This window comes from Miniopterus natalensis, chromosome 13 (genome assembly GCF_054644295.1).
Source record: "Miniopterus natalensis isolate mMinNat1 chromosome 13, mMinNat1.hap1, whole genome shotgun sequence".
Classification (NCBI taxonomy): domain Eukaryota; kingdom Metazoa; phylum Chordata; class Mammalia; order Chiroptera; family Miniopteridae; genus Miniopterus; species Miniopterus natalensis.
In genome coordinates this window covers 37,567,496-37,812,625 of record NC_142093.1, presented here as the reverse complement: position 1 = coordinate 37,812,625, position 245,130 = coordinate 37,567,496, and the positions used below count along the sequence as shown (strand labels likewise).

Below are 245,130 nucleotides of genomic sequence, written 5' to 3'. Positions count from 1 at the left end.
TCGGTCCCCGGGCCGACACTCTAAGGGCCTTTCTTTTTCCTCTATCCATGTGTTTGCTTTCAGCCAGTGGGCACTGAAGGCCGCTAAACACTGAAGTTCTGGCGCAGAAGCTGCAGAAGCATGAAGCACAGCTGGACGGACAGGAAGTGGAAGAAGGGGAACCACGAATGGGTGGCTTTGTGACTGACACCGTGACACCCAGGATTCACTCCCATTTTCGAGTACCTCTGACCTGGCACATCTTATAGCACAAGAGACTTTTCCAGGTGAAAAGTAACTGCAATGTTTGTGTTGGGTTTTGTTCTAAGGGGATAATTTCACTAAATTCCATATGTGCACTGAATAGAGATTCATCCAACAGAATAATTTACATGCCTTAAAATAAACTGTCACGAGGCACATTTAGGAAAGAATTAGTAATATTTTAACGTGAAATTAAATAAATGGAAGAAGGAATTTACTTCGTGTGCTCAAGAATGAATCTTATTTTTCTTCCTTCGACTCCACCCTTCCCCTCTCTCTTCTTTCCTGGCATTTTTTTAATGCATCTACTATGATACAGCTGACTTCAAATCAGACCTAAGAGAAGTGGGAGGAGGCTGTACCCAGACTTAAGAGCAGCCCCTAAAATCATCTCTTCCTTTTAATATATGGGACTTTGTTTCAAAATACACATAGAAACGCAGCCAATTCATTGACTCGAACATTAAGTTCTGCTGGTACACAGCATCAGTTTTGCTACACGAGTGTATTGTTGAGGAGACAGGCTTCCAGAATGCCTTTCCTGCTTGCATAATTTTGCTAAAGAGGACTGAGAGTGTTCAGCTATAAAAGTAGCATTGACTATCCAATCCTCCTGCACTTTCTCCTGCATGATAAAAAAAAGAAAACACACACTTTGGAAAATGTGACTTTTGTGATCTTTGGGAGGAGGCCTGGGAAGGGAGGGCTGAGGGTTCACAGTGACACAGGAAATCTGTGTTTGTAACGCTGAAGTGTGTGGGTGTGTTCATATGGGCAGTGCTGCAGCAGAAAAATGAAAGAAAACGTTTACAAACCATTGCAGGCAGAAGCTGAATGACAGGATCAAAGAGCCTTTAACATTTAGGAAACATATTTGATATCTACGGTCTACCCTGGGCCGGGATCATCAAAAACAACTCTTGACATCAAAAGTGCAACCTATAAAAGGAAAATGTGACGTTGGACTTCATCAAAATAGAAAGGGCTTTGCTCTATGAAAGTCACGAAGAGAATGAAAAGCAAGCCACAGATTGGGAGAAAACATTTTCAAATCACAAGTGTGACAAGGGAATCACATCCAGAATATATAAAGAATTCTCAAAACTCAACAATAAGAAAACAAACCAATTTCAAATACGGGCAAAATATTTGAACAGATACTTCACCAAGTGAAAATGTCATTAGTCATTAGGAAAACAATAAGTAAAACAACAGTGAGATACTACTGCAAACATTTTAGAATAATTAAAATGAAGTTTAAAGGCAAACTAACAATTTCAAGAACTGTAAGAATGAGAAACAGCTGTAACTGTCATCCATGGCTGGTGGGAGCACAAAATAGGACAGTTACTTTGGAAAACAACTTGGCAGTTTCCTACAAAGTTAAACATATGACCCAGCAGTCCCACTACTCAGAATTTACCCATGAGAAATGAGACATTCTGTTCACACCTGTGAGCACATATTTATAGCAGCTTATCCATAATTTTCAAAAACTAGAATCAACCCCAAAGTCTTTCAATTGATGAATGGTTACATCCATGCAATGGAATACTACTTAGCAATAAAAAGGAGAGAAATATGTATACAAGCAATAACGTGGATGAAGTTCAAATACATTCTGCTGAATAAAATAATCAGACTCCAAAGGCTACATTCCATTTATATGACATTTTGGAAAAAGCAAAACCATAGGAATGGAGAACAGATGAGTGGTTACCCAGGGTTAGGGTTGGTGAAGAGAGGCTAAGAAAAAAAGAGATGAAACTGTTCTGTATCTTGATTGTGGTGATTATGAAACGACTCTGTGCATTTGCCAAACTTACATAACTTCAGGCCAAAATGAATAAATTTTTCTAGATGTCAATTTCAAAATAAATTTTTTCATCTGCTTACACTTCTTACACAGAATCATATGACATTCTCACTTCGTCCTGACCTTCAAAAGTTTCCATAGCTAATGCAAGTTCTGAATAGAAAAAAGACAACATCTACCATCTCACAGGGACTTAGGTGAGGTGTGTGGCCTTAAAAAACATGGAAATATGGGGAAGACCAGCATATCCAGCTAACTGTCCCCAGGCTGAAAGAGAACAGGATCCCGAGTTGATGTCTGTGCCCCTCATTTAGCTTGTCTCCCTCGCAGATATCAGGCAAGGCGAGGGCCTGCCCTCCCCAGCAACAAGCTCACACTCGTGTGGAAATAGCTCAGCCATGCTCCTCACCCAGATTATCCACTTTGGTGTCCCAGACAAAATAGAGAATAGAGCCAGGGGTGTTTCATTCCATAAATACAATCCCTCAGTTCCAGTGGTACTGGGTTTTAGCAGAAGGGATAGTACAATGTTGGCAAGTGAGTGGGTTTAAAGACTCTGCAAAGGAATTCTCTTGTGGAAAGTAGGTGGAAGCCCACTGAGTAGTGTTCAGGAGACATACTCTCCAGTCTTGGTTCTGCTGCTAACTTGCTGTGTTCATATTTGGGAGGTTCACATAATTTCTTCATGTTTTCTTATTGTCTTAGTCAACAATATTTTGGCTTCAAGAAATAGATTCTGAATCAAGCTGGTTTAATATAAATAAATAGATAAGACACATACATACATACACACATACATAGGTAAGTGGTTCTCAACTGGGAATGGTTTTATCCTCAGGAGACGTTTGGCTATGTCTGGAGAGATATATTTGGTTGTCCCAACTGGGAGGCCTGCTACTGACACTAAGTGGGTAGAGTCCAGGGATGCTGCTAAACACCTTACTATGCACAGGGAAGCCCTCGACAACAAAGAATTGTCTGGTCCCAAATGACAATAGTACTGAGATTAAGAAACCCTGATATAAATATAGACACACACACATACATATATAGGTAGGTAATGCATGTGTATGTGTGTATAATTTTTTAAGGATAACATTATTTCAAAAAAATCTAAGAAAATATTGGGGAGGAAATCATGGCTTTGGATGAGTAAAGATCAAGGTCGATTTTGCCAGTGTTGAGCTTTAACAGAGTTCAAGGGCCATCCTGTTCATGCCCTACGATTTACAGGGCTCAGTTCCAGATGCCCATTCTCTGTGGACCTCAGACTGAGAGAAAACAAGACAGACGCAATTTGAGTCAGCTGTTCACCCTGCTCCAGTCATTGCTGTTCAAAGTGGCAAGGTTACAAAAGCCAAGCCTGTGGCCACCCATGGAGACTGGGAGCCCTTTGAGAGCAGGAGCTGGCGAAACAGCCCCAAGGAGGCCTATTACATTCACCTGTAAAGTGACAATAATGCCACCTATCTTCTAGAAGCCTACCACTAAACAAATGACTGTGGGTCTCAGGTCACCTGGAGGGAGAAACACCAGGTGTCTCCTTGAAATGGAATTCTTAATCTGTATTTTTCACCCCCTTTCTGTCTTGAAGAACCATTTACAATCTTTACACTGCTACAGAGCAAATGAAATCATAACTTATGCTCCACAATTTGCATGGCTGATTTCATGAATGTTGATAAGTTTTGCTTTTTTCTGGCAGCCCCGTTTTCCCCCTTAGAGCTGTCAGGATGCCGAAGGTGGTTTTTCTGCCTGCCCATTATGATATAAGAACCAAGAGAGAGAATAGAAAGTGAGTAAATCCCTGCCCCAGCACAGCAAGCAGAGTCCACAATTCAATCACCTGCTGTACACACAGTCACGTTATTCTGAAGCTAATGAAATGGCGACAGGAACCTGCTCTCAGCTGCCAGCTGCAGCTCCAGGGGTCCAGGGCGCCAACCAAACCCTCCCAGCCCCGGCCGACGTGCTGCCTGCCATCTGGTGGCCGCGGGCAGCTTCAGTTTACACCTCAAGGAACAGGATGTGGTCCTGTGACTGGCAGGACCTGCAGTTTAGCAACAAGAAGCAATTCTAGGAATTTCTGTTGCTTGTCAGCATCATATTAGCCCCAGCCAGGAAGAAAGGGCCAGAAAAAGCCCCTGGATTAGGGAACCCGTGGGATGTTTTCAGACCTATCTTTCCCTCCTCATCTCTCTACACACAGCACCCAGAGAAATCCTTTGGGCAGGAGCAGTGGGACAGAGAATGGGAGCCATTGGCCCCTTTTATCTGGGCTATTATCACAAGGTTCCTTACTGAGGGGTTTTCTCTACTTGGACACATAAAGCAGTGGCTTTAACCTTTGTAAGATTACAAACCCCTTTGAGAATCTGCATGTATACGTATAATTTTTCATACAATTTTAAGAGGACTGTGGGCTTACTGAAGCCAATCCAGGACTCAAAGAAAAGGACACTGAATATTGGCCTGATGTAGGTGGTAGTTGGGTATTATGTGTATAATCATGAAGTTATTTGAAACAGAAAGGAAAAATAGCAGCTGTTGATATAAAAGAAAATAGAGGAAGGCTATTCCAATTGAAGATAAGGTCCTTACTGTCCTCTAGAATGTTCCAAATGCCCAATGACTCTTTAGCCATATTTATTCATGCTGTGTATGCTCCACCTTCTCTCTTAACCTTTCACACTGAGTCCCTGTTTTGCATGCCTGAGTTTTCCCTGCTCCTTCCCATTCCCCTCTGGTTCCCATCCAGAGTCCCTGGCAGACCCTCGGCAAAGCTGGAGTTGAGAGTCAGAAGACTGGCTGGGATTAGGCCAGCACTCTTGGCTCATCAAGTGAATGTGGCAAGTCCTGAACCTTCCCTGGGCTCTAAATGAGAATGAGCATCTCTAGCCCCTTTTGGGATACAGGTGACACAAGTGCCAGCTGGACTTTCTGGGAGAGAAAGTATGTAACTTCCTTTTCTCCATGAATCTGTTGACAAACAGCATCAATTACTATTACTAGCATCCCCTCCCTCTGCACACACACATCATAAGTAAAAAATGTTCACCTTTGGTTTCAGTAACACCCTAAAACATCATTTTTTCCTCATGGACTGTTGTACATCACTCAAAGCTATACTCTAGGATATAAATAATGATTTAATGTATATTATTAGAGAAGAGGAACATTTCAAAGCTCAAAACCACAAAAATAAAATAATACAACACCAAATGTTTCAGGAGTCCCTTCCCCCTTTCCCACTTGACTTGGGTGTGGCCATTGTGCTGTGGCTGTGTTTTCAGGCAGCACTCGGAGTGGCAGATCTCCAATGCTGCTGCATAGCGGGTCACTTGGGGACTTATCAAAATCGGAATACTTAGACTACACCCCTGGCCACACCCCGGGACAGCAGATTTTTAAAAAATCTCCTTAGGCAATTCCCATGGGCAGCTAAGTTTGAGAACCAGTGACTTAGAGGAGGGGCAGGGGAGGTTCAACTCAAGAGACTGATGCCATCTTCCCATGATTCCCTTGAGCCCTGGAGTAATTGTTCTGATCAGTGAAACTATCAGCATATGGAGGCATTAGGGAGTTTGCAGAGAATAATTTAACAACCATGAAAACCGGAGGCAGGACAATGGTTAGGAGGCCTGCAGGGTAACCTGGGCCTGAAACAGAGATAAGACAAGGGGGCAGATTTGAGATACAGGTAGGAGACAGAATTAATAGGACTGGGGTGCACTATTTGGGGCAGGAAGAGGTGCTGGGATTGAGGACTCTTCAACAATGACCCCGTTCCTGAGATACAAGGTGGAAGAATGTCAGGGTCAACTACATAATTTGTAGGGTCCACTGAAAAATGAAAATGTGAGTCCCCTTGTTCAAAAATTATTGACTTTCAAGATGGCGACAGTAAGGCATTAAACCAAATGCGGGCCCCTTCTGAGCTCTGGACCCTTTGTGACTCCACGGGTCACATATCCATGCAGCCAGCCCTGAGAAGGTAATCTTGGCCACTTGATCGAGCAGAGAAGAGTGGACAGTAGAGAGAATGCCTGGAGAGAGACAACCTGAAATGGAAGCCGCTGAACTAATGACTCTGTCTATTTGAAGGAAACACAAAAGTGCTGGATAGAATTATTGTAGAGATTTCCCTCCTGGTTGGTGAATTTCTTGTAGAATATTTGAACCACAGAAGTGTGTCCCGGAGGGCTACAGTTTGCCCAGGCAATAACTGGTTGCTGGGGTGTCAGTGGTACCAGAGACTCTGAAGATGTGTTTGGTGAAGGAGTTTATAGAATGGGCCATTCCAGGTGGAGAAGATGATAAAATCATGTGCGAACTTTGCAGTGGGGTCATAAGACAATATGTCAATAGGAGCTTAGTCTAGGAAATAGGAACTACCTTAGAAGGATTATGATCTTATTCGGATTATTAGGATTATTATTATTACACAGATTATTATTACTATATGTGGTTGATAAGCTTATGAAACATTTGGAGGAGCTGAAAGAGTAGGAGCTAACCCCCTGGAACACTTCCCAGAGAAATACAGCCCTGATTCCCTCAGGGAGTTACCACCTTGGAGGCCACCACCGTGGAAATTCCACAGGTAAGGCCCCACCCAGCACAGTGGCTTCTGCCACAGCCCCTTGTGCCCAGGATGCTGGAGTGTGGACACGGGAGCTCTGCTGCCCAGAAGCCTCGCATGCTCCGGCCTTGCATGCCAGCGGCAACACCCAGGAAAGAGCCACAAGAAGATGCCTGCACTTTCTTCCACCTTCCACATCTTATATGAGTGAATCTAATGGGCAGAATGTAATCTATTTCTAGAATCCTAGCTGCAAGAAAGTCTGAGAAGCCTTGGTTTTAGCTTTCCAATCTCTCCAAAGAAGGAGAAGAAAGAATAACAATTGAGTGACATAGTCCAGAGTAACAATCATAGCCTATTCTGTCATCGGTAATTGCATAAGAGCATAATTACTTTCTGAACATGTGATTGATTAGCTCAGTTGGGTGGCTGATGAGTCAACTTGTGGGGCTTTGGAAAGTGTCCTCCCGTACTGAACAACCATACAGAGGCTTCTCTCTTATGCTCACCTCACATTCTCCACTTTTCCCTCCTCCTTTTTCCAGACCCCTCTACCCGGGTGCCTCTGTCTTACTCCCTTTGTCTTTGCTCTTTTCTTCCTCTTACTTGCCTCTCCTCACCCCTTATCTCAGCTACCCACTTATACTAACTGACCATTTGACAACACTGTTGTAGAACTTTAGTATTTTTATTTCCTGAGTAAAGGTGCCTCATGCCTGAGTTAGGAGCTGCCTGGCTGCTAAAGATGTTAAAGAGAAGAATTTGGAGGGGAGCAGGACTGGTGAGCATGGCTGCCCCAGGCCCCTCAGTCTGAAGGGGAGAAATTCTTTGGCCACATTGAGTCTCAGTGGTCAAAAAGATTTTGATTATAGTAGCAAGAAGAGTCTCTTGTGACCCTATTCAGAAATCTAAGACCTGTGACTCAGGTTCTGACCTCTCTCCAGAATAGCTGAATGCTCAGTCACCCACATGCTGTTCCAAATCAGCTCAGAAATCAAAAATCCTACTTTATTCTGCATAAGAAAGTCAGAATTGCCTCTCTGGATCAAACCACTGCTCAACACTAATAAGAGCAGTAAAAAAACATGCATTGGTCTTATTTTAACTTACTTCAATCTGTGGGGTAAAGGAAAGTAAGCAGACTTTTACGATCACCTATTATATGCCAGACACTGTTCTTGGTACAATGACCTAGAAGTGAAGAAAATAGACAATGCTCTGCCTTCAAGAGGCTTACAGTCCAGTGGTGGTGGGGGGGGGAGGGGTAGAGACCATAGATATGCAAACAAATGAATATTAATTCTGGTACAAAAAGTGTTATAAAGAAAATAAAATAATGGGACAAAAAGAGATTGGAGTAGTAAGGGCTATATTAGATACTTTGGTCAGGAAAGACCTCTTTGAAGACATAATGAAAATTAATGGAGTGGAGAAAAGTCCATGGTAAGAGTTGTGGAAGGGCATTTAGGAAAGAGCAGCCGACAGGTCTTGTAGCCTTGAACAACAAGTGTTTAAAGAACTAGAAGGTGAGTGTAGCTGAAGGGCAAAGTAAGGGGAACAGAAGAGCAACAGATAGGTTGGGACAGGGGAGCAGGGGGCAGATCCCACAAGCAGACCATTGGTTTGAATTTCATTCCATGTATTATGAAGGTTTTAAAGAAGACATGACATGACTTGATTTCTACTTTTAGAAGATAACAAGTCTGGCTATGGTCCACATTATATATGGTACAAGACAAGAGTCGCAGCAGGAGAACTAGTTAGCAAATAATTACAGTAGACTAGGCAAGAAGTGATGGTGTTTTTACAGTATCAGAGGTAATGAAAATCACCAGATTGGAGACATTAGCAAGTAATGGGTCTAAAAGGTTTTTTTGGTGGATTCAGTGCAGGGTGGGAGAGAAAAAGACAAATGGAAGATGACTGTAGATTTTTAGCCTGAGCAACTTGCCAAATGTTAGTGCCCTGGAAACTTCAAAGTTAAGAGGTCTGGTGGAAAGGAGGCCCCTTCAAAGAGGACTCAGGAAGACCACCCAGGGAGGCAAGGGGAAGCAAGGGGGCATGGTGTCAGGGAGCCTTGAAATTACTTCCAGGAGGAAATGGTTGAGTGTGTCCAACACGGCAGAGCAGTGGAATGACAAGAGGACAGGATTCACCCTGGGCTTGCCAAGGTACAGGTTATTAGTGGCTTTGGTGAGAACCTTCTTGGTGGGCTGACGTGCACCAGTGCTTAGTTAGGTTGACTGCAGAATGAGAATTGACCAGGTCCACTACCGACCTTTGAAGGCCCATGGCAAGAATAGAAATGGAGACCCCATCCTGCAGCCCACACCCCTTTCTCTTCCCACCTCCAGCTCCATTTCTCAGAGTGAGGGGCCTCACACACAAATCCATGGACACATCAGCACAGACATCCAAGCTCTGTTCTGGGCCTCCCTGCGATCAACCATCTGAGGGGAAATCATTGGAGGGACTCAGGAAAACATTTGTGTGGGCCTTGGAAACAGCTCTGGCCTTCAGGGAATTTCACAGTCCCAAGTGGTCTAGAAGGCAAGCAGGGCACAGGCTACAGGTGGGCAGGTCCCCCTGGTCAGATGCCTCACCCTGTGAGGAGTAATACAGCAGGAGCAGGACCCTCTAAGATCCCAGCCTCTGGATGGGGCCCTTCATTGCCCAGGGCTAAGGGTAATACTGGAGGTAAGTATGTAGGTAAATGAAAGCGTTTGGTGGCAGAAAAATGAGGGGGTTCTCATTCAGGTGAACATATTTTTCTTTATGAAATATAAAAGTGAGAGTGATGGTGGGAAGAGGTGATAAGGCCTTGAGGAGAGATAAAACAAGTTTTGGGGAAAAGGAAAGTAAATTTACTAGGTAGGCATAGTAGGCTTGTCTGGCTCTGTTGAATGTTTACCTAATACGATTGGTCACAATTTTAAGTAAGTCCAGGCAGCTCAGTGATCTGATTTTCCCCAGCCACGTTCAGCTGCCCAGGCACAAGCACCAAGAAGGTGAACCATTGGTTTAAACAGGGTTAGGGATTTTTCCTGGTGGGTATGACAGCGGGAGAGAGGGGCAGGGAATTTAAGGGGGGTTGTTCAGCAGTTCTACAAAGCCAGAATTAAGAATCTAGAGAATTGAGATCAGACAGTTGCCGAGTGGGTGAGCTGGGCTCATAGGGTGTGGCAGTCACAACATGGGAAGCCTGAAAACAAGATTTCAGAGATGGTACAATTATAGGAATGACATGGTTTACTTATGAGTATGAGTGGCTGAGCTGGTTGGAGGAACTATTATTAGAGATGAGGCCATCAAAGGAGAAATACTACCAATAATAAAACAACAATTTGTGGTCAGGCACTATGCTAAGTGACTTGTACACACATTATTTCATTCTTATAACAACACTATAAAGGGGGCGTGACTACTGCCCCCATTTTTCAGATGAGAAAACTGAGGCCCAGAGAGATTAAAGTGATTTGCCCAAATTCAAAAAGGTCATTAAAGGCTGAGCAGGCTATCTGACTTCAAGGGTGGTGTTCTTAATGACACCCCCCTACCCTCAGGCCTGGCTGCTTAGTTGAGCTGGTTTGTGTGTGTCTGTGTGTGTCTTCATTCAAGAAACACTTTTTATCTGGAACCTCACTTTTTATCTCTAAAGACACAGAGATGACTAAATCATCACTCACTTTCATTAGAGTGCTGGGCATTTCAGGCCAAAGAAGGATGAGATGGGGGATAACTTTGTGCTGGCCAGAGACTGCTTAAATCTCAGACTTTCTGGAGAGGAAGACAGAAACAGACCAAGTTGTCCAGTAGAAATGCAACAGTAACTGTACATTGTCTGCGGGCCCCCTCTATTGGCCGTTGATCAGCATAGCAATCTGGGGTCGGCAATGTGTGTTTGTGGAGAGTATAGACTTGAATTAAAAAGTTAAAACTTGTCCCTTGTATATATTTAGGGGCTGTTGCTCCAGTGGAGCAAGAAAACTTTAATTATAGAACAAACCTTGAATCAGCTTTTTAAATGTCACAATTACAATGACGTCACTTATGAATTGATTCTCTTCAGTGGGACAGCCCTGTTTCCCCCTGAGCGTCTCTCCAATGAGACCGTGACCTACTTGAAGTCAAGAGCTTAATCTTTTTTATCTCCTTACATCCTGAGCCTAGTGAAGTGCCCAGCGTTGAGCAGGTGTTCAATAAATATGTGTCAAACAGAAGAGAAGGAAAGTGAGCCAAGGGCTATCATTCCACAGAAGAAAGAGAGATTAATTCTACTTGGGCAATTCAGGAAGGCTTCCAGGAGGAGATGAGTGGTGGTGGCCATGGTGATGAGGAAGGACCGGCAGAGTTGAAAAAAGAAATCCAGGAAGTAGACTGGCAAACCTAGGGGCCAGATATAGATTCTGCAGGGCAGAGGGCTTTGTGTGATTCTGAAAAGAAGTACTTGCCATGTGACTGACAGGTGTGGCTCCCAGTCCTTCCAAAAAACGTATGAGCAAGAGTAAAAAAATGTCATGAACACAGATGGAGGAAACTAACATGGCAAATTCAGGGCGGCTAAAGAAAGAATTCGAAAGGACTTCTGACTTGCTAATAGGAAACACACACACACACCCCCATACACCAACTTAAGGTTTTAAAAAGTTTTCCCATAATTTCACTTTTTTGCCTTAAACTATGTGACCTCATTGGGAATTGAATTTAGTAAATATACAGAGCACCTATCACAATGATGGCATTATTTTCTCAAAATATCTGGTTTTCTCAGCTACAGAACATTGGGGCTAGGGTCACTTTCCTGGTTTTCTTACTGACTGTCTCATTCTCAGGATCTCTCTGAATCTGAGACAGATTGGAGCAGCTGGCCACACTGGCTGGGCCAGAGAACAGGGGATGGCTCAGAAGGGATCAGTGTCAAACAAAGAGACAACAGGATGGCCTCAGAACAGAGCCCAAAGGACCTTGGCTGAGAACGGACCTGGGGAGACAGCTGTGCTCTACCTATTGTTATCATAACCTCGGTTTGTGTGTGTGGTGAGGGTTCTTGCCCACCAGCTATGGGTTTCTGGGTTCCAAACGACCAAGTGCACAGAATAAAATGCAGGAGCAGTGAGAGGGGAGGAAGACGCTTAAGAACTCCTGAGTAGCAACAGCAGAAAATGAGGCCAAGGAAGACAAATGTCTCATTTCGAAGGTCCTGCTGTTTTCTCATAATTATATCTAAAAATAAGGATCTGAAAATAGTAACAGGCCACGTGCAGGATTCTTACAGTAAATCAGAAAAACTAGTCAGCTGCTGCTGTAACCTCCATGTCAGTGACCACAGACATGAAACACTGGCCCCAGTGAGGCCCAAACAACATTCAACTTCACTCCAGCGGCCAGAGGTACATGGGACAGTGGGAGTTAGCAGCTCTGGGGGAAGTGGCTACTCAGTAATGAGGGAGGGTCTTCCAGGCGGCACCCCCCCCCAGAGTCACTCTCTTCCTACCCAAAGTAAGGGAAGTTTGAGGACCTGCTCCCACTCAATAGCAGAGAGACAGCGACACCTCTACAGCCGGCCTTCTGCAGAAAATTTCCCAGGAGCTCCTCCTCACACTTACTGGAAAGTCACAGCCCAGGCGCTTCACTGATTTAGGAATGAAGCGGCCGAAGAAGGGGAAGGGGAGCGGAAGGGCAGCAAGAAGAAAGAAAAAGGGGAAAAACGGATACAACTACATAAACATAATTGATAAAATTCGTCTGTGTTAAGGGCGGCACATTCAAACATTGGCGGTAAGAGGAGTGGGAGCAAGACGTGGCCCGTCAGCCACAAACCAACAGGGTGGCTGCGGGCCAGGAGAGTGGAGCAGAAGATGTTGTAGGCCCCGTTTCTCTAAAGAAAAGACAGAACTAAACTGGACTAAGACAAGCCAAACCCTAGCACCGCTGGCTGTGACTTTCACCAATGACCCCGTTAGAAGGAGCTGATAGGAGACCTACATTGTAGCGATGCCCATAGTGGTGATATGATGACAAGTGATGCTTGCGAAGCACATATCATTAGTGCTATTATGTGAAGGGTGTGACAAAGGTCATCTCCTTCAGTCCTCACAATAACCATATAGGTCAGCACTCTATGCCCATTTTACAGATGAAGGAACTGAAGAGGAAGGTCACATAGCTGGTAATTAGTGATGGTGGAATTCAAATTTAGGCAGTTTGACTCTGAAGCTAGCTTTCTAAATACCATACTATGTGTAACTGGCTCATTCTTTGTAGCTAGTTCAGACTTTATAAAAAAAAAAAATTCTTTTTGTTAAATTTATAAAATTATTTTAAAATGTTGAAAAAATATTCTACATCGGTCTCAAAATCTTTATACCACACCACTTCTTCTTTCACTTTGAAACTCCGAAACCAACAAGAAAGCATACGAGGGGTTCAGACGCCAGAGGCCAGGGGTCCAGCAGCAGGGTAGTGCGAGCCCCATCCAGAGCTAAGATCTGTGTGTGCACATTTGGGAAGGGGGGGTTTGCACAGGGAGGAAGCAAGGAAGTGAAGCAGCTGTCACCTGAGTCAGTCACAGTCCTGGTAATGGACACCTCACAGCTTATGAAGAAAAAATATGTGACAGCACCAAAGTTGAAAATCACTTTTTTTAAGAAAGATGGAGGTATGGGTAGGGGAGTGCTGTCGGCGTGAGAAGTACAATATCTAGAATGCTCCTTGAAACAGACCTATCATGTAGAGGCGAGCAAAGAGATGTTTTATGAATGAATGAATGGAATGAATGAATGAAATGATCAACCTCAATGTACTAAATACACCATCGTTTTATGCAACTCCAGGGAAAGAATATGAGTACTTATAGATGTGTTTTCATCTATGAACTAAAAATTGTAATGTCTAGTTGCTGCTAATAAGTATGAAATCTAGCCACAAGATATCTAAGGAGTTGTGGGTACTGATATAATGCCTATACTTACATGTTCTTCTTAATAGAAAAAATTTAATGGGGTTTTCATATTTAAACAGTAAACTTATTTGCAATCGAGACATAAATTTATATCAAAGACAAAGGAAAATATGTTGTAATTGAGCGTCAATTTAACTCAGAGCTTCCTGGGAGCTAAGACAAAATGAGAAACACAGTAAATTGCACAACTAACTTACCAAAAAGGAGGAACCATGGCAGTCCCTCAAAGGAGACATAGTATTTCTGAGCAGTGAATTCTCAGCAAATTTTCTCACATAGAGTCACACAGAAGAGAGTCGCTGGCATTGTCCATTCCTTGTTCTCATTTTTACAACACACTCAGAAACAAATTTCATAAACTCATTACTTGCAGTAATGATAAAAAATGAGAGTGTAACATTAAAGGATAACTCAATGAACCCATACTGTGGGGGTGTCAAGGTAAAGTAGTTTGATCTGAGGTTGGAAATGAGATTATCTATAAGAAAGGAAACAAGTGTTTGCTGAACACCTAATGTGTGTTATGGGCATGAGATATTTCCTTCCTCTCAACATACGTATTATGAATCTTATTGAATAAGTAATTAAGCAACTTTCCCTGGGATTCACTGTAAATTAGTATTAGCCGAAGGATCCCAAGTCCAAGCACTCTTTTCTGTATCACATACCCTCCTCCCCTCCCACACTCCTATCAAGACGAGTCAATGGGCAATCCGTCCCTTAGGCAATCTTTTGTCAATGCTGCTCTTTACAAGCAATTCAAGCTTATTCTCTCCAGGGAAGGCCTAGAGTACTAGTGTTAGATATTACTGATTAAGGCCAAATTTCTTTGTTCAAAACCAAGCCATCTGTTCATAGGGTTGATTGGTATCATGAAAGTTCATTGAGCTCACCTCAAAGGAAGACCACGGTCTCTAGAGCTATGAGCCTCTCTGTTTAAATGGCTTGAGGAAGGATTATTATACTCCCCTTCCAATGATTTGCAGACCTAAGGACTCCCAGAGGACAATTATACTACACTTGTGGCTAAAGCATGGGTAAGAATTGGGTGGTAGTAAGGGAGCCCTGAAGAGAGAGGACTCCAGGCACATGAGAAACTACAGAAAACTGAAAGAGATAAGATGGGGCTGAGGTTCTGGAGTGACAGTGTGTGTGTGCCTGGGGAAGCGGGTGTAGGAAGAGACAAGTGGGCAGGTAAGCAAGGCCAGGTCATAGAGACTTTCAGTTTAATCTCTTCGCACAAGGAGGCACTATATAAAATTATAAAGTTTTTTCTTCTCGGAGAAACAGAGACTGTGCACAGGAAAACGGGTGTGAGAAAAATGGCAAGTCCAGGACTCACTGAAGCACATACAAGTCTATATCCTGAAGAAGAAAAAGGCAGCGATGGGCAGAATGGTCGCAGGACCGGCTCCTGTCCATAGGCTCCCTCCTGCGGCTGTCTCAGCCCATCACTTGTCTAGATGTCTTGTAAGTTTTTCCTTGCCTGTGCCCCTACTAGCCCATAAGCCCTGCAGACACAGAGCAGGAATGCCTTTGTATTTGGCTGCTTGACTTATGGGCATAACTTTTTGTTTGTAAGGTGATTTTTTTTTTTAAAGTGTTCAAAGTGGGGGGAGATCTTACAAGGAGAAAAATAGTCATGAGTAAACCATAAGACAGGAAATGTAATTATTTTCTCTCCTTGTAACTTCCATATCTCAGTTCTCGTCTGGGGAGTCTACAAAATGTACATGTACCATCCCCTGGATGGAATCACTCTGATTGACCTGGGCTCCCCATGGATCTCCCGTGGTATTTTCCTGGCTCGCCACAGTGCCCTTTGGTCTCACTTGTTGTGGCCACAGCTGGGGCTTCACTTCAGCTCTTCACATACTCCCTTCTCTTGTATCCAATTAGCCAACTACAGTGCTGCCCCAGGAGAGGTTATATTTCTTTTCTTTCAAGCAGTCTCGTGTGTCAAGGAGCCATCATCACCAACTTACTCTTCTCAGTTAGTCCTAGGATCTTTCAGCACCCTCATAGCGGCATTCGTTACGCAAAGGACCATGCTCCAGCTCTGCAGGGGACCGGTGGTGGTGTCCCCATAGTTCTCCCATGAGAGGCTCTGTGCACATGCTTTATAACTGTGGAGCAGAGACGGCAGACTGCCGTGTCTGGAAGGTACTTAGAGCTCTGTGCACCAGGCCAGGACTATGTGGCATCTCACTCGAGACCCATTATCAGAGACACATGCACCGAGAGCCACTGAGCTCCCCTCTGCCAATCCAAGCGCACTTTGGCTGCCGATCTAACACAAACTGCAGAGTCTGAAAACAGTGATCAGAAAACAGAATGTTGACTTCCTGTCATCTCTCAAGTTGGCCCTCTGTCTCCTGATGTTTAAAATGACCTCAGTTCCTGTTCCCCAAGTGGCCAGAAGGCTCTTGACCTGGGCAGTAAGAGGTATATGCCTTTTGGAAAGGACTTAATTTATGCCTAAAGATAGGACATTTTTACTTGAAAAAGGAATGAAGACAGGTATGGACCTTGAGAGGAGCTTCCTCATGTCAGTGTTCACTGTCTGAGAGGCATGTTCTTGCCCTTGACTCTGCTTGCATGTGTCGGGGACCTTTATCCATCAGGGACCGGGAGCTGCTCAGGGAGCGCAGAGGCTTCAACCACAGCAAACAGACTACATTTGGTCCAGGACCCAGGCCGGTCCAGGTCAGCACGTTGTGAGTTTCGCGAAGCTGAATGCTGAACGTAGACCAGCTCGCTGCGGGCTGTGGGGGATGGTTCGATGTTTATTGGCAGTATTACTCCTATTCTGCAAAATGTCCATTCATGTTGCTTGTTAATTTTTTTTATAATTGTTATTGATTCATAGGACTGCTTTATATATTTAATTCTTTCTCTGTGTATCTACGTATCTATTGATGCACCTACCTACCTAAAAGTACACTTTCAAATGTGACTTCTTTTATTAAGAATAATAACCTACATTGCATAAATTAGTCTAGTTACAAAGGTCTTACGTACGAATGTTTTCATTCCCTTTACTCTGATTTTCTAAGGGACAGAACTAGATCCTATATCACGCAAATCATGATTTATCAGATGGACAAAATAAAGTGGAAAAAACCCTCTGTTGTTGTCCTCATTCACTTTACTATTTGGGAGACTAGAATAAGGATCTTTTTGTTTCTGAATAATTTTTTTCAACATTAAATTTCAGGAGGGAAATAAGTTGAAACAACCACCCCTCCACAGTCACTGTCACTAAGTATCTCAGAGTCACATGCTGTCTAGGGCCTGTTCTGCCCTACTTTGGCTTGGGGGAACTGAGAAGAAAAAAAGAAGATGTGCCTGTGACTGGATACAATGTGGGTGGTCCTGAAATTCACCCAACAATCTTCCAACTAAACACTCCCAAACCACAGGGCAGAAGGGGACTTTCCCTGGGTGGTCAGGACCCTTTCCACAGAGCGCCTACATGCAGGCACGGGATGTCAAACCCAAGGACAGTGCAGGAAAGGATGCTGTGCCCTGCAACCCCCCCTCCGGGGCTTACAATGGAGTTAGGAAGACAAATGCATGAAAAAGTAAGAGATGTGAGTGACAGCGTGAGAAAGCAGTGGAAGGCTGTCACGATTTTCATTGTTGAGCTCAAATGGATGAGAAAGGATCAGAAGAAAGAAATGTGCACTCTTGGAGCCACCTCCAGTCAAGCCTGTTGGCTCTGCATTTCCCCTTCTTCCAACCCCACCCCAGGATCAACGGGCCACAGGCAGGGCGGCCAGGCCCAGTTTCTCCCACCACTGCAGGCCCACGGTGTGGCCTCCCGGACGCCCTGCATCCAGCGGGCCCCCCAGCTCTCCGAGGTGGAAGTCCAGTGGAGGGTCCCTCCCCCACTCTCAGACACTTTCACTTTCACAGCAGCCCTGGCTCAGTGTTCACAAGATTTAGGGGAAACTAGAAGCACAGACTGTCCCCCCAAAAAAATGCTGGGGTCCTTTTCTGGGCCACATAATGGGTCAGTTTCTTGCTCTTTTCCTAAGTAAGTGCTGAGCCTGGCATCTTCCCTAGGCTCTGAAGTTCTATCTTACTAAGAGCCTCTTGAAAATTAACGTAGACACTGAATCATGAGGTAACATGCGGGTTCCAGTCCCAAGTGACCTTAAAGTCGCATCTTTTTGGTGACCATCTCCTCCAGTGCTTCTCAACTAGAGAAGAGGTCTCTCCCCAGAAATCTGGTAATGTCTAGAGACATTTTTGGTTATCACCGCTGGTGGTGGTAGGGACGTGCTATTACCATCTAGTGGGTAAAGGCCAATGATGCCACTAATGTGCTATAATGAACAGGCCGGCCCCCACCACTAAGAACTATCCAACCCAAAATATACATAGTGTCCAGATTGAGAAACCCTGATCTACTCCTCGCTAACCCAGACTGGAAAAACCATAGGTCATTGGCTTCCCTGACATAACTCCCAGTTCAACACATCTTCTTAACAGAGGGTGGGGCAAACGTAAGTTTACAGCAGAGTTTAATCTTGTATTATTATTTATTATTATTATTGTATCATTTACCATATGAACAACTGTAAACCTACTTTTGCCCTACTTTATTGTTAAGCCAGTCCCTATATTCACATCTGGACATAGGATTCTGGAGAGGGGACCGGAGGTCCTATGAGTCAGTGACTCTCTTCCCTTGGAATACTCAGCTTATAACCTGCATTCTCATTGATGTGACACTCATAAAAGATATTCTGACTGCAGTCCAGTCTCTCTGGGTGACAAACTTATAAATTGCATTGAGAATGACAAGGACTCCTTTTATCTCATTATGTAATTATTTTTTATTAAATAGAACTAAATGATATCATCTGCTGGTAATCAGTCATTGATTCAGCCAACAAATATTTATTGTGGGCCCACTAGGACCAGGCACAGTGCTCTATTCTAGATGAATGGTAACTATCCAAGTCTACAATCTTAGACCATAGTCCCTACAGCGGGATTTCATCTGGTGGGGTGAAAGGGTGAGTGCTTGTTAAACTGTGGATGCTTGGGCCTCCCTTCAGAGATTCTGATTCCACAAGTCAGGTTGGCGCCCAGGAATCTGCATTTTAAGCAAGCACTTTAGGTAACTATGATACAGGCTACCCATGGGACCATGAATTAAAAAACATTGGTAGAAAGCATGAACTCTACTCAACCTAATCCCAGGTTTGAGAATATGCAGACCTGAGCACCAATGTGGCAATTTCCTATATCCCTGAAAAAAATCATTTAACCCTTTATCAATTAATCATTTAATCATTCATTGTCTCACATTTCCCACTTTTAAACAGAAGGCTAGTATGACCTGTCAAACACAGATGGTGAGAGGGTAGCATGGCCCCATGTAAACAGAAACTTTCAAAGAAACAGAGCCATCGAAGTTTTATTTCTAAACAAAATTTTTATGACATGTAACAGAATGTAAATTTGCCAAATACATTGGTGTCGACAGTAGTTAGGGGAAGAATCTCTTGCCTGTGTAAGAGATTTGCACACTAGCTACCTCTGAACCTACCTCATCATGTCATAGCTCCTAACTTGATTGGGACTGACCCTCTCTGGTTACCAAGATAAATGGTTTCTCTGATCACTCTCAATTTTCTTTCAAATCCTTTCTCAGGCCTACATGTTAACATTCTATTATGTGACTTTGCAATGGGTCATTTATTTTAGCAGCAGGTAACCACCATGAGAAGCTCAAGTTTAAACTTTGTTCCAAGCAAACATTTCCAAGCCATTAGAAACACCTTAACACTTGTCTAATATCAAGGAAGTTATCTTGCCATATGGATAGAAATATAAAACACAGGGAATCACTTTTGGCCTAAAGGCTCTGCCCTAAATTACTGTGATCGATTTAATAGTAGAAGAAATCCACATAAAGAAACTCACTATAACAACTATACAACAGATTGAAGTCAATCTGTCACTATCATTAATGAGAAGAGGTGTGGTTTAAAGGTCAGAGAACTCAGAAAATACGCCAGCGTCCCTTAAGATAACTAGTCCAAAATACATTGCTCTTGTTCAACTCCTCTAAGAATTCCCTTCCATCTGCCTCTTTAACTGAAATTGTCTTTATTATACCTTCAAACGTCTCCATGTTCCTGTCTTGTCTGCATTGTTTCCTTTTTGCTGCAAGTATCAACCCATCTCAGCCCCAAGTCCACAGAGAGGGCCTAGAGACCCCACGGGCTCACAGAGCAGGCTACCTTGACTTCAGTCACAGATCAAGCCCTTCAAAAGACCACTCTCTGTGCTCCGCTCAAAATCCACTCAAAATATAGATGAGTGTCCAAATAGGAGGGAAATGAGCCTCCCGTGATAAACAGAGAAAAACTCACAGTTTTGTGTGTGATCTGTAGCCTTAACCCATCCAAAGTAACCCAGATTCCACACACCAGGGAGCTCCATTCCTGCGCCACCTCCAAACAAAAGAGAACCCCCTTCCAGGCCTTTGGGAACTTTGAGCCAACCTATCAGCTTGAATGCAAATCTCCCCCCAAACCCAGCTTCGCCAAGATCCATTTTTAGGTAAACTCTGCTCCCTGCAGACCAACATGCAAATGGTGGGTGCTCAAGTAGAAGAGCTACAAAGGGAGCAGAAAGACAGGGGGGACCGTACCTATTTTCGCAGCCTCTCCCTTCAGGCTGAAATCCCAGTTTCTTGGCAGCTTCAGGGACATTTTGCTTCTGGTCCTGGTGAGCAGCTGCTGAATCGGCGGGTGTGCCTCAGTTGGCACCCTCCTGGCCCTGCTGAGCTTTCCCTCGGGCTGGAGCGTGCGTTCCCCTTTAAGGTTGCTTCACGGGCAGACTGGGGCTTGGGGGTGATTTGCCAGCATGTGTCGCCCTTTTTCTCAGATGCAAGATCCAATCATCTGTGTCTTGGGGATGGCACCCAGGCCCCCACCAGACCTCACCCACAGCCCCCCGGGGCCGGGACCTCGTGCAGTGTGCACCCTGCTTCTCTTGCTTTCACTTTTGCCAGAAGTCTGGGAGTTGACACTCCGCTCTGCGTCATGGGAAGCAAGGCTCCTGGTTGAGAGAATCTCAGGCCTCCCTGAGGAGAGGGCGTCATAAACAACCGCTGCCTCTTGGCTTTTTTTTTTTAACTGTCTGCTTCCTTGCATTTGAGGAAGTGGTGGCTGCTCAGGGTAGGTGGTACACTCTGAGCACTCTTTTCTTAAGAAAATGGTTTTCGGAAATGCTTGCATAAGTAGAACGAGTGCTCTTGTGATATAAGGCTATAGATTTGATTTTAAAAAAAAGAAAATGCCAAGACTCTCGCCATAGACCTCTGAGCGCTCCTCCTCACTGAACGGATCAGGCATCCAAAAATGTTCAGGCAGACAAGCAGCATTCCTCCAAAGTTACCTTACTTTACATTTTTCCTGCTCTGAGGACCACATGGTGAGTTCTCCACCTGCTCAGGGTAAAGGTTCCAGGTGACCTTGGCCTGATGTAGGGAGGGTTCAGGTGTGCTTAGCTAGTAAGTTTGCTTTCAGTGGGGAGGCCCTCTCATGTGTTATAATGGTTCTTTGGCATCGTGTGCAGGGTGTGGGTTTGGGAATCAGACGGACATGGGATCAAAACTCAGTTCTTCCATTTCCTAGCTCTGCAGCTGTTACCAAGCGACTAAATCCCTCTGGGCCTCAGTGTCCTCAGAGGCAAAATGGGGTTGATAATAACCATGACTGCACAGAGCTGTGAGGCATGTGGTACAGAGCTTGACACGCAGTGGTTGCACCACAAATGTTAAGTCAACCCTTATTCTATTTAGTTCAATTCCGCGTCAGGCTTTCATACGTTTAACTTAGTGATGAAGTACTTGGGCCCAGAGCCAGGCTGCCTGTGTTCAAATCTTAGCTCTCCCACTTTCTTACTGTGTGGTTTTGGACAAGTTTCTTGACCACTCTGTGCTTTAATTTCCTCATCTGTAAATGAGGTAAATAATAGGGCCTCCTTCGTAAGACTGGCACAAGGCTTTATCAGATAGGAGGTAAGAGGGTCACTGCTAGCTAGTAGGCAAGCTACACACACATCCTTCCTCCATTCATTCTTGGACTCCCCTGGACGACTCTGTCACACTTTCTTCTTCACCTCCCATGTGCTCAGCCTTCGTTGATGACTTGGCTTCCGATTTCACTGAGAAAGTTGTTGCAACGGGAAGAGACTGTCTGCAGCCTCCCCCCTCCATCTGCCACCGCCCTGCATGTCAGCCTGCACACCCAGCCTTCTCCCTGTTACAGTGGGTGAACCGACTGTCATCACTCCTCCGTCTCTACTGCATCATCAATTTCTTCTTTCTCTTGGACCATTGCACTTAGCATTCAAGCTTATTATTTTTACCCCACTATTTAAAAACAACCTCTCTTGATGCCGTTTGGGTGACAGCACCATTTCTCTCCTGCATTTCTGAGCAAAGCTTTGGTAAGAATTGTCTGCACCTACAAATGTCTCTGCTATCATTCTCTCCTGAAGTCCCTCTGTTGATGTTTTTGCCCCCATGACTCCACATACTACGTTTCTATCAACGACATCCACGACATCCCTGTCACTAAACCCACTGGTCTATTTTCCATGTCGTCTCACTGACTTATCGGCTTTGGACACAGTTGGTCATTGTCTCCAACTCTGAGCTCTCCCTCCTCTTGGCTCCCAGAACCCTGTCCCTGGCCTGGTTGTCTGTCTGCCTTTCTGGCTGCTCCATCTGTTTCTTTTCTGCTTCCTTCTCATCTCTTTGACCTCTAAATATTGAAGGAAACCAAGAGTTAGTGGACTTCTTTTCCATCCACACCACACCGTGTGAGTCCATCTGTCTCAAAGCTCTAAATGTCACCTATCTGCTGATGAATCCAGTATAGATTTCCAACCCAGACCCTCCGCTGGACCCCAAATCATGCACATCTTTGCTAGGATATCCAAGAGCCATCTCAAACTAAACACTTCCACAACTTGTATTCAGGGACCGGGCTGAAGAAACAGTGGTGGCCCAGGGCATAGTCTTCTCATTGTGAAGGAAAGGAGTGTACGAGGGAAGACCCACACAAGTATATCTAAAGCCCCTGATCACAACGTGTCTGCCAACATTCCAGTGGCTAACACACAGCATATGGTCAAGTCCAATGTCAGGGAGGCAAGAAGTACACCCGGCCTTGAGGGAGTGGGAGAAAGGAGAAGGCAGTGAGTATTTATTTGCCGATCAAGACTCCATCACACCAACCCAGTTTACCCAGCTGCTCTTCCATCTCTCCAGGATGCTGGATTCCTCTGAACTTCCCTCAGCCAGCTGGAGATTTCGAAGCCCCCGCTCTGCATTAGTACCTGCTGGACACAAACACCAATGCTCTTTTTTTCTTTCCTGACTTGGGGTGGGGGCAGTAGATAGCTCTCCTGAGCCCCAGCCGAGCAGCATCTTCACCAAACAAAGTTTTAGTCCTGGGACCTTTAACTCAGGAACTCTGAAAACATTTTGAAGGTAGCATTTAGAAACAGAGAACTTCCTTTACTCTCCAGGGTAGGTTCCTATAAGGCTTGGAAAAACTCATGACCGATGGGGAAGTTGGTTGTGAATACTTGGAAAGGCGACCAGAGGAAAGGCCTAACACAGCAGCCTGCCCTCCAAAGAGCACCCTGTGGGTCAGCCAGCTGCCTGGTTGGGAGGAGAGGGCAGCTCCCCATGGCTATGTCGCTCCCCTCTTCCTGACCTTCAGAAAATGAAGAATTAGATGTGTTACCTGGTCCCAAAGTTTGAATCAGCAACTGCAATAGCAAAAGCAAAAGCAAAAATTCATTCATCCATTTGCTTACTGAATGCTAACCATTTACTGAAAAAGGACTTGAATTTGCTGGACACAGGAGGAATGTTCATGAACAGTCTTGCTTTCTGCTCCCATTCAACTTACAGTCTGTTGAGAGAGAGGAACAATTAAGTAAATAGTTAAATACAGCATGAGAAAGGTTGTGTTGGGGGAAGTATAGGGAGCTATAGAAGCTTATATACCAGAGGGGCCTAATTAGGACTTGGGGAATGAGGGAAAGCTTCTTGGAGGAAGTGTCTTTTAAATTAAAGCTTAATGAATGAGTTATGGGGACAAGAGGTTTGGAAAAGGGCTTCCAGAAAAAGCAAACAGCGTGCAAGAGACACGAAGGCAGAAGAGCTCCTGAGGTTGCTCCTAAAGAGATGAAGGGGGGGGGGGGAGAGATGAAGCTGGAGAGACGGACAGGCCTAGACTCGAGCAGCATCCCTGGAAAGCCTTGGGCAAGAGTTCTCACTTTTTACCGAGGAGTTTATATCGGGGTCAGGATGGTGAGATGGTGGCAGTGTGAAGGGAGAGAACGGAAAAAACACAAGAGCCATGCAGGTGGTGGATTGAGAGCCCCGGCGAATTTTTGCTGGAGGAAGGGAGATGCCCACAGTCTGGCTCCAGTCCCTGGAGGATTGGAGGCTCCAACCACAGAAATGGGGAGTGCACGGGATTGAGAGCTGCCAACGAGGAGCAGGAAGGTTGTCGGGGTGCCCCAGGGAGAGGCGGGGGCTCAGTTTGGGGAATGTGTTTAGAGATCTAAGCCGCACTTGAGTACAGATGTCCTGCGGGGAGGTGAGCCCATGGCTGAGTAGACAGAGTCATTTATTCATTCACTCATTCTCTCCATAAACATTTATCCATTACTGGGTTGGGTGCTGAGTAAACAAGGATGATTCAGAACCTAATCCTCGAGTGACTCATGAGAGAGACGTGTAAACATAGCGGCGGTGCTGCTGGAGGCACAAAAACAGTGCGCGCTCGGGGTAGGGGAGAGCCCGAAACCGTGAGCTCTGCTTGGGAGACCGGAGGAGCTTCCCAGGATAGGCGACCAGGAGCGAGCCGTCGGGCCGGGAGCAAGGTGCGGGCCTGGGAGGAGAGGGAAGAGCAGAGGGCTGCTGAAATAATAAACCCATTCAGGAAGCGCCAGGCGGCGTGTGGCTGCAAGGTAAGGCTGGACTGGACGGCAGAGGCAGGGCCCTGGGCCAGGGCCTCACACGCCGCCTGAGGGGTTGGACTCTCTGAAGTGACAGTCATTGGAAACTTTTTAAACATCCTTTTTATTGTTATTTTTACCATTTTAAAACTCTATGCAACTTTTAAATGAGCATAAAGAAAATAAAAATCATTGTTACCATTTAATGTGCAATGAAAATGTTTCCCATTCCCAGTCTCCATTTCTCTCACTCTTTCTGTTTATGTGTAATAGAGTATATGTATATATGTATTTTTAAACTTTATTAAGAAATAATTGACAAGTATAGTTGTATATGTTTAAAGTGTACAATGTGACTATTTGATATACATATACATTATAGAAGCATTACCAAGACCAAGATAATTAACACATTCATCACTTCACATAGTTAATAGTTACCGTTTCTTGTGTGTGTAGTGAGAATACTAGACAATAGTGTGGTGAAGGCCTGGGGAGGGGGCAGGAACAGGTGGAGGAGGTCAATGGGGTAAAAGGGGGACATCCATAATACTTTCAACAATAAAGATAGAGTTAAAAATAAATAAATAAATAAATATAAGTGTACATGCAAAGATACACACACACAAATTCAACTCTACTCTTGGCAAATTTTTAAGTGCACAGTACAGTATTATTAACTATAGTCACCATGCTGTACATTAGATCCTGTATATATGTGTTTTAAAATTTAAAAAATAGTGTGAATGTTGTGTTATAAGCTGTTATGTTCCCTTGACAAAAGACAGACCTGTCATGAAACATTTTCTAAAGCATCATTATTAATATCCTCATAGTTTTAATTTATATGGTAAGAGCAAATTTATTCAACAAATCCCTGTGTCATTGAACATTTTAGATGTGTAGAAATTTTCACAATATCCTTGTACGTATCTAAGTCAATTCATTCTTCCCCTCCCTGCCCCCAGGTGAATTTTTAGAGGTGGAAATGTGGGAAAGTAGATTAATAAAATGTTAAGACTTGGTATGTATTTCCAAACTATCCTCTGGAAGGTTCTACCAGCTTATGTCCCATCAGCAATATCTAAGAAGCCCGATTCCCTCATGACATCATTAACAGTTGGTGTGTGTGTTTTTTAAATCATTGCCAATTGTTCAAACAAGCAATTCTTTATCAAATAGTGAACTAAAATTATTTTATAATATGCTTACCGGTCATTTGTAGGGGTCAGATATGACCAGGTATCCGTGTGTCAGTGACTTTGTAGGGAATCTGCAAAGCGGGTTTTCTTCCATCTTTCTTTGGAGCTTTCATTCCACTCGCTCCAGGGCCTCCTTCCGAAGCTGCAGTTCCCCGCGTGCTAGCCCTCCATCCTGTTGCCTTGTCTTCATTTCACCCCCTGTGTTGCTGACCTCTGCATTTTCACACAATTTTTCATGTGAGTACTTCATCTCACTGGTTTTGCTTTTAACAGCTTTATTGAGATACAGTTGACATGCCATACAATGCACCCTCTAAAGTGTACACCGGATGATGTTTAGTTTGTTCACAGAGTTGTACGGCTATCACCACGACCAATTTTAGAACATTATCATCCCTAAAAGAAACCGCAGGCTCCAGGATGCTCCTGTATGCGAGTCCTGGGGTGCGGCATTTGGAGATTCCTAAAGCAAGATCTTTTTCATATGGATTTTAATAGTCTATATCTTTAAAAAAGTTGAATTTAGAAAGCACAAGTTCAAGGTTTTGTGCCTTTCCCTGGGCTATATGGAGAAAACAGGAACAAAAACAAACAAAATAAGCTGGCAGAGGAAGAGACATCTGTCTTGTGAACACTCTGAGGTCAGGGGACGTGGTCAGCGTCTTGGATCAGAGCCTCCTTCCTCCATAAGTAAAATAAGTGTATGTTCGATGGGGGTGGGTGGCGTGGAGAGACGTGAAAGGGCTGTGGGAAGGGGAATGAAGTTTTGGGATTCAGGGGGGGGTGGCTGCAGTTCCAAAGAGTTGGACAGTGCAGCATTTGAGTGAAGACCTTGAGAAAGTGGGGAATGACCCAGGTAAATATCTGTGGAAGAGCCTTCCAAGGACAGTGAGTCCAAGGGCCCCAAGAGAGGTGGGAGCACGCCAAGTGCAACCAAAGACAGCAGGGAGGCCCTGTGCCTGGAGCAAAGGGAAGGAGAAAAGGGTCATTGGGGACGGAGCTGGTGATGTTACAGGGGACAAAAAGGCCTGCCCAGGACTTTGGCTTTTACTTGCAGAGAGGTTGTGAGCAGAGAAGTGACTTGACTTGTACTTTTAAAAGATCACGAAGGCATCCATGTCAAGGACCGGAGATGAGATGCGAGGTCCCAGCTAAAGTTGGCAGGGAGGAAACAAAAAGGAGTGAATTGTCTGAAAGGTGGGAGTGCAAGGGCAAGAGCAGAGACTTCAGAAGCTTCAGGGCAGGTGAGAGAGGACAGTGGGCCTGCACCAGTGTGGACTAGCCAGCACACCACCACCGCCCGTGGTGTGCAGCTGATACGCGGGCATGGGCCCCGAGGAGGCTGGGGGAAGGCTGGAACCCAGAGCCTACTGTGGAGCCACATCCCAGTAAACATCTAAGTGGAGATGATCCACTTAGATATGAGTCTGGTGTTCAGGGCTGACATCTATTGGATAGACATTTTAAAAGACATTTTTTTTGACCTTACACTTCTTTGATGCCCCAAAGTGGCTCAGGAAGAACACCAGCCAGTGCAATCATTAATAACCTGAAGAGCCCCCAGTACCCGAGGTCCCCTATTCTCTCAGCATCAGAGATTACACACTGCGGGGCTTGCCCTCGCTGGGGTGGCTGCCCACAGTTGTTTTCCTTTTTTTATGGGGCTAGTGGGAGAGAGGTTTTCCCCAGGAGAAAAGAATATTATAGGCTCAGATGTCAAGCAGTCTGAATTACAGGCCAGATGTTTATGGGAGTTGGGGGATATATCAGCTCTCTAACACCGGGAGAGCTGTCCAGTGGGACGTTGGAGCCAGGAGACTTTCAACCTTTCTCAGTGGAGGAAGGGAAGACAGCCTCCTTGGCCACACAAAGAACTCCTCCGGTCACTCATCAGATGGTCTTTGTCAGCTCAAGTTCTGTCCGCTGACCCCAGAGGCTCATCATAGGGAGCACAGCTCTGCTGTATCTGGCGTAAGAAGAGGGAGACTATGTACCCCATCCTTCCACTTCCCAGTGTCAGATGTGCCCATGCCCAACCAAATGGGGCTTTTGCCCTCCTTCCAAAGCAAGCCAAATTATTTATTCATCTCTCTCTCTCTCTCTCTCTCATTCCCTCTCTCTCTTTATGTCTGTATTGATTTCAGAGAGAGGAAGGGAGAGGGAGAAAGACAGATAGAAATATCAATCATGAGAGAATCCTGCACGCCTCCTGCACGCCCCCTACTGGGGATCAAACCCTCAACCCGGGCATGTGCCCTGACTGGGAATCGAACCCCAGTCTCCTGGATCCTAGGTCAATGCTCAACAGCTGAGCCACACTGGCCGGGCTATTCATTTCTCTAGAGCAATAAGCTCTGGGAGTCTCCATTTTGCCATCACAGGGGACCTTCAAGACCAGAAAGCGTGTTAGTAAAATCACCAAGACAGGTCTGTATGTCCAATTTGTGTCCACCCCAGACCGCTTGCCTGTAGGCAGTGAGAGGGCCTGTCACCACCCTCTTCCCCTCCATTGATCCCTCTTAAAGCTACTTTTTAAAGTGTCCTACAGCTGTGAGCACTAACCCCCAGGACAGGTCAGAGCAATGTGCAGGACAACCAGGCCAGCAGGCCAGGTAAGCAAGGGGGTGGCGGGGTAACTTCTCCCATCCCCCATCCTTCATGCCAAGATTATTCAGTGTCCTTTCTTTCTCCTCCAAGTCCTCAGAACCCAATGGAGAGTGGGGGCTTGCTCACTGATCCTAGGGGGAGCCCTAGAGCAAGAAGGGAACCCTTGTTGCCCTTCTCCCTCCTTGATCATGTCCTGATGTTCCCCCTCCTCATAACTGCTCTAGATTTTCATCTGCCTGTTCTTACTCTGTCCCAACTATTACAAACCACCTCTAGGAGGTTCCCAATAAGTAGCCTATTCCTATAGTTTTCCAAAGGTCCCTCCAAGTTTTGGGGTAGCCCATGGGTCTTATGTTTCACAGTTGGTCCCACAGTAGGTCTACAGGCCTGGGCAGGCTGCCTAGGGTGGGCAAGTTCACCAGAACGCCCCTCCCTCTGGCTGACCACTCTGTTCCCTCAGTTGGCCAGCAGCCACAGTGCAGGCACCGAGGTAGCTGCCCATAGGTTCCCTTCAGCCCAGATTTGCTCTCCTGCCCTTGAACACAAGCCTGGGTTCTCCCTAGATTCTTCTGAGCCTGGCTTTCCTTTTTAGGCTTTCAGTATTGTCCCAGGGTTAAGCATTAGAAACTCCATCATTTCTTCTTTACAAAAATGCTGATAGCTGTCTTGCCTTGGATGAAGGTCTTTCGTGGCAGATTTGGCTCACTCCCTTTTCCCTTCCTGGGCTTCCTCTGCCCTTTCTCTCCTAACTCTTTCCTGGGTGGAGCCTGGGAACTGTCTCCGACCTGCCTGGGATCTTATAGTCCATGCTGACAGGGCAAGCTGAGCCAGGTGGTGCCTGGGGCCCTGGCAGGGGTGTTCAACTTGGCATCCAGAGTCCCTGGGAAGTTACCTACCCCATACAGGTATGTAAACTTATTCACTGTGAGCCCAGTGCAAGATGCAGGTGGGTGTGTCTGTCCCCTGCATTGGCCAGTCTAGATAACTCATTCTTATGACAAAAGATTCTACATTAACCCTCTGTGGCCTGTCATTGGCCTTACTCACCTGCATAGAGTTTCTAGCTAGAGATTCTTATGGTATGGGCCTTGAGAGCCTAGTTCTTTTACCTCAGAAGGCCCCACGGTACATCTATATAGCAACTTCTCCTGGGGAAGCGTCTTTAGTCCTATTCTTCCACTAGCCTTTCATGATCATGAGTAGGTGTTGAAGGATTGAAGGCAGCAGCCTCATGGCCCCAATTCCCGCATATGGTAATCCATATGCAGGTTTTCTGAGGGCTGACAACGTGGCCACCAAACCACCAACCTTTCTTAGGGCCAGAGGCCCAATCTCTCATGGGTTTTGCTGCCCACAGATATTGTGGTCACCCTGGTTACGGCTCTTCCCTGACCTGCAATGACCCTTGGGGTAGAGGAAATATCTTCCACCCTGGAGGACCCCCTCCACCCCTCCTGCATGCCTGGTTGGTTGACATTCATCCCACATCGGCACAGTCTGCCAGAGAAAACACTGGCGCCATCACTTGAGCAGGCTGTGGCCATGGGTAGAAGGGTCAGCAGATACCTGTGGTCTGCCTCGTCTTGGCCACATGTATGCAGTGTGCTCCACAGAAAGTACGTCTGAGAAAAGCATTTGGAATGAAAAACCTCAAGGAGCCTTTGGATGTAGCAACCACAGCAGACCCCCGAGGCCTGCAGGATCCCTGCTCAGACCCAGCACAGCGATGCAACTGTCCCCAAAGACTAAGAAGGCCAACAAGGAGTCTTGGACCTAAAGCTGCACTGTGTGACAGTTAAGAGAGCAGGAGTCAACCCATCGAGGGTCTAGCCCGGCCCACAACTAGCAGACTAACTCTACAGGCTCCCTGTACCTGAATGAGGGGCTTCACTTTCTTTTTAAAAAATATATCTTTATAGATTTCAGAGAGAGGAAGGGAGAGGGAGAGAGACAGAAACATCAATAATGAGAAAGTCATTGATCGGCTGCCTCTTGCACGCCCCCAACTGGGGATCGAGCCCACAACCCAGGCACGTGCCCTGACCGGGAATCGAACCCCGATCGCCTGGATCCTGGGTCGACGCTCAACTGCTGAGCCACGCCCGGCTGGGCAAGGGCTTCACTTTCTTGAACACGTTCTCAGGGCATGAAGTCAGCCTCTCCCAAGTGGACAGCCACAGACTGTTAAACTATAAATGACCTCCTTTGTCATGTGCCAGAGGTCTGACAACAGAAAGTCCTTTTATGACCACTGCCTCCCAGTGGGCTCAGCATCATGGAACCTGCTGGCTATTCTATGCTCCTTACCAACCATAGCCACTAAGTCTAAGTGAGCACTGGGATGGCCAGCTCACGTGCAGACCACAGCCAGTCACATGTGCACCATAAAAAGAGAGAGCAAAGAGGTGGTGGAGCCCCTCTGCTGGAGCAGTCCCTTGTACCTGCAGCTGAGCACTGGGTCAAGCTCACCTCTCCCCAGGTTGGAGAGTGGGGAAGGAAGCAGGGCACTGTTGACCACCTGCCTGGGGGTGTCTGAACCAAGTGACACTTACTAGTGTTCACCCCAAGTTCTTTGCACAGTGTTGCACACAGTAGTGTCTTAAGTATTCATGTGCCCATAGTGGTGTGGAAGGGTCAGGAGCCTGAGCTGGGGTGAAAAATACTTATAGGGATCAGAGGCCTTGGAGCCAGACTCCCTGGGTTTGAATCCTGCTTCCTCAGCTGACCTTGGGCATGTTGATTGACATCTCTAAGCTCTACTTCTCTCATATGCAAAATGGGGGTAACTATACCTATCTCATGGAGCTGATGAGAATATCTGATGAGAGAGTACACCAAAAACATGCAAGCCAGTGTCTGGCATGTAACAAGGTCTTAAAAAATGTTAGAGAAGAAAATAATTTCTTCGGGGTGAAATAATGTGTCCTGAAAGGCCCTCCAAGCTCCATTTCATGGGACTTAATAAGAAAGTAAATAGCCAACGAGTTAAAATATGCTATATTGGCTCCACCTTGAGGAACAGGAGGGCCCTTCCATTCTTGCTTAAAAGGACTATCAAGCTGCAAAGCCAACTGGGGCCAGTCAGGGAGGGGCAGGGAGAGGAAAGAGGAAGGGAGCTGTCTATCCACAAAGCACTGCTGTGCTGAGGTGCTGGGGGGTGGCTAGTTCTGGACCACAAACCAGTGGTGTGGTTTCAAGAGTCCGCCCTGGCCTGCCCAGCACCTGTGTTAACAATAACACACCCAATTTCATGGGCTTGGACATACTGGGGGCTAGGAAGTGGTGTTATGGGCGGTGACAGAGACGCCCAGAGAAGGGAAAGGGGTCCAAGTGGCAGAAAGGCAAACTTGCAATCTTCTGTCTACCTGGGGTTTCGGGGAGAGGGAATCTAACCCAATAGTCCAAGCGCTGTGTTTTTAAGCCAAACCTCGACTGCGCCACCAGCCAGCATCTGCTCTCCGGAGATCACGAGGCGCTCAGCAGGGCACTGCCAGCGCAGGAAGTGACAAAGGCAGCTGATCTTACCAGCGATATGAAACCCACGCTTCAAATTGAGTAATTACAGAAAGCCGAGGCCTGCTGGGGGAAGGTGGCGACGGTGCGTGCCTAACTTCACTTTAAACTCATTCCACACACATGAGCAGAGAGAAACTTGACTTTCACGCCCATTGCAAATTTATTTTTCCCCCATGATTTTCTTCATAATCCTGTCTGTAAATAAGAGAGATACTATTTATCTCATTTTACAGGTAAGCAAACTGAGGCAAGCACTGGAGAGGAAATATGCTTAAAGGTCAGATCAGAAATCTATATTTTGCCCATGAGTTGTTGCAAACCTTAGTCAGAAAATATACAACATCATCCTTAAAATAAAGTATAAAATGTAAAATAAAGCAAGGAATTAATTTCTGATTGTTACTGCTGGTGACAAAAGGAGAGGTGAGTTTGGGCCAGTTTCATAAACAAAGTCTGTTTTATCTGTTATTCCAAAAAAGCTGTGTTTATAAAATTTTAAGTAGCCAGGGCAATTCAAAAGTGTATACATTTCCATTGGAAATGTAACTATTTCCAATGTTAATGTAGAGTTGGTATCAGTTAAAGTTGGCCCCAAGAAATTTCATGTGTGGTTCCAGACACATGAGGCTGAAAAAAAAGTGAGGATGTAATAGGGCTTTGGAGTTTGGGAGGGGGATGTCTTAAGTGTTTCTACATCCACTCACATCCGTGGATTTCTATAAAAACTTATTTCAGTTTTGAAAGAAAATATTGATCAAGCAGAGGAGGTATTAGGGTCACCTTCAAATATTCCAAAACATCTAGGGGTGGGGAGTGTATCAGAAAATAGCCTGCATGTTTTTAAACCACACAGATTTTGCCTGCCTTGCTAAGGGACATTTGAATCTGAGGGGTGTGAAAATGCTGAGAGCAGACCGTGGTCCTGTGCACAAAGACCTCGCCCTTCTGAATGATTCCAGTAACAAAGGGATTATAGCCACAGGCTTGAGGGGAAGCTGATCTCTGTCCATAGCAAACCTTCCAGAGCAAGTATAGGAGCTATTTTTGTAAAAACCTGACTCCTCTGATTTTTAGAGATGGGAACCTTCCCTGTTGGGTGTGTGATTTCTAGAAATGAGTCCTGATCAGTCATCTGATAGTACACAGAAAGCTGCTAAGGCTCTGGTCTAGCAAAACCATCACTTTGGTATTTGCATGATATTTAAAAGTTCATTCTCAAAATAAGCACAGGTTTTAGATTGGTGGACGTAACAGGTAACTGGACAACCCTGGACGGTCTGATGTCATTCATGCTGAGTCTGGGAATAAATCAGGCGATTATGTTGATGACATGAGCCAGGTACCAAGAGGTACTCAGTAAGCCTGGATTCATGAGGGTCGGGGTGCCAGTCCCGGTGGTTTCTGAACCCCAGGCTTCTCTTCCACAAGGACAGAATGATAGTATCTACTGTGGGCTTCTCCTGTGAGGATTAGATTTCATGTATGTAAAGTGCCTGGGACACAGCAGACATTGTTAAATAGTAATGATAATAATGTTAAGTTTCCTTAAAACAGTATCTGACAAGGTTGTTGTGAGAATATGGCCTCCTGAAGATGTCCACATGCTAATCCCTGGAACCTGAAAATGTGTAACTTTCCATGGGGAAGGGACTTTGAAGTGTGATTAAGTCAGGGATCTTGAGACGGAGACACCCTCCTGGGCCCAGTGTAATCATATGTAAGAGGGAGGCAGGGGAGATGGCTGTGAGCACCGAAGCACAGGTTAGAGTGACACGAGCCAAGGAGTGTCCATGTCCTCTAGTCTAGAAGCTGGAAGAGACAGGAGCTTCCCTCCGAGACTCAGAGGTAACCAGCCCTGCTGACACCTTGACTTTAACCCAGTGAGACCAATTTGGAGTTGTGACCTCTAGAATTATTAGAGAATTAATCTGTGTTTTCTTAAGCCACTGACTTGTGGTAGTTAATTACAGCAGCAAGAGGAAACTCAAAGATTTTAAAACTGATTTTCTTGGGTGGCCCATGAGCTGGCTCTGGATGCAATTTTCAACACAATAGTTCTCATTTTTTCAGAACAAGATAATCACATAAGTATGACACGCTTATTTTCTACCAAGTTCAAAAGTAGATGAGCCTGCAAAGGAAGAGTGTGTGCATTGGAAGAACAGAAGCCCTGAAGTACACCTAGGGCAGTGATTTGCAGACTTTGCTGTGATTTTGAATCATCTGCGTTCTTGTTAAATTGAAGATCCCCATTCAGGAGGTCTGAGGTGAGACCTGAGATGCCGCATTTCTAACATGTTCCAGATTATGAGATGTTGCTGGTCCCCAGACCACACTTTGCATAGCCAAGCTCTAGAGGACCACTTTGAAGGGAATATATTCAACTGGCACACAAGAGACACTTTGAAGGAAATGTATTCAATTGCCACACAAGAGGCACTTTGAAGGAAATGTATTTGGTTGGCACACAAGAGGCTCCTTTAATGGACCCACCATTAACCAACTTCCTTACTCTGTACAGTCCTTTGTAAAACTTCTTGACCGGTGCCTGGGGTCTGCTGAGTACACACCACTGGCAGTACATCATTCACTTCTACTCTCACCAAGTGAATTGGCTCCGTTGGAGCTGTTCCCAAGAGAATGCATCCCAAGGGAATGCAAGCTGTACTTACTACTCTAATTATATGATGAAGTCAATTACTTAAACCAATGAAATATAAGTGCAGAGAAAAACACAGAGCTGTTTTATGAAAATTAAGTCAATGGCTTAGGGAAGAAAGAATAAATGTATAGCTCTATAAAATATGTCAAGTCACATGTGGGTAAGTGGAGGGGGTGTCATAAAAATCTCAACACTTAGAATGCGTTAAGACATGCCTTCAGGTTTTTACTCCCACTTTAAAGAAACAAAAACTTTTCTGCAGTGCATTACAGATAAGATTTAGCCCTGAAAAGTTATAATGATAGGCATCTACTTTTAAGTGAAAATGTAAGAGGTCACGTGGTTGTTGCCACTCTCAATAGTGGTGATGGTGCACTGGCTTCCACTTCAGACCTCTGGCTTTTTTATACACTGATGTTGTTACATACGTCAAGCCTGTCAAGCCTCAGCACCACAAACCTGTCAGAGGCTGTCACTAATCTCCATCTTTGGCAGAGGAGGGGTGAAATTCACAAAGAGAGGGGTGAATTGACTCAGTTCTAGAGCCAGTAAAAGCCTCAGTATCCTAATCAAGGTCGTGATGCCTCTGCCAAGGGTTGCCCTTTAAAAGGGGGTTCCTGATGAGACACAGCACAAGACTGATAGTTTAACATCTAGTTAACCAAAAGAGAAATATTAGGAAATACACATAAAACAAATCCTTCTAAACAAACACATTTCAAGATTGGATTAAAGAGTAAAGAGAAATATCAGCTGTGGCAAAACCACATCAGGTTGAAGAAAGTTTAGGTCAGAAAACCCTATAAATAGAATACAGATGCCTATCTAAAATTGCCCTAGAGACCCCGTAGTGGTTTCTCACCAATGTAAGTGCTACACCAATGTAAGATTATATCACGTGGTTGAGGGTTAAAATAATATATACATTCTCAATCCATTTGTGCTGGACAACTGACTCTTCATTTTTGTAAAATCATGAAGATGAAAGGGCCCATATCCCACATCTGAGGATGGCTCCCACTCTTCCATGCATCTCTTTTAAGAGCAAGGACCCTTCCCAGAAGCCTCCAAAACAAACTTCCCAGCATATCTCATTAGCCAGAACAAAGTCACGTGTCTACCCCTAAACCAATCACTGGCAAGAGGAAAGGGATTTCTGTTGACTTAGAACAGTGAGTCTGAAACTTAGGTGCATATCAGAATGGCCTGGAGAACTTATTATAACACCAGTTGCTGGGTACCACCCCCATTGGTTCTGATTCAGTAAGTCCTGGGGTGGGGCTGGAGAATTTGCATTTCTGCCAAGTTCCCACGTGATACTGATCATCTTGGATTAAGAATCACGGACTTAAGGAGGCAACCAACAGTGAAAGGCCCCTCCACTTTCCGCAGAGGTTCTAACCTGACTTCCTGCCCACGTTTCAAGTTAAGCCTTCCAGCGTCCATGCCCCACCCTCAAGTTCAGAGCTTAGTCATCCGTCTCATTCAGGGAAGTTATGATTGTAACCATCAGAGGAACTAAAAGCAGAAATGGCCCAAAATGGTTATCTCTGAGGAATAGGTGAGAAAAGGAAGGGGAAGACGCTAATGAGATATTTTCTTATGATTATGTGTTCATCCAAACTGATTGAATTTTTATCTGCATTATTGCTTTAATAAGAATACTTTTGAAGTGTATGCTTTTCCTACTAAAAAATATTTGCAACATTCTTCCCTTCTCCAACCAGCAGTTTCTATGTATCAAGAGGAAGGTTGTTAATGGAGCTTAATGTAGATGGGAGTAGCTGTTCCTTCAAGGATACCAGAAATTGAGTTAAAATCATCACAATAAGATTGACAAAATATTAACCTATTGCTTGCACCAAAAGTTTCTTCTGAAGGGCACTCTTCCCTTTTGGAAAGATAATTTGAGAAGGACCTAGGGGAAAAGTTTACTTCCACTCATCCCCACACCGCCACCACCACCTCCATGGACTTCCTGAGCCAGCACCAAGACTCAGGAGGAAAGGGCTGAAAATAGAGGGAGAAGCCTCTGGACCTCCTTGGGATATTGACTGGAGAGAAGAAAAGGAAAGAGAAATGGGTGCCATTGATGGGTGCATCTTGAGCTGTAACTATCACCTGGATATCATCACTTCCCCGGGACCCTCTTCAGTAAAGAGTCTTATACCTTGTGTGACTGGGTTTTTGTGGTGGAAACTAAGGCAGCTCTGTTTCACTTTTGACGTACCCAGGAGGAAGTGGGAGGCCAAGGAGGCAGAAGAGATTTGGAAAAAACTTAAGATTGGTTCATCCTAGATCTTGGTTTTTCACCTTCCTTGGGCCCAGTTATTAGAGAGTTGATGGCATCTTAAAGGGCAAGGCCCCCTCAGTTGACACCTAGTTATATAAGAACTAGAAAAGGCCACCAAGTTCATGTCAGGGAGCAAAGATTTCAACCCTGTGAAATCACCGGATGACTGAGAGATCTGACCTCCGGAGAAGGAGCTGTCACTTACCCAATGCGGAGACATCTCCCTGAAAGAGGGAGTGGTTTATCAGTGTTCAGAGCCACCTGGGCTGGGAGCTATAGACCAAAAGCTGAGTGAGTCCTTCAGATGGAACACCTTGAGACCTCCTGGGCTGGCTTTCATCTACGCAGAAATCAGGAAAGCCAAGTCTGACCCACTGCAGAGGCCTCTCTAAGTAAGTAAATACAGGGTGGGCAAAAGTAGGTTTACAGTTGTTCATATAGAAAATAATACAATAATTAATCAATAATAATATAAGGATAAACTGCATTTCATGTACTCACAATAGTAAACCTACTTTTGCTCTCCCCTTGTAAATAAATAATAGGCCTATAACTATTTTTAGTCCAATTCACATTATTTCATTCTCCATCTGAAGAATAAGGACTCTGATTAAAATCATACTTATGTTCCATTTGGTTCTGGTCATCATTTTTCACTAATACCCAGGAAGTAATCTGAAGTTCTGCCATTAGTACAAAATTAATGTTATTCCATTTGCTCAGGAACTTAATGGATTCTGTTCATCAATACATTTCTTTCATAATTCAAGTTTGCCCCTTTTTTCTTAACCATTTCCATTTCTCTTTGCAACTGCAAGGGTAGGTTGAATTTTTATTTTTTCCTCCCTTTCTATGGTCAAGACTCCTTTTCATTTATAAATTACCCTTTTGACCCATTTGCAGAACTAGCAAAAATCAATCTCATGCTATATGTTCTAAGTAATTCGCTGTTTCCTTTTTGGATCAAATGGAAGGACTTGTCATCAGGCTCTTCACTAAGGCATCTCCCTCTCTCTCTCTCAAAAAGAATAACACTATTACCTTAAAGGAAATTGTTCCTTAACTTATTAGGAGAAAAAGTTGGAAGAGAAATGTATTGGCAATTTTTTCTTGTAATCTAAAGTTCAATTTTATTCTGCTCTCTTTGGCTCCACCTGAAAAGGACCATAAGGCAGCACAGACATTCACGTTGACTGGCTTGTGCTACATTTGTCCTCTTATCGCTCAGTAACAAGGACCACATGTCTGGCTCAGGGGGGCAAAGTGGGACTGAAATACCAGGAACACTCAGTTGCCAAATTCTGAGATATTGGGATCTTGGTTTAATCTGTTCCAAATTACAGTCTAGTGGAGAAAAGTTGACTGTTTCTCTACTTTTGAGGCCACGGGAATATTTGGCAAGAGAAAAACTGTTGTTTTGCAGCACCCTCTGCTGGCCTGTTAGAAAACAATTTGTCCCTTTACTACCAGATCCTGTGCTTTGCACACAGAGGGCCATCTTCCTGTGGAACTAAGCTGATAGGGAAGTTAGGTTCAAGTTAACTGGGAAATACTTCTCAAAAAACCCAATGCTCCAAAAATGAAAATGGGCCCTGGCTGGGTAACTCAGCTGGTTGAAGCTTCGTCCCACTATGCCACCGTTGACTGTTTGATCCCTGGTCAAGTCACATACAAGAATCAACTAATGAATGCATAAATAAGTGGAACAACACATCAATCTCTCTCCACCCCTCTTGCCCCCCACCCCGTAAAATCAATACATGAAAAATTTTTATAAAATTTAAAATTGAAGCAGGCCCTTCCCAATGGCAAGTCCAACCCAAAATGCAGATTCTCCAGCCTGCCTGACAAAGATGTAAGCCTGAGATGGGGCCCAGGCACATTTATTCTGAAAAGGAATTCAAGGTGATTCTCTTGTACCTCCTGGTCAGGGACTGCAGACCCTAAAAAAGTTCTGTTTTGTGTTTAATGCATATTCCAATTACCACAGTTCAAATTTAGATCTATTTTGCAGGCTGTGTGTGTGTGTGTGTGTGTGTGTGTGTGTGTGTGTGTGTGCGGTGTTGGTGGGGGGGGGGCATGGCTAATCATTAACCTGACCCAATGTGCTTGGTTTTTAAAATGGCACCTATGGCCTTGCTTCTTCAGGCTGAAAACCCCAATTCCATTATCCTTTCTCCACAGTCCCAGCCTCCTGAAAGATTCTCAGGACCCAGCAATAGCAATTCAGCAGTGCGTCTGTTTCTGCAGCTCACTGCTTTCCCATCTTTGGTTTTCTCATGTCCTCCCTTAAGGGTTTTGCTAATGTCAGTGAATTCCCTGGTGAGCACCACTCAGTGACAAAGCGGTCATACCTCCCAACCTGCTCGATGTCATTTATTGTGCATGAGGGCAGGGAAGATGGGGCACAGTGCTAAAGGACACGCACAGCGTGCTGAGCCCACAGTCCTGAGGTCCATTCATCAGATTTATCCCTGGCGAGAGCAGAGTTCTTGACATGTTAGTTCAGTGACTAAGAGATTGCTTCTTACTGGTCCAAGGCACGAGTTATACTTCAAATTCTATTTAACTCAGTCAGAGCCACACTGAGAAAAGTGATTTCAAGTCCCCAAGCTGTATCCATGACCTTGGCCAGGTGCCCTACAAATGTGGTCTTGGTTATTTCCTACCCAGAGAAATGACTCAAATTTGCCCAAATAATCATGGGTTGATCTAAGTACACACAGACCAGAGAACAAAACACTTGCATAGTTTGTTCTATCCGGGAAAATATTATACACACACAACATACCTTCCTATAACCCTTTATTCTCTACAAAGCATGTTAGTATGTGTTTTACAATCAAATTTCACAACAACAAATACATATTGAGTTGTCACAATGATTTATTGTAATTGATTTGTGTGTGTGTGTGTGTGTGTGTGTGTGTGTGTGTGTGTGTGTGTGTTTGATGGGGCAAAAGTAGATTTACAGTTGTGAGTATGTGAAACACAGAGTTTATTCTTGTATTATTATTTATTAATTATTGTATTATTTTTCAGATGAACAATTATAAACCTTCTTTGGCACACCCTGTATAATTTTTATGTATTTACATGTATACTCACAATTTTTAAATCAGGAAATTTTTTGAAAAAATAGATGAGCACTTTCAAGATAAGCTCCTCAATTATTATTAAAAATAGTGTTCCCGTTTTGGCAAATATGAACCCAAAATATCTGTAAGAATTCAATTAATGGCACAACACACAAACACTAAAATTTAATCCCCTGTGAGTTGTCTTCTGAAAAATATCAATAACAATACATTGAAATGATCTAGGTCCTATGAGTGGGAGGAGTCCTGAGATAAATATAGGTGCAGCCCTCTGAATTTTACAGAGACTTATCTTTAAAAAAAAATTTTAAGTTACAGATATAATATAGCTTCATCAGGCACCAGAACTGTCATCCATGTTTTGCAAATCATTTGTGACTCTCCAAGGGGAAGACTGATACACACCTTCAAGCATCCGCCAAGAATGTTCCTTATTTACCCATGTGAGTGCTCCTTCTTCCATTCACTCCATCTTTTGCTCACCACAGCTGAAAGATGAATGCAAAGCTCACACAGCTGCCAAATTCAAGTGAAAATATACTGGATACTAGGAAGAATTAGGAGACTGGTATCTGGACCATTTCCTTTGTCCATATTACAGCACAGGGGTGGAACCTGGAGGCAAGGGAAGGGTCTTAAATCCCCCAAATATTTAGGATTAAATTGGCCCTCCATGCTAACTCAATTTTTAATCTTCTTCATAACCATTTCATTATGGAATTTAGCATGACCTTGCTTGGCTTTCTATATTCATTCACTCAACAAATATCTATTGCATGTCTACTGTATTATAGGCATTATTTTCAGTGCTGGGGATGCAGGAATAAACCTTCACTGCCTCCGTGGAGCTCACATTCCTAAATATGCAGTATAATGCACGTAACATCGGGGGCTGAGAAGAAAGATAATGAGGCTTAACGAAGGGAAAAGGGGGCCACGGTGGGAATGCTGACTTGGAGGGCTGTCAAGGAAGACCCCTCTGAAGAGGCAGCTGGTGAGCAGGGCCCAGGGGTCTGGCATGAAGGAGCAGGACGGTGAGGTGGGGTGAGAGTTCAGAACAGGAAACAGCGGGCTCGGAGGCTGTACGGTCTTCACTGAACCCCCACTGCACTAGGCGCCACATATAGAATAGTGGACAAAATGGGTGTGAACTTCCACTACCATGGCACTTAAAACTATTTGGGGAGGTGTCCAAACGGTGATATGAAAGGATGGTGGCGACGGTGGGAGTGAAACTGACATACTTCAAATGGTCAGGAGGTGCTTCTTGGAAGAGCTGAACTTACATGAACAAGAACATTAGCAAGGAAGCAGTCATGGTGGCCAAGAGAATGTTCCTGGTAGAGAGAAGGGTATTCTCCAAGTCCCTGGAAGATCAGTTGCCCACACAATTTCTCCAGCTCAAGTATTTCTGGTAGTCCCCATGGGCTGTGTACATGGGAAAATCTCATTCCCATGATATCTGTGTGGCTCAGTAGTCTATACCATAGTCTCTGCACCATGGTCTCTCTTCAAATCTCCACCTGGGCATAGCACCTTCCTGCCTTGTAGTCACCAGTACTCCACCCAGCAGATCCTGCCGCTGCTCCAGTGCAGCTCTGACAGGGATGAGCGTCACTGCCATTGCCCTGGACTACCCTGCTTAAACAGTGGGCCCCGGGGCCCCAGAGCTGTGCCATGTCCTAGAGGGGAATGGGAGAGCATGATCCCCTCCCATTGTGTTAGGTACTGTAGGAGAGATCCCAAAGCAGGGTTGCGTGAGGCTGATGTATTCCAGAATTTCCCGTTTTTCCTTCAATGTGGGTATCTAGGCTAAGGGCAGATTCAGGTCATCACAGTTATGTACTCTTATCTCCCACCCCTCGGGGGAGTACATCCTTTTACTGGTTCAAGCTCTTCATGCTTGGCTCCTTCCTCCATCAGGATACAACCTCCCACAGCAGGCTCCTTTCAGACCGCTCCACCAGTTCACCAGAAATACCCACTTATTTCTGAACCTCAGCAGTATATGCAGCTTGAATCCCACAGGTGGACACAGCCCTAGTTAGAAGACTCGTGAGCCCCAAGTGCAAGTAGCCATCTGTCAGGTCTGTCCTCCAGTTAACCAGTTATGTCTGAACTCATGTAATAGGCTGCACCTCCAGTGCAATTTCCATATTAAAAATATATTTTTGTTAACAAAAGCCCTTTTCCTCAAAGGAATTTAGAAAAATGCAAAGCAGCTTCAAATTTCCCTAATGCAACTGGAATTGTCTCAATTTAATCATACTAATCAGCATTTGTAGGTTTTTATCCTAGGGAGGGGGGAGATGGTGGAGGAACACATATGTGTCCAATGTCAAGAACAGAAAAGGTCATAAAAACTTAACCAAGAAGTCATTTCTTGAGAGTGATTTAGTGAAACTAAAGCGAACATAAAAACATTTTTACAACAAGAATATGTTCATTTTTGTGTGTAATGTTAACAATGAAAAATAAGACACAGAATATTCACTTCAGAATGTATGTACTGTAATCTATCACAAAATCTCAAATTCTACCTCTGATTTTTTTTAGGTCATTAAAAAGATGTAGGAAAATGGATATTATTTTATGTGACTGAGATTTAAGAACCAAATCTGAGAAACTTTTAGTTTTTTTACTAAATTTGAAATTTATAAAACAATACAGAAAAATTAATACTCGATAGTCATCTGATGTGTACACCCTTTCCCTGATATGTGTTGCAAAGTTTTATTAGCCTAGTTGTAGACATACCTGCCTTCTCTTCACCCCCTTTCCCTACTGTATCTCTTCTCTTTCACTCGTCTTCTACTTCAGATTCCTACTACCCTCCCATATGTGCTTTTGAATAAGTCCTTTCAATCAGACATCAGTTCTTTACACCTTAGTGTGCGTTTATTCCAATGAATTGTCTGTGTCAGGAATACCTGCATCCTAAAGCTTTATCTCCAACTCTATACTGAAAAGCTTCTTTTAAATGAAAGCCCAATATCAGGCGTCCAAGAGATCCAGGCAAACTTGACTTTAACACCCAGTTCCACAGCCTTCTTTATGATGTTTGTGAAGTCCCAAGAGTTGTTTATTCTCTTGACACTCTCTGCCAATGGATACCGAGTCTGTGTGTACCGTCTCTGTCAGGCATTGACCTGGAGTCAGTAGTCAACACCAGTTTTTGAGTTTAGTAGGATTTGCTAAAGATTTGAGTTAGAACTCACTGAGCAAGAGGTCCCAGAGATCTTGGGTGTGGCTTGAGTCATCCATACTGGTGACCTGGGGAAGGTCTGGCCTCCTCTGTCATTTACTCCTTTGCTCCTCAAATTTTAGTAGCATTTTTATGCAACTGTCCAGAACTATCATCCCCACATGGACAAGAATTTGCCAGGTGAGGCTCCTGTGAGAACCAAGGGTGAAACCCTCCTGCCCCGGCTATGGGCAGGGAGTCAGGCTCATTCATTTACTCCATCTGATAAAGCCTCACTGAGGACTCACAGGCTGGTTGTGGAGAGAACATGCCCTCAGCAGCGCACTTTCTAGAAAGGCTTGTTCTCAGCTGAGCACTGAATATGAGAGGCTTCCCCAAACCCAGGGGTATCTGCAGAAGTGGCTCCTCTCCCCACATGCCCTACCCTTGGAGGTTTCAGGGCAGTGAACAAACCTTTTTGTACACAGGAGAACCCAGGCCAGGTGTGTCAGGAACCACATAGACCCCTGCTGAACACCTAAGTGTCCTCCATCTGAGGGTGGGAAGCACGTCTTCCTGACCTTCGACCTGTAATCACCATGTGTTGGGATGCGCGTCCAACGGGCCTTTTCATTTTCGACTCACTAATGTCAGTTCCAGACAGTTTCCTATTACACGCCTATGAATGATCACGTATCTGTTTGGAACTGACATGCAATATTTAGATTTTAAAACAAAAGTACAAACGTTTAGATGTAACTTGTTAGATTGGTTAATAGTGATAAGGCCTTATGACAACTTTGAGCCAGAAGACATGCTGTATTGTGTTTATAATAATATTGCAACAATACCGGGAGCTAACAAACATTGAATGCAGGTGGTGTGTCCGGCACATTCGATGTTATCTCATTTAATCTGTGGCCTGCTCCTGCCAGTCACTTCTTTCTTGCGCTCGGGCTCTGACTCAGTACTGAAGGTGCTTTCGGCCACCAGGGAATGGACACAGCAGAGAAGGCACAAAGTGGCCACAGGCCCTGTTCCAGTCTAGCTGGGAAAACACTTCATAATGAGAGTTCATGCAAGTGAACACGATTTAGATGAAGCCCTGCAGGAGGAAATACAAGATTTCAAAAGGAGGCCAGAGCGAAAGTGCAGAGCCGTGGGTGGTGATGCCCAGCTCTTCCTGCCCGAATTTCCCCGCACAGCACACCAGGCCTCTGTTTTCCTGCTTTGTCAATCGGCAAAACGAGAGTCCGTGACAGTAAGGCCCGGGGCCCAGCCATGGTGACTGAGAGTCCGTGACGGTAAGGCCCGGGGCCCAGCCATGGTGACTGAGAGTCCGTGACGGTAAGGCCCGGGGCCCAGCCATGGTGACTGAGAGTCCGTGACGGTAAGGCCCGGGGCCCAGCCATGGTGACTGAGAGTCCGTGACGGTAAGGCCCGGGGCCCAGCCATGGTGACTGAACGCAATGCTCAAACTCAGCTTCAGCAGAACCAGGCTCTCACTGGCAGGAGTGGGGAGAAAGTGGCTTAACCGAGAGTCCGTGACGGTAAGGCCCGGGGCCCAGCCATGGTGACTGAGAGTCCGTGACGGTAAGGCCCGGGGCCCAGCCATGGTGACTGAACGCAATGCTCAAACTCAGCTTCAGCAGAACCAGGCTCTCACTGGCAGGAGTGGGGAGAAAGTGGCTTAACCTCTCTGGTTTCAGCTCCTCTCTGAAGTGAGTTGCTGGACTTCATGCTCTCTGGACCCCTGAGGATCCAGCCCCTTCCCACCTGCCTCCCAGAGCCCGCGCAGGAGACTGCGGCGAGTGGCAGGCGCAAAGGAGGCGCGTGGTTGGGCTTCGGAGGAACAGGGCTTTCGGAAAGCTCTGCAGTTCACCTGCTCTCCCCAAGGCTGACACTGGCCCCCCGGAGCCCTGAAAAGAAACCATGTGCAGAATTTCTCTGCTTACCTGGTTGCAGGAGAGGAAAGAACGATGAATCGAGAGTTTTAAGTCTCAAGTCTCAACCAGCTGTGTGATCTTCACCTAAGCAGTTAACCTCACTGGAGTGTTTCCTCGAGTGAAAAATGAGGAAATTGGAGCCGGTGGTCTCAAGGTCGCTTCCAACGCTGAAACTTGAAGTAATATAAGTCACATGCAATAAAGCAGTTCTCAAGCTTTAACTCAAAAGTGACCCAGAATGCAAACTAATGGGCCCTTGGGTGGCAATGGCTTCCTAGAAGTGTTACTGATTTTCATGCTAGATTTACATTTCATGCAAGAATTACCTAGTCCCTTATTTAGAATGATACCAATTTCGGCTACAGTTACAATTTGAGTATAAAATTTCACACACACACAAAAAACACATTTCTTCTCACTGCTGAGTTCTGCTCTGTCCTGGAGCTAAGAGAATGAATCTATGCTCTTTCCTCCAATAGCCTGAGGTTTTATTATGTGTAAGTCTTTCTATACCTGCTCTTCTGTTCCCTTGATCAAGTTGTCTATTCTTATGCCAAATCACACCATCTTGATTACAAAACTTTATAGTAAGTTTTGAAATCAAGCAGTACATGTCCCAGACATTTGAGGGAAGCATCTACTATAACAGATAGAACAAAGTAACTAAGAAAATAATAGCTGACCCCTATCGAACATGTATGTGAGCTGGGCGCTGTTCTAAGTACTTTATAGGTATTTACTCCTTTAATCCTCACAGCCACTATTTAATTTAATACTATTATTATCTCCATTGAAAAAAAATGCAGAAACTGAGGCATAAATATATTAAGTAATTTGAGGAAAGCTGGGTGTTTTTTTTATTGTTGTTTTGTCTTATACTTTTTAAAAATTGAGGTGTAATTGACATATATATTGGTTTCCACTGTACAACATAATGAACAGTATTTGTATATGTTATTAAATGATCATCACAATAAGTCTATTTAAAATCCATCACATACATAGTTACAGTTTTTTTTCTTGTGATGAGGACTTTTAAAATCCACTCTCTTAACAACTTTCAGATGTGCACATTAACTATAGTCACCGTGGCACACACCGGGGAAGCTATCATTTTAACCAGGCAGTCTGGCTTGTATCTATGCTCTTAAGCACGACACCAAAAAATTAATAATAAATAAATTAAATTAAACACACTTGTTAGTAATAGAAACAACTCAGAGAAAGTAAAACTTCAAAAATTAACAATAATATCCTCTGAAATAAGAGAAGGAATTTCATTTAAGAAGCAAGAAAAATATGCTATAAAAAATGAAATTTTAAAATCTACTCTAACAAAAATGTCTTCTTAGCAATAAAAATATGAAAGCAGAAGTGAAACACTGAGTGGAGGGGAAGGAAGTCTTCTAGAAAGTGGAGCAAGCCATGGCTTTGTAGCTGGCAATTTGGTTTCTATACCCCCTCCCCCAGCCCCGACTATTCTCAGTGCAAATGGACAGAGAGCTTCCTTTTAAACCCTAATTTAGAGCCACATTAATTCCTTGCTTAAAATTCTCCAGCAAACTCCCTTCACATTTAGAATAAAATTTACGTACCTTACCATGGCCTGTGAGGTCCTGCATGACCTGGTGCGTGGCCTCTTCACCAATGTCAGCTCTAGCCATTTCCTCCTCGCTCACTCCAGCCACACTTGCTGTTCTTCATCTCACCAGGCTTGCTTCTGCCTCAGGGCCTTCGCATTGGCTGGTTCCTCTGCTTGCAAAGCTCTTCTCTCAGGCCTTGCAGAGCTCTCTTCTTCTCTTCAAGTCTCCAAGAAGTCAAGTGGTCCCTGACCTCCCAACTGAAATCACCTACAATTTCTTTCTGCCTCATGCCATAAATTGTGACTTGCTGACCTTTACCCTGCTTTATTTTTTCTCATAATATGTATCACTATCAGAATTTATATGTTTATGCCTATGCTCTTGTTTGGTTAGTTGGTTGGTCGGTTGGTTGGTTGATCCAGGCTATAAACTCCACAGACACTGGAACTTTGTCTTGTTCACTGTTGGACTCCCCAGCATCTCCCTGGTACTGGTACAGAGTAAGTATTAAATAGATATTTGTTAAATAAATAAAGCAGGAATAATATTAGATGGTAAAGACAATCATACCAGCTACAGCGACTGCTTTTATAGAATGCCTGGGTTTTCAGTCTGCAAGATAATACAGTAAAAGTTTGTACAAAGCAAAGGAAATTTGGTTTCATTTTTTTTACTCCCATAGCGCTGGATGGGGGTAGCTAGCTGCAAACATAATAGTATCTGGGCTGAGCCGTGTTCTCTGACGTTTTTTTCTGTGAGCCCCAGTGGTGTCTTACTTCTGGCAGAGCCTCAAGCATGGAAGGGGAGCAGCCACAGCACTTCTGTTAGCTAAGTGTGTAAATCAGCCAGCACTGCCTCTGCTGGTTATCTGCAGGAATGAAATGCTTCCACAGAGACACACCCAGGGAGACGCATTCTCAGTTCCAAATGGGCTGAACTCTCCAATTCTTGACCAGTGGCTCACAGGGAATTCTTTGGAGAAGGAAGAGACCAACAATGTTGAGCTCCCTTCTCACAAATGGGCAGATTTGTCTCAGCTCCAAGCCCCAAGGAGGAGAGGGATGCATCTCTTTTAACCATGAGTCTTTTCTGGGAAGAGCATGTAAACTGTCAGCTCCCATGAATATCTCCATCGTAATATGGGGTGTGGAGAGAATGATGAAAAGAAATCCAGTGGTAATCCAAATATCTCATCTTACCACAAATAATAATCTCATTCCCCAAAAATGCCATGTTCCCCAAGGAAGACCTTGGCATTTGCCTTCAGCATGACAGTGCAGGGCTGGCGACTGGAGCCTGGAATCCAGCAGCAGAGGGAATCCAGAGTCAGGGGCGTGGAACTGAGAAGGCAGCAAGACCTACAAGAGCTCCCCAAAGCCCGTCCCATTCTTCAGAGTGGCCCAAAGGCGGCAGTTCCAAGGCGAGCCTGGTGTCATCTTGTAGTTCTGGAGGTCAGAAGTCCAAAAATCAGTTTCACTGGGTTAAGATCAAGGTGTCAACGGGGCTGGTTCACTCCGGAGGCTCTGAGGGGAGACTCCATTTCCCTGCCTTTTTCAGTTTCTGGTGGCCTTGACTTGTGAACCCTTCTCCGCCTTCATAGTGCATCGCCTCAGTCTCTGCTTCCGTGGCCACACCACCTTCTCTCCCTCTGCCTCCCACTTACGAGGATGCTTCTGATTACATTCAGGTTCCACCTGAATCTTCTCCCCATCTCAAGATTCTCGACTTAACCACATCCGCAATGTCCCTTTTGTTATATAAGGTAGTATTCATTGGTTTGAGAGGTTTGGATGGGAGCCATTATTCAACTTACCACAGCGTACAAATTATACATATATAATATATATTGTCCACTCATCGTTCATTGTTCATGAAGAAGGCACCATTACCTGACTGCTGTTGACAGGTGAATTTTGTTTTCAGGATGTAATCTGATATATCTTTAGTGAGACTCTGTGATCCTCTCCCCTACAACAGACATACTCCAAATGGGGACTGTGAAGAATCCCTAACGACAGGTATTTATTTTTAGTAGATGTGTGTGTGTATTTCTGCCCACGTATTTACCGACTGAAGGTCACATTTTCAAGACCACACATTAGAGCCAACTGCTCTTTACCTCACAGTGGATGAAAGAAGGAATTAGGCTTCCTGAGCACAAGTCTATCTGCTGGGTACTTGTGCCCCATCCATTACAGACTGAAATAACTCAGCTTTTAGAAATATTAGCAAACTTCTCTGTGTGGGTGAGAGATGAGGGAATTCTGTTGAAGGAAAGCATAGAGCCTGTTCCTGGACTGGAGGAGGGGGGATTTTTCTCTCCTATGTTGAGAGACTTTGAAAGAGGCAGACAAGCCTCTACAACATGCAGACTAGCTGGAAACCCCTTGGGGAAGGGCAGAGCCCACAGGCTCTAGCAGCAGCTGAACTCTAGCCCTTAGAAAGGAGATAGAACAGCCCTGCTCTAGCCCTTAGAAATGAGATAGAACAGCCCTGCTCTAGCCCTTAGAAATGAGATAGAACAGCCCTGCTCTAGCCCTTAGAAATGAGATAGAACAGCCCTGCTCTAGCCCTTAGAAATGAGATAGAACAGCCCTGCTCTAGCCCTTAGAAATGAGATAGAACAGCCCTGCTCTAGCCCTTAGAAATGAGATAGAACAGCCCTGCTCTAGCCCTTAGAAGTGAGAGAGAACAGCCCTGCTCTAGCCCTTAGAAATGAGATAGAACAGCCCTGCTCTAGCCCTTAGAAATGAGATAGAACAGCCCTGCTCTAGCCCTTAGAAGTGAGAGAGAACAGCCCTGCTCTAGCCCTTAGAAGTGAGAGAGAACAGCCCTGCTCTAGTCTGCAGAAGTGAAATGCCCGGCTGAAGAGAAGAGCAAAAACGAAGAAGAAATTTGTGAGACCAAGACTTTCCTCAGGGGATCTCAGCAATACTTGGAAAGAGGGTTGCGCATCAGGATTGACTGCCATGTTATGGGAGGGTGAAATGTAATGACAATTGGATTAAGCGAATGTAATGTCGCTGCACTCTAACTATGGGTGGATGGGGGTGTACACTGATTAACTCCTGAGGACATTTTATCTGAAGACCCTCCTAGGCATCCTAAAGTTCTTTAAAATATCTGGGGCTTCACCTAGAATGAGGTATGGCTTGTTCTACAAAATGCCATTTAAGAGTCTTTAGACTTTTTTTTTTTCTTGGTAGAGTCCAAAAATAAAAACACTGAAATTCAAATGCCTACTCTAATTCAAGAATTGTTTCTATGAATGTCCAGATAAAGATGTCCTTCTTTGTCCCATATTTTTTCAATTCTATTAAAAAACAAAATGTACTCATTAGGTTGTTTACTATCTACTGATGCTCAAACTGTTCTTCCTTGAAATTCATGGAAAACTCTGGTCAACCCATTTCCTAAACAGAAAGTCAAAGAGCTATAGGAATATATTTTAATGCTTCATACTAAAAACTGCTGTAACCCTGAGTTTTTTGCAAGGCTACTCTCAACAAATCATCTATTCATTTTAGCTCTCTAGTATTAACATTTCAGAGAGCCCAATTTTAGAACAGAGGTACTCACTTTTCTACTCTCCACGCAGCCTCAGAACTCCCATGTTAGTGACCAATTTGGGGTCTTTTCTAATTAGTGGTGTATGGAAACTGACAGCTCCATTGACTCCATCTGCCCTACTTGCCTATGATAAAGAGGATTCACCTTAAGTTCAGGTTTTAAAAAGAAAATCCTCATAGATGTGATAGAGATTAAACTGGAGTTGTTCAAATTAAATTTTTATTAAAGTACTAATGTGCTGCGGACTATTGATATCCGGTCCATGTCGTTCGACAATGTAACATTTGGAAGACAAAATGTGATCAAAGTGAGCTGATACTGAGCCACGGTGCCCGGGTAGGTAGGAATGGAATTCCTTCACCAGCGACTTACGTCAGGTGGGAGTTTGCTTTTCTCTCTCTTAGGAGAAGTGTAGAGATAGTTTGCCCCTGTTGGTACGGACACCCCAGAGTTGTCACAGGCCCGTCACCCTTCCAGCTCTCTGGTCCACCCTCCCCAAGGTGGCTGCATTCTAAGCAACAGGATTTTAAAAGGAAAAGAGAAAGGCACTTCCTTCCTTTCGAGGGAAGTTTCAGACTTTCATAACTTTCCTCCTAGGTTTTACTGGTAAGTACTTGATCATAGGACCCTCCTTAGCAGCAAGGGAGCCTGTGAAATATAGTTTTTACTCTGAAATAATAATTTAGTTTTCTTACTAAGGAAAAAGAGGGTACTGGAGAGAGGAAGGAAGCTAAATTTCCCAGGCACACTAAATTCATTCTTCGTCTCTAAATATTCTTTAATCTCTCTCTTTCCCTTTCCTTTCCTCCTTCCTCTTCCTCCTGTTCCTCAATGGCCATTCTGCTTTTTTCTATAGATTCTTCCCTTTCAATTTTTCATCCATCCAAAGACTTCAATTATTGAATTTATATGAGGAGAAGGCGGCAGGTGGCCCGGTCTAATCTCTGTGTGAACCTATTGATCACTGGTCTTCTGAAATAGACTAATGATTTTATATGAGAGCTCTTATCTGTGAAATTCTCTTACAGGATATCCCTGTTTCAGGGTTACTTACATTAAATAAAACTAGACTCTGTAGATTTATGACTCATAACCTGTAAAAAGATTTCACAAAATCCCTGGGATGATCTGTGTAGAAAAAACTTTTTTTCAGTTTTTTGGTTACCTCTTTCAGAGATGAAAATCCCTTCATTGTGTGAGAAGTCTTTTCCCCCAGGAAAAAATCAATTTCAGTGTCCAGGAGCAGATAAAAGAAATGTTTCTCTGCCCCTGGCCAGTGTGGCTCAGTTGGTTGGACATCAAGGTTGCCAGTTCAATTCCCGGTCAGGGCACGTGCCCCAGTTGCTGGCTTGATCACCAGTAGGGGGTGTGCAGGGGGCAGCTGATCAATGTTTCACTCTCACATCATTGTTTTTCTCCCCCTCTCCTTCTCCCTTCCTCTCTTTCTAAAAATCAATAAAAAATCTTTTTTAAAAATGTTTCTCTTCCCATGTGGAGTGTTTGCCCTCTTGCTTCTCTACACCTCACTTGTCCAATTCAAATCCCATCTCATCCAAAAAGCCTCCCCCACCTCTCATGTATTCACTGGCAGCAGTAGGAGGTGGCATTTTGATGCCACTGAACTCTGAACACATAGGACTGCCATTCATTCTGGACATTCAGCCAAGAATGGCTTCTCTCTCTTCTGCTTTCCTAGGGCAGGGAAACTGTTCTCATGAACAGGGTGTGGTATCTTTCCTCCTATAGTCTTAAAAACCCCCAGCTAGACAAGGTTAAGAAAGAGCAGTGGTAAACATTTTTAGCAGTTCTTCCCTAAAACCTCCTGGTCTACATGTCTATGTGGTGAGTTCCCGGGAGTAAGATGAGCTAAACTTGGCTTGCAAAGGAACCAGGAATGTTTCTGCTAAACTCCTTAAGGGTCTCCAGAGAGGGTCAGACTGCAGTTGAATAGTCATCTCAAGGATTCTTGGAAAGGATTCTTCCTTTCTCAAAACCGACGCTCCCTGCACCCACAAATGCTGTGGTAGAAGAACCTTGGACTGAGCTTCAGGAGTCTGCGGGGATCTAATCCTGGCTCTCATAGTAACCAGATGTGTGATCTTGAACATCTCTTCCCCATTCTGGGCTTCAGTTTCACCAACCATAAAATAAATAACATAAATTTGATATTCTCACTTACACTTGAAGAAAGAGAGTTGGATCATTCTTTGTGGATACACTGTAAAATTTATCATAGTTTTCAAGGAACAGGGCTCATACTTATAATTTTCTGGCCATCTCACAAATTCTTTAGTATTCTTTTCGAAAATGAGCATGAAACTTGTTTCACGCTTGAGGCCTTGCTGTGATGACCATCACTTTGCCATGTTTTAGTGTTTTTGATTTAGGGAATAATTTTAAATTGTGTACTCATTAGGCAAAATTTCTAAAAGCTTTGTTGTAAATCTGCTTTTCTATTTTACTTCAATTAAGAAAATGGTTTCAGCCCGGCCGGGTGTGGCTCAGTGGTTGAGTATCGACCTAGGATCCAGTCGAGAGGGGTTCGATTCCCGGTCAGGGCGCATGCTTGGTTGCGGGCTTGATCAAGGAGTCTCTCATCATTGATGTTTCTATCTCTCTCTCTCTCCCTCTCCTTTCCTCTCTCTGAAATCAATAAAGATATATTTAAAAAAAAAAAAGAAAATGGTTTGACTTCACCAAGTCATGTCTTATATTTCTGCATATGACAATGTGCATCTCTCTCTGCATATTGAATGTAAAGAACATAAAAGAAACACAAGAGCACAAGTGTCACCTTGTTGGGCTTGCCACCAGTTTTTGGAGAAGCCATCAACTGGGCAGGCAGCTACTCAGTTCAATGAATCAGCCACTAACCCAAACAAAACATGGTGTCGCAGGTTCACCTCCTGGTTCACTTTGCACGTGCAGATATTAAGACTGTTCAAAGGTTTAACCTTAGCTTATGTAACAGGCACAGACAGGTCCTCAGATTTCCAGTCTTGGCACTTAGATGCTAAAAAGTATTAATGGTTTTACCAACTGAAGACTTATAGGAAGAGATATAAATCAATTAAATTTCTTTAGGATGGAGAGTAGAAGTTTGTAGGCAATAGGAGCATGAGTTAACACTGTTCTCACAATTCATCTGATCATGGAATCCTCATTTAGTCAGTGTTCACTCAAAGAACCATCACACTATAAATAGGAAAAGCATGGGGGAGTGGAAATTACAAAAACACTATGTTGAATGATTATGTACTTACAATTTTTTATTTCACTTGACAACTACACAACAATTTCATTCACTGTAAAATCACAAGCAGACACAACATCTAGAAATATTACAGATAAATGAGTAAAAATTTGATACATTTTAAGCTGAAAAGCCAAAAGAGATTTGGTTGTCACATCTAAAAAGTTCCTATTTAATATAGCCAACTGTTTTTCAGCATTCCTAATGGAAAAGGTGAACACGGTGACAACAAATTATATCATTTTATTATTTTTTAGTCTAAAAACTAACTTTCCTGATTTAATGCAATATACGATTTTATAAAAAGTAAGAACTGCCTTACAAGGCATGTTGCATTTAGGCTAATATTTTAATAATTTTTTTTCTCTGAAAGTATTCTGATTAAATGGTAGGGTAAATCTATTGGATGATGAATGGAAAAATAATAGATTTTTGAAATGTATTTTCCAGGGAAAGAAAATAACTACATAAAATAAACTTTGCTACCAGAAATAAAGAGTTGACTATTTTTTGGGGGGGGGGGGGGGGGAGAGGAATGCCATACAGGTTTCACTTAAATAGTTATAAATGTGTTGCTTTACAATTATTTAAGAAGAAAGGGACAAGTCAATTCTACAGCTATACACACTCATGAGAACAAAAACAGATTGAGAAACAAGTATCACATTGCTCAGATTCATGCTGGCTGGGGAGCAGGCACAGGAAGATGGTCAATACTTCCATGATGACAAAAATGCTTTGATTTGGAAGTTTCTAAAACCCTGAGCTCATCTTCTGACTGCAAACTGATCTGCCATTTCCTTTGGCACTTCTGCCACCAAATTTGACTGCCTCGTTATACCAACTTGTCACTGAGAACATAATGCATATAGCACTGCTGAGAAGTGTAAGGGAATAATTTATACAAAGGATAATGAAAGGGCTAGATGTTGAGGTTTCTTGTTAGCCAAGCTAACAAGATTTTCCTTGTCCAGGAACATTGGTCTACTCTTCTGATTACTTGTGCGGTGGAAAGAGTTTTTCCACATATTATTCCATTGGCTCTTCACACCCATCTCCTCGGTAGCTATCACAGGTACTATCTTCATCCTCTCCAAGAGGCTTTACCCAGGGTCACAGAGGTGACATCCCCTCCAAGGGGCTTTACCCAGGGTCACAGAGGTGACAGAGCTGGATAAGATCTTCTGGTTCAAAAATTCCAAATTCCAAAATTGAAAACACCAAACAAAGGAGGTGATTAGAAAGTGGGACATGCTCTCGATAATCCCATAGAGTTACTGAATCTCACTGTTAGCCCCCCTCCCCCATTTGTATGTCCCTTTCTTGCCTAGGTGCCCAGGGCTCTACCACTGACCTTCATCACCTGCCACTGGGTTGCATGACTCCATTCACATTAAGGAGGGGAAATGTAATGGGTTATGCCTCCCCAAAGTACCTCCATTTTTAAAGAGAATCAAGCTTTAATCCAAAGGAATAATGACTGTGATGGGATTCAGTGACAAAGACATCATGCCCTGAAATCATACCAATAAGGGTAAAAGCTGGTGGGAATGAAAAAATGGCTGATAGCCACATTCATGAGGTGTTGTGTCTCCTTTCAAAGGTTCTATGCTTCAGCAGCATGGAGACATGAGAAGGACTTAAGGGGAAGCCTAACTGGTCCAAATCAGAATAACTGAGAGGTGGAAGTAGTATCACCCTTAGACTCACAGAGCCCCTTCCCTGAGCCCCACACACTTTCAGAGGTCCTCTACTTGTACCCCTCCCACTGAGGGTGAGAAGTCCATTGAGCCAAAGGAACATACCCATCCTGAGCCCAGGCTTTCCCCTTTTGACTTGCTCCAGGCACCCAGAACCCCATAATTCCCTCTCCAGTGGCTTCCAGGGTCTCTGTGGCTTCTTCCCCAGGTCCATCCTTATCATCGCAAACTTCGCCACATATGGGTACAACCCTGGGCCTGAGGGATGGCCGTGGGGCAATACGGGGAAAGAGGGTTTGGACAGAATTTGGCCCTGCATACTGAGGTGCCAATGTGCATGCATGCAAGGCTCCTCGCAGGGAGAGTCGGGACCAAGAAGGAGAAGAGAAGAGATAAAGAAAGAACTGGGAGCCAGTTTTGCATTCTCGCTCCAACCTCACAAATGTTAGGAGTGAAGTCGGGCCTAAGAACAATCCTAGAGATGGGCTACATCAGTGTCTGATGGGTAGCCGAGACTGCCCGGAGAGACCCTCGCCCTACAAACACATGTGCCGCAGTCCAGACACCTGCCTGCTCAGGCTCCCTTCTGGAACCTCCCAATTCCAGGCTGTCTACGGCCAACATTTTTTCATGGTTTAATCCCTACTCTTTTTTTTGGCCATTAAATGTGATGAACCTGTATAGGTTTCACCAGTGCCTCCTCTTTGCACAAATTGGACGTTCAATGAGTGTCGGTCACTGGCGATGGTGTCCAGACAGACCAGGTTTGGAAAACCTGAGCTCCCTGAACACACGTGCACAGCGCTGTCCATTTACTTGCCCCCTGCAGCGGGCCCAGCGCTCCGGGTGACGGGGTGTATCTCAGGGCGCCGGCCAACGCCCCACAGGCCGCTCTAGAAGGTGGAAGGGCGCGTGCGTTACTTTATCCTGATGCAGTCCACCTCCTCCGTGGCCGGCACCGCCGTGGTCCTGAGATCCAGGTCGGCGCTGGACTTGCTCCCGCTGGACGACGACTTCCAGTGCAGCAGCAGGATCCTCTTGAAGTACTTGACGGTGTTGTTCTTGACCGTCACGAAGCACAGGGTGTTGATCATGCTGTTGCTCATGGCGATGCACTCGACCACATAGAAGGCCGTGAGGTAGTGCTTCTCCTTCACGAACACGGCGGGGAAGAAGTCGCGCACGACCGCGAAGCCGTAGAAGGGCGCCCAGCACAGCACGTAGGCGGTGAGGATGCCCATGAGCACCAGCACCGTCTTCCGGCGGCAGCGCAGCCGCTTCCGGATCTGCTCCGTCTGGAAACCCGGCACGCCCTTGAACCAGAGTTCCCGCGAGATGCGCGCGTAGCACAGCGTCATGGCGACCACCGGGCCCACGAACTCCACGGCGAAGATGAAGAGGAAGTAGGACTTGTAGTAGAGCTGCTGGTCCACCGGCCAGATCTGGCCGCAGAAGATCTTCTCCTGGTCCTTGACAATGATGAGAACCGTCTCGGTGGTGAAGTAGGCGGAGGGGATGGCGATGAGGATGGACACCGCCCAGACCACGGCGATCAGGCCGGTGGCCGTTTGACACTTCATGCGGGGGCGCAGCGGGTGGACGATGACCAGGTACCTAGGACGGGAGCGCAGACGGTCAGCCGCCGTGACACAGGGCGGCCGGGTGGCGTGCGCGGAGGAAAACAACAAGGTTATGTGTAAGGGCTTTCGAGAAAAGAAGGCCTGCCCTGGGCCCCAGCTCCGCCCCTGACTGCGGCAACCTGCAGCCTTAAGCGGGTTCTGTTCAACCTCTCTGAATGTTTTCTTATTTGCAAAAGTTTGTGACTGCTTTTAAGGATCCGATATGTTAATGTATACACGCTTCCTGACATACACTCAATACATGGTAACTGCTGTTATTAAATGTGGTCATAATGCCTCCCATCAGCTTCTGGCCTGGCATTATTCCCAGGTCCTTCCTCCTTTCAGGACCATTCATCTCGATTACGCCACAGCCTAGAGCTAAAAGGGGCCTGACAGTTCCCAAGACGTATTGGGAGAACTTGTGCTTTCCAGGGGAAGCCGTGGGCAAAGGTTTGCCTGCATTCCACAATTTTCAAAACACTGTTCTGCATGCAAAGGGAGAGGAAAACATGGGATCATTTATTTTACTTTCCAGGTGGAAAGACAGAGGCCAGTGAGAGATGAGTGACTTTCTCAAGGTCAAATACCATAAGACCCTTGGGTAGAAAACATTTAACCCCATCTCTCATGATGGATGGGAAAATCAATTGAGATTATACATGGATGTGTCTTTTTAAACCACAAAGCCCCAGATAGTAAAAGATACTACTTTTGTTCTCTCAAAAAAATAAATAAATAACCCACTGCTGTTACCACAGCGGTCCAGGAGCAAAGACAGAACACTTTCTGAGGGATGTGAGTCATCTGTGTGGTATGAAAGCCTCCTTCCCAGAGAGAGTGCACATACTTAGCTTTGATTTCCTGGAAGACTTTCCCGTCTGTCAGGGGATGGAGGTTGGAGAAGGAGGAAGATAGGAAGTGAAGCGGGGGGCAATGACTAATCAACATTGGAAATAAACACATTCTCATGTGCCCACAGCCTATTCCAAGAGCAAATGTGACAGGGGTAGGAAAGAAGGCCAAACCAATTCTGTTTCCTTTGAAACCAATCCCTTTGAGGTCATCTTTCCTGGGATTTTGATTGGGAGAGGAGGTTCATTCTTATTTTTTTTCTACTGATAATATTCCTGTGTTTTTGTCCCACCCTCCCCCTCCCATCCCAAGCAGCCAGCTCCATTGAGTGTCATTTGCAGAGTTAACTGGAGTGAGACTTCTGCTATCTTATAGCTCCCAGATATTAGATGAAGTTGAACAGGTTGGGTCCACCCTCTCAACACCCAGCTGTCTGCTTGACAGGCTCCACCACCAGCAACAATCCTTGGCACTCTGGCCAGTCTCCAAGTGCTGACGGGTGGAACGGCACTGTCTGCAGGGTGTTGGCCGTGCTTTTGTCAGTGCACATGTGTGGGTCCTTCACAAAAACCACGGTGCTCCTGCTACAATGAATGCACCAAACTTGCTCGGCCTCATCACAAAAACTCAGAAGTTAGTGTTTTTGCTCTCACTAGCTCTCTCTCTATCTGCCCCATCATTTTCTGTTGATTACTTGTCAAATAATATTTCTATATTCATACATGTTTAGTATATGAATTTTCACTATGTAATTCTATTCCTTCTTTTCCCAATAGTAACTTCCTACATCTTTATAATGTTTCAAAGTCAAAGTGTTTTTTCAGTGAACAAGTAGGAGACAAGGACGATCTAGGAGCCAGAAGACCAAGAATCTAACTCAGCTTTGCCCCAAACTTGTTATGTGAACTTGAGCTACTTTCCTTAGCCCTGTGGGCTCAAGTTCCTCATGCGCAACATGGAATACCACCTGCCTCACCAGCTTCACAGAGATACTGTGAGGCTCCAAGCAGACATGCATATAAACAGCAATAGGCTATCAATACACAAGAAACTATTCCCATGCTAAAATGTATTTTTTCAGTGTTAGTCTGTATATATAGCTATTTTCTTCTACCTGTTTTTGGCAAACACTGCATTTGCAAGTTCTCTACTACTTTCTGTTTTATTGGATCTACTTTATTGATTCTACTTACTTTCCATCAAAACTGACTTTCTCTGACATCACCCTAACTCCAGCCCTAGGGTTAGCACCAGGAATTGAGCAAGAGGCCTTCCAAATACATTTACCAATAAGCAAATTATAGAAATTGTTTTAAGGATTGCCACCTGCCTTGGCTATGCTAGGATCAGAACTCAGAACTCTAGTATTAGTAATACTTGCTTATGTTTATAAAGCATCTTACAGTTTACAGAACATTTTCAAATCCACTTTCCCATGAGACTGGGTAAGAGAGTGAAGATACCCATTTTACAGATGTGCAGACTGAGGTTTGGAGAGGCTAAATAACCTGCCAAAAGCCACATAGCTAAAAATTGACAGAACCATGATGCAGACCCACCCATATCTTGCTCCAAATCCAGTGGGCTCTCAAATATCCCATTTTCCCCCTCCCTTTTCAACCAGAGCAAGCAATATCCCTTCCTCCTACCCTCCTGCTGGCATTGAACAGTCCTTCTCTTTTCTCTCCATCACAGTTGGTTTCTACCTATTGATGTTCCAAGAAGGAGTCAGGCAATTGACAGCTACTTTTCTCTGCTTATGAGTATGCCCTTGGCTTGCCCTGTGTGTCTACCACTACATTGGCTCAGGTCCAGATCCACTTAGAGCCAACAAAGAATGAAGGCTGCTAGACAAAAAAATGTCCAGGCAGTAACCATGTGATGATAGTGAGCTGGGTGATTAAACAAAGAGCATTTGGACTCCCTCTCTGTCCCCAGGACACAGCCCCAGATCAAACCATGGAAGTGGAGGTTCCAACAGCTACTAGGCCGGTCATGGAATGGGCAGGGATTGCATGACTTACTCCTTGGGCGAGCCAGCTCTGACCAATAAGCTCCCTGGGTAGCATTTGTGCGACCTAGGATGGAGTGTACTTACTCATGCCTTGGCTCACCTCATTCAGACAGAAGAGAGCCGCTAATGGGCAGGCAGACTGACCAGTTTCCCCTGGATTTGGGGTAAAAGAAGAGAGGGTCTTGCAGTGCCCCACGTGCTCTGGGATTTGAGGGATACACCTCAAGGTCGATGTCGATGTCTCCACATCAAAAAGGGAACGAAGATTGAGAGGGCCAGGGTCCTCTGATGATCTTTTTCAGTTTCCTGCTGCCATTAGGTCTGGCTCTCTGTGCCTAGATTTTGAGATCTTCTGGAATATGACCCTATCTCCTTTCTGATCTCTACTTTCCATATGTTCCTTGCTTCTGCCCCACATACCTCCACAAGGGACCTCATACCTCAAGCACTCCCACTTCTAGGCTGTTGCAAACACCTTTCCTCTGGGAAAACCTTCCCTCTACTTTGCTGTTCACCATTGGTTGAAAGCCACTTAAAATTCCCCCTCCTCCATGAAGCCTCCTTTAACTACTCAGGTACATGATAATCTCACCCTTCTCTAAATTTCATTTAAAATTTATTCTTTACTTTTTCCTTTAATTGGTTCATAAATGTTCCCTTACTCCCCATCCACCTAGTGCACTCTAGGTGGTAAGCTCCAGAGAGCAGGGATCTTGTCTTATTTCCTTTATAAGCTTTTGCTGTCTGTGAATTTTGGACACCTAGGATTTTAGTGAAACTTCACTCTCAGTAGTTCCTGGCACTTAGCAAATAAAAATGTAGCCAGCCATGGTGACAGCTTTCAAAGATTATAACCTTTTTTGGAAAACAAGACATAAATGTGTTTACCCAGCCAGCATGGACTGGGAGACAGCCCAGGGCTCAATAATGAAAGGTTGCAAGAGCAGGAGAGGGGGTTTGAGACATATGTTGAAGACAATGGAGTTATTAGAGGTCTTTAGAGCCAGAGAGGGGAGATGTGCAAGACAGAAGATTAATTTGGCTGCTGTCTTGCTTCCTTCCCTCAGACCACAGGGGCCTTCTCTCTGTTCCTGGAACCCATCAGGTTTATTCCTGTTTCAGGGCCTTTGCACTTATAATTCCCTTTATCTGGAATGCCTCTTCCCAGTCTTCACAAGGCTGGCTTTTTTCCTTTCTTTTCCATCATTCAGAGGTGGGTTCAAATGTCTTCTTCTCAGAGACACTTTTCCTCACCCCACACCTGGTAGCTGCCACCCTCAGTCCCTCTCAGTGTTTTTGTGTTTGTTCTTGTTCGTTTGCTTTTGTTCAAAACATTTCTCATGCTCTAAAATTACCTTTCTTGTTTGTTTGCCTGGCCGTTCCCTCTCCCCACCCTATGGACATAAACTCCATGAGGGCAAGGAGCTGTTTTTCTTCCCATCACATCCCCAACGCGTAGAATAGTATCTGTCACCGTAGAATAGTATCTGTCACATGTAGTCGCTCTACAAAAATGCACTGTTTGAAGGAATGAATGTTTAAGGTGGATTATGAGGGGAGTAGGGTTGGCAGAGAGCAGAGAGCCAAGAAACATGGAAAGCCAAGAGGAGACCGTGATAACCCAGCTTTGAGTGAACAAGTGGGCGGGAAGAGTGAGGACTGGCAGGACCTGGAAATGAGATGAATGCTGAAAAAGGGGGAGAGCAGCCAGGACAGAGGAGACTTGCTAGTTTAGATGCCTAGGAGAACCACGGAACCAATAACAGAAATGGAGAAGTGCAGGCAGGTAGAAGAGTAATAGTTCTGTTCTGCTATATCTTGATAGCTGTGTTTCTTAGAAACCTTGTGTTGTTATTTTTTAAATCACATCAAAACAATAACTTCAATGAAAACAGAGAGGTTAACCGATCATAAATATTCATTCATCTATCTGTGCATCATTTTTAGTTGTTGTTCCTTTAAATTCAAAAATGATAATACCCACTGTTCACTTAATGTTTATTCTGTTTTAAACATTGTTCTAACAACTACATATATTATTTAATTTAATCCTCAAGGCAACCCTATACATAAGTTTTTCTTATTCCCATTTTATACATGAGAAAACTGAAAGAGAGTAGGTCAATAACTAAGATAAGGCCCTACAGCTAACAGGTGGTACAGCAGGAATCTAAACTCAGGCAGAATAATTTCTAGCTTTATTTTCCTACAGAAACTTCATGTTTTAAAAAGGTATTTGTACAACCACAGGTATACTGTTGTATCAAGACAAAAATTAGTTGCCCAAAACTAAACAAATCAAACCTGAAAATCACTAATCAAATCCTGAACAACACACGAAGCCAGACAATAATCAGTGAGGTCTTGGACCACAAAATTGAAATTAGATGGTAAAAACACACAAAAATAAAAACAATTTGGAGCAAAGATCACAAACATCAATAAAGGAACTTAATGCACTGGCGCAGCTAGTTAGCTGGCCAAGGCTGTTGGATGGCCCTGTGCAGGCAACAGCACTTTCCTCCAATGTCTGGGTGCAAGTTTTCATTCACAACCCTACTCTGAACAACAGAAGTCTCCACGCTGCCATGCAGGTTCCCCAATTAATCTTTTTTATTGTATTTAGATTGCATTAAACTCACGCTGCAAGAGAGATGCCTGCAGTATTTCAGACAAGCAGAGTTTGGTATGAAAGTAGGGAAAGGGCTTGCACGTGTTCAGTAGATCGACACAGATCTCAACTCTTACATGTTCAAAGTAACCCAATGCCCATTAACTTACCCTTGTTTCCCTCCCCCTTGAAGCCACTCCCCACTACAGTATTATATCTTTCAACAGGTGGGTCCCCACATGGTAAAATGGATCTTACCCAGAGAAAGGGTCCCACCCCACAGCAGACACCTACCTGCCTCAGTCAGTGGCTGAGAACACCCCTTATGAAAAGATGTCTTGCTAGAACAAAATTTCAGGAAATGACCCTGTATGCTTTGTCCTGTTGGTGTGCTAAGAGAGATGGTGGCAGCTTCTACTTGCAGAAAAAGTCAAAGATAAAGTCCCTGGAGCTCTTCTATGACAGTTATGAAGGGGACTTAGGGAGCAGATACCCAGCTTGACTGCCCCCCTCCTGCTCCTCCTGTAGGTCCACTCATGGCCCATGCCTGGATGGACAGAATTCTGTGGGGCTCTGTGACTCATGTGGAAGATCTTGGCCAAGGAGAAGTAGCCTTCTGCAGGGATGACACTCTAAGCATCTCCTATGGGTGACAGACCAAGGGCTGTTTAAGCTGCTAACTTCCTTTCATGATCCTTCCCTGGAGAAAGGAGGCCAAGGCTCCAGCCCTCAGTGGTTTTAAAGCCTGGTTCCTTTTCAACTCCCTTTCCAGGTTATTGTATCCATGACTATCCTACCTATAGCTCCAGAAGACAGGCTCTATTTGCTGTGCTGCTGCCCGGAACATTGTCATGGGGTGTCCTGACTAAGAGAGGCAGGCTGAACTCACCAGAGCCCTGAGGCCATGGAACAGGGAGAACATCTGCGCTTCAGGCTTTCTGGGTTAAGGGAGAGAGACGGGCTGTTCAGATCCAAGTACACAGAGACCTGATTTGACCTTCAAGGTAACTGTCTCTACGCTGTAGCAAGGTGTTTTGTAATGAGAGTCTAACTTTCGGCAGAGGAGCTTGCAAAGACTGTCCCCAGGGAACCAGAAACCACCCTGGCGATTAGCACAGGTGATTATACTAAATGAAAAGACTAAGCATAATATCAGGAAGATTTGCATAGGCTGCTCTTACTGATCTTATTTACCATCACTAGAAACAGGTCTTGTATACTGCTGCATGCAAATGCATGAAGAAAGGCAAACTGACTTACGCAACAACTAAAAAGAGTAAATAAGCATATGTTCCCTTTTGTTTCTTTTTTCCCCCAAAAAAACAAATTCCTCAATCTTATTTTTAAATCCACTTTTGCTGGGGGGGGAGGGTCAGGTTTCAGTAGAGGAGGTCTTGATAGGATAGAAACCCCCGTCAAGAAATCCAAGTTGACTCAAGAGGTACCTGCCTAACATTTAATCTCGTCCCTCCACACCTCCTCTCTCCTATCTGTAGACCTTGAACAGATACAACATTTAGGCACATGTCCATAGCAGAGGGATCTAAAGCCTTCCCACTGCCCAACTTAAGGGGGCTCGGCTACCTCCTGCCTGCCCACAGCTAGAAATCTAGAACCCTTCTCGCTGTTCAGTAAACGGGTTAATGTTTGATACTACACTTCATCTTCACCAAAAGGCCAAGAAGCGATGGGGACAACTTTTAAGCCCTTGTGCATCCACATCTATGGGGAACACAGATCTCTTTCATCAATCACAACTGCAATTAACAATTCCAGTCCCCGTTCCTTTGCTGTCCCCACTGCCCCCTCACTCACCTGTCCACAGCAATAGCCAGCAGGGCATTGGTGGAGACGTAGAGGGAGACAGTGCGCAAGTAGTTGACAGACGCACACAGGATGTGGCCATGCTCCCAGGAGAGCTGGCGCACCACGTAGTAGTCCATCTCAAAGGGGCAGCAGACAATGGCCACCAGGAAATCGGAGACGGCCAGATTGGCGATGAGCAGGTTAGTAAGGTTGCGAAGTTTCTTGTAGCGGGCCAGGGCAGCAATGAAGATGAAGTTGCCAATGCCACAAACCAGCATGATGCCCACCAGGGCCATGCCAATGACAATCTTGGCAGCAAAGAAAGTCCAAGAATTGGTCACGTCTTCATCTTCATCCAAGGGCATGTCGTAGTCGCCATAGCTGAAGTTGAATGGAAAGGAAGCAGCTTGGGTTTCGTGGGGGTCAAGCACAGAAAGGAAGCTGGTGGAGATGGTGGCATTCCCATCCATGACTCCCACGGTGAGCTCCGCTGGCCAGGTAATGCCTTGAGCAGCACTGCTCAGAATCCCTCTGGGACAGTGTCTGGGCAGCTGATGTCTCCTTTCTCTGCTGACACTCAGTTCTGCCTTAATGAGTCAGAGTGTCCCTGCCAGCATCCTTGGGGTACAGTACTGGAGGTCCATCCTAAGCCTTTAAAAGACACACAAACAGTTGGCTGCATATCTGGGTGAACCTGGCCAAATTTAAAGCCATCCTATAACCTAAACAGATCCATTAGCCACATGCTCAGAGCGAACACTGGGTGATGGAGTGGAAATAAATGAATCAGTGAGAGAAAAGAAATGATTAACAACCACATACCACTCATTCAGAGATGGGTGGATTGCTGTAGAGACAATCGGGCGCTGACTCAATGTACTTCCCTTACACTAAAGACCCCGAAATGTTGCACTTTTTCTCAGGGACCAAAGTTGGATGTGTGGGAAGGCTGAAGGGAAGGAAAGTGACCTGCTCCAAACTCCATTCCCTACCTTGACAGCCTGAACTTTGTCCTTCGTGAATTGTCCCATTCCGTCGCTTAAAAGAAGTGATTCTGAAACCTATCGAGGAGGGAGGGATTTGAGACAACCCTGTCTGCAACTCTGTCTGGTCTCCTTCCTTCTGGCAAAACACTTGCTCTGAAATCACAGAGCCTCCCTAGCAGCCACCTTCCCCTCTCCTCCCTGGGCTTGCTGTTCCCACATCCAAGTCTACAGTGACCCTAAAAGCCAGGCACGCCAAGGCTTGACGCCAGGCAGAGGCTACAGGGTTGAAGTCACAGCCTAATCTCTGAATGGCTTAGAAAAGGGGCTCGGGGGCAAAAAGCTTTCCTTGACTGGTTGTGTGTCCTGAGATAAATAGCTTAAACTCTCAGTTTCAACATCCTCCAGGCAGGAGGAGTTTCCTGGAGAGGGAAGACGTTACACCCTAGAACTGCAAGGAATTACTATCCAGTGATCAGGCCTCCGCAGTCAGCTGCAAAGAAGGGAAGGAAAATCCTAACCGGGATGACTCCATCACATCATATAATGGGGCTGGGTGGGAAGTGGAGAGTGGAGGGGGGGGCTGTCCACTACACTGCTGGGGACAAAGGACAAGAGGAAGTCCCCCTGTCCCCTGCCCCTCATAGGGCCTGAAGACATCAACCAGGTTGCTGGGATAGTGCTGGAAATGTCAGGAAAGCCAGAGAGAGAAGATAAGTATGGAAAACCCGAGGTTCCTGGAAAAGGGAGATACAAGGAAGATACCTAGGACGCCCGGGAAAGCCTGCTGCCCTGTTCCTCAAAGGCAAGACATCTGGAGCTTGTCTTTGGGGGGCCAGGGTTAAAGTCCCTCTGTACCCCAATAAAGTTTAGCCCCATTCTTGCCTCTCTCCCCAGCTCCTCACCCCTGCTTTTCTCAAATTTCCTTCCTCTGAGCCTTCAGTTCTGTCCCTCAGGCCTTGCTCTTTGCCCCGTCAGGTGTGAGCTGCAGAACCAAGAGCTGAAAGGTCAGGGGGGCTCAGGCCTGCAGCCCAGGGAGGTACAGCCGCAGCCCGGGGGGGGGCCGTCCACACTCCTGGCAGCCCCTGTGTCTTAGAGGCATGTCGCCTCTGGAGGGGAACCCTACGAGGCTGTCACCCAGAAGGCTCAGAGTCAGGTTTTAAAAACAAAGTAACAAAAACTTGTGGGGGGTGTTAGGAGATTTTAGGATTTGGGGAGACGCTGCCCATTGATCTTTAGCAGATGAACCCCATTTTCACCCGGCGTCCTCTGGGGACCCTGCCATTCAGCGCTGCCCCCGGCCAGGCCCCTCCGCCCCCTTCCCCGTCAGCACCTGGCGGCCTCCCCGCAGGCCCCGCTGAGAAGCCCGCTCTGCTCCCGGCTGTGTCCTCGGAGCCTCCGAGTCTACACCCAAGGGCAGGAGTGGGGAGCCGGCACCCCGAGGAGAGGAGCCGGGGTGCGAGCCCCGGAGGCCCCTCCCCACGCAAAGCCCCGCCGCGCCGCGCCCGGAGCCTCCCCGAGGGCGCGCTGCGTACCTGCGGCGCCCGGGCCCGCGGACCCCGGCAGGTGTCTGTGCTGCGGGCGGGGGCAGCAGCCGCTGCTCCCGGAGCCCGCGGGGAAGGGCAGGTCCCTCTTCTCTTCCTCCGCCTCTCGGGGCCCTTTCCCGGCCCGGCGGGGGTTGCGCGCGCGCCGCGGCGGCGGACCCGAGGAAGGGGGCTCCGCCGCGAGGCCCCGTCCCGCGCCCGCCTCGCCCCCGACGTCCTCGCCCCCGGCGGCCAAGGGACGCCCCGGCGCCCGCCCCGGAAGGCGTGTCGGGTCCGGCTCGAAGCGGCGGTGCCTAGGGGCGGCCCGGGCACGCACGCGGCTGGGGGCGCCGGCGTGGTCCCCGCGCAGCCCCGGGCCAGGACTCGCCGGGGGGCCGGCGGGCGGGGCGCGTTCCCGGGACTCAGTCTCCCGAACGACCGCCTCGGGCGGGAACGAGGGCGCCGGCGCTCGGAGCGGGACTGGGCGCGGGTTCTGGGCTAGAGGTGCCCATCTGGCCGCACTGTGCCCGCCCCGGGCCCCGGCGCGGCCGGCTCGCCCGGCAGCCGCAGGCGCCGCCGGAGTGGGTGGACACGGGCCGCTTCGCCCGGGAGCGTTCAGAGCGCCGGGAGGAGCCTCGGCCGCCGCCCCCGGCTCCGCCCGCGCAGGACGCCTGGGACCCGCCCGACTTCGCTCCGGGGCGAGCCCGCTGGACACGGGGCGGCCGCGCGCCCCTGCGGGAGAGGCTCCGGGACGTGCGCCCCCGCGCGGTGCGGGGGGGGGGGGCAGTGCGGTGCGGGGGGGGGCAATGCGGTGCGGGCGGGGGGGGCAGTGCGGCGCGGAGGCGGGGAGGCGCCCCCACCCCGTGTCTGCTCCGAAGGAGGCTGCGACCAACCGGCCGGAGCTCACTCCCGAGCGCCGGGCGCCTTCGGAAGGCGAGGCTTCCTCAGCGGGGGGAGCCCGGCAGCCCCGGGACCCAGCAGCTCCGCCTCCGGAATGCGAGCGCGGGGATGAAGATGCGTGAACCCCAACGTTCGCAGCAACGTTACTCAAAATAGCCCGAGAACGGGAAGGACCCAAAGGCCCGTCAACCCCCAACTGATGAATGGAATTTTTAATGCGCTAGGTACGTACATTAGAATAAATCTCATCCTCTAAAAAAAAAAAAAAAAAAAGGAAGAATAACAAGTGTTGGCGAGAATGCAGGAAACTGAAACCCCCGTGCTCCCTGGTGGGATGTAAAATGATACCGCCGCTGGGAAAAGCAGCGTGGCACTTCCTCAAAAAGTTACAAATAGAGTTACCGTATGATCCAGAAGTTTCACTTCTGGATATACACCCAAAATAATTGGAAGCCGTGTCGCGAAGAGATGTTCGCACACTCTTGTTCATGACGGCGTTATCTACAGTAGTCCAAAGGTGGAAGCAACTCACATGTCCATCCTCAGATACGTGGATAAAGAGAATGTAGTGCACACGTGAATGGAATATTACTCAGCTCCGAAAAAGAAAATTCTGACATATGCTATAATATGGATGAACCTTGAGGCCATGATGCTGAGTGAAATAAGCCAGCCAGTCACATAAAACAACAGCTTGTACTTTCACTTACATGAGGTACCTAGAGCGGTCAAAATCATAGAGCCGGGAAGTAGAATGTCAGTTGGCAGGCAGGGGCTGGAGGGATAGGGAAGGGGGGGGTCACTGTTTAATAAGTACACAGTTTCAGTTTTGCAAGATGAAAAGAGTCCTGGAGGTGGATGGTGGTGATGGTTGCACAATATGAATGCACTTAACTCACTGAACTGTACACTTAAAAAATAGTTAACATTGTAAATATTATGTGGATTTTACCACAATAAGAAATTGTGGTAAAATATTGATATATGCTATAATATGGGTGAATCTTGAAAACATCATGTTAAGTAAAATAAGCCAGACACAAAAGGACAGATATTGTGATTCCACATATATGAGGTACCTAGAATAGGCAGATTCGTAGTCAGAAAGTAGAATGGTGTGAACCAGGAGAGGAGGAGAGGAGAGCTGTTGTTTAATGGACACAGAGTTTCTGTTTGGGATGATGAAAACGTTCTGGAAATGGATAGCGGTAATGGTTGTGCAATACTGTGAATGCACTAATGTCATTGAACTGTACACTTAAAATGGTTTAAATGAGCTAGAACAGCTGAGATCTCCTTAACAAGGCATCCTAGGCCAAGCCCAGTTTGGCCTCCAGTTGTCCATAATGGAAAGGGGGCTGCCTGGGATCTGGACCTTTAGTCTGCTTGGCTGCTATCAGCTGTGTGACTAGGGCACCCTTTCCTACCTTACAAAATGGATGACTTGACTAGTACTAAGTTACTGCCAGATTCTAACACTTCTTGTAGTGTCTTTCCCCAGACCATGGCCTTCCCTGGACATTTTGTCCTGTCATTTGCACAGTACTCCTGTCATTTGCAAAAATATCACAGCCCTTATCCATCTCTGAGCCTCAGGTCCTCTGGGACAGGGAACACTAGAGTGGTTAAGAGCATGGCATATGGAGTCAGCTGCCTCTTTCCACCTAGCTCTGCACACAGGAGTTGTGTCACCTTGGGTGGTGTGATAACCAAAGCCTAGCTTTCCCATTTGTAAACTTCACATGACAGTAGTCCCTACTGCATAAGGTTGTTCTGAGGATTAAATAAGGTAAGGCAGGTAAAGTGCTTGGCACAATGCCTGGTGCTTAGCAGGCACCTGACAAATACCAGCTGTTGGTATCACTCTGATTCTTTCCACATCTTGCCCCATGAGATCTTAACCAACCTTTGAGACCTTGCTCGTGTGTCATTTCTTCCAGGAAGTATTCCTTGATCCCCCCGATGCTTTTCATGTCTTTCCTTACCACTTGGTGCCCCTCTTTAAATGCACCTTTATGTGTACCGATTGGCTTTCCACCTTGCCCTGTTGCCTGAGGAAGGGCTACGTCTCGTTCATTTTTGAATCTTCTTCTGCAATATTTCTCAAGCTCGCCTGATGATAAGAATTTCTGGGCTGCTAATTAAGTGTACTGATTCCTTGGTCCCAAACTCAGGGAAGGGACCTAGAAATCTGTGTGTTTAACCAGCAGCCAGGCAATTCTTATTATCAAGTTAGTTTAGGGACCTAGGGACCTAGAGCAGAGCCTGGCACAAGATAGACAAATGTTGACTTGTCTTTCCACATGGCAAGTGTCTTCCTGACTCTATATATCTCCACTCAAAAATCAAAAACAAAGCACAGACTATATTAGTTATCTGTTGCTGTGTAACAAATGACCCCAAAACTTAGTGCCTACAACAACCACCATGAACTATCTTGCAGAGTTTCTGAGCATCAGGTGGTTCCAGGATCAGGGTTGGTCATGACATTGGAGTCAAGGCTGCAGTCACATCCGAAGGCTAAAGCAGGAGGAGGGTCCACCTCCAAGGTCACTCACAAGGTGGTTGTTAGGTCCCAGTTTTTCACTGGCACTGGATACTTTAGTCATGTGGGTGTAGCCACAGGCTGCCTGAGTGACCTCACCACATGGTAACTGACTTCCCCCCTTTGCTTCCATTATACACTGTTCACCACAAAAAGACACCACCACAGGTGTGTGAATATGAAGAGGTGGGTATCATTGGGGACTGACTTGGAGGCCACCTTAGAGGCTGGCTACCATGCAGTCCGCAGAATTTTCCTTTTTCCCCTTCAAAGACCTGGTAAAGAAAGGGACGTGTGGGTAACAATGAGGTTAGCCACAATGAAGAAGTTTTTAACCTTCAGAGTAGGGAGGCCCTGGATACCTGGAGTTAAAGTCAGGAGGCCATAATTGGGATCATGTATTGGCCAAGGATCAGAGTGGGGGAAATGGAATAATGGACGTAGATATAGCCTGGCAGGTTCTATACACTGCAGGTCCTATTGAATGCTTCGAAGGACAGGGTCCCTACAGGTCAGTTTCTGTCAAAGGCTTCGAGAGATGCCCTTCCTCTGAGTGGCAAACACCCATCGGGGTCCTGTTGGAATGATTCATCTCTGTGACAGAATTAAACTAGGTCTACGTTGGATTGCAGCAAAATCTGGAAGTAAAAGAATTTTTAAAAAACAAAAAAAACTAAGGGAATTAAAAAAAAAAAAAAAATCGTTGACTCCAGTGATGTAATTTTTTTTTTTCAAACTCACAGTCCCAAGGACACTAACAGCCTGGAAATGTTTCTTGTGACTAGAGTCTGCTGCCAGGAGGAAGCCACAATATCTAGGAAAATTTGCCATCCCAGGGATCCCTCACCAAGCAAGAGCAAAGAACTCATCTGCAAAGCGCTTTCTTTGGAGATGCCCCTTACTGCTAAATAACGCCCTTGGACTACTGTGGATTTGTTTCTTTCCTATTCCACTGGCAGGAACCCTCCCAAAGGCCCTATGAGTTCTCATATTTTTATCATTTTATTTTTAAATTATGTTCTTTGATTCAGACGTGGCAGTTTTTAACATCTTTGGGGCTTTTTTCAGCCATGCAACTCCTGTGACGCTCTAGTATGCACCACATAGACACTCAGCTCAGGGAGGTCTCCAGGTTCATTCAGTGAGCATTCTTATGTTGAGAAAGGAGCAGCAGATGCCCAACAGGGGAGACCCCCTTGTCCAGGGGAACAGGGAGAGCTGATTTCAGAGCCCAGACTGGAATCCAGGCCTCCTGGCTTTTAGCCCAGCCCTCCATCTCTGGCCAGCGCACCCACAATACCAAACACTACCTGTTCTCAATTCGCATATTCCGTGTGCCCAGGCCCAGTCACAATTCCTCCTGTCTGGCAAATGTATTAAATCAGCTTATTTTCTGCTTTCATCAGATTTGTTCTCTGGGCACACACTCTCATCCAGTACCATGAAAAAAAAAATCAAGAATTCCTGGAAGATGCCCAGAGCTGGCTCAGAACTCACCCCGCCTCCTTTTCCAATTACCTCCCCAGGATCCGGGCCAGCAGGCCTTTACCCGCTTCCCAAAGCCCACTCAGCAGGTCCTCGGACCGTTCTCTGCCTTCCCCTCCACCTTCCCCAGTCCCTCTGGAGGAGATGGGAAGGGAGATTCCGATAGCTACAGGGACATGTTCGCTCCTGGTGGCAGCCCAAACACTTCGAAGATGGCAATCGGTCGTTAATTTCACTGGTGTAATGCCATCCCTAACAAATTCTTAGTAGTTGGCAAAAATATCCCTATGTTTATCTGGAAGAATAAACAAGTAGTACCATACAAGAATTTTTTTTAAGAAGAGTAGTAAGAGAAAATTTTACCTATTAATATACAAATATGAAAATTCAAGAAGACAGCAGGTAATGAGTTTGAGCATAAAGTGGGCCCACTGTCTGGGCATGAAGTCTAACTCAGAGGACTCCCCAGTCTGGAATGTTTTACATGGGTGGTCAGGGACAGGAGAAACGAGGACAGGAATGGAGCTGACACACGGTATCTGTCTCAGATTCTGGTCTTCCCGACTAAGCCCCAAGAGACGGGGTTATAGACAATGGGACTCTGGGAGACAGGAGGACACCAATAGTGCTGTTTGGGGGTTCCAAGTAAAGAGTGGGGAAGAAAGGTCTTCTCTCCTTGTTTGGTTCTAGTGCAGCAAGGGCCACATGGAATGCCACAGTGCCCTGGCACCTTGCAGGCTGAGCTCCTGAAGCCCTGAGATGGGTCCTTTCCACTGACACAGGGCACGCTCAGGAGCAGTGACACAGCCAGGCCCCCAAAGTCTTTATAAGAGGAGTTGGCAGGAGAGGAAGCATGTGAGAGGGTAATTCAAGAACTCGAATGATAACTTGAACTTGAACCGCCCAGAGACTCCCAGAGGTGAAGGGTTGAACTTTTTCCTTTATGCAGATGATGACAGGACTCAGTTATATCTTTACGTGGACCCATTGTCCCCAGAGGCTAGGGAATCCTGGTGAAACTGGCAGGGACAGGAAAGTGGATCAAAAAGAAAGCAACCCACATCACCTGTATCACCCAGAGCAACACTTACAGATAGTGATTTGGTGGTTCACAGCCATTATCTTAATAATATTCCCTATTAATATTTTGATACAGATAGTTCACTTTTATAGTTTCTTCTAAGAAAAAAATTAAAGGAGTATTCATAACACTATAAAAATTAATAAAACATTAGAAAAAACCTAAATCCATCAAAATTGGGCTAGGTATCTATCAGTTTCCCAGGGCTGCCATGACAAAGTACCCAATCTAGGTGTCATAGAGCAACAGCAGCTCGTTCTTCCATCATCCTGGCTGAAGTGGAATCGGCGTGAGCAGGACCGCGTCCCTGCGCGTCTCGGAGCAGCACCCTTCCTCGCCCCCTCTCGGCCTCTTGCGGGGGGCATCAGTCTTTGTTCTTTACCTTGCGGGGGTACCACTGCCGCCTCCGCCTCTCGTCACATGGCGTTGTCCTCGTGTGTCTCTGTCTTTGTTGGGCATTTTCCTCTTATAACGGGTGGGAACGTCCGCCCCGCGGACCGTGTCAAATCATCTGGTCTGGCCCTGCCAAGGCGACTGCAGGCGGGACGCAAAATTCAATAAGTCCAGGAGCTTTTCTCATAGCTAATTTTTAAGTTGATAATTTTGTGTGGCCCTCGAATGATGTTATAAATACCCAAATGGCCCGTGGCAGAAAAAAGGTGCCCCACCCCTGTGTCATAAGGACGCTAGTCATAGTGGGTTAAGACCCATCCTAATGACTCTATCTCAGCTTGATTACAGCTGCAAAGACCTTGTTTCTAAATAGGGTTACATCAGAAGGTGCTGGGGGATTGGAATTCAACACAACTTTTGGGAGAACACAATTGAACCCCTAACAAGCATATTATGACGCCCTTCAGTGGGATGGCAGAGATTATGTCACCATCAGAACCGGGCTGTGAAACGCATCGGAGTAAGAGGACAGTGGGAAGGGGGCACTGGAAAGAGCCACGTGGAGGGCTTCTGGGGCCCCAGTAATACTCTGACTTCTCCTAGTCACTAGCTGCCTGGGCCCATTCCGTTGGTAAGAATTCGTCCAGCTGTACACTTGCAAAATGTGCATTTTTCCAAAGGTACAGTGTATTTAAGTAGGATTCAGTGCTGTAAAATTATATTGATTGACATAGAAAGACAGCCAGGATATATTACTGAGTGGAAAAAGAGCAGGTTGCAAAACCGTGTTACAGTGCAATTCCACTTGGAGGGGAAACATATGCACAGATCCATAGGAGAAAATGGAGAAACAAAGCAGATGGCTACCACTCAAGTCAGAGTGGGGAGGAAATATAAGTGCTTTTCCCTTCATTTTAATTATTTGTATTTTTCTGATTTTTAAAAAATGAATCTATATTACTTGTCCAATGCTTTAAATTTTATAAATGAGAAAAGGGTGCATTAATCCATAACAATAAATAGGAGATTCAACTATTTGGGAAAAATCATTAATTTAGATCTTTATCTCACACTGTATTCTAAAATGCAATAAGGAAGGATTAAGAAGTTAAATTCAAAAAGTAAGAACTGAAAGAAAAAACCGATAAAAATTTATCTAATTTCAGAGTATTGAAGGCTTTACTAAGCAGCAAAAAAAAAAAAAAAAAAGGAATACAAGATATCCCAAAGGAGAAGATGGATAGATTTTTCTACATTAAAGTTTTAAACATTTGAAAGTTGAAAAATCATAAACAAAGCTGAAAAACAAATGTCAAACCAGGAACAGTATTTATGACAAATATTGCAAAAAAAGGTCAAGAATATATGAAGTGCTGTCCCGTTGTAATGACAAAAAAGTAGGACCTCCAAAGAATAGTGGCGAAATACACAAACAGGCAACTCACAAAAAGAAATTCAAATAACAGTAAAGATGTATTTTTAAAGTGCTCACCCTCCCCAGTAATCAAAGGAATGTCATCTAATAACAAATGAGATACCGTTTTGCCTATCGAATTAGCGGAGATCACAGAAACTGTAAAAGTCGAAATTAGATCAGTGGCTTAATTTAAGACTTCAAATAAAGCCTCTAACTTTGGAAGTATCTTGAGCTTTTTTTGATTCTCCGACCTTTACTGCCTTCATCCCAGAGCAGCTTTATAATAAATACCGGTTGATTCAGTTAATTCCACACAACCCTTCTCCCCTCTTCTGATTGTAGGTCTGCCTGGCACTTGCTTGAGCTGCAGCCAGGAGAACAGCCGTGAGCACAGGGCCCAGGAGGTGATGTCATTCCAGTTAAAGTCCCACAGTTCCGCGCTCCTGGTACTTGCAGAGAAATGCACAGGAGACAGTTGAACTCAAATTATACCTAAAAATGTATAATTAATCTTTTACATCTTTTACTGAATAAGTTGCAGAACTGTCTTATACACAAACCATTTGTGTGTGTGTGTGCGTGTGTGTGTGTGTGTGTGTGTGTGTGTGTGGTAGGGGGTGGGAAACAAGTGATACACGCGGCAAAGCCCCAGAAGCACTTTTATCACTGGCCAAAAGCCAGGCCGTGGTGACACAGCCGACCTAATGAAAATGCTTCCAATGTTAATCAACCTGAAGAGCTGGAGGAAGAATGAGAGAAGTGGGAACGCTGAGACAGGCAAAATTCTAGGACTTGCAGTAAAACAGATATAGATACATAGATATATAGGTATGTATGTGTAGGGAGAGATGTATAATGTTTAATTAGCCATACTACACAAAGTATATTTTTTCAGTGTCTTTGTCTGTGATCACAAAAGTAACGTGTTGTTTTATTTTTTTTAAAACCATATTAGGTATAGAAAACAAAAATTCTTACAGCTTTACCCCTAATACCTTTATTAGCAGTTAGGTATAAATGTTTTCCTAAATACAGAGTATTTTAAAATAACCTTTAAATAATTTATGAATGTAACATTAGCATATGTTAATGTGTATTTTAAAAAATAAAAAGAATAGACTATAAAGTCACAAATGTTCAAACTACCCACCCAGTGCCAGAGCACTAGTTTAACATTATAATGATGCACATGGTCTGTAAGAATACTTTCTATGTGGCTATGTACTAACGAAACCGGGTGGAAGGCTGACTCATCCATGCTTCGGCAGAATTCCAAGCTCAGATTATTTCCCTGGGGAGGTTGCTTCTTGGAACCCATGAGGACAAGGCAATGGTACAGTTATTCTGCATCGTAGTCATCCTGAGGCAGGAAACGAATGGGCCCTGGGCTTGGGGAGGCAGGAACATTTGGGACATGTGGCAGGGAGGAATGAAGAGGCCGTAGGGAAGACCCAGCAGAGGAGTGAACTGCCTTGGCCTTAGAGAAGCAAGGTGGTTGTGTGGCCAGACCCCTCCTCCCCGCTTCTGACTAATGAGGAGCCTGTGAAAAAAGCTTTGACAATGTGTTGGAGCCCCTGGTTCTAGGCAGCAGCCTCAGTGACCCCTCTGACCAGGGAAGCAACCAGAACTGCCCTTTGGACCCTGGTAGAGGAGAAGTACATTCTGGTATTAGGGGCAATAGCAGAGAAAAGAGGATTCTATCCAGAGTCTCTGGGTTAAACGGTCTAAGCAGCCACAGCCACAGAGCTCAGCTGCACATCCTGATGGAGCAAGGTCAGGGAGCCGTGGGAAGGCCTCCAGCCTGAGGGGCCACATCTGAGTTCTGAGTCCACTCGCCAGAAAGGAGGACAAGAACTGGGCTTTGTATACAAAAATATCTCGGGAGTTCCCGGGTTTATTCTGGGAGGGCACTGTAATGACAAGAAGGAAATTCTCATAAGGCATTGACACCTAGGCTCAGCGAAGTTGTCTCTCAATAGTAAAAAGAAACGTGATCTTGTTTTGGACTCCAGTCTAATGAAGCGAACAAATCAGGAAGAAAATAGTAAAGATTATAATGAAGATAAACTATAGACTGGAAATATAATACAGAGAATCAATAAAATAAAAGTTGGTTATTGACAAAGATCAACAAAATTGACGAACCTTTAGCTCGACTCATCAAGAAAAAAGAAAATTACTAAAATCAGGAAGGAAATTATTAAAATTAGTAAAATCAGGAATAAAAATTACTGAAATCAGGGATGAAAGTTGGTACATTACTACCAACTTTACTGAAACAAGATGGATTATAAGAGAATGCTACAAATATTTTATGCCAAAAATGGGGTAACCTACATGAAATGAACAAATCCCTAGAAAAATAAAAATTACCAAAATTGACTCAAAAAGAAATAGAAAATCTGAAGAGACCTAACCCAAGTATAGAGATTGATGTAGTAATAAAAATAAAAAAAAGTCCAACAAAGAAAAGCCTAGAAGCAGATGGCTTCACTTCCATCAAATGTTTAAAATGAGTGAACACCAATCCCTCTTAAACTCTTTCAAAAAAAAGGAGTAAAAACTTCCTAACTCATTTTATGAGGCCAACATTACTCTGATACAAAAGCCAGACAAAGATATCACAAGAAAACTCCAGGCCAGCGTCCCTTATGAATAAAGATGCAAAATCCTCAATAAAATACTCTCAAGCCAAATCCAGCAACATGTTAAAAGGATTATATGGCAGGACCCAGTAGAATTTATCTTGGGAGTGTTGACTCAATATAGATAAAAATCAATAAATAAAACATATCATATTAATGGAAAAAAGGGCAAAAACCACATGATCATCTCAACTGATGCAGAAAAAATCGACAAAATCTAATACTTTTTCATGTTCAAAAACACTCAACGAACTAAAATAGAGGGAATTTCCTTAGCTTTATAAAGGACATCTAAGAAAAACTCAAAACTAACAGTTCAAAGTTCAGCAATTTGAGTAATCAGTAGGAAAAGCTTCAGGGGAAGTAATTAGTGGATTTTTAAAAATTTCCCAGTTATCTTTTATTTATTCAGTTTCACACAGACTTTTCAGATTTAAAGACAAAACAACAACAACAAAAATTATCATTATACACATGCCAGGGATTCATGCCTGGAAGTTGTAGCTAACAAGAGAATAAAATATGCTAAGATTTTCTTGTCTTTTCTAGAAAAGAAGCCAAATAAAAATAGTGAGAGAATTAATTAAGCTCAGAAGAGATGTACTGAATAAAAAAGGTAGACCTTAATTCATTTGGGGCTAAGTTACTGGCTCCTAAAGACATCAGAAAATCTCAGTAGGGTGGTATTTTGTTTCCTTGTTTGTAACCTTTGAATCAGACCAGGTAGTCTGGGTCTCCATCAACAGCTATATTCAAAGAGCTGTTCTTTTTCCTGTCCTCAATTCAATTCAGTCATTTTTTTAATGCCTGCTCTTTGAAAGGTTGCATTTTTTAGAAGTCACATCAAGAAGAAAAGATTAAATAGAAAAATAAATTTAACAAACGTTTATCGACTGCTTGATGTATGCAGAGCCCCACGCCAGGCAATGCAGATCTTGAAAGGAGAAAATGGGAGACCAAGCTAAGGAGGGCATTGCAGAAGCAGGAAATAGCTTACATAACACTGCACAAAATTAATGACTGTTCAGAAAACTTCTGCTAGATTTTGATTATTGTAAATGTGATTATTTGCCTATTCAATGTGTATACACAACTCGCCCCCCAAAAAGCTCCTTGTAAGCTGTGGGGTCTGTGCATTGTTAGTAATTTTTTGTTTATACTCAGCTATGGGTAGAGCATACTTTCCTAACTCCACTAGCCCCACTCCTCCTCGATGGCTTTGGGCTCGGTCAGATGACTTACCTTGGCTAATGGAACGTGAATGAATATACTCTGTATAACCACCTGCGTGGTTTGGCTCGACCTTCTGAGCTCCTGCCTTCCACCTGAGAACAACATGTCTCAGAAGTGGCTGCTCCTTTAGTCTTCCCCCAAAATGAGAAGAAAGAGGAGGCTTGTCTCCCTGCATGTTGGAGCCAAGTCCAGCCCAGCCCAGCAGCAGTAAGCAGAGCCACAGCCATTGACCCATGAGTGAAACAAAAATGTTTGTGATTTAAGCTACTGAGTGTTGGGGTTGTTGGTAATGCACCATTATTGCAGCAAAGGCTGACTAACAGAGCCTGAAATGGGTGACAAAGACTAGACTCATGAGAGATGCTGGAGTATTTAGAGATACTTCTAGAGATACCACCTAACTTAGTGCCTGTATTAGTTTGCAAGGGCTGCTTATAACAAAGTACCAAAGTAAGTGGCTTACAAAACAGAAATGTATTGTCCCACAGTTTTAGAGGCTAGAAGCCCAAGATCGGGTGTAGTTAGAGTTGGTTCTTGCTGAGAGATGTGGAGAAGAATCTGCGCCATGTGTCTTTCCACTTCTGGTGGTTTGCTGACAATCTTTGACATTTCTGGGCTTGTAGAAGCATCACCCAGATTTCTTCCTTCATCCTCACATTGCATTCTCCTGTTCTTGTCTGTGCCCAAATTTAATAGGGCATGAAATCTTTTTATAAGGACACCAGTCATACTGGATTAGGGGCCCGCTCTACTCCAGTATGATTTCATCGTATCTAATTATATCTGTAATGACCTTTTCTCCCAAGAGGTCACATTCTGAGGTAATGGGAATTAGGACTTCAACATATGAATTTGGGGGGGTACACAGTTCAATTCATCACAGTGCTTTTTATACTTGTGCTCCTGGAACCAGAGAAGGAACTAGAGACTAAACATCCTTATGGCTTACCTTCCCCACGGGGGGCCACTGGCCCTACTGTAATGCTCTCACTTTGAGAGGACTAGATAGTTAAGGCATGGTATGTGTTTGTCTACAAAGCTGGTAAGTTCTGGAACTAGGATGGGAATCCAAGTGCCTTGATATTAGAACTTTTTTCCTATTTCATTCTCTCTTTTTAGTGGTCAGTGATTCAGGGGGCATCCAAAGCAAATGGAATAAAGTAATTAACCAGTTAGTGATGGGGGGAAAAAACAACTTAACAATCATACAATTCAAATCACCCATAAATTTCACCTATTACCAAGAAAAAGTTTCAAAGGCATGAAACCTCTGAAGGAAATAAACAAAATATGGTAAAGGATAGCTTTAGCAATGAAAAAGAGATATAAATATGGTTATACAGGAAATTTTTTTAATATGAAAGTAAAATTTTATAAATGTAATGAAATGGATCATTTTATAAAAATTACAAAAATTGACTCAAGAAGAGGTAGAAATCACAGTAAACATAGATAAATGAAAATGTAGCACCAGAAAGATACCAAACCCAAATTTACTCTAAAAGTTTATTGAACTGCAGGACAGGTGGAAATATCCCCAAATATTTGCCCATTACCCTTATGAATAAAGATTTTTTAAAAACCTCTAATAAATATCTGCAAAATTGGATACAGCAGGAGAATCATGACCAGGATTTATTCCAGAAATACAAGTGTGGTTCAACATGAGAAACATCTATTATGTAATTTATTACATTAATAGGTAAGTAGTAAAGACTTACACTTTCTGTATGCTAACAATTTTGATAAATTGAAAACCATTCTTTTTTTAAAAAAATTCTTTTTAAGCCATAAATAAAAGTAAACTTAACTCAAAACCTCTTTCTTGTACAGAAGAAAGCAGACACAGTAATCAATAAAACTTCAAGTTACATATTCTAAATGTTATTATCTCAGCAAAGAACTACTTAACATTTTACTCCTCGGCAGCAACTTTGTGGTCTCTTTACAGGTCTTCAAAGTTTTTGCTCTGGAAAAGATGCTGTGGTGCAAAGTCACACAGCAGGAGAAACAGGGTCATAAAGAAGCCATTGGATATATAAGAAAAATATAGATATACACACACACACATACCCAGTGCCAACCACAGCATGTGCCAAGCACTTGCTGAGCACATTACATACATGGTCTCCTCTCATCCTTTCAACACGTCTGCAAGATGGGTATTGCTATCCCCATTTTGCAGATGAGAAAACCTGAACCTCACCCCTTCTGAGGGCTCTTTGCTGCCGCACCACCCTGTGGCCCCAGTAGAGGGCGGTGGACATCACATAAGGGAACAGAGGAAAAGGGCAGGGGAACAGCAGGAAAATCAAGGCTGCAACTTGAAAAAACCATCTGTATAAACAAAGACCTTAACAGGACATGAAAAATCTAGGGGTTCAAAATAAATAGATTTTGGAGACTCTGGATAGACGTGGCCAATGAGAGCCTTCCTTCTTCAATCAGAAATAAATATTCCCCCTTTTAGGTGATGCGTGCGCAGAGCCAAAGCTGGGAAATAATTACAGAGTGGCTTCAACTACCAGCCACCCTCTAGAAGCCGGCTGTGAAGTTGAATGTGGAAATGACATAGGTAATCAGGTTGCTGGGGATGATGCAAACCCATTATTTCCCCCAAATTAAAGCGCTCTATTCATGTCCAGAGCTCGAAAATTCACTTCTCAGTAAAGGTCAACAAAAGCAAAGACTGCCTAAATTGAATTATTAAGCCAGCTGTCAGACGGGACAGTGACAGAATGCAGGGTGACATTTGGAGTCAGGATATCAGCTGAAATTAGCATGGTAGGGTCCTTGCGTCGTTAGTCGGGAGCTCCTCTTTGAGAAATACTCTCTCACTAAAAGAATGGTGCCAAGTTGGCATTCTTTTTATTCCCTTACTGATTTATCTCACTCTTTTAAATAGCAAATCCAGCAAACATGACCTTAGTTCACCAAGGCAATGGGTTTCCGTTAGGGCTGATCATTTACTCACCTGTTATCGCTTGTCCACATTCTAAAGCAGCTCCTGAGGCAAATTCAAAGCGTGAGATAAAAATCTGACTTCTGGGTTTGGTTTGGTTTGGTTTGGCTTGGTTTGGTCTGGTCTGGTCTGGTTTGGTCTGGTCTGGTCTGGTCTGGTTTGGTAAGTGTAGGTAGGTGTGAGAAAGTTGGCCAGCACCCGATGACCTGCGAACCCACCACTGCTCACTAGGGGCAGCTTCGGAAGGTAGGAGGGCCTTGGTAGGCAGGAAGGCAGACCTCGAGCTATTGACACAGAATGAATGACAAAAGGGCCTAAATCACCGGCCGCCCCCTTAGAACTACCGATGCTACTAATTTTTTCTCTGTAACTTTGAAGAAGTCACTTAAACTCTAATCTCTCGTTTACCGATCGCGAAAGGGAAATAGGACACTCAGGATGAAGTTGATGTGCTGACCTGAAGGTGGGGGTGGCTGTGGGTGATTTTATGTTGTGCTTTTTTGCTTGTCTTCTGATTTTTCAAAAAATGAAATTTTAAGCAGATTATAAGATTTCAATATTCTTTGATCTTTATACACCAACATTTCTTCCAGATGAAGTTGTTGCCTAGCTGCTGATGAACGAATGTTCTCCTGCCTTTTGGACGGGCCTTCCCACCTGGGGTCACAACGGAGGCGGCAACCCGTTACCGGCGCAGATTACAGTCCAAGTTTCTTCCACAGCCTACTTCTCAATAAGTTCGAAAGCTTCTTCCAGCAATAAAATTAAATGACAATGATGCTTTCATTGCTTTCAGCCGATACATATTCTCTGGTCATCATAGTGAAATACTTTTTGAGGTTAATGCCTGACCTCAAAACTCAGGGAGTTAATGAGCTGTATAGAAAAGTTCAGGACTATTCGCTAACCTGTGATCAATTCCAGAAACTACTTAAAGGGCATGATTAATCACATTTTCAGAAGTTTACATTTTTTTAGCATAATGAAGGCCACGGGAAAGAAATGTGTTTTTTCGAGTTAGAGTAAATTAGATAGAAATGTCATAATTTTTTAAATGACTACAAAGGTTCGAATATACACCTAATATCAAAGGTCTTATTTTTAAGTTTAATTTCCCTTATATACATATTGGCACACGTGTAATAACACATAATTAATTAATACGAACACAAGGCCTTTGGTATTTCCATCTGAAGTGTTTTTAACTTTTAATAGTTTGGGTGTTACTCATGATCACGGTAGAAATGTTGACAGGAATTCTAGCATTCTAGATTTATCTCTCTCAGTCGACACGAACTTGGGTTTGTTGGCTACAGAGTCCACCACTTTTTCTCCTCGAGTTTTCATTTTCTCAGAGTCACAAGATCTAAATTCAATTCATGGGAACAAACACTTACTGAGGAGAATCAGCTATTTATACAGCATGGGGCTAAGTACCAGGTGAGAAAAAGGGAACCCAGTCCCCACCCTCATGGAAGCTGGACCCAGGGCACACCCAGGAAGACGCCTTCCCCTGCTGGGACGGGCCCAGGACAATAAAGGAGGCCGAGCGCCCCGAAAGCCCCGCTCATCCCCGCTCAGGACACCCGCAGAGCACGCAGGCCGGGGCTGCAGGTGAGCCACCGGCTCCCACAGGACTTACCCCACAGCGCCTCTCACGCCCGTGTCCCCCGTCAAGGTCACTAGGCCAGGCCACCCATTTCTCACTAGGATCCCACCCCTATGCGTTCAGCATGTATACACGTGACTCAGTTTCTCACTCCTTCCCAACCCCAAGTGCCCGCCCTCTGTACCCCGCAGTCTGTTATCTGCAAAATGCCCCCAAATGCTCCCTCTTCTCTGAAGGGCCCAGGGATCTGGCTCCTGCCTACCTCCACCCAAGGGAGAGCTCCCTCACCCCGCCCTGGCTCCCGCCGTCCTCTCCACGTTGCTTCATTCTACCTCAGGCAGCTCCTGCTTGATGTTTCTGGAACTCCCCAAGCTCCTTCCCCCCGTGGCCTCTGCACTTGCTCCCTCTGGTGAGAATACACGCGCCCTGCATCGTCACATGGCCACCGCCTTGCTTCATTCTGGTCTCTGCTCAAGTATCACTCCTCAGGGACACTTTGTAAAACAGCCACCACCACTCACACCCAGCACAAGACCCCTCCCCCACTCTCTTTCCCCTGCTTTATTGTTACGGCACTTACACCACTATCAGCCACCGTTTGGTTGGCTCATTTGCTGTTATGGGAACATAAGCTCCCTTTGGGGAAAAAACATTCTTGCTCATTTCTGCACCTTCAGTGCCAAGAACAATGCCTGCCACAGTTATAGCTACTAAACTATATTTGTTGAATGGAGTGAATATTCTAGAATTTCTAGAAAGCTCCAGGAAAAAAAAAAAAAATCATGTTTATATATGTTTCAGAAACAGCAAATGCTATAAACTCCATTTGGAAGATTCACAGTGCAGGTTTGCTTAGGCATGGCTATGACACGTCTCAGAGGAAGAAACCCATTGAACCCAGCATGTCACAAACTTCCTCACTGTGCTCCTTTTCGAGTCTCACCTACCAACATCCATAGAACAGTACTACATTTGGGAAAGGCCAATGTTGGCTGTGGAAGTCCATTGAGGATATTTTAGGAAAGGAGTGACACCTTATGACTTCCGGGCAATGCCCCACTCTCTTCTTGCCCCCTGCCTACTCCAATTTCCTAATGTCTTTCCCAGACCAGAGACAGAACTCCATTCTCAGTAGTCCGGGCACTTGGCATCTGAGACTGATGTGAGAGAAGAGTCTGTATGTTAGGGGACAGTAGTTGGAAGAGTTTGTTATCCAAAGAACCACATGGAGACCAGCAATGTGACACCCAGGCTCATCTCACCCAGGTCACAGGGTCCTCCAGTACAGCATCATCCAATCTCCCCAGTGCCAGCCTCCTCCCAAGACCAATTCATCCTCACTGTAGGGTGTGTGGGCCAGGGGACACTGTCAGGAGAGTGAGCATAAATCTGCTTGCTAACACAACTTACTACTTTCCCCAGGAGATCACAGTGTTGTCTTCCCAGAACACTGCAGCCAGAGCCCAAGGGAGCCTGGTTGTAGGAAATATCTTTTTTTTTTTAATATATTTTTATTGATTTCAGAGACGAAGGGAGAGGGAGAGATAGAAAGATCAATGATGAGAGAGTCATTGATCGGATGCCTCCTGCACGCCCCTTGCTAGGGATCGAGCCCACAACCCGGGCATGTGCCCTGATAGGGAATCGAACCCTGATCTCCTGGATCTTACGTCCATGCTCAACCACTGAGCCATGCCAGCCCGGCTGTAGGAAATATCTTGAGCACTTTACATAGACTCCAAAGTTCCACCTGGGTAAAGGAACGTCTTTGAAGACGGAGAAATGCAGTCTAGATGGCTTTCTCCAACTTTGCTTAATCATGGTACAACCACATTCCCAGCCTCTGATGCTTAAGTGAGACCCAAAAAAACCACTCCCCATCCTGACTGAAGCACCACCTAACAAATCCTTCCTGGTGGGTCACTCTGCTTAGGTTCTCTCTGCTCGACAAACCTGCAGCCCGGTCACTCTGCCTGCCTTGGTAGCACTTCAAAAGTTGACCTGGAAACATGAAGCATTACAGGCATGGAAGTGGTCTCCAAATACTTCTCAGTGATCACTGCGGGAGTAAGAAATTTTGAGCATGCATATTTCTTTATATCAAGTATTTATGTAAATAGTTGACATAAAGAATTTACACGCACCACTATATTAATATATTATATGCACTTTAAAACACAAACAAAATTAAAATTTTAAAAGGATGAGATCAACTTGAAATAATCAATATTTTTAACATAAGATTCTTTTGTTTTCAGATTAACTAGCATAGAGCTATGCATCACCCTCTTTAATAATTTAAGAAATCACCCCTATGATTTCCTTTATTTTGTTCAAAGATTTACAAAAATGTTTTCTCAAACACACAGAAAAGTTAAAATAATAGTATAATGAATATTTGGATACTCATGGCCTAAATTAAACATCAGTTAACATTTTGCCATATTTGCATTATCTGCATTTGTGTGTATAAATGGAACCCATTGAAAATAAGATAAAAAGATCACACCACTTCAACTATAAACACCTCAGCTTATATCTCCTACAATTACAAACACTCTCCCTCAGAATCAAAATACTTTTATCATAGCCCAGGAAATCAGCAATAATTTCCTAACATCATCTCCTATGCAGTTCATATTCAAATTTCTCCAATAGTCCTAAAAAATTCTTTTGTAGCTGCTTTTTTCCAAACAAGGATCAAATGAAGATTCATGCATTGCATTTGGTAGTTATTTTTTTATTCTCTTTAAGTCTAGAGGGGTCCCCATTTATCTTTTTAGAACGTTGTCTTTTTGGAAGAGTCCAGGTGGAACTGCTCACAGTCTGTGTTTACCTGATGATTCACTGTGGTGCTGCTTACGTGCTCCTCTCCCTACTGCACCCCTAGTTCCTGAGAGGTGGGTTCAAAGGCTTGGTTGAACTCAGCAAAACACTTTGGCAAGAACGTCGCTTTAGGGAGTACATGACGCAGGGCCACCCCACTGTCGACAGGTGGCCCTGATGTCGCCAACCCAAAGCCACATTTCCTCACTTGTAAGTTATCTGCAGGATGATCTTTCTCAGAGTCTATTGATGACCTTTGCCTGAATAAATTATTACATTGTGGGGTTAGAAAACAGTGATTTCCTCACTCTGATTCCTTCTCCATTTATTAGCTGGCATTCCACCATAAAAAAATTCCCTCATCTACTGAGAATGAAATACAGTTCCTCCCAAAGGCAGGGTATAGACTTAAAATTTCTAGAGTAAGGCGTTAGTAAAAAATCAGTTTTTCCTTTTGCTTTAAAAATTTTTTATTAGTAGTAGTATTTCTATCTACTCATAGATTTTTATTTATTTAATGTTTTATAATAAATTAGAGTTGCTATTTTTTTTCAATCCCAACTGCGGTAGCTTAAAGCTATAACTTAAATCTCTAAAAATAAGCTAAGTAAATGCTGGTGCAGCCCCCACACTGGGGTGGGCAGACCTGTGGGAACTGCTTTCCTTCAAGGAGCCCTGGACACATTTGAGCTCAGGGAGCCCTGAAATCGCACCTGTCAAACAGGATGAACCTGGAGACGCATCACTCGGCAAAATGCCAGAAATTCATGCTACAACATGATATCAGATGTCTTAAAAAGACAAACACTGTTCAACATTTCTATCTCAGTCTGCCTCCTTAGTTACTGACTTTTGGGGCAAACAGAAAAAGAAAGACCATAACAGCTAACAACTAACATTTCCTCAATTAAAATGAAAACAGGAGTGCTGATTGCACAGCTCAACCATATTTTACACTGTAGTGTACTAATTTAAAATATTTTTTTTCTTTTTGCTGGATGTAACAGACAATCAATCCTGACTAGCTCAAGGAAATATAGATCCTGGGGTAGTTCAGTGAAAGGAAAAGTTGGCCCGTCACGAGACATCCCTGAAGCCTCTGCAGTGGATGTGTGGGGACCTGGTTTCCAGAGGCTGCAGGGTCAGGTTCCTCAGCTGCAACTCCTCCTGTCTGTCCTTAGGCTGAACAGGTTCCCCGAAGGAGCACCTGACCGGCCTGGCTGGGGCTGGGCTCGCCCTGGATGAGGTCAGAGAGGCAGGGTCAGGAGCAGGGACATGGCCCCAGAGGTCCACCGCCGGGCAAGGTGTCATCGCGAATGGCAGCCTCCACCGAGGAAACTCCAGCCGTTCTTTAAAATGAACTGGGGGTGGCTGTCCGTGGCATGTTGTGTGTTGCGTGGAGCTGCGGGAATTTCATTTACTTCACACTATCATTCTGATAGGAGCGATCTTTCTGTTTTGTTCAAACGAAATGTCTTAGGGGAAGTGCTATGATTTTTACTGGTTTAGGGAGACGACAGCTAGGGAGTCAGTTTGAAAAACAAAGTTCGGGGAGAACAAACAGGTACCCTTGCCTAGGGAATTCTTACATAAACACCCAGGCGCTGGTTTATCTCACACGCAGTAATTCTGCTCAGCACTAAAGGGTCCTCTCTTTACCCGGCCAGAGGCTCTGGCGCCGTGGGGGCTGTGCAGGCGTGGATGACTGGTGCCACCTTGAGGTGTCAACCATGAATCAGAAAGAGCAAGCGCTACAGCTAAGAAGCAAGCAGCAGGCAGATTGCTCTGTGGCTGTTAGTTAGACACACCTGCAACACCATCTCCCCTCCCCCCGGTTAGCTCTTAGTGACCGCCACCATCAGGAAGGCAACTTCTCCAGCTGGGCAACAGTGCTGGGCACACAGTTGGATTCATCTCAATTTTGGAACAATAAATTTGCTTTAAAAACTAAAGGGATGAAACCCGGTGCTATACTTCCATTAAGCTAACCTTGACACAACTGGGGAATATTCTGGACTTCCCACTTGAGCACTGGGGTGGGGCTTGTTCAGAGTCATAATTAGCTCATGTTCTTCAACCTGCATTTCCTTAACCAGGGGACAGGACCATGAGATGAAAACCTCCTGGCTTTCCACCTTGTCCTGAGCCCAGAGCACTCAGTGTTTATGGCTGAAGCTGGCCACCAGGCAATGCCAAGGGACCCCAGGAGAAGGCGAGAAGGTTCCTTCCGGTTCACCCTGTCTTTCCTTATAATGTTCCTCCACCTCCCGCTACCCAAACTCCCCACCCAACAGGCCTTACAAGGCTATCTTGGAAAGCTTTTTAAAAACACTAAGAAAACCATTACAAATCTGTGTTGCTCTTTTAAGATATAAATTTTTAGGTTCTCTTAGAATAGAAAACATTAGTTTTAACAAGGACATTTGGTTTAGTGATTTATTATTTCAATACCATACCTACTGCACTGTGTACATATACCCAAATAGTATTAAAGATTCTAGACTGTATTTCAAAAAGTCTAAGCCCCCCAAGATGAGACTATTATGGGGCCTAAAGTAGTTTAAGAACAGAGATCCAGAGACATAGTTCATGATACTGGAGAACAAATAAAAGGCCAGACTCTTGAACACTGGCAGATAGCTCGCCACCTTCATCTGAGGATGAAAGAACTGTTGTTTGAGAAAATTATGGTCAAAAATCATTTCTATATTCTTAATGTAAAGGCAGCACAGTGAAAGCTAAAATAATCAGGCAGGACTTTCATTTGAAACAGAAATTGTCAAATTCTTTGAGTTTTTTCACCTTGAAGCTCAGGCACACAGTAAATTACAGATGTGGGGCACAAAATAACATTCTTCTCTTCCATAGCCTAATGGAATCTATTTTCAGTATCCATTTGGTACTAATTTCCCCAAGTTTCAAAGAATAAAAGTAGTCAGTGACATGCAAAGCTTGCATCTAGGATACTAGAAAAATACCACCTATTTTACGATGGCTGTCATTTTTAAAGCCTGGTTCTGCTCGAAGAATTGCTTCAATAGCGATGAAAAGAGGCGTGCTTTCCCACCCATGATGGAATTTGCCTGGTTATACTCACATAGTTTTCTATAAAGACACTATCTTTGGAAAAAAGAAAAGAAGACCAAGTTTTGTGCGACCTATAGCTTTTTACTTTTAATAGCCAACAAAGTACATGAAAAATATCAATTGCTTCTCTTTAAGTCTCTCCACTTTCCATTTCTAGATGCTTTAAACAGGGTAGAAAAAGCAAAGCAACAAATCAAATTCCATCCACTCCACTGAAGGCTGACATTTCCATGTTTCCTTTGCAAAGAGTCAATAGTAAAGTCATAACTATGGAAAGGAAAACAATTATTGCTTAAGTGCCTCCTTAGTTCCTGAATATTTTTTCATAAAGAAAGAGTGTGAGCCTTGTATTACTGCAGAAAAAGTTACTTTTTTCTTTTCATAAACGTTTTCGCTTCTTTCAAAAGCTCTTCCACGTCTTCCTTCTCTTGGCCCTCCTTGCCGGGGTCCCAGTCAGAGTCCTCATCTGTGGGCTCATACTCTTCCTCATCAGCTACAGAGCTGTCATCCGGGTCGCGCTCATCAGGTGGCCCGCCATCGTCACCTGCAGTGCTTCCCACTGGAAGACAGGAGTTAGGCACACAACACATGAGCCGTCACTCAGCCTGGATTAGGGATGGCTGTCAAATGTCCTTCTTTGTCAAGAAAAATTAATTTTACTTAATACGTTAATCACTACACATTCCTAGAAAGGGAGCTAAAGTGCCCATCTGTTATTTATCATTTCTAGCTTTTCCTCCCATGATGCTCCTGAGACTAAAATGTAGAGTGAGAGCCATAATAACGGTTCCTTCATGATACTGTAGTTACATCCAGGCCCTACCTTCTGGGGTGGGAGAGTGTATTTTTGTCCCAGTTACTCACTGCCCCTCCCTGTGATAGGATTGTATTTCTCCAGCCCCAATGACATAGGACTTGGCCAAAAAAGTGAGGAGAAGTGGTGGCCCTTGCAAGGAGAGGCTTCAGAGCCTCTCTGGTCCTACTATTGTTATTTCCTGTCTGCGGTGAGAACAGCAGGTCCCTGGCAGAGGCTGATCCTTCAACCTGAATTCCAAGCTGGGACAGGCCACAGCCAACACACAGCAGGAACATGAAGAAGAAACACACCTCATTTTTATTTAAGGCACTGAAATTTGGGCATTGTAATGGCAAACCTAGCCCAACCGGACTGACATATGACGGTTGTGAGCAAATGGGAAAATACGAGTTTACATACTTTGGAAAGTTTAGTTTATAAATCTATGATATTCTACAGTTCATCCTACAAGTAAGATTACTATGATAACAGCCACTAGAATTTACAGATTTCTAATTAATATAATACCGGAATTCTTCTGTCTCCAAATTAACTTCTTCCCTCATCCCACTCTGCTTTATATTCTTTCCACAGTGAGTGACAGAGTTGGTTTAAAATAAGGCAGTGAAAGACTCCGGGAAGATGTGGAGCATTTAAGAAACAAGCAGGGTGATTCTATCTGGAAATCTGAAGGGCAGAGGACAATCCCTGTGAAGAAGAGTAAATGCTGGGGTAAAAAATATCAATGTCCATGCTTTTACATAGGCTTTCGTTAGCTTCCTCCTAAAATGTTCACCTCTAATAGACAGATATAACTTAAATGAAAGTCATGGAATTTAATGGGGGAAAAAGAAAGATGATGACCAAGAAAGTAATTTATTTGTGATCTTAATTTCCCACAGCCCAGAAATTTATGTTTTTCTTAATATTACCATTCATTCCAGAGAGGATGTGAGATAGCTAATAATAATAATGAGGTAATTAAAAAATACAAATAGAAACATGAAAAGTAAAATATAAATACGTCAATCTCAATTTTTAACACAATTATTATAAATTGAGTATCAAATTCCCCCCCAAGTGTCTTAGCAGCCAAGGCTGAAAAGGGCTACGTAATAACCCACACAATTCTCATCAGTGTAAGAATCACCCCAGTTCCTTACGGGAAACCTTGTACTGTTCTTATCTGTATACACTTCTATATCCTTCAACATCTTGAGGGCATGTTTGATGTCTGACTAATCTCAATTCCCATATAACTTCTATGATGGAATACATCAGAGGGGAGTCTGCAGATGGGGAGCAGAGTATGGAGGGGAAAAATAATCAGTATCTCTGTCTTTGCCCATTTTGCTCTTGGAAGTATGTACGTAACTAATGACAGCTAAATAGAGTTTCCTTTCATATATATATATATATATAAAGCTGCAACAACTTCAGGTTCTCCTCCCACATGACTGGCTGTCCCTTCTCAGTACCCTTTGCTGAGTCTCCCTTACCTTCCAACCTCTAAGGTGTGGAGTGCCCAAGTGTCAGGCCGGGGCCTCCTCTCTAACCACTCCTTACATGATTCCATCCAGCCTTATATTCTAAATTCACAAATTTAATCTTAAGCCCTGACCATTGCCTTAATTCCAGACTCTCACTCATCTGACTACCTATGTGTAACGTACTTGGATGCGTAACAGGCATCTGAACATGACATTTCCAGAACACAACTTTTGAGTGGCTTCCCTGAAATCTAGTCATTCTCTCACTCGTCTTGAGTATCTGACTTCTACAGCCTTCCAACCTTCCACTTGTTTAGGCAAGAAACCTTAAAGCCATCCTTGAATATCTCCCACTGAAAGTCCGATATTCAGTATGTCAAGAGATCCTGTTGGCTCTACCATCAAAATACACGCACCACTTACCACATCTATTCCAATACCTTAGTCCCAGCGCTATCATCATCTTTGTGGCCTATTCCAATATCCTCCTAACTGGTCTCTTTACTTCCACTCTTGTCTGTTCTTGACAAAGAATAGCTTTCCATCTCACTCTGAATAAAATCTAAAGTCCTTACTTGTAGAACTCAGCCTCGAAGACCCTAGGAAACTGGCCCGCTGATAGCTTTTCTGATCCCATCTGCCACTCTTCACTTATTCTCTTTCTTCCAGTTCTATCCTCTCTTTGCTGCTTCTTGAAGAGTCCAAGCATGATCATCTCCAGCACTTTTGAAGTCCCTATTCCCCCTGCCTGGCATACTCTTCCTCAGAAACTCACATGGCTTCTTCCTTCATCTAGAATGTTCTGAATATGCTGCCACATAACCCTTGAAAGTACACTAAAAACATAAGGTTAAATTGTTGCTTAATAATAACTATACTTAAAAAAAAAAAAAAACTCTGCCTTTCCAATGAAATAAAAAGATTTTATTTAAAAATTAATTGTTCTAAAAATATGTCCTTCATACAGAACATACTTCAAAGAGATTTTCTAAAGGAAATTCATATATTTTTGATGATGACATAGGATACACATCACTAGTGTTCAGGTTCCTATTTCTGTGGAGATACACAGATGTGTCAGATACTCTTCATGGAACAATGCTAAACTTCATCAATAAAGCAGAATTTTAATCAATATCATTACATTAATGCCAGAAAGGAGGTTAATCACAAATGCTACATCATTACATACAGCCTCAGTAAAAAAATGTACGACATATAACATATAACCTCCACACATATCAGCTCAGATAAAATGAGTCTACTAGGGTCTGGAGTACTAAAGCACTCAAGTGTGTTTCCGTCAGAAACATCAAATGGAATTCCCAAAGGTGGAGTTAATTATTCTTATCACTTGATTACAAGTTGGTTGTGTTTATACACATACAAATGCATGTAGGCATAGCCTGGGTGGAGTGCATTTTATTCTCTCACTCTGTGGGCAGGAATACTGTGCACTGAACTGGCCTCTGCGAATGACACAGAGAAGCCAGAATTTGTTAAAGGGAAAAAATATTGGAGTTCAGAAGCAGGGGAAACAGAAGGTAAACAGACTGATGCAAATAGGGCTGATGGACATTTGATAGCTGCTTGCCTAGTGTCTCTTCCCTCTCCTTCTCCTTCCCCCAAAAATTTTAGTTTCTATTGGGCTCTGCAGGAGGTGACTCTACCCTGGTTCCAGGGCTGGTACAAACTCAGCAGTGGCACAGTGACTGGTTCAAGAGAAAGAATGTGATCTAAGCCAGTTAAAAAAAGTGAATGTTATGACTTTTTCCTAGAAATAGTGAGAGTTGAAGTTTTACATTTTCTCTCTCCTTAGATGTGGAAATGGGTGCTTATCATCCAGCTGAACAAGGGTGGGGAGAGAAGCCAGTGTGGCGAGCATACTGACTGCTCTAAAAACGGAATGACAGAGGGAAATTGGGTGACTAGTGACTTTATTAACAATATCAATGAGCCAAAGCATAAATTATGTCTAAATCCAGTCCTATTTTTGGACTTTTCAGTTATGGAGTAAGTTCTCTACCATTTAGACCAATGTGAAATTTTGTTTTCAGATACTTACAAAGAAAAGAATCCTAACAGATACAAGGACACATATATATATAGTTATACAATGATTACAGAAAACATTCGCTATATAAAAAATTTATATATTTTTTAATCTAAGAAAAATCATTAAAATTAGCAATTCAACAAATTCACAGAAGAAAAGATTTTGGAAAAAAAATCATAACTACTAGAAATTGCATCTAGGCTTAATAAGGAGATTCATTTGAAGATTTCATTTTGAATATCCTGAAGTAAAATTACTTACCTGGGCGTGTAGTATGTTTATATTCTACTTTGTGCTGAGGATTCTTCCTGGGAAAAAAACAGAAAGAAGAGAAAAGAAATAAAAAATAAGATCTAGTTTTCTAGTCACTAAAAATAAATTACTATTTCAATAAACCTAGAACATTCACTAACTTACACAGAAAATTAGACCCCAATAAGCCTCTTATTGAAAAGCATTTGCTTTTGCTCTTGTTAACTGCAGTTGCCATGCTGTACACAGCACTTGCTTTCTAATTTCAATATCACCTGATGCCAGGCATATTTCTAGATAAAAAGAGTGGTGAACCAAGCAAAGTTCTTTCCTCATGACTTATACTCTAGAGAAAGACAGTATGAGACAAACAAAATATATTCCTAAAGTAAAACATTTTATTTTAAAATGTCAATGTCGTATGTATGTTATATATGTTAAAAATACAATGTAAAATAGTACATAAAATATGTAACACAAAATATCAGTATGTGTGTGTTTGTTGTATAATGTCTAAAGGATACTTCTAAGGCCCTTCTGAATCCAAAGCATTTAAGTCATGCCTCTTCAAAGAACACCCATCAATCGTCGTGAAAAAAACGGAAAGTCAGTTTGCACTGAGAAATTCATATAGCATATTCCAAAGTCAAACAGAAACTACTGTCTGGACATCTACTTATGGTTATATATACACTAATGATTACTTCTACTTCTATTATTTTATTAGTTAAACAAATGTTTGGGTAAACTATACACAGAAGACATTCTCCAGGTAATGCAAAACTGCCCAAGCACAAAAATGCGAAGCAGTCACTGGTTGATCAGGATCCCCTTGACGAGTACTGACCTCTCAGAGGGAGCTGGTACAGGGGAGCGGGGCACACTGACAAGAGGCAGGTGCTGAGGTGCACACTCACATGCAGCTGCCGTGAGGACGCATGAGGGACGCACTGGAAGGCCCTGTTCATGGTGGGTGGTAAGTAATGCTAGCCACTGATTCATTCAACACTGGTTCGAGGAACAGTCACAGGACACGACATGCCAGGCCCTGTGTCAGGGGTCAGTGGCCATTTTTACTGCTAATATCTCTTCTTTGTTGGTAACTTTTTCTACAACAGGAGCATTAAACACAGCACAAGAGTGCAACCACCCAGTTAATTAGGGTCATAACTCAACAGTTTTGAAGAGTGGGAAAAAGATTCTACAAAGACTGTGTTTGGGGTAGTTAACCCAAATGTCACCTTTTGATGGAAAAGAAACTTCAAAGCTGAGAGAAAGAAACCGGACAACTTCAGCGTGACGAGGAGAGCGGCAGTGAACAGGGCTGTGGCGGCCTGCGGGACGACCTGCCCTCACTGCACCCGCTGGCGCAGGCCCGCGGTTCGGTTCGGGCCGTGCTGTGCCGGACGCCAGGGGGCAGGCACAGACGGAGACAACCGTCCAAAGCTGCTCTTCATCAGCAACTTGGAAAAGGTTGCTGGTCATATGAGATTATTTTTGGTACCTTTAAAAACTCTTTTATTCTTATTGTGGTAGTTACACTGTAACCTTTTATGTTGAGAAGAATTCAGACCTCCTGGAAGGTGGTGACGGCACAATGACGCTCCATGCGCTTCGCCGAGTCTTGGAGTGTTAACGTGCCCCACAGGCGCTGCGTTATCTCCTCAGTCACTGACAGGTCAAGGCCTTTCCTCCTTTCTAACGTATGTCTGCTTCAGGTACCAGGCAGTCCTATCTTTTCCTGCCTTGCCCTTAACATAGCAGGATTACTGAAAAGTTAAATACGGCCTTAATTGTTTGCTACGGGAGCTCCTTCAAAAGCCGATTTAGAAACTCTGAAGTAACTAAATGATAGGTTTTAAAAACAAGAACAGAAACAGAATCAGGGGCGCTAACAGAGACAATCACAGTTTATGTACCAAACAGCAGTTACAAGGCAGCTGACATCAGCTGAGAGACTGAAAGGGAGAGTAACTTTTAGCGGGGATGCGGGGTGCAAGGCGTCAATGGGGAAGAAAGGGACATTTGTAATACTTTCAACAATAAAGATACATTTTAAATAAACAAATAAATAAATAAATAAGTAGGCAAAGTGAAGGCGGCATCAGAAAGTGAGGTGGTGGTGGAGGTGAAGGTTCCACCTTACAGCTGCAGAGGGTGGTTCCCATGCTCTGTCACCCTGGAGCACAGCCAAGCTGCACTCACACACCCACCGACGCAATCTGACCTCACACACTACCCAGGAAAAGCCAAGCTGTTTCAGAATGAATGCATGGGAAGGAAGTTCTAACTTTGTATATTTCATAAAGGAAAAACAGAAAATTGTTCTATAAAGTTTTACACTGAAAAAAGAAAAGAATTTAGCTCCATGTGCAGATTTTCATCTGCCTTGGGGCCAGCAGCAGTTGTTTCTTTGAATCTCTGCCAATAGTTTCCATCCTTTCCCAGGAGAACTTGCTATTTTCATAAAAAGACAAATATAAGGCTGCAATGGAGACCTGAGGGAAACTAGTTGAATTGATATTTTTCCACATTGAACTTAAAGAGCAAACCTCCCATTTAAAACAAAAGTATGGATTAATACTGATAAGTCTATGCTAGCTCTTGCACTGAAAATGAAGGAAAAATATCCTCTGTGACAGAGTCAGAGCTTGCTGGGTGGGTATTTTCAAATATAATTTATTCTTTGTTAACGATAAATATAACTCATGGGATAAATGAATTTTAATAAGACAATGAGCCAAAACAGAAAAGATATCACATGCAAAAGCATACCCTTAAAATAAAAAAAATTTTAGACATGTTTTGTTTACATATCTACTTAAATGTGAAAAAATATTCTGAACGTTAAATTCCTACATTATCTTCTCCTTCAAGGACCCCATAATCTCAGTCCCAACTCTTATTTGCAGCTCAATCCTTCATTTCTACTGTCAAGGAGCAGTTTTGGGCTCTTTCCCATTGATAGGCACTTGCTCATAGTCTTTTTGCCAAGAATATTATTCTTATTCTACACAGCTCCCTCAGGAAGGCAAGTCCGATTTCTAGAACATATTGTCTATCTTCATCTACCACTTGGTACCTACCACATAATTTCTTATACTGTCATCTAAATTTTCAATACAAATGTGTGTGTGCGTGCGCATTATCTCTATCATCTGTCAAATGAGCTGCTGGAGGGAATGGGGGTTTTCTTACACGGTATCTTCTATAGTAAGTACAAGAGTGACTTTCACAGGTTACATTCAACTATATTTTTCCTAAGTTTTTCTACTATAATATAATGACCTTTTTCCTTCAAAAAAGTTTTTTAAATTAAGCTTTTACATGAGTTTCTAAAATGATAAAATATTTTACATTTTTCTATTTAATAGGAAATAAAGACAATTGTTTTTGCTACCTATTATTTCTTAGGGAAATGACTGTTGAAAAGCAATGGCAAGAGTAATTTGCAATAAAAACTGAAGTTTAAAATTCTCACTGGTTGGAGTACAGAAAACAGTTTTTAATAATTTCTAGACGGATCATGAGTTTTCTTGAGTTAATGTTAGTACTTAATTTTTTAGTAAATGGTCATCCATAGATCCAGATGTTTTGAGAAATCTATTCTTTAAAAGACAGTTTTTCTATTGGAACTATGCCAGAAAAAGCCTATTCTCATTAGGTTGAAAAGAATGTCAATGTGGTGAAACTGTTACACTCACACCTATAAAGTTAATAATCAAAGTACTTACCGAATATTTTTGCACAAACCTATGACTACAATAAGTTAGCATTTCTGCCATCAACAATTCATAGTACTTCTCCAGGAAACAATGAAAACCTGACAGTCATAATAAGCAGACTCCACTGCAATCAAGTTCCTGAGATACTGACTGCTCAGCATCCTAAGACACTTAGCTCTGGTCCATCAATCACTCGGGTCAACAGGGAACAGAGAGTCCTTCACAAATGCTTAAGAAATAGATGCCACTGTATCTTGGACCTGTTCTCATCTGGCTGGTTCGACTTCAGCATTATGTCATAGAAGGGGCTCTGGTTTCGGGACCAGAAGACCTAAATCCAAATTCAAGCTACACCGTGTACTGGTTATGCGATTCAGCACTCGTCCTATAAACCGAGTCTCCACTCCCTCACCTGTAAAGCAGGGATATTAGTGCCTACTTCACACTAGGTTGTTCCAGGATGAATACAAAGAAAAATATACCCAGCACATATAAACTGCTGAACGTAAAAGCAATAATAATAATCTTAAAAGTGGCCAGAGAAAAGGCACATTAATTACAAAAGAGCCACAATATGTACTTTTGACATAAACTATGAATGCAAGAGTCACTAGAAAGACATCTTTTTTAAAAAATATGTTTATTGATTTCAGAGAGAGGAAGGGAGAGGGAGAGAGGGAAATAGAAACATCAGTGATGAGACAGTCATTGAGTGGCTGCCTCCTGCAAGCCCCTGCTGGGGATCCAGCCCGCAACCCAGGCATGTGCCCTGACCGGGAATTGAACCAGGATCTCCTGAATCATAGGTCAGTGTTCAATTGCTGAGCGATGCCAGCCGGACAGAAAGACATCTTTTAAGAGATGAAAGGAAACAAAACTTGCCAAGCTAAAATTCTATACCGAGTAAAAACATCCTCCAAAAAAACAAACCAAATAAGGCCATTTTCAGACACACAAAAGCTGAAAGAATTCCTTTCCAGCAGATTTTCACTACATGAAATACTAAAAGAAGTTAAGACTAAAAGAAAGTGATACCAAATGAACGGATGAAACTTCAGGAAAAAATGAAGGGCACCCAAAGTGATAAATATGCCAGTAAATGTAAAAGAGTGATGATGCTTAACATTCAAGAAATTAATAACAATGCCTTATAAGTTAGCATGTATAGAGGTACAAATATATGATGATTGTTAAAATAAAATAAAAAAGGTGGAAGAGGAAATGGACTTAAACTGATGTAAGATTATTGCACTGTTTGGGAAATGGTAAAAATAGCAACTATAAGACAGATTTTACTGTCTCATTTCTGGTATCAGAAAGAAAAATTTTAATATCTCACTTCTAAAGTATATATGACATTTGCAATAAGCTTTTTGCAGATATTCTTCATAATATTAAAGAAGTTTCCTTCTATTCCTACTTTGAAATGTTATCATAAATGAATGAAGTTTGTCATTTTTTAAAATAAGTTGAAGAATATAACCTTTTTTACTTTTTTTTTTTAATAGTTTGTATAAAAATTGAGTGTTTTTTCTTTAAATGTTTGGTACAATTAACACCAAACAGAATTTCTTTAGTGGAAGGCTTTTAATTATGTATTCAATTTTTCTACTGTTATAGGATTATTCCTTTTTTTTTCTTGTATCTGTTTCTAAAAGTTGTATTTTCTAGGAATTTATTCATTTCCCCTAAATGTTCAAGTTTATTGACACAGCTAATGAAAATATCTTATTTTTTTCTGCATGACATTCTCAGCTGGAATAGAATATTTTTCAAATGATAAGGCATAAGCTTTTTTATTTTCCTTTCTAGCCTCAAAAGCTTATTCTGCCTTCTTATTAAAAATCACAATTATAGAAATAGCAATAACTTCAAAAAGTCCACTAGGCTCAGTAACCTGTATTCCAACATTATCAGAAATATGGCTGTCTGGAATTAAAGCTCTCTAAGACTGGAATCACTACTTCTTTATTTGATAGGATGATCTATTTCAAATTCATTCATTAATTAAATAAAGTTGCAGATACAAGGATAAAAGAGTCCTTGCTGTCAAGAAACTTCCAGTCTGGAAGAGGAGACATTCCAATAAAGAAACAAACACAATCTCCTGAGATAAATTCTACTCTGCTTGATACACAGGGGTACAGGATGCTACAGAAGGAGAGAGAGGAGGTACCTTTACCTTTCTTATAGGATCCAGTTTCATGTGTTGGCAAGTATGGTGGAGTTAAGGGAGGCAAAGGTAACATCCTGAATTGATATGTGTCACACTAAGGTGTCTGGATAGAGTGTACCATGGGATAGCATCGACAGCTTTTAAATTATATCATTTGCATTTTAGAAAGTTAGAAATGATAAAAATTTCAGGCATTTATAAGGTTAATAACTCCAATTTAGAATTATCTAAAAGAAATAGTAATAATCCTACCTATTAGTAAAATGAAAAACCTATTTTCTATGGAAGTTTAAAAACTAAAAGTTAGAGGCTTCAGATGAGAAACTGCAGGTATAAGTGAATAAATAACAGAGATTAAGGAGAACAGGAAGCATAACTAAATGTTTCAGATTTACACACCTGTAACAAGATTCTCCATAAGGACATTCAGGCCGGTCATCAGCCTCATCCTGACACATGACCTGTACATCTCCATAATCACTATCACCAGGGTGACTGAAATGTTGAAAATGGACAGGATTCTTCCTGTGAGGGTTACAAATATACCATGAGAAAAAATAATTCCTAGGTTAAGAGTGACAAAACATGTAAATAAATAATTAGAAATCAATGGTTAAATATTAAGTATTAAATCTAAAGTCAAATATTACAAATTGTATGAGGAAAAATTTTGCATAAAATAGGGATGAGCACTTGGGGAAAAGGGGCATGTCAGAAAAGGGCTCAGAAAGGACTTGACGGCAAGCAAGATCTGTAAGCAGGACAGGAGCAAGCAGACGGGAACAGCATTTCCAGAGGACACAGAACAGCATGGAGCATCCAGAGAGCTAGTGGGAGGTCTTCTGGGCTATCCTAAGAAACCCAGGCTGCAGCAGCTAAAAGATTCTGTATAGGAAAGTAAACCCTGTCAGACCTTTTCTCCCTTCATCTTCATCTTTATTTCCTTAGCCAAATCACTAAGGCAACAAGGAGGAATATGAACCTGAGGGAAAGCGGAGACTCAGATTATTCACTCATCCCAGAGAGACTGTGGCATGAAATAAAGTGTGGCATTGAGGCTGGAGAAGAGGTATATTTAAATAACTACGATGTACACATATATAACAAGAACTCAATATATGCTGCTTTATTCCCTTTGTTACAAATAGATATTGTTTTCAAGATTTCTATTAGGTATTAATTATGCATATCAAAATTATGGAGAAATTAAAATAATTACTCATAAGCTATGACTGGTTCAAACTAACAAGTTCGTCATCAAATATGAATAAATTTATTGGTATCTTGATAAAGGATTCAATCACCTTTAACAAAAACAAATGCCAGTGTTGAACACTGTTATGTGCTGAATTATGTCTCCCCCACCCCAGCCCCAAATTCATATGTTGAAGCCGTAACCCCTAATGTGAATATATTTGGAGACAGGACCTTTAAAGAAATATTTCAAATTAAATAAGGGCATAAGGGCAGGGCCTTAATCCAATATGACTGGTATCCTTATGAGCAAGAGATGTCAGAAATGTGCATGTACAGAGAAAAGGCCATGTAAGGTCACTATGAAAAGGAGGCTTTCTGCAAACCAAGGAGAGAGGCTCAGAAGAAACTAAACCGCCAACACCTTGATCTTGGACTTCCAGACTCCAGAATCATGAAATAATAACTTTCTGTTGTTCAAGCCACCCAGTCTGTGGTATTATGGCAGCCCTAGTGAACTAATACAAATACCAAACAGGATTTTTCAAAACTCCAAAGTCATAGAAAATTTACATACTTCTATTCTACAAGTTTATAAATTGAGTTCCACATGTGGAACCAAGGCCATTTTAAAATTGACAGAATTGTAAATAAATGCATAAATTCTAACTGTTGAAATTGAAAAGTATTGTTATTCAAGTGCTAAAATGGCAAAGCATTTTAAAGAGAGATGATATGAATGTGAAATTAAGAGAATATGTGATATAAATACACTATTGCATAGAAGACAGCAAACTCTACTGGAATGTATGGGTAAGATATCTGGTTTCACAAGTTAGAATGGCAAAGAACCACTTCTGAAATAGGACCGCGTAATTACAAACACTCTAGTATAAACAGTGTAGATGAAGCTATAGCCTAAAACTAAGGGGTAATCATTTGAATTTACAAAATATGAAATTAGAAAATATAGTATAATATAATCAAATGAGGTAAGTATATAAGTAACCAATCAACCCAGGAAATATACATTCAGTTGTTTTAGAGGGCATCCTGGTGATTCAAAGCACCATTAGAAAAATACAGAGGAAAATGCACAAGTATAAAAAGATGCCTAAACACAACCTAAAATTCTCTTGATAGTTACAATGTATACAACAACTATTTATGAAGCCATCTTTCTAATCTCTAAATAAGACACTAAATAAGCAGGTATTTGGGTTTGAGTGACTCATTTTTCAAGTCTGGATTCTCCAGTTCAGATCCTTGCAATAACCAGCATGTCCACATATGAAAAATTTTATTTTTAAAATCCTCTAGTAGGAGTTGCAGGATTTGCAGGAAAGCACACTTGGAAAGTACAAACCAAGCAGATAGATGAAAAAGCTCCTAACCTTTAGGCCCATGTGTTTTATTAGGTTTTAAATACATATTAACATATATCTACATAGCTACATGCTATTGAAATAATGGAATTATATGCTACCTATAATTTCATTTTACCTGTAGCAGTTTGCCCCATACATGCAGGATGTCCTCTTGACTTTGTTTTCTTCAGAACCTTGTAGAACTGAATCAGCTGCCCTTGTATGCAAAGTTTCAGAGTTGGAAGGATCAGAGCTGGACCCAGGATGAGATCCTTGAGACTCACTGTGGGAGGACTCGCCTTGGGCACTAGAACAACTCTCAGAGCAGCTCACTGCCTCTTCTTTATTTAGTGTTCCTTTAGTGATGGTTTTATATTGGGAAACCTTACCAAGTTCCTCTGTTGAGATTTCGTTTCTCAGTGCATTAGGCTTCATATTATTCACATCTGTGCTTCGTAATGTGATTGCAGAAACTGATTGTGGCATTTCCTATAAAACAAATCAGAAAAAAAAGAAATGTTGTTTTAAAAGGAATATGTAAATTTAAACATAAAAGCAAAGAACTACAAGATTCATGCAATACGTATATTTTTAAAACTTTAAGATTTACTTCAAAGTTATTAAAAATAACATTTTCTATGTCTCTAGTTCATAACTTTAAAACAATATACAGTTATTAGAAAGGAATGTGTAGTTGGATCAAACCTTTACAATCATGTCAAACATTCAGTGAAAAATAACCAGAAAAATACAAATGAAACATAAGCAAATACAACATTTGCTTTCATTTGAATATAATGTTTCTCAAAAAGCCTACTAATCTCTTAAATTTTCTGTTCAACAATGTGCCACTCTCTTAACATGCATGGTCCTTATAATTTCTTGTAAGTTATTACAGTACTTCATTTCTACCATCTAAATATGATCATGATTTTTTCCTATGGCTGAATGATAAAACTGCTCCTCCCTCACAAAAAATTTACATGACGCTGTTATGACCAACTCAGACAATAAACATGACTCCTTTGACATAGTCTGAAAAAAAGGGTCATTTAATCAATTAAAGATGTTTTGAACCAAGTAAGTATTCTCACTAGCACTAGAGAACCTTTTTCATTTGTACTTACTGCCAGCAGGAAGAGTAAACCTAGTCCTACGCTATTAAAGATGACCTCTTACTCACTAATACTTCCTTTGGAGTGAAAACACTGCTCAGATTCCCCCAGTCGTCCTGGGAATCATTCCTAGGAAGTGATGACAACATACCAGATACACATAAATGTTCACCCTGTTTATAACTAAGGACTTATGTATACTGGCTGCCATCTGGAAAAAGCTGGTTTGGATATTAATATCTAATAGCTCCAATTTCTTGAGAAGATATTAACATGACTTCTTTTGGACTAATTACTTGTGTTTTAATATTTTTTCTTTTTTTAAGAAACACATTATGTAACTTTAAAATATTATCCAAACTGACTAAATACTTTATTAATGGAACCTAAGTCTTATAATGTTTCTTGTCATAAAGAACCTATAGGAAAAGTAATCTTTTGATTACCTCTTGGGGCTGATCCTCAGCTGGTGGCATTTAAACCATATTACTTTAAAACACACACTCTTTTCTCCCAAGCTGCTCAACCACACCCCAATCTCATCTCCCTCTGCTACAGGACCAACAGACACATGCCAGAGACTGGAACTCTGGGGGGCGACTGGGGCAATCCTGGCCCCCTCCCCACTGTGCAGTCTCCCACCAGGTCAACTCTCTTAAGTTGTTTCTTTGCTTAGGTACTGATGGGGTAGGTAGGTCAGCATATCTACTGGCTAAGCAGGCGTCTCAATTAAATACTACTCTCTTGTTCCTGTTGGCAATTCTAAACTCCACAAGTAATTCTCCTAGACCACCCCCTTCTCTTGATTTTAGAAAGGGAGAAAAACTTCTCCCCACAAACATAGCACTCCCCCAAATCTTAAAACCTTCTTGCCTCTCAGTTCTCTTTGTACACAGCCTGAAGGTGGGTCAGTAAACAGGACAGTGCCTTTCAATAAGCCCCAAGGGAAAGGTCTGGTTCTCACTGCTGCTGACCCCTTTCAAACATGAAATACTTAGTGCTTTGTCCCCAGCTTTGGGCCTCAGCAACAGTTTTGGGACAATGGGGAGTGGGGTGGGAATCCCACTCAACATCCTTCACACTTATTATAGGAAAAAAGAAAAAAGGACACAGCTAGGGAAAAAGTTAATAAATTAGAATGCATTCTTAAATGAAACACCATGCAGAGGTTGAAAAAGAAAGAAGGAGGGAAGGAGGGAGGGAGGGAAGGGAAAGATTAAATTTTTATCAATTGATTTGAAAGAGAAAGAGGAAAAAAGAGAGGGAGGGAAGGAGAGAGTGAGAGAAAAGCCAATTTGTTGTTCCACTTAGTGATGCATCATTGGTTGACAGTGGTATGTGCCCTGCCCAGGGACTGAACCTGCCACCTTGCTGTACCAGGGTGATGTTCTAACCAACTGAGCCACCTGGCCAGGGCTATATATTTTTTTTTAATTAAACAAGAACAATACACATAGTACCATGATTCCATTTAACTTTAAAAAAAATTCCTATATAGCTATGTCTGTACTTATTTGTATAAATCCAAATGAAAAGGTTTAGGATACAAATCAAAATGTTACTAAGACAGTGGGATTGAAGGATGAGGCGATTCTGGTGTGTTTTTTTGTGCTTGTTTGTTGTGGGGGTTTTTTGTTGTTGTTTTCACAACAAGCATATATTATTTTGCTGTTTAAAAATGAAAAATAAACCAAAAAAAATGAAATGAAATAAAAGACATGAAATGTTTGGCAACATATTTCAATTCTCTCTACTTCCATGAAATATAAAGAAGGATTTGTTTTTTTAAATATCTTCACAAGAAATATGTTTAACATGTTAATTTATTCTAAAAGAGAAAGAAATGATAAAGCCACAGATATCAATTCTGTGGGTCAGGGGGTTCTCAAATATACTATTCTAAGAGTCACAGAAGCTGGAATTCATAATGTTCTTTATGGAACCCCATGAAATATTGATATTCAGTAGACCCTTGGCATTCAAGAATTTAAGTCATGCTTTAAATTATTTATAAATCATCCCCAAAATCCATTACATGCAGTAATTTGTAAGTTTGCTAAGACATAAATTTGTACTGTGCCAATTACAAAGCTCATGAGGCAGAGCAAGTGAACTGGTGACTAAGGAAGCAGGAAAAATGGAAGGTGCTCTGTCCTTGGAAAAAGTAGGGAAAAGGCTGAGAGCTCCATATTTTATAAGTACCCACATTGCTTATTTCTTAGATTAGATGAGAATGTGAAGAATGAAGTAGGGAGGCTAGAGACTCATCATAGAGAGGCTAGATCCCCTACACCATAAAAATACATGCTAGAGACCTCAGGGATGGAGAAGCATGGAGCTCGTGGAAGGGGACCTTGGTGCTTGGAGGTGGCTGGAATGTATTATTAAGGTAATTAAAACAGTCCATTAACTTGCCCTTCCCATTTCTCAATCAACTGAAGTTTTCATGTACTACAAGGGACAGAATAAAAAACTTCCTCCTAATACAAGTTCAATGAGGTAATTCATTCTTGTTGTCTCCAAGCTGCCCTTGGAAAGAAAGTCTGGGCTCATAAATTGTTTCAAAAGTCCTACATCAATCCCATTAGCACCCACAGCTAAAGACTAAAGAATCCTAAACTCCAGCTCCAAGTTCACTCTTGAGCTTCAAACTCATATTTACTTAACCACTAGCTAGACATTTCTTCTCCAATATCCAATGCTCCTCAAACTCAAAATGTCAAAACTGAAATTCTCCCTCTGTATTCTGAACCATAGTTGTGGCCAACATAATTTATCCATCCATTCTAGCCAGAACCTTGGAAGTCTATCTTTCCCTCCTCCTTTCCTGCACTTTCCCCAGATCCAAGCAACAGGTCCTGCAGTTCTGCTTCCTAAATGTTTCTCTACTCCAATGCCTGTGTATTATCCTTAATGTTACTGCCTTACTGCCCTGAGTCCATTCTCTTTAGTTCTTGGCTATGTTGATACCCTAGTCTCCTCCCTCTTCCCCGTCCTTTATATTGTTTTCTTCCTACCTCTCCTCTGCAGAGCTGCCAGGATTATTTCTGTGGCTAAAAACATCTCAAGGTCCTCCCTCCACAAACTAGTCCCCACTGCTGGCTGCACTCTCATCTCTGCAACTTGACTTTGCACTAAGAACTCTAAAAACAATAGTTCCCAGCATACCATTTGTATTTCCCCTGCTCTTACGCCTGCTGCCCCATCTACCTAGCTGGACTCCTACCTCCACCTTTTCTGCATCTGGGTCCTGCCTACTGCTCTTCTGTTAAGATTCAGCTCAATCATTTCTTTTAGGAAGCCTTCCCTGGGAATCCTCCACCTGGGTTAGGTAGTCCTCAAAGCCCCCATAAAAATCAATGTGTGGTCACATTATTTTATGATTCGAATCATGTCTCACAAAACTATGAGCTCCTTATTAACTGCCTTTTTCATCTTTTAATCCCAGACTCTAGCACACTGCCTTGCATATAACACAAAGACTACTTAGTGTAATGATTATTAGAATAACCTCTGCAGTAAAAAAAATTGGATTTAAATATCAGCTTTGACATTTCTTAACTTCTGACCTTGAACAAGTTGGTTTAAACTCTCAGAATCTCAGGTCTCTTAATCTATAAACGAGAGATATAATCAACCTACTTTCCAGGATTCTCTAAAAATTAAGTGAAATAATATCTTAGTGCTGGGTCTAGCCCAGAATAAGGGCTCACTAAATGGTTGTGGTTTTTTGTTTTTATTTGTTATTGTTAATAGCATAATTAATGCCACTATATTACTACTATTAATGAATGCTACTGAGTGCATGAATGAATGAGTGATAAATGAAAAGATGTTTCTATGGGACTGATCAGAGCTATGCTATAAATGGTACTAACCCAAATGACCAATCAGGAGCAAAGGGTATAGGATTCCTTGATGTAGTAAACCAACACAGAGAAGCTCTGGGAAATACAGCCTTTCCTAAGAAATAGCTGTGTGAATAAGCATTATAGTCCATCTCCCCTGCTAGTTCCCCAAAGAAAAACGAGTTAGGACTCTACAGCAGACATCTGTACATAGAGAAATGAGATACTTAATAGCCAGCTTATTTGCTTCAGCAATTATTGTCACAGTGGGAGGCTGCATAGAGAGATCAGAGCAGCCAGTATATCTGGAAATGGTTCTCATCACCAAAGCACCTACCTCCACGTATACTCCATATACTCTGAATGAAATATTTCAAGTTGCTCCCAAACAATACGGTATAACAGAACTCTAGCCCCGATATTCTTCTCCCGCGAGGCAGACTTTCATTTCTACTAGACCGCTTTCACAGATATGCCACCACTGCCTCAAGCCAAGAAAGTCCTCCCTGTCCGTTCCCCAGCTTCCACATCTACGCTTCCCTCTGCTCTGTTACGAACATTCTCAATACCCCTTTCTCAATATCCTGTTAGTCATCAGGTTTGTTAATTCTATCTCCAAAATGTCTCTCACATTTCTCTGCTTCTCTCTGGTCCCAATGCCACCATTCCAGTTCAGGTTTTCACTCCCTGTGGCCTCCTGTAACAGTTCTCAGGCAGGTCCTGGCTCCATCTTACATATCACTGCTACACACCCCTAACCACAGAACTCCCACTCTAAACCCTTCAAAAAGTCCCTGAAGCCATAAAATACAGTCCTGATTTCGTATTTAATCTGACTTGCAAGCACCACCCTGATTTGCTCTGTAGCTTCCTCCCCTGCTCTCACACACATCCACGCACACAAGCACGACACTGCGGTGTACACAGACGCCCATGGACTGTGCATACCTCCCTGCCTCTGCACCTCTGCTCAAAAACTATGCCCTTCACTGAAAGTCCTCCTCACCAAACCACCTTGCTAACAGGCCAGCCGTCTTTCAACACCTAACTCAAATACCTCCTTCAAAAGAGGTTAGCTAAGCATCTTTCCTCTCCCCTGCTTACGGTGTACCCCAATGTTCCCAACCATTTCAAGCCTCCTCATTTGTTAGGTTGATTTCAACCAACCTAAGAAAACTACCAATTTTTTTCCTCCTCTCAGAATTTATCCAAACCTAACTATAATATCAAAAAAATAGTGTAATGTATACCATTTATTTATTTCTAGACCTCTTTCCTTCATTCATTTGATAATGAATGGACACATGACCCAGAAAGGGTAATAATACTACCTCACCTTTCAGACCACTATGAAGGGTCAGAGCGGAGACTCTATAATCCAAATTCCTAGAATTTAACACTGAAGCAACCACAGAGAGACTCTTGTTTTTTCTCTTAACTTAAAAAAGTGGATGACATGAGCCTAAAGCTACCTGCAACCATGTTGTACACCCTGTGAAAAAGTCTGAAAATAGTGAGGAATTCAAGAGGCAAAAATAAGAAAACCATAGACCAATCTGATTTTGATCAAGTCTCTGGCTGGTCCCTATGATCTATAGTTTCTGCTGTTTCTCTTTCCATTCTGGAAACTGAATTAGTCCTATATCTTTGTGTGGTAGATAGTCATCAAAGAGGGCTGCCAATAATCCTGTCCATTCCTTTATACACAAATCATTCCATCGGACAAGTGGAGTCTAATCCCCTCCTGAATCTAAGCTGACAGTGGTAACTTGCTCTGACTGAAAGAATACAGCAGAAATGATAATGTACTGGTTCCAGTCCGAGGCCTTAAGGGATCTGAAAGCTTCTACTTTCACTCTCTTGAGATCCAGGTGTCAGGCAAAGATTCTCAGTTTAAACTACCACATGAATGGTCCAGCCTCAGCTGAGCTCCCAGCTGAATGCAGCCAAGCTGACACCAAAACAGCGTCTGAAAAGAACTGCCTAGCTGAGTCCAGCCAACCCACAGAATTATAAGAATTAATAAATCATTGTCAGGTTAAGCAACTAAGTGCTGGGGTAGCTGACTTCCCAGCAACAGACAGCTGGTGCATTTTATTTTGCTTAAGTTGATCCAGTTAGGCTTCCTTCTGTCATTTACAACCCAGTCCTAATTAGATTGTGTACAGGACATACCATTCTTTCCATTCAAGTTCATAAATTCAAGCACCCTTATTATCCCTCCCAAATTAGACAATTACATAAATGGCAAGGGGTGCCATAAGGAAATTGATGAAAAACAGACTATTTCAGAGCAATTTTCTGCATTATCAGAAGTTATAGAGTCACACAACTCTTGTAGACAGTATGATAAGTATGGTAGAAAAAGCCCTTGTACCCAAAATGAAAAGACCTATATTTGAGGCCCAAGGTTCTCCAGCAATGTACTCTTGGGCCCCAGTTACCTCCAAGGTGTTGAATGACGGTACATCAGTAGCTCTCAACCTTTCAATGCACATTAAAATTGAAAAACTTTATTTAAAATAATACTGACATGGAGGCCCCACAGACCAAATGAATGAGAATCTCAGGAGTAGGGCCCGGTGGGGGAAGGTAATTTCTGCCCGTTCTCTCCACCTCCCTTCTCACTCTTCCCCAGGAGAATGTGATTGATTCTTTCCAACTGAAATGACCCAAGTCTACTCTGCAGAGCTGGCCAAACTGTTCTTAGTCCCTAGTAATTGGCAATCTCATGCCATTAAACTATAAATAGGTGGCCACAGCCTCCTGTTTCACTCTTTTTTAACTTTCCTTCTCACCTGCTCCCGTATTGCAGACATCCCTTCAGGACCAGCTGCAAGCCAGTGTTAAGACTGAAACTGGGTGGGGATGGAGGGTGGGGCTTGGAAAGGTCTTCTTGGGTCTCAGTCTAAGTCATCATCTCTGGGCCAGCTTTACCAGAGAGCCCTGCATAAAAGGTTATGAAAAGGCTATGAAACCTTGAGCCCTTTTTCTCCTGCGCTATGAGAGGTGAATCTCCCTCAGAAACCCTAAGATAGAGCTCAGGCATTCCTGGAACCTGGCTAAATAACTCCCTTGATGTCATCAAAATCTCACAAATACCTCAAATATTTTGCATCTGTTTATTGCTCCTCTCTACAATCTATGAAAGAAAGTGCTTCTGAAAGTTGTACTTGTGACCATGAAACTGATGGCTTGAACTAAACATAGTAACACATGTCTACTACAGATTTTATTCTGAAAAAACACACTTCTCTTGGAAAATAAAGGCAGTCATATTAATATGTTCAGATAGTAGAGCATGTTAGGGCTCAAAGTAAATAAGTTTTACCTTAATCTTTTATGGTCAATACACTGAGTCAGAAAACATTTTGTTTTCATTTATTAAACTTGACTCCAAAAGCAAGCAAGTGGTTGGGCCTACAGTTATTAGACCCCACATCTCTAGCTGGAAGAAAGAATCCAGTGAAAAGCTGAACCTGCTCTGGGGGGAGAGGAGGCAGGAGTGAGGGAGTACTCTAAAAGGCCTGACCCTTGGGATGGCTACTGGCCTTTCAGTCACTCCAGGGCACACTATCCTAAAACTAATCCTACTTTTTGGCTCTCGTTGAGACAAATGATGAGGACTCAGCTCAGCCGCAGGTCTACAGGACCATGAAAACTATCATCTATAGCCACCAAGAGGAAGAATACCTGACCTTCTGCTCCAGGGAAATCTTTCCCTTTTTTCTATATTTGCATCCAATATAGGCCTCATTTTCTTTAAGTGCCCAGTATTAAAGAATGCATAAGTCATCCAAACCATACTAGTTACTTAGCAAAAACTGAAAGAGAAGGTTTATAAACACTGGAAGTTAGCCCAGAAGTAATCCTGAAATAGGCTATGAAGAAGCAACCCATTAGCTATAACGCTCTTCAAGAAGAAGGTGTTTACATGCCATTTGAGAATAGCCAATAAAATAGAAAAGGCCAGCTTTTCAGAATGACAGTATCAGTTATAACCCCAGTCACGTGGTCTTTCCCATTCTCCCAGCCTGAAAATCTCTAAATTAAACAGCTTTGTTTTCTACAACGCAAATGCTATATTAAAGGGTAGTTTTTCTTGTTATAATCTTCATAAGCTTATTAATAAAGAGCAATTTTGTTTTTTCCTTGCTATATACAACATATAATTAATTCCTACGCAGAACACTTGATGAAGAAAACAATCAGATAATGAATTTTTTTAATCACCTTGGATGAAATGATAGACTCTTCCTGATCAGCATTTTTGCATTTTTTTCCTGTGTCTTGCTCTGCTGATGTACTTTCTGAGCTTCCAGGTGAAACCAATCGCTTTCTTCCTTGCTGTGTTAGTGTTACTTGGGTTTTATCTTTGCAGATTCCTTCTCTTCGACTTTCCTGGATTACATTATCTTAAACATATGTAAGTACACATACACAAAGAAAAAGGAGAAGAAAATTATTTTCTGTATTTTCAGATGTCAATAATCCAGTCAAATTACTCTGCCCTTTAATTAGCTGGATTCAAGTACTAATTTACTTCTAACTCTTCCTGTCTTTAAGGAAATTCAGCAACCTAATTTCACTCTCTTAAAAATTCTAAGACTTTTCTACCTTATTTTGAAGCTTTCACATTTTAAGTACATTGTGTACTATATACTATTCATGTCCAAATCAAAGTCAAATCACTCTCATTTGTATTTTCAAGGAGTGTCCAAAAATGTGCTTCATATTTTATGTGGTACATCTATCAAGTGAAAGGTAATAGCTATTTATAATTTGGAGCAAAGTATATTTTGGACTATTTTAAGTAATGTAATAGTGGTGGCCCAGAAGCAATTACAGTACAAAACAATTATGAAAGAAAACAACTTGTTTGCAGGGAGGTATTCCAATTTTGGTCAAGTAAAAGCTATTCTTTCTGTATTAGAGAACTTGTTCTACTGAGGGAAAGTGCCTGCCTCTCTCCACTACCAACCTCCATTTGCCATTACCATCCTGCAAATTGAGAATTAGCACATTTAATGAGAAATGTTACAGGTGAAAATATATTATACATATAAAATGGGGGAGGGTATTGAAAACCACTGCAATGGAATGAAACTCTTACTAGAAAATGTTAGGTTTAGATATGAAAATTCTCCAGATAAAATCATATCTCCCTCAATACAAAATATACAACCTATTTTTCCCACGAGATAACTCTGATCCTACTATAATCCAAACTAGCATTAAATGCTAGTCCATAGCATACTTGATCAAAAACTTTAGAAGACTTCCGTGACCACTACACTGAATATTAGAAACAGTAAGAGTAGTAATATCGACTAAAATATATGCTCAATTGTGCTGTTAATTTATAAAAGGTAATGTTCAGGGTAAAAATGAAAGAGTAGCTTGAATGAACTAACCATCCCAAACAAAACCATTATAAATTTTAGACAAAATATAAAAAAGCAACTATTCAAATACACTGGAGAATGACCCAAAAGGCAAAGGCAGAGGAGAATCTATGCTTGAAAAACTCACTACAACCTGTGAGGTTTGTGAATTTGTGGCTCTTTCCCTGAGAGCATCTTCCAATTCACAGGTAGCAGAAAGCAGCAGCCTTACTGGCTTAACTGGTCAGAGGACACGTCTGAGGCTCGTGGAACGGGTAGAAAGATAGGGATAAAATCCTGAAAGGAAGAAAGCCGCAGAGAGCCAAGAACCAAAATCAACGAATAAAATCAACCCAAATCCTTAGATGACTACATGTGCCTGGGGGAAAGTCCTGGGACCCAGAGAAAAAGCAGCAGCTGGAAGCTGAAAGAACTAAGCAGAGACTATAACTGTTGTCCACACAGGGGAAACAGAGTTCAGGGCTTGAATTAACTGCCTATAAGAAGAAAATTGTCTATCAGGCCAAATTAATTATCTATTAGGACACAAATATTTATTCAGAGGAACATAAAATCAAAAGGCTCTACAATATATCATTTATAACATCCAATTTCCAATAGAAAGTCACTAGATGAGAATAAATAGGAAAATGTAACCCATATAAAAGAAAACAAACAGTCAAAAGAAACTGAATCTGAGATGACTGAAGAGTTGCAAATAAAATGCTGACTAAATTTAAGACAATATAATAATCTTGAATCAACAGGAATACCCAGCAGATGACATAAATCATTGTACTAGCTGCCACAACAGCGAGCTATGCTAGGACAGAGATCACCTCTTCTTTAAATCCTCCAGTACATAACATTGTGTGCTGACATATTTAATTATAGTAATTTATAAAGCCCTTATTAGACATGACACCACAGGTTTGTTTAAAAATATGTATTAATATGGTAAGTATAGCACATATTAAAAAAGAAATTAGCAGGATGTTTGAGAAATGGCATAAATTATTGCTTCTGTTTTAAATTAGGCTTCATATACACATCTGAAAAAAATGGTAGGCTAAGTTATACACTTACACAACTACTACTCTATCTCCACTTGCTCAGAAAAACTTTCAAATTCTGCTTAATGTTTTCTTGAAACAAAACCTACTTCCACTGATAACAGATGCTGAAAGGTTTTGATCGCCTAGATCTGTTAACATCCATGCTGGAAGAATTCTTTTCCTCTGTGCAGGGTTTAACTGCTGCTTACTGAAGGCTGAACATTCACCTAGGAAAGACTAAAAATGCACCTATTTTATTAATTACGAAAAATAAGCATAATTTTAAAATTATTTACTTTGCAGAAAACTACCATGAAAAAAACCTATCTGCAACTATGGACTGAGTTAGTCAAATTTCTCAAAGGAAAAAAAGGGGGGGAACATCTGTAATACTTTCAACAATAAAGATAAATTTTAAAAAAAATTCATGGTCTCTATTAGTTGAAGTGTTGGTCTAGTGTGAAATTCTCTAGAGTTTAACTTAAAAAGAGCAAAAGCAAATTTATGCTAGCAATATTGGCATGATGTGTCTGATTTCAGTTGTCTTTTCTCTCCTCAAAATAACTTAAGGAACAGGTTATAATGGATGAGATCTTGAATTTCTCACCACACTATCTGTGGCAGAAGTCTGGGTCATCACTGTTTCTGTGCCTTTTTCCAACTGTGGAGCCCCAGTTGTCTCATCAGGCAAATTAACCACAGATGATTCTGATGTTTCATTCAATGTATTATCTTCATCAAGCATTTGACTATTTCTATAAAATAAAATCAAAGTCATTTATTCATAATTTAAATGTAAAACACTTCTGTTGCTATTTGTTATTATAAATGTGAGTCTCCCAGGTACATCTAAATAATGAGTCATGCTACTTTTCTGACTTATCAGAACAAAAAAGCAGATTATAGTATCATAGGATAAAATATTTAGACTAGAACAGGTTCTTGGTCTTCTGACCACAAGATCACCATAAAATACATTAATCTTTCCAAATCCAGGGCCTAAAAACCACAGCTATTTATCGGATGGGGAACAGCCATCTCTTTCAAGGTTTAAGAGCTATTTACTTATTCAATATTTGTCCAGATAATCCATAAAAGATCACCACCCAGTATCCAAAGAGAAAATACAAACTGCAAGTATATCAGCTAAGTTAGGCTCTTGAAGAAAAAATAAATAAAATCCTGTAGCTGCTACAGGGGTTCTGGCCAATATAGTCACTTGTGAAATCTCCCCAAATGTGTAGCCTAACTGGAAGCTAAATGTTCTGACACAAGAGCATCCACAGTCACATGTGGAACATACGAGCAGAACCAATTACTTCCTACTTCCTGCAAATGCGATAAGATCATCCTAAGTTGTCGCATTGTTATTACTTATGTATGCATAGAGATGATCCAACAAATCTATCTTTTTGAAAATTTGAAAATGGAAATAGAAATACTACTCAGAAATAAAAAGGAATCAACTGCTGGTATGTACAAAACATGGATGCATCTCAAAGGCATTTTGGTAAGTCAAACAAGCCATTTATGTGACATTCTGAAGAGGTAAAGCTAGAGACAGAAATCAGATCAGTGGTTGCCAGGGGCTGGGGGTGGAGTTAGAGGACTACACAGACAGGTGACTGCTATCTCAAAGCGGTAGGCATACTAAAATGGATTTATTACGTAAGACTAGAGAATCCACTAACTGGCTCTGTTCCCCAGAAGGGCCCAGAACAATAAGCAATAAGGTACACACTAGTGAGGCAGTGTTGAGGAGCTCAATGGTAGCTGCCTCTATAAGTCAGGGGAGGCTGCCAAAAAACAGGGCTCCTTATTGTCAGTGGAGATGGCAGGGTTCTAGAATTGTACAGGCCTGGTGGTTAGCATTAACCATCGGCGGCTAAGTGGATGTTACTGGCGTGACAGAGAGCAAAGTTGTAATGGCACTGATCAGTAAGCATCTGTAACAATGTCTGTCCACCTAGCTGGAGACCACATTTTTCAGCTTTCCTTGCCACTCTATGTAGCCATGTACCTAATTTGGGGAGGGGGGGTAGTATAAATGGATATGTGCGAGACATATGTGCAAGACACTTGTCGTGGATTCTCTTCTTTATTTTCTTCCTGTCAACTAGAAACACCAATGATGAAGCTAATTTGGAAGCTATATATTGAGGATGACAGTTATTCCATTAGCTAGAATACATGAATCACATTATGAAGGAGAACACAGCTATAACTCTGGTCTATTATGTGACAGAAAAATATTCTATCTTGTTTAAGCACTGCATTTGGGGGTTGTTGGTTTAAGGAACTTAGCTTTTACTCTAATACAGATATCAGCAAACTGCAACGCTTAATCCAAATTCAACCTGCTACTTGTTTTTGTAAATAAAGTGCTGCTGAAACGCAGCCATGGAGATCTGTTTTTGGAAAAATTCCACTGGGTCAAAGTATATTATGCTTTTTACATATTACTGGATTTGATTTGTAAATATTTTATTATAAGAAATATGGGTCTATATTTTCTTTTCTTGTAATGTTCTTGTCTGATTTCGGTATCAGAATTATGGAAGCTTCATAAAAGTGAGGAAGTATACCCTCTTCTATTTTGGGCAAAAGGGTGTGATATTGGTATTCTTCCTTGAAAGTTTAAGAGAATTAATCTACTAGTGAAGTTCCTTATAGAAAATTCTTAAATTGTGAACTCAATTTCTTTAATGGGCTTAGGATTAATTAGATTTTCTGTTTCTTCCTGTTATCAGTTTTGGTAAACTATGTTTTTCAAAGAATATATACATTCATTTAGGCTACCAAATTTACTGGCATAAAATTTTATATATTTCTTCATTACTCTTTTAAGGTCTACATAATGATATCCCCTCTTCCATTACTGGTATTTATAATTTGTGTTTTCTAGCTTTTTTTTATTGATAAGCCTTGATAAAGGTTTTTCCAATTTTATTAACCTTTTCAAAGAACCAAATTTTGTTTTTTGCTAATTTTATTTGTCTATTTTCTGTTTCATTGATTTCTAGTCTTGTTCTTCTTATTTCTTTTTTTCTATCTACTGTGAGATTAATTTGCTTCTGTCTATCATCTTAAAGTAGAAGCATAAATCACTGATTTTATAGCTTTCTTGTTTTCTAATATAGTCAATTAATATCAATTTCCCTCTAAGGATAATTTTAGTTGCATCTCACAAATTTTTATGTTGTGCTTTCAGTATTATTCTGTTCAAAATGTTTTCTAATTGCCCTTATGATTTCCTTTAGACCCATGGGTTACTTAGGAATGTGTTGTTTAATTTCAAAATATTTGGAGATTTTTCTAAATAATTTATTACTGATTTTTAATTTAATACAAAAGTAATTAGAGAACATACTCTGTATAATTTTGTCCATCTACTTCTATAGGTCCGGTTTATGTATTCTATAATTTAAAGCTGAAACAGAGGCAAATAATCTGCCTATGAATGCCTCAACAAAAGTAGTACATTAACTTCACACCAGATGTTTATCATAACACCTCATTTCCTCAGTTTCCCTATTCTATATTTCCTGTTATTTTTATAAGAAAGAGAAGTTAGCCCAGATGGTGTGCTCAATGGTTGAGCGTCGACCCATGAACCAAGAGTTCACCAGTAGAATCCTGGTCAGGGCATATTCCCAGGTTGCCGCTTGATCTCCAGTAGGGGGCGGGCAGGAGGCAACCGGTTGATGTTTCTCTCTATCCCTCTCCCTTCCTCTATCTAAAATCAATAAAAACATTTTTTTTTTTTAAATGAAAGAAAGAGAAGTTATACAACTTTAGTTTAAGCCAGACTAATTTTAAAATTAAAATTTTAGTAAAATTTTAAAAGCTAACGAAAACATTAAGAAAATGTAATCAGTTTCAAATGAACTATCCTGGTTTAGTTAGATGGAAAATACATTCTGAATACAGTGGTAAAAGACACCACATATGGGAACAATCACTATTGAGGCATGAGTTTCCAAAGTCAAATGTTTTCTAGAAACACCCCCCCCCCCCCCCCCACACACACACACCATGTAACTCCTATATTGCCAATATAATTTAATACTGGAAAGGTTTCTACTGAAGCATTTCTGGATGGCTAAGGAATTAGATTACAAATACCATTATGTAATCTTATTTCATCTGGCAATCTTACCTTAAAGTACATTCCAATTGTGTTTCAGAGTATGTTGAGAAAACACGGAAAATGTGTTTGTCGACTAACAAAGAAAAACTATCTCCGGGATTCAACCAGTGCCATAGATTTGTCTTCAATGGTAAGAGCTGGCTTTTCTCAGAAGACTGATAAAAACATGGACTTGTGTGTATCTAACAAAGAAAGAATACAGTGATGTTGTAACGCAAAATTATGACAAAAATACAACTAAATATGAACTGATACAAAATTTTAACATCATAATAATTTAGGTATATAAGAAACTTAAAAATCTAATCAATCTGGCACTTTCAAGTACCATAATTTTTATCCATACATACCAAAGGGGAAAAAAGCTGTAACATACCTCCCACTTCTCTAGGAGTCAAAGAAAACAGCAAAGTTATCAATTAACTGGTTAAAAGATATTTCTGTTATGCTTGAGATAATTTGACATTGGAAAGAGAAAATATGAAAAAAGAATTCTCAGTATGGAAACTGAATCCCTTAACTTTGATATCCAAAATTCACCAATTCCCTGGAAATGGCTAGCTTCTTTTCCACTTATTTTCTTTAGTAATTTCTTACTATGATTGAAAAGTTAGAAACTATGAGAAGGGAGACTTTGATCCTATCTCTCAGCAAACAACATAGTTTGTTGTTTTTAGCTTCTCACAGAGGAATCTTACTTTGTTTGAATGAAACCCCACCATGAAGATTATTATCCATATTCAAATTGCAAGTAGTAAATATAACTCAATGTCCACTACAATGTCCACTATTACATTGAAAAACAGAATTTCAAAGTACATTAAAAATAGGCCTAATATATACTTTCTTAATTTTCCCGTAATGAATATTTTTTATAGTAGGAACAGAAGTTTTTACCTGCTATATTTATACTGAATTCTAGTCTGTTCAAACTCAGGATGAATAAAACATAGCTTAACACCCATAGATATTTTAAATGGTTGTGATCAGAAAAAGTTTTAGTGCATGAAAATATAGTTGTATCTCAAGATACTTTAATGAAGTGTATAAACAGAAAAAATGGAAATGTTCAGCATATATCCATTCCCAGGGTGGTAATTACCTTGCTGTACTAGAGATTGTTACAATGTCCACTATTACAATGTCCACTATTTTGAATTACGTTTGCCACCGACTGCTTCCATGTTGAAGATAATGAAGTTGCCTTCATAACTAAGACCTATTGAAAGACACCTTAAAAATTCCAACTAGAATCAAGCTGAAAGTGGCCATTTCCAAAGGTCAAATTGCCTTTTTATCATTAATATGATTAAGTGTTTAAAACAAATAAGCTTTAGTGTTTAATGAAGCAATCTACATTAATGCAGATCTTTGGTTCTTTTAATAGAATCTTATATAGATAGAGCAACTCCTCTTACCATCCATTCATCCATCTACTCCATCAATTTAAGTGAGACTTTTTCTAGGGACATCAACAATCTCTAGTACAGCAAGGTAATTACCACCCTGGGAATGGACATATGCTGAACATTTCCATTTTTTCTATTTATACACTTCATTAAAGTATCTTGAGATACAACTATATTTTCATGCACTAAAACTTTCTGATCACAACCATTTAAAATATCTATGGGTGTTAAGCTATGTTTTATTCATCCTGAGTTTGAACAGACTAGAATTCAGTATAAATATAGCAGGTAAAAACTTCTGTTCCTACTATAAAAAATATTCATTACGGGAAAATTAAGAAAGTATATATTAGGCCTATTTTTAATGTACTTTGAAATTCTATTTTTCTTTCCTTCTTACTCAACAAATTTCTCTTCATTGGGAAACTTGGTTAAAATTTTTATTAAATATACTCACTTTCATTTCTTTTTAAAACCTTAAGCCTTTATAAAATATAAACTAAGTAAAATATAAACAAGTTTAGAAAGTTTATAAAACGTGAAGCAAATACTATTATTAATGTTAATAAATAACATTAAAAATAATATTAATAAATTAAATAATGTTAATAAATAACATTAATAGTATTATTAGGCAAATATTATTAAATTATAACTCATTTTTCAGTTGTTTTTATTTTTTTTTTAAGTCTATTTCTCCAGAATATAAATAGGATATTTCAGGAGTAACTGTGATATATTCTGATTTTAATTTCTATTATATAATAAAACATACCAAAATATCTACAAACACTTATTGAACATCTAGAGTGTTCCCCCACTCCATCCAAATGTTAAGTTCCAGGTCACTTATTTACCTCTGAACTGTCTCTTGAATCCACTTCTCTTTGCTGTGTGTACAGTCACTCCCTAGTTCAAGTTCACACCCACTGCTTACATTTCTTGCTTGGGCTAACATCACATCAAGTCTCCTGTCTTCATTTACCTCACAGCTTCCCAAGGTATTCTTTTACATTTATCTGCATAAAGCCTCTGATGATTCCCCAATATAAACACAGCAGTGTAAGCTCTTCATAAACCTACAGTGGTTTCCAATCTCATCTCCCAACTTCATTCACCCAAATTTTCACATACAGAAACTTTGATCCAATCACGGATGTCTACTCAAAATGCTCTTTGAATTACTACAGCCTGATATATCTTATCCCACCATACCTCTCTGCATGAATTGTTTGGACCAATCCTTATAAGTTCAAAGATTACCCATAATCACCTAATAAATCACTACTAGATTGCCAGTTCCATGGGTACATATAACTGTACCTAACACAGAAGTCTCTAATAGCAGGGAGAATCGATATTTCAACTATTAGTCATTCGTGAGTAATATCAGGAGTGGTTCCAAAGAGTTTACTATAAGAAGTGAGGCTCAAAATCTAATGTATACTAAAAATGCTACCTGTTGAGTCACTTAAATAGATTCACCACTAAAATCATTTCAATTCCATTCTCTATAAGATAAATTTTTAAATAGCAATCACTTTCACCTTCTAAAGAGCCTCTCAGAGCAAGCAGCTAGGCACATGAGCTTACTAGCTTTCAAAACCCCCTAAAAAATCACACAAGTAACTTTCTCACTATACACGACTTCATCAAATACCACAGCACTGTACTTTTTTAAAAAATATGTTTTTCATTGATTTTTAGAAAGCGAGGAAGGGAGAGGGATAAAAACATCAATGAGAGAGAAACAAAATCAATCGGCTGCCTCCTGCACATTCTCCACTGGGGATCAAGCCCACAACCCCAGGCATGTGCCCTGACCGGGATTCAAACCGTGATCTCCTGGTTCCTAGGTTGATGCTCAACCATGGAGCCATACCAGCTGGGCATAATGTTACTTTTAAACTAACCACAGAACCATGGAATTTGGGAAAGGAACTTAGGAACTATTTGGCTCAATTTGCAAAGAAAAAAAAAAAATCTACATTTTAGATTCTGAAATGTCCAAACAATATGTTTAACCAAGCTGGGGTAGGGGTGAGATACAGAATTAAAAGGATACATCTTAAATTTGGGAATAGGGTAATAAAAATACTGTCTGTATGAAAGAAAGAACTAATAAAAAAACAGGAAGTTGTACATATTAAGATGAAAGTACATGTAGGTTTTTTAATATTGTGAATTATTGAAATTCACTCCATAATAATAATTTTAACACCACAGCATCAAGTCTAAAATAAATGGACCCTCACACACAGATTTCATTCTCCTACACAATAGATTCTGGAAATGAAGAGGAATGATCACATAGTATGTTCTCAGAACCTGCTGTCCCTACAATGTATCAGTGCTTAAATGCAACACAACTAATTAAGATTCTAGCCCTTAACAGGAACTTGCAAATTTAAAATATTTTTAAAATCTCAAGTTGAATAAGGTCTAAATTTTAGAAATATTCAACTCTACACAGAGGTATAGAAACCTATTAACATATACCCCTATAACACTTACGTGACTTTGGTCCCTGCCCCGCCCCCTTAGTTATGGGCTTTTCGTAGGATCTTATTTGTAATATCCAGTCACAAACAAAATAATACCGTACATGTGAACCAGTGGTCATCTTTCATTCCAGTTCTATGTAAATGTAACACGTCCTAGGGGAAAGGAGGTAGTTTAAACAGTTTGATCTTCATCTCCCAGTTATCTTCTGGCAATAAGAAGAATATATTTTGACATTAATCCCCTATTTCCATAACCTTAGAAAATAAGACCCCCTCTGATCAGAAGCCGGAAAAAAGTGAGAGATGAAAAAAGTTAAAATGAATTGCTAATAACATATTTACCGGTTTGATTCGAAGCTGACTGCCTACCACCTCAAGAACGGCATGTCTTCTGGACACTCTCCTGTCTGTTATCTACAGTGGGGGGAAAAACAAAAATTTCAAACACAGCCACCTCCCTAAAAAAAAACAGCAGCAACAACAACAAACCATGACTGTCCTCATTGAACAAAAAACAAAACAACTTAAAGATTGAGGGGCCTGCCCAAAATCAGAGAAGAATAAATGGCTGAGCAACAACTCTAACAGATCCCCAAACCTACATGATGGTATCCATTCATGACACAGTTCGTGGGGATTTTTATCAATAAAATTCATAAAATGAGGAGAAAATCTAAATAATGTATACTTATTAGAAAACATTTCAAATACAGGAAAGACAGTGTAGGTTATAATGACAAACGGCTTTAAAAAGCAGTAGTCTAGTAAATGTAAAAGGTAAAACTACAGTCTTCAGTGCAAGGCCAACCCAGGTCAGGCAGACCTGCATTTGAGCTCTGGAGCCATCAGCACTACTTAAGAAAACAGGAAGGCAGGAGAGGGAGCAGTGAAAATCAAATGTTTACAGTGAAGAAGAGATTATAAACTGATATGATAATATAGTTATATCAGCTATATTACCATCTAATACAGTTGCTTCCTGTGTTTGAGCCAACAGTGTTCTACTTAAGCACACAATCATTTCTGTACACAAAAGTTAAAAAATTGTTTGCACTTTAAATGCTAAAATTGCTAATCAAGCCCGCGCTGCATGGCTATAAACACAACAGTTAAGATTTCCTTTGTAATTTGTGGCTGATTCACATGAAAACATTTCAAGCATCAATTTACCATAATTATTTGATTCATCTCATGGTTGCCTCAGTATCTATCACTTCAACTCTGATATTATCCACATGAAGACCAAAATTATAGGTAAAAACAGACTATAGCAGCGCCTAAATTCAATTAAACCCATTAGTTCTGCAAAACCTGGCAAATGTGAAACTGCCAGGAATCAGTGCTCATTATTTTTAAGTCAGAGAGTAGTTCCACACTTAAGACTGTCACTACAGAATAGTAACACCAAGCATCACAGCAGAATGAATTCCACACCCATAAATTTTTCACACAGCTGCAAGCTCATATTTAGGACATTTTCTAAAATAAAGTATCTTGCCCGGCCGGGCGTGGCTCAGCGGTTGAGCATCCACCTAGGATCCAGGCGATCGGGGTTCGATTCCCGGTGAGGGCACATGCCCGGGTTGTGGGCTGGGCAGCCGATCGGTGACTCTCTCATCATTGATGTTTCTGTCTCTCTATCCCTCTCCTTTCCTCTCTCTGGAATCAATAAAGATATATTTTTTAAAATAAATAAATAAATAAATAAATAAATAAATAAAATAAAGTATCTTAAAGGTAGCCCATTTAAAAGTAGCCACTATCAGCCACAGTGGCTATTTCAGAAAAGTAAACATAAACTAATAACCTATTCTTCCAGAAAAGAGGGGGTAGAAATGCAGAGGTTCCTACAATCTTTCCCATAATGCACCTTAGTGAGCCAAAAACAACAGCAGTGATCTGATAACCCACTTCACCATTTGCCTAGAACTTTCACTTCAATGTTGAGAGTCACTATAATACTTCCATAGCTATTATTCACATTTTACATATTTGGAAATTGAAAGTCCAGAGAATTTAAGTAATTTGTGTAGTCACTCTTCGAGTGGGTAGTACTCCAAATCTATACTCTTATTAATAAAAATAAATATGGGTGAAAAATCTTCATATGACTCTACACCTACATATAATCATTCAGACATAGTTTCAAGAAATGCAAATTATTCTGTGGCTGGGAATAAGAAGTTTCTATTTCTAACTCAGGTTCTAAGATCTCACTGTTAAGTTCAATGATACAAATCAATTTTGTAACCAACGGAGTAATAAACTGTCAAACATAAAACCATGACATATAATGATGGTTCTTGTAATAGTCCGACTTGGGTTTCTTTTTTTTCAAGATATATTTTTGCAGGAAGCAATAGTGGACTTTTCCTGTCTTTCTTTGAAATAGGCTTCACTGAGAGCATTAGTAAGGTTTTTAAATAATAAAAAGTATAATGTGACCTCTAGTGGTCACATGATTCCACAACAGTGTAATTTCATTACAAGCTGTGCATCTCCATAAAGCACCAACAAAGTGCTTTGAAGTCTTTGAAATTAACATCACTCAGGCATTTAGCTATAACCATTCTAAAAAAATGAGTAAGATTAAAAAAAAATTACGCTTTCTCAATGGAAAACTTAAAGGTTTAACAAATTATTCTTAAAGCTTATTTTAATTTTAGGATAGGGTAAGAAGGGTGGGTGGTGGGTGGAAGGTGGGTCACAAACAGGTTATCCTAAAGATCTCAGAACCTGCTTACTTTAACAGCTGTTGTCTGTGTTCCTTGTGAAGGGTGAACATCCATACATTCTTATTATCATATTAACTATAACAGCAATCATGTATCAAGACCAAGAACACTACACCTATCACATATTATCTTTTTTAATCTTCACAAAATCTGTGAAGAAGATACTATTATCTTCACCTTTATGGGAGAGAAAGGGCAGTACAGAGAGATTAAGCAACTGTGTAGTTATGTAGCCAACAAGCAGGGGAACCAGGATTAGAGCCCACAGAATCTGACTCCAGAGACACCTTTGCTCGGAACACTGCGCTGCCTCCTCCCTCATTATCATTAGGTAAAACATCATTTTTTAGATTATTTACCAGCAGCTTCATTCTCTAAACTAGAACATATGAATAAAACTGGAAATAAAGCAGTATGGCTATTTAATCAGCAAGCAGACATTCTAAAAAAATTCAAGCTCTAAATAAAGCTCCAAAGGGCCTCAGGCTTTCATGAGGTCCTGATTATTCCAACGTCATACCCAAGTCTAACAAGATGTTACCTAAGCTCTCAATTCTCTATTCACAGTATAGAATGAAGGGGACAGGGTTTTGAGCAAGCAATGCATTCACAACGGGGGAAAATGACTGATGTTGGCCTGCAAATGGAAAGAGAAAAGCTATAGAAAAGCCAAGAAACCAAGAACTCAAAAAGGATACACCAGCTACAGGCTATTGAGAGTAGGGACAAATGACACAACATCCTTCAAAAGGTACTAAAGGCTTACCCAAGTTTGCTTATTGATTACCAGGAGTCATCAAGTTTAAATGAAAACTTCATTTGAAAGTCAGACATTTTGCATCTTAGCCATAAAAAATAGTTAAAATCAAGGAATTCCAGTTTCATATAAAATAACTGTAGCCACCTAAGTTCTAATCATACCACATATCCCCCAAAATCAAAGATCAATAAATAAAGCAAATAAAACCACCTATGTCCCACATCTAAAGCACTAGGAGACAGAGATCACTGCAAACTTTAATTTACATGTAAGAGGGGAAAGAAACATGAAATGCAGAAGATCAAGCTTCAGGACCTATGCTAGAACAGACCGGTGCCACTGGTCGGAAAAGAGAAAACAGGGAGTGAAAACCAAGGGGTGGTGGTTCACAGATAGTATCACTCCCAGAAAAGAAGTCATGCCTCAAGTGGGAAATACTGAAAACACATCTCACATCCAGCAGTTCAGAGGTCCAGCAAAATTGCGAATAGTTTGGGTATCAATATGAGTAATGATTATAATAGACTACAACACAAGGCATACAAAAATAATCTGTGAATTCATACTGAACTCAAGAGAGGGGCTGGAGCTAGGGCTGGGAGGAAAAGCCTTTCTTTATAAAACAATGCCAGCTAATGCCGAAGAAACGATGGAACCAGAAAAACCGTTCTTTTGTAACCACCAAAGTACACTGACTGAGTAAAGGATCAATGGCTGTGAATTTTTCAGGTAAAAGCTTGACAGGAAGCAACATTCATGAGGTCTCAAAGCATCGCTCCACCAGTTACTCACACAGGGAATGTCCTCTTCACTGCGAGAAGTCTGGCACCGCCTTCCCCAAGTCATCACACTAATAGCATCACTACCAACAGAACAAACTGACAGCTGGGCCTCCCGACCTGCTGCTCTGAGTTCACAGCACCTATGGAATGCTCTTATCCAGAATGCTTAACCTGAGTCTAATTACGGGGAAAGGATCAGACAAATCAAACCTGTGGGTATTCTATGAAACACCTGGCCTGGACTCCTAAAGCATTAGTGCCATGAAAGACAGAACAGGTCTAGATTAAAGATAATCTTTCATTGGATCCTAAACTTTTTTAATGCTAAAAAGCACATTATTGGAAAAACTGAGTAAAACTGGATTTAGAATATTAAAATGTATTACAGTTACAAATTTCTCGAGTTGATAAGAGTGCGTGTATTTATTTTCTACTTATGTAGAAACATCCTTGCCCTTAGGTGATATGTGTTGACATACTTAGGGATACAGTGCCATAATACATGTAGTTTACTTTCAAATGGGTTCAAGAGAAAGAAAAAGACAGAGAGAGGAAATAAGGCAACATGTTAACCACTAGTTAACCTAAGTTAAGGATATATATGTGTTCATTATACTGTATAGTCTTTCAACTTTTCTGCAGGTCTGAAATCTTTCAAAATGAAAAATTCAGGAAAAAATAACTAAAATTTCAAAAATGTTGGTACTTAAAAGTTATCAAGTTACCTTGAAAATGTAGTGTACACAATTGCTAAATAACATGATAAATGTAGTATAATTCTATTTATAATGTCTTCAGTAAAATTAATAAGCATCTTTCTATTTAGTAATATGTAATTTTCTTAAAATCTCCTTGGTTTAGACTAGTCACCACAACTGATAGCCAACAGGCCACAAATCACTCACAGTGCTGTTGTTTTTCACTTTTACTTTGAAGAGTATATGTACCCTCCATCTCACCAGCACCCCTATAATCTTCCACTGAGCCCACTTCACCCTTTGTGGCATCCCTGGCCTCTGGTGGCATTTGATTTTGCAACTCATGATTTAAACTACACCTATACTTTTCAGATGCTAATTTTTCACATGTGTCACTGTGTACCAAATGCTACTAGTTGCTTAATCAATATCTACTCATTTCTTCTTCAGTACTAGTAGTACTCCAATATGTTCTGGTCAAAATGTGCCTAGTTAAAAATATCCAAATGCCTAGAATTCTTTGTAGCGACAGACGGCCAAGTAACACAGTTCTAGCAAAGGATATAAGAGGGGCTGTGTATCAACCACATTTTCTAGTTTCTGTATCTGCTGCTTTGATCTCCAGGGCATTAATGACTAGAAAAGAACTACTCCTCCCACGGTTATGAGATTCTTAGATAGTAAACGAATGGATCACCTATAAGTGCACATTTCATATGCAAACTAACCAATCCAAAACCGTGGCCCCAATTCTGAGGCTTTTACCTGGCTCTTACATTGCCTTAATCATCCCAGGGCTAGGCATCGGACAACTAAAGGCAGCTCCTACAGACCAGAGATCAATAAAATTATTCAAACCAGTCCATCCTAAACCTGCTTCCCTGCCTTGCCCATTCATTCCCAAGAAAACAGCAGTAAAAGCTTTCCCACCAGTCCCCCTAGCTCTCTGCCTTTTGCCTTCCACTGGCAGGCTTTTCTAGCACAGCCCTGCACAGTGGGCCCTTCTTTGTCTTGGGAACCGTAATAGATTATCTTTTTAACGGCAATCATCTGATCAGTTGGCCTCACCATACCTGAACAAAACCATAAAATCTATATTTTAAAACAGAGTAGAGCTTGTAGAAAGATTGTCTTCCTGATTGAAAGGACCTGGCTCAACTGGCACATACATTTTGCCCTCTGCCTTTCTTTCTTCCTGCTTAAATGTGGCACCTCAAGGTACAACAGCACCTATGACTACAGACACAAAAGCCACATGCAAAGACTGAACAAGGAGGAACAAAGAAAGCCCATCCTTGAGTAGCTGCACCAGCCCTGACTGCCCCTGAGATCCTCTGTTACAGAAGAAAAACCTAATTGATTTTAAAAACCTATTATTCAAACTAGGCCATCTGCACATTTCTGTTACTTGCAGCCAAGAACAATTATGATTAATACCCATTACTCTAACAACTGTTACATTGATACTGGACATCTAATAACAAATTCATTTATGCTCAGCCAGTTAGAGAAGGAATACTGAGGCAGAAAAGCTAAGTAAATTGAGCACTCAAGAAAAAGAACTTCCTTTAATATTAAAAGAATTGTGTATCATATGGCAGCTGCTCAGAAAAGAAACCCTGAAGAATACACAGGCTGAAGGGTAATGCTGAAGTCACTCCAACCCTCTGTTAGCAGCAGCTAAAATAATAGTTTTTCTTCAGCTACTATAAAAATACCTTTTTACTTGAATTCTGCATATTGTTTCTTGAATGGGAACAGGGCTCTCTGCTTTTATACCACTTTTGTATTGATACAATGCAGTTCCCTTATCTTTGATTTTCTGGTTTTGAATTGAATGTTTTCATGCATTATGATGTATGTACAAAAGTGTGTGCCAGAAGAAAAGATAGAAACATAAAAACATAAAAGAACTGTTTCTGACTTGTTTGCCACATATTTATTTTTGGCATTTATTGAAGTCAAGCAAAATGAAGACTGTCTTACGCTACCAGCAGAAATGCTTAGATGTTTTGAATCAAGGTCTCTAAACTATTTGTTTATTATTTCCAAAATCCTAAAAATAAACCTGAATAAAGTAAAAGCAGAAAAGCTACTGGATCCTAGAACAGACAGAATAGAATGGTACCTTTCATTTCATTTTTGCTTATATATATTTGCTGAAAACCCAATACCAGTTAATTTTTCTTAAGATGTTTTCCAAGAGAAATTTCTGAATATCGTTGACAGATATAATCATGAATTCAATGTTCCCTTTTAGCCTGCTTCCTATAAATGTAAGGACAGAAAAGAGGTAAGATTTGTTTGTTTGTTTTTTTCAGTATAAACTACATAACACACCAAGGGCTAAGATAATAAAATTTCTTTGTACAATACTTTACAATTTGCATTGCTTTCACACAGGATTATCTAGTTTGCTCTAGTGACAACAGATAAAAAAAACAGGCCAATTCAAACTTTCATGGCAGAGAAAAACAGAAAATCATCTGGGATGGGGTCTGAGCTGGTAGTATGAGAAAATACACAAACCTAAAGGTGCATGGGATCTATTTTAGGCATAATTTGCCTAAAATTCTTTCCTCAAACTGTGTGTGTGTAAAGTAAATAAAATCTAAAATTAAGACCTGAGTTGAACAGAGACTGGTTACTATAAAGCAGCTGACAAGCCATAACATTTTCTCATCTAGAGAGCTTCCCAGGATCAGGTCCAGCACACGCTCCGCAGCTCAGTCACCAACCCTGAGACCTGCCATAACATGAGATAAGCTGATCTCATTCTTCAACAGAGCAAACGCTAACTGGCACAAGGTGTTTATTATTTCACTTGGAATTTACCAAAGTCCAATTTCTGATATTAAGAAAGGACAATTTTGAGAAAACATACTTGACTTTGGCCAGAGGCTCTCTAGGTAAACTCCAATTTACAAACAAGCTCTCTTTAGGTTTTTGAAATAGGTGAATATACTTTCCTATAAGAATAAATAGTAAGGTTATCAGGCTCTCTCACAAACACCTATTTCATCCACAATACTGATGAAATATGGATCATTTAAATCCAATTCTTTATGCCCTCCTAATTCAAGGTTGTTTAATTGTCAGCCAATATGGAACTGTGCTGACTTGTTACCACTGAAATTTCAACTAGCTCAACCTGTTTGGCCTGTAATGCTGCCTGCAGAGCGGATGCTATACAAGGGTAAGAACATCATCTCCGTCATTAATATATTATGATAGAGGCAACATAGTGAGAAAAGCATAAGCAGAGCTTAGGAAGACAAAACTGCATTTAAACCCTCATTTGGGACTTGGGTAAATTAAGGTTTCTTAATCGTTACTTATTCAGTTCAGTTCAGCAGGCATTTCTTAAAGACCTATTCTGTGCCAAGTATTCTTCATAGGGGACCTAGAAGTGGTTTTGAACTCTGCTTTTGCAACAAAATCGTCTTCAAAGCTTTTAAAGACACAGATACCCAGATACTACCTACAGAATCAGATTATCAGAGAAAGGAGCTAGTGGAGAAGAATGGAGGCACATGAAAGGATGGCATATTTAGGTTGAGTAGTAGTACATGGCAGATGATCATTTACATATGCATGAGAAGAGTAATTCACTACACCTACTAGAATGGCCCAAATCCAAAACACTGACAGTACCAAATTCTGAGTAAGATTTGGAACAGGAACTCTCATTCATTAATGGTGGAAATGCAAAACGGCACAGCCACTGTGGAAGACAGTTGGTAGGTTCTTACAAAACTAAGCACTTTCTTACCATACAGTCCAGCAACTGCACTCCGTATTTACCCAGATGAACTGAAAACTTATGTCCACACAAGATGCTGCTCATAGATGTTTATAACAGCTTTAGTCGTAACTGCCAAACTTGGAGGTAACCAAGATGTCCTTCAGTAGGTAAATGAATAAACTGTGGAACATCCAAACAATGGGATATTACTCATCACCAAAAACCCATGGAAAGACCTGGAACCTTAAGTACATATTACTAAGTAAAAAAAGCCAATCTGAAAGTCTACATACACCGTATGATTCCAACTGTATGATATTCTGGAAAAGGTAAAAGTATGAAAATGGTAAAAAGTTCAGTAGTTGCCAGGGGCTGGGAGGGAAAGGAACGATGAACAGACAGAGCAAAGAGAATTTTCAGGACACTAAAGCTATTCTGGGTAATACTACGATGGTGGACACACATCCTTACACGTTTGTCAAAACCCATAGAATGCACACCAAGAGTGAACCCTAGTGTAAACTATGGACTTTGGGAGATAACAGAGTGTCAACCTAAGTTCATAGAACACAGCACTGTGGTACAGGACGCTGACAGTGGGGAGGCTGCACATGTGTGGGTGTGGAGGGTAGATGGGACTCTGTACTTTCCACTCAACTCTGCTGTAAACCTGAAACTACTCAAGAAAATAAAGCCTATTTTTAAAAATTAATTATACTGTAAAGTAATGTCAGCAAAAGTTAAACAGGATCATGGCTATAATGTGATTACCCCATGAGTCTAGTCAGCACTTATCCAATTATCCAATATGCCTACACTGTCTAACTTTAGAGGCTGAAATCATAACAGTCATTTAGTCTGAAGGACCTTCCCTCCCTACCACCCACTCTCCACCTACCAAAATTCTAACTATTCTAACACTTCATAGTCAGCTCATTATGTCACTGACATATTCAGGGAGTTGTCATTTATAACACTGCTGTCGTTTATCATTGTCTCTATATTGTTTACCTTACTTCCCCCCAATTCACTCACTCAAGTTGCCTGCCTGGCTCCAGTCTCATTTGAGGTTGTAACCCATTTAGTTACTTGCTTCTATGTCTCTCAGACCTATTAAACTTTAAGTACTTGTTTCTCTTTCATTTCTCCCATCTGATAGTATAGGGTGTCCCCAAAAAATACATACACACTTTGAATAATTACTAATTCCAATTTTTTTTCTTTTCAAATTTAACCCATTAGAATTAATAACTAATAATAATTATTCAAAATGTGTATATTCATCAACTATTTTCTGAGTTTACTAAAATATTAGTCAACAAAATAGGAAAAACATTAATATCATAAATGTTGCTCCATAAGCTTTAACAATTGGTAGCACTGCTTCTGTTAAAATTCACTTCTAAACTCTATATCCATTTTACCCTAAGTTACAAATAGACTCTTTTTGAGGATTGGAAGAGTGAGAGGTTGAGGCACAGAACAGGAAAGAAGAGATCATGTGTTGAAGACCTGCTATGTGCTAGACATTGTACTGGGCTCAATAACTGAGGGAGGAGCAAAACCCAGCAACTAGGAGTGCTTGGCACATCCCTAGGACTAGAAAGGTGGGGCTAGAATTCCAAGACAGCTGGTGAGATTCTGCAATAAGCAGGAACAGTACAGAGTTGCCAGAATCGGGAGCAGTTACTTTGTGTAAACTTTGTGGGACACTCACAGCATTCTTACAAGTGATGAACTGATGCCACTTGAAGAGTCCATGCTAAAGTCCATGACTCTGCCCACACCAACTGGGGCCTTCTTCTCTTTTTAATTAAAGTAGTAGTTTCTATTACTTTAGGAAGTCTCACTAGATAGACATCTGGTGCTGTCCTATGCCAGGAAAAGAGATCATAAAGGAATGTCATATAATCCCTGCTATCAAAACAAAGTAAGAAAAATTTGAAATAAAAAACAGTAGTTTTCATTTAAGAGTGTAATAACTAATCATCTTTCATTAAAGAAAAACCATAAAGCAAATAGTTTGACCTAAGGGTACTTTGTTGCTTGAGATGCTATACTGTAAAACCTTTTTCTAATTAAGTTTTTTATTTAAGATAGCTGTAGATTCCCATGTAGTTGAAATATAATACAGAAAGATCTCTCATACCATTCATCCGGTTTCCCTCAGCAGTAACATCTTGTAAAACTATAATAACTATCACAATCAGATATTGATACTGATAAGATTGAGATACAAACACTTCCATCAGCACACAAATCTTTCCTGTTGCAGTTTTATAGCCATACTCCATTCCCTCCTTCTGCCCTCCCCCCTTCTCGAACCCCTGCAATCACTAATCTGTCCTAGTTTTATAATTTTGTCATTACAATAATGTTAAGTAAATGACATGCATTTCCTTCCATGCATTTGGCTTACAATATGTAAGATTTTCAGGATAATTTCCTAGAGATGCATTCTGGTGTAAAACCTTTTCATTTATATGGATCATGACACATAATTCCAACCTAGTAAAGTAAACAAAGACCTTGGATTCACTGATGACTCACACTTAAAGCAATGGGCACAGGAAATTAAATTTCACTCTGTTCTGTTATATATGTATTTTCCTACCACTGTAAAGACATAGACATTCTTGCTGCCAAATTATTTTACCACCAAGACTGTTTTACACATTATAAACCTTTATGCTCGTGTGGTCAATAAGTTTTGTGAAACTTGTCTCAAAAAAAAAAAAAAAAAAGCGTGGCTAGTAAAGTGAGTTCAAAAAAATCATCCAAATGTACAGTGAACTTTCTGAGCTTTTCCACGTAGAACTAAGTCTTGGCTCTCTCATACTACCAAGAAAACAAACAAGAAAAAAAAATCTTACTGGAATTGCTACTGGAAAAGCAACCTTCACATTGAGCTTTAACTACTGCAGAGGAGAAACACGTGTGTTTGTCAGCTCCAAAATCTTAAAAAGCACAAATGATTAGTTCCTTAAATTTTTCCTTTCATGCATTTAGGATATTGTTCATAACCACATCTCATGCCTGCCAAACTTGGCAATACAATCCCATCACTGGATTTTGCTTTGAAAAGGAAAAGCAAAATCCAGACCAGATAACTGACTAACTTTCTTCTCCTTGCCATTTTTACAAACAGAACCAAGCAGGAATATCTCACAATAACAAACCTATAACACAAAAGATCAAGCTACAAATAATGAAAGGGTTTGCAACCTGTTACATGTCTATAAAACATAGGCCTAAAATCCATCCACAGTACTCTGTGTTGCTGATATAATTTGTTAAGCAAATCAAAACTCATTAGTCACCAGTCAGAAGATTTCTAGATGAAACACATACCCTGCTAAGTTTCTAACTTAAATATAGGTAAAGAGATAGAGGGCAAGGGAAAGGGGTAGAGGGAAAGATAGAAAGAGAAAAGGGGGGGGTGGAAGACAGGCAGTTCCACGAAGTTCCTTCAAATGTTTGTATCTCTTAGTAAACTGAGAAAAGCAACAATGTTATTTAAACATTTAAGCAATTACTTGCCCAGTAAAAAAAATAAACAGATGAATTTCAACTTTCTTAATTAACCTTACTACATATACACATACGTGTACACACACGCACACATCCCTTTAGGACTGACTCCCTTCTCGCAGCCTTGCATTACCACTCCTTTTCCTGCTTGGAGACGGGTTCTAGGGCTCATACCAATGGTTCCATTTGGACGCTGGAGGTTAACCAACTCAGTCCACACTCATTACTCCCCGGTATTAGCTCACAGACTTGTCACCAGAGGACAGCCACCCATGTCTCATTCATATTTGTATGCCCACAGTGCTAGGGTCTACAAAATGTGTTGCACAAAGTGGGCACTAAAAAGGAAATGCTGAATGTTAAGAAAACAATAGACATGTACATATTTAGAGAGAGATACAAAATTCCGTAATGCAAAAGACCAGTTTTCTAATTCCTAGACATCCCAAAGAGGGTGGAGGTTAGTTTAGTGCCACTATGTGTCCAAAAGCTGTACCTGTGGCCTTTAAATAGCCGACCTACAGCTCCATTTTCTCATCAGAACAACGGGGATAATAAGGGCACCTAACTCGCACGGTTTTTAAAGGACTGAAGAACTTGGTACGCCTGGCACACTGCACACTACGTAAGGCTGAGCTGCTGCTATTCCTGAAAAAGACGATTACAATAAAAGTAAGGCCACTCCGTCCCACAGAAGGGGCCAAAAGCTTAAAAGAAATTTTAAAATCAGGGGTTGGCAAACTTTTTTCTATAAAGGGCCAGCTACCACTGTAAACACTGTGGCTTGTCAGGCCAAGAGGCAATATCCGAAACAGGCTGGATTTGGACCCAGGGCCACAGTTTGCCGACCCCAGGATAAGATTATAATGATGATAACCCAAGTCGGTGCTTTTTAAAGGTAACATAAGGGAAACGGTTGTGAGTTGATTGAAGCTGCGTGAAAAACGTGCTCCCCCCCGAACTTGGAAAACCCAGACATGGCTGCGTGGTGGGGATCGGGCTCGGACAGGGGAAGGCCTCGGAAGCAAGCACGCGCGTCCGCCGCTCGGCGCTCGGGCCGCCCAGCCGCCCCACACTTACTCCCAGCAGCGGCCCGCGGCCGATCACCGTCTCTCCGGGCGCCAGGGCCACCCGGGGGCCGCCGTCCCGCGGCTGCAGCTCAAATCCCCGCGACATGGCGGCTAGGTTTAGGGCCCTGCGCGAGGAGACCGGCCCCGCAGCCGTTTCCGCCTTCCAGGGACCCGCACTGAACCTACACAGGGCCCCTGGAAAAACACGGGGGGAGGGGAGCTGAGGCTCGGCCGGGGTGTGTCAAATTCTCCCGCAGCTGAGGCTCGAGCGACTCCGGCCGAGTCCCGCCCCTCCCCCCGAACCGCCGACGCAATCGGGGATTCCCGTCCCTCTCGGACTCCCAGCAACTCTTTAAACACCCCGGGTCCTCCCGCCCCGGGCCTGCCCACCCCTCCCCACCTCTTCTCCCCGCCCACGCGGCTTGGAGGACGCCGGTCCTTGTAGTCCGCAGCGCCTTCCTTCTCCTCCCTTGCCCAGCAGAAGAAATGCCCTAGTAAAACTACCAATCCCAAAAGGCAATGCGCGCCCTCTCTACGCCTGCGCGAAATCTGAGCAAGGCGGGGCTAGAGTGGGCGGGGCCAGGGGGATTTTGGACAGGGATTTAGAGGCCCCCGGATTTATAATCGCGGGAGGAGAAGCCGGCAGGTTGCAGCGGGTAAGAGTGTCCTCCGTTCCCTACCTGCCGGCGTCCGGCGGGCAGTCTCCGGGGCACTGCCTCCGCTCGGCGCCGCAGAGCTGAAGCGACGGCAGGTGCTCAGAGTTGTTATTGTTATTCATTTGTCAGCGCCCCGAGTTCTTTGAACTCCGGCAGCTGCACCCTGCGCGGGGCAATCGAGAAGCGTGGCTCGGCTGAGACTCGGGGTCTGGACAGGGTGGGGGTCGCCCGGGGGCGCCCGCAGCCAGGGCTACCCCGCCTCCGGATCCCTCGCCCTCCGTGTGACACCCGAAAGGGGCGATCCCCTCCTCCCCCGCTGGAGAGGTCTTGCGGCCAAGTTTGGTTCGTAAAGAAGACGCTGAAAGGGGACAGTTTTTCAGGCCCCGGGCAAAACTGGGCTTAGAAGAAAGATGCCTAGTGGGGTCTTAGGAACCTCACCACGGCTCCCCCGACTGTCAAATTCAAAAGCCTTCTGCCTCTCGGGGGTCATAACGGGAAGGCGCATTTTCTTCCCCAGCGAGCCCCTGCAGGGGGTTACAGACAGACAGCGGCCTTCTCCTAACACGAGGTTCTTTTCAAGAATTCTGTGGCTTGGCTTTGGTTTGAAGTGATGCTGGGGGGGAGGGGAGCGTGTCAAAAACGTGCGCATGACTCATAACTTGTTTTCACCACTTGGCGCTACTTCCCCAAACCCGCAAGAGGGAGTCCTCTGCTGAACCCAGGCCTTAAAATTCTGACCACCGTAGATAATTTGTGTCCTAACCAACGGAATGGGAACAACCATGGTCTTGGTAGGCCCAGAAACAGACGGGCGAGTAGCTGACCCAAGGAGGGGAATTGTCATGAGCTCAGTTAAAAGTATTTAGCCTTATCTCAAACCCCTCCTCCAACACTATCCCTCTTTATTATAAAAAGAAGTGCCAAATGGAATAAACTGATTTTGAGTAAGTATAAGCTGTCTTTATATGCAAAAATAGCTCCATGCTTTCAACTGATTTTGGAAGCCTGCGCCATGCACCTTAAGTAAATTAACTGAAACTGGACTCTTTTTTTTTTTTTCCAGTTAAGGAAAAAAGATAACTTTATCTGTGGATTAGTTTAATTTATAATTACAGTTTAAGTATAAATTAATTATAGTTATGTATTCTATTTATTATAGTTTATAATTAATAAATAATAATATATATTATAAATATATTATAAATAAATATAATATATATTATATCTAATTATAGTTTAATTATAAATTAGTTTAATTTATAATTAGTTTAAATTATAATTAGTATAATTTATAATTTATACAAAACACTTTCAATATAGTAATTAGTGATAGAAGTAAAGGTACAAGATTTGTTTTTTGTTTTTATTTATTTATTTTTAATATTTTATTGAATTTATTGGGGTGACATTGGTCAATAAAGTTATATAGGCTTCAGGGGTGCAATTCTATAATACATCATCTGTATATGTATTGTGGTTTTACCACCCCAATCTTTAGTTACATGCTATACCAGCTGAATAATAAACATTGTTTATAATGGTGAGTCACTGTTGCTTGATAGCCTCAGTGACTATTACCCTGGTTCATAATTAACTGTGCAAGTGGGATAGCTTCAAGAGGCCATTTTTAAAACACTAATCTTATCACTGAGTTGAATATTTGAGACTTTGTGTCATTCTAACCCTGATCTCAACCTCTTGTCCATTTCAGACAGTATTTGTGTCAAATGTGAACACCTACCCATTAGGTGCAAGTAGATAAACAATTCTTATATAAACTACTAAATGTCCATCAGGTTTATGATTAAGTCGAAAATTGTAGATGAAGAAATTAATGACGAGGCATCAGTTCTCACAGACAATGAGCATTCCGGAGCTTAACAGAATTGAATCCTACACATTTTTAAAGGTGTTTTCAATAAATACTTGGAATATGTTCTCACATTAGGCATTTCTACTAAATTCAATAAAGTGTAGTCTGTGAAGAATCACTTCTCTTTTTTAGATAATGTGTTTTGGGAGCAAGCAGAAACTCAAATGTCTAGTGACAAACGCATGTCCTAACAATATTAAAAAGAAGTAACATGTGTTGAGTGTCTCCAGTGTGCAGTTCAGATGTGAAGCTAGAGGACTCATGCATTGTCCCTGTTAATTCAGGCAAGAACATGCACGAGAGGAGCATTACTGGCCCCATTTTACAGACTGAAAAGCTCAAGTCAAGAAAGTTCAAGTTTTTAAAATCATTCCCAGAAACTTACCTGGCTTGGACTAGAATCCACAGTCTGATCTGAAGAGACTAAGTTTAAACTCTGCCTTGTAGGTTACCTGGGAAGGGAATTAACTAAAGCATCAAGCTATGCAGAATAAGTCCAAGAAGAGCCATCATTCAAGAGTTTCCGACGTAGAACTGAACTCTGTGGCTGCCGAGAAAGACAATGAGTGAAAATAACTTCTGCGAATGGCTGCCTTCGGAGCTTACTGAACAGATCTTCAGTCACCTGGATGTTCAGAGTTTGTGCAGGGCTTCAATGACATGCAAGAGCTGGAACGACAAAATAATACACAATGACACCTTATGGAAACCTCATTGCTTGGCCTTAAGAGCTGTGTGCAAAAGAGAAATAGATCATGATCAAAATAGTGGTTATTCCTGGAGGGTAAGTGTAATTTTTGCGGCCTGCACTGTTCTTAACAATATGGTGGTCGGTTTGCACCAAACTCTACTTGCTGCTTGGATGAGGTAGGATTTCATAGACCGAATGACATACAGACTGTGTTGGCTTTGGAACTTAAAGTTGGATTGTTATTCTTTTCCTGCAGACCACACTATCTCCCATCCATCCTTCAACATTTTTTAGATCTTAAATGTGGGCATTTTCCTGTTAACCAGAAAGAAAGCAGCTACTTCTTTTCACTTCACATTATCCAAAACCCCCAGCAAACTCTGTGGCTCACACTGTCTGTATACACATATGCATGAATATCTACACACACGCACGTTTAGTAGTATATGTGTATATCAACGCAAATACTTCATCTTCAGCCCTGTCAATCCGCTTCTCTGGCTTCAAACAAACTCAGCTCACCAGGCAGCAACCCACTACCTTCTGTGATGATGCTGGTTTACCTCTTTTAGGACACACTACTGAGGAATTACCGGAAGAGCCAAGTGAAACTTGGATGGCTAAGCGGCAGATACAGCAACATACGTTCTCCTACTGACCTCCCAGAAACAATCCTGTGCCAGATGGATGCAGAAACATGGGGGGAAATTCTAGAAGCAGAACTGAAAAGACCAATTGACAAACAGATCTCATAACTGTGAGAGTGTAAAACTAAAATGACTCTTAGTTTGTAAAAGGTATTTATCTCTTCATTTTTTTTGTTTACCTTTTTAAATATTTAACATTTAAAAGTAAAAAATATTGTAAAAGTAAGGCTTTGTTTTTACTTGGCACTTTAGTAAAAAATATTCTTCTGGTTTTACTGTAATATGGAAAAATCATGAAATGTTTTTTATATAAGAAATAATGTACCAGTAGAGTGATTCCAAAATGCATTGTTTCATGTATTTGTGTTAGTGTATTGTGTTACTACCTCTTTAATGAAAAGAGAATTTGGTATTTTCTGCTTAATGATAATTCAGAAATTCAGAAAACCGTTTGAAGAAACTGTCCTAGAGATCATTAAATAGTAGGCATAACTAGGCTCCTGGGAAGATTACCTAAATGGAACTAATAGCAATATGTTTAAGTGTATAATAAATTTCTATTTCAATAACTTTAAAATTTCCATTTTAGTGAAATCAGATTGAATTGTCAAACATTGAAACCATTTTAAAATGTGCTAACTTTGTGGTTTAGTTTCCAATTCACCTGACCATAGAGCTAAAACTTGTGAGATTAAGGTTCCCATTACTTGCCTACAGCCCTGGAATTGCTCTCAGGGACTCAAAAACTATTGTAAGTTTTCAGAACACTGAGCTACCATCCGAATAGCCATACTGCTTTTCCTGGCAGCCTTGTAGCACCACCTAGTGTTCTACTCATTGAAAACCAAGACAGAGGACAGCTTTCTTTTTCTCTCCATGTTTAAAAGAAAGAAAAATACTGTTTCAGAGAACCCTAAATACCTGACCTTGTTAAAGTTTATAGCTTTCCAGGAACCTTTAACTTAATTTTTCTTCTCTTTTTCTTAAAAGTAGATGATATAGTATTCACTGTGCCAGATTGTTCATTCTGAATCTGTGGCCAGTACCATAGTAGGTGTCTACAAAACATTTTGGTTAGTATGGGGTATTCTTCTTAAACTGTGCTCTATAGCACGAAAAATAAGAATCCAGGAAACCAGTATTTAACATATAGGCAACTATCAGAAAAATGCCCCATTCTCTACAAATTCCCTTTGTTGGATCAAGCAGATGATGATTGACTGTCCATTATCTTCTTAGAGCTGGAAGGGGCCTTAAAGATCAGGCAGTCCAATCTCTAAGACTGTTTGACAACCCCTCGTTAGGAATGTTCTTCCTATCACCCATCATTAATTCTTTTCTTGGTAATCTCTTTTGTAAATTTATCATCTTGACCTGGAAACCATCCCTAACTTCTACCATTCTGGAGTAAGTGGTCCTCTTAAGGTTCCCTGTAATTCTCTATACATACCATTGTCAAAGCGGTCATACTATGTTAAATTGTCTGTTTTATTTGTCTTTCTCCCCCTTTAGACGTGCACTTCTTTTTTTTTTCTTTTTTTTTAAATATATCTTTATTGATTTCAGAGAGAGGAAGGGAGAGGAGGAGAGAGAGATAGAAACATCAATGATGAGAGAGTCATTGATCAGCTGCCTAGCCTGCAACCCGGGCATGTGCCCTGACCGGGAATTGAACCCCGATCTCCTGGATCCTAGGTCGATGCTCAACCGCTGAGCCACGCCCGGCCGGGCTAGATGTGCACTTCTTAATGGCAGGGACCATTTATTTTGTGTTCCCAAAGCCTGGAACACAAATGTTTTGTGTTCCATAAACATTTATTAAATTATTTCTGTATTATTTATTTTAATCCTATTCAGTATATATATAAAAAATAATTTACTATATTGTTAGTAGACAAGTATTAAAATGCAATGTAAAACTCATAAGATATATGGTATGCTTGATATTAATGCTAATATATGAATAATTGTTCTGGCCTCTCAAAAGCTGTAAGAGAAAAATTGGAAAGTAGAAATATTTTGTGTGTTTTTTAATAAACACTTGAAAATACACTTAACCCAAATGTTTCACTTACTACTTTTAATTATTGGGTCACCCCAATCAATTTTAAGTATTATTTTTGTGAGTTATATGAATAATTTTTAGTTTGGTTTTTGTAGTATTATTGCATTTAAGTAATTATTTGTATAATAAGTTATGAGGTATGCTCATAGTCTACACTGAAAGGAACATTTTGGAACTCAAAGACCAATTTTATGGTATGGGCTTAGAATGAACTGTACATTTATCAGACTGAGCCATTAGCATCTGGAAACATGAATGGGTGGAGTAATGTGGAAGGAGTCCTCTTAGTCATAGATAAAATAACATGCTAAGTATACACAGTTTGTAAAAGAGGCAAGATTATTGGAATTTCCAGGGGTTTTTTATATTTAATCAGTTCAAGATCTATTTTTAAAAATAAATTTAGAAACCTGTTTTGTAAGTTGCTTCTAGTTTATAACCCAATCTTAGACCAGGAGACAATCAATAAAATCTATATGAATATAAACTTTAGACCTTAGGATTGTGACACATATACAAGGCTAATTTGAAAAATATAACCCTAAACACTTTATCTTTTCTTTTTCTTTTTTTAAATATGTCTTTATTTCAGAGAGAGGAAGGGAGAGGGAGCAAGAGAGAGATAGAAACATCAATGATGAGTCATTGGTCGGCTGCCTCCTGCACGCCCCCTACTGGGGATCGAGCCCGCAACCCGGGCGTGTGCCCTGACCGGGAATCAGACATCCGTCTTCTGGATCCTAGGTCGATGCTCAACCGCTGAGCCACCCCCGGCTGGGAAACACTTTATCTTTTTTTTTTTTTGGCTTTATATAATCTCTCCAAAACTTCAAATGCCTAATGATATTAACAAAAATAAGATGAGTAGTAACAACAGGATATGGATTGGGGAGAATAATACATAAGATGGAAGATCATGCCTTTTTATTTGTAGTACAGTTGGAAGACCAAAAACATCAAATGGATGAAAGTAGGTCAACAATAAACAAAGTTGATTTATTATGATAGTTAACATTTTACCTGACAACCCCAACCCCGAAAGACCGAATAATGTGCCGAGCCTGAGTTAATGTACAAATGACTGGAGTACTTTTAATAGTCAAGATTAAGTCTTACAGCAGTAGCTTCTTAGATTGACATAATATATGTATGTTTTCTCAGATCCAGAATACTAACAATATTTTACAACCTTGAAAAACTTGAGGAACAGGCTGGCTTTCTTCCCTAAAATTGTCTTATCATAATATCTTCCATTGATTAAGTACCTTTTTTAACTCATCAAACAGTCTTGAAAAGTATTTTTTGAACATTAATATTTTAAAGATGCAAAAATTGAGGCTTACAGAAGCAAAGTAAACTGAGTAAGGTGAAACAGCTTGGAAGAGAGTGCTTGGGAGCTGTTTCTGCTACACCGTCCTTGAGACCTGGTCAGTGCTAGCAGCTTCCAGCAGAGGGAGGAATATTTCTGTTGAAACCAGACCAAGAGCTTGGGTGTGAGCAAGTTCCTCATTCCAGCTGGGTTTGCTAATCTCAGAAATCAGAAGTCAGAATGTTAACCCTTTTGTTGCAAATGACAGAACTGAAACTAATCGGTTTCACCTCCAGGTGGGAGAGTTGGGCAGAGTGAAGTATGGCTTTATGAACATAGGGAGCATAGAACCCCAAAATGGCAGAGAGCTTCTACAGCTGGAAATTTAAGATGACAGTGGATATAATTCTCCAATGAATAAAATTTCTATCACTCTCTGCCCTTCAGTCCTGACCTGACCACACAATAGGTTTCTACTTTAATCTCCATGGCACAATTAAGAACATGTGAATTTAATTTTGTACTTTTTGCCCCCCAAAAAAGAATGTCCAATTGTTCTGCGCAGATGTTTTCCTAGAGGGCTATAGATTTGTTCTTTAAATCTTCATCCCAGTGTCTCCACTGACTCTGTAGTTCTATGACGTTGGGCTGTAAGTGTGAATATATTCTACTGAAGCAACGGATGTGAGCTCTGGGTTTGTTGGTTCCAAGAGTTTAGAATTAGACATTTATGGTTTAACAGTCTTGAGGTTAAAGAAATTTCTCACCCTTTTATTAAAATTGTAAGTTCTCGCCTATGTCAGGTTTGTATTTCTGGTTCCGGTTTGCAATGCAGAATGAAGCCTTAAATCCTTTAAGTAAGAGAGGTATTTATTTTTATTCATAATAAAATCAGCTGATCACAAATATAGGTACTTCCAAATATGGACACAATCATTGCACCATGGTTTTTGTATGTAAACTAACCACTCTTAAGATATTTGTGAAATTCTGCTCTTCTGAAATCACTTTCTCTTTTTATAATATTGTTTAACTGCAGTTTAGTAACTTCCCTTTGTAGCAATTTCCCATACTATCAATATTCAGAGAGTAAAAAAGAAGTCTTAACTCATTTATATAAAGTTTGAAATCAGGGAACTTTTTGAAATTTAGTCCTTAGCTTCAAAATTACACTTCATACCATGATTTCCATTTTTGAAAACTGACCTCAGTGTAGCAAAGTGGGTCCGATTGTGTTTGAAGTTGAATTCCCTCGAGACACAATTTCACTAGGAAGGAGCAGGTTACATAATATGTTTATGTCACCTGTGAATGCCCACGCAGGGTTATATTCAGTGTTGAAATGTCAACCAAATCACCAAGTCTTTGAACCAATCTTGTTGGTTATCTAAGGCGGAGGGGGTTTTGTTTGTTTTTTTAATGACATAGAACAAGTTGGTTGTTTTGTTTTTACATTTCAAGCAATCTCTTAAACATTTTGCAAATATACATCATTGAGTCGCTGCTACCACATTGTGCAGCCAATATTAAGCAAAGCATAGAAAGAACTGTCCGGGTATTAAGCAATGGGACTATATTTAGTTCATCATCATAAATCAATACCGTTTTCCATATTTTATTTTCAGAACAGAGTGTTCTTGGTGACTCTGTAATGAACACTTGTATGTATTATATCCTTGCAAAATATTTTATCTTTGAATTTAAGTTTTGTAACAAGTCCAGCATTAACATCGCAGGAGCATAATCAGTTGACCATTTTATATTAAAACTTAAAGACTTTTCAAAACACAGGATTATAAGTAGATAAGGGAGTCGTTCCAGGTTTGAGACCTGAGACACTCCAGCATTCAGAGATGAAGAGGAGCGAGCCAAAGAGGCTGAGAAATGATGTAGAGGGGAATCTAGAAAGTAAGTGAGATGCTTTAAGGAGGGAGGAGGGATCGGTCACATCAGGTACCATTGATAGATCAAATAATAAGACTACTGGGACCTTTGGTTTTAACAATTATGTGTCTAATAAATTGACAGGCACAATTTATTGCATTTCTAAATCTAATTGGAAGTATAGTTACTCAGGAGTTAAGAGAATACCTGAGAACTTTTAGGACACATTGCATGGAAATTTTTACTTATTTGTGGCATTTCCCTAATTGATTCTACATGACCTGGATTCCACCGCTGCTTTGGTCTTCCCTTCAGGCCCTTCTTCTCCCCCACCTCCCACTCATACTTTGCTTTTACCACACTGACATTCTTGATGTTCCTCAAGCACATCCTGCCTCAGCCCTTTGCACCTGTTTTCTCTGTCTGGATGCTTTTCCCCCAGATATCAACGTGGCTCCTTTAGGTGTCTGCTCAATGTCATCTTTTTGGAGAGGACTTCCCTGATCACCTTCACTGAAAGAGCATCATCAGCCTTGACTCTTTATTCCTGTTATCTGACTTTTCATGTAAGAATTATCACCACATTATAATTTATCTACTTAACAAGAATATAAACTCAACAAGATCAGCAGCTAAAACAGTGCCTGGCACATAGTGATTAATCAATACATATTTTGAATAACTTAAATAAATAAATAGAATGAAAAACAACTGGCAGGATATTTTCATGGAAATTAGATACATCATAATTATCAATCTCCCAAGAAGGGTGAAAACCCCATCTTTGATTAAAAGGCATAGTTTTAGAATCCACAGGCAAATGTCTTGTAAACAGCCCCCCATCCCCCACCACACACACACACACACACACACACACACTTCTTTTTAATAAAACGTAATAGCATTCTTTCAAAGCTCTAGTGTAGATTCTGTCTTATTTCTAAATACCCTCCAGTGACAACTGTTTTTGAAATTTCTAGCTTCATTTGAATAAATTAAAAAATACATACTATATAAGCTTTAGTTTGCACACTAATTAATAGAAGACTCACAAAATAACAATGCCTATGCATTACTTTAAATTTTCTTCCATTTTTTAAGCCAGTCAGAAAAAGACAAGTACCACATGATCTCACTCACATGTGGAATGTAATGAACAAAATAAACCGATGAACAAAATAGATCCAAAGACATAGAAGCATGGAGCAGACTGAGGGATCTCAGCGGGAAGGAGTGGGGGCGAGAGATTAACCAAAGAATGTGCATGCATACATGCATAACCCAAGGACACAGGCAATAGTGCAGGGAAGGTCTAGGGTGGGGTGGGTGTGTGGTGGAGGGGTCAATGGGGGGGAAAAGAGAGGGACATCTGTAATACTTTCAACAATAATGATAAATTTAAAAAATTTTTCTTCCATTTTAAATAATAATTTGTCTAAGTTAACTATTTAAATTTTTATTGAATTTATTGGAGTGACATTGGTTAATAAAATTACATAGGTTTCAGGTGTACAATTCTATAAGACATCATCTGCATATTGTACTGTGCGTTCAACACTCAAAGTCAAGTTTCCTTCCATCACCATTTATCTCCCCTCCCCCTTTTCCCTCAGGTAATCACCATACTCTTGTCTGTGTTTATGAGGGTTTTTTTTTTTTCCCTGTTTGCTTAATCCCTTCACCTTTTTCACCCAGCCTCCCAGCCACCCTCTCCTCTGAGAGCTGTCAGTCTGTTCTCTGTATCTATGACTCTGTTTCTATTTTGTTTGTTAATTTATTTTGTTCATTAGATTCTACGTGTAAGTGAAGTCATATGGTCCTATATTTGTCTTTCTTTAACAGACTTATTTCACTTAGCATAATACCCTTCAGGTCCATTCATACTGTCACAAAAGGTAAGATTTCTTTCTTTTTTACAGCCTAGTAGTATTCCGTTGCGTAAGTGTACCACAACATTTTTATCCATTCATACACTTGGCTGCTTCCAAATATTGGTTATTATAAATAATGCTGTAATGAACATACGGGTTCATATATTCTTTCAAATCAGTGTTTCGGGTTTCTTCAGATAGATTCCCAGAAATCAAATTGCTGGGTCATATGGCAGTTCCCATTTTTAATTTTTTGAGGAAGTTTCATACTATTTTCCACAGTGGCTGCGCCAATCTGCATTCCCACCAACACTGTCTAAGTTACCTCTTTAATAAACGATATTTACCACATGTTGAGGCTTCCCTTTTGAACTAACCCCTTCACTGATTTTAGAAATTCCAGCTTTCAAAAACCTTCAAGCTTTGAAAGAGAAAGTCTACAAAGCAGTCAGCCAGTTAGCCTTTGCAGCTACCAGCCGGGTGTCCAGCTGGAGCAGCAGAGACAGGCGCCTTTCCGTGCGTGCGCCGCATGCACACACTCCACGGGCCTTGCAACGGCCCCCTGGCACCTTTGCTTCGGTGTGACACTGAAGCACATGGAGCAAGTCAAATCGGGGAGCGGTTACAGCTTTGCTGACTCGTTGGACAAAGACAAGAAATGCGTAGGCAAATGCAGTTAGAGAGTGGGGATGGAGAGGCTGTGGGGGACCCGACGGTGAAGGGCTCCCCGGTCCCTGGTGCCCTGAAGAAGCGTCCATGGAGGGAGGGAACGCTGAGGACAGGTGCAGCCATGCGTAACAGTGGCCCCGGGAAGGTGTGTCAAACGGTCAGGTAGCAGGGTAGCGTTAGCAGTTTGCATGTGCCCCTTCCTTCGCCCTCCTAAGAGTAAACACCTGACCCTGTCATCTACCGGCACAGGAAGAAGAGGGTAGAATTAGAATTGCCAATAGGTTGTGACAGAGGCCATTGGGGGCTTACTTTTGTTTTATTTTCTCAGCCTGGCTGAGAGTAGTCAATCAATAAGTAGCTGTTGAAAGACTGAAATGAGTAAAACAAGGGGAAAAACTTTCCATTTTTAGGGAGGAGGGAAAAGGCCTCTCTGTACCTAATTGCAGATTAGCCCAAAACAACAAGAAGCACAGAAACAGCAATACAAATTGCATCTTCAGTGTGACTAGGAGGTGTGGAACTGAAACAGTAGGAAAGCAGAGTCGATGGGGGAATGAGAAGTGACTTAGCAGAGGAAGGTCAATGATAGAGCATGCAGGGAGAGATGCCAAAAAGAACCTAAGTGAAGTGCATTGTGGAAACCCAGAATGGCCAGGAATTGAAGGAGCAATGCCCCGAGGAAGACAAACATGGAATTCCAGGTCAAAAATAAATTTTACTCAGAGTTTTGAAGGCCCTGATCTATTCTAGTTTCAGTGTTGCTGTTGAGGGGTCCAATAACATTCGCGTTTCCAGGTCCTTGTGCGTGCCCTATTTTTGTGTTTCTTTTTCCTCCGATCTTCTTAAGTTTCACAATGATATGCCTGGAAAAATCAATAGCACATTCTTTGCTTAAAAGCTTCCATTTTTGTATCATAAGCTCTTTTCCTTTTTAAAGAAAAGTTTAAGTCAAAGCCAAGCTTGGTATTTTTTCAGCCTTCACCCCACTCACTGCCTTAGAACTTCACGTTGGTGTTCTACCTATATGTTGGATGGGTTACAAAATTACCAGGTAGTTTGCTGCTCCATCAACTCCAGTGTCGTAGCTGCAGTGCTTCACCAATGGAACATAAGAGCCTGTGTAGCAGTTAAGAGAACTAGGACTTACCAGTCCCCCTTGTTTAACATTAAAAGCAGTATGAACCACCTTAATCATGTGCCTTATCCTACCCAGAAAATGGATTTTACACGTATTGTCTAAAAGTTTGAAATACGCCCATGTACACTGGATCATTAACAGTCTATAATATTTGCTGGACTCTCTCTCAGGAGAATGGAATGACAGGCAAAGAGAAAAGTTTCCAGCAGTTAACAGAGCCAGGCTTCGGGATAGATCAAGCAGGCTGCTGTGCACGTAGCATGTATTCGTTGCTCTGGAAAGGTCCTTCTCCATCAAAGGGAAAATTATCTTTTGTAGTGAGGGGTGAGTTAACCCTGGTGTTTCTTGAGATGGAAGTCGCAACTGATCTTTCTTTTCCTCTCTTGATATGCATTTTGCCACCCCACCCCCAGAAACCCAAGTTTCATATTTTTTATAGCTGAATTTTCTATTATATTTTAGAGAATGGCCAGGATAGAAGGTTGAATCATCATGGGACATGTTATAAACTTGTGAGCACAAGAGTAAGCAGATCCAGGAATAATCGGTACTAGAAAAAGACCATTTGGGGAGATGCCACTTGAAAATGGGATCAAGATTTTATTGTTAATAGTTTTAAAAAATTTTTTGTTGGGAATTTATCTTGAACACTTTAATTATAAATTAAGAAACTATAACAGAATAATTGTGGTAAGCAGGATAATGCCCCCCCCCCAATAAAAGACATTCATATCCTAATTCCTGGAGCCTGTGAATATGTTAACTTATATGGTAAGAGGGAATAAAGTTGCTAATCAACTAACCTTAAAACAAGGAGGTTATACTGAATTATTCAGGTGCAACAAATGCAATCACCAGAGTACTTAAATGAGTATAAGTGAGGCAGAAGAGTCAGACCCAGAGAGATGTCATCACTTGGCCAATGTTGCCTTTGAGAGAGGAAGGAGAGTCCAAGCCAAAGAATGTGGGAAACCTCTACAAGCTCAAAAAGGCAAAGCAAAACCCAGCCTGTGTTCTCCCCTCCAGCCTCCAGAAGGGGATGCGGCCCTGCCAACACCTGGATTTTAGCCCACTGAGACCCATTTTGGACTTCTGACCTCCAGAATAATAAATGTGTGCTGTCTTAAGCCGTTAAATTTGTGGTAATTTATTACAATGGCAATAGGAAACTAACACAATTTTTTATTGAAAGACAATATACAATTATATTCAAAAGCACACTAACACTAAATGTACAGATCAAAAATTTGTCTTCCTCGTATTAATACACAATTTCTGGATCAAGTTATAGAATATTCCAGCATCTTATGAGACTTCCTCCTGAGGATTCCCAGATTACATAACATGCCCCCAAAAGTAATCAATGTTCTGACTTTTACAAACATTAGTTTTGCCTGATCTTAAACCTCCTGTAAAAAAAATCATACATTATATTCTTTGGAGGTCAATTTCTTTTATGCAACATGACAGCTACAAGATTAATCAATGCAGGGTAATAACTTGAAATCTTACCACAAGCACTTTTTATTCTTGGGGCAAATTTTATTACTCCCTTAGCTGCTTCAGAGGGGTGAGCAAAGCTCAGCTACAAAAAAGGGAAACAATGTTCAGCTTTCAGTTCCAAGCTAGGCTTTCAATGCCCATTTTAGAGATAATAGTTGTGCAAGCCAATGTTTTCCTTAGCGAGTGCTCAGTTTTATTGGGAGAATAAAGGATTGTGACGTTCAGTTGAGCCAACGCTGCAGGACTAGACAGAGTTCATTTGGAAGCTAACTAGACACTAGGGAATATAAGGGTAGGATCTATAACAATGTTTTCCGAAACATAGGCAAGGCTCTTTTTAAAATCCATACGGACCAATTCCTTTCCCCAATTGCTGTGATGTTAAAAAAAACTCCACACTTTCCTCACACGATCAGCTCTATCACCTTAGAGGGGAGGAAGGACAGCCCTAAATTTGAACCTTAAATACTCAGAACAAATGAAAAGAGAATCCAGAGTTGATTCCTTTGGAATTCTTGTAAATTTTCTTCACTCTCTTACCAGACATGTTTACCAGGGAGCATTCTGGCTGAACAAAAATCCGCTCATGTGATATGAGGCCAGACATGGGTATTGTGGGAGGGATATTTCAGACAGGAGTGATTTGATAAACAGTCTGCTATTTAGTAAAATGTTGGTGATATTTATATTGGTTTCGTTTCCTATACAGCCTTCTAGACTTGGGGGTTGAAATAACCAGCTGGAGTCTCCACACAACCCGTGTGTCCAACTCATCCCCACTGGGCACCCTGTTCTTTCCTTAGGATCACTAAGGACTTCTGAGGTCAAGGACTTTTCTCACTCCTTGCACTACAGAGAGAATTATGCTCTCTTTTCAACTGAGTCCCTAAAACGTCTATTCCTCACCTCTCTCCTTAAGCTCCTAACAATCCCTCTCCCCTGAATCCCCCTCAGCGGGTGACTTCATCTCTTATTTAGAGGATGGCAGAGGTCATTCAGCATAAGCTCTACCCTTTTTCTTCCCCTCAACTTCTAAAGAATTCTATTTCTACATCTGTCTTTATTTCTGTTTTCACATCAGTGGTGTCCCTTCTGCTTTCCGTGGCAAATCTCCAATCCAATCCTTCTTCGCCTCCTTCAAAACCCTCCCTCCTCATCTCCCTCCCTTCTTCCCCTGTCCAGCATAGTCCTACCTTCACTCTACAATTTACAAATACTCAGTTCTCCACTAAGAGAAAAATCTTCCACTTGGTTCTGACCACTCCTCTGAACCCCACCTCTACTTGGATGACTCAAAACATGTCACACTTGAGCAAAACAAACCCTCTCCACCCTACCACCCTTTCACAGCCCTCATCTGCACCTCCCACATTCTCCCCAGAGCAGCAAGTGGTTCCACTGTTTATCCAGTCAACTCAGCTCAAAAACCTAAGAGCCATCCTTCACTTGTCTTTTCCCTTCTATCCCAACACTTAGCAGGTCCTAAATGTTGATTCCATCCCCAAAACATATTCCAAATCTGGCTCCTTCTCTCCATCTTCAGTGCTGCCAGCCTGCCCTAAGCCACCCTTCTCTCTTGCCTGAGTTACTCAGCAGCTTCCCACCATGTGTCCAAGCTTCGCCTCTTGCTCTCCATAGGCCATTCTTTACCAAGTAGCCAAAGAGAATTCAAAAGTTGTAAATCAGATCATGTCACTTCTCTAACGTATATACCAATGGTGCCCCTTTAGGCTTAGAAGAAAACCCAAACTCCTTCCCTGTCTCTCTGATGTCTTCCAGCACTTTCCCCTTGGTTTATCAAGCTCCAAGCACAATGGACTTCTTTTTGTTCCTTGAACACGTGACACTTGGTCCTACCTCAGTATCTGTGCCCTTTCTCTCTCCAGCCATAGACTAAAATGTGTTTGTTTTGTGCCTTGTTTTATTCTCATCAGTAGCACCTTCTGTCTGAAGTCGCCTGAAGTTGTTTACAGACTGTCCCTCCACACAGGGTAACAGTGGGGATCTGGCCTGCCCCATTCCCCTAGCAGTGAGCAAGCACCAGGTGGGCCCTGGTAAATGAGGGCCTATTGAACAAATAAAGGAGTGAGATACCCCATTACTCCTGAAAGTTACAAACCACTTCTCTAAAATTCACTGTAACACCTTCTGGAATAAATAGTCTACAACTACTGCTTCCCCTTTTCACTGCACCCACCACTTTTTCTGTACTGTGACCTTTCTCCTCATCATTCTTCTGGAACTGCTCCCTTGACAGTCACCATGGTGCTTTCATGACCAAAACCAACTGCTTTTTTGAGGCCTCAGCCTCCTTAATCTCTGTGCATTTGACACTGTTGACCACTTCCCTTTTCTTGCAAAATATTCCTTCTCCCCAGCCTTCTGAGGGCCTTCTGTAAACCGCTTCTTCACCAACCCCTCTTGGCTGCCCCCACGCGCTGCTCCTGATCTCCATCCGTGGGTCTTCCCAGATGCCTGACATAAAGCTGTGTCAATTTCTTATTTCTACAGTCTTCTTTGACAAACACATCTCCGAGGATTTCAGCTTTTACGTCTTTGCTCATGAGTCTAAGCGGACCCCTGGTCCCCACTCTCTCACCTTAACTTCAAACTCATACTCCAAACCCACCCTCATTCTGTGACGTTCCTCTCTCCGTTCAAGATCTACTCTTCTCAGGGGAGCAAGACACCAAAGTCCTGAGTGCTTCCTAACTTTCACCATCTTAGTCAGTGCTATCTGTAGATCTTTCCTCCGAAACAGCTGTTTCATCTTTATTTCTACTACCTACGCTCCATTACCTCTCGTGCAGATAAACTACAATAGTCCACTAACTGATGTCCCTGTCCTTTGAGTCACCTTCTTTCAAGCTGCCCAAATGGCCTTTAACAAATGACTTCTCATTGCCGTCAAGGAAAAAGGGAAAGCTCAAATTCTTTCGTTAGTCATTTAACACAAACAGAGCTCAAGCCAGTTTTCTAGACTTTCCTTAATATTTCCCCTTTCTCACTTCTTGAGGCATTTTCTAAGAATGGATGTGAAGTCTCATCACAGTGGTCGTCTATACAGCTCACCAGCATTAATCTTTATAAACAGATCCTAAGCCCCAGAGGGCATGATGGTGTCTTCCCTTTTCTGCACCTATATAACACCCAGCTCAGGAGATGTCAAGTTAACATTTGTCCAATCAATTTCTTTTGAAGCATAGGTCTTCTAAGTTCGTTATTTGCGGAGTAGAAGAATCAGGTCGTGGATAGGAGAAATATTCACCGATATGATTGAAATCTCTGAAATTTTTAACACTATTAACCCCCATGCATGGAACAACCAGCTGAAAATGTTGTTATATTTCTCTCATTGACAAAAAGATTTTTTTAAGTGTAGGTGAAATTCAACTCAATTTTCATCCTTATAAAGTGTCCTCTTGATTTCCTATCCCACCTAGTTATCAGCTATTTATCTCTGCACAGTCAAGTGTCTTGAAAGAAGAGTCTACATTCCTGTTTGTCTTTAAAGTATACACTTAGCCAGGTTGATCTCACTTTTCTTCAGGAACCACATAGTGAGCACTCAGTAAATACAGAATGCACGAGTGAATGCATGCATGGACTTTTTTTCTCCCCGGGCCTTCTAATCCATTATTACAGCTTCGAATGCCCATAGACAAGCCCATTATGCCAAAATGTAAAACTTCCCTTTTGTCTTTCCTCTTTGCTTCAGTCCTAAACCCGTAACTACTACTGGGCAGTCCCTTCTAGAGTCCTAACTAGAACTTTACATTTCGTATTTTTCTATCTAAATGCATCACCTTTCTCACTAACTAGGCTGTCCCTTTTTATATTTCTTCCATGCATCAATGAAATGACCATTTGCCAGGTTGCTGAGCGCTCAACCGGAAATCATCTTAGATTCTTTTCTCTCTCGTTGATTTTTCCTCCTAAGTCTCTTTCAAGTCTGTCTCCTACCCTCTTTTCTTGATAATATCCATTCTTCAAGGCTTCACTCAGTTATCACCATCTCTAGGAAGCCTTCTCTCAACAGCCCAGCTCTCCTTCTTTGTCTGCCCATCACAGCACTCAACAGTCACAGGGTGTTGGAACATCAGCACCCGGCTCTTTGAGGGCAAAGAGTAAGGCTTAGCTCCTCATCCTCATACATTCCAGACATGGGATGGACCTTCTGTAAATATTTGTTCAGCTGTTGACTGAAATAAACTCACCTTCACTGCTGTGATCCCAAATTATGACAACAGGCTTGACTACCACTGTCTCCCGCTCCAAACACTCTCCACAGTATTGTCAGAATTTGCTTGTAAAACACTAACGTGAACAGTTCGTAGAGAGGCCCAGAGAGCAAGAGAGACAGGAAGGCAGGCATAATAGAAAGAGTCGGCTGCTATTCCAACTGGGTCACTCACTGGGACAAATGACCAAACTGGGGCAGTGAGTCTTCCGGCCGTATGTTGACATCATTTACTAACCCAAAGACAAGGCAATGAGAAAGTTATCATCCTTATTTGTCAAGAACTGACCAAAAAAAAAGAAAAATCCATGCAGTAATATTGGATTTGCTGTTCTTCTTCTGAATTATTACTAGACCAGAGTTCATTTAGAAAGACAAGGGAAAATCATAAAGGATTCTGACATGTTTGACTGTGGCCCTTGGAGATGAGGAATCTAAAAAAGAAAAATTGACATCGATGGAGATTTCAGAGGGTAGGATAGTGGGGAAGTTCCTCTTCCGTGTTGACCCCGTCAGGATAGCGAGGGTGTTAATGCCGCAATAATAAACAACCCCAAGCCCCAATGGCTTAAAACAGCAAACATTTCTTTCTCGCTTACATTACACATTGTGGGTTGGGTGTAGGATCTGTTCCATATTTTTGACGTTCTCACTTTAGAAACCATCCAGACAGAGGAACTACTGTCTGGAAACACGTTATCCAATAAAAGCATGATGCAAGCCACAAAGGCAAGCCACATGCATAATGTTACATTTTCTAATAGCCATATTTTAAATAGTAAAAAGAAACAAAATTACTTTTAATAATGTCATTTATTCGACCCACTGCATTCAAAATAGTATCTTCAACAATAAATATTTCCCTAATGACTCATGATGTTGAGCATCTTTTCATGGGTTTATTTGCCATCCATATATCTTTTTCAGTAAAGCATCCCCCCTTTTTAACATGTTGTTTGTTTTCTTATTCTTGACAAAACATGACCTTTGATCACACAGCAATTTTTTCCCTGTGCATGCACACAGTGATATCGGTAGAATTAGGTTAAAAAAGTTCTAAGTACATATGTGTATGAACACACACACACTAATGAGGTCAGGAAAATGCTTTGGAACATATAATGTTAGAGCATAGTCTTCAGAAGCCTCAAAACCAGTATCCTCAGGGCAGAGCTATTTGCATAGCTGTATCAGACCACAGAGGTTTCCCTTTAAACAAAGAAAAACCTAGAGCCCCTGTTGTAGCTGGCTGCGGCCTAACAGGAAATGTTGCTCCCACTGATTGTGCATGAAGAGCGGGTGCAGTAAGGCGGGCATTCCCATGGCAACAAGACACATAGCCAAAAGGTGGTAAGATCCAAATATATAGATATATCCAGGACAGAGCCGAGCACTTAAGCACATGGATTCAGAAGCCAGGCAGACCCCGGTTTGAATTTCCTTGGGCTGCTGGCTCAGGGCTCTTGGGTAATCTTATTAACCTTCATTTTCTTCATTTGCAAAATGGTGGTGAAGCTGCCTCACATGGTTATTGTAAAAAATAAGTGAAAAATCTGTGTGGTATGTAGCAAAGTTCTTGGCATCTATAATAAACACATTAAGTTCATCTCTTATTATGAAAGGAAAGTTTAAAGTGGCAGTTAAGAGCATGAACTCTGGGACTTGGGGACCAGCCAAACTGGGCTAGAACCCCAACTCTGACAATTCTTAGCTGTGTGGAATCATCACCTCGAATTGTCACACTTCACCTCTCTGTGACACGATTTCTTCATCCATAAAATGGGAATGATATGATATAAATCTCCTAGGGTTGCTATGAACATTAACTGAGTTTATATCTGCCAAATACTCAGATGGTGGTAGCAGACAGGCAGTGTTTGCTCTCGCAGCTGCAGGGCTCCCCTCAGCTCACATCAATGTATAAGGGGCCTCCTTTGCTCACATTACTCAACCAACAGCTGTTTACAGAGCACCCATTATATACAAACATGGAAGTAGGTGTTAGGGGGATTAAAAAAATTGTAAAACACAGACATTTTTCTGATCCCAGAAAACACAAACCCTAAAATAGCATGGTTAATAAGTTCAACTAATAGAGTATACGACTATTGCTAAATTCCTAGTACGAATAGATGATTGAGAAATTCAGAGGCATAAGGTCTGCCATGGAAGTAGAGGGAATTACAAAGGGTGTGGGGGAGCTAAGGCATTAAGCTGGGCCTTGAGGGAGGCATAGAATGAGGGGGTCAGCCCTGGCAGGTGTGCCTCGGTTGAGCATTGTCTTGTGCACTGAAAGGTCACCGGTTGGATTCTCTGTCAGGGCACATGCCCAGGTTGTGCGTTTGGTCCCGAGTCGGGGTGCATATGAGAAGCAACCCAATAGACAGATGATTCTCTCTCTGTCTCCCTCTTCCTTCTTCTCTTTAAAATCAATAAAAACATATTTTAAAGAAAAACAAGAATGAGAAAGCCAGAGACAAGAAACAGAGTGTTCTAGGTCTTGGGGTGCATGAGCAAGAGGAGTTTCCAGAAGCATGATGGTCTTCTCAAGGATGAGTGAAGTGGGTGTATGTCTGGAGTGGACAGTGGGCAAAGGGGAAATCAGTTAAGAAAGGCAGGTGGAGGCCAGCTCGTAAAGAGCCTTAAATGCTAGGCTATAGCTTCAATGTCTAAACTGTAGGCAGTGAGGATGTAAGCAGTTTACTAGTAATTTTTACCTTTACTGTTGATAAAAAAATTACCCACTTTTTTTTTTTTTTTAAAGTAGAAATGCAAACATAAAGGCCCCACTGCACACTTACGAAATCAGAACCCCTGAAGCGGAGGCTCAGGCACATGTTCAGTGAAAGAATTCCACAGGCCATTCTGACAGAGACCAAAAGTTGAAACCCACTGACACAGAGCCTATGGAGATTACGTTCTCAAAAGCCAGCACAGGGAATTTGTAATTGAGTAAATTAATACCTTATGGGCAAAAATAACCCTATGAAATATATATGAAAGAAGATGTAAATGTATTTATACTTTATGAGTGAAAAATAATACTATAGAATTCATTGCTGGCACATAGTAAATGTTCAATAAATATTTATTTGTTAAATTTAAAAAAATTGGATTACTATGAATGGCTTATATGGCAGAGGAGTGAGAAGAAAGGGAGCTAGGATTTGCTGGGTGTCCATACACACCAGGTAACTTATAGGTAGCGTTTCATTTAGTCCTAACAAGAGCCCTACGAGGGGGACATTATTATTCTCATTTTAGGGGTAAAGAAGTAGATACTCCTATATGATGGAAATGCAGTAAGTCACAGACTGGGCATTCAAACACATGTGCCAGCTCTAAACCATGGCATTTCCCACTGTATCAAACACCACCACCACCCCAAACAAAAACAAAACACTGTTCCCTTGAAACTTAACTAAGCAGCAAATATTGTATCATAGACACTCTCTTCTCTTTCTCTCCTCCCTCAGGGTCTAAATTTTACCTTCCCTCTGCCCTGAAACTGAGCCAGAGTCACTGAGAGCTATCATCTCAAGTTGTTTTTTTAAAGCAAGCTTCTCCTTTCTTTCTCTCCCTCCTTTCCCCTCTGACATCTCCTAATCCACTCTACTCAGTTTTGAAATTCATTCAGAGAGCACAAAATGGAACCTGAAATCTTAAGTAACTCCTTTTGTGGTTTTCTTTTTACTGGAAGGCTGACGTGGGGTGACGGCAGAAAGGATTTGTTTATAGCGGGCTCACCCAGAATCCTAAGGAAATGATGCCAGTGCTCTGGTTAATGCTGGGAAATGGTCGTTATTTTCATCTAAGCAAGTTCTTCATTCTGCTTTTGAAAGTCATCCCCAGATGACTGCTGGAAGAAGTTTAGCTGCTGTCTGTGTGTCTGTCTGTGTCTGTGTCTGTGTCTGTGTCTGTGTCTGTGTCTGTGTCTGTGTCTGTGTCTGTGTCTGTGTCTGTGTCTGTGTGTGTCTACCAGGGACACTTCACAGAGGTTCAGATATAACATCTATGCCTATTCTGTAAACATCAACTTTGAAAAGTCACCCCTTCGTTCCACCAGGAAGAATTAATTGCTCGTGTTAGGAAGCTGTGATAACGCTTTGAATTCTCTGCAGATCCTAGGTACAAAGACACAGATTGTGTAATGAAAATCCTAAGGAGTGACAATAACCTAGACTCCAATGTGAACAGTGCCCCTGGAGTTGAGCAGAGCACATCCCACTCAACCATATACAGTGGCCCTTTAGAGGGAAACTTCTTTTTCCCTGATGCAAACAGTTTTCTGTATCCTTAATAGTTAATGGCCATTTACAGACTCTTTCTCTTGTCTGAACATTATAATCAAGGTCTGATAAATTAAAAATCAGTGATACAGGCTTATCTTATGGCTTATCTGTATTTTCTCCATATTTTTATTATTCTCTAGAACAGACTGCCTTTGTTTAAAAAAATCATAGAGTCATTGGGATAACTTGAGAGATTAGAGATGTTGTTATCCTCGGTAGATGAGAGTGGGTTGTAGAAAAGGAGAGTCATTAATGGGAGGCAAAACATCAGAGTCATCACATCAAAAAGACGCTAAACACAGTCATATTTATTTGAAAACATAAAGTGGACCCCATATTAATAAATACTTTTAACAGTGAATGTAGAAAAACTGCTGTGCATGTTCTAAGAAAACAGTTTACCACAGAATCAGAGAAAAGGGAGTCTTTCACCCGTAGGCCACTGATAAAACATCCTGGGAGTCGGAATAGCCTCACGGATATTATGTGAAAATGGGGGAGAGGAGGGAAGAGCGTTGTTAAAATCAGGAAGAATTTTCTACTCTCCATTCCTCCCTGGGGCTTTAAAATTAAAAATCTGAAATTGGGAAATACACCTTCCCACAAGTCTCAGTTTTGGATTAGAATCACTGGTTAGTGGACATGACCAAAAACTGGAAACAGGTGCCCAGTTTGAATCTAGGTCAGATTAGTCTGGTTGAAAATGGGTTCACAGGGGCCTCGGAGGCCAAGCAGGAGCTGCTACAGTTTATGCTTAAAGCTCAGGCACCATCACAGTGTCATTCACTGGGGAACTGAAAGCACCAAACGACCTTGGCGGCCACCTCCGCTAGCTCTGTCTGCCTGAGGCCCCTTCAGTGCTGTCTTCCTACGAGCCCATCATCAAACCTGCCTGCCTGCGGCCGGCTCCGGCAGGCCCTGGAGCTGGGGCTGGCGCCGCACCTTAGCCAGGCGGCTGTTCAGGCCCCTCGCCTAGGGAGAGAGCCACTTTGTTTTTTCTGCAAACACTCAAATGAAGCACTCTCAAAGATCTGGAGTTCCCCACCCTAATCATAATAAATGACAGAGAGACGCTCCTGAAAGGGACAAAGGATGCCCCCTCTCAGCCTGCTCTGAGCGGCCTCAAGGCGTAGAAAAGGCCTGGCCTGCTCCTGGCTCTCTCGGGCCCTTTTCTCAGAAGACACAAGAACTTTCCAGGCTATTGTAAGTGAAAGAAGGCTTCGCCCTGCACTGCTGGCTCTCAGGAAGTTTCTGGGCGGAAGGAGGAAGGAAGAAACGAGGTCTTCATTTTGATATATAATCTTGTGGCGAAGGGCAAGACCAGGAGGCAAAAAAGAGCAAGAGAGGTTTATGCCCGTCCTTTCAGCACAGGCTGAAGCAACGCTCAAGGGCAGAGTGGTCTCGGGGCCTGAGCGACGAGGGCAGCCAGGAAGGGCACCAGCTGGACAACTGTGGATATTAGAATCACAGGCTGTGGGTTTTAAGCTCGGGAGGACCTCGAGGGTCTCGCTTCCCTTTCCAGAAGAGGAACCTGAGGCCTGGGAGACGAAGCGGTGTGCCGCCCCACATGGCACCATCTGCTCTATCTGCTGGGGGGACACGGAGCGTGGCAGAGACTTCAGTGAGCCGTGTGATGGGTGCAGCGTGGCGTGTGGTTAGTTACATTTAGATCCCCCGCGGATGAAAGGTCCCCACCCCCGGGCCCTTTCTTGTTGATGTGTCGCCAGAAGTGACAAGATCCTGGACCGAGCTTATTGGTGGGGTTCCCTCAGGAGGGTGATGAAGAGCTGCAGGTGTGTCCTCACTTCCCAGTCCGGGAGGCCACCTGGATGGCTTTGATCCACTCGGTGCGCTCTTTGGGGGTGGCCGCTTGCAGGAAATAATGAACTTCATCGGCCGTGATGATCTCAAAGAGGTTCTCTTCTTCAGTCTTCCTGGCTGCTGGAAGAAAACATGAGTGACAGTGCACATGGGCACCGGGAAGGCCGCCAGTGCGCCTTCCGTCTGCAAGGAAGGAGCTATTTTTTGAGTATTCTAAGAAAATCAAATACATGTGGTTTTCAAATTTACCATCATTATAGGATCACATATATTTATTAGATAACTATATATAGTATTTATATGGACAGGTACATAGTATGATCGTGTGTACGTGTGTTTAAGAATAAGTGAAACTCTCAAAGGGAGACATTTTCTTTTATGGTTTACAAACAAACTAAATTTCTCACTTTTGCATACCAGTAGTGTTCAGTGAGTAACCTCTAATAGCATCTAATGAGTATTTCCTCTACTCATTATATAAACCAATACATTTTTTAATTTGTAAATAAATTAATTCATAAATATCCAGGCCCACCACCAGTACCCCACTCTAGCCTGAACTTGTTTTTATCAAGGGCTAAGTTAGAGTCTCTGCTGAAAGATTGGAGGCAGTAAACTGGCCAATACCGTGATAAGGCTTAAGACATTCGCCTCAAATCATAAAGCAAGATGCCCCCTACCCCAAATGAAAGCAGAAGTCTATGGGGAGAGGAGAGTGAGCAGGGGTAGTAAAAAATAATCTAGGCTCTTGCAGCTGTAGTGTTTTCCTGTCAGTCTCTATGACATCATAAACCCAAAGTGACAAGGCAAAAACCAGGGTTTGGATGTCTAAACCATGGTGATATCACCCATCCCCACATAGGAGAAGTCAATCTACAGCAACATGCTCATGCCATGCACCAAATCATAGCCTTGTGATCTGGGACCTGGAGGTTATCTGATGCAAACCCATCGTTCTCAGAAGAACTAAGGCCCAGGTTAGTTAGGTGGTTCACCCAAGGCTGCGCCACTAACTGACTAGCACAGATTTAACTATAACCCAGGTACACCTTCCACTCACTGCACAAATGTTCCTTCGGTTGTGGGAGATTTCCTGGTCTGTAAAAGGCTCCCACTGGGGAATGGCATGGCTCTGTTACAGGCATCAGGAGGTAACAAGTTTCTCCATTTAAGCCAGTTCTGATGTGAAGGATTTTTCTTAGCATTGCTCAAAGATTTACCCAAGGCACCCACAAAATCTCTCCAACACCCCAAGGACCAGAAGGCCAGTTGAGAAAGAATAGCTCTTGGTTTCTCTCAGGTTTTCAGACAGAAATTGATTCATGCTTATGCCTGATTAATTGAATATTTGATAGCTGTTGGCTCAGGATGCCCATGTATGGGAAGGGAGCCTAAGTAGACACATTGCCCTCAAACAAAAATTCATTCTTACCATCTGGGTTGCTCTCCACTGAAGTCACCACACAGCCTCGCAAATGAATTGCTCCCAGGGGATCTTCCCCCTAGAGGAGAGAGGAGTCCTTCGTTAGGTTTCCAAAGTACAGGGTATGGATATGCCTTATCCTGTTGGTGCAAAAGCTACACAGACTCATTGTGGTATACATCCGTGACCCCCAAAACAGATAAGAGCAGAAGGAGATTAAAAGAAACCCCTTCCAGGTCCTCCACCCCCCACCTCACCCAGGGAGGCATGATGAGGAGACATAAGTCAATCTGAGCTTCATATCTGGAGAAAGTGGGAGGGGAGGTGGAAAGGCTGAGTCATCATGTCCCACAAGAGAAGAACTGCGGTTTTCCGGAGCTCTTTTGCCCCATGAGACTAACCCTCACAGGAGGGAATCAAAGAGTCTGCACCACCAGCAGAGGCTGGGGGCCCAACCCAGATGGAGTTGTCCTTACACTTTAGAACTGGCTCATTTTACTGAGGAAAAACCCCCTTCTGAATATTCAACCATCTAAGTGCTTAGATTGGGGCACTTGGAAAACAATGCTTTCATTTAAGTTAGCCTGGAACAGAAATGATCGCTTTTTTGCATAGTCAACTGAGAGCAAAATGTTGAACTGGTTGAGTCCCTTTGAACATATTAGATTGGAGCAAACAAAAAAAATTATGTTGAGTTGACTAATAAATGACAATTTAGTGATATTTTCTTCCATCCTTAAGCTTATGACTCAAAGCCTAAGGTCTCTAATCTTTGCAAATAAGAGGGGGTAGGAAAAGGTAGAGAAGGGTGGCAGGAAAAAAAGTGGGAGGGTGAAGAGGAAAAGGGGAATGGAAAGCCCCATGAACAGATGCAATGGAGGCTGCCAGTAGGATGGACTTATTGACCACAAAATCTCACCCCAGCAGGGTCATAGTAGTGCAGATATGCAGGGTCCTCTCTGAGAATGAACTTCCTCACTTTCCAGTTTTTCCTCCTGTGCCCCTGTATCCAGCATCAACAAAAGAAAAGAAATTATGAGTTCTTGGCATCACTCTGTACACGTAGCACCTACAAAATAAATCTTTGTTGAATTGAAAAAAAAGAAAAAAAAAGAAACACTAATTCCAGGATAACTAGGCCCTCACCCAGATCTTTGTCAGAGAGAGAGCACTGTGGCCCGTGAACAATTTGGATACTACTAAGCTATGGGTTAAATTATTCCTACGATGGCCTTCCAACATGGTATTATATAAGGCAGTACTATATGTGTAAAAAGTACTATGTTAGGTAATGTGGGGGCTATAAAGAGATTTAAGACATGGCCTTACTCTTCATAGAGTTTATAGCCTAGGTGGAAAAACACAATAGCTAATGCCCAAATCAAATAATTGGTATAGATAATGGATTTCAAAAAAATTAAATGAGAAGTATGTAATTCAGAGTTTGGATGTCAAAGAAAGTCTTATGCTTATCCATGTGGGCAAGAAAGAGGTAGATGAGAAGACCACTGACAACAAAAAAGCAGAGGGAATGCACAAGGCATATTCAGACATTGGTGAGCAAGAGCAGTCTGACTAGAAGGCCGGGGTCATGAGGAACAGTCGAGGCAAGGCTGGAAAAGTGGAGAGCGGCTTAGAAAAAATGAAAGCTGGGGTTGTCTCTGAGTCAGAAGTCAAAAGGCTACAGTCACATTTTAGCAAGATTAATGTGGTGGCAATTTACAGAGTGGTCCAGCTGGTTAGATTAAAGATAAGCCAGGTGCATACTAATAAGGTAAAAAGGAAGTCATTAAGAAATTATTGTGTCTGCCCGGGGGACTCAGCGGCTGAGCATCGGCCTAGGATTTAGGGGATGTAGGTTCGGTTCCAGGTCAGGGCACAGACAGGGTTGTGGGCTCCATCTCCAGTAGGGGGCGTGCAGGAGGCAGCCGGTCAATGATGACTCTCTCATCATTGATGTTTTTCTCTCCCTCTCCCTTCCTCTCTCTGAAATCAATGAAGACTTTAAAAGAAAAAAGAAGAAATTATTACAACAATTTAGGCATAAAATTATCAGGGACTAGAGTTAGGTAGCAGCAAAGGAAATGGGAAAGAACAGTTGCTGTGCCAGACATGATGAGAAAGAAGAATAGGACTTGGCCTCTTCCGATAGAATTAAACACTGACACTGTTTAGACTGAGTTTTGAGGGCAGAATTTGTGCCTTGTTTGTCTTTGGTCCTCCAGTGTCCAGCACTGTGCTTGGCACACAGAAGCTGCTGCTTATTTGTAATTGCCTTGAATTACCCAGTTATTTCAATTAGCTTATAGCAGTTTTTTTTTAAATGTCATGGAAAACTTGATTTTATGATTTCCCACAGAAATTCAAATGACTTAAATAACTCAGAAGCCAAAAAATTATTAGATTAAAAGATACGTAGCTTCTATCTTGCCAGTATGAAAAATATTGTTCTCTAACACGCCACACATTGATAGGCACATAAATGAGTTTTCCAGCATTTTTCATTTGCTTGTATAGAAAGCAATGAGACATTTATAACTTTAGCAAACAGTGCCTCCTTTATAATTCCAGGCCAGAGGAGTTTAAAGGGAGCTTTCACTAATGTGTCTAAGTTATTTGGCCAATCATTTGGTCAAGGTGCTCATCTCAAAAGAGTCTTTTACTTGCCTGAAGGTTGAAGCCAGGAACCCCGTGGAGTCATATGAGAGAATACAGAATATTTCTATCTGCTATTTCACGTCCAGAAGCAAAGCATCAACTTCTAAAATTCTTTTTATGAATTTCTGCTCTTTGCCTTAGTCAATGTTGCCTATAAAATGTGGACACTAAAGTTTTTGCCCACATTGTCTCATCCTGACCTGCACACACATGGCATGTGCGCCTCTGAAATTACTGGGTAAATACCAAGTTCTCATGAGTCAATGGAAGGGGAAGGAACAGGAAGATGTGAAATCAGACAGCCCTGATCGGTGGCCAGCCAGCCACCATTGAGCCCTCACTGGCATTAAAATGTGACACGTTGAAGAGTTTGACAATAGGAAATGGGCGTCTGGCTGGCCATCTTTCAGCTAATGAGTATTCCCTGAGGGACGCTAAGGAATGCATGCACGCCTGGGGCTTCCAAGAATTGTTGCTGACCTGTCAAAATCATCTACTTATACTTGATTTAATTTATTCTACAAATGCTTATTGCCTTTTATAGGCCAAGAAGGATGCTGAATTCTGCAGCACATATGAGAAAAACACATTGTCCTTCCTCATCAAAGAATCTCCATTGGTTGAGAAACCAGATGTTTTATGCATTGTCATAACAGAATTAATTCTATTAAAAAGGATTATACTGAATATACTCTAATCTCATTTGTCCTCAAATTTGTTTCATTCCCCCAAGTAGAATTATTTCCCCTGAGATAGGAGAAGTGGAGAGGGAAATGTGGGGAGGGGAGGGCCTTGACCTCCAGTTGGGCACAGCTACTTCACCATTTAAGGCGTGGAGCACAGGTGTCCTTGCTCACGATAAGCATTCCATGCAGGCTAACCTTGGCTAACGCCCAGCAGTAGACACAGGGTGGCTTGGGTTTTGTGGCAATTAAAGAGGGAATTTTTAAAATTCCCTCAGATGACTCTGTTATGAACCAGGGTTATAAACCACTGAACTAAGAGGTTGGAAGCATTAAAGGAGCCTGTCGATACAAATAGAAGAGGAAAGAATAAGAGTGAAATTCCTGAATGCACATAAACTGCTGTTTTTGTCATGTTTATAGGTTTATAAGGATGGCTATTTAAATAGTAGTGTTCTGATAATAGATTAGCTTTTAAGAAAAAGGCTAGCTCTGTGGCTGTCAGCCTTGGCCACACACCCATGGAGAGCCATAAAATCCAGAGACTCTGATTTAATTGGCTTGGGGTGTGATTTTAACAGGTCCCTGGAGGATTAAAATGTGCACCAGCCAGACCAGCTGAAGCTAAATTGTAGCTATCAAAGGCCAAGTAGAGGAAGGCAAAGGAAAACATGGAAGCAAACCTACTTCTAGTCCCCAGTGTCGTCAACACGCATTCAGACACCCATTACCCCCAGCCCCCAATTTTTGACCATCTAGGGTCTCCGTTGGGGTCCTTTGCCCAGACATGACTCTAGTCCAGCTCAGGCTTTGTTCACCTCTTTTCAATCTTCATGTTCAGTTTTCTCAGGCTTCCTCTCTAGACTAGGGCTTGTCAGATCAACTAATTCAAGAAACATCATTAATGCCCTGTAACAGTGTAGAATTATACAAGGAGTCAACAACATAAGAAAATAATGAAATTCCCTCCAAGTTACTCTTGTCTTGATGGCCTCCTCCCAGCACCTACAATCAAAGAGCAGGGAACGTAGGACTATTTGGCAGAACTGACAAAGAACCAGCTATGAGCAAACTGTCCATCTTCCCTACATAAGGTGGCCTGGTCCCTGCAATTTTCCTTTAATGTACTCACTGGTCACCCTGTCATAAAAGTTATTAGAATAGTCTATGAAATCTTTCTAAATCTTTGCTGCTCTATTTCTTAGGACCCTGAGGGTAAGGGAGTTTACCACACTAATGCCCCACTTTCACTAGTGAAACTCAAAATCCATATCTATATCTAATGTCAACTATCCCAAATTCCTTCTTTTTAAATATAATATATGCTCAACATTGGTTCTCCCCTCTTTGCCCTGAAAGTTTAGGGGCCCATTATGAGGTAAGTCAAATCTCAGTCCCATGCAGCCTATAGACAGCACACAAAAATCTCCTTAGAGTAACCAGATTTTCTCTGTCACATACTGAACAGTGCCTTTAAGACAGCTCACAGCACAGCCAGAAGGTCAAAACCCTGGCTTCATAAAGCAGCTTTCACTCCTGTGACACCATGTGTTGGTATCAGCTTATCTCATCCTGAATATTCCCATGTCTCCCTGTTGCTTCTGCCTCTACCGGTGCTGGCCCCGGCCTTCTCACTCAGCCCCAGCCCTCGGATTCTCTTACCTCTTGGCCTCTCATGTCTTGGCACCTGGTAACTAACTACAGCTCCTCAGCTCACCCCAGTCCTTGCCTCCCAGACTAACAGTAGCCTATACCTGTGGGCACTTGGGAACTGCACGTGGCTTCCCCCAGGACTGACTCCATGCCCTCCGACTGGATTTGACCTTTGCCTGCTGCTCCTGCAGAGTTGGCCTCAGGCGTGCCCTGGATTTGGTCTACTATGTCCTATCCACAGGCTGGAATGGCACTTTCTTGCTCTCAACCATATGCGATGTTCTTTTTCTGGGTGTGGCTTATTCCTGTTTCCTGGTTACTTTGCAGGGGGGAGAGGTAAACAAATGGAAGTATTTTTATTATAAAACATCTGTCTTTTTTATGGCATCTCTTAGCCAATTGATTTCCTCCAGCTAATTAAAAGGTCAATATTTTTCTTGAAACATCTCTTTTCCCCATGATATTGATAAAAGAGGAGTTTCCTTTTTCCAAGGTGCACCTTCTGCCCTGCCTACCTCGGTCCTCCTGAACTAATGCCATTTTCATCACCTACCTAGCTATTTGTCTACCTTTCACTCCATGGGTTTCATTGACTAGTTGACTATCAGCCAAATGAAATACCATTTGGTGGTTTAGAAATAAAAAGGACCCGGTGAGAGGGAAAGGCTAGAAGAGAATACTGGTGGCCACTCACCTGCTTCAGTAAACATCCCTGCTTGATAATGACCCCTCTGAATTCTTCTTTCAGAATTACATCATCATCACTGGAATTCTCTTCACAGAAGAACCCACTGTCTGGCTATTGGGAAATGAAATAGCAAGTTTATTGTTACCAGTCTTAGGTGTCCCGCTCCTTGGACCGTGTTCATCCCTCCTGCCCTGCCAGCCTCTGGGGCAGGCTCCTCCTCCTGTGGCTCATACCCCAACCTAAACTCGAAAGGCTGTCCTTGGTGAACTCATTTCCCCCACCCCTTTATCTGGTTTCCAAATGCTCTTCCTCTCTTTCCACTCATGTGATCTCCTTGATATCTTTTCATTTTCTTGGGTTCCCCAAGCTCTACACATTTTAAGTCTAGCTCAGCTTGTTTCTTCATTCAAAGCCTTCCTTCTCTTTGGACCTCATGGCCACATCCTTGTACGTAAGTTGGCTAATTTATAAAACTGCACAACAAGATCTCCACTACGATCTCCGCCACACAGGCCCTTCCACTTTGAGAAGACCCAGAGCCCAGCCGCATCCTCTGAGGTCAGCAGGGTACCTGGACTTGCTCAGCTACAGCAAGCAATGAACCATACAGAGGAAGAGGGGCTACTGCGGGGGATATTTTTAGAATCCCATATTTAAATGGCTATAAACAACCAAAGTAGAGGTCTTGAAAATATATATACTGATGGTGGAACTTCCCCCAAAGTGAAATGAAACTCTCTCTGGGACATTCACATCATTTTTTGTAAAAGGCCTTTAAGTAACTTCCTAACTTCTGTGCTCTGACCCCAAATAGAAATAAAACTGCCAAAATCCCCCTACAAACCCACTGTTGCAGCATTTCTCACGTGCCCCAGGATTGGGTCCATATTGTGTAATATAGTGTTTCCTGATCTGCGGTCAACATATCATGCTGGGTACAAGAGAAGGTTGGAGGAGGGAATGTGGATGCACACATTTTGTATTACGTCGCGTATTTTAGTGTATATTTGGGGTAAAAACAATTAGCATATTGTGATTGTATGGATCTCCCTCTGGAAAGGAAGCTCCATGAAGGCTGCATTTTTTTTAACTGCTGTATCTCCTTTGCCCAGCATGTAGTAGGGTCTAATTAATTTTTATAAATGAATTATTGCTTAGAATAATAATAGATGTAGTAAAGTTTTAAAAGTCCTTTTAAAGAAAACTGTTGAAGTAAAGAATGTTTTCCTTTAGACTGATTCACGTGGATGTGGGAGACACTGAGCTGGGGGCAGCTGTCAAGTCAAGAACATCTAACAACTCTCGGTAGAGGGCTGGACCTTTCTTTCACATATGTGGATATCACCTGCAATCAGCCTCGGATCTGCCCCGGGACTCTCCATACAGGAAGAGCAGCTGAGTAGCTTTTCTCACTTACAAAGTAGTAGAAGGCATCGGGGTTGTCCAGGAAAGGGTTTTCAGCCGTCCCATCCACCGCGTTCTTGGACAGGTCTCCAGCGGGCTGCAGGTACCCCTCGTTGAGCAGTGAGGAGGCGATCATGAGGCCTTCCTGGCGATTCCGAACAGACTTGTTGGAAACCAGCCAGTCGATGACACAGCTGCCTGGAAAGGACCATCAGAGGGAAGGTTAACTCTCCTAATCAAACAACAAGCCACTGACGGTCACCTCTGGAAAGCCCCAGAACACTCACGTGTCTGACTTGTCTCATCTTCTTTGTTACTCCAGGAAGGAAAAACCAACTCAGTGGGATAGATACAGGAAACAAAAGGGTTTGGGTTTTGGATTTTTTCCCCTTAAATCTACATGTTTTTTAAGAAGCAATGCATTATCAAAGAAATCACTTGTACTAACCCACTCATTTATTCCATTAACAAACAAACCATTATTGAGCACCTACTAGGTGCTAAGTACTGTGGTGGGTTTGGGGGAGATCCACTCAGGGAATCTAGAAGGCAGAGATGGGCCATAAGTAACTGTAACAACTTCTGTGCCATGGGGCAATACAATTTGCAGGAAGGTTTGGAAGATGGGGTGGGGGAAGGGGACTGTGCCTGCACCGTTGAGAAAAATGTCATAGAGAAGCAACAGTGGCCGAGGCTTTGAAATGAGTAGGTATTCACCAAGCACATGAAACAGGGGAGGAGAGGCACCCACACAGGCGGAGGGTGTACAGACTCACCCGGGCATGAAGCAGCCCCGCCGTGGGGATAAAGGAAGGAGGTGACAGAGGAAAGGCAAAAGGAGACAACGGAGAGAGGAAGGCACAGAGCGAGGGGAGAGATTTGACGGTACATCAAGTAATTTGGCAATGAGGAGCCATTGCAAGTTTTTAAACAGGAAATAACATGGTCAGATGTGTTTGTCCTAAATTAAAATTTGACATAACACTTGAAATGAATGTCACACTTTTTTTTTTGGTGGGGTCTAGCAGAGACCTTGAGAAGTCATTTAATCAACCCCTTGCTTCAAGAGAAGATTGCAAAGAGAACAAAATAAAACTGACCCATAAATTGGATTATTAGCAGTCTGCAACAAAGCTTTGTATTAAAAATGATATATTCTTTACAAACATAGCCAACATAACTGGCAGCAAGTCCCTGGTCATCCAAGAGAGAGTAGTAGGCTATGCCATCCTTGAAACAGGAGTGAGAGCAGTTGGTTAGTGAGCTTTCCATGACTTTTATATATGAAAGGCTTTTGCCTATTTTTCTTTCTCTAGAATGACTAATTAATACTGCAGTTCTGCTTTAATCCTCACAGAGACCCTGTAAAAGAGGTAAGGCAATAACTGCAGACTGAATTTTAAGGATGAGAAAATCAAGGCTCGGAGAGTGTAAGTGACCTTGGGCCTGAGTTACACCTGCAATGGGCCTTCACTTAAGTGTTCTAACCCCAGATTCTATGCTTGTTCAGCTAGGCAGGCAGATGCTTGAAAGACAAGTTCAGTCTACTCTTCCTGTCACCTGACATTCAGGTCCACCATTACGTGTCAGCAGTGCCTGGGTCCCAGTCTCTGCTATAGACTTGTGTCTCTGCTGAGACCCCCTGACTCCTACATGAAGGCTCGACCCCACCTGAATTTCTAGAACCCACCCTGATCTTCAGTGTGGAGGACTTGAGAAGTTCTAGCTCAATACTCTGAGACTCAGTAACACGTTCCACAGGAAATAAGTCTAGCCTGGACCTTGTGCCTAGATCTAGAATGGGAACCCCACCCTTACCCCCTGCCTTATTCCCTTTGTCCTAGGCTCTGCTTGGTGACTTCAGTCCTGCTAGAGTTAGGGCCCTGTTCTTGTCAGTTTTCCTGACCACTGCCCAGGCTTGGTATCTTGATCCCAAATCTTAGCCTAGTGTTTTCTGATGTTAATGGGCTACTGTCTTCACTCTGTAAGGCTGAATTTTTATGGGATACTACCCTGTTACTCCAGATCATACCCTCTAACTCTCCACCTTCTTGACCTTGACCTGGACCATTTTCTGTTGACTGGATCCTGCATCTGTTCTCTCTCCTCCGTTTACCTCCCTTGACCTCTGCACTGCAGAAAGCCATTCCTGCCATCAGACAAACCTAGACTCAAACTGGACATCCCATTTTGCTCCCTGATGAACCATCAGCCCTACCAAGGTGCTCATTTACTTTTCCTGGATGCATGGTCTTCATATTTCTGCCCCATAACTTTGAACTTACCATCCTCTCTGCTCAGCCACCTCATCAGAATTTCTTCCCACAAATACTTAATGAAATTCTATCCATCTTTCAAAGTCAAACTTAGGCACGATCTTCTACTCATCCCAACGATCCTCTGAGCTCTTTCCTTTTCTTGATCTCACAGGATTTTCTTTGCAGACTTGTGACCTCTTGAGTGTAAACCACATTGAGAGCTTGCACAATATAGTACTTAGTGTGTGCCTGCCATTGTTTTAAGCACATTACAGCAACTAGATAAAGTAGATGTTTATCCCCATTTTATAAACAAGGAAAGTGAAGCACAGAAAGGCTAAGTTATTGACCTGATGTTTTACAGCAAGTAAGTTGCAGAGCCAGGATTTGACCCAAGGCAGTCTGGCTCCACAGAACACGTTTTTAACCACTACGCCATCTACCTAAACACATAACACTTACTGCCTGACCCTGAGCAGCCTCAGACATCCCTAACATTGTTGCTTAGGTCTTATAAATCTTGATTCCTGTCTATCATTTTATTCAACTTGTGTCTATTTTAACATAACGCCAATTACTGGGTGAAAAAATGACCTTTGACTGATATAGTTGGAATTTCCAAAACTATTCCTTGGACAACAAAGTTCTTTTCTACCCTTCATTCTATTTCCACTCTGGGGAAGTTCAGTTCTCATGTTCGCCGGTCTTCGTCCTATGACCTCACCTACCCAGCGTGCTCCACACGCCCCACCCCACACATAGGGCTCAGAGGGGACTTCGTGTTGCTTCCCCAGCTGCCCCGCTTCAGACTTGCACAGCCTCTTACCAGTGAAGCAGTGATTAAAAATCTTCTTGTCCTTCTCTAGATTCAGTTCTTTTATTCCTTTGTCTGCGTCTTTCATGGACAAATACAGAGCACTGCAAAGAGATGAAAACAGGCAGGTGAGTGCAGAGCATTTGAGAACGGCAAGTCCTCACGGGGAGTCCACCTTGGAGAGCGGGCCAGGGCACAAGCTTCTCCCCTCCCGGGTGGCCCCTGTGCCTAATCTCCCCGCTGGGTCATAGGTAGTTGAAGGGCAGAGCTAGTATTTGTATAACTCTGTGGCCTGCTTGGCATTTGACAAAATATACTAGGAAGGTAATTATTATTTCTTAAATTCATTAAGCTCTTTGTTGATTTAACTACTACTTCCTGAGTTAGAAAGTTGTCCTCAGTTAGGTGGCCAAGATTAAGGTTTTCAAGGCCAATTTCCCATACACACTGTAGATCTTCAAGGTCCCTCAATTCTCACATCCCAGTTCTTTAAGTGTCCTTCAAAACACCATCTGGAGTAGACATTTGCCTCCAAGAAAGCGAATGTTTTAACTGAGCTTATCTCTTATTTTTAAAGTTATAAGACAAGGGAAAACAGTGAGAAGGTCTCAGTTTTGTCCTTGAAGTAATAAACTAAAAATAGCCTGATCAGAAAAAGTGTAAGCAACTAACCAGAAGGCCCCTTTCCTGTATCACGTGGCATTCCCACTTAGTTCTGACAACCATATGACCATAGTTTTGACAGAAATGTGGCCACTTGACAACCCAGCCAGCAGCTGCAGCTACACCAGGTGCTTCCTCTTAGGTCTTTACCAAAAAGCTTGCTGGCGAGAGAAAGTGCTCAAGCTCCCCAAGCTCAACGTGCAAACTTTATTAAGCTCCTGTGACATGCCAAGCCCTGCATTAGGCTGCAGAAAGGGCTTCTTATCTGTCCCTCTCAGGGACTCCCCTCATTGTGTAAACCGAACCCTTCTTGGACATTTTTATCAGCCAACATGGAATTCTTTCTGACTGCATTCCTATCTCAGGTTATACTCAATATAAATGCAAAACTATCAGGAAGCAATGAGATTCCCAGAAAAGGGGGCTCATGTGATAGGAAAGGATGTGAAACATGCAGGAAGGAAGGAAACCTGTTGGGGCTGAATTTACCTGTGGACCTGTAACAACCTTTAGACAACAACCATCACCTGCAATTCCAAGCCAGCCAACGACAGATGACATTAAACCAGGTCAGGGCACAAATGGCCTCTTCCCAGGATGAGTGTTCACCTTGGCTGGTCCTTGCTGACAGTGTGAACGTGTGTACTTGAACTTGAAACCTCACATACTTGGATGCCTAGCCCTGCCTTTTCCTCCCTACCTAGAAATCCTGAAGCTTTCTTTCAAGGCTAGATTATTATGGATACTTCACAAATGCAGTAAGTTCTGTCTCTCTCTCTCTTTCTCTCTCTCTCTCTGCCAAGGTTATCTAAAATGAGGAGTGTATGATCCATTAGCTTCCCCTCGTCAGCTGCTATTCCTTGGAGAATCCATGACCACACCTTCAGATCCAGGTAAACATCTTAGTATACCAAGAACTAGTGTTGACCTGGAAGGGTGAATACTGCCTTCAGAGGTGACAAAAGCAAGCCCTGAAACAGAACCTGTCTGAGATTTCCTCGAAAGGGGAAAAAGGAAGGGGTGGAAGGAGACAAACACAGAAATTCACCCTAAGTCAATGGTTTCTGGCAGGCGAATAGATCTCCTGGTGGACTTCCTCGCAAACTTCTGGCCTCCTTCAATGCACTTAATGGCCTTCTTGATGTCCCGAACCCAGCCATCTCTCTCTTCCAGGAAGGCTGCCTGGAAGAAGTGGTCCTGCTGTTTGGTCGTAGTGATCTTAAACACGAACTGAAAATCAAAACATATGTCATTAGGAATAATTCTTTCCGAAGGGCCGAGGCCCCTTATGAAGCATAGCAGTTGACCCACCCCTGTTCTGGAAGTATTTGGCCAATGCCCCAGGGCCCAGGGTGGAGTGTGGGTGGCGGTGAGGAAGACTAGCCCAGGGGGAACCATTCACACTGTGGGCTACGCACAGGCTCAGAGGTCAGTGTCTGACAAACCATTCATTGTGGCTCTTAATGTCAACTCACCATCCTTTTGCCGAAGTCCTGACAAGGGCTAGTCAGAGTGCTTCCTTTCAGGGGAATCATTCCTTTGGGGCTGTTGTCACTTTTCTTCTTATAAAATTCAATTCCATCTTCTAACAATACAACCCACATGGGTTTCCAGGTATTGAACACACTCCCCTGTGATGACAACCAAAAGAGCCATGTTACAATGTTTTCTAAAACAGTTCTATCAATGGTGCTGGACATAATAAATAGCCTAGTTTTGGCCAGTGTGGATGCAGGTGACTCACATTTGTGTCACCAGGGTGCTAGGAAAGCAGCCTTCAAGGGAAAAGGGAACTGCCATGCTTCTGGAACTTAAAAAAACATGTTTAAGATAAACTGTACGTATCTCTATGTTCGGCCCTTAAGCCTCTCATGGGTTATTACCAAGGGAATCTGGTATGGATCTCTGCTCTCCTTCTTGGGCATTTCAGGCTGGCTTTCTGCTCCCAGTCCTGCCCATTGGGTTCAGTTCGGCTTGGGGCTGGCAAATAAATTCTATCTCCAGCGCCAAATCAAACTGAATAGGAGCCGGTGCTTGGGGCTGGACTCGCTGGGACAGTGGCAATATCCAACAGCTGTGTTTACCGCAGGTGTGGAGGCCGTGAATGGTGGCGTGCTAGCTGCAGCTACTTCCATCCTGTGGTCTAATCAGATTTTATCTGAATGTGAATGTCAAGAAGAAACTCGGACAGCAGCGGCCTTGCGTGCGGGGTGGCTACGCTGCGTGAAAACCCCTTGCCAAAGGGTCTGTAACGCCAGAGTGTTGCTGTCCATGCTTTTAAGAAAATCCTTGCTGAAAAAGTCTTCAGTTTCAATTAATGTCAACAGCCTCTTGTAGCAATAAATTAACCATTCTGACTGGATCAAGGAAGTCTCTCTTTCTTGTCTGTATTTTGGGAGAGCTTTGGAAAAGGGGAAAAATACGATTCTTTGCTTCTCATCATTGGACCCATGAGATCACCCTGTCATAATGACCAAAAAATAGAATTATCATCCAGTTCCCAGCAGACTCTGCTGCTTATCTTAACACAAAGAGCCTCTATATAAAGGTCCAGTTGCCCAAAAGGAAGTCTATTTATGCAAAAAGAGTAAATACTTGTGGGACTATCGTTTTGCTTGTCCAAATGTTTCCTTTATATTAGTTACTAAAATTTTTTTTTAAATGAAAGCACATTATCTCTTTTCTGCACAGGCAGAATGACTATCCATACTAACACTAGACTGTTTTCCTTTCTTAAAAAATAAGCGAGGTCAGACACTATGCCAGCACAGGAAATAATTTCAGTTAAGTGCCTTTCTGTTTTACATCTACCTGAGAAAAACTCACATCCAGAATATAAAGAGTTCCCATGAATCAATAAGAAAAATGCAAACAATCTATTGTTTAAAAGGGCAAAAGACTGGAAGAGGCATTTCCCTAAAGAGGTTATCCCAAACGCCTCTGAAAAGGTGTTCAACATCATCATTCATCAGGACGATGCAGATGAAAACCACAGTGAGGTACTTCTGCACGGCCATAATATATCCAACATTTTAAAAGATTGAGAAGAGCAAGATTGGCAAGGATGGAAACTGGAGCTCTTATATGTGGCAGGGAGGAGTGCAAACGGGCACATCAAACTGCAGAACCGTGGAGCACGTCCTACTTCTTAGGAGATCTATGTTGAAGTATTAGGGATGAGGTAGCATGATGTCTACAATTTATTCTCATGAAATATGTGTGTATATTTATAGAGAGATATTGAGAGAGACAAAGCAAGTGTGGCCTTGTGTTAACAATTGATAAACCCAGGTAAAGAGTATACAAGGAGTCGTACTAGTTTTCTCATTCGTCTGTGGGTTTGAAATTTTTTCAAAATAATTGGGAAAAGTTAAAAAATAAATGAACAACGTATGACACTATTATATATTAAAATTTGGGATATACTTTTAGGGAAACATAGAGACAAGTAGTTTTAATAAAATCATTAAAATTACTAAAAATAATAAAAGCTATATTCACAGAGCTAGGAGTAAGAAGTTGGACTAAATGACTGCTAAATGCTGTTCAAGTCTAAAATTTTATATTCTACCTAAGGCCTATTAAAGATTAATAACTGCCACAGTCACTCAGGGCTTTTGACCTTGGGGCTGGGATAAATTGGGAGAGGTCAGCCAGCACTGCATTTCTTCTGTAGACAATTAAAGTAACGTAGCCTTAGGGGCCTGTCAGCTCTCTCAAAGGGATTATGTGCCATTTGGGACTCGGGTCATCATGCACATTGAGAAGGCTGACCCTCTGTAAGAGAAGTGAGACCCACCTCATAATGTGAAAACTTTCTTCCAGGCTTGGTAGGGAGTAGTTAAGTTAAGATTATGAAATTATGGGTGATCTCTCTCCTCCCAGCCATTGCTACAGCCGCCAAATTCTCACTGCTGTGGCCTAACAGCACCTCCTCTCCACTACCGGTATATTTACCCCTTCCTGTCCCCAACCCCTTTGGCACTCACCCAAGAGCAAACCTGGAAGTGTGATCCTGGCATGTCCAGGGCACGGTACATCTGACCAGTAAATGTGGAACTGGAACTAGATTCCAGGTCTCTTGATGCCCAATTTTATGCTCTTTCTACTTCCCCTCAGATGCCACTTTTATTTTGGTTCTTATGTACCTTTGAATGATTCTGGAATCTAAATCAATTTTTTTTCAAGCCACTTAGCTAGCTATATATATAACCTCATAAAATCATATGATTATAATTTTATATAATCATAAAATATAGTATGTTTTTATAATATATATAGCGCATGTCTGGTTTTCCCCCATTATAGACAAAAACCTGTACAATTACTAGCCACAATGGGTGGGTTTTAGATGCTGAGTCAGATTTATTAAAGTTTCCCAGTGAATAACTATCGATCATCATGGGATTGGTATAGTTTAGTGCACAAGAGTCTGACAGTGCATAACACCAAAAGAAGAAATTTCAAAAGACAAGCTATTTGACTGTATATTAAAAAATTGAACTTCGGTACACTTTTTTTTTAATTGAAAAATAAAATATGGATATTTGTAATGTATTATTATATAATCAAAGGTTAATATCCTTAATATGTTTTTAAAACCTCTTTAGAATCAGTAAAAATTTATATACAAACACTCCCTAAATGGGCAAACAATATAAACCAGCCATTCTCAAAAGAAGAAATACTCAGTCTTGAAAGACATAAAAATGTACTTGCTTCAATAGCATTCAAAGAAACAAAACTTAAATATAATATAATTCTTTTTACTGATAAGATTTTTTTTAAAGGTTTATAAAGTATATTGGTGAAGATTTAGGGAACTGTGCGTAAAAAAAGGAGCTTAATTGTAGGCCATATAGGAGCATAAGATCTAGAGTGAGGAAAGTAATACTCTGACTTTAAATGGAGTGTAGCCAGTAGGTGACCACGGGCTCCAGAGCTGGGTGGCCCAGGCTCAAATCTCAGCTCTGTCACATGCTAGCAATGAGACCTCGAGCAAGTTCTTATACCTCGTTTTCTACATCTGGTAAATGGGGACAATGTTGCTATCTATTTTTCAGGGTTATTGGGAGATTAAATAAAATAATCCATGTAAATTGTTTATGGCCGCATCTAGAACATAGAACCCAATAAATGTTACCTATTTCCTATAATTCTGTGCTTATCAGGTGCACCTGAAGAATGACCTTGCGTTCAGGAAACCTTAAAACTGAAGATAAACCAGAGCCTGTTCAAAAGAGATGGCATCTTGGCCAGCTGGCATAGGTCAGCGGTTAGTGCTGACCTAGGATCCAGGAGATCATGGTTCGATTCCTGGTCGGGGCACATGCCCGGGTTGTGGGCTCGATCCCAAGAGGGGGGTGTGCAGGAGGCAGCCGATCAATGACTCTCTCAGCATTGATATTTCTACCTCTCTCTCCCTCTCCCTTCCTCTCCTTGAAATCAATAAAAATACATTAAAAAAACTTTTTTTAAAAGAGTTGGGATCCCTTTTGGAAATTGTTGAAGAAAATGGCTAGGTTTTAGCCCAAAAAAGGAACAGACAGAGCAGATGAGGACTCTCTTCTAAGGTGTCAAACATTGTCATAGATTGTGGAGGTTTTGGGAAAAAACAGTTTGCTGCATAACTTTAGAGAGATAAATTAGTGAGCTCCCTGACACAAGAGGCATTCAAGCATGCTTGTTAACAGAACAGCAACAGAAATGCAGGCCTCAGGTGGGAAGTTCAATTAAAAGTCATTTCCACACTTAATATTCCTTTCAACCCTCAGATTCTACACATCTATCCCAAAGTCTGTTGTCCCTACCATCTCTATGGATATCCTCAATTTCAAGATATCCCTGCCAACCTTTGGGTCTCACTTACAAGCCAAAAATAAATAAATTTTAAAAACATATTTAATATCATCATCTAAAATTGAATACCCTACTGAAAATTTTTAATACATTAGAAGTTACTGTAATATAGGTGCCTGAGTCCTTGGTTTCTATGATTTAGACAAGTTTCTTTATTTGAGACGTGTTCATTCGACAAATAATGATAGAGCAGCTCCTATGCTTCAGACACTGGCCTGGGTGTTGCGTGTAAAAATGAGTAAGACACAGTCTCTGCTCTTAAACAGGTCACTGTCTAACCGGGGGAGAGGGTGGCCTTGACTGATGACTCCAGTTCACCGCGAAGGACGCACGAACCGCGTATGAGCAAGTCACTTCCTACGGAGTGAGGGCACCCCCTCTAACTTCTCCTTCCCCTCAAACTTCTCTTTTCATATGTTGACGTATAGCTGGAATTCACAGGAAAATCACTTTACGATCAAAGCTACGTATTTAACTAAAGCAGAACTGAGTTAGCACGATCTAGTCTCCCATACGCATGGGGCATATTATTTTAAGTTGGTGTTACATTAAATTACATCTTTTTTTCTGCTGCATCATAAATTGTATCTTCTGGTTTCCCAACCTGATCCATGAAATCACTTGTATAACATCCCAGATAAATGGTTATTCTGTGCTTATTTAAATTCTTTGAAGGCAAGGAAACTAATCTATCCAGTAGCATATTTTTTTACATTAATAAAATCTTCCAGGTTGAACAATTTCTCAATAAAATCATACTAGGTAAGAAATAGAGAAATGACACCCGGTGCTTAACAACATGATTTCTGGCATCTTAGGAATTTGGGTTCAAATCTCAACTTTGCCTCTTCCAGGCTGTGTGGCCATAGGCAAGTTACTTAATTTTTCCAAACATTAGTCTCCTCACCTGTAAAACAAAGATAATATAGAGCTACTTCCCACTGTTGTTAAGATCAAATGAGATAATATACTTAAAGGGCTTAGTGCCATGACTAGATTGCAGCAGGTGTTCAAAATGGTTACCTGATAGGCAGATAAAATTGCACAGGTTTGTAGATAATTCTGTGAAATCATTCTGGCATAAGGTTCTCCTGGGTACCGCCCATCACACAACAGTGCTTTGAAAAAGAAAATCACTGCAATACAAGCCCGAGAGGGCTGCATGCAATGTGACTAGGCCCAGCTCTCTGTGACACTCGGGCCACACAGCTGGGTCTCAGCTCTGCCACTTAATAGCTGTGTGACCTTAGGCAAGCCCCTTTCCTTCTCCATACTTAGTTACCTTGTCTGCCAAGTAAGGCTAACAGTTGTGCCCACTTTGGAGGGTTTTTATAAATATTAAGTGCATCGATGCTTTAAATGCTTAGCTCTGTCCCTACTGCAAGGCAAGCACCACATCTCTTCACTAGTAGGGTGATGGGAATCAGTGGGTGGAAGTCCCTGGAGATTATTTCAAGCTATTGCATCCGGGCGGCAAAGTAGCTGCATGAAAGAAGTCCTGGGCCAACGCCCCTGTGCCCTGTTCTCTCTTTTACCCCAGGCTTTCTTCCCTCTGCCATACCTCTCGGCAGGCCCCTCTCTTTCCTGCCCAACCCACTTGTCCTTGGGCACCCTGACGCCTGTGCTTTCTCCCAGCCTAACAGGCCACCCAAATCCCCAAGCTACTCTTTGGATCAGTCCTGCTGCATGCAGTGTCTTCTGGGTTGGCTGTCAAAGAGTCGACAGCACTTTGCTCCATAATCCTCTAGGAAGGAGGTTGGTTCGGGTCACCCCTTCGTGGAGTCCAGGTTATTAACTGCATAATCTGCTCCTCTTTATTTTTTTTAAGCTAAGCTTATAAACATATCCAAGGGCCGCCAAAAGATGTTTATGTTTATTGGCTGGAAGTAACCCCTAATCAGGAAGAAAGGGATGTTGAGGTCACGAAACCCAATCTTGCGCGCAGCACAGTGTGTCAGGCCCCACTTTGGCTCTGGTAAGTTCCCCTGACCTCCCTTTTGCTAGCTCAGGTAAGCCTGCCTTTCAGAATGCTGCATGGGATCAATGAGACAGCGGGCTTTGCTGTTAGACAAGCAGGAGGCAAAGGAGGAAACCTGAATTGTGAAATGTGGGCAGTTACCTTGCACAGAAGAAAAACAGAAACAGTTTATAGTCAATACCATTGACTACTAATCCCAAGATACTTGACTTGACAAAATCCTTGAACCAGAGTTTTCCTAATGTTGCATTTTTTACCCCTAACATCTTTATCTCCAATAAATTATTTCATAAAACAAGGAGAAAGTTATTCTTTATTATCACCCAGGTATCTGAAACTGCATCAGAAAAAAACGTGCATGGAGGGAGATCCATACATTATTGCTTGTCATGCTTTAACATCAAAAAACATAGTCAAGGATTCTCACAGCCTCACCAGGGAAAGAGTGTCTTGGTCCTTTCTTCACTATTAACTTGGCGACCAAACCAGAAACCAGTATACATCCCCATGAGAATCTAGAAGAGGCCTTCTATCTATTGAAGTGTATATCAACACTGATACTAATAATCATTGTCACTTATGTAGCACCTACTGTGTGTTAGATCCCTAGAATATATATTTTTAACCCACATATATGAGGTATCTGAAAGAAACTTAACATCTAAAGAAGTTAAGAACTTCAGCACCTTCCCCGGAAATTCTGGCCTCAGGTGTAGTTCGGCAGCCAATAAAGGGACTATTTCTGAACCAAGCATTTCTTTAAAATGACAAATCAGGGGGCCTTAATACATTACAACACAGAGTGTTCAGAAGGTCCTGGAGAAAAATGCAAAAATTACTGAAGACGTAAATTATGGAAATATCACAATGAAATTTCACTATTTTTCTTTCTAGTTACATTTGCTAGACTGCCTTTTACAGGCCATCTAGATCTGAAAGAATCAAAAACTATTAATTTAAGTCCATATGCTTAAGAACCCTAACTCTGTCACCCCATTTTCTAATGAGGCAACCTCGCTTATTAAAGATTCAGTCTTCTTTTTCCGGAATTATAGAGTTTAAAATATAAAAACACACACTTAATAGCAGCAATTTTCATGACAAGATGTTTAAATTGTTTTTAAACAAAAAACCTTTGCAGAAAATGTTTCCATTTGCCCACTTTTCTCAGGATACTCGCCCAAGCAATCAGGAAAGAAAGAAGTCAACATTATTATTGGTTCTCAGAAACAGTATTGATGTTGGTGCCTGTTACAAAGAATTTACATACACCTTTGTGTGCATATGTGTGTCTTTTCCAAAGGATGCTTCAAAATATGGCCAGCTAGAGAGAATATAGCGGAGGACTCTCTTACCCTCCCGCATTCACTCATAATTCTCACTACCATAGGTGCATTTCAAATCCTAACTTAAATCAAATTTACTCGAAGAAAATCCTGGTGTACTGGACAGAGCTCAGTGGCACAACTCAGAAACTCGGGTCTCAGAGAGTGGGTTTCTGGTCCCAGCTCTGTTACAGACATGTGACCTTGGGCAGTCACCCAGCTTCTGAGTCTCAATTTCCTCTTCTGCTAATGAGGCAATGAGGCCCGATGACCTACGGTTTCTTCCAGCTTTAAATTAAAAGAGAATCAGACAGCAACATGTGCCGTTTAACATCCTTGTAAATAGAACATTTTGGCTAACGTTAAACCAACAACCTAAAAGAGCCACAGTAAGCATTCATTCAATGAAAACGCCAGGCACCTGACAGAATGGGCCGAATTCAGTTCATTTCTGACATGCTTAGCTCAGTTGGATCAGTGTGAGTGTACCTACTTGTATGGGTGTTGCCCACAGGATGTGAATAAACCCTGTGTGTGAACTCAACATCCTGGAGGGTTTCCCAGTGACATGACATCTGTTCACCATCAGAAGAAACACCAACAGTAGTAACGAAATTCAATGTCCTGATGCCACACCAGGGAGACTAAGCCTTTCTGAGTGCACTTGTGTCTTCATTTCCAATCTTTAAAATAGCGCCCTACCTACCACCTTAATGGCACATTATATAAATTCACTAAGAATTATGAATTATTTCAGCCCAATAGAAAAGATAGCTTTTAATGTATCAGTTCTAAGAAGAAAGCCCAAGAAATAAGCTACAATTAGAGCATTATTATATCAGCTCATCTTTAATCATTTTCTTCTCTCTCCTCCAAAAAAAAAAACAAAAAACAAAAAGGAAGGGAATTGGAATTTAAAAAACAAATGAAGAGTTTCTTCAAGTAACCTCAATAGCAAAAGAGTCTGAGTCATAACAGGCATCCGTGGCTCTTGAAAAGAATATTGATTTTGCTTAGACCCTCGCCTTCCTGTAGCCTGGAATTCCCAGGCCCACGAGATCAAGCTGCGTTGACGCCTGAGCTGAACTAGTTCACCTTTAAGGACCATAATGAAGTGGGACCTGTACTGGCTTCCCTCTGACCATTCCACCCGCCACTATGCTCTCCTAGTTCAACCCAGTGGGTTCAGCATTAAACGTTCCTAAAATGAGTGCATAGAGCATGCAAAGCTGCACTCCAATCCTCCCAACCCTATTTCCAGTGACCACCTTTGTAGGTGGCACTTCTGCTTACCCTTTTCACAAGGTAGCCCTCCCTGATCCGCTTGGGCTCCATGTCGGGTGAGTAGAAGGCCGGGTCCACTCAGACAGGTCCTCTCAGGAGCTCGACCTCCTCTGAGAGCCGAGGCCCTTGTGGGCTGCTTTTCTGCAGCGAGGTCCCTTTCACAATTTCCCGTTGGCTGGTGACCTCATGATCACACCCTCTTCCCCTCACTGGGGTAGTGATCAGAATAAGGAACTGCAGAGAGAAACAACGCCTTCTATGCTAATATTGGAAACTTATTAAAAGAACAATTGTAAATTTGTATTACCATGAGAAAAATCACTCTCTTAAACAGAAGAGAAGTGGTCAAAGGGAGAAGAAAATGGACAAGAAGACCTTAGTATTAGAAATAGTACTTACTGGCTCTGAAATTATTCTTGAGATGCTGGAGATGCTTGATAATAATGCCAAGAAATTCAAAACCAACCGGTTAGCATAAAAAGGTAGCTACTGTTAAATGAGTGCTTACTTCTATGCCGGGCACTCTACCAGCTGCTTTTTAGCCAGCCTCATTTATTGCAGTCCTTCCAAGAAACCATAGGGGAAAGTTTATTTTTGTCTCTGTCTTAGCCGGCAGTAAACCCAGGCTCAGAAAAGTAAGCAGTTGTCTCAAGGTGACATAGCAGGTAAGAGACACAACCAGAAAAGAAGGGCGAGATCTCACCAGGGGGCTGCTGCCTCCCACCCGCCTGAGGACCACGTGTCACACAGAATGATTATAAAAAACAGTCCATACTCAGACATGTTTGAGAAATGGTACATTACAGCCCCAGCGTGGTGACGCCCCTTCAGATGAACAAAGTCAAGTACCACAGCAGAGAATCCTATTGTCATGGTGTTTAATCTTGTGTTTATCAAACCTATTTGACCACAGAATTCTTTCTTTAACAATTTCTGTTAACATTCTTATTATAGGTTGAATTGTACGCTCCCTTCCCCCAAAAAAGTCTTAACCTCCAGTACCTTAGAGTGTGATCTCATTTGGAAATAGGGTTTTGGGGATGTCATTAGTTTAGTTATGATGAGGTCATACTGGAGTAGGTGGGCCCTTAATCCAATATGACTAGTGATATTATTAGAAGGGAAGTGAAATACACAGAGAGCCAACAGCCATGTGACAGCAGAGGCAGGGACTGGAGTGGGACATCTACAAGCCACAGGCTGCAAAAGATTACCTGCAAGCACCAGGAGCTGGGAAAAGCAAGCAAGCTTCTCCCCCAGAACAGCCACCGGGAACACGGCCCTGCAACCCTTTGCTTTCAGGCTTCTAACCTCCAGAGCTGTAAGGCAATAAACTTCTGTTGTTTTAAGCCACCCAGTTTGTGGTACTTTGTTACAGAAGCCACAGGAAACTAATACAATTCTGAAAAACTAGTGTTCTATATAACAAACTTTGAGAATGTTTATCTGGCCACGGGAAAACGGTCAGGTTCTTTAACCACTCTGTGCCTCAGTTTTCTCATTCGTAAGATGGGGGTGATCACGTCTATCCAATGGGGTCATTCCGAAGATTAAATAAGGTATTATTTGCAAATGTTTAGAAAAGCATCCAGAACATAGTAAGTGCCCTTAAATGTTAGTGATGTCTCATTTTCAGGGAGTCCCCATTACTCTGGGGCTGATCCTCCTCAATGATAAATTCAACAGAGATTACAGAAGTAATCATAGGACTAGATTTTTGACTAGTTCCGGTTCCTCACTATGTTAGTCAGCAGTTTTTGGCTGCAGTCAATAGAAACCAACTCTGACTAACATAGGCAAAAAGGAATTTACTGGAAGTGTGGAGAGGCTCACAAATTCAAAAAAAAAAAAAGACTCAGGTCTTTGAGAGAACAGAAATCAGGGCAGCTGCGGGTTCCAGGAAGCAAGAGTGAAAGGACAGTTTCTTTGAGACACCAAGCTGAGAGAATTTCAGTGGTTTCCATGCTCTTCAACAGTTTCCAGGGCCCCGGCCTTTGATGGAACTAGCCTGGCTCAGTGCTTACCTCTCAGCCATCTGGACAGTGCCTGGTGGGGGCGGGCTCATCCCCCAAAGCAAAACCAGGGCACTTTCAACAGTAAAAGAGTGAAAGGCACCTACATCAGCAAAGCCCCAGAAAATTCAGGAAAAAGGAAGATCTGTTCTTGGGGTTTTCTAACAGCCTCCTGATTCACTCTCCTCCTTTTTTCCAACTCTGTATCTAACCAGTGATCATTGCCCCTCTAGTTTTCACTTTTCATTTTATGCTAATGTAGATTATATAACATTATAAATGTTTTGCTATCGGTTTCCCGTTGCACCAAAATTAGTTGGAAATTATTAGAAAGTTTGGGGCAGTAGGAGTGGAAAAAAATCAGTATTTGATGGCACCTGAGCAAAACAGAAACCAAATAAAAGAATGATTTACCCTGTCTGCATTTAAACAAGTATTTTACTATGTCTGCATTTTTATAGGCAACAGAAACAGTGCATAGATTTACCAAGTCTCATTTCATGGCTAAATTTGCCTCGTTTTGTTTAACTAGCCAAGTGACCTCCAAACTGTAATGTTTCCCCCCTCTGTCCAAACACGACCAGAGGTCATAAAGAATCCTTACTCCAAAATATCATATTTCCTGGATGCCTACAGTATAAAAGCAACCCCCTGTGTTCTGAATAATTTATTTCAGGAAATATGTTTTGAATGCTACCATGTGCCAGGCCCTGGACTAGGTAAAATGTCTTGGGACCAAGTAGCTTCTTAAATTTGTTAATCAGCTGAGCTTTACCGCGGTGGATTAGAGGCTGCCACTCTTTTTGTGTGTGTGTGTTTTTTAATATATCTTTATTGATTTCAGAGAGAGGCAGAGAGAGAGACAGAAACATCAATGATGAGAGAGTCATTGATCGGCTGCCTCCTGCACGCCCCTGACCAGGGATCGAGCCCACAACCCAGGCATGTGCCCTGACGGGAAATCGAACCCCCAGCTCCTGGATCCTAGGTCGATGCTCAACCGCTGAGCCACACCCTGCGGGGCAAGGCTGCCACTCTTGCTTCCCCTCCTGCCACAGGTCATGGCGCCTACTCAGCAACACCTAGTGGTCAGTAGAGGGAATTGTCTGAATGAGTGACATGTGGGACCTTTCTCTTACAAGAGTTGAAGCAAATGCTCTTCCTCTGTCAGATCCCATCTCCAGGCCAGGTCATTAGAACCTCTTCCAATGTCTTTTTTATCTATGTGTGTCTAGGCTTACTTTTGAAAGCCTCCTTCTGTCTTCCTTTTAATTCTCCCACATTGAATCAATATCTTAGAAACATTCTTATAGTATATTTTATTGGTGTAAGGAAAATTTAAGACTTCGAAATAAGCAAAAAAGTTTACAGCACGTCTCCAATGGGAAACTATGCTTCATCTACAGCACACGTTTACAGGTTATCTGACTCTATGGCGTTTGTGTTTTTCCTTGTATTTGAATTATTTTACAACCCTATAAATTGTGGATAATGGATAGCAATGCAAATCATTCATGTCTATAGACATGCAAATAAATTCTATCTGATGAAGGTTCAACAGACTCCACTCCCCTACCCCACCCAACTCCACACACACACCCATAGAAAAAAACAGGTTTTGTCCATTTGAAAATTGATTTTAACATTCTTTTACTCCATATAAAATTGTCTTTGACTTCTCCTTTGAATTGGTTGTGACTTCTGGCTGGTTCCCTCCTTCATATATAAACTAAACACAATTTTTATTGTATTTTATGTGAGTCATGATTGTATTCTTAAGATTTTTTAATTTATTTTTTAAATTTAAAATATTTTTAAATGTATTCTTTAGTATTAGGAACTCAAAAAAGAACTTCATTGATCTGAGAAATATCAGAATATTGTTAGTGCTAAACCTAAATTGAGGGAAAGGTGTCAAAATGTGTGACGAGTCTGAGGTTTACCCTACTTGCAAGCTAACAAGTTAGTCTGCCACAGCTTCATGGAAACTGCCAAAGACCCAAGACTTTTGGACATTATGATGGGACAAAGGACATTGTTACAACACTGCAAGGAGATTAAGCTTCATGTTTGTGTTCTTTCTCTTGTCCCCAAATGCTACGAGGCAGGGTGGAAAGGCCCAGAAGGATGCTGCACACACAAGAGGTTTGCATCACAGCTTCAAGAGGAGCCCTGAGCTTAGGGAACCCAAATCTTTATAATGGGCTACAAGCAAAACTGCCTGAATTTTGTCTCATTGTCCATTTTACACTGGACAGAAAACAAGTCTACCCTTGCCCTGGAAGGAGACACTACATCTTTCAAGACTGTTGTTCACTAAACAAACCTCCATGAAAAGGTACTGCTCCTATTTGCATTTATAGAGAAACATAAGAGTTTCCTGGAAAATTATCTCTCAACCAAGGAAAAGCCTTACGTGTCTGATTCATGTAAACACATTAGCGAGCATCTAATTGGTGCCCAATGGGCCTCAGGCTCCAAATGGGAAACCCTGTCCACACACTGAGAAACTCCCTCCCAACAGGGACATAGACACAAAATTCATGTGGCAATGATAAAAGAAATATGAAAGTATGAATATACATACCCATTTGGTTCAAAGAAAGCATTTCCACGCATATATTTCCTTGCTTTGTCAGTTGACAGGGCCTAGAAGCAACAACATCCTGGTAGCAACAAGCATAATGCTGTGGATTGAATGTTTACGCTCTCCACTCCACCCCCAAATTCATACGTTGAAATCCTAGTCTCCAATGTGATGGCATTAGGAGGTGGGGCTTTGGGGGGGTAATTAGTCCATAAGGGTGTAGCTTTCATGAACGGGGTCATCACCCTCACAATAAGACAGAAGACAGCTTTCGTTCTTTCTCTTTGCTCTTTTGTCACATGGGGATACAAGAAGAAGAAGGCAGTTTGCAACCTGGAAGAAGGCCCTCACCAGAACCCAAGTATGCTGGCACCCTGATCTTGGGCTTCTCACCTCCAGAACTGTGATAAATAAATTTCTGTTGTTTATAAGCCACTCAGTTTGTGGTACTTTGTTAGAGCAGCCTGCACAGATTGAAACACACAGCTAGTGCCCAGACCGTGATGTACTACTCTCCAATGAAACAACTAGGGCTCTTCAGAGAAAAATGTGATTCTAGGGGCAGAAAATGTACAAGATGAGTCTGGAGTATCTTGTAGTGCCAGAAAGTAAGGAAATGCTGAAAATGTTTTTAATTAGAAAAATAATAAACCACAATGGTGGGTATGTCAAAGGGACACAGGAGCCAACTGAAAGAACCCAATGGCCAAAGCTGGAATACTTTGAGCAACAAAATAAATAAGGTAATATTGGATTATAGCCCAAACTATAAATAGATTAATCAATGATTGAATAAATAAATGAGGTAGAATAGACAAATCTATTCCAAGACTTCAAGAATTCTAACAAATTTATATAAATACTCCACCTTCAAGAAGATGTAGCATAAATGTCCACTCCTTAATTGTGGGCCGCTCATAGTAGCTTCCTTTCAGAGAGTACAATACGGAAAGAGGGAAAAAGACTAATTTTATGGTGGAGAAACCTGACAAACACTACCTCAACCAGGTGATCAAGGTCAACACCAACAGTGATAAGTCGGGTTGAGATCTGTGTGTACCCTTGATACTAATCATGAGAAAAATATTAGACAAGCCTCAATTGAGGGACATTCTATAAAATACTGGACACGGTAATCCTCAAAACTGTCAAGTTCATCAAAAAGAAAGGAGGTCTGAGAAACTCACAGCTAAGAGGAGCCTAAGGGAGACATGACAACTAAATGTAATGTGGGATCCTGGATGGGATCCCAGAGCAAAGAAAGGACATTGGTGGAAACTAAGTAAATCTAAAGAAAGTATGGACTTTAAAGTAATGTAGCAATATTGGTTAGTTAATAGTGCAAATATGTCACACTAATATAAATGTTAATAATAAGGGAAACCTAAGGTATATGGGAACTCTTTGTACTATCCAAATTTTTCTATAAATCTAAAATGATTCTAAAATAAAAAGGATACTGTAATAAAAAAAAAGCATTTCCAATTCATCTTCACCTTAATTTTCATCAGGTACAAGTGGAGATTCTGATGCAACAATGTCCATATTGCTGTTTGTTCAGAAAGACTTTAAATTCAGTAAGAAGAGTTTTGCAACGGCAACTTTGTTTTGCTGGTCCTTCCTCTCCCTCTGAGGATTATGGAGGGATGGAAGACTGCTTTTTAAAAGGATGTGCCGTTCTTAAATTCAAGATTTTAATGCAGTGTGTAACTCTGGTTGTCCCAAGATGGAAAGCACTCAAAGTTCAGATTTTTAAGGATTTTATTAAATAAACAACCAAAAACGAAGAGAATGGATGCCCAGATGAATCCCACTATGTGCAAACTGATAGCACTCGCTGTTGGATGTGTGAACTGCTGAAAGTTGATGGAGATCAAATACTAGTCCTGCTAGAACATTTGAAGGGCAGCCACCTGAGCCCACATCGCCGCTGCGCATCTTCCTGGCAGCCCATTCCTTGCACAGAGTGGACCCCCTAGAGGAGGTGGGGGCTGCTGCTGCTGCAGATGAAGGCCATCGGTCCAGTGAAGGGGTGGGTTGGGGAGCTGCAGGTTTACAGATCACTTGTGCAGTCTGGTTAAAGCACAGTGGGGGCAAGTGATGGGGGCAATTGGAAGCTAAGATCCAAGTTGTGTCTGGCAAGCCCCCAATCCTGCCCTCCAGCACAAGTTGAGGCTGCCCTGGGGAGGGGGTGCGTTGTTTTTTTTTAATGCAGTAATACCCTCCTCTCATTAAACACAGGAGGATGCAACTCCTGCTTTTTGCAGATTAGACAAATGGGCTGCGGTACAAGCTTTTGTTCTCAACTCTAGATGGCAACAGAAAAATCCTTAACTAAAAGTCTGTTTTCTCAGTGCTTTGTAATATGCATACATTATAATAATTATAACAGGTTTCCTTTTTATGGTTTTGGGGAACAGGAACCTCTAACCATCCCTTAGAGGTTAACCCAATTCTAACATACTTGTAAATATATTTGTGGATATTTTTGTATTATCAAGATAATACAAATGTGTAACTATTTCAAACAGTACCTAGATGAATGAAATAAATATGAAAATGAAACAAGACAAATTAGTGTTTTCCATTAAAACTAGTGATTTTATGTATTCCAGTGGGGTTATTTTCATCACAACAGTGCTGGTAGATACCAAAGTCTCAGCACTGCCTCCTTCCCTCGGCCCATGTAGAGGAAAGAGTCTGGAAGGAGACACACAAAACTCTTAACATGATACCAACCTTTCAGGAAGTGGGGAAGAGTCATAAGAAGTAGAGCTTTTGCACAGTGGTTAGAGCATTGGCCCATGAACTGAAGGGTCTCTGGTTTGATTCCGGTCAAGGGCATGTGTCTCTGTTGCAGGCTCCATCTGTGAGCAGGAGGTAACCAATCAATGTGTCTCTCACATCGATGTTTCTTTCTCTTTCTCCCTTCCACTCTCTCTGAAAAGCAATGGAAAAAATATTCTCTGGTGAGGGTAACAAAAAATAAAAATAAAATAAAATATAAAAATAAAAATAAAAAGAAGTAGAGCTTTCACCTTATACTTTAATCACTTCTATATCATTTGAACTTGTTAGAATGTGCATGCATTACTGCAGTAATTTTGTTTCAATCCAATAAGGATTTATTTTAATGATTTACCCAGAGTTGTCAAGAGCATGGTAGGAGTGTAAATCAGTCCCGCTATTTGAGAAGACAACTAGAGAGTATGTATCAAAAGCCTTAAAAAAAATACAACCCCTTTGACTTAGCAATCAGGATTTCCCCAGCACCTAAGGAAATAATTATCGTTGTGGGGGGAGGGGAAATGTAGCCATGAAGATGTTCTTTGCAGCATGGTTTATAATAATGAGAAGTTTGAGGGTAAAACCTAAATGTGCAGGACAAAAGCTTGGTTAACTGAATTATGAAGCACATATAGAATAAAATAAAAAGCATTCAATAGAAATAAGTAGAAAAAGCAGGACACAAACCAGTTGGAGACTTTATGTGCTAAATTTTAAACAGCAAACACAGTTCTTTTATTGGGCTGAAAAGGAGTCCAATCCTGTGATGATCTAGGTGTTGTGAAATGGTCAAATTTTTCATAAGAGCATGTTTAATAATGGTCCATAAATATTTCAGTAGTAATAGGTATAAAGTGCTGCAGATTTTATGGTATCTCTTTGGTGTCTAATTGACAGACCAATGGCATTAACTAATGCCAAAGTGCTCCCTGCTTTGGTGTAGCTTTAGCGCACTGAAGGCTCCAAAAACACTAAGCACAGCCTTTTGGGGACTTCGTCCCATCAGCAATTCTGCTGGGACCAGCACCCTCCCCTGGGCTCTGCAACAAGGCCTGTGCCCTCAGGGCAGACATTATTACCCTTGGTGTCACGTATCCACAGCCTGGGTGCAGCAGGCCTCAGCAGGTATCACCTGCTATGGTGGCTGCATGGAGAGAATCTTAAGGAGAGTCAACAGATAAATCCACAGTAACTGATAGGACATGAGTCCACAAAAGCCATCCCTTGCAGATTCTCCAAAATACATAGGGAACCAGAGAAGGGGGCCAGAGCTCCCATCACAGAAGGTATGTGCAGAGCTCAGGAAATACCATGTGCAACTGCTATGGGGAAGTGAGATTTTTTTCCCCAGACTTGCAGGGCTGAGGACAGACAGCTTCTATATCTGCATCGTGGTCACTGGATACCAAGGGTATCTTCAATCTTCAACCTGTTCAGACAAATTATTTCCTAAAGTGGGCTTCTGAAGATACAGCTGCTTGGAGTTCCAGTTGTCACCCATCCTTCTTACATTTCCTGCCTGCATCTAGATGAGTTACGTGGCATTAAGCAGCTGAGGTCACTGTAGAGATTTTTAAACAAGCTATTTTAAAAGTTACTGACATCATCAGCTCAGAGCTATTATTCCTAAGTCAGCACAACTTCTCTGCAGCAGAGACAGTCCCTGCTGACTCCCTCCTGACTGGTCCGGACACAGTGGGGTCCTAGGGCTAGGGGCAGGACCAGAGCTGGAGGGGGTAGGGGAGCAAGGTTAGATCCACACCCTCTAGCAGCCGACCTCCCATCAAAGGTGGAAGAAACTTTCCCAGGCTTCCCATTTCTTTAAAAGACACTTTAATGTCACTTATGGGGAAAAGAAGTTAAAATTTGGGTTTATTTTAATATTTACCGAAGAACTCTGGGAAGGGAAACTGGGCCAGATAACATCTAAATTCCTTCACAACACCTCCACTCTGTAATTCTATGAAATGAACAGGAGTCAGTCACATTTGGTTTGTTCGCTTGTTTTTGGATAGTTGGGTCTTTTTCAAGCCCGTAGTTTCTAGGATATTAAGAACAATAACAAAAGGAATAATTCACCTCTTTATGGAAAAAGCAGATGTCAGTGGATCTATGCTTTGTATTAATCTTCCGAATGCTGTCACCTGTTTTGAAAATGGCGTGTTTCATAAATACCTTGATCAATACGAATCCAAAATACTAATAATAGCTAAGATTTATTGAATGCTTTCTGTGTGTTGGCTTTGCGCCCGATTCTTCACTTATTTTTAATTATTGAAGTTGGGTGAGGAGCCCTGTCTACTTTTTGTTTGAAATTTTTTATAGTAAAAGCTTTCCTTAAATCAATGAGAAGAATCTCTATTTCAATGCTCACTTCTACTGTGTCAGCTGAGAACAAATGATCTGAGAAGAGGCGTTTGATGGTAGATAAGGGCAGAACATGAAGGCATGTGGCATAGGAAAAAAACACAAGGGAAGGGGAACTGAAAAGCCAACGGCAATCTTCAACTGCGATGTCTTGTCAGTTCAGGTGGCCACCGTCCCTCAAACCCTGCTATCCAGGACCTGGCACCAGGCACGCTGCCAGTGGGCTCTGCCCTTGCTGTGTGGCTGAGAGCGGTAGAAACTCTGCCCGGCACAGGTTCCTGCAGCCGCGAAGGCTTGGTCCCTATTTTAGAGAGTGAGATTTCACAAGTTGCAAAAACAATCTGTCCTCTCACTAACTCCTGCTAAATGGAACATGGATTGCCATGGTAACAGCAAAGGCAGGCCGTGGGGAAGGGACGCATACTTTGTCAGAGCGTCATAAAAGCAGGTGAAAAGCATAAGTGAGAAAAAGTACCCCATCCATCCCTCAGGATCCAGCCCAGACTTTTATCTCCTCTTAATACCATGACCTCCTCTGCACAGCTTTGTTTACGGGGCCCTCCTCCTGAAAGACCTGCTCCTGCAGGCCCAGTTCGCAGCAGCAGTGGAATGGGAAGTAGAGCTCCCGTATCACGTGGAAGAGATGGTTATGGAGGCCCACCTCGAAGGGAACCCCCGCCTTCTCATAGAGATGTTTATTTGTCCCCAAGAGATGATGGATATTCTTCTAAAGACAGCTATTCAAGCAGTTCTCGTGATTCAAGAGATTATGTACCACCACCAAGAGATTAAGCTTATCATGGTCATGGTCATTCCAGTTCGCATGACGACTATCCATCACAAGGCTACAGTGACAGAGATGGCTATGGTCGTGATCATGACTACTCGCATCACCCAAGTGGTGGTTCCTACAGGGAGTCATGTGACAGTTTAGTAACTTGTGGTGCTCCACCTGCAGGAGGGCCCCTCATCTTACGGATGGAAGCAACCGCTGCGATAATTACAGCAGCTCAGGGGATGGACACGGAGGAATTCGAGATGGTTCTCAAGCAGCCCAAGGGACCTCTAGTGGTTGCGATTGGGTTGGCAAACAAAAAAGAGGGCTCCTCCTTCTATGGAAAGGGGGCGCTCTCCTCCACACGATTCCTACAGCAGTTCAAGGGCAAGCACCAATGGGTGTGGCCAAGCAGGAAGCCGATCTGATAGAGGCAGAAGCAGATACTAAAAACAAAACTTTGGACCAAAATCCCTGTTCAAAGAGACAAACAAAAAGTGGAACCTATTTTGTCATAACTACCCAAGGACTACTAAACGAAAAAATTGTGTTACCTTTTTAAAATTTCCTGTAAAGTTCCCCTTCCATAATTTGTATGTTCTCATGAGGAAAAAAGTAAAATATGTTTAATCTTATGACATTGCTTTCAATAAGCAAATGTTAAATGTGTTAAGGTTTGACTTGTGAACCAGTGTTGTAATTTTCGAAGTAAGAGTGTCTCTAAAGGCCACTTTCTAATTTTCCCCCAGTAACTAAGGCAAGCATTCTAAGATCTTCTACAAACATCTAGCAATCTAAAATGGAGAGGTGAACCCCTTTGTCTATACAAACAGGCTGGTTATTAAGGGTGGTCTTAGAAAACCACACTACCTTCCAACTGAAATCTCAAATGTTCTCAGTATGAAAAACCTGAGATCAGATACATATGTAAAGCAATCTAATAAAAATTGTGTTTTATGTAGGTTTTGTAAGAGGAGACTATCTGGTCCTCCATCGTGTCAAAAGCAAAAGTCCTTCAGATGTCAATTTTTGGTAGGTTGGTAAGGCTTTAGGGTCTTGCTTGAGAACAATAAATAGAAATTATTCCACTAACCAAACCAGGCTTTTGGTTTTTGGCATTTATTGTTGTCATTGTTTTTTCTGAATAAAGTTACATATGAGCTGGGTTATCTTCAGTTGAGGACAAAAGTTAACCTGGACCACAGAGAGGATTTGTAGCAATTTGAGGAAGAGACATAGGTAACTGCAAAGAGGAACAGACTCTACCGGATGAGTGTGATTAAGCTTCTGCTATTTGGTGAGGAATATAGATAACAAACCAACCACAGATATGTCTGTTTGTTGTTCGAAAAAAACAGCGAATTTGGATCTACTTTGGGAGAAGCGATGACATTTTGAATTTGGCTCTGAGGTAGGTGAGAGTGAGAGCTAGGATCTATTGCCTATATTGGGTAATACCTGGAGAATGGAACTTCTTTGATCTTATTATTTTGGTCTCTTGCAGAAGTCTCCCCTTTGTTAAGACAGAATGTAAGTCTCGTAGCTTTTACAGCACACCAACATAAAAATTCATCTGAAGAACATTCTGTCTTTTGCAAAACCACATTTTACTAAATTACTCAGTGTACTTGAACAAGAACCCACACACGTACAAAATTTCTCTTTAAATTCAGTGCCAGGAAAAACCTTGTCTCTAGAAAACTGTGTTTGCTTATTTTTATCAGACTAAATATTTCCTGTCTCAACTTTTTTCCTAAACTCCCTGCAAAAGTCAGATCTAAACGGAGTAAGCTCGGTTGTAACCAGTGCATCCCAGGTGCCTGGTCGCATCTCCATCTCTGATCCTGTTTGTAAAAATAACTTGATTAACCTTTCATTTCATAGCCAAAAAGTAATACATATTTGTTATTCACTCTAGGAAACAGAAACAAGAAAAATGAAGGGGGAAAAAAGGCAAATGTTACTTTTAAAGCCTTAGTGTACGTTCTCTAATTATACCGTTCCCAACCCCGCAGCAACTTTATTAGCATTATTTGGTTGCCAAAGGAAACTGACTCTCACTTACACAGGGGAAGAAATTTTTCTTTTTCTTGTACCCACCTGAGGTTCATTGGCTGGAACCGAGCAAATTAGACTGACAAAGACAGATCAGCAAGGGAAAGACTGAGGTCTATTAACACATGAATCCCACTTCCCGCCTGGGGGAGTGCCCAAGGAGGTGCTCAGAACTTGGGCTTCCAGAGCATTTTAACACAATAATCTTGTAGAGAAGTGACTAGAGGGGGAAAAAGGACTTTGAGCTTCCAGGAGTGGCAGACTGCGGGAAGGCAAACTTATGGAGGAAACTAATGGTAGGTCAGGGCTAGTTTCAGCAAGGTTCGCGTGCAGATTCCTCTGGTGCCATCTCTGAGTTGACAGGGTCGAGAGCGGTCGTGTTGACCCCCTTCCCTGCAGGTAGGGGTGGGAGGGACACCTTTACAAATGTGTGTCTTGCTTTTCGGCAAATAAGAGGAGGGCAAAGAGCTTTTCTTGTATCTGCTCTTCTCAGTCGCCTTCAGCTTAAAATAACCCTTATGCCAAAGTTTCATATTTGGAGGTGGCAAATTCTGTTACCCTTCACTTATTTAAACAACAAAAATTAGCTGTTAGAAGGATAGTGGTGAGCTCCCATAATTTAAACAGAATGCATGGGGGCCTTGATGGCCCCCGGCCCCCAGCAGTGGGAATCACGATCTCCCTAGGACTTGGCCATTGGCTGACTCATCTCCAGGCCACTTTTTCCGAGTGGCGCCTGGAGCACTGTGGTGCTTGACAGTCCCACTAAGGCTGCAGGGAGCCGGCAGGGCCTCACAGTCCGTGCAAATGAGTACGGGATAGTTCTGTTACCATAAAAGCAGGGGGAGTAAAAAGAGGGTTTCAACCCACTGAGCCATGCGTTTTTCTCCCTCCTGTGTGGTCACAGCCAAGTGTCCCTGAACTTATGTTGCCCCCCATCTGGCCTCACTGCTGGGGGAAAGACGCCCTGGGCTGACTCTCATCCTGGAGGGTTTCCCGAGCAGGCCTCAGGCGTCAGTCCCTGAAGATTGAGGCCATCTGCTACCTTCATGCTCTCCCCACCCCTTGTCCCACCAAAGACGGCCAGAAGGGAGAGAACAGGGAGCTGTCACCGTAAGAAACATTTAAATCTGTGATGAATTTTGGTGAGTTTATTTGAGCCAAATTGTTGACAATTGTGGGGAAGCAAATTCTCAATGGATTGACATAATGCTCTGGAGAATGGCAGTTTTACACCTTACTTTATACATTACAATCAAAAGAGGAGACGTAGGTGGGTTACATGAAATCCACTGGTGATAGATTAGGGAGGCGGGAGAAAGCAAAGCAGGGAAACCTCTGGGATCGGGTAAAATGTAAAATGATAGACACACACTTCTTTTACTTAGGTGGGTGCAGAATAGTTAATGGTCAACAATGAACTCAGTGACAGTGAGGGGATTTGTGGTCTCCACAATGCGGAGCCTGAGCCTTGAGGGGTCTGGAAAAAGCAACATTACTTTGACATTCCAGGAATATGTTATTGTAGATGCAAAAAGACAATAGACAGGCTCGGTTAAGGTAAAGATTGACCATTGTCAGGGAAGATACTGGTCTAGGACATGACTACCCACCATAAACTGCTTTTAGTTAAAAAGTTCTAATTTCAGACTGTCCTTTGTGTTGCTTTAGGTCCCTGAGTTTGCAAGGCCACCATACAGGCCTCCCCTGAGCTAGTCGGGTTAACATGTGGCCCCTTTTCGTCCACAGAGTCCATACTAAGCAGGAGGCTGTCGTCCCTCTAAGTACATTACACATAATTAGAGCAAAATAAAGGTTTATTATGTTCGCTTTAAAAGTAAATGGTAGATGCTGTGAACCTGTTCTATACCCTTGACAAGTGAGAGAGAACAGGCAATATCTTCAGATGTGTATCTAATACAGTATTTCTCAATACTTACGGGAACAGTTGTTTATGGAACACTAACTAGTGCACTCAGCAATATTAATATTAGTTTTGAGGAAATAGTTTTGGTAGTCAAAATACAGTTGGGAAACATTACATAAATATTGCATTATGGTTTTGAAAATACAAAATACACACATTGTATCAAACTAAAGGCTTTAGGAAGTTCTATAGTTTCTCTATGATAGATAGATAGAGAGATAGACACACATACACACACATACTAAAATAACAGTATAAAAATATACACGAAAATATATGCTGATTATATTCCATGGGATAAGTAGACCTGTAGATAGTTTTTCTTTGTTTTTCTTATCATTATATTCTGATTTTTCTGTAGCATATATATGGAAAAAGTTAATCTATACAAATATATGACAACTTAAAGACTAAAAATACCTCTTAATACAACAAATGAGAAGTTTTCTCATTGAATACTACAAATGTTTGATATTGTCTCCTATAATCTATTAAGGTACAGCACATTTTCATTAAATATATGAAATGGGTACATGCTGAATGAATGTAGCAATATCAGAAGGTCTATAAGATTCATTATTTCCCTACACAAATATTAATTTAAATTTACACAAATATTATTCCCTATGACATACTCTATTATCAATAAAAAATTCTTCATATCCTTTATCATTTATAAGTAACAAGGATATTATTTTAAATTTATTTAAAATGTTCTTTTAAGTCGGAGGTTGGCAAACTTTTTAAGTAAAGAGCCAAATAGTAAATATTTTACAATTTACAGGCCATATAGTCTCTGTTGCTATTACTCAACTCAGCTGTTTTACTACAAGAGCAGCCATAGGCAATCCCTCAACAAATGAGTATAGCAATTTTCCATTAAAACTTTATGAATACCAAAATATGAATCATGTAATTTTCACCTGCCATTAAACGTAATTATTCTTTTTTATTTTTCCAACCATTTAAAAATGTAAAACCATTCTTAGTTCATGAGACATACAAAAATAGGCAGAACTAAATTTGGCCCAAGGCCTATACTTTGCTGACCCAGTTTTAAATATTTGTGGTGCAGTGACTGCTGAAAAAAAAAAAAAAAAAAAATGCTATTTGCTCAAACAAAAATATGCCTATGCTTTTGGGCTTCCTTGCTAGAAAGATTTCAGATTTGACCTAACATTTCCTAGGGAGCACCATCTTATTAATAAATGCTTCTGTTCCTGTGATACGCAGCCTCCAAGTTGGCCCCCAGTGATATCCACCTCCTGGTAACTACCCCTTGTGAAGTCCCCTCCCTTATCACAATAGCACATGGTAGTGGTGGTGATAAGTCACTTCCAAGATAGGTTATAAAGACTGCAGTTTCTGTCTTGGATCTCTGCCATGTTATGTGGTGAGGCCCCACCGGGCAAGGAACCAAAGCCTCTCCAGCCAAGTCAGAAAGGAACTGAGGCCTCCTGGCAACACCCATATGTGGGTGAGCTCAGAAGCAGCCCCTCCCCCCCAATCAAATCTTTGGGACACTGTATCCTTGGCTAATAGCTTGAATGCTTGAGACTTTGCACCCAAATTATCCAGCTAAACTCTCCTGGGCTCCTGACCCTGCAGAAACTTTAAGATAATAAGTGCATGTTGTTTTCAGCTGCCAAGTTTTAGGGTAATGTCTTACACATCCATAGATAAGGAATATGGCACCTATGTTAGACCAAGATCTGCTGGTTCCCAACACCAATCCCTCTGCATATATTGCAGCTCTCAAGACGCCTGTGCTCTGACTCAAAACTCAGTCCTTTGTCTGGGTGTTCAGCCCTGAACCCTGCTGTACTCAGACACTCCTTGAAACTGAGACTTAACTTCAGCCTTTGGAAGGCCTATGTGTCATATATGGAACTAGTTACAAAAAAATGAGATGGAAAATTTCCTGCACATTATTTTCCATAAAACATTGGTCAGATTTTCAGAACTTAGTGCTTAAATAACATCTTTCCATCCCAAGAAAGTAAATAAATAAAAGTTTATTTGCTGCTTCCTAACCTGTTAACTCCCCATCTTTCCTCGTGCACACTTTTCAGGATTTTTTGGAAGTATGCTATGCTTTCAGTGACAGTTATATCTTCGAGAACTGTGCTTTGATTTTCAATCGGTCACTTGATTTTCCTTTGTAATGCGCAAGCTCTTCCACTGTTTATGGCTTCTTACTCACCAGTATTACAGGTCGTGTGATTACTTAAGATGACATTTTGTAAAGCAGGAAAAGGAAGAAAATAATGGAGCCAATCCTAGGATCCTGACAAGCTTGAAGAGAACATTTAGAGAACAATTGGGAACATTTAGAGAACAATTGGGATTGCTTCTTCTCTTTCGGTTTGAGGAGAGTTGAGGCATCTGAGCATGCAGACAGGAGGGGGAGGGATATGAGAAATATCCAGTTGCCCTGCCTTCCTTTATTCAATTTGTTTCTTAATTGATTGAAGAGTTTTAAATGTAAAATAAACTTCAAGAGATCATTAAAAATTCCTATCCAAAAAAGTGCTCCTGTGGGATGGACCGAATTGAAAAAGAAAGTCAAATGTGCTGGGTTTGGATTTTAAGTATACAGGGGTGGGTAAAGGTAGGGTTACAGTTGTGAGTGTGTGAAAGAGTTTATTCCTGTATTATTATTCATTTATTAAGTATTGCATTATTTATTTGTATTATTATTATTTTGTAACCTTACTTATGACTTATCTGTTAGCTAATGATGGCTGGTATTTAACCTACTTTTACCCACTCCTGTATGTACACACACACAGTGTCCCATGTCATAACACTGATTGCATTTTGAAGCCTATAATATGAATTCACCATGGAGACTGGGACAGTAAACATGGAATGTCATTAGCCTAATTCCTCTTCCAAGCCCACCATTCATTTGGGCTTAATTTACCAGTTTCCAAAAGAATGATAATAACAGTTGCCCTGTTGACAGACAATGTTTAAGGTCATCAATTTGAGGGACTAACACTAGATACCTTAAAAAATATAGTAAGTGTATTTTCAAGTGAACAAGAGTAGCTACACTATATTGAGCTTATATGTGACTAATACTCTTGTGTGTTTTATGTAATCTCACTTGGTTCTATGAGCATTATATATACTCCCATCATCGTTGTACAAATGAAAACATGGGGTCCCTGAGAGACTAAGTAGCTTCCCCTGCTCCAGGTCACCCAACTTGTAAGCAGCAGAATTGGGATACAAATACAGCTCCTTTAGACTCCATACCCATATATTTGTTGCATATTTGTATCAGTGATGAGAAATTGTCCAGTTACTTTTACATTTATTAATTTCATTTTAAGAAGTTGCATTTTATGGTTCTGAAAATGTTGCCTAGCATTTGTAACGCCTCATATTGAAAAGTAATTTTTTAAACACTTTTCATTTCTTCATTTAATTCTCACAGTATTGGGAAGGAAGTGTTTTAGTTCCCATTTTACAGTAGTGAAGATTAAAATGCAAAGATTTTAAGTGTTCTGCATAAAGAAAACAATTAGTAGCTGAGCTAGACTTCAAACGGGAGGTGACCTTATTCCACATCAAACACTTTCTTCAATACGCAGGTAGAAGTCGGTTTGAGACTGTGGGACTGCCAAACAAGAAGGTGAGAAAAAACATGAAATTTCCAAAAAAACTTTAAAATAATTCCAAAAAAATATCACCTTCTTTCCAGTCCCCATCCACCAGAAAAAACACTGTTTGTTCTGTACCTCTAATGCTTTTTAATATTAATAAAAATATATACAAATTTATGTGGTTTTAAATTTTTAAGTGTTTTAAAATACCATTGTACTATTGATATTATTTACAATTAGATTTTTTTTTCTCTTTACATTATTCCAGATAAGTCATATAGATCTAACTAATTACTTTTCAATATGTGGGAGCATTTCCATATGAACATATTTAAAACAAGGATAGGAATTCAATTTGGCAAATATTTGTGGAGCAGTACCATGTACCAGGCTGGGGACATAGCAATGAACAAAACAGACAAAAATGCCCTCTCTGGGACTGCCACAGTTTACCACAGCATAGCCATCCCACTTTTATCATTAACAGTTTCAGGGTATGTGTTTGCCAATATAACATATTATTTATTATTTTAACAAATGGCATAAATTCTATAGTATGGGCATATACTATAGAATTTATTTAGACATTTATTTACTTCTGACATTCAGTTTATGCTTTGTTTTGATTTTTATAATCAATGTTGCAGTAAACATCCATATTACACATATTTGGTGTAATGATGCCTTTTTATTTCTTCTGAAGGGTAGATTTTTAAAAGTAAGCTCATTGACTCATGGGATATATATGTATAATTTTAAAATTTTAACAAATTCCTCAGATTACTTCTAATAAAAGGTTGTAGCAGTTATATTTTTTTACCAACTTGTAATAGTACTGATTTCCCTACATCTTGCCAACACTGAATTTTAAGTCTTTAAAATATTTGCCAACTCTGTGTTTCTGCCCAGACCTCGCCTTATGTGTGTCTTCATTTGGTTGGTCCTCCTAATCTGAATCTTTTATAATTAGACTAATTATAAATATAGTAAAAAAAATTTGCCAAGCTGATAGGTCAAGATGGTTTTGATATTACTGATTTAATTTGCATTCCCCTGGCTCTTCTCCTAGGGGTGGTTGAGCATCCTTACACATGTCTGCTGACATTTGGTTTTCAAATTAATAGTAATTGCTAATAGTAGAGCAGGCACTGAAATGTGCACCTCTCGTTTGTTATTTACCACAGCTCTATCAGAGAGATAACACCTGCTTCCCCAACCCATTTTACAGATGAGAACATTGTTTCTGAGAAGTTATGAAACCCAAGGTCACACAGCAGGTGAAGCGGTAGCTTGTGGATTTTTAACAAGTCTGGTTGCAGTGCTTCTGGGCTGAACAACGACACACACTGCCTCTGCGGCAGGAACACTTTCAAGCCATTCCCTCTGGTCTGACTCTCTGCCTTCAAATGGGAACAACTTGGTTAAATCAGCAAATATCTGAAGGGTCCCTTTGCAGAAGACACTATGACAGACATTAGTCGGTGATCTGAAGAAGCAAAGTCTCTTATTGAGGAATCAAAATACATTACATAAGCGACAACGGTGTGACCAGCAGACTGCCCAATGTCAGAGAAGCAATCATACAAAATTCTGCAGCTCTACAGAATTTCATGCTGTTCAGAATAGTGTGGGGAATGTTGCCGACAACTCCGGAATGAGAGCTGAGGCTGATTTTATCTTTGTAGAGTAGTGTAGGAAATAAATCACTTTCGAGATGATGCCGTTTCTAGAGAAAAGCGGTACCCACCTGGCGGCCGCGTCCCGACCCTCTGGCCCTCGCTAACCGCCTCCCCCCGCGCCTCTCCACGGCCTCCCCCCGCGCCTCCCCCGCGCCTCCCCACGCGCCTCTCCACGGCCTCCCCCCGCGCCTCCCCCGCGCCTCCCCACGCGCCTCTCCACGGCCTCCCCCCGCGCCTCCCCCGCGCCTCCCCACGCGCCTCTCCACGGCCCCCCCCCGCGCCAGGTGCGCTCCGGGCCGGGCACTATCCAGCGCGGCGGTGCTGAAGCAGGAGCTCGCTCTCCGCCACCTGAAGCCTTTCCCGGGGGAGCCTCATCCCCCGGCCTCCCCTCGCTTCCAAAGCCAGGATCAGTGAACCGACTTCTGCTCGAAGTCCCTCCAACCACACTTACTACGCAAATCTAAGCCCTGCCCTTGGTGTCTGACCGAGTGTTCTGCCAACAGCCTCTTGCCGAGGATCCCTCCTGGCCCTCGCCCACCAGCTGTGCCTCGGAACGGGCCGGCCGCCTTCCGCAGGGTTACAGGTCTGTAAGTGCATGCGCGTGATCCATCACACGGTGCCGTTCCGGAGGCGAGGACAGGCCCCAGTAAAAGGCACACCCACAGGAGGTTTCCTTATTTTCTTTTGCTCCCCTTTCTCCTGCGCACGTTCCTAGTCCTGCGCAGCCTGCAGTCCCCGTGGGACGTCCTGACCGCGCCTGCCCTCGGCCCTTTGCCCTGAGCTTTGGAGAGGCTCCTGTTTCCTGACATTTAAATCACCGGCTAGCGGTTTCCTGCCGCGCTCGCTTCCCGTCTCCCTTCGCCTCTCAGCCCCCTCCTGCCCGCCTGGAGCAGCGGTGCCCCCTCCCCGTGGCTGACCCGGGAGGCGTCCAGATCCCGAGGTCTCGCCCTCCGGTGGAGGGTCGCTGAAGCCAGAGCCTACCCGCTTCCTCCCAACGCTCTGCCTCGGGCAAAGCGGGCGGCTCTAGGAGGAGCCTACGAATTCTCCTCTCCCGCGGCTGCGGGGGATTGTGGTGCGTAAACGGGATTAACTCTCTCGCCCCCAGGCGGGCTGATCCACCCGGGCCTTCGGGCCACAGCGCGCCTGCGGGTGCTCGGGGGGCGCCGCGCGGGGGCGGGGGGATGGGAGGCTCGGGCCCCGCCGCTGTCCCTGCGCTGCGCTTCCTCGCCTCGCGGGGCGGGAGGCCACGGCCTCGGGAGCTGCTTCTCAAAATCCCGTGGCCACAGCGCGGGCTGCAGGAGGCGGCCTCCCTCCCCCTCCCCCCTTCCTCTCCGCCCACCGCGCTCCAGCCGCCCGGCCGCCGCCCGCTCTCCTGCGCCCCCCGAGCCGCCGCGCCCGCCCTGCGCGCAGCCATGGGGGACCTGCCGGGCCTGGTGCGCCTCTCCATCGCGCTGCGCATCCAGCCCAACGATGGCCCGGTTTTCTACAAGGTGGACGGGCAGCGCTTCGGCCAGAACCGCACCATCAAACTGCTCACCGGCTCCTCCTACAAGGTGGAGGTGAAGATTAAGCCCAGCACGCTGCAGGTCGAGTGAGTGCGGGAGCGCGCCGCGGATGCCCGCCCCCGCGGGGGACGCGCGGGGGACCGAGGCCCCCGGGACGCCCGAGCCTCCCGGGCCCCTCTCGGCTCCCGCGCCACCCGGCGGGATCCGGGGGGGGGGGGGGCTGAAGTCCCAGTTTCCCTCGGCCCCCTCCTCTGTCCCCTGCGTCTCCCCTCGGCTGTAGCTTCCCTCCACCCATCGGGAGTGGGACGTTTAACACGGCGCCAGGAAGCCGGGGGCTCGGGGTTGTGTTTGTTTGTCTGTTTGTTTACATATAAATTTCTCATCCCTCCTGTCCAGCCATCAGCGCGGACCCCCGGGAGGCCGGGTGGTGCGGGGGGGGGGGACCTTCCGCAATCCCGGGTCCTGGCGTCCCGCCCTGGTCCGCCCGCGAGCTGAAGGAGGGAGAAAGGCCGAGGAGGGGAGTGTAACGGCGGGGCGGGGGCGGCTGCAGCTCCCCGGGGCGCCCCGCGCTCCTCCATCTGCCCGGAGGTGGCTGCGGACCTGGGGCGAGCGCAGCAGCCACGAGCCAGAGCGCAGCGCCCCTGCTTGGCCTGGTGTTTTTCAGATTTTTTCTCCTGAGTTGTCTGCTCAGCCTAGTGATCGTGCCGGGATTAGCAACGTCCTTACAACAAAAAAGATGTGTTTTAGTTTATTCGTGGTAGGGATTAGTCCCCTACCGCGGTGGATGCCCCTAGTAGACCTCGGGCTGGGAAGTCAGCGTGGGGGGGTTCATCGCGTTTGGGGAAGGATCCAGGGGCGGGGTCCCTCGCCTCTCCGCCCGCACCTAAGCTCGGAAGGAGGACACAGCCAGTACGTAGAGCATCTACCATACCCTGAGTTGGGAGGGGCGCGCGGAGTGCTTTGAACCCGCCAGACACCTTTTACAGCTTAAGTCTCCATCTGGGGGCATTAATTCAATAAACTTGTATTGGCCTTCTAGGTGGCAGGCTCTGATGCAAGGACCTAGGACCAAATCTGTGTGTGTGTGTGTGTGTGTGTGTGTGTGTGTGTGTGTGTGTGTGTGTGTTTTCTGGTGCTCCTGGTCCATCTATCTGTCAGCACCCCCCATAGTTCCATGAACCCATTGCCCTCACATTTCCCAGTGTTCTGTGCATCTCCATGTGATCCAGACTTTTTCTTTCCCCTCTCTCCAGGCAACTTCTCTCTAATTATCTGTTCTATATGCATTTTCTTCAGAGTAGTTCTCTATTTTTCAAACTAATCTATAAATGAGTTTCTGTTAATGACAAAACTATTTTTTTTTAGTTACACTTTAAATTTTTTTTAAATATGTCTTTATTGATTTCAGAGAGGAAGGGGGAGAGAGAAACATCAATGATGAGTCATTGATTGGCTGCCTCCTGCACGCCCCCTACTGGGGGTGGAGCACCGCAACCGGGCATGTGCCCTGAACCCAATGCAACCACAATCGCCTGGATCCTAGGTCGATGCTACATGTCGGATTGACTACCCTTTAATTTTATCAAGGGGATTTCAATGCCCTAACCCAGTGGTTCTTGAACTTGAGTGTACATCAGAATCACCTAGAGAGCTCGTTAAAACACGGATGGCTGAGTCCCACCCTAGAGTGGGGCTTAAAAATTTGCTTCCTAATAGGTTGGCAAGTGATAATGATATTGATAGTTCAGCACTTTTTGAGGACCATTACCCTAACAAAGGAATGATGCCAGTGAGAATGTCTGATGGTATGGCTAACTTGAGGAAGGGCACCCCAACTCATGGGACCCTCCATTGTTGGAACAGAAAAAAATCATTTGAGAACTAGTTTAGTGACTTTCAGCCTTACCTACATGTTAGAATCATCTAGAGAATCTTAAAATAAATTTATCAGTGCCCAAACCATACCCCCAGAACAACTGAATCCTTCTCTGGGGTTTGGGATGGGACTGAGTATAGGTAGGTTTTTAATAGCTCCACAGATGATAAACTAAAGAGGAGGACCATTGATAAAGTCTGACTTGGCCTTGTACAAGTATTCTAGAAGAGAATACTGCCAGTCCAAAGAGATTAAGTAATTGGTTTAAGGTTATATGACTGGTTAGTTGGAGAACTCAAGCCTCTTGAGCTTTCAGAACTTTCTACCACACCTTAATGTCTGCTTTAGCCAAACACTGTAGGGTTCCTGCCTAGGGTTGTGGTCAAGACCAGGAAAGAGTAACTAAGCTAATTCCTACCGTATGTGCTCAACTCAAGTCCATTGCAGGAACATTTCCATTGGTGGCGTGGTTGTCCCACTGGAACTGAAGTCAAAGGAGCCTGACGGGGATAGAATTGTTTATACGGGCACATATGATACAGAAGGTGTGGCCCCAACCAAGAGTGGAGAACGACAACCCATCCAGATCACCATGCCGGTAAGGCCTGCTTAGGGTATAGGGTGTGATGCATGGGCAAGTGGAAACCACAGAAAATCACTATCTCCCTTTAAGAAAAGGTGTAAAATGAAACACTGTGAAATTATGAAATATTTAAATTCATCATTTCATATTAGAATCTATTTGTCCATAATGTCCCAATATAATTAGTGAAATAATCCATATTTCTCCAAAGGTCAGTTTCATAGTAATTTTTTAAATGGGAAAAATTTTAAGGCTCTTTTTACACTTTCTAATCTATTCCACTGATTTGTCTATTCTTATGTCAGTACTGCATTGTTTTAAATACATTGCTTTTATAATATATGTTCAGGTATCTTGTAACTGGCCTCCTTACTGAACTTGTATACTAAAATTTTTCAGTTAATGATCTTGTGTTTTTTAGACAGAAGGTCATAATCTACATATAACTGTGTCAATTTCTGATTTTTTTTTCTTCTGGCCTTATTGTATAGGCTAGTGTTTCTAGAATAAATTTGCATGCTAGTGATGGTAAAGGGTACCCTTATCTCTGGAGTTACACTGTTAGGTACAATGTTAGTTTCAAATATTTATTGTGTTAAAACATCCTTTTTCTAGTTCACTAAGAGGTGTTTTTTAAATTGGGAGGTGTGTGAAATGTCATCTAATTCTTTTTCCCATCTATGGAAATAATTTATCTCCTTTGATATATTAATGTAATAATTATATAATACACTTTCAAATACTAAAATACCTTTATTTTCTAAAATAAGTCCTGTTTATCATCACATATCATTTTTAATATATTGCTAAATTTAATATGCTCACATGTTATTTAGAATTTCTAGATTTTTATTTTATGAATTTTTTTATTTTCTTGGTTTATTAGCAAATATATGAGGATTTCCTATATGTTACTGGGAGAAGAGTGGTAAACAAAACAGATAGTCCTGGCTTTATGGAGTTTCTAATCTAGAGGAGCAAAACATAATTTATACATGATTATCAATACTGAAGCAAATTGTTATTATATAAAGTGTAGTGAGAAAATAATGGTGCCTGTGAAGCACACAATATTTTGAGGATGGCTTTCTTAAGGAAGAACTAAAGAATGAATAAGAGTTTGGGGAAGAGGGAGCATGTGAGGAAAGAGGAGCTACTAAGGTCAAGAGCATAATGTGTTCTCATGAATGACAGGAGCCCAACGTGGCTGGGGCAGAGAATGAGGCAGAGACTGGCTCATGATTAAGCTGTAGAGGTAAGTAGGAGGTAGATGTTACAGGACCTTCTTTGCTTTCAGATTTATCCTAATGCCTATAGGAATTCGTTGAAGGTTTAAAAATCAACTTTGATATAAATTTACATACAATAAAATGCACCCATTTTAAGTGTACAGTTACATAGGTTTTGACAAATGGATACTACTGTGCAATCACCACCCCAATAAAAATATAGGACATTTCCGTCATCTGAAAAAGTCCCTCATGCCTGTTTGTAATCAGTCCCCCCAATCCTAGCTCACCCTAAGCTGTTTGCCTTACTTAGTTCTGTTGTAGAATTTCATGTAAGTAGAATCATACTGTTGTGTCTGACTTCTTTCACTTAGCATAATGTTCTTGAGATCCATCCATGCTGTTGCATGTATCAGTAGTTGGTTCCTTTTATCACTAAGTAGTATCCCATTGTATGAAGATATTACAATTTATTTAAATGGACAAACATCTGGGTTGTTCTCAGCTTTTGGTATTATGAATAAAGCCGCTGTGAACATTTGAATATAAGTCTTACTGTGAACACATTTTCATTTCTCTTGACTAAATACCTAAGAGGAGATTTGATGAGTCACATGGGAAGTATATGTTTAGCTTTATAAGAAATATCCAGAATCTTTTACCAATTCATGTTTCTGCCAGGAATATATGAGAATTCTAGTTGCTTTACATATTTAATTATCTACAGTGTTTTAAATTTTGAAATGCAAAACACCTAGAAGAGCTAAAACAATTTTGTTCCATGATCTGTACTCTAGTCTTTAAGTCAGGTTGCATAAATCTTCCAGCTTTGTTTATTCTAAGTTATTTTGGCTACTCTAGGCCCTTTGCATTTTTTATACAGATTTTAGAGTTGTCAATTTCTCCAAAAATTGGGATATTAATTGGTTTTGCATTATATCTATAGGTTAATTTTGAAGAAATTTGACACTTTAATATTGAGCTTTCCAATACATAAATATGATATCTCTATCTAGGTCTTTTAAAATTCATTTCTATAATATATTACAGCATTCCCAGTACAGATTTTTACATATTCTGTTAAATTTATCAGCATTCAGTTTTTCAACACAAAGTACGAAGTTAGCTGTAGGGGGGTTTTTTGGTAAACACCTTTTATCAAGTTAAGGAAATTCCCTTCTATCCCTAGTTTATTGGGAGTTTTTATCATGAGTTTATTGTCATATGTTTTCAAATATGTTTTCTCTGTCTTTTGAGCTGATCATATGATGTTTTCTTTTTTATCTTTCTCTGTGGTAGATTTTATTGTTGTTGTTTTTCAGTGTTAAAACAACTGTGACTCCCAAAATAAATACCATTTAGTCATGGTATAGTGTCAGTATATATGACTGGATTTGGTTCATTAATATTTTGTCAAGGATTTTTACATCTATGTTTCCTAGGGATTTTGGTCTGCACTTTTCTTGTAATGTCTTCATCTAGTTTTGGTATCAGAGTAATAATACTAGCTACATAAAACTGTGTAGATTTTGTATTCTTGTTCTTCAGCGTTGGGCAGAATTCACCAATAAATGCACACGTTTTACTTTGTTTGAAGGGTTTTAGTTACAAATTCAATTTCCTTAGTTGATATTGGGCTACTCAGGTTTTATTTCTTGAATCAATGTTTGCAATTTATCTTTGATGCCATTCAGTTATTTCAATTCTGTTGTCAAATTTTTTGGCACAAAGTTGCTGATAATAATCCTCCACCATCCTTAATGTCTTAGGATCTCCAATGATGTTCACTCTTTTATTCTTAATATTCATAACTTGCCTTTTTAAAATCTGATCAGCCTAACTAGGGATTTATCAATTTTATTGGACTTTCTAAAAGCCAGCTTTGTTTTTTGATGTTTCACTGTCTGTTTTTCTACTTCATTGATTTCTGGTCCTAACTTTATTTCTTTCCTTTATTTGCCTTGAGAACTTTTAATTGAAGTATAAGACATATATAAACATAATATTTTTATATATAATATTTTATGTATACAGGCTGTGGCAAAGTAAGGTTACAATTGTGAGTACATGAGACAAAGTTTATTCTTGTATTGTTGTTTACTAATTATTATATTATTTTCCATATTAACAACTGTAAACCTACTTTTGCCTCACCCTGTATATAAAAAAATGACCCCTTTGTATATTATACAGTTCTGCTTTTCAGTAGTTTGACTATGATGCACCTAAGTGTGGTTTCTTTTTACTTCTTTTGCTTGGGGCCCATTGAATTTCTTGAATCTATAAGTTATAGGGTCTGTTTGTTTGTTTTATAATATTTGGGTTATTTTTAACTATTATTTTGTTTTAAAAAATTTTTCAACTCCATTCTCTTCTTTCCTTGGCGTGTAGGACTCTAATTACACATATATTGGACAGGTATTATCCCACAGGTTTTTAAGGTCCTATTTAATTCTCTTCAGTTTTCCTTTATGGTTCTTCAAATTAGATCATTTCTATTGGCATATCCTCAAGTTCACTACTTTTTTTCCTTCTATCATTTCAAGTCTGCTATTATGCTTATCTTCTCATTTTTTCTATCATATTTTTCAGCTCTAGAATTTTCATTTGTAATTTTTATAGTTTCCATTTCTTGAGATTTCCTATCTATGTGCTATTGAAACCAAGTTCCCCTTTACTTCTTTGAGCATGTTTATAATTTCTAGTTTTAAGTATTTGTCTGGTAAATCCAGCATTTGACCCCAATTAGAGTAAGTTACTATAGAATGACTTTTTTCCTGAATATGGGTCATACTTTCCTGTTTTGTTACATACTTGTTAATATTTGATTAGAAACTAAACATGGTAGATAATATATTGTAGACCCAAGTTTCTGTTTTATTATTCTGAGGATTATTATCTTTTTCTATTCTAGCATGCAGAAAACATTCCTGGACTCAAACTACACACTCCTAGTATGTCAAGAATAACATATATAATTAGAGTGGAAAGGAAATGTTAACTTGAAGCAGAACTGCAAATACCAAAGTTATCAGAACTTTAATGAGATCCCAGAGGGCCAGTGAGCTAACTTAAAGTTGTTCGTTCTTTCACTAAACTTGTGCTGAGGACTGGGTCAAGTGCAGAGGAGGCCACCATAAATGAGACTGTCCCCTCTCTTCTGAGTGCTCATAGAGCAAGGAGAAGGCCTCTCCACCTTCTCTCCGTTCCACTGTGAACTGGGGACCAGAGCTGTTACTTCCTCTGTTTACCTTGTGAGGCTGCTACACTCTCCTCAGCCTCTGGTCTTAGAAGGACCAGAAACATACTTCTTTTGATACAGGTATAAACGGAACACTATGGAAGAAGATTAACTCAGCGTTTAGAAAGGACTTGATTAAAAACGTCTTAATTGGGTCTGTAAAGTGAGAATTTCTACATTATTTAGGATGGCTGACGTACAGGTATCTTTTTAAATGTGAGAATGGTTCAGGCTTAGTCATGAAAAGAAAGATGTCATGGATTACCATAAATCTGGATTGCCTGTGCAGGTGCGCAGCAAAGGGGTGAAGGGCCGTTGAGTTGCTAGGTGCTTTGGGGTATGTTGGAGGGGAATGGGTCTGCATGCAGGCTGCCCTGTAACCTGTGAACCCCGAGTCCCGGCAGTGAAGCCTAGGCTCTTACATATAATTCCCTCATCTAGAAGAAGCAGGTGGTTGATAGCTGATTGCGACAATGATCGCACAGCTTTTGGGTTGAGTATTGCCTTGCATTTGTACCTTATAGAACTAGCCTAAGAAAAACAATTGAAATTAGAGATTTCTGGATCAGGTAAGCAACTGTAATGTTAAGCTCAAATGTCAGCCTAGTAATGAAAGCCTTACATGCCTTTTTCCCTATTTTATGACTTTCGTCGCCAATGTTTCAAGCTTAAGTAGTATAAAAATTACAGACACAGCCACATTTTCATAGATAACAAGGAAGGCTTGAGATGTCCGAGTAAATCCAATTAAGTTGGTGAATCAAGCAAGGGAAGCTGAATTAACTGTACGCCAGAGGAATTTCTTATGAGTCTAAAGTTACTTCAAAATATATAGTTTTTATGGATTTTTCAATCATTGGATAAATGATGCTGCGATAATTGGCTATTTGGCTATAACAACATCACTGTTGTTCTTTCCTGATACCACACTCCAAAATATATTTCATATGGATCAAGGGGTTACCTGTAAAAAGCCAACTTTTTAAAAAATTAAAATAAAAAGAATTAATCTAAACCTAAAAGAAATGGAAGAAATCCAAAGGTAAAAATGAAAATCGTTGATTACACACAAGGTAAAATTTCTGTCAAACATCATAAACAAAATGAAATTAAATTTTCATTAAAAGAGAAAATCATTTGTAGCATGGATGGCCTCCTAAGTTTCGTAGCCTTGACTTGCTGCCCACGCAGACCTTGCTGCTGCTGTTAGTAACTTACCAGTTTTCACCTAAAACATTGGCAAAATGTTTAAAAAAAAAATGCCAGTTGTTCGGTGTTAGTATTTTCTTTATGAAATGTAGTGATTTTTATAACTTCATATTGTATTTTGCAAGGCTTTGCTAAATTCACATATTAATTCTGGTAGCTTTTTATTAGATTGCTTAATGTTTTCTCCAAGCACAGTTGTTCATTTGTGAATAAGACAGCTTTACTTCCCTTTTTTTCTTTTTCCCTTAGATGGAGGCTAGGACCTCCAAAGCGATGCTGAATAGGAGTAGTAGGAGCTGATAAGCTGGCCGGTTTTTGTTTGTTTTTGTCTTACAAGGAAAGGACTAAGTCTGTTACCATTAAGGGTGATGTTAACTATAGGTCTCGTGTTTTTTTAACTATAGGCTTTGTATTGCTGCCCCTTAATCAGACTGAAAAACTTTCCTTCTGTTCCTAATTTTCTGTGAGTTTTCTTTCCATGAATGAATGTCAAATTGCTAACTACCCTTTCTGCATGCATTGATAGGATTAGATGGTTTTCCTCCTTTATTTTGTTAATCTGATGAATTACACGGATTTTCAAATATTGAACCATCCTGAGTTCCAAGGATAAGTCTCTCTTGATCCTGATGTAGTATCCTTATTATATGTTGCTCTTTTTGATTTACTAACATCTCAAGCAAATGAAAACTTCAAGCAACTTTTATGCAGAAGCCCACGAGGAGGAATTTTCATGTGTAATTTTCCTTTACTTCTAATATCTTTGTCAGATTTTTGGTATTATGGTAATGTTGGCTTCACAAAATGAATTGGAAAGGGTTCCTTCCTCTGTTGTCTGAAAGAATGTGTATTTTTCCCTCTGGTGTCTGAATTTATCAATGAAGCCACGTGGGCCTGAAATTTTCTTTCTTGGAAGATTTTTAACAACAAACTAAATTTCTTTAGTAGACAGAGGTCCACTGATAGCTCATATCTTCCAATTTGTCCTCTTAATTAAATGTATTGGTATAAGGTTGTTCCTAATTAAGGTCTATAGGATCTATAGTGATGGTGTCTCTTGTATTTCTGATATTGGAAACTTGTTTTCTTTTTCTCGCACAGTTTTGCTAGGAGGTTATCAGTTTTAAAGGCATTTAAAAAAAAAACCCACAGATTTTAGTGTCATTGATTTTTCTTTACAGTTCTTCCTTATAGTTTTCCTTTTCTCTTATATTGAGTTGTGCTCTTTATTGCCTTCCTTGTTCTTACCACTAGACTGGCTAAAATTAAAAGGTCTGGCAATGCCAGCTGTTGAAAGGATGCAGAGCCACTGAAGCGCTCAAACTGCTGGTAGGAATGTAACATGGCACCATCGCTTGGGGAAAGTTTGACAGTTTCTTATAAAGTGAAGCACACCCTTTATAAAACCCACAATTTTTATTTAATCCTATCTATTCAGCTAAGAGAGATGAAAAACATGTATTGACTAATTACATTTGAAGTATTATAGGAACAGAGGGTCTTGGAATCCAGCAGGAATGAATAGATCACACCACGCTAAAAGTCACACGTGCTTACTTACGCTGAATTTGCTTAGTAATGAAGTAGCATCATATTTTTATCAATATAATAAGCTTGTTCTGTGCTCCCAAGTCAATGGATTTCTGAATGACCTTATTCTTGGTGAATTTCATGTCTCCAGTGGAGGTGGGTGGCATGGTAAATGCATGGAAGCACTCCGGGGATTCTAGGCCAACTGATGGTCAGACCGGAGAAATTGTTTAAAACAAGCTCTTCAGATTACCAGGTTCACAGATGGCTGCTTTCTTGCCATGTCATCACCTAAAGGAGAGCAGAGAGACAGAGAGATTAATCCTAGTCATGAGGGCTCCACCCTCATGACCTCTGAAAGGTCCCACCTCCAAATACATTGAGGAGTTAGGCTTGAATCCTGGAGAAATTCAAACGTTCAGTCCATACCAGTGTCCTAAAGCATTCAACAGGTGACAGTCCATGTATGTTCTCACTCGAGGAGAAAAAAGAAAACATTGATCATGAACACTTAGCTCTTTCGCTTATATAAACAGTTCGGCCCAGTGATGATAGTTTCTAGACGGGAATTAGGAAACCTAGGTTCTTGGCCTGCACCTACCATTAGCTGGCTGCCTCGTCTAAACCAAGGGCAAGTCGCTTAACCTCTCTGAATCTTAGTTCTCACATCCATAAAATGAAGATGTTAAAATCAACCACAAGACCAATGGGAAATGACACATGTGAAAGTGCTGTATAAAATAAAGAGCACTCTTCAAATGCGCAGAATTATACCTGCGTATAAACAGCATCGGCCAGGGAGCCTGCCTGGGTAAGTTTTCCTTGGAAGGCCAGATGGGTTGGGAGGGAGCAGAGAGCCGATGTAATCGCTTCTGTTCTTCAAGAAGAATGTCAGCTTTTCAGACTCCATCTGTTCTTAGCCAGGGGAGAAGAAATTCTGAGCTAGGTAGTGAGATGCCCAGAAAATAGAAGTCCAGAAGAAAGACTGGGAAGGAAGAAAGCTAATGGGAAGTTAAAACAACTAAGGCATGGGAAAGAGGAAAATTATGCGTAGTTAGCACCAGTTAAGTTTACTACACCTTGCCCTCGGGCCCAGCATCGATAAATGAGAAAAAAAACACACAAATATGAAGCACCTCATATACCATTTCTTTAGCTATGACTATTGCTGTCAGCAGGTTTCTATTTTGGTCTCTTGTGTTACTGAGACCTCTTAGATTGAGACTTTCTTAGTTTTAAGGTTATTCAGACATAAGTATTTTCTTACCTGTTATTATAATCATCTTACTTTGTTTTTTGTTTTTAAAAAACCAACTTTTGTCTGTTTCAAAAAAGGCCTCAGGATTGTTTCTTCTGCTGAGCATTGGTTTCAAGCTGTTTCCCTCGAAAGATTAGCTAGTGTTTGTAAAATATTTTTCTAATTTAATTTTATTCAATTGCACTTAAAATGTGTAATGCCCTGTGCTGGTCAATAATTATAAGTAATACTAAACCCTCTTTAAAAAGTGTTGGTGATTTATAAAACAAGATTCATTTTATTCTTACTACTAGTACCCTGGTGTGCCCAAACTTTTACTATTTTCATTAGCATATATGTATCCTTGATAGAATTTATAAAATCCCTAGGACTTGAGGAATGTATATATAAATTTTTCAGGGATGATAAATCCATGTCACCATTTAAAATATTCTTTCTGAATATAAAAGTAACATATATATTGCAAAAAAAAAAAAAAATCTGAGTAGAAAAGATAGAAAAACACTCAGTTTCTTTACTTAGAAGTTCTATTGTTAAATTTTTTCATTTTCCCTCCATTTACCTTATTTTATGGATTTGAGCTCATACTGTATATAAAGTGTTTTTATCCATCTTCTTCCTGTTGGCATTGTTCTAATCACTTCTCTCATCATTAAAAACCCTAAGTTCCTGTTTAATGGTTATACAGAGGGAGTAAAAGTAGGTTTATAGGTGTTCGTATGGAAAATAATACAAGAATAAACTGTGTTTTGCATATCACAACTGTAAACCTAAGTTTGCCACACCCTGTATAAATCCATCATAAGGATATTCCACCATTTTCATAATATTTTCCTAGAGTTAAATGCTTAGCTTCTGGTATTTAGAAATTTTGCTAAGTTGACAGGTCAGTAATATCTCTGTAAAAGTAATTGCTTAAATTAATAATAAAAGCATATTTGAATATCTTCAGATATTAGTCATTTTTTCTTTTTAATGACCTGTGTTCTAGTTTTATCCAAATGTTCTTAGTAATTCTTACTAATTAATTCATATAATCTTTTATATTAGGGATATTAACTATTTGTAGTACTTGTAAATACTTAGAGTTTGGCTTAACAGTTTCTTTTGATTATAAAAGTAAAAATCATTTATTAGATTTTGAAAATACAAATAAGTACATAGAAGAAAATAAAATTAATTCCATCAGCATTTCCAGCATTAACATTTATAATTTTAATTGAATTAATACTAGGCATTTTTACTGGTACTCTGTTTAGTTCAGGTAACAATATAGAACATTAGAAAAGGTTTATTAAATATTTACATTTAGAATTGCTACATAGTATTTTATTATATAGATACGCCATAATGTCTTAAAGATGGACATTTGCTGTTCAACTTTTCACTACTCTAAACACTGTGATATTCTTAAGAAAAGTTATAGGTAGAACTGATGCACCCGAGTATATTCAGAACCTTTAACTTGATACAAATTACCCTTCCAAAGGCGATATAATTCAGCTCCCATTGGCAGTATTTAGAATACCTGTTTCCGTGTAGCTCACTAAAAAAGTAACATTTCTATTTTTTAATCAACTGAGGTATAGTTAACATATAATAAGTATAACCATTTTAAGCACGCTGATACGTGAGTTCTGACAAACATATACTCCTATAATCACCCCCCACCCAAGCATTTTCATCACCCTGAAAAGTCGCCTCTTGGCATTTTCATCAGTCATCATCCCTTCCTCCCACCCCAGGCCCTGGGTAACCACAGATCTTCCCTGTCAGCACAGATTATATTCTCTCACTACAGATTATTTATATACGAGTTTTACATAAATAGAATCACACAGTATATATTCTTTGGGATCTGGATTCTTTTACTGAGGACGTCTTTGAGACCCAGCTTCAGCGTTGCTGCTGCCTGAATCAATATGCTCCTTTTTATTGTGGAGGAAAATGCCATTTTATAGCTCTGCCAAATCTTGTCTGTCATCAGGTGAATGATGAAACATTTGGGCTGATCCCAGTCTGGGGCTACTATGGATAAAGCTGCTGTAAACTTATACAGGTCTTTAAGCCATGACTCTCCAGAGATACTTCATTTTTCTTACCCGGGGGTAGATTTGTGGCCTCTAGGTGCACCATCCACTCTCTCAGGTCAAGCAAATTGCCCAAAGGAAAGCCAAGTGTTTTGGCGATCAGAGTGGCAGGACGAGGCAATGGTGCCGGGTATAATTCTGAGAACGTCCTGGAAAGCTCTCTGGGAAGCACCTGACCACCCTCCTGCGGTAGCCGCCGCAAGCATGAGCCTCCTACTTCTCCCTGCCCTCCCCCTTTCTGTCTTCTGGCTCCTGACAAGTCTGAGAATCCTGCCAAGTCAGTCCCTGTCCCCTCCCACGACAAGGGAGGGTCAGAGGAGAAAATAACGACAGGCATCACGCTGTTTAATGCCAGATCCCCCAAAATAGCTGCAGGAGGTGGTAGCTGGGTCAGGCTACCCCACCGGCCACTTGAGCACCTGCCCAGTGGCCTCTAGGGTATCCTGGGCCCTCTTCTCAGCTACACGAGAACTGCGTGCTGCGGTTCAGGAGAATTCTGTGCGCTGATTTGCAGTGCCTACCTTCTCAAAGGAGAATGTAAACTTCTTGAGAGTAAAAACCATGCCTAATACAAATTTTTACATGTTCGGGGCACCTATTAGGCGTTCCAATATGGTTTTGGAAAAAGTGTAATCAAAGCCTGAGGCATGGGCGTGGATCTTGACTTATAAACACTCAGTAATATTTAAAAGTGAAGGTAGGGTCTTGAACAAGCAAATGCTTCCAATAAAACAGTTTTACCTGGAATTGAAATTGATGATGGAAGGGCAGTTGTCTCTTATGTTGTGCTGATGTTATTTTGTACAGCTGTCTTTTGAAATAGAAACCAAAAGAAAACCATTAAACAATGATTCCCTCTTCTCTCCCCAATCCCCCTTTCTGTGGCAAATTCTCAAATCCTGAGCTTCTTAGAGCGGTTCCCAGAAATTAAATCTGGAAAACAGATACATGTGGGGAGTTGTTTTTATTAAAGACAATATGATAGCTAATGTCCCCCTTACAATGGGATAAGATTTTATGGAGGAAAAGAGGTTTACGGACAGCTTCGCAGGAAAACATCTCCCATGATAAAGGGAGATAGCTCATTAAAGTAAAGGTCTAAGCTCTGTCGAGCCGAAGAGCCTTGATCGACGACCCTGACGATGCAGGGCCTTACTAAGGTCAGGGCGTGCCTGCTGCTCGGGGCAGAATGAGGTCCTTATGGGGCGTGTCTCTCTCCCCTCAGTTCGCTGACATCGGGACCTTCGAGACCGTGTGGCAAGTCAAGTTCTACAATTACCACAAGCGCGACCACTGCCAGTGGGGCAGCCCCTTCTCGGTCATCGAGTACGAATGCAAGCCCAACGAGACGCGCAGCCTCATGTGGGTGAACAAGGAGTCCTTCCTCTGAAGGTGGCCCTTTCTGATGCTGCTGGACAATCGCTTCAGAAACCGGCTTTGAGACAACCCAGCACAAGCCTTCTCCGAGGCACGCCGCGCCGTTGTGGCTTCCCATCGGTGCCAGTGACCTACTGGCCCCGATTATTTGGAAAGTGTAACTCCCCTCTGATGCAATGTCCCCGACAAAAGGACGCGGTGTACTGTCCCGAGAAGATCCCTTCCTGTCCTCTGTGTTGGTGTCCCCGCATCCAATTGTCCTCGGTCACGCTGTCGGCCACTTGTGAGGACCTCAGCGGGACTGCCAGGCGTGTTCCACTGAATGACCGTGGTGTTTTGTTTCTAAGTTGAGTGATTCTTCTTCTTTGTTAGCCACTTAAATAAAAAATAACAGTTTGTGTGGGCTCTCCCCTAAGTGTAATGTGGTAACATGTAACTCGGGATGTTTTGCAGCTCTCAAAGCAGGCTTTGGGAAAGTAGTGCAGACCGGGCTTCCTATAAACAGCTGAGCTTTTTCAGGGAAGGCAGATGGCCACATAAAAGGAGAAATAGCTAACAAGTATCTATAATGTATCAAAACTGTTTCAAGTAACTTCAGGCATTGTGCTGTGACCTAGTGGGCATGGGGAAAGCCTGGCTGTGGACCGTCAAGCAAGGCGACAGGGGTTCCAGGGTTATCTCTTTGACCAGCTACCCTAGAGTTCAGACGTGCGTATCGATGGCATCCCCACAGTCCCCTTCACTTGAACTTTGTAAAACTGTGTATGGAACTGGAATCAACTTTTGATATTTCTTAATAAAGGTACTGAAAATCATGCTCTGATTTGCCTTCTTAATTTGGTCACTACCTATTCAGCAGGTGGCCCTCCGCCCGGGCCAGTTCCACTCGGGTCTCCGTCGGATAGGCCCGGACTGGAGCTCGCGTATTTACTCAAAGGCCAACTGACAGTTTAGCCAGAACGCTCCCGCCAGCTCTAACGGGCTAGCGCGGGCTCAGACATTTGGTGGGCAATCAAACAGTGCTTGTCCCTGTCCTCTCTCCATTCTTCCTTCCGTGGTGACCACGCCGTCATCAGCAGACCCCGTAGCTGAACAGCTTGAGGACGTGGGGCTGTGTTCGTATGTGCACACCAGGTAGACACCTCCTTCCCTGCTCCCAGGGCGCTGCAAGGGACCTGGCACAAAGCCTGCCCTCTGGAGTTTGAGCACGAATCCCTAAAAAGGAAAGAAAAGTCCTCTTGAAAAGTAACAGTATTCTCCTGGGAACAGTAATCACCTGGGGAGCACGACTCCTATTGTGTTGGAAAGAGTTAGTTGGGGATTCATGTTTTTGCTACTTTTAAAGTCTTTGTGTAAGAATATGCAAGTTACTGGGAGTGTTACAAAGAGTCAGTTTATTGTAGGACCGAATTTGGAGGGCTGGCACCAAAACCCCTTCCACCTCTGTCGCCTACCTGCAGTGAGGCTGTGCTGCCAGCAGGGCACAGCACTGCCTTGGGGTTGGACCAGCCCTGAATGGGGTTAGGGGAGCCGTATGTTTCTCAATCCACTTGTTTTTCGAAAATAATAGTGTCTGTTATAGCTGCTGGTAAATATAAGCATTATACATTCCTAGTTACTGTAATTTTAAAAACCGGTGCTCAATTATTTAAACAGACACCGAGATATTTAAAACAATGTATTTACTACAGACAGTGGCTTACATTTTCTTCCAGAATATCGAACAGAAATGCAGTGATGAGAAGGCAGAGAAATATGAAAACTACGTATTTTAAGCTGTTGAAGTACGTGACTAGTAAATTTTCTTTTCACTTGTGAAAAGAAAATTTCAAGCTAATGATTCATCAGAGCTACAGTACTTGTTTGTTTTTGCAATAGTTTCATGGCCTTAAAAAAAAAAACCCTAAAAAAAGACCTAGAGGCTTTGCTTTTTTTTTTTAATGTATTGATTTTAGAGAAAGGAAGGGAGAGAGAGAGAGAGAAATATCGATTTGCTGTTCCACCTATTTATGTATTCACTGGTCAATTCTCATTTGTGCTCCGACCAGGGATGGAACCCGCAAGCCCAGCACACAGGGAAGACACTCCAAACAACTGAGCTACCCGGCCAGAGCGAGGCTTTGATTTTTGGGTTTGGAGTGATTGGAGGCAGAGCCGGGGGAAATGTGGCCTGGTGTAACTGCACACACTGTCCCACAGAGGAGCCAGGAGATGAGCCCACGCTGGCTGGCTGAGCCCGAGTGCTCATTCCACCTTTTTGTGTCTGTCTGCTTGTCTCCAAAACAAGGAGTTAGGCTAGGAGAATTTTAAAGCCTGCTAAGATTTATAGTTTTTACCTCTATTTCATACTCCTTCAAAATTAAAAAAATGTGTGTGTGTGTGTGTGTGTGTGTGTGTGTGTGTGTGTGTGTTCCTTTGGGGCCAAGCGGTAAGGCTAAATCAAGGGAGGTGGGGAGGAGATGGAGATGAGGTAAACAGGAAATCTTAACAGCTAATCTGCCACGTTAAGTGATCTCTCCTGGCATATACTGTTCCACTTATGATTGGACTCCGGCCCAGTGTCTCTGGCTCCTTCTCGCGTAGCTCTCCTCCTGCTCCAAAACTTGAGTGCTCAGCTATATCAAGCTGCTGAGTTGTAACTTTGCCCCTGGGCCATCTGGAAGGGCTATTTTTACACGAGTTGTAGCCACATCTCTCTACTTCGAAGCATCAGATGGCTACCCAGAAGCTTGAGGAACAAGGCCATCCTTCTAATTATGCTGATGACTGAAGCACTTTGAACAGGTGGAAGAGTAGAAATGCCTTGAATTTATATTTTGTCACTCCTGGCTTACTGAGAAGTCACTTACCCATCCATCTAAACTATCTGGATCACAGCTGAGACCAGAAAACATGCCAAAAAAATAAACATCCCTGACATGGGGTCCCCAAGTCCATTCTCAAAAGACCTCACGACTCCCATTTCTGAGACAGTCCTAACATATAGGGTGACCTGGTTTCTGGCTTTTAGGAAATTGGGAGCAGAATAATTAGAGGAAAGAAGGCAATTTGTAGAGGTAGGTGTACTGAAAATAACTTTTTTTCATAGATAGGACAAAGAATAAATGTAAAAAGCAGATAAAGTAAGTCAAAAGTATAATAGACAGGGAGAGTAGAGACATGATCCTGTACTAAATCACAGCAGTGTCTGTGGATATCAAATAAAAGTTGATATTCATAATCATGGTCCTGATTCCCTTAGGAAGGTGATCCATTCTCTTCATAAATGTGGTGTCATGACCCGGTGTTTAGGAGTTCAGATTCTGGAGCCAAGATCCCTCGATTCAAATCCTGGCTCAGCTACTTACCAACTGTGTGACCTTAGGCAAATCGCTTCACATCTCTGTGCTTCGATTTTATCATTTGGAAAATGGAATAATAATAGTATTTACCTTGTACGATGGTTGTGAGGATTCAATAAATAAATGTATATGAAACCGTTAGAATAGTGTCTGCACATAACATTATTCATACATTTTTTTAAAGGCACGGCAAAAATACATTTTCAAGCAAAATTGTTAAAAATACCAAGAGAAAAACTGAAGGGATTTAAAGGAATAAAACTTATTTTTGTAGGATAGTCCACGCATGGTTTTAAAATAATGGACAAAGTTTTTGCATTTTTTTATACTAAAAAGAAAAAAAAAAATGCATGTAGAGATAATAATTTTAATTGTTTAAAAATAAATAGTTTGAAGTAGTATGTTTTAAGTTATGCTAGGGGGAAAGACTGCCTCCACAAACAGGCTTCATTAAGTGTCTTTTACAAAGACCCAGTTTTGAACAAGGACTGACCTCAGGACAGAATCGGAGGACCTAAAACCTGGCAAAGGCCAAAAATGATGTAAAAAATTCTACTTGTTATTTCTTTTAACCCTCCTGACAGTTCTGTGAGGTAAGCCGCAAGGGTCGTATCTTCGTTTTTACAGGGGGGGGGGGAAAGTCTCAAGTTTAAAAATAAGGCTCAATTTTAAACAGCTAATTTTGTAAGAAACCCCTTTGTGAAAATGGTGATAATATTATCCACTTCACACAGTGCGTTAGGATTAAACAATATGCCCCATCACCTTCCTCCTGACACAGGTCCCTTAAAATGACTTCATTATGTGCCTGTCTGCCTGCAGCCTGTGGTTTTTGCACCGAGTGGTGTCGCCTTCATTTGTTTGCAGCCTAGAAGATCAGCTGCTTTTCCCCAAAGAAAATTCCTATGGCTGTATTAAAAACACGTATGCAACTTAAAAATCATTGCCAATGAACAGAAGTATTGAATTTCTAGAAACTTCGTATTCAGTATGGAAACCTCGAGTACCCTACAGGGCAAACTACCTGAAGATGACCTTTTCTCTCTGAGGTCACACTAGCCGCAGTCACAGAGCTAGATAAGATGAATTAGAATTTTTCCTTAGGATGGATAGTGATCCATGTCCCGCTTGCTAACCAGTGAAAATCACAACAGTGTTTTCAGCTCTGCCCTGGAGCCTGGGGAGTGATCCCGCCGGGCGCCCTAGGCCCGGGCCACCGCGGGCCTGTCACTCTCCCTCGGGTACCGCGAGCCAGCCGCTTCCTCGCCTCTGCACAGCCTGTTCCCTGGGCTTGGAATGCCCGCCCCGTTTTCTACCTAAGCAGATGCCTCCAAGGGCCAGCTTAAATGTCACCTCGGCTATGAAGGCTTTCCTGACTCCTCTAAAATGTCGAGTCAAGAATAATCGTGAAATGTTGTTGACTCACATATTTTATGTTATCGCCCCATTTCTGAAGAGCGCTGTCGGCCTCCATCTAACTTCTGCTTTTCTGAAGTTCTCTGGACGGCGTCCACATATTCTTACTGATGGTGAAAATGAGCTGACTCAATAAAAACGTGATGAGATTCTAGAAAGAGCTGGCTGGCTGGCCGGCCGGCTGGCTGGCTGGCTGGCAAACCAGCCGTGGAGGAGTTTGGAGCATATTAGCCTTTAGCAGGTTAGTTCTGCTCCCCTTAGGGGAGACCAAAAGAAGGCAAGTGGATGACAGAGAAAAGGCTTCCGAGCTCTCTTGATGACATCGCTTTAAGTGACTCTGCCTTTTCACGTTGGTGTTATTAATGCTGATGGTACAGAGGCCTGTTGTTCTTACAAGTAGTTTATTTCTGTCAGGGTAATTATTTATGTTTCCAGCCCTGCCCTTTCTGTGCACTTCCAGGGCCTGGGGGAAGGCCCTGTGAGAGCATCTCTGGCATTGAGCTCTGAGCAGAGGGGACAGATGTCGCTACCAGGCTGAAATATCCAGCTGTCCTTCCCTTTGCTGTGACAACCAGCCATTTTCAAGATGACCCATCATCCTGGGTCCTGGAGTGAGAAGATATAAAGCAAAACCCTAGCCAACCTACGTCAGACCTGTAGCCTAAAGTGTGAAATAAACTTTTTCTCCCCAACTTTTTATTGTGAAAAATGTTGAAATATATGGAAAAATGGAAAGAACTGCACATAAAGCATTCACATGCTCATCACCTGGACTTCACAATTAACATTTTGCTGATTTGCTTTGTCTTTTTGTTTGTTTGTTTTTAGGAATGAGAAACTACTGTAAAACACTACTACTTAGATTTGGGGTTGTAATGTACCCAACATAGCTTAGACTTTCCTGATCTGCAGCACCTGGGGAGCCCTGGCCAGCTGCTCTCCTTTTCTGCTGAGGATCCTAAAGTGGAACTACTCCAAAAAAAAAAAAAAACTTAAGTGTTTAATTGAGTTCTGAGACATTATTTCCTACCAGGGAAAATGTAAAGTCATTGGATGAATTAGGAGACAGATTAAGCCATCTTTTTTCCATTTGTGCACTTAAAAAATAACAAACTCTGACTGAGCTAGTTTGAGTGGGGCTCTGTTTAGAGGCAGAAGGTTGGATTAAATGGGGGAAAAGAAAAGCAAAAATCACATTCATTGAGGGTCTGTTGTATGGCAGACATGTTATGTACACTGTCTCATTAAGCCCTCCAAATCACCTATAAATTATATATGATTCCCATTGTTAAAATGAGGACATTAAGCTCAGAGGGGTTAGTCTGTCCGCCCAAGATCACATAGCTAGTGCGAGTGGAAAAGGCAGAATGAAACCCAAATGGCTCCAACACACTTACCCTCCTCTAGAAGTCTGCAAACCTGGACCTCTCACAGCCCCAAAGCTGATGTTTCCCTCCCATTGTGAAGGCCATTCCTCATGGCCCCTGAGGTGACCTTGGTGTTTTGGGCAACCTCCCTCATCGTTGGAAGCAGAATTTGAATTGTCAACGTTATTTGACAAGAATATTTTTGAATGCTCAGAAAAGTTCAACCGATCCATTAAACATAGGAGCATTGTGATTTTCTCAAAACGGAAACATCTGGTTTTTCCTTTGCCTTCATCAATCACTCTCTGGCCAAAAGTATATATATATTCTAAAATATTAATGTTTTTCCCAATCAAAACCCAGCTGGAATCTTGATTTTCTCACAGCATATTCTTTAGGCTTGTATTTTGTTGCGGAGTAAATACTTGCCCATGCACCTGGTATTTATTTCCCCAAATCGAGATGATTACATACTGAGATTTAATGAATATGACCATACCAAGAGTTTATTTTCAGTTACATTATGGTTACAGCCTAATGGTTGCAGACTCATATTAGCTCAATTCAAATGAATGGGCATCATGAATGTAAGTTTAATAATCATCAGGCTCCCATTCAGGACAAGGGTGTTTTTCCTGAGTAAGAGAGAATTGCTCAGCCAACTTGTCTAGGAGGACAGCCTAAGGGCCCATTTAGGACTTAAGAGCCTGGGAATTTGTCTTCACTCTGCAGATGTAATCTAACCCCGAATGACAAGTTCTTTCAAATATTGAACACAATCTTCCTTAACTTTTCTATAGAGGTTAACCTTTCCCTAGTGATTTTTTTTTTAAATATATCTTTATTGACTTCAGAGAGAGGAAAGGAGAGGGAGAGAGAGAGAAACATCAATGATGAGAGAGTCACTGATGGAGCCCACAACCGGGCATGTGCTCTGACCGGGAATCGAACCCCGATCGCCTGGATCCTAGGTCGACACTCAACCGCTGAGCCACGCCCGGCTGGGACCTAGTGATTTTTATAAGTAAGGCCTTGGATAAAGCTTGGTTATACTCAAAGGGGCAGTGTGAGGGGTGACAGAACTGTGCCAGATCCTGACCATGGTGGCAGTTGCATGAATCTATACATGTATTAGAACCCATAGAACTGCACACACCACATACATACACGCACACTCACAGAGTTGTTGGGTTTTTTTACTGTATGTTTATTTTTTTTAAAACCTGAGGAGACTAATGCAAAGTGGCCCAGGAGGCAAGAAGTCAAGCTGTCAGGGTCTGACCATCCGCACAAAGCATCAGGGACTGATTTCAGAGGGGCACACGCTGAACAGACTTCCCCAGGGGTAGCCACCAGGTGGTTCTCCTCTTTCCTTCACACATGTCCATCCTTCTGGGAAACCGACAAGAGTCAAATATTCCTCACAAACCATCAGAGAAGGGCTCGATGTCTTCCCAGATGGCCTGCTTTGAGTACACGTGTCTTGCTTTGGGCCTGTAGCGGTGTCTGCATTGAGTCTGGAGCCGTGAAGCTGAAGAGTGGGCACACTAAAGAGCCCACGACTGAGAAGGAAAAGCCTAGAAACTATGGAGTCAGAGAAGCCCCTAAATCAGAAGCTGGGTTAGTTCAATCGGCTTAACCACTTTAGATGTGAGGAAATCTGAGTCTGTAGAACTGAGAGGGGTCTCACCAGGAGGAAAGGAACAGGAATAAGGGGTCAGGGCAAGTCCAGGCAGATCCACGTGGCTGAGGGCGGAGGCCCGGGACCTCCAGGAGAGCTGGTGCCCTGAACCTGCTGGGCACCTGCTGCCTGAGGGTTGTGCCTTCTGAACCAGAGCCTACGCCATGTTTTCCACGGTCTCTGCAACATCCTGTCCCTTAGCCGTATGGAGTCTTCGCTTTGGCCCATGTGTCCTTGGTAGTCCCGCATTGTCGAGAACCTACGCCTCTTTTCAGAGTTTGGGATGCACAAACTCTGGGAGGAAAATCGTGTGAGCAGATTTGAAGGCAGGGGTGGGAGCCACCTGCTGAAGACAACCAGTGAGCATGTGGCAGGGTGGGTGGGGGAAATGAGACAGCACCGAGGGGGGGGCTGGGAACTCTCCCACTCTCCCCCTCCCGCCTGCATCTGGCGCCCGCGAGCTGTTCCTGAGCAGAGAAGCCTCTCTAAGGAGTTGAGTTGGCGTGAACTTGTGCTTGTTCCTCCCTCAGGGAAAGAGGGGAGACAGGCTTAAAGTTGCTAACATGCTTGGAAGCTTGACACAAATGCAACATCCTAATGGAAACAGCTTGGGCCTGGCTAAGTAACGACTGTTCTAACAAAACAAACATACGGGGGTTGACGACAATTGTTCTGAAAAAGAAACAGTTCAGCCTTTGTATGTGGAGCTTGAAGCTGCGTCTTCATGGAATTCACTTCACTGTGGCCTTCGCTATTCAACTATTCAGCGTGGGCTGGCATCTATTTATTCTCAGGGGTGCCAAGAACAACCACCTCGTGGATCTTTTATGGGCGTAATAAGCACATTCTTCAACGTACGCCAGTTCGAGGAACAAATGCGTCCTTTGCTTTTTTTTCAGATTATTGGCTTTTCATTCTAGGGGAGGGTCTCACACAGGCCATCAGAATGATCTGGGATCCTTGTTAAAAATGTAGGTTCCTGCACTCCACCTTTCAGACCTGCTAAATTAGGTGAGCTCTGAGAGTAAATCCGACACATCTGCATTTTAATAAGCACCTTAGATGATCCTTATCATAGAGAAGTTTGGAAATCACTGCCCGAAGGTCTGTGCACTGCAGCCCTTCTCTCTAATATTTATTTACTCATTCACAACACGTTCATGTGCCAGCTGCTCCAGGGGGCAGGAAATGGTGAAGGTACTACCATAAGTATTCAAATTGCTCATGGCCAAAAAATTACAATAAAATGTGGTAAGTGCTATAATAGATGGGGACATCAAATACAGGACAGGACAGAGGAGGAGCCTGCTGGAGTTGGAGGCAGCTTCATAGGTGATATTTGAGTTGCATCTTGACAACTGAGTCAAATCTAATCAGGAGAACAAAAGGGGAAACACATTTCAGTCCCAGAGAAGGTGTTGCAGGCCCTTGGCATAGGGAGGCCTATGGTCCACTCTGGACGGAGGGATTCTGTGCAGCTGGAGTGTAGGGAGTCGGGGAGGAGAGAGGCATGGACCAGACTGGGGCGAGCTTTGCGTACCTGCTGAGCGGTTTTGGCTTTGCTCCTTAGAAAATGGGAGCTGGAGGGATTTGTTAAGCATCATGACCTGTGTGTTACAGAGCGATCTCCCTGTCGCCAGTTTGGAGGCAGTGAGAGTAGTATAGAAGCATCTGCAATGGTGAGGCGTGGGGGTGCTAAAGCCAGACAATGGCACGTGGGGGCAGAGAGGTCTGCATGGGAGCAAGAGAGCTCTCTGAGATGGAGTTAACAGATTGTGAGAAGACAGGAGAGATGGAGGCCTGGACCCAGATGGCACATCGCTAGTTTAGGTCACAGGATAGAGAGGCAGAGGGCCGATTGCTCAGGACAGGGAACAAGGTAGAGGCTGGATAAGCAGGGGAATTGATCATGGCTATGGCTAGTCTGAGGCAAGAACCTCATGCAAGGGAAGACATTTTCAGTGCCCACATAACTTCCAGTCAGACCTTGATAGCTGACATGGCATTTGAACTTATGACAGATAGTGTCTGAGTCCACTGGTGATCATTTCTGCTGGGCTAGGGAATAGTTTTGAAGATATATGTTAAGCAAAAAAAATCACCTCATCATACGTAGTATGTTTTCAAAAACTAAGTGCAGGGAGAGAGAGAGACTGGGAGACAGAGATAGAGGCAGAGATAGAGACAATAAGAGAGAGAGATTGGGACTTGAGAACATGCGCAGCAAAGGCAGGTCACTATAAATGAGGAAGGGGACTGGGATTGGACATGGAATTGAAAGACCCTTGACAATTTATTCTGAATTCCTGTGTATTTTTAATAGTTTTTTAACAATGAGTTTTATTATGTATGCTTTTATAACTTTTCAAACCAATTTTTAAAAAGATGCTTACACATCTTCCTAGCTGCCACTAGGTGGCACTGGTGGCAGGACAGACTGGTTGGCCTTGAAGCCAGCTTCCTGTGCTCACCCGCGGCACCTGCCTGTGGGTCTGACTTCTGGCTTAAAAGAGTGAAATAAATTAATTCACCACTTATTAATAGCGTGTGTCCTCAGAGCTTAGAGCTCAAGGCCCCAAATTCCCTTTTATTTCACTTCAGATATGAGATACAGGATCTTCTATTTAATTTGTATCAAAACATTTTCAAATAAAAAAATGTTCTTTCTGCCTCGATCTAAGTTGTACATGGTTTGGTTCACATATATTCACATTCATCTCAAGATCGCCACCTAACAGTTATATTCCCAAGTCAAATCTAAATCAGATGCGTGAGAATAATTTAACTTTTCTCTGTGGAGGTGCCCTTCATCTGCGGTTCCCTGATTCCAAGACCAGGCCTTTCCTTCCATCCACTTGTCCTTAATTTTCTTGGATAGTCATGTCTTCCATCACCTCAACTGATGTGGGCAGGGGGCAGAAGTGCTGCCACCTATCCTCTTTCTACCTCCATGATAATGCAGTATTTGTGATTTCACTGCTACGGGCTTTTTCCCTTTTTGGGGCTGCAGGGGAGGAGACATCTCCTTTGCGATCATGGAGTGGTCTGAACTAGCTAATGTGCTGTCCTTTGTTCTACAACAATATTTCATTCCAGACCCAGGTGCCTGAGGTTCCTAATCCTAGAGTTAACAAAACCTCACAGGACTCAGTGAAAACACTCATGTGCTCCCTTTGGGATACCAGCGAGGCCAGCCTGGTGCACACAGAGCTCCTCGGTCCCATGGGCGCAAAGCCAAGAGGTGTTCTGCACCGGATCTGGCTTGGCTAAGGCCTGCTCCTGGTCTGGATCCCCACAGGACCTGGCATGATTCTTCACCTTCTTACCTCCCACCCCCACTGCACCCCTCCGGCAGGGGCAGTGTGCTGAGTAAGCCTCTGGATCAAACCCAAGCAGCAAGTGACGAACGTGATAGAGTTGTACCTGACACTCCCTGCGTGGCCAGTTGAGCCACCCATAAATGCCAGAGGGGAGCGTCAGAAACATTCCATGCCAAGGATACTAGACATTCAATGGGTATTAGCCACTACCCATCATTAATAATAATAAAGACCACTGTTTATCTGAGCTCTTGCTATTTGCCCAAACCTGTGCCGAGCACTTTATATATTCTATCGTATTTGATTTCCTAAACCACCCTGCAAAGTAGCAGTATTGCTCCCATACCCTTTACAGATGAAAACAGAGGCTAGGAAATGTTCGAGAGACAGGCTCAGGTTTTTGTCTGTTTTTGAACTTTGTCTCGTTAACACCTGTCCTATTCTGAAGACAGCTAAGGGCCCTGATTCTTCGGAGATCTGCTTACTGAGGGTCTCTGCTTTTCTTCCCCCTTACCCTTTAGTTTGCTCTCCTTTAGGTGAGAGAAAAGGTAAAGACAAGAAAGCGAATGTAAATTTACCCACGTGCTTTGTACAGATATTTAGGCTCAGTTACACTTTTTTTTTTTTTAAGGCAAGAACCATGTTTTTCAGTTACTTTTTGCCTGTTTCTCAGCACCTCCCCTCAGGTTCCGCCCACAACAGTTTCTGAACGCTGTGTTCCTTCCACGACTGGCTGGCACCTTGTTCGAACTTGGGGTCAAGAAGGTTAACAATGGGATACAACTCAAAGGCTGCGAGCTTCTGTAGGTGACGGTTATTTTTACCACCTCTTTCCCTTTACCACGAATCCTTAAAATTTAAATGTAAATTGGTTTCATTATTGAACTATTTAATGTGCTTTTATATGAGTTTCATTCTATTATTTTTAAGAAAAATTAATTAAGCATGGTTGATTGAAAGTAGTAAACAAGAATAAATCCACCACGACCTTCTCTTTCCTAGGAACTTGGAGCGGGAGCCTTGTTTTCATAATATAATTAGGTAGGGACTTCTGTGACTTAATTTAAAAGCCTGAGTTATAATCACCTTTTTTTTTTTCAAAACAGTTTTCTTCTCGGCTACCCCTGGATGAACCTGGCTCTGCTTTTCCAAATTCAATGATGTCAGGTCCCCAGGGAGCAAATCCGAGACTGTACAATTCCCACCAGCTGTTAGCTGGGGAGATCTTTCATCCCCAAGGTCTAAGTTCAATTCTAAAGGGCATGTTTTCTTTTCAACGCACGTGGCTATCCCTTGTTATCAGCAATGGGTGTTGCGTGTGAACACGCACAAGGCGCTGCACCCCTAAGGTTTTCCCAAGCATGAGTTTTATGAGGCCAAAGTAAACACATTTCGGCCCTTTGGCTCCATTCTCCTCGGTGTTCAGATAAATGTTGACACCTGAGTATGAAGCCGGCAGGGGATGAAATGCCAGCGCGGCTTCTGCATATGTCACCTAAAGGACGTGGCTTTTAAAATGGGTTCCTTTCTTCTGTTTAACTCTTGGCCTGGGAAGCCGCTGTAACTCCGCGAGGGAGGCAAGACGGCATTTCTGAACAACTGTTTTTCCGCCCAGATGTCATGCAACGTGTGCCAGTGAGCGAGACGCACCCGGCACAGCGCTAATGTCCTGTGCTGAAGGGGATTTGATCAGGTTCAGATACTCTTGATATCGCCCAGTGAAAAACAGGCGTGAAGAAAAGGGCCTGGAATCTGAATGACAACCTGTTCGAGACGAGACAGACAGTGCGAGGGGCCTGGCTCACTAACCTCGGAGGTGTGTACCAACGCCAAATACGCCAAAATAAGAGGCAACCTTGTTTGTATAGAACTTAATAGGCCCCAGAGGGAAATGGGGCAGCTCAGTGGAACAACCTGGGCTAATTTTGTTCTAGTTTCTGTAACTCATGATTTAGAAAGGTCTCTAAAATGTGATGGTTGTAAGAACACCCAACCTGCCAAGCCTCTTAAAACGTATGTTTACGACTTTAATCTAGTTGCCTGTGTAGTTATCGATAGCAGCAGTGGCATTTAGAGTGAACTTGAACTTGGTAATTTCTGCCTAGGAGGAGCTTTACGGACGTGTAAAAATCCTTTGCCAGAAAAAAAAGAGTGGAAATAATATGATTAAGAGTAATATCGAGACTTTCATTTCTTCTGCCATGATGTTTAACATGACATAAACAACTCACCCCCTTCGTTGTGGGTATTAACCTATAAAACACAAAAAGTCAGCTTGTGGTTATCTTTTCATGGCTGTTGGCTTCGACTCCTGGCCCAGGACATGATATAAAGCAGTTGAACTGGTTTTGTCTTGTTGTTTGAGAGCCCATAATTAAAATTTCAGGAGTTATTTATTTTAACCCAGGAACAGGAAGGAACGAGATGTATCAGAAAAATCATGAAGACAGTTTTCCAAATGGTTTGACCTTTCTAACAGAGAAGCAATCTTTTTTTTTTTTTACGATTTAAAAAATGTGGTTTTTTAAATGTCTTTCTCTAATTGCAACTGGACACTTTAGGGTTTATTCTCATCTTGCAGCTACTGGCATGTCATAATCTACTCCAGGGAATGACTGCCTAAATTACTATATCCATAAATATTCTAGTGGAAAACATTTGCAAGGCTCATTTTCAGAAATACACTGTAGTACCTTGGAGCTGAAACCTCTCTCATAAGACGAAATTCAATCCTATTTTTCTATATTACAGTCAACAATTTCAAGGTGTTATTTTAAATATCGCAATTCCAAAAGTATGACAGTAAAGACTTATATGGGTGCTATATAAACCAATATTGCAGTTTATTACCGGGGGAAAGCTACCCAGTGATGGTGAATTCCATTTTTCATACTACGCAATACTGATAGTCAAGCAGCCTCTAGCATTTATTCTTGGCTAAGATAAGTCATTTTCTGGAAAAAATCACATACAATTTGGACAAATGTATGTGATCCTGGCTCTTGACATATTCAATCTCTTTATTTTTTAAAAATCATAAATTAGACCCCAGTTGTCAAATTTTTAGCTTTTGAAGAAGAAAAAGCACTAGGCGTTTATTTACCAAATTTAACTAAATTGAAGTCATCACCCCTATTTCTGGCTCATTCCTGGGATTCTTCTAATCACAAACTACTTGGTTAAATGAGTAAAGTGCTGTATTAACTGAATGTTTGAAAGAGTAAATTTGTGTATATATTGTGCTGTCCTTTATAGAACATCCTATACCGGTCCCTGGTCAACGTGCCGGGATTGTGTTTTAGCTACTAAGTGCCCTCTATATACACTAAATGGTTGGGACAGAAGAAGAGATTACAAAATAATCTCTGGATTACCTTACAAATTACCATTGTTGAGACCAAAATCTAAAATAAAACCACAAATAAACAAGTAAATCACTTATTTGAAAAGGGGAACACCGTCCATTTTCCTTGTTGCTTCGGGTCTTCACGGTTCGCCTTCAATTCCATTTCTAATCCTTTCAGAGGAACAATTTGAAGCTCGCTAAGTAAATTTAGGTCTCAAGGACTGAAGTGTTTGCATTGCCAAAAATAATTTGTGATTGCAGGTCCTGGAAACCAATGGCTGACATTTTTGAGTCTCAGAAGGACACACAAACGGGTCCCGCCACACACACACTATCAATCTAAAGAGTGCGAGGAATGAGTCTCTTCTCAAACTGTAAACAACTGGGCTCCAGTGCCAACCTCCCAGGCGCCCTTTTCTGCCCAGGCAACTTCTACATGTCCCCAGGGTGAGCTGCTCGGTCGCCTACAACCCTCAGCTCCCTGCCTGGTGAAGGGGAGGAGGGACAATAATGTTTTCACCACAGGGGTGTCAGTAAAAATTAATTAGTATTTATGATGTGCTACATTAAGGTCCTCTGGTAATTCTTAACTTAGAATTTATGTGGCACTTGATCATTGCTTGAAGTCCTTTTTAAAACAGTCCCTGGTTTTTCAACTCAGGCAAAAAAATAAAATAAAAATACAACAAATCTTTATACTTCAAACCGTAGGATTAAGCGTAGGAACATTTTGGCTTTCCTAGGAACAATTATTTTCCTGAGGTGAAATATTAGCATATTACAAAAGCTTATTTCCTCCGCTTTAGACTATGAATAGAGTTGCTTTCATTTAAAAGCCAAAGGAAAAAAGATTTATAAAAACCATTTTAATAGCTTAGTCTGCCATCTTTGGTGGTGTTTTCAACTACTCACTACTGAAGGGGGGGCCTGTTCATCTGTTTTACATTTAATTCTAGCAATTAAAAGAAACCCTGTTAAGTCACTTGGCTGATGTCCAGATGACATGAGGTCATTTGGTTGACATGCCCTGTGTGCGCTGATACTATTGAGCACAGACTCTGCAAAGCAACGTTTTCAAATTATAGATGAGAAAACCGAGCCTCAGGGAGCTTAAGTGATAGAGCAGAGATTTGCACCCACAGCATTGGACACAGTCCATCCTCCTTCCACCACCTCAAACAACCGCCTCCAAGAAGTTGCCCCTGGAGCTGCTCTGCCCGGTACCGGCAGGCGCTTCTCTTCGTTCCCACCCTCTCTCTGAACTTAAATATTAAACCAAGATATTCTAATGAAACTTCAGTCCCATCCCCAGAGACAGCTCAGGAGCATTCCCAAATCACCAATTAAAAGTTATTTTGAAGGATCGGTAGTTTTAAATCACTTTAAAAAGACACTTTTATAAAATCTTATTGAAGAAACAAGAGCTACATGTATCCTTTCCTGAGAATTGGCTCGGTTCACTCGGTCTTAGTCATTTCTTACGCCAAATTAAAGTGCAGGCTATGGTATCAGAGCCTTTTAAACTTTGTATTAAAGTATAATGCACATGCAGAAATAAAGTATACTTAATTTTTGAAATGTCTAAGTTTCATCCCGTCTTCATCTTGTAAGAAGACAAGATGCCATTTCACATCTCAGAGAAATGTGTATAAGTCATAACGAACTCCAGGGATGTCTAAGCTCGTATACCTCAGGGTGCTTTGAAAGGTTAAGCTCATTACCGGAATTAAGGTATTATTGTTAAAGTATTATTATAATTGCGGCTACCATCTTAAATGGTAATATATGTTCATATGTCTTTGGACAGCAGGCAAGATAAGACGAAAATAAAATATGATAGGCACCGCTACACACTACCACAATCTTTAAATACTGATCAATATATGAATATGTATAACATTTTGTTCACACAATTTACCTGCACATAAATTGCAAAAATCATCGTCATGGTCTGTTATTGGAACACTACGGCCTTAAAGTCCAGAAGTCCCTGAGGATTGGAATAGCAATTGAGGGAAATCAGTCTTAAGCTGATATCCATCTTTGTCCGTCCACTTTGCCTCATTGGCTCTGTTGAACATTCACTGACATTTAAATGGCTGGAGAGCCCTTATCAAACAAATACCACTGCTCTGAACTGGTAAATATCAGACTCCTAAGCCTGGAGGCGGATGATGCTCCTGGCCTGGGAACATATATCTATTGAAACATGACCAATGGGCATAGGTCCTTCATTGTCCTGTAGCTGGGTGCACTTCTCTTATTTCTAGGCTGTAAATCATCTCAGCCCTGCCTTAATTCAAGCAGAAGGGCAGAGGCCACCAAGTACCCTTCTCTATGTCAAGACTCAAATTGAACAAAAACACAATAGCGGATCCCTCAAACACCTGGACTTAATTCCTACTCTCAGCGCCTGTTGCGGCAGAGAGAGCTGAGCAGCCCTCGGGGTGCCACACCTCAGGCCTGCAGCTCCCTCGGGATAGCGGGGCTCTGGCACCACTAGCAGAAAGCACCCTGAGAAGGTCCCCTGAGGCCATGGATTCAGCGTTTGTCTGCTTGGTGAAAAACATTATTCATTTCCAACAATTCCCCTAGGATTTTCCTAGGAGTAACTTATAACACTAAACTGACCCAATTTGAAGAACAGGTTAGCTACATGAGAAAGAAAACCATGTCCCTTAACTTACTGACTGAAACCTCAGTAATTTGAATTTAACTTGCTATATGAAGTTGATTAATTATATTCTTATAGCACTAAAATCTGTAAGGTTCCACGAAAAAAATCATATTTTTAGGGAGTATAAAACATAAATGCAGGTATTTTTTTTTAAATCATAAAGACTTTCTAATTTAAGAGCGTTAAATGAGAACGTCTTAAGTTATTTAGGAGATGTATTTTATCATCCAATATAATGACCTATTTAAATCATTTGGTTTTCTAACTTTTATTCTTTAGAGTTGAAATTTTTACACTGTCTCAGATCCAAAAAAAATTTACATAGAAATATTTTTAAAGTTCTTCATTTTATAAACATTATATGGTCCTAGATCCTAAACAACAACAAAACAAACCACCAATATAAAAAGATGCCGTGGGGGAGGAGGGGAGGATTAGAACTGAACCACTGGACACACAGTATATTCTGCAAAATCTGACCGGCATTCCAGGCCAGCAGATAAAAAGCTATTCCACCTTCCCTTATACATGCATGCCGATAGTGCCACAACTCTGCGGCGAGAAAGTGTCCTCCGGTATCTAATATCTAAGGTACAGAAAGAGAGGTCACTATCTGCATAGAAACACACCGCTTTTGGTATAATAAACGCAAACACTAAAATGTTAAAGCAACTGAAAATAAGTAAACAGAAAGTCTATATTACTCTTTTTCAGAGACGCAACCCCTTGACTAATTAGAAAACTATCAGTCTTCCCCGCGGTTCACTCACTCACTCGATTTCCCTAATTTTTCTCGTTATATAACTGATTCTGTGACGTGTAAACAAACAGCCTATTGCTCGACAATTCTGGATCTGTGGGTTTGCACTGCCGTTTCCCTGTGGAGGCTGAGAGCTGAATAATGATTTTTTCCCCCGCCCCTGCCTTCTTTCCCTAGTTGGCTCCCTCTTTTTTTTTTTTTAAGTCAAAGTAGGTTAAAAAAAAAATCCAAGGAAACTACATATGAAAACAAACCCTGGTGCTATAGGATTGAGGCTGCTAATTTAAACACAGCAGGCACAAGAAATGCAAAACGAGAGGGTCTCGTACTCGTAGGAGCTCGTTGCAGGGAGACTACTAACATGTAGTACTTTTCAGCATCCCCTGGACTCTTAACCCTGTGCTTTCGTAGAAGGCCGCTCTGACTCCCCAGATTTCCCGTGCACGAAACTCCCATAGCTCCAGAGCGCTCGGAATGCAAAAGATACACGGGGGTGTAGTTCGGGCGGAGAACGGGGCTAGTAGGCAGAATGTGGGTGAACTAACGCTCGAGCCTGTGCTGATTCCAGTGCTACCTTCCGCTGGGGTGCCCCAGTTATAACACTGGCTGCTCACAAATTAGAAGCCTTGTTTTGGTGATTAGACCTAATCAATTCCCCGGAATTCACACACACCTAATTCCACCTCAGAGAAGCTGGGTTCCAGGTTGATTCGTAGGCTGTGAATTCTACGTGTTCTCAATAGTGCGGTTTAAGCACGCCCTACACTGTGGTGTGCCGTGCCATGCACTACTGGCGCTTTGTGTTGCTGATGGAATCTTCAGGAAACATTTTCATTGCATAATAATTTAGTGCAGGTAAAATGAATCTAGAATCAATGAAGTATTTTGGATTTTTTAAAATCCAGAAAATAGTGTGGTCTTACGTGAAGACAACAGAGCCTTTAAATACCTTCAACGGTGACATGAAATTTTAATTCAGCCACCTTTTGTCTGCTGTTTTCGAAGGCCTTTATTTCTAAATATTTTCAAATGGCTTTCTCTCCCCTATATCACCGATTCTTCAACCACTAGGGACGTTGTAAATCATTTTTGTCAAAGAATCTCATCTCTTAGAACAGTGATTTTCAACCTTTTTTATCTCATGGCACACGTAAACTAAAATTCTGTGGAACACCGAATAGGTATAGTTTTCTCATTCACACCAGACGGCTATTGTGTTGGATGTTGTCATTTTTTTGACAACCTAAGGGAAAAGAGGTCAGTGCCCCTGACTAGTCAGGTGTTGCATGTTTTGAAAATTCTTGGGGCACACCGATTGAAAATCACTGTCTTAGAACGTTAGAGTCTAATCTACTAGTAGACTTTCTTCTTTTAAAAAGCCCCAGAGTATCTTGTTAGCCGCCTCAGAGCAGAAATAAGGGCCTTTTGAAATTGCAAAAGTCCTTTTTAAATGCCGTCTTTAGAGGTTTGGTCTTATTTCCATGAATGTAAGTAATCTGTGGTTAAGGGATATTTGATGATCTCTATATAAGAAATCTGCCCCTCCCCCCTTTAAAAATCATTTTGTTATGGGAACTTTTTTATATTAGTGTATTCCCTAGTTTATTTTTAGATTAATTTTCATCTGTATATTGTCAATAAGAATGCCCAGTGCTCTCTGACCTTGATCCGTGGGATCTAGGTTGAAATGAAAGTGGCAGGCCCCAGCTCTACAGCCAGCAGATGTGAGATTCTGGAGTGAACGAGTCACCAAGAATTAAGAGAAGCCTTTGTTTCTCGAAGAGGCTGCAGTCGGAGCTTGCTGGGGTTTGCTCTGGCAGGTATCAGAGAGTCTGCTAGAGACAATAGAAGCACAGACCTTTAGAGCTGGAAGGGATGATGCTTAGCCTTGTCTCTTCTCAATCCCTCAGGTTAGAGATGAGAAAATGCATCCCAGACAAGCATTGTGATCTTGAGAGGCACGTTTTCTATTTTTCTTTCTTTTAAAAAGCCATTTTTAATCCAAGTTTACATTAATATTTATGCCCTACTAATGGACAGGGACCCCTGAATTACTCTGTCCACATGTGGAGGAATTGGAGGCAAGGACCATCTTGCTCATGAAAGGACTAAGAAAATGCAGAGCAAACCATTGGACAAAACTTAAGGTTCTGGATCTAATTCACCAACTTCCCTATTAGTAAAACATACTATTAGGCTTACTTTATGTAATCACAAACTCCAACTATGGAATATAAGACAGTATTATGGAAACCTACATATTCTTTGCAATGGAACCACAGTGGGGATTTTTAAAAAGGTCACTTAAAAATTCACTTTAACTCCACACGTCGGCTTCCTGTGTACTTTGGAATCACATTTATTTAAAAAAAGTTTTTTTTTTTTAAGTTTATCGTTACACATTAATATAAGAAACTCTTTGTAATGACGTACAATAGAGATTGCATAAAATGAAACTTTGCATAATTAGTCATTTTAAGCTAAAGTTAAATATTAAATGCTCAAGGTCTAATTGGTAATGGACATTTTAGGCATAGAATAAAACCTCGTTAATCTTGACACAAGAGATGTTGAAAGCTGATCATTTGCCTTTAGCAGATGTTTTGAGAAATAGATGCATCTTTTGAGACTCAAGACCAAGCAATTCTGTGCTCAAAGGGTACGTGTTTAAGAATAAGGGCCTATGGGGTTGAGATCGGGAAGGGTCTCAGCAGACTCACACCAACCGGTGGGTGAAACGCACGTGCCTGTGTCAGCGTAAACAGGCACTGACGGGCAGGGCAGCACAATCTCCGGACAGCGGTGGGCTGAGAGAATCAGGCACTATACGCACAAAGTTTAAGAGCTTTGAACCCCAAGGAAGTGCTCCAGTTGTTGTGTTGAACCAGAGGCTCTATCTTTCATTCTTCACTGTATCCCCCATTGCTTTCTTCAAGCTCCTTTTGTTTCCTGGCCAACTGGACTTACAAAGCTACTGATGCTGGCACCGGGAAGGCACACAGGTCCTGCTAACCCTAAATGCTTCGAGGAAAGAGAAAGGCAGTCTTCTCTGCTTAGGAGTAATGGATGGTTACAGTATAGTCTTGGAACTAACATGGGCGGCAATGTCAGAAAATTCTGAAAAATTAATGGAGACTTACTAAACAGAATCACTGGCAAAATTTGCGCCTGAAGTGGAATGGGCCCTGAAACAATTGCTTTTGGGCAAAGGTAATCCGCTTGTATATAAATATCTCTCTTCCTTCAGATTTGTCACTTAGAGTGGTTAAGAGGATGCTATTATTTTACGATGACCCGAAAATGCTCTTTAAAATCACAGAACACGTAGAACTCACTGAAGAAAACTTATTTACCAAACATTTTATTCTTACTCAAAAATATACAACTTTTTAACTGAAATATTTTCTTAGAAATACAACTTCCCCATTCTGATAAAATGTATCTACACTGCAATTTCCAGCTGTGACCTTAGTTTAACACTAGGGTGGTTTGCCAATTATGCAGAACTAACAAGTTCTATTTACAGTATTATACATTTTGTATATCTCATACACATTTATAAATTCTTTCCAAAAGAGCAAAGTATTTTTAAAAACATACTGATTAATTTTGGTCAAACAATTTTGAACATGCAGGCATGGACCATTTACTGAATATTCATAATTTACAACATTATACTGTATATATATTTTGAGTATAGTTCTTCAAAATATGCTGTTTTGGTTACTGTTATACTTCCTGGAAGAGTAACATTATAGACAATATGCTAGTGAATATTTGTTTCCAAGAAGTTTGCTCTAAAATAAATTTCTGTGATAAATCATTAAAAGGAAAAGTGATATAACCAGTCAATTCTTTTTTCTTTTTTTAAACATATTTCTAAATTAGAATACTGCACAAGAAAGAACCCATTCCAGCAGAAAAACAGCATGAGAATTACCCAGAATGGACCTCAGGTTTGTAATTATATCTGTTGTGATGTTACTTTTGTTGAAGCAAATTTTTTACAGGTACTCACAGAATACAGATGTAGAGGAACTATGTTGCAGTTACATTATGTACAAATTATAGGCTTATGTTTTGATCAACTACCCTAGTATACCATGGAGAGAAAGAACAATATGATATAAAACTTTGTGTAACTTTGTGAGTATATGGATTTAGATAGAGAAAAATCATAAAGCAATGTGTATCACACAGAACATTTTATAAACATATACATTGTATCAGTTATGTGTGCAACTGGTACAAAATTATAACAAAATAATACACACAGTTGATCCTAGATCATATGACATTTTCAGATCTCTTCAGCTGTTTCTCAGTCTCTAAATTTAGTTGAGTGTGTAGTTCATTATGTGGACTTGGTGCAGGATTTGCATACATTACCTGCTTCTTCACTGAAGAATATGATTGATCAGTTTTGCTTATTTTTAAGGTGAAATAAAGTTTTGAATGAATCAGATCAGCTACTCAATAGCAAAGAGAGTAAGTAGCCACTGTCAAGTCATCATTAATTAAACTATACTCTGTAAGTAAATAGTAGTTGGTAATTTGCTAGTCTACCTTCCAATCTAACCATTGAATATATATACAGCACTCAGCATAGGACATATTGACAACATGAAAAAAAAATTAGTTTTTACTTAACTAGAAGAATATTTACACATTCAAGATATGAATTCTTTAGTTGTCATTCAGATGTATATATTCTCCCATATACAGAATGGGAAAGTAAACTTTTAAAATGCCTCAAACAGAACCAAAAGTCAAACTACAAGCTTGGGGCAAATCATCCTAAACATGATAAGAGGATTATATCCTTCATATACAAAAAGTTATCAAATCACTAAAAATGCTAAAATTTCCCAAGAAACATGGGCAATGAATAGGTAAGTCACTGGGTTATATTCTTAGTAGTTAAGAGGTCAAACTTTAAAAAAATGTTCAGTATTTCCAGTAAATAAAGAAATGTAAATTATGATGAGGAGCCAGTTTTTTTAAACCTACTTTTAGAAGAAATGTCAATACAGTTTTGTATAGTGGCTGGGAAATGTGAACTGCTGCTGAGAGTCTACAGTAGTACAAACTTTCTTGAGAGTAATCTGACTACATATATTTTAAAACTTTTAAAATTTTTATACATTTTTAGTAGTAAGTCTTCTACGACAAAGGTATCCTTAAAAAAATCAGAGATGTGCACAAAGATTTACAAAGATTTTTAATACACGGTTGTAAAAGAAAAAACTGAAACCAACCAAAATCAGAATTAAGTTACAGGAAAACATTAACATTACTGAATATATAAAAATTAAAAATCATATTCTTGAACAATACAGATATGGGAAACACTTCTCAAGTATTAAGCAAAAAATTGTGTTATAAAACAGTAGGACCCAATTATATATATATATATATGTATATGTATATATGTATATATATATCAATGTTTTCTGTATATCTACATGGAAAAAGAATTGGATATACAGTACATCCAAATATAAACAATAATTATCTCTTGCTGGTATGATTACAGATGATTTTCCTTCCTTTGTAATTTTCTGTATGTAAAAATTTTTTATAATAACTGAGTTGATTCAACGGTTTCCCCCAAGGGTCCTTTAGAATCTAGCTATTCTATTATGTCACAAACATTTACCCAGTGTCCAGAGTCAGGCAAATGAGGGAACAGGCTTGCTCAAAAGCGGAAAGTTCAGAGTAGCTCCCTCTAGTGGAAATGATGAAAGTAAGAGACGAGTTACTAATGTCTAATATTTAGCCTCAGTGTTCCGCCATCTAGAAAATGCCATCCTAAGCTATGCCCCAGTTATGGTTTATAACCAAAACTTAATAGCACTGTAATGGCATTGCATTGCTTCCCTGCTCCCAAGAGAAGTCAGTGGGAATTTCTGAGGTCTGCCATCCAAAGCCAGTTAATCTCTAGTACCTGTGGACTACAATCGATAAACCTTGTTCCCTTTTCTAGGGGTCAGCTTGATCCTGGTGTGTATACCTTTTCAAATATCAGATGAGTTAAATTAATGGATGGTCTATGCTAAACCAACCTTCTTTTGCCAGTTTACTTAATTTCCCTTCCTTTGGAATCCAAGGTCTACCTTGACATTTCCCTGAGAAAAACACTGATAATCGAAAGAACTGAATTCAGTATGTTGCACGTTCAAACACCTGATTCAGCACTAAGGAATGTTACTTTTAGGTAAAACTTCTGCTTATTAAAGATCTCATAAGAATCTCTGTGAGGTCGACTCGCTTGGTTAGAGCATCATCCTGATGCACCAAGGTGGTGGGTTCCATCCCCAGTCATTGCCCCTGGTCTGGTCCTACTGCTCCTGTGTTCTCTGATGTCTGTCTCCTGTCTCATGGTTTCAACTGTCATCCTTTTGTAGATATAATTAGCCAACTGAACTCACTTAGCATGTGGAAAAATAACACAGAAAGAGAATAAAGCTCATCATGAGAAATGTTAACAGCCTTTAAAAACACTGTGGGTTCTTCCCCCAACATTTGGAATTAGGTGTGGATTCAAGAGGTTTAGGAGTAAATATGGGAAAGCCTTTTTTACCTCTCCCTTTTCTTTTTGGTCCAGTATGTAACATAAAAATAATTTACATGACCTATTTATCACATAATTTTTGAAAGCTTTTCCTAATCAAAAATATTTCTAAGTTGTGTTTCATCTGTAAAGCAAATGATAGATTTTATTTTGAACAAATTCAATGTTATCAATTCCCTTATGGGAATTAGAAAAGTTGTATACAATCAATCCATAATTTTAAAAGTAGTTGTGTTGGAAAAAAAAACAATCCTTCCAGTATGTGGTATACATTTCCCCCAAACTCATTAATTCAAAAAGCTATATATTTTTAAGAGCATTGTTTTCCACCATTGTCTTTTCAAGAGCAAATATACAGAGTTTCAGCTACATTATAATTTAAGTAGGCCTTTGTAGGAGGGCCATTGTTTACAGAACTCTTTGTAAAATGGTTTCTATGGAGTAATGAGTTCCCAAGATGAAATTTAGAATCCTTGGCTCATGCCTCTGCTGCTTAAGCAAGAAGGGAACCAGTCACTACTCTATCATCTCAAGTGTCAGAGAACCTTTTCGCAACCACACCTGGGAACAGAGGACTGGCTGGCATTCCTGCTTCCTCCTCGGTACAAAATATGGATTCTGGGAAGGAAAGTAATCTATTCCCCATGCAACCTCGGTGTCCACCGAAAAAAGAATCCTATGATGTGAGACGAGGTAGCAAAAACGTACAAAATATTCTTAAATCTGGATCCTTGAACTGGTACGTATATGTTTATCCAGGAGGAGTGGTAGTTGTTTCCTCTGAATCTATATTAACAAAACAAGACATTACTTTCAAGTGGCTTTAGCTGGCTCTCTGTTTCGGCTGGCATTTTCTTCCTATGTGTAAGAGTATAACATTAAACAGGGGTTCCAGTCGACATCAGTCAGTGTAATCATGAGTAAGAGAGGACATTGTGAGGTAATACTGCACTGCCATCCTTAATTATTGTATGTAAATAAATGACAGTGATCAGTCCTTTAAGAATACGGCAGAGTTCTGGATTCTGGACGTCACAATGATCTTGAAGGTCTAGCCATGATAAAACTTCCTGTGACATTTTTACCTTAAAGATAATTGTGGAGACACTGGAGCCTGAGGCTGCCTATGGTTCAATATGACTGCAGACATTACCCTTCCTTAAAGCTTTCTCTTCTTTTCTTTCCACTTAGCAGCTTTATTACCAGCTCTGAATGCTTTCTTTTTCCTAATACTAAATAAGGGAAAAATTTGAACATTTCACTCTTTCAATCTTTAAGTTGATTCTTTTCTAACTTTTTAATTGAAATACTTGTCTTAGAAATGCTATCAAAGGAATTTCTGTTTCTTTCTAACCTGCCCTTCCAGCTTCTACTTAGGTGCTTCCACTGGGAGAGCTCATCAGTAACTCAAATATAGCATTTTAAAATCTGTTCTCCTTTGGGACAGTATGGATGGACCTGGAGAATATTATGCTAAGTGAAATAAGCCAGGCAGCGAAAGACAAATATCACATGATCTCGCTTATACGTGGAATCTAAAGAACTTAATAAACTGATGAACAGAATAGATTCAATGACATGGAAGCACAGATGAGACTGACGAATGTCAGAGGGATGGAGGAGGGCGGGTGGGTGGAGGGGGAGAGAGTAACCAAAGAATTTATGTGCATATATGCACAACCCAAGGACACGGACAATGGTGGGGAGAGGGACTGGGGAGGGGGAAGGAACAGGGTGGAACGGGTCATTGGGGAGAAAAAGGGACATCTGTAATATTTTAAACAATAAAACTTAAAAAAAATAAAAAAATAGAATCTATTCTCATCTCTTTTCCCTCAGCAACCAAACTTCTCCTGAATTCTCTGTTTCTTCAGAGGGTATCACTACTTCCTGTTATCCAAAGTAAAACTTTTCATCTTTGCAGTCTCCCTCTCCTGCCCCCATATCCACTGAGTCGCACAGTCAGTCCATTTTTGCTTCCTGTCTTTCACATTTACTCCTTTCTTCTCTGTCATAGGTACTTCTCATTACCTCACGCCCAGCTGTTACTGTTCTTGTAACTAGTATCTCTGTCTTCAGTGTCTTTCCCTCCAACTTACCTGACATCATACTTCCCAACAATCATCTTTTGGTTGCTAAGTTTTCTGGGAGAAGTAATCCACTTATTAGAATGGGTCTTGTGTCTTTTTCACTTATCTGGTTACTTAAAAACATGTATGCTTTTGGCAGAACACTGGGTACCTGTTCCCTCTCATACCAAGTTTTACACCAAAACTTAATGGAAAAAGACAAAAAAGGAGGACAACTATTATTAACCAGCCTTCTGGGGGCGGGGGAGGGGAGGCTTAGGGGAAAAACCTGGGTATGGAAGGTGCATTTTAGATTCACCTCTCTCAGAATAGAACAATTAGACTCAGTGTCAGAGATGCAACCTGCTACATGCCTGTATTCTGCCCAGTATGACAAAGCGGAGAGGCTAAGTGGCGAACTCTGGGAGATTCATAGGAAGAGAAGGACCATGTGTCTTGTGTCTCTTGCTTTGGTCGGTAACAGATGCCTACATCCTGAATTTCTGACTTAGTCACAAAAGACATTTGTTGAATGATTATAGCCTAAATTGGCTCAAATTATGACAAGATTATGAGTTACTCTAAATCCACTGCATTCCATACCTCTCGCATTCCTCCTCAGTCAAAATGGTTTGCTTTTCACTGCACATGGTGGACACACACACTCAGTTAGAGTGACCATCTCTGAGAACCGGCGTTGAGGGAGAGGAATTTTTTAAGTAGTACTTCTATAAAAATGAGCATATTTTACCTTTACCGTGAAAACTAATTAAAAATAATATACCTAGAAATGACACGCAGTTGGCTTAGGGACTTTTCCCTGTTTTGGAACACATAGTATCTAAACAGCAACATATCTAAGTCAAG

General features: G+C 41.8%; 5 protein-coding genes and 1 pseudogene across 13 annotated transcripts; 3 read left to right on the top strand and 3 right to left on the bottom strand.

Annotated features, from left to right (window-relative positions):
* Positions 1-56,091: 56,091 nt before the first annotated feature.
* On the bottom strand, positions 56,092-66,686 carry PROKR1 (prokineticin receptor 1). 2 transcript variants are annotated; one of them, XM_087823847.1, is made up of 3 exons: positions 66,650-66,686; positions 64,141-64,782; positions 56,092-56,840 (listed from the first exon to the last, which is right to left on the bottom strand). In XM_087823847.1, exons 2-3 carry the CDS (start codon positions 64,599-64,601, stop codon positions 56,144-56,146), a joined length of 1,158 nt encoding a protein of 385 aa, XP_087679973.1. In that variant the 5' UTR covers positions 64,602-64,782; positions 66,650-66,686; the 3' UTR covers positions 56,092-56,143. The 2 variants fall into 2 exon arrangements, with proteins under 2 accessions (XP_087679973.1, XP_016079729.1); XM_016224243.2 differs by lacking the exon at positions 66,650-66,686 and having other exon boundaries at positions 64,141-64,789.
* Positions 66,687-88,137: 21,451 nt separating this feature from the next.
* APLF (aprataxin and PNKP like factor) lies at positions 88,138-134,928 on the bottom strand. 7 transcript variants are annotated; one of them, XM_016224211.2, is made up of 12 exons: positions 134,673-134,744; positions 131,779-131,933; positions 130,089-130,241; positions 121,684-121,755; positions 117,438-117,610; positions 113,886-114,033; positions 113,386-113,515; positions 111,073-111,254; positions 102,013-102,365; positions 99,715-99,840; positions 93,424-93,470; positions 88,139-89,379 (listed from the first exon to the last, which is right to left on the bottom strand). In XM_016224211.2, exons 3-12 carry the CDS (start codon positions 130,161-130,163, stop codon positions 89,186-89,188), a joined length of 1,500 nt encoding a protein of 499 aa, XP_016079697.2. In that variant the 5' UTR covers positions 130,164-130,241; positions 131,779-131,933; positions 134,673-134,744; the 3' UTR covers positions 88,139-89,185. The 7 variants fall into 7 exon arrangements, with proteins under 7 accessions (XP_016079694.2, XP_016079697.2, XP_016079695.2 ...); XM_016224209.2 differs by lacking the exon at positions 134,673-134,744 and adding an exon at positions 134,089-134,223; XM_016224210.2 differs by lacking the exon at positions 134,673-134,744 and having other exon boundaries at positions 131,779-132,096.
* Positions 134,929-137,644: 2,716 nt separating this feature from the next.
* On the top strand, positions 137,645-140,586 carry FBXO48 (F-box protein 48). Its single transcript, XM_016224181.2, is given in 4 exon segments — positions 137,645-137,757; positions 137,759-137,975; positions 138,455-138,623; positions 138,626-140,586. Coding segments are annotated over 4 exon segments (495 nt in total). The 5' UTR covers positions 137,645-137,674; the 3' UTR covers positions 138,652-140,586.
* Positions 140,587-159,289: 18,703 nt separating this feature from the next.
* PLEK (pleckstrin) lies at positions 159,290-182,106 on the bottom strand. Its single transcript, XM_016224183.2, has 9 exons — positions 182,021-182,106; positions 173,041-173,196; positions 172,614-172,795; positions 170,915-171,006; positions 167,844-168,028; positions 166,433-166,537; positions 161,664-161,747; positions 160,754-160,823; positions 159,290-159,438 (listed from the first exon to the last, which is right to left on the bottom strand). Exons 1-9 carry the CDS (start codon positions 182,060-182,062, stop codon positions 159,302-159,304), a joined length of 1,053 nt encoding a protein of 350 aa, XP_016079669.2. The 5' UTR covers positions 182,063-182,106; the 3' UTR covers positions 159,290-159,301.
* A 10,183-nt stretch (positions 182,107-192,289) lies between these two features.
* On the top strand, positions 192,290-192,989 carry LOC107545941 (RNA-binding motif protein, X chromosome-like; annotated as a pseudogene).
* A 10,213-nt stretch (positions 192,990-203,202) lies between these two features.
* CNRIP1 (cannabinoid receptor interacting protein 1) lies at positions 203,203-218,593 on the top strand. Of its 2 annotated transcripts, none has more exons than XM_087823845.1 (3): positions 203,203-203,373; positions 205,643-205,793; positions 217,561-218,593. In XM_087823845.1, the coding sequence occupies exons 1-3, from the start codon at positions 203,285-203,287 to the stop codon at positions 217,723-217,725; spliced, it is 405 nt and encodes a 134-aa protein (XP_087679971.1). In that variant the 5' UTR covers positions 203,203-203,284; the 3' UTR covers positions 217,726-218,593. The 2 variants fall into 2 exon arrangements, with proteins under 2 accessions (XP_087679971.1, XP_087679970.1); XM_087823844.1 differs by having other exon boundaries at positions 203,203-203,405.
* The last annotated feature ends 26,537 nt before the right edge of the window (positions 218,594-245,130 follow it).

What these genes read in the sequence shown, in the direction of transcription:
- PROKR1 (XM_087823847.1), bottom strand. Translation starts at nt 64,601, where the DNA reads ATGGATGGGAATGCCACCATCTCCACCAGCTTCCTTTCTGTGCTTGAC. An exon ending in CTGGCTATTGCTGTGGACAG is followed by an intron (nt 56,841 to 64,140) that starts GTGAGTGAGGGG and finishes CTCCCGTCCTAG; the next exon opens with GTACCTGGTCATCGTCCACC.
- APLF (XM_016224208.2), bottom strand. Translation starts at nt 134,768, where the DNA reads ATGTCGCGGGGATTTGAGCTGCAGCCGCGGGACGGCGGCCCCCGGGTG. An exon ending in AGCATCTGTTATCAGTGGAA is followed by an intron (nt 111,255 to 113,385) that starts GTAGGTTTTGTT and finishes CATATGTTTAAG; the next exon opens with ATAATGTAATCCAGGAAAGT. An exon ending in TATGGGGCAAACTGCTACAG is followed by an intron (nt 99,841 to 102,012) that starts GTAAAATGAAAT and finishes TAACCCTCACAG; the next exon opens with GAAGAATCCTGTCCATTTTC.
- PLEK (XM_016224183.2), bottom strand. Translation starts at nt 182,062, where the DNA reads ATGGAGCCCAAGCGGATCAGGGAGGGCTACCTTGTGAAAAGG. An exon ending in AGGGCTACCTTGTGAAAAGG is followed by an intron (nt 173,197 to 182,020) that starts GTAAGCAGAAGT and finishes TTGTCATCACAG; the next exon opens with GGGAGTGTGTTCAATACCTG. An exon ending in AGGGATGTTTACTGAAGCAG is followed by an intron (nt 161,748 to 166,432) that starts GTGAGTGGCCAC and finishes TGCTGGATACAG; the next exon opens with GGGCACAGGAGGAAAAACTG.
- CNRIP1 (XM_087823844.1), top strand. Translation starts at nt 203,227, where the DNA reads ATGGGGGACCTGCCGGGCCTGGTGCGCCTCTCCATCGCGCTGCGCATC. An exon ending in CCCAGCACGCTGCAGGTCGA is followed by an intron (nt 203,406 to 205,642) that starts GTGAGTGCGGGA and finishes AGTCCATTGCAG; the next exon opens with GAACATTTCCATTGGTGGCG. An exon ending in CCATCCAGATCACCATGCCG is followed by an intron (nt 205,794 to 217,560) that starts GTAAGGCCTGCT and finishes CTCTCCCCTCAG; the next exon opens with TTCGCTGACATCGGGACCTT.